Source organism: Crotalus tigris, unplaced genomic scaffold (genome assembly GCF_016545835.1).
Source record: "Crotalus tigris isolate CLP2741 ecotype Arizona unplaced genomic scaffold, ASM1654583v1 scf7180000018549.3470463, whole genome shotgun sequence".
NCBI classification, from domain to species: Eukaryota; Metazoa; Chordata; class Lepidosauria; order Squamata; family Viperidae; genus Crotalus; species Crotalus tigris.
The window spans coordinates 1,484,300-1,719,030 of record NW_024097072.1 but is presented as its reverse complement, the minus strand read 5'-3'; the positions used below and the strand labels follow the sequence as shown (position 1 = coordinate 1,719,030).

At 42.8% G+C, this 234,731-nt stretch overlaps 3 protein-coding genes across 12 annotated transcripts; all 3 read left to right on the top strand.

Annotated features, from left to right (window-relative positions):
• Window positions 1-92,177: 92,177 nt before the first annotated feature.
• Window positions 92,178-151,279, top strand: TACC1 (transforming acidic coiled-coil containing protein 1). Of its 6 annotated transcripts, XM_039354244.1 has the most exons (15): window positions 92,178-92,417; window positions 93,957-94,080; window positions 110,982-111,088; window positions 124,230-125,316; window positions 126,261-126,296; window positions 128,987-129,047; window positions 130,158-130,365; window positions 133,821-133,879; window positions 136,210-136,350; window positions 137,678-137,754; window positions 139,103-139,146; window positions 140,997-141,157; window positions 142,517-142,623; window positions 143,884-144,004; window positions 146,147-151,279. In XM_039354244.1, exons 2-15 carry the CDS (start codon window positions 93,998-94,000, stop codon window positions 146,213-146,215), a joined length of 2,361 nt encoding a protein of 786 aa, XP_039210178.1. In that variant the 5' UTR covers window positions 92,178-92,417; window positions 93,957-93,997; the 3' UTR covers window positions 146,216-151,279. The 6 variants fall into 6 exon arrangements, with proteins under 6 accessions (XP_039210178.1, XP_039210179.1, XP_039210177.1 ...); XM_039354245.1 differs by lacking the exon at window positions 92,178-92,417 and having other exon boundaries at window positions 93,864-94,080; XM_039354243.1 differs by lacking the exons at window positions 92,178-92,417; window positions 93,957-94,080 and adding an exon at window positions 96,742-97,029.
• Window positions 151,280-154,574: 3,295 nt separating this feature from the next.
• PLEKHA2 (pleckstrin homology domain containing A2) lies at window positions 154,575-210,237 on the top strand. 5 transcript variants are annotated; one of them, XM_039354238.1, is made up of 12 exons: window positions 154,575-154,701; window positions 177,196-177,359; window positions 180,879-180,935; window positions 182,135-182,183; window positions 185,937-186,034; window positions 191,902-192,009; window positions 195,236-195,376; window positions 195,795-195,863; window positions 197,051-197,121; window positions 198,985-199,048; window positions 206,626-206,703; window positions 207,227-210,237. In XM_039354238.1, exons 2-12 carry the CDS (start codon window positions 177,219-177,221, stop codon window positions 207,593-207,595), a joined length of 1,245 nt encoding a protein of 414 aa, XP_039210172.1. In that variant the 5' UTR covers window positions 154,575-154,701; window positions 177,196-177,218; the 3' UTR covers window positions 207,596-210,237. The 5 variants fall into 5 exon arrangements, with proteins under 5 accessions (XP_039210172.1, XP_039210169.1, XP_039210171.1 ...); XM_039354235.1 differs by lacking the exon at window positions 154,575-154,701 and adding an exon at window positions 157,657-157,933; XM_039354237.1 differs by lacking the exon at window positions 154,575-154,701 and adding an exon at window positions 158,233-158,471.
• Window positions 210,238-212,694: 2,457 nt separating this feature from the next.
• HTRA4 (HtrA serine peptidase 4) lies at window positions 212,695-220,647 on the top strand. Its single transcript, XM_039354233.1, has 9 exons — window positions 212,695-213,249; window positions 214,975-215,074; window positions 215,444-215,648; window positions 216,098-216,292; window positions 217,985-218,017; window positions 218,372-218,486; window positions 218,657-218,714; window positions 219,288-219,383; window positions 220,410-220,647. The coding sequence occupies exons 1-9, from the start codon at window positions 212,817-212,819 to the stop codon at window positions 220,573-220,575; spliced, it is 1,401 nt and encodes a 466-aa protein (XP_039210167.1). The 5' UTR covers window positions 212,695-212,816; the 3' UTR covers window positions 220,576-220,647.
• The last annotated feature ends 14,084 nt before the right edge of the window (window positions 220,648-234,731 follow it).

Genomic DNA, 234,731 nt, shown 5'->3' with positions numbered 1-234,731 from the left:
CTGCTCTTTAGAAGGCCAGATCCTGAAGTTGAAACTCAAGTACTTCGGCCACCTAATGAGAAGGAAGGGCTCGTTGGAGAAGGGCCTAATGCTGAAAAAAGATGGAGGGCTAGCATCACCACCCCAGCTCCACCTAAGATCATCAGACATTTGATGCTCAGAGGAGCACAAACCCTACTGTAAACTGTGCATGCAATGGATCTAGGTTGTGCATTCTTCCTCATCCCCTCCCAGAGTCCACGGAAAAGGTATCTTCCATGAAACCAGTCCCTGATGCCAAAAAGGTTGGGGACCACTGGCCTAAACCATCTTTTCAATAACTCATTTTAGATTTATCAGAAACTACGCCTAAAAAGGCATCCAAATCCCTAATGAGACAAATTGGCTTACTCAACTCACAAAATCTTTGCTTTCTTTGGTTTTGGTTAACGCTGTGCAAACTCAAGTAATTATGGCTTATTCAGCAAAGCAGGTTAAGCACGCTGGCATAGTAATGGTTACTATGCCAGCGTGAATGAGCCACAACTAACTGAATGAGCCACGACTAACTGAATTCACACTTTAGAATGGAAGGAACAGAATAGAATAGAATAGAATAGAATAGAATAGAATAGAATAGAATAGAATAGAACCGAACCTTTATTGTCACTTTAAATGTATACTAATCAGCATACATTAAATGAAATTTTGTTGCATTCAGTTCTCAAAAAAATACCATTATGCAAACACCAGTCTAGTTCGAATGTATACATACAAGTTCAAATGTATATGTATACATATACTTTGTCATCATGTGGTTATTAGGTTTGGTGTTATGTTAAATTAGAGCAGTTGTGAGCCTGATCAACATGCTCTGGAATAACATAGAACACAGAATAATAGGCTTGGAATGGATCTTGGATATCAGGGAATTGCACAGCAGGTGTCCAAATGAAGTTAGAGATGCGGACACGAACTTGTGGTCTTTATATAAATAAATATATTTAACTTATGCATTTACAGCAGACAAGACAAGGAACACCATGAGGTAAATCATAGACAGCATACAGAGCACACAGAAGAAAAAGGCGGGAAAAACAGAAATTCCCTCTTTACAACCACAGCAACCTATCATAGCATAGATTGCCTCATGCAGAGCCAGCAGTCTCCAGTCAATCAACTACCACTGTGTGTTCTGGCCCATTGTACACTTTACTGTTCCAACTACTAAATTTAAATATCTTAATATTGGAGGTCTTCTAGTCCACCTCCTGTTCAAGCAGGAGACAAAGGGTGTGCTTCAACCATTCTTCCAATTTCTATATCTTTTTGGGTCTGCCAATACTGTACTCCTCTTTCTCTGTCTCTCAAAGTGTGCTACACAATAGCTTGTTTAAACTATGGTTTGACTAAACCACAGGACTTCACACCCATGCTACTAAACCACAGAATGAGGGAATCTGTACAAATCTGTACAAATCCACAATCTGGATTCCTAAATACATTAACAGACACATGCCTCAATCAAGTTTACCAAATTGTGTGATAAGCACACAACTTGGCTCATTTTCTTTTTAATTTTTGACTACCGAACGTGTTTAAGGACCTTGCAAAGTTGCACAGTGCTCCTGACATCTTATTTTCTTCAAAATGCCCTCTAGGGAATAAAAGGAAAAAAAACAGGAAGGTAGCAAGAAGCAGAAAAGCCCTCTGTTAATTGTTGTTTTTGTTGGGAAGCCGAGTTGCGCTGAATCTGGAGGCACCCCAGGCAAGAGATGCTGGCTTTTTGCCTGCTAAGCTAAGCACTTGCCCAAAGTTTAGGATGAAGTTTTCATCACGGAAAATTACTGTACAGGAACAAGTTGGCAGAGCTTGGATCCCTTGAGAATCACTGCTATCAAAGATGGATAGACAAAGACGTTCCCAGCCAGTTTTCCTAAATTCAGGCAGTACGCAACTTTCTGTTCTCTCCAATAGAAGATAATATTTGTAGTCCAAGGTTGAACTGTGGGATCTCTGGTTCTTCCCAATCAAGGAACTATCAACTCAAACAGTCAATAGTAAACAACAGCCTAATCAAGAAACTACCAAGAACTGCCCCATCAAAACTGATAGGTCAAGCCATTTGTATATAAACAGAGAACAAACCTCACTTCCTTCTAGCATTGATAATGTTACCTAGTTGGATAATGGAACATCTGCAAGAAAACAACCAAGTTCAGAGAGCACCAAAGACCTGTCTGTTCTCTCCCTTAATCCCAAGAGTATGGAGATTGGGTCATAGCCAAAGAAAGGCATGTTGCAAGTCCTCAAAGACCCCCCCCTTTTTATTACCATTTTGCTTTCATCACCTCAGTTCCAGCACTGAAGGAAAAAAAAACCCCCAAGTTTCTAGACCTAGTCTGCAGAATCCTGCTAAGCATTTGTCTGGTGAGATTGGACTCGTAATACAGTGCAATTCTGTGGGACTTGTTTTTCTCTAAGAATTGACACATTGCACTAAGGTAGGGCTTGGGTCAACAAAACTTATTAAATAAACCATAACTAGATAAGCCAGAAAGTGCTAAGCTATAAATCATGATTTGCAAGCCACTATGCTTAGCTTCCCACTGTCAAACCCACATGAGGGCTTAACGCAGTGGTTCTCAACCTGTGGGTTGGGACCCCATTTGGGTTCGAACGACCATTTCACGGGGATCACCAAACAACACAGTCCGCCATTTTTTCCCCCTTTTCCTTAGCTGTGCTACTCCCTTTTATTCTATTGGCTTTTGAAAGCCAATAGAATAGACTCTCTTGAATAGAGTCTAATTCTATTGGCTTTCAAAAGCCAATAGGAATTGTCCAGGCTGTCTCTGCCCTGCTGAGCCCGCCAAAAGTCCCATTCTGCAAACGGTGCTGCACCAGTTGAGTAGTCCTCGACTTACGACCGGTTGAGTAGTCCTTGACTTACGACCGGTTGGGGGTCGCAGCATTAAAAAGGTTGAGAACCACTGGCTTAACACTTTGTGAAAGTACAATCAATGCTCAAACTTCAGGGTGTATCGAAACTCCTAACTTCTCCTGTCCCTCTGATGGAATCACTTGAATTTCTGTTGGCTATACAGCTCTTAAAACACAACAGAAAGGAAAGCAGCAGAAATGTTGTCCTATGTTGTCCTGTCCTTCTTGCATCCAAAAATAGTTCCCCATTAGGAATTCCTTAGCTGATATCTATCACACTCGACCAATGATTGGGTAGAGGAAGTAGATGGTTAAAAGGGGTCGCTGAGCCAAGACTGCAGTTTCTTTTCTGGCACGCTGTACCGTAGTGCCTTTCTTCCATTTAAAATGTAAAATCAATAGTTGTAAATCAGATGAGCTAGCTATAAAAGCTGACTCTGATAACTTCCCATCTTTAAACAGTGAGGACCCATGCGCAGTTTGGTTTTCTCTGCTTGTCTAGTGTTTAATGAACCCTACAGCCATACTGGAGGAAATGCAGGGTTTAATATTTGGTGAGTTGTTTGCTCAAAGGTGGTTCAAATATGAGGTGTCTGTTGAGAATTGGTTATCCAGACATATCACATGATGCTCTAAAGTCGAAAGGGACAGTAAGATTTCTCTGTCCATCCTTCCCTGGTTCTGGGGAAAGCAATGTCAGGAGAAGCAGGTCTGAGAGACTAAACCACTCTTCCCTACTTTAGCAAGGCTGTCTAGTTGTTATCCAACAGCCAGAGGCAAATAAGGTTGTAAGGAAAAAGGGGTGATCATATCATTTGTTCCCCATAGGACTGAAATGTCAAGACCAACTATTTCCTTCCCTCTAAACCAGGGGTGTCAAACTCGCAACGTTATGTGACGTGTTGCGATGTATCATGACTTTTTTCCATTGCCGGCAATGGGGTGGGTACAGTTTCCATGAGCCGGCAGTTTGACACCCCTGCTTTAAACCTATGATAAGTATGTTTTCAAATCTGTAGCCTGGTTGTTACAGAAGGCTAAGGTATAATATAGTTTAGTTTTAGCTTAATATTTCTGTGAACCAGCCATTCTGGTGAAGAAATTCTGGAAGCTGAAGTCCACACATCTGGACATCGTCCAGGTTGGGAAGATGTGTGTCAGGATAATAATTTAATAGCTAAACAGCTTATGTAATGATGTAATGCAATGTAAGATGGATGATGCAATAATAGGAATGACTCAGCAGGTGTGTGTATCCCTTTAAGAGCCTGAGTATAAAAGGGAAAGCTTTTGCTGTTGTGTTCTCTCTCTCTATCTCTCTTCCTGTTTCCTGCTGTAATTGCTGTGTATTGGAGTTTGCTGTATTACCACGTGTATGTATTTTGTTTCTAGTATATTTGTAGATATTGTTACATAAACCACCGTTTAATACAAACCACTGTTTACTGTCTTTGCTCCTGGGTTACTTCAGCGCAATAAGACTGTGCATCATGCTCTGACAATGTGTTTAGTATATTGCATAAACCCAGTCAATTGCAACATGTTCAATAAATCTTGGCTCAACGAACCACAGCTTAGTATAATCTATAAGCCTGCTCTAAAAGTTCCTGGGAATTAAATGACATTTCTACCTTCCAGTCATTTTGGCTTCTGTATAGCTAGATAAATCCAGGTAATATTTCCAAGCTACAGAAGAGCAGTTGCTTAATAGGGCAAAGAAATACAGGTCAACCGACTTGTTCAGGATGGAGGGACAAGTAGATCAAAGCAAATAACACTGTAACAGAAAGTTGCAAGAATAAAACCAGTAATATAAGAGTCTTTCACTCATAAGAGTCAGGAATCTTGCTTAACCTAGATCTGTGGTTTAGCTTATCTGTAGTTTTGGCAGGAACAAAAGCCAAGAGGCTTATACAGTCTTAAGGTCTTAATGAAAAAAAGATATACTGCTTGGATTTAGACCACAGGTCCGATATTAGTTGCCATTTTTACTAGCTGGATTGAATGCTGTTTGGGCAGAAATCAAACCAATAGATGACAAGATATTAGTTAGACTTCTGACTTGAATTAGTCTGGTGGTCAGTCTCTTTCTCCCAAGAAGCCTAAGAACTCTGCCAAGGGCTCCTGATCAGCATGAAATGCCCCTCTTTAATACAGTTGTCCGGGTTTCGGGATAAGCTATCATAGAAAGCCAACTATAAACATAACACAAGGTTATATACTATCAGGATGCTATCACATGTGGTCATTGCAATTTGAAACTTGACATTTGACATCTGAAACTGTTTGCTTTGTCCTAGTGAGCTGGCATAATTAAAGAAACCTATGATTTAGGGCAGGGGTCTCCAAACTTGGTAACTTTAAGACTTGTGGACTTCAACTCCCATGCTGGTTGGGGAATTCTGGGAGATGAAGTCCACAAGTCTTAAAGTTACCAAGTTTGGGGACCCCTGATTTAAGGCAATGTCCAGATCAGTCCTGGGAAGACCTTGGATTTAGAAGAACAGTAAGATGTTTTAAGTTGAGCCACATCTGTTAATAGGTGGACCTCCGTTTCTTGTATCTGTTGGAGTTTCTGGACCTATTTCAAAAGAATCCCCTTTGTCTGGCAGCAGGCAACCTGTATGATAAAAAAAAGTTTGTAATAGTGTTGATGATTACTTCATTCTATAGGAAAAGTGCTTGTGGAAATTGCCCACTCCTAATGCAACCTGAGCCCAAAGTAGCAGCATATCAAGAAGGGGCAGAGCTGTTGTGTGTAAGCTTCTCCCTTTCAGTATGTGCTTTTCTTGGACAGCAGCAGTTTTTCAACCCTTTTGCAACTGAATACAACTTGACAAATTATAATAATACTCAGAAGAAAATGAGAACTTGGAAGCAACAGGCAGATGTTAAAACAAGTGATTCCTGCAGTCCATGGAGAGCTGCTTGTTCTCTATAAAAATCTTTGAAAACATTTCCAATCCTCTGCTGCTGAAACACACATAGACAATTAGTCCCCATTGGAAACCTCATAATCACATGAAAAGTCAATTTCCTCCATATATTTTCCTAGGTATGAATGCCTACTCTTCTGTGAACCAGCAGGATACCAGCTAACCACATTTCATTGGAGGAAGGATGGAAGCAGAACTGGTAGATGAGAGAAAGCAATATCCTATCTGGGGCTCTCTGTGTTTGATTGTTTCCCTGCAGACATTTCATTAGCCAAGGTAGGTAACATCATCTGTACTTTATTTGGTTATTATTATTCCAGCCAGTTATTTGAGGATAACTATTGGCCTGAAATGGTATAGGGTTTCCTGCTTGAGCAGGGGGTTGAACTAGAAGACCTTCAAGGTCCCTTCCAACTCTGTTATTCTGTTAAAAACTATTTCAGTAAAACAAAGAAAGTTAAGGGAGTTGATCTGACTACAGAAGCAGCTTAGGCTTGTCACAACATCCAAATCTCTCTTCCAAGTCCTTCATTGCTAATCTACCAAGACCTCGGTGCTCTCTGAGCTTAGTTGTTTACTTGCAGGTATTTCATTGCCCAAACTAGGTAACATCATCAATACCATTACTCCTGTTGCTCAGAGAGCACCAAGGACCCCTCATTTTAACCCAGAGCTACAAATATTCTTTATCAATATCCTATATCCCAGTTTTAAAGACACAAGAGACTCCCAGTTACACGTTGACTAAAATAGCAGACCCTCAAAACCAACTAGCTAGAAGGCATTTGAGGGTACCACGTCCCCCAAACTAAAAGGCATGGGCTAAATGCAATTGCTATTCAGATGATCGTAAGTTGCAATAATCTTTGGTTCGTGTTAGAGTTTGGTTATGAGACTCAAAGGCTGGGTTCATATGTCATACTGAGCCATTGTAAGGTTTTATTTTGGCTTTGTGGCTGATGTAAACCAAAGCATTGTGGTTTATGAAACCACAGTTACTGACTTGATGGTGTAGGAGGTCAGTCATTGGCTTATTCCCCAAGTGACTTAGGCACCTTGTCTGGGAGAACTCTCTGTTGATCATTCCCAACAAGCCAGCTTTCAATCTTTCTCACCTGAGACAACCAAAAGCTTCAAATTGCCTTCTAGAAGAGTTTCTCTTATGATTCTAAGAGGTTGTTCACTCTTTTACCAATACCTACTCCTTGATTTGTGATCTTGAATCATGACACCAAAGAAAGAAAAGAGGAAGAGGAAGAGGAAGAAGAAGAAGAAAAAGAAAAAGAAAAGAAGACTTGTAGAGTTCTTACAACAGACAGCTGTAACACAGATCTAATGCTATAATAAAGCAGCCGGAAGTTGTTCGTATTCTTATCATCACCAGCTGGGATGTGAGCAATTCAGAAAGAAAGCAAACAGACTGATATTTCATCTCTGCCAACAGAGTAGGCTCTATCTTTCTGCCATAGAATGGAAAGACTCTCAATACACAGGGGAAATTTTTGATGGCACTGGCTTCTATTATTTGGATAAAGAAAGAAGCTGAATTGAAGAATGGTAGTTGCAGTCAAGCAATAGTTTGTTGCATTTTGCTGCTCCAAACTGGAGTTTTGTAAAATTTTGAAAAATGCCCTATAAGATCAATCTACATTGTTAGCAATCGTTTTCCAACTGAATAAGGGAATCAGTTTATGGGGAAACTCTTGACAATAGTCTAGCACATGTTGGATGGACCCACATAAACAATATATTTCACTGCTACGAGGATTGTGTTGCTCATAAAACACACACTGAAGGTCTAAACTGTCCTTGTGCTAGATGGAATAATTCAACTTTTCTCCTTATTTCTTTGAACCGAGAATTGACAGATCTGGTACTGTTGTTCTGTTTGAAGATGGAAAGCTTTGCTATATGTTACATATGTAGCCAGGAGTTTTCTATCAGCATTACAAAACTGAGATTGGGTAGAACAGTTGATACACAAAGCAGTTGTGAAATTGATTGAAAATGGATAAAGTGCTTACAGCAGAAATGGCCCTTGCAAATAAGTGTCTGCATGTGTTGTTCTAGGGACATCCACAGGTTGTACGCGCGTGTGTATGTGTGTGTGTAAAAAAAAGTAAATATGGCAACTGTGACAGCATATTCAAAGACTTTAAAGACTCTTTAAATGTGCATTGCATGGAACATATGTCAAAGTGACAGATCTTTGATCCCAGGGTCTCAGCTGTCATCTTCACTTTTTTGATTCCTTACAGATGCCCCTGGGCCACAAATTTTGCACACACAAAGACAGATTGCCAGTAAAACTTGCTTTCAGCCTGCTTAGACAAAACACAGTGTCAATATTTTCTACAGTTGCTGCCATCAGGAGGAAATATTGATTCAAAATAGGTAGGAACTTAAAAATGAGAGTTGCTCAGAGGTACACCCAAATGTTATGGATTATGCAAAGCTAAGAAAAACGAATCTCATTAAAATATGGTTTTGGAATACACTGTTTTATTGTTTGTTCCCAGTGAACTATTTATTTATCAAGTTAAAGGGGGGCTGTATTTAATAATTAAAATTTAATTCTTAAAAGTAAGTTTATACCCCTTTATAAATGGAAGCAAAGAGAGATTTTGATTTTTTTTGTTTTATTACAAATTGCTGCTGTTTAGTGATTTTTCTAGAGTTTTGCAATACAGAAGTGGTAGCTCTTGGACAATCCGAATGCATTCCTGGGACTTATATCAGACATCCAAGAATGGCATACAGAAATGATACTTCTTTTTCTTATTTGGATAGAGAAAGGTTTGAAGATTTCATGGCAGAGGGCCTTTGGTGTGACCCCCAGGTGTAAGTGTGCTTGGTACAGTGTGTGTAATTGAGTGGACATTTTAATCTCTGTGACTCTGTTTGAGAAGCTAGCAGTAGTCTTTAGTGGGATCAGCCAGGTTAATTTTCTATGATGCCCCAGAGCTTTCAAAACTTGGTTTGATCACTAAATCTGGCCTCAGTGGCCAATGTTACTAGACTGTGACCGGAAAGAGCATGATTATTGCATCAATAGGAAATTTCGTTATAATAGAAAATTTTGGAAACATTTGGATGCACAATGATTCCTGCTTTAAAAGCCCCAAACCCTTTTAAATGGTAAAAAAATAAAATAAAGTGGTGAGTAGAGGGATAGGGGATGGAGTCAAGAGAGTCGTCAGCCTGGAATCCTTACATTCCCACAAGCAGTCTAAGTCCAACCCCTCTTGATTTCCATTAACTCTTATCTAGCTCCAATTCAGTGCTGACCATTAGTTGACTAGATTCTTGGGCAAAAGCATGAGCAATAAATAAGCTTACCTGGAACTTAACACTGATTCTTTGCATCAGACATGGTGCCAGGAAGAACTGAAGGAGATGAAGGATGATGTCCATGCCTGTACGTGCTCCAAAGGGTTCTTGTGCAAGGACTCCTACATGAACATCCATAGCAAAGGGGGAATGTAAAAAAAATCAAGATGACAGCTTGACTTGCATGGTATGGCTGCCATCTTGGCACCCCCTTGGATGCCCTACCACCAGTAGGACCTTGCCAGAGGTGGAGCTATGACTGCTAACCAAGAGTGCCAAATTTGGTGATCAGACTTGAGAGAACATAAAAAATTCTCTAAGGAGGCTTGGTTTCCTGGATAGAAGGTTGAGTTTGAGCTACTGTTGCTTGTTCCATCTATTAAGGAATTTCAGTGGGTGGGGTCAAGGAGAAGAGTCTTTTCTGCTGTGGCTCCATTCCTGTGGAACATTCTACCACTGGAGGTGAGAACTGGCCCCACCCTTTTGGCATTCTGAAAGAGTATTAACATTTGGTTTTGCTGGCTATTTGGGGCCCTGAGGGAAGCACTCACCATTGGAGGCAGCTGATGGAGTAAGAAGACTTCATCCCCGCCTCGTCCATCTCTTAGTTCTGTTTTTTGTATAAATGTCTATGGAGATTCTCAGTCATTGAAGTCATGGTTGTCTCAAAGGCAATTGGACTTTCTCTAGTTTTCCTTGAAGACGTTTCACTTCTCATCCAGGAAGCTTCATTGGTTCTGTTTTTTTCTACAGTTTAAATTTTTTTTAATTTATATCGTTCTAATACTTCAATTATTTTCCCAGTTCTCTTTTGTAATCTGTGAACTGCCCAGAGTTGCTCTATAGGAGAAATGGGTGGCATACACATTTAATAAATAAATAAAATTCCAGGTGAATTTTGCAGGCTTGAAAGGGAAGGATAACAGCTCTGAGCAAAAAACAAGCAGTTTTTTTTTAAAAAAAGGGCAAGTATCAGCTGGGCTGTGTGGGAGATGAACTGCCTGCTTGAAGGAGAATGACTAGCCTGCAATTGTCACATACCAAGGAGCTCATTAAGGAAGGTCACATGATGGTTTATTGTCTGCAGACAACAATCAAGCCAGACAGTTACACAGTGGTGTTTGCAACCAGAGCAACACTTAATGCTTTTCTCCGGTCTGAAGTGCCCAAGAAGGGAGCCACTTATTACACCGTTGTCTTCTTCTCCCATGGCAGCGTCAAATGTTCATTATCCCTCATTGCATTCATCAAGAAGGCATCTTGGATCAGGATAGGGGGTTGATTTAGCACGCCATCCCACCGTGCTGTGGACCAGATTCACGTCTTTATTTTCCGGGCTTCCACATCTGAGATCCTTAGGTGTCTTCATCCTTCTGGAAAAACAGCAGCTCCTTCAGATTTGGAGAAGATGACAGAGGGAGCAAACACAAACAATGATTTTGAAGTAATAGAAAATACTTGCAGCTTGGGTTTTATATTTTGGCAAAGGCTTGTTCTCCGAGCTTGTTTCAATCTTAGTTTCTGAATGTTTTGTTACCAGACTAGGTGACATCAGCAGCAGGATTTTCTTGTCCTATTCCTCTTCAGCTTATATATGTCTTGTGTGCTAGAATGGTCATTTGGAAGAAGGAAGACAACAGCAACATAGTATACAGAATCAATTGAAATAATTGTAATCAGTTCCAGGGGGGACAACAAGAAGGCAATTGAAAACAAGAGTTCATGAACATCAACTAGCAGTTAAACGGCACCACCAAAAACCCCTGATAGCAAGCCACATTGACAGTGAACTACATCAGTTCCATTCGGAAGGAACAAAAATCATTGGACATGCCAACACCTGCCACATACGTGAATTTATTGAAGCCTGGTATATTCTACCAAAGGAGCAATTAACAAGCATATTGATTTAGATCCAGCATATGAATATGTAAGAAACTAGACTAGGGGTAGGCAACCTTGGCTCTTTTATGACTCGTGGACTTCAACTCCCAGAATTCCTGAGTCAGCCATGCTGAGGGGAAAGGGAGAGGTTTCCAAGCTGAGCCATGCTGACTCAGGAATTCTGGGAGTTGAAGTCCACGAGTCATGAAGGGGCCAAAGTTTCCCTCATGCTGGCTGAGGAATTCTGGGAGTTGAAGTCCACGAATCATAAAAGAGCCAAGGTTGCCTACCCCTGAACTAGACCATTTGAATGACCAATCAACAAGAAAGCTTCTCAGAATTTAAATATAGCTCCAAACAAACAACCGATCACACAACCAACTGACCACAATGGCACGCAAGGCATATATAAGCTAAAGAGGAATAGGACAAAAAAATCCTGCTGATGATGTTACCTAGTGTGGTAATGAAATTGACACAAGCTTGGAGAGCAAATCACTGCCAAAAAATGAACAATGATTCTTAAATAGCGATCTGGGCGTGTATTCCTCCAGTCTGGGAATTCACTATACATTATTTTTCCTTGCTGGTCAATACAATTGATCTTTTCTATTAAAAGATTTCCAGCAATGACGTTATTCACATTTTGGCAGCGTTTTAAGATCCAGACTAAGAAAAGGAGAAAGGAGAGAAAAAGCAAGCAAGAGATGATCAGTACAAGTGGTTATTCTTGGCTCTTATTAAATACATTTTGCAGGCTTGAACTGCTCCTTAAAGAATAAGCATTTGTTGGGCGTTCCTAGGCATCCATTGTCCCAAATCACTGGAAGGAGAAAAAACATACAGGTAGCCTTGACTTATGACCACAACTGAGCCCAAAATTTCTGTTGCTAAGCAAGACACTTCTTAAGTGACTTTTGCCCCAGTTTATGATCTTTCTTGCCCCAGTCATTAAAGTGAATCACTGCAGTTGTTAAGTTAGTAACATCGTTGTTAAGTGAATCTGGCTTCCCTATCAATTTTGCTTCTCAGAAGTTTACAAAATAGGATCATATGACTTCAAGACACTGCAACCGTCATAAATAGGAACCAGTGGCCAAGTGTCCGAGTTTTGACCACATGACCACAGGGGCGCTGCAACAGTCGTTCAGTGCAATAAACGGTCATAGGTCCATGGTAACTTTGACCAGTCACCAAATGAATGGTTGTAAAATAAGGACTACTGTATAATGACCGTAGGTCAGCAGGTCCAGTTGAACTGTGCGCCCGTTTTAACATCACCCGGTTAAAGTACTAGCAGTTTTCAGAATGTGAAGGACTGAAGTCCAAAGGGAAAAACTGAATAGTGTTCCCAGCCTCCTCCTGGCCCTTTTGGAGTAACTGTGTCTCTCCTTTATTATTTAATATTACTGTTGTTATTTATTTATTTATTATTGTAAGCAAGAATTCAGGGGCTGACTCCATCTTTCTCCAGTCCATAGCTGTGCTGAGCACCCTAGGAATCCATTTAATTTGCTCTGAGGTTAGCAGTGATCACTTAGATACATGCTCTGTGACATCCTTGGGGATAATTATTCACTGCAATGTACTTTCTGCTTGAGATGAATCTGACTTCTGGCCTCCCGTTGATTCACTGAGGTAATTAATTGTGGCAAGAACCAGCTCTGGTGCAGCAATGTTGTTAAGCTCTCTTAACTTCTTTATGCGTCGTTCCACCTTATTATTATTCTTTAAGTTTTGCTGAAGGAGCAGCTCACGAAATCCTCCTTTCTTTATCTGAAAATGTACAGGCAGCGGAAATTAAGAAGGATTGAAAAGGGAGAGGAAAGAATAAAATGACAATAATTATGTCCAACCAAAAGACCCATTTAGAGTTTTGTCTGTTTTAGCTTTCCTATCTTAAATAGTTTACCCAGCATTAAATAGCACTTACACTTGGAGTAAATATATTCTAAAACACTTTTGGGTTTAGTCCTGTGCTTGGTGATCCAATAAACCCATTTTCTAATTTCACACAGCGTACTCTGATAAAGTAGCCAACAAGCTAACCAAGGCTAACCTGCTATGCAAATACCAGGTGCAAGGTTTCAAAGTGACCCTGTTATGCATATTGTTTAAAATATTTGATTTTTAACCTGCATTGGGAGCTGCAGCCTGCCAAGGAAAATTCTTTGTAACCTCATCTGTGCTCGACAGAAGCCAAAGTGCCTTGACTGAACTCCGTTTAGCTCTGTTGAAATCAATGAACTCAGAAATGATTTGGCTGGTATAGCTCATTCCTTCTTCCAGGCATGTTGCCAGGAACATTAATGGAAAAGGGATACAAATAATAAATATCACTACATATATATGTAGCTTGACATGAAATCTTTGTCTGCCTTAAACCAAAGAGATGGAGATATGTTTTTTTTCAAACATATATCCATTTTTAAAACATATATCCATCCATTTCCCATTTCTGCACTGCTCTACAGTTTTGGGGACCGTTCCCCCCACCGAAAGCCCACCTGTACTATTGCAATCTTTTCTGGATACAATATCCTTGGATACTTTTTTTTTCTTTTTTTGCAAACAGCTTTCCCTACCTTCTCAAAGTCATTGTGCCACTGAATCTCAATTAACAGGAGGAAAAGCTTACTGGAACACTTGCAAACCGACAGAGAGGACAGAACTTGTGGGATTGGCAAGGTCAAAGTCATAATAGCCCTGAGCAAATAACAACAGCAACTCTGGGAAGCTCGCAACAATCTAAGAAATTACAATAAAACCAATAAAAGGTAAAAGCTGGCAAGTGCAATGAAGTGTGTGTGGGGGTCTCACTCCCCCTCCTGGCAAACAGCCAGGTCTTCAAGGCTCTTCTAAAAATCAGCAGGGGAGGAGGTCATCCAGATCTCTGGGGGGACCCCATTCCAGAGGGCAGGAAGAGCTTCAGAGAAGGCAGACTTCCAGCTCTCTGAGAGACGACAGCCTTTAATCAAAGGAATTCAGAGCACATCAACAGTGCAGGATCAAAACAGCTGGGCAGATGCTAGGGGAGGCTGGTGGTCCCTCAGGCAACCAGGCCCCTAGGCCTTGAACGAGTAGTCCTCAATTTATCGAGCCCATAATTTCTGCTGTTAAGCAAGACAGTTATTAAATGAATTTTACCCCATTTTACCAACTTTCTTGCCACAGTTGTTAAGCGAATCACTGCAGTTATTAAGTTAGTAACACAGTTGTTAAGTGAATCTGGCTTCTCCATTGACTTTGCTTGTCAGAAGATCACAAAAGAGGATCATGTGACACTCCCCCGGGACACCACGACCATCATCAATATGAACCAATTGCCAAGCATCCAAATTCTGATCACATGACCACGGGCATGCTGCAACGGTCGTGTGAAAAACGGTCGTAAGTCACTTTTTTCAGTGCCGTTGTGACTTTGAACGGGCACTCAACAAGTGGTTATAAGTTAAGGCCTATCTTTAGCGCTTTATAAGCTAACAACCAGTACCTTGAATCAGACTCAGAAGGTGATGGAGCAGCAGCCAAGGAACAAATTGATGCCTCCATTCCCTTTGTCTGGATTTCTGATATCGATAAGTTGCTGTTGAAGGAATTGGGATGTTCAGTCAGATAAGCTATTGACCCAATCTACTTGGGTCAGTGTTAGGTTTAGGATTAGAGACCCAGATGCTGGAAATGGACCAGATGTTTAAAGACGAGAACTAGAAATGTTGAATCTGGATATAGGTCTTGCCTAAGAACACTTTAAAAGGCTGCCAAGGCAATGTAATCCTGACGGAGGAAAAGTCCCATTCTCTAGAATTCAGGTAATTTGAAGCATTTCTTCTTCCCTGTTGCTGCAAAAATTCCATTACGTGAGAAGCTGATAATAGCCTTTTCGGTATGCTGTCATTTGGAAGTTCAACTGGTTATTCCTTTCATAGGAGAAAGACTTTAATTACAGGTCTTGTCCCTGGGCTATGATTTCTCTCCCACTGGTAGGAGAGTGAGCTGTTTTTGTTTGTTTGTTTTTTAATTCTTTTTTTTTCTCTTTCTAACCACACATGGGTATTTATAGTGGAAAAACCACAGCTCAACAATGCAAACAACTGGAGGGTGGCCTTTTCCTCTGGAGAGTTAAGACAATAAGATGGAGTTCTATGGAATTTCAGGAGCTTTTCCAGTTGGACCGGCTGAAAGCCAACTAATTTCACTGCTGGAGGTGGTGCAACACATGACATACCTATTTCTTTCCTACCCAAAATGAATCACACCTCTGCATTTGTACGGAACTATCAACACCCTATTTTAGTTCATCAGTAGAACATATGCAGTCCTCAACTTACAACCATTTGTTTAGTGAGCATTTGAAATTACAACAGTACTTCAAAAAAAATGTTTTAAGACTGTTCCTCACATTTATGACTGTCCCAAGTCAAAGTTGGTCAAAGTTCAGGCACTTGGTAACTGTCATGTGTGGGAAGAATCCAGAGAAAGAAATATTTTGGGAAATATTAAAAAGGCAGAATAGATTTCCCCAAAGGAATAATGGAGAAGATCTTAAAACAAGACAGAAACCAGCCCCCAGAAACCAGCCTAGCCCGTAGGCAGAGGCCAACTTTTAGAAATGCAAATTCAATAATCCTTTCAGAAAAATTGGAGCCTTCCAGCTAGAAACTGAAGAAATTAGGAAGACAAAGACCCTTAAAATCTACATACCCCACCCAAACTCTAAGAGGACATAATGGGATTAACCCACCAATACCAAAAGGGCACACTCAAACTCAGGTCAAAGTACATGACACAGGAAATACAAAGCCTCAAACAGGAACAGGAAACAACTTCTAGAGCCCCAGAAGGTATAAAAGCCCACCACTCTGCTCCATGTGGTCAGTTTTTTCCAGAGCCATCTTTCTGTCTGGCTCTCCTCTTCAATAAACTCCAGCCTTTCTAAAGCAGTCTCCGTATTGTTTATTCCCAGCTTGGACTGGACCCTGATGAAGATTTTTCTTTCATGTATTTATGACAGTTGCCATGTCCTGGGGTCATGCGGTTGCCTTTTGTGACCGTCGGACAAGCAAAATCATCGGGGGAAGCCAGATTCACTTAACAACTGTGTTACTAACTTAACCACTGCAGTGATTCACTTGACAACTGTGGAAAGAAAGATCGTTAAGTGTCCCGGTTGCAGCAACTTGGGACATGTGATCATCATTTGCGATCTTTCCAGCCGACCTCTGATGAGCAGTCCATGGGGAAAGCCAGATTTGTTGGACTCCCTGATCTATCATATCATCTCCTTACATTTCAGAGTGTCACAGTCAGGATTCTTTTTTTCCAAGCAGAATTGCTCTTTAATTAACACACTTGTATAAATACCGTGGAAAGCCAGTTTGGTGAAGAGCTAAAAGTGCTGAATGAGAAACTAGGAGAGGTTCTAGTCTTCCCTTAGGCCTGAAAGCAGGCTGGGTGACTTTCAACCGCTGCTCATTCTCTGTCAGCCCAACCCACTTCACAAAGTTGCTGTTGTTGTAGGGAAACAAGAAAAAAGGGATAATTATGCCTACTGCGTAGCACTGCCTTGAGTTGCACCAAATAAAGGCAAGGATATAAATCTTGTAAATAAAATTAGATTGCAGGACAAAATAGCTCAGGTAGTCCCTGACTTACAACAATTTATTTTGTCATTGTTCAGAATTACAACAGCACTGAAAAAAGGGACCTATGACTGCTTTTTACACTTACCACCGTTACAACATCCCCATGGTCATGTGATCAAAATTTAATACTTGGCAACTGACTCGTATTTATGACGGTTGCAGTGTCCCGGGCTCCTGTGATCCTCTTTTGCGACTTTCTGACAAGTTAATAGGGAAACCAGATTCACTTAACAACTGTGTTGTTAATTTAACAAGGGCAGTGATTCTTAACAACTGTGGCAAGAAAGTCATAAAATGGCACCAAATCCACTCTCATTTAGCAACAGAAATTTTGGGCTCAATTGCGATCCTAAGTCAAGGACTACCTATACTGGGCACTTAAAAGGGCCTTTTTGCAGAGGAAAGGATATGAACAAAAGAGTTGTGATCCTTGGAATACAGCTGTGTCCTCTGGAAGGCATTTTCCTTGAGTGACTCTGTGTGTCCCTGCACAGATCACACTTTTGCTGGGACTGCTGGCAAAACGAAGCAGATGTGTGCAAGTCAGACTGCTTGCAAAGACACAGCCAGCCACTTGAGGAAGATTATTTATTTTTTACTTACCCCACTATGGTTTACTAAACACCTTTTTTTGAAACGTTGGACCAAGCACTTCAGTGTCACACTGTGGTTGTGAAAAAAGCTTATGCAGGGAGTGCAGCAAGTCATAGAGTCATCAATTAATGCAGAAATTAGCAAGGCGCTACTGTTTCCATTTATCCTTAAAAAAAAAAAAAAACTAGAAACTAAATGCATACTTACCTGTATGAAAGTGTGTGATTATTCACAGTTGTTTAAATACATGTTAAAAAGAGCCTGGGGGGGGGGGAACTATGGTGGATTTCTTGCTGTCACCAATCCCTCTTCCAGCTCACCTGGCCCCCAGCTCTGATGTCAACGGAGAGATTTTGCAAAGGAGAAGCTGCTCAACAGGTTCTCCAACATTAAACCACTTCCACGAATAAGAGTTTGGAGGAGACGTATGTTAAACTGGGATAGCAAAAATGGGAAGGAATCTGGTAATGCAGATTGTTTCAAAGGGCAGGAGCTGTTGTCAGCCATAGCCGCTTCAGGCACCCAAAGAAGTGAACTCCTGCAGCACTCAACAGCTTCTGCCTTTTAATAAAATGTGCTAGTCAAACCAAATGCTACCAGATGCCTGGCTTTCAACTACCAAGAGTTATAACTCTGCCCAATCAGCATATATTTAAATCAGGATTGCCTGGGAATTTTCCCTGAAGAAAATGTGAGAAAGTTGGATTATATCAGAGAAGAGACTCAAAGGTGCAGCAAATCCTACACCATCGGGAAGGATAATGCAGGGGCTAAATAAAATGCATTTGATACCTCAAGCATTACAGGTAGAAACATGGGTTTACTCATCTCATAAGTGCTTCTTGGCATAAACAAAGGAGAACGTAGATTGCTTTAAGAAGCATCAGCTAGACTTTCTCTTCGGAGTTGGCCAACTGCCTTCAGGTTCCATTTTATAACTTCCAAAGGTACTAAATGGCCATTGTGCAAGCAGAACATTGGACTAATCCAGACCTTCCCCTTAAGTTATACCCAGTGAATATTAGGTTCCAAGAAGACAATACTATAGTAAAAAAAAAAAATCTGACTTTCTTTGGATGACCCTGTGTGTCCCTGCCCAGATCACACTTTTGCTGGGGCTGCTGGCAAAACGAAGCAGACGTGTGCAAACAGACACACGACAGTCAGACTGCTTGCAAAGACACAGCCAGCCACTTGAGGAAGGGGTCTTTTGCTTATGTCAGTATGATTTATCAAGCACCTCTTTGAAAGCTTGGACCAACTTTTCAAAAGTCAACATGGTGGCCAGAATGGTGCATTATTATTTTTTTATTAGATTTTTGTGCAGACATTCCTGCAAGGAGGGATAGGGGTGCTTTGAACCAATAATGAAGAAATGGCCTACATTTTAAAAATTCCTTTGTAACTGCTCTACAACAGCTCCTTACAGTACTCGTACTTAATCAAACAAGAACCTACTAAGGATTGTCCAGAAATCTACTTCTTCTGGTTTTGTTCTTGTTACTATGATTATGTTTTATTATTAAGGATCTGTAAGAGAATCTGCTTCTGTTTCGTTTTTTTCTGAGTAAGTGGAATGTTATAAGTTCTAAAAATAAGTCAATTTAAAGTTTCATTTAACTGAAACCTTTACCCACATCATATCAAATATCACTTTCCACTCAACTTAAGAAACATGTTTGAAATATATGTACTGTATATATGTCAGTTATTATACTGGTCTTATTCTAGGACATAATTGCTTATATACCAACTAAAAAGCAAGGACTACTCTGTCTAAAAACTGGAAAGTAAAGAGTTGAATATGAACCAATGCATAAACTTGTGATCAACAATTCATATGGATCCAATCAGGCAATTCCAAGGTCTTTTTTTATTATTAAAAGTTTTACAAATTTAATACAATATAACCCAAACCCCTCCCCCCTCCCCCTTCCCCCACTTCCCAGAGCTGATTACAGGGTAACAAATAAACAATCATAATCTAACAAACATTACCCGACTATACTATCAATCAATCTATAACTTACTTTAACTCCTTTTCAAAACAAATGTTAACTAATTAAAAACAAAAATAATAGTATAATTAAACCATAACACTAAAAATAATATAAATTCAACCATATTAAACTATTAATAATAATCTAAAATCTACTCATAAGCAAGATAATACTTTTCAGTCTCATATTTCTTTTGAATATAATCAATCCATCTTCTCCAGACCAAAATATATTTTTCTTGTGAATGGTCCTTCAATTCTAAGGTCTTTTATGGACACATTTTCATACTGCAGGAAGGTGAAGGAAAAGAAAAAGAAGGAAAACAGGGAGAAGGAGAAGGAGAAGGAGAAGAAGATTGCAAAAGGCAGTTTTTCTTGTTGGAACAGCTTACATCCAGAAATAATACCTTTAATACCATCAAACAACAATATCTGTCTATGCCAATTCTTGGAAAGGACTCGATAGATGGATAAAAATGCCAAATCCAGTCTGAGCATCTGGCTGACTGTGACCAACCACCATCACCACCACCATCACCACCACCATCATCACCACCACCACCACCACCACCACCACCATCATCATTTCAAAACACCTGGAGCACCATTTGAACTCTATTGGCATTGACCAAATCACCATCCATCATTTACTGGGAACTGCTTACATCCTGTGATGATATCTCTTACACCATATCTGCTTGTCCCAATTCCTTGGGAAGCCTCGATAGGTGGATAAAATGCCAAATCCAGTCTGAACATCTGGCTGACTATGCAACAAACCATGATAATACCAATATAGTAACAGGCACCCTGGGTGCAATCCTAAAACATCTGGAGCACCACTTGAACTCCATCAGCATTGACAAAACCACCACCGGACAATTGCAAAAGGTAGTTTTGCTTGGAACTACTTATGTTCTGCAACCATACCTTTAATATTATTAAGCCACTTAATTGTTGTCAATTGAAAGTTAATTTATGTGTTACCTTAGCTATTATTTGCAGCCGGGGTATGCCTGTTGCAGCTGTGAGTGATTAATTTCACTTTTCCAGTTGACCTGGTTCCAGATAACTACCAAATTACTCCTCCTTTTCAACACAAAGAAGCAACAGAGTACCCGTCACCCCATTGCTGCAATTTCTTCTCTTTTCTGAGGAAAAGTGACTCATGCATAGACAGGGTATTGCCTCCGAAGAGGATGTAGTTTTACTAATTTGTGCTGATAAAACCAATCCCTTTTCAAACATCTCAGCTGGAGCAGTCCTCTAATTTAAACTGGGAGGGGACTGGGAGAAATCAAATGCTTGCCAATCATGCTAGAACACAGGTGTCAAACTTGCCGCGTCACGCGATATGTCACAACGTATCACGACTTTTTTCACATTGCAGGAGCTGGGGTGGGTGTGGGCTCCGTGTGATACAAGCAGCCCACGGGCCGGCAGTTTTGACACCCCTGTACAAGAACGAAAGGTGCATCGGTTTCATTTCAAACACCACTCCCTTTGCTGAGATTTCAGGAGAAAACCTATTTTTTCCCCCTCCATCTTGTAGTTCAACTGTGTTGAGCAAGAGTTGAGGAACATGGGCTGGACGATTTCTCAAGCTTGGATTAAAGATTGCCGTTGCTGCTGTTGTGGCAGTAGCTGGAGTCTCTGCAAAGAACAGAGAGAAAGGGAAGGCTATGCAGGATTTTCAGGAAGCTTTCGCTGACAGATTTATAGGGCGGGTGCCCTTTTTACTGGAGTTCACTTTGAAAACGATCTTCAGATGTACTCGGCAATGCCTCTTAGGAAGACTCCCAGATTTACTGGGTCCATCCCTTGGGAAGGGAATGAAAAAACTGGAATGCCAGTTGCAGATGGGGATGGGAAGGGACAAATTTGCCTGCTTACATTAGAACTGGATGCTTGGAATTGGGTGGCATTGGAACCTACCTTTGTTTTTGTGCTTTCGCTGCTCACTCGGGAGAGACGGATGTATTTCCTTTGCCAGGGAGTTTCCTGCCCTTATTTGAAGTTTATTGCTTCTACTGGTCTGCCCATGGAATGGGACAAGTCGCCGCAGCCAACTTGCCATGGTCAACTTGCTGTGGGACAACTCATCGTGGGACAATTTAACAATTCAATTTAGTTATTTAAAATAAATGAAAATTATTTTAATTTTTGTCGTTCATGTTTCATTTTGTCCCTCCCTTTGCACCCTTTCTTTGATATTAGTCCCATGGCGAGTTGGCCATGGTGAGTTGGCTGCAGCGAAATGTCACAGATCTGCCTGCCCACCAGGAGGATATCCATGGTTCTCCAGTCTGGAGGGACTAGAAATTGAACCCCATACTTGACAATAAAAAATCCAGACAAATTCCAGTGCTTTGAAAAGGGAGGAGAATATTGTAATGGATAAAGGCTATAGGAAAGGAGGAAGAGGAGAAATGTTCAGGGAAGAAACAAAAGCAAAGAAATGAAGAGTGGTGTCTTCCACAATGGGGATAGAATGTCCCAATCTGAAGAAGACCAAGAGCCCTCTCAATTTCAAGCACACCATTCACCAGGGCTGTTTTCCATCAGCCCCACCACATTTTAGCCTCACATGTTCTGCAAACAGAACCAGTGAGGTTAGTCGATGGGTCAGCATGCTCTAGGCACCAGAACGCTGAGTTCATTTCATGCGAAATGAATCAAGCCATACAAACATAGGCTAAGCTATAAACTGACCACTAGCATTGCTCCATCTCTCTGTGGTTTGTTGTCAGTGTGATGTCCAGTGCCCTGAAGACTGCCAAGAGCCAACTCAAGTATCTATCAAAGCTTGCCTTAGCTTTGTTTATGATTACATTCCCTGGCCTCTTCTAGTTATAAAGCATTTCCATCTTGCAGAAGCATGGTGCACTCGTCTGAAACTTTGGATGAAGAACCCAGAGGATGTGAGGGGGCACATTGTTGACCCAACCGCTAAGGTTTAGCAGGACACCCAAAGCTGAGCTATGGTTTTTATCCATCAGGATCTCTGTTGTTATTTTCCATCTCTTTATCCTATTTTCTTAACTTTTTATTCAGGCTCTTGTTTTGCTAAATCTTTAAAAAAAAAACCACAAATCATTCAGGTTGAGAAAATAAGACTTTTTTCAGTAATTTTGACACTGCAGGATTTTTGGAGGAAAAACTAAAATACAGGTAGTTCTAAATTTCCATTGCTAAGCAAGGCAGTGATTAGGTGAGTTTTATCTTTTTTTAGGACCTTTCTTCCCACAGTTTGTTGAGTGAATCGCTGCAGTTATTAAATTAGTAACACAGTTGTTAAAATGACTCTGGCTTCCTCATTGATTTGTTGGTGAGGTCACAAAAAATGATCACAGGGCCTTGGGACACTGCAACCATCACAGATCACCAATTGACAAGCATTCAAATGTTGACCACATGACCACAGGGATGCTGCAATAGTCACAAGTGTGAAAAATGGTCATAAGTCACTTTTTTCAGTGCCACTGTAACTTTGAACAGTCATTAAACAAATGGTTGTAAGTCAAGGACTACCTTTTACTGCGTTCAAGAATTCACCATCGCTCTTCTGAGTTCCCCGTCTTTTAGAAATTCTGCCTTGGACAGTGTCCCTGATTCCTATAAAACAATAAATTGTACTGTGGTTAGTTTCTGGAATAGATTGATGTGTGACGCAAGCTAAGGCTGCTAAGATGTCAGTCTTTCCTAGCTCTCAGCTTCTCTTTGGCACTACCTTTCATGCTGTATTTACATTTATTATTAACGCCGGTAATCTTCTTTTGAAGTAAAGTAAACTTCTAATTTATTACCGGGGACGCGGCCCAAACTTTTTAGCAGTTGCAGTTGACTTTGCATTTCAGCTCCAAAATGAATTTTGTGCCTGTTCAAATGTAAAATGCACCTTGGCTCAACAAACAGGCATCTGGTGCTCAGCCTCTGTCCTGACTCGGCCTCAGAGAATTAAGATGCTGGCAGAGAGGGAGAGTTTGCTGTTTTTCATTTCCTTGTCCCTTTGAGGCACTTGATACATTCTCCAGAATTCAGGGGTTAAAACATTTCATGGAGTTATGTTTTTCTCTTTTTTTCTGGGAGGAAAATAAACAGGTAGAAAGTGAGCATTCTTTCTCCTTCGCCAGCTATATACAGGTAGTCCTCGACTTACAACAGTTCATTTAGTGACCGTTTAAAGTTACCGTGGCACTGAAAGAAGTGACTTATGACCATTTTATGACCACCCACAACTTCCGAAGGCAAGCCATTCCACGGATTAATTGTTCTCACCCTCAGGAAATTTCTCCTTAGTTCTAGGTTGGATCGCTCTTTAACGATCTTCCACCCTCTTAATTTAAAGCAGTTAATGATGAAATAAGGAACAAACAATGTAGATTGTAGTACAATAAAATCCTCCCAATAATTAGAACTGTACAAAGCAGATCTAAATAGCAAGCTGTTTCAGTGATAGAAGCAGCTCAAGGACAGCCGTTTCTAAAAGCCTAAACAAATAGTTAAGTGATGCTAAGATATAGCAGGAAGATAAAGCTAATAAAATCTTTCAGTACTCAGGTAATTTTTCACCTGTGTCTCTAAATGGAAAGCCAGTTCCCTTTTCCTCAAATCCTTGGGTGAAATACTGCCTACTGCCACCATTTTAAAATTAGTTTTGCTAGTTTTATTCTGGTTTTCTACTGCTGGATCTGGGGTATCCACAGTAGGGTGGAACCAGTAAAATAAATCAAGGTGGCAGCTACAACCGTGTGATTGAAGCTCCTTTCTTTTTTAAGCATGCATTGTGATTCCTTAATCCCATTGTGGCCCCCATTTTGCCTTTTTGGACCCCCAGATGCTTCTTCCATATTGCATTCTTGGATTACTTCTCAGGGTTCACAGACTCCATGAAAGCTATCAGTATGCTATGCAAGTTGTGCCATTGTACTTTAGAAACCATAGTATGTTGTATGTTGTGGGAACCCAATCAACTGCACTTCAGTCAATAAAAAAGTACATATAGTCAAGGCCATGGTTTTCCCAGTTGCAATGTATGGCTGTGAAAGTTGAATCATAAGAAAGGCTGAGCACAAAAGAATTGAGGTCTTTGAATTATGGTGCTGGAGAAGACTCCTGCGAGTCCCTTGGACTGCAAGGTGTTCAAACCGGTTAGTCTTAGAAGAGATCAATCCTGACTGCTCTTTGGAAGGCCAGATCCTGAAGTTGAAACTCAAATACTTTGGCCACCTAATGAGAAGGAAGGACTCACTGGAGAAGAGGCTAATGCTGGGAAAGATTGAGGGCAAGAGAAGAAGGGGACGACAGAGAATGAGGTGGCTGGATGGAGTCACTGAAGCAGTAGGTGTGAATTTAAATGGACTCCAGAAGATGGTAGAGGACAGGAAGACCTGAACATTGTCCATGGGGTCGCGATGGGTCAGACATGACTTCGCAACTAACAACAACAATAAATCAATCTACCCAATCTGGTACTTTCTCAATGGTTTGAGATCACAAGTCCCAGAATCCCCCTGTTGGTTGGTTGGGCAGTTCTGGGAGCTTCAGTCCCATCCCGTCTGGAGTGGCCAGGTAGGAATAGGCTACAATAAACCATAGTTAAACCAACTTTGCTCAACACAATATGAGAACCTAGCCTATCGTAAGTTTTTATTCTCAGCTTCACCTAAAGGCAGCCACCTAGGTCTGGCTTCCTTTGTTTCCAATAGCTACTTTGGAGAGTGTGAAGCAAAATATCTTCCTTCTGAACATGCATAAAGTGCCATTGCTCTGAAAGCAGAAGGATTCTTAAAACAAAAGGAACCCTCCCCCAACCCTACCCATCTCTTTTTTTCTCCTGCAAAGTCCTTAAAACCATTGCACACAGCTGAGCTTTGCATTCTTATTACAATTGGTTTAGAATTTTAAATTCACCCCAACCCAGTGAAATTTTAGCTTCTTGGCAACTCAAACAACTTTTTCCTCCCACCTCAGGCAGGGCTCCAATGGTTTTAAGGGCAACATGTTGACAGAAAGGTAATTTCAAGACTGCCGGAAAACCGTATTTGCATTTGCTTGCTTGGCAGAGAAGAGGCATCGAGGCCCTTCAGTTGTCTGAAACTAGCATTCCAGAAAGTCACTTGCTGTCATCCAGAAGAATCAAGAAATCTAGGATTCAGCAGTGAGTTCATTCCAATGCTAGTGCCAGTGTGTCATTTCCCCAGGCTGCATGCAGTTGACGTTTATTGGTCTCATTATTCTGAAAAATCTGGAACTTGCAACCACAACTTATTTACAACTCATGGAAGGCAATCTTGAGTCTGCTTCTGGCGTTAAGCATATTACAGGACCATTTGGGGAGGTCTTTGGTTCTAGAGAGAGAATTTATACTACTCCTTAATTCACATTTGATGAGCACCCTTGGAGAAGATCCTCAGTTCCACAACTGTACTTTGCTTTTCTTTTTTTTAAAGGCCCTTCTATGGGTTTCTTGGCTATCTAGTTTTTTCCTTGGCTGCCCAGCAGCTGAGGCAGAAATGAAGACGTGGAAAGGACCTGGAGAATCTGCAAACTGAATTCAAAGGAAGCAAAGAAAACATCCCAGAAAATGTTGATGCTACGATTCAGGATTACAAATGAGCAAAAAACAACCTTTCATAGATGACACAAGTTGTGGGTGGGAATTGGCTGGGTAGGGCCACATGAGGCTCTGGAAGTCACTGCCACTGTTGTTTGGAGAGGGGTTTGGAGAGCTTGACGTAAAGCCAGAAATTTATTCCCTTCTCCATCTGGACTCCTAGATGTCCTTTGAAGTCCTGGCCTGGAACCTTTGAGTGCAGATAGCCTCACAAGTTACTTATTAATCCCTTTCAGCAATGCTGTTCTGCTTGCCACATGCCCACATCAACAGGAAGTCTCGGAACGGGTGTGTGTCAATTCTACAATTACTGGAGGACTACTTAAACTTAACTTTTTGCTAGCATTAAACTGATTTATTCCCCTCCTTTCTCCTCTCTGCGTATGTGCTAAATAGGTTTGGGCTTTGGAGGACTCCTGTTTCCTGTCTGGCATTCAGAACTGGGCCCTCCTTCAAGTAAAATAATAGCCGCGCAGTAGCCTTAAACTAATTTCAGCATCCTCTGAGAAGGCTATGGAGGAATTAAGGTATTCAGTACGAGCCATGGCAGTAATGGAGTAATTTTGTTCTGCTTATATCCTTAGTGACTTCCTTTGCCATGCTCAATTAATTTTCCCTGAGTCGAGCTGCATATTGCAAGCTCCTTGGAAATGTTGTTTTTCTGCAATATTGGGATGTGCTACGTTTACATGGCCTTGATGCTGGCCTTGTCAGCTGGAAAGCCAGCAGGCCAGGTTCAAGACCCAAATGCCACGCAAAAGGGTGAGCTCCTGTCCTCACCCCATCTTCTGCCAACCTAGCAATTCGAAAGCGGGCAAATGCAAGTAGATAAATAGGCACCATTTATGTGGGAAGGTAACAGTGCTCTGTGATGTCATGCTGGACACATGACTGTGGAAATTTCTTTAGATAGCACTGGCTCAATGGCCTTGAGACAAAGATGAGTACTGGGACAGCTCCTATAGTCCTATATTTGCATGGCTGGGTCTCTCTTTAGCATCCTTTGGGAGAAGCACAACAAAACATTGCTGGGGTAGGTTAGTGGGATTGATTGGTCGAGGTGGCGCAGCAGTTAGAGTGCAGTACTGCAGGCCACTTTAGCTGACTGTGTTCAGCAGGTCCGCGGTTCAAATCTCACCGGAGTCAGCCTTCCATCCTTCCGAGGTAGGTAAAATGAGGACCCAGATTGTTGGGGGCAATGTAAATATATATATACATTGCTTACTGGTGTACACCGCTTAGAGAGCTTGCACTTAAAGCGGTATATAAATCTCATAAATAAATAAATGTAGGCTGGACCAGGAATTTTCACCACCGTCTTTTTAAATGAATCCAGGAAAAAGGCTAAAGTTGTCCCTTTTCATGGTTCATTGGTCGTTATTCCCTTGAGTTGACCTATATTTGATTAGACCATTGATGCGCAAATGCTCGATTGCTGACTTGAAACTTTTTGGGGTGTTCAAAAACGGGTAATCTGCTTTGTTTTTGTTTTTAAAAAAATTGTTTTAACTGTGTTGGATCCATAAGACCTCAGGACCAAGTGTTCATTTCTCCAGAGATTGTGGGAAAGAGACAGAAAAGCCCGCACAAATTAACACATATATCTTGTTTATCATCAGTCTCATAATTTATTTAATAGGTGCATAGGAGTTTCCAATGAAGCAACATCTTATCCGCAGGATTCCCATCCTGCTGAGCCCTTTCTTCTCTGCCAGTTGCCCTCTGAGCTCCCTTTTTCTGGTTGGCAAGGCTATGAAGGAGCATGCACGGCTCATTAAATTGGCCTTTAGACTAAATGTGGAGGCCAAAGGTGTGCCTTGATCTGATTTATATATACGTGTGTGCAATAAGGAGTAGCATATGTGACACAGACAGCATCATAATATATTACACACCTGCCATCTTTCTGGGCATGGCAAAATATTTCAAGACAGGATATTGTTTGTCACACAAGGACTTCTTTAGGTTTTAACCGGGGAAGGGCCTTTTCTGTGGTGGCTCTGACCTGGTGGAATCAACTTCCCCCCGAGGTTCGAACTAATCCCACCCTGCCGGCCTTTCAGAAAGCCGTTAAAACTCTCCTGTTCCGGCAGGCCTGGGGCTGATGTCCCCGGGGGGCCGGGATATGATCGGACTCGCGGTATGACTGTATTATTTTATTGTTTTATGACTGTTTTAACTTTGTACGCCGCCCTGAGTCCTTTGGGATTGGGCGGCATATAAATATTTGTAAATAAAAAATAAGAATAAATAAAATAACTATAATGCAGGGAAAAAATATTTTTTTTTTAAAAAAAGAATGTGAAACAACCCAAACTGGAAATGAAAAGGTATGAAGGAAGAATTTCTGGAATATTTCTGCACAGACACTCCTTAATTGTTCTTAAATGTTCCCAGGAGTGGAAAAGGTTTTACAGGAGTCACTCATCTGCTCTGCTTTTTAAAGCTGTATAATTAAGCAAGAATCCTTCCTTCCTTCCTTCCTTCCTTCCTTCCTTCCTTCCTTCCTTCCTTCCTTCCTTCCTTCCTTCCTTCCTTCCTTTTTCTTTTCTTTTCTTTTCTTTTCTTTTCTTTTCTTTTCTTTCTTCTATGTAGCTGTGGGCTATGCTTACTTATCTGACCATTCCCTACGCAATATCTCTTCACCTGGTCTCCCAAGGTTTTTCTCACAAACCATTATGTTAGGAGAGAGACTATTTGTCAGCCATTCATCATACAATTTAGCCTCCCCCCTTTATCTCCTTTGTTGCAACTGTCTAGGGCAGGGGTAGGCAACCTTGGCTCTTTTATGACTTGTGGACTTCAACTCCCAGAATTCCTCAACCAGCATGGCTCAGCTTGGAAACCTCTCCCTGTCCCCTCAGCGTGGCTGGCTCAGGAATTCTGGGAGTTGAAGTCACGAGTCATAAAAGAGCCAAGGTTGCCTACCCCTGGTCTAGGGCAAGGGTGTCAAACTGCTGGCCTATGGGCCGGTTGCATCATGTGGAGGCCGTGCCCACCCCAGCTCCGGCAATGCGAAAGAAGTCATGATATGTCACAACACACCATGTGTTGCGGCGAGTTTGACACCCATGGTCTAGGGTCTCAGCATCTTGTTTGTGTCATGGGACCAGAACAGTACATAGTTTTCCACGTGTGGCCTCACCAGTGCAATATGAAGTGGTATTATCACTTCTATGATAAATGGAATTAAATGGGTTCACACATGATGGCACAAATTAAAGCAATTCAATTTGGCAGAGTAATAGTTGAATCACACACCATTGCCAGCATGTGGATGAAGACAAGTTTTCATTAATCCACCCAGGCACATTGTGTACTGCTAGGACACTTACATTAATTTATTGACAAAGCCTACAATGTTTCCCATTTAGCAGAGCCAGCTTTTGAGTCATTCAGAAACTTTCTTTGTTAGCCCTGGATCTTCCGGAGAGATTTATTTACTCTCAGGGATTAAAATAACTCTCAGCTAATCTAGGTCAATTTTTCACAACCTGGCTACAGCATGACCAGTAATCCTGTAGGATGTGGACAATGGCATTTGCGTTCACCACCTTTACAAAATTGGAGATTTAAATGACTAAATTGGAGGGGGTTGATTTTTACAATGAACAAACACTAGAAGGCAAGAAACAATGTCCTCGTAACTGATAAAAGAGAGGAGTAAATCACCACCTTGTTTGTTTTATTGAACTGGATATCCCCATGTATCTCTCCTTGTCTGTTTGCTCTGCTCTGTGAAAGCAAATATTATATCTTTCTCACTGGGGTCTCATTTTTGGAGTCAGACTTCTTGATTAAATTCTCCTGTCTGCAACACAGCAGTATTTCAGTCAGCAGATTCTTTAAAAATATATGCAGGTATTTTATAGACTCCTGTAGATGTGAAAGAAAGCAATGACAAGGACTAGGGCTGAGAGCAGTCTTCTGGTTCTTGAGGGGCTGTCATAGAGAAGAGGGAAGTGAATCTATTCTCCAAAACACCGGAGGACAGGACAAGAAGTAATGGTTGGAAGATCATTAAAGAGAGATCTAACCTAGAACTAAGGAAAAATTTCCTGACAGCAAGAACAATTGATCAGTGGAACAGCTTGTCTCCTGAGGTTGTGGGTACTCCATCACTGGAGGTTCTCAAGAGATTGGACAGCCATTTGGCTGGAATAGTATAGGCGCACGGGTTCTCAACCTTGGCAACTTTAAGACTTGTGGACTTCAACTCCCAGAATTCCTCAGCCAGCAAAGCTTTCTTAAAGTTGCCAAGGTTGAGAACCTCTGGTACTATAGGGTCTCCTGCTTGAGCAGGGGTTTGGACTAGAAGACCTCCAAGATCCCTTCCAATAACATTATTATTCTATGTTCTACATGTTGGAGTTGAGAGCTGAGGTTAGGCAACAAAAGAGAAATATTAAAGGCTATTAAAATGCAGATTCCTCAGATTCCTTTCAGTGTGGGAATTGATCACATGAGAGAGGACAGATGTTGTCTCTATTAGTCTGAGTTCTAGGCAGGTTTCCTAATGGAAAGGTGATCTGATTGCATCAGTGACTCATACAAGGAAGCAGTAATTAGCCTCCAAATAGGTTTAATAAATTTATCATGGTTTTTTTTATCCCTGGACCATGCTCTGCCATAGGAGCCTTAGGTTTAATCACAAATGAGACAATGACGTAAGGAATGAGATCGGTTTCTGGCATGCCACGGCCCATGCCAGTCCACAGACCAGGGGTTGGGGACCCCTGACCCAGATCCTTTCTCAGGATCCTAACAGCGTGGATTAAGGAGAGATGAATAACTTTTTTAAAAAAGAAAAAAAATCTGGATTTCAGGGTTCAGACTCAAATCTTTTGAATAAAAGTTCATTCTCATTCATTAGCAAAGCAAGCGATAACTATGCCGGGTGTGTGCTTGCTATTCGGCCATCTATGGAAGCCCCCTTTGCTTCTTTCAATTAAAAGGGTTTTGTGGCTGCAGGTAAATTCCATCTGTGCCTGCAAAACACACATTCCCCATGACAGCAAGAATTATGTTTTGGCCTTTCTGACCCCCACAGAGCTTTGGGATAAGACAGTTCTTTCTCTCTCTCTACTTCCCTCTCCCTATTCCTTCCCTCCCACCCCCAGCTTTGGGATCCATCCAGACTGGGCTGTTCTTTATGATTGATTTTAATTTGGCCAGATGTTTCCTTGGCTTGAATCCAGAAGTTTGAGCTTAACCAAGCATCCTGTGTCTGCTGCTAGAGAAGGTTAGCATGTGTGCTTCAGTGCCAGCTGGAAGCTCTGGTGGCTGCCCCTGAGACCATAATCCTGAGCCCATTTTAGAGTGCCTAAGGAAGTCAGCCAAAAACTCAGGCATTTGATGGATTTGACCTATAAACTGGAGAGCTCCTTGATTTCTGAGGTTCCCCTGTGGTTGATCTGTTAGATTTCCGTTGTAACTTAGTAGTTTTCTACCTTGGAAGGTTTTATAAATCCTGGTTTAAGAGCCTCAGTGAGTTGGTTCTGTTTTTTCAATGGACTAGCATCCATAATTCCCCCTTGAACTGCTACTGGTTTTCCTTCTGATCTCCGTTACTTCTACTGTTTTCATCTTTGGCTTTGGCATGCTGGGTCCAACTTTGACTATGACAGTGAGGATCCAAAAACAATTCATTAGGATGTCCAGGATAATATGAAAGAGTGTGCTCAGATTAAGAAAGTGAAGTTCTAGCAAAACTTGCTCAAGGTAACTAAAATGCTGCATCTTGGTTGCTCGAGTGAAGGCTGAAGAGAATAGAAGAAAGATCCTTTAGTCAGATTCCTTGGTGCAACATCAATAACATGGAACATAACCAGTGGTGGGATTCAAATATGTGAACAACCGGTTCTCTATGTTGATGCCACTTCTAATTACACATGCTAACCCAACCTTCCCAACCTTCCCCAATCTCCTGCTCTCCAGATACGTTAGATATTATCTCCCATTATTTCTTGGCATCATGGTTAGACAAGGGAAGCTGACAACATACCACCTTGTCTTCCCAGACATCTCATTCAGCTCATCTTTTTCTTTTTGGGGGGGGGGTTCCCTCATACTCTTCCCTCATGACTGTTTCAGTCTTTATGGACCTTTCTCTTATTTTAAAGGTTTTCCCCCTTCTTACAAAGAGCTACAAAAGGATTTCAAGTAGTTGCCAAACTTCATCTACAAATGTGCGGTTTTCCAGTAGATACACCATTCATCTGATATGGAAGTTTTTTTCTGGGGATAGTGGCTATCAAAAGAACCTGTGAACTCTAAGGTCCCTAGCACATCTGCCCCTGGTATTCTTTCTGAAAGTGTGAAGCATATCATGACACAGTTTTCGGATCATAACTCATGGTCCATCAGAGTTCAGAAAGATGATATGGGTTAAGGGAGTCTTCCTTATCATCTCAAATCCATCCCTATCAATATAAATCTGTGGGGACCACTGGTGGTCTGTGAAGGTACTACAGGAGATGTTCCTCACTTGCCTTCATATTTATTATTGCATTTAATAAGAAATCATTTTCTAAAAACGGCCCAAGGTTCAGAAGGTCATGAAATCTTACAAGATGTTGGTTTTTCTCACCTACACCATTTCAAGCAGAATACTTTGTAAGATTTAACAATTAAACAAAATATCTTTAATGGGAGGGGGGGTCCATCACTGGAGAAGATATGTGTTAATGATGCATACAGATGTCAACTTTTGGCTCCTGAAATGGTCCACAAAAGCTTCCCATGAGAACACATAGAACACGCAGTCTGTGTAGAAAGCTGGAACTGAGAATCTAAATATCTCCAATCTCACGTTCTTTGCTTCCAATCAATAGCCCGCAATTATGTACAGAACTGGTGAATTAATTAACTAATTAATTTTAAAATTAAATGCCTCCTGATTCCCAAACAGGGACAGCACACAACTATCAAAACAAAACAAAAAAAGAGAATTAACTAATTAAAACGAAGGAAAACAAACATAAGAGGCAAAAAACAAGGACAAGAAACAACAGATGGAAACCTATCAAGGAGAGATGCAATCTAGAACTAAGGAGAAATTTCTTGATAGTGAGAACAATTAACCAGTGGAATTGAGCAGGAGACCCTGTACTATTTCTCCTTAATTCTGGTTGGATCTCCCCTTGATAAGTTTCCATCCGTTACTTCTTGTCCTGCCCTCAGGTGTTTTGGAAAATGGGTTGACCCCTCTTCTCTCTGACAGCCCCTCAAATATTGGAAGACGGCTGTGATGTCACTCCTACTCTTTGTTAGACTAGACATACCCAGTTCCTGCAACCGTTCCTCATATGTTTTAGCCTCCAGTCCCCTAATCATCTTTGTTGCTCTTCACTGCACTCTTTCTTTCAATGCATTGGATTTTAAAAACATATTTTTAAAAACATGCTTTGAAACAGCCTCACCTTTCTTAACAAACTTGCAGTGAATAGTCAGTCACCTGTTCTCCAACAGGTGAAAGCACCCTTCTAACTTGAAGTTCTCCTAGGGTGCTGAGATTACTGCTCCTCTACAAGACTGGAGGGCACTCATATGGAAAGCTTTGCTAATCAAGACTCTGACCGGTTGCTTTCTGGTTTTATTCTGTTTACTAGTAAAAGGCTGAACCGGGATTATGGATGCCTTGATGTAGAGGAAGAAAGCATCCTCTATTGATACTTCCTAATGAGACAGCAGCACTTTTGACCTCTGCCTGCTATTTAACTCTGCTTCTATTTTCACTCATCCTGGACCACCTTCATCCTCAAACACAGAGCAGAGGTGGAGAGCCATCCCAAAGGCTGTTGGCTGCACCTTTCCCGAGGCTATGTTTGTCTCTGCTAAAGAGCAGTTCATATTTGGCAGGGCTTTAAATAGCTTTGTTCATGGGCCATAAATACTAACACACCTAAATTACAACCTGCACCCAGGCCACAGGAAAATGCAGGAAGTATTTTTGTATGGCTAAAGATATATCCTTCGAACTTAAGAATTTCAAAACAGCCCAGGAGTTACAAACCTAGAATCCAGAATAAGTAGCCGTTAGTCGTGATGGATACAATTCTTTGGAAACTCATTTAGTTTATTAGAACCCCCATAAATGTTGGGTAATTAGTATTTCCTACATGGGGTTGTAGGAACAGTTTAGGAAACGTTTGAAGGAAGTGGTTGTAAGAAGTGGTTGTAAGAAGTGGTTATTGGGAACAGTTGAAGGAAGTGGCTATAGGAAGTGGTTATCACATGAGACCACGGCTAGGTATAACCAGAAACTGATCATTTGTTTGAGATTGAGAATTGCCCTCTGCCTTTGAGTTGCGTGCTACGAGAATGCAAAAAGTGGATGGGACCGGGAGAAAGAAAACAGCAGGACAATTTAATCAAATTTAGTTACCATTACATTGCATTACATCTCTAAAACCCAGTTAAGATTATGACACAAATTTTATCATTTCCTCCTTTCATCCCTCAAAAATTGTATTTTTAGAGGTATCTGGCCCATGATTGGGGATTTAAGGTGGCACATATATTTCTGGAGCATCTAGGTCGAGACATGTTCTTCAGCCTTCACCCCAGCCCACAATCATTCTTTTCTATGTATCTTAGTTATAGTTTCAAGAATTCTAGCAAGTGAACTGTTTCCCATCTAAAATTCAATTATTTCTCAAAGTTTGTTAGGGCATAGCTCCCCTCTGTTTTCCTACTGGCATTTCTGTGAAGTATTAGGACTCTTTTACACTGATAACACAAGAGCCTGCAGTTAGTGGTTTACAAAACTATCTCCTAAATTGTTTTGAACTGAGAACTAACCTTCCTAGGTTGTACACTCTAGTGTTTAGGATTGCTAGAAACCCCTCACCTGCTATCTTTTGAGTATAATGCATTTTAATCATGAATCGGGCTCACTGCTCACGCTGTTTAAGGTTACAAGAAGTAGCTTTTCTTAAAAGCATGGTCAACTTGGGCAACGTGTCAAAGATCCAGAAAGCTGGGATTAAAAACCTTTCTCTTTCCTGAATCTTAGCAGGCTGTGTCTGCATGATGTGCTTAATGGTCACCCAATCTCCCCCAGCCTTCTCTGTGGAAGATAGGAAGAGTAAAACCAAGGCTGCCAGCCAGACAACTTGGTCATCCTGAATCATGTGCTGCCAGCCCATGAAAGCCTCTGGATTGAGAAGGAGATGAATTCAGCTTCCAATTCAGTACTTATTCTCAGGATAAGGGGCAGATCTCTGCAGATCTCTTGAGCCTCTTGAGGGAAAAGATGGAGATGTAGGAGAGGAAGAGGCAGAGCCTAGAGGCAGAGTTAAGAGAATTATCAGTCTGGAATCATTAAGTTGCCACAAGCAATTCAAGTCCAGGTCCCCCCCCTTGAATTCCGTTGACTCTTACCTAGTGCCAAATTAGTGTTACCATCCGTTGGCTAGATTCTTGTGTATAGGATTGAGCAAGAAATCTTCTGAACTAGAATTTAATGTGTGATCATGATTATTTGTGCCTGGCGGTAGTGTCAGTATAGAAAGAAGTCCAATAAATAATATTTACTTATTTATTTATTTATTTATTTATTTATTTATTTATTCATTCATGTATATATTTATTTATTTGTTTGTTTATTTATTTATAATTTATTTATATGGGGTGAGCAGTTGTCCTATCTATCATGTCTTAATCACGACCTCTTCAATTGGATGCCCATTAGATGTTGGAGAGCTGGGAATCCCTCGGCTACAGTATCTGAAGGATTTCACTTGGCAAAAGCTCTTTAGTCTTTAGTCAACAGTCATCTCTCTGTGATATTGGAACCATTTTCCAGATGGTCCATAAAAGAGATTACGAACATCCATGCAGAAGAAACCAAGTCTCTAACTCTTTAACTTTGTGTTATTTTTGGCCTGGGTGATTTTTGAACATGCCGTTTCTGAACATAAAAAATGGTGGTGGCTAACCATGCTGGATTCTGAGGGATCCTGTCCTTGGTAAACATTTATTTCTGGGGCATGAAATGACCTTCACAGGCAGCTCATGCTGTTTCAAATAAATGTACCCTCTTCTCTGACAACTTGAGCTGCCCAGCAAGTGAAGTGGGTTTTGTGATTCATGAAAAGGAAATGGGCAAATTCCTATTCACCATGGCCAGGGAGTTAAAAAAAAAAAAAAAAAGGTTGTTGTTTTTTTCTGCTGAACTGAACCACAAAAAGTCAGAAGCTTAATAGGTCTGCTTTTTCTCCCCTTCCCCCCCCCTTCCCATCCAGAGGGCAAAGGAACTGCTATTTCTATGTCTCAGGGCAGAGAACTCTTTTCTTTAGCGTGTCATGGACAACAAAGTGTTTACTGACGTTCCTTTTGCTGCTTCAGGCCTCCGCTTTTCCTCTTTTGCCTCTGCAGGATTTCAAGCCCCAGTGGATTCCCCAGTGGGGGACGTTTGAGAAATGTCTGAGTATCTGCACAAATAGTTGTTTTCCATAAGACACTTGCTGTTCCATAGGCGCCCAGTAGTTGATACAAAGCAAGATCCACCCTTCTTGGACCAAGAACATAAGACATATGTTGCATAGTAGCAGCAGAAGAGGAACCACATATGGTTTTGACAACCCATCACCGTACAATTCCATATTTTCAATCTGGTTTTGTTATGCAGATATGCACCAGTCTGAATCTTCTGACAAAAAAAAAAATATAGGAAAAGGATCCTCTGAAAGAGAAGTCCTGTGGTCCATAAATGAAGCAATAACACCTATAGACTAAAATGCCCATGAAGACCTGTCCCAGGATGTTCAAGAGTTTTCAGCACCGGTCCCCCTGGTTCCCAGGATCCAGACAAGTAACCTTGACAAGACATATTGATATCCCAACTTCCATCCTTGCTATTTTCAGATGAGATTGGAAAAAGCTCGCTCTCTAAAATTCCAGGAAATCATGGCCAATCACCGCTAGATGATACTATTCCATACATGCCAACTTTCCTCAATTTCTGTTTAAATTATGAGCATTTATACAACTACAGATGTAACTGAATATTTTTGCTACAAACCTTCCCAACTTTACTTTCCAAAGACTGAATCTCAAAGCTTTTACATGGGAAATGTGCGTCCTGCTGCTGAGCCACTACCTGTTCCATCATGCTTTCTATCCTCCCGAAATAAATTATAGGATAGTCTTTCCCAATTTCATGCCCTCCAGATGAATTATAGTACACACACACACACACACACACACACACACACACACACACACACACCTTATCTTCAGCAGATACTAGGTGGTGCAAAGTATCTACTCAAGGGGAGAGAAGTCCTGACTAATGTGCTGCAGGAACCAATTTTTGACCCTGTATTTTTCTAGGTTGTTTTTGTTACACATTTTTATTAATGACTTAGATAAGGGGATGGAAAGGATGCTTATCAGATTTGGGTGAAATGGTGAAACAGCCAGATACTTTAAAAGAAAAAAAAATAAAATCCATTGCAATGGTTGGAAAGAAGGGCTGGCTAAAAGACATCTAACAGAAATCAAATGCTTAAGCCCAGGAAACAGGATATCTCCCTTGATAGCCACCTTGGCGAAGATGATCTTAAAATAGTAGTTGATTGCAAACTGAATACGAGACATCCAATGATGTGGCTGCGCATTATACCTGTCAAAACATGGTTTTCCAATCATGGGACGTCATGTTTCCACTTGATTCTGCTTTGTTCAGATCTGTCTTGGAATGTGTGTTTGGTTCTGGGCATCAAAAGAGTCCGCAAACAGAAACCGATTCATGGAAAGTTCACCAGGATGATTAGGGAATTAAAACCTAACTCCTATCAAAGGAAAATGAAGTGACTGGAAATATTTAGCCTTCAGAAGAAGACTTGGAGATGATAACACTCTTCAAATATCTGGAAGAACATCACATAAATATGGTTGACAGTTGTAGGAAGGACAGTTCCCTCCTCCTATAGGGTGAATTGCTTTGCTCCATTCTTCCACTTCCATGTACTCTTTCTCCTTTTTCTGTTGTGTTTGCAATCCGGTATCCTATATTTCTTTTCTTGTGTTGGGTCCCAATCCAATATAGTGAAAACGCCCAAAGAAAGTTTGAGAAAGCGAACACTGCAAAGCTGATAAATGATTTCCATTTCAAAGATAATAAATATCTTTATGGAATAGTTGGCATATTTATAAAAAAAAAAAAATCCAAGCCACCATATCAGCCAAACCAGGATTTGGGATGCCTTTTATGCCACAAGAACAATACTGTACAATATAGATACCGTATATTCCGGCGTATAAGACGACTTTTGAGAGCAATGAAACAGCCTCCGAACTCGGGGGTCGTCTTATACGCCGAGTCATAACGTTTATTTATTTATTTATTATTTCCGGCGTATAAGATGACGTTCTAGGCATACGACTCGGTGTCGATCATCTTATACGCCGGAAATGACGTCATTTCCGGTGTATAAGATGATCGACACCGAGTCGCATGCCTAGAAAGTCATCTTATACGCCGGAAATAACGTTATAAACTACGTTTATTTCCAGCGTATAAGATGACTTTCTAGGCATGCGACTCGGTGTCGATCATCTTATACGCCGGAAATGACGTTATTTCCGGCGTATAAGATGATCGACACCGAGTCGCATGCCTAGAAAGTCATCTTATACGCCGGAAATGACGTCATTTCCGGCGTATAAGATGATCGACGCCGAGTCGCATGCCTAGAAAGTCGTCTTATATGCGACTCGGCGTCGATCGTCTTGCGACCCGGCGTCGAACTCGGGGGTCGTCTTATACGCCGGGTCGCCTAATACGCCGGCATATACGGTAATAAAAGAAGCACACCATGTTTCCCATAAACAGCTAACTGCTGAGAAAATTGTTCTTTTTTCACTTTATCATTTTGACACAGGGTACAGTGGGATATGTACTTTTTGGAACACTGTGAGAATGTGTGTGTGTGTACCTGCGTGTGTGTGTTTGTTCCCTTGAGGATGCAATTTGGAGCAAGGCACTAATTATCTAGGTCCTTTTGCACTATAATTGTAGATGATTTTACCAGACGTATTTAATTTAACCTGGCTGAAAATATCTACTAGTCACACCCCTGTGTGTACTACGTATAACCAACAAATTTGGAGTGCTTGGGTATGGTTAGGAGGGCACTGATCTTTCTAGCCTGCCCTATCTATGTTTCCTGGTAAAATACATAGGAAAACCCCATTGGAGGAAAATTCCACTTAGGGTTAGGGTTAGGTCACCATGAACTCCTAGAGCAAAATGGACATCACCACCAAATTCGGAGTGCTTGGGTATGGTTAGGAGGGCACTGACTTTTCTAGCCTGCCCTATCTATGTTTCCTGGTAAAATACATGGGAAAATTGCATTGGAGGAAAATTCCCCTTAGGGTTAGGGTTAGGTCACCATGAACTCCTAGAGCAAAATGGACATCACCAACAAATTTCGAGTGCTTGGGTATGGTTAGGAGGGCACTGATCTTTCTAGCCTGCCCTATCTATGTTTCCTGGTAAAATACATAGGAAAATCCCATTGGAGAAAAATTCCACTTAGGGTTAGGGTTAGGTCACCATGAATTCCTAGAGCAAAATGGACATCACCACCAAATTCGGAGTGCTTGGGTATGGTTAGGAGGGCACTGACTTTTCTAGCCTGCCCTATCTATGTTTCCTGGTAAAATACATGGGAAAATCCCATTGGAGGAAAATTCCCGTTAGGGTTAGGGTTAGGTCACCATGAACTCCTAGAGCAAAATGGACATCACCACCAAATTCGGAGTGCTTGGGTATGGTTAGGAGGGCACTGACTTTTCTAGCCTGCCCTATCTATGTTTCCTGGTAAAATACATGGGAAAATCCCATTGGAGGAAAATTCCCCTTAGGGTTAGGGTTAGGTCGCCAGGAACTCCTAGAGCAAAATGGACATCACCAACAAATTCGGAGTGCTTGGGTTTGGTTAGGAGGGCACTGACCTTTCTAGCCTGCCCTATCTATGTTTCTTAGTAAAATACATGGGAAAATCCCCACATTGGAGGAAAATTCCACTTAGGGTTAGGATTAGGTCACCATGAACTCCTAGAGCAAAATGGACATCACCACCAAATTCGGAGTGCTTGGGTATGGTTAGGAGGGCACTGACTTTTCTAGCCTGCCCTATCTATGTTTCCTGGTAAAATACATGGGAAAATCCCATTGGAGGAAAATTCCCCTTAGGGTTAGGGTTAGGTCACCATGAACTCTTAGAGCAAAATGGACATCACCAACAAATTTCGAGTGCTTGGGTATGGTTAGGAGGGCACTGATCTTTCTAGCCTGCCCTATCTATGTTTCCTGGTAAAATACATAGGAAAATCCCATTGGAGGAAAATTCCACTTAGGGTTAGGGTTAGGTCACCATGAACTCCTAGAGCAAAATGGACATCATCACCAAATTCGGAGTGCTTGGGTATGGTTAGGAGGGCACTGACTTTTCTAGCCTGCCCTATCTATGTTTGCTGGTAAAATACATGGGAAAATCCCATTGGAGGAAAATTCCCCTTAGGGTTAGGGTTAGGTCACCATGAACTCCTAGAGCAAAATGGACATCATCACCAAATTCGGAGTGCTTGGGTATGGTTAGGAGGGCACTGACTTTTCTAGCCTGCCCTATCTATGTTTCTGGTAAAATACATGAAAATCCCATTGGAGGAAAATTCCCTGGTTAAACCATGAACTCATAGGCAAAAAATCCCCAAATTGGTTAGCACTGAAAATTCCCCCCATTAGGGGTTAGGGTTAGGTCACCATGAACTCCTAGAGCAAAATGGACATCACCACCAAATTCGGAGTGCTTGGGTATGGTTAGGAGGGCACTGACTTTTCTAGCCTGCCCTATCTATGTTTCCTGGTAAAATACATGGGAAAATCCCATTGGAGGAAAATTCCGCTTAGGGTTAGGGTTAGGTCACCATGAACACCTAGAGCAAAATGGACATCACCACCAAATTCGGAGTGCTTGGGTATGGTTAGGAGGGCACTGACTTTTCTAGCCTGCCCTATCTATGTTTCCTGGTAAAATACATGGGAAAATCCCATTGGAGGAAAATTCCCCTTAGGGTTAGGGTTAGGTCGCCAGGAACTCCTAGAGCAAAATGGACATCACCAACAAATTCGGAGTGCTTGGGTTTGGTTAGGAGGGCACTGACCTTTCTAGCCTGCCCTATCTATGTTTCTTAGTAAAATACATGGGAAAATCCCATTGGAGAAAAATTCCACTTAGGGTTAGGGTTAGGTCACCATGAACTCCTAGAGCAAAATGGACATCACCAACAAATTTCGAGTGCTTGGGTATAGTTAGGAGGGCACTGATCTTTCTAGCCTGCCCTATCTATGTTTCCTGGTAAAATACATAGGAAAATCCCATTGGAGAAAGGAAAAATCAATAAAAGCCTTCAAGTAGAGATGGCATTCATTTTTCTGCCTTGTCATGTGGTCATGGCAGTAATACCTCTAACCCTGATGGGCTGAACCAATGTGTTGACCACAGAATGCCAACAGCCATGTGACTAATAGTGTCGGAATGTTCCCGGTCTAATCTTCATGACAAATGGAAAGGGCACCCATTCAACTAGAATTAAAACATCCTCTAACTCCAAATAAGCTTTTTAATGAAACAACCTGCTTCAAGCATCACCATGCAAACTGTTTGCTCAAGAGAGGAATGCACAGGAGAGAAGTCAAAGACCAAGTCTGATATTGGGGGAGCAGAAGAAATCACAGTTGGAGGGACAGAAATATAACATCTGCCATTTTAGGTTTTTTTCACTACAGTTCTCATGCATCTCTTATCTTAATAAGACTGGAAAGTCTATTGCTAGGTTCCAGGCATCATGGACAAAGGGGATCTGATAGTTTCAGAGAAGGGACTTGAAGTTATTTGTGGCCTTGAGGAGCAAACATTGCCAAACATCCCTGCAGTGTTTAGTCCTTATAGTTGGGCATAAGTTTGAGTTCTAACTGGGTTCCAGGAAGAGACTTGAGATTATTTATGGCCATAAAGAGCAAAGCTTGTCATTCCCTGCTGGATCTATTTGGGAATAAGCTTGGGTTCCAGCCATCATGATCAAAGAAGATCTAGGTTTCAAAGAGGAGACTTGAAGTTATTCATGGTCATAAGAAGCAAAGGTTGACGTTCCCTGCTGGATATAGTTAGATATAGCTTGGACCAGGAGCTATTATGCTAAACACTTCCCCACAAAGTTGGCTTTTGTGTTAGACTTTAAACTAAGGAACTAAAAGTGGGTCATACATTTTGGCTAATGAGGAAGAAGGAAGTCTGTAGAACAATGTGTGGAGAGTAACTGCCAAGCACAGGAGTCTTGCTGAAGGAGAAGCTACTTTTGATGATTCTTTCAAAGGAGAAGAAAATGATAGTGAAGCTACCCCTGGAGTTTGATGTTCTTTGACTTACTTAGTCCTGAATCGGGTCCAGGGCGTGAATGCTATTTTGGACTGCATAATCCTCTCTGCAGTGGGAGATTACAGCTCCCATTTACCTTCTCCACTTCCATATAGCAAAAAATGTATGGGTCGAGTAAATTATAAAATGGTGCATTAAGCCAAACACTTAAAAATACCATCAAGAGCTCTAAGAAGAAGGCAGAAAAAATGGTGGAAGAACACATTTCAAAAAATGTATTTCACAGGATGTGTTTCAACACGCTCTTCTTTGTTTTAGCTATTAATATTTTAGGGATAAACAACACATCTTTTTATATCCTCCCCACTCATCTCCTGGTAGAAATTATAAAACTAGGGGAAAAAAAATACAACCAGAAAAAATTAGGATTGTAAAAAAGGAGGGGAGCCTCTCTTTTTACACTAGGATGCTTGCCAGACCTCTGAAATGGGGGGATATTCTGTTGTTTATGATGGAAAAGATGGAAAATATCATTTAAAACCTCCCTCCCCCCAGGTTCAATTTCAACTGCCAGACAAGGGATGATGGTGTAAACTGTGCGTTGCAGCATTGCTGTTTTTCCACTGGTTTAAGAGGTAGGAAAGGAGTCAGACAGCAGAGGGGAGAATGTGGTTTCTTTCCTGTGGTTTCTAATTATTTCTCAGACTCCTGTCAATTTTTAGTACCATAAGGGCTTTGACATGAGCTGGGGAAGCAAACCGCAGTGAGCAAAGAAAAGAGAGAAAGGGAGAAAGGGTTACTTCACTTCCTGTCCATTTGCCAAGCTTCACTAGTTGGGTAAATAATTTATTGATGACAAGGATTTACATGGTTCCCCAGGAGTTCTCTCTTTTAGATATTACTACAGTCGAGGCGATAGTTGCTTACTTTCTCACATGCTGTTATAACTTATTCTGGTGATCTTCTCACTATTCCAGAACCACTACGGACTATCTTAGATATGCAATGAATGGAGGATGCCAGAGACATAATGTTCACTCTGCCTATCAACCACTCACTTTGTTTTTTAAGAATGGACGCTCAACTATTCACATGCAAGTTAGGAAGTTATAATAATTCTACGGCATGGTTTGCCCAGGTTAATCTGGATCCATAATAAGTTGAGCAGCAGCAGTCATCCAACATGCACATTTTAGCTGGAGTCAGCCTTACTTCTTTTCTATCTTTTATTTGGGATGGCTTTTGCCTTGAATAACTGTTGGGAAGATTCTATTGTTGATCAAAGGTAAAGGTATAGGTTTCCTTGTTCAATTCTAGGACACAGTGGTCATCTCTGTTTCTTGGCCCAAGGGAGCCAGCATTGTCCGAAGACATTTTCTGCGTTCGTGTAGCCAACATGGCTATACACCAAAAGTGCACAGAATGCTATTACCTTCCCTGAAGTGGTACCTATTAATCTACTTGCATTTGCATGCATTGCATGTTTTTGAACTGCTAGGTGAGCAGGAGCTGGAACAAGGAACGAGAGCTCCCCCCATATCCAGCTGACAAGCTCAGCATCTTTAACTGCTGAGCCGTCATGATATGCCTGTAGCATGGAAGCAATGGTGGCTAATGTTATTGGGATACTGTAGGACAACTGAAACAATCCCAGATAGGATTGTTTTAAACCATGAATACTGGTTGAATAGATTATAAAGTGGTGCACAATATTTCAACGTATATCCAGCCCAACTGCATCCATTTCAGTTGTTCTTTTGCATAAGTGTCTAAACAAGCTAGGAAAGAGAATCTCAAAACGATACCTAACATGGATATTATTGTTAATTGCAACTAGAAGCCAGGAAAAACAAAAGATTGCTTGAATCAAGAGTTTGTCATTAGCTTACAAAGTTTTGGTTTCCTGGGACTGATAAACTGCAATTCCCAATTGGGGCATCACAGAAACTTGTCGTGGTTTGGTAGTTCAGTTCTGCAAATAGAGGAGTTAATAGGAAGTGATCACTACAGTTGCAAAACAAACAACTTTGCAATGAATTGTTTGCTTCCTTCCTTCCTTCCTTCTAGATGAAATCAGCAGAACCTATTAGCTTCAGCAGAATCCATTGCCATCTGCCAATCTTTGCTGGACTCAATGGCTTTAAATGGAATTGCATATAAAAAGAACATTTGTGAAGTTTGCATAGGAAAGGAAATTAAGCAGGGTGACTTGCATTTCAATAAGATCTACATTTACATACACTGCAGAAATAATTGAACATGTAAGAGAAACATAGAGCCAAAACTTCTATAATAAGCAATTGCAAATTGGGAGAATAAATTGGGGGAATTGTTTATTTTTTAAATAAATAAATAAACAAATGAACCCGATTTGCTGAAAATATTGTTAGAAGGGGAATAACATGATATTACTGAAACAGAGCGGGCTTATTCAAATCAAACCTCACCAGTGAATGCATTAAATAGACAACCACACTGATCATTCACAGTGTGGTTTATTTTATTGAACCACTCTCCACACTGTAAAGTGACTGACATACATGACTAAAGAATTCAAGAGGACTTTGATGCTCTGAAGCAGAGATCTCCAACCTTGGTAACTTTAAGACCTGGAGACTTCAACTCCTAGAATTCCCAAGTCTGCTTGGCTGGCTGGGGAATTCTGTGAGTTGTAGTCCTCTGGTCTTAAAGTCGCCAAGGTTGGACATCCCTGCTCTAAAGCAACATTTTTCAGCCTCAGAGCCTTTAAGATGTATGGACTTAAAATTAGAACTTAGAACTCCTAAAATTCCCCAGCCAATCTTTATTATTATGACATAATAGGTATCCTCAAAACCAGTCCTCAGAAACACAGAATAAGCTTTGTGCATCAGCTGCCTTTTCTAAGCTGCAGGTCTTCCTAACAGACCAGGGAATACACCTCTTTCTGCATAGACATGTGTATGGTTTGCACTTTTAAGGACACTGGTTCTCTGCTATAAAATGCCTGCTCAGACATCTTGACACATTTGAAGATGGGCAATGCAAAAAAAAAAGAGAGAGAGAGAGAGAGAGAGAGACCCCAATGCTCAATAATGTAGTACAGTCTCTGCAGCGAAAGCATGGTTCATCAAATTATTCTGCAAAGCAAAAACATTTCAGAAAAAAATGTATCATGAACCAGGGCAGGACAAGAAACAATGGATGGAAACTAATCAAGGAGAGAAGCAACCTGGAATGAAGAAGAACTCTCTAACAGTGAGAACAATTAACCAGTGGAACAACTTGCCTCCAGAAGTTGTGGGTGCTTCATCACTGGAGGTTTTAAAGAAGAGACTGGACAGCCACTTGTCTGAAATGGTATAGGGCAGGGGTTCCCAACCCCCAACCCCTGGTCCATAGACCGGCACCAGGCCATGGCATGCCAGAAACTGGTCCATGGAAACAAGCAAAGCCCCATTCGTGGGATGCAGGCAACACACACAAAACCACACCCTCTCCGGTCCGCAAAAAACCCTCTCTTCACAGAACCGGTCCCTGGTGCCCAAAAGGTTGGGGACCTCTGGTATAGGGTCTCCTGCTTGAGCACGGGGTGGGACTAGAAGACCTCCAAGGTCCCTTCCAGCGCAATGATGCTGTTATTCAGAGGGCACATTTGCAAATTCTGCAAGGTATAGTCGCAGCCTTCTTGCGAGTCGAATTCTGGAGAATGACTGGTGGCACTATTCATTTTCTCTAATGGCCCTTAGAGCCAGCCTGCCTCACTCCGCTGGGTTTTACAAGGTCGGTAGCTGAAATCCACAGACAAAAGCAGAGTACACAAGGAACTCTCTCAAAGGACAATATTTCAGTTTTATGGCTTGGAAGGGATACCATTCCATTCGCAACTGTGAAAGCAGATACAATAAATGCCCTGGTTTAACTTTGATCAGGCAAGTCACCAAAGCGACATCTCTCCCAGGTAAGGTGCTGGGACGATAAATCCAGCCAGGGAAAAACAAAAACAAAAAACAGCACTATCTGGTCTAACAGATGGGCCCTGCGTAATACTGCAGGAGAAAGGGCTGTAAATCATGTCTGAATGTGCCTCCTTGTCCAATGGGCAACCAAGAGCTCTCTCCAGCTTTGAAAAGGGAGGAAGAATGCAGGGGCCCAGGGCCAGTAATTTTGCAATGCCCAAAGCTAATGTTAGGACGACAAAAAGAAATGTCGTTTTGCTTTTGATTTGATTTCTGCCTCTGTTTGGAGAAATCAGCTGGTGAACAAGAGGAAGGAGAAGCCCCCTTCTGGACAGAAGACCATCTGTTATTAATTTTTATAACAGAGGTGATAAAAGCAAGATGCCCAAAGCAGCTAAGAAACAATCCAGCAATAATATATATATATATATATATTATATATATATATATATATATATATATATAATATATATATATATATATTATATATATATATATTATATAAATAATATATAGATAAAGACAGAAATGAAAGATCAAAGGAAGCGTAAAACCACAACATTAACAAGCAGGGAATGAAGATAATAATTGGGGAAATGGCAAAAAGCGCATATTATAGACCCTTCCAAGGCCTCTTAACCAGTCACTTTGAGCTTCTGGGGAAAGGTAGAGGATATAAATATGATAAATACAGGAGAGAATCTGATCTCATTAGGGATCCTATTATAAAAAAAGACCCTGTTGGATATCGTGAGCAGCCAAGGCTCAGAATGCTTCAGAACATATTAGGATCTATAAAAGCATCCACCTGATATCTTCAGAGAGTTTGGATCTTGAATTCTGGGGTACTTATGGAGAAATGTTTTACCAATAGGAGGAGGATCTTACAAAATTGCACTCCTTAACTTGCTTTTAGGGTGACCACACTGGGGTGGGATCTCCACTGCTAAGAAAAGTGCAGAGAAGGTTGCGAAAAAGAACAAAGGGCCCACAACTGTGTGCCACCTGTTGGCTTTGTGTAGATCCATCTCTTCATCTGCTGGCACTAGCAAATCAGTTCAATGACAGTAGCTGATGCCTGATGATGGTGGCTCTCCTTGGAACAATCTTATGGAATGCAGTTCCACACAGTAAAACAGGTCTCTACAATTTCCTATTGGTGGGTCAAGAACTGCATGTTGCTATCTCAGGTGCTGAGTTCCTGAGCTGCCACTGGCAGTTTCTTTGCAACAAACTTCCAGAGTTGAATTGACCATCCACCCAGGTTCCTATTAGCTTCTGTGGAAGAAAAATCATGATTTAACCACAAGGTCTATGCAGACTTACCCAATCTGATTTTGATGCAACTCTATTGGGACCAAAACTCTCAAAATTCCACCACTAGCCAATTTTGAGAGATATAGTCTTCATGCTTCTACAGAGGACCAAATATAGGAGGATCAACCAAGCATGTTTTGCTCTTTGACCCTAATTTCACGTGTCCGAAATATTCTAATTTTCATTTTTTAATTGTTTTGGTGATTTCCCTTGGCTTTCCCAGGTGGCTTATCCCCTCCTCATTTCTGATCTTGTCAACCCAGCTTATACGTAACAGCTGCCTGTCAATCCACATTTCAAATGCTTCTAATCTCTTCAGGTGGCCTTCTGTCAGAGACCAACTCTCTACTCCGTAGAGCAGGATAGGAAAAATACAGCATCTGACAATATAGCATCTCTCCCCCCCCCACACACACATACACATGCAATTGATGAAGCTTCTTGGATGAGAAATAAAACGTTTTGTTTTTCCTCAAAGGAAAAAAAAACAGTCCCGTTGCCTTTTGACAAAGCATCTTTGAGACAACTATGACCTGAATGACTGAGAATCTCCACAGAAACACCTGGTTACATTGTTAACTTGCTTTTGAATGTTCTTTGAATTAGACATTTTAATAATTTTGTTTACGGTTTTAATGCTTTTTTTTTTACTATTTTTAAAATGTGTTTTTACATTTTAATTGTAATATATGTTTTGAATCATGGTCGTCCGGAGTCAGTAGGTCGAGATGGATGGCTATAGAAATTCCAATAAATATAATACACACCTTTGCCCACTACTACACTGTGGGGAAAATGATGATGGTGAAGATAACGACCCCATTGCAGCGCATGAAGGGAACAAGAAGAGAAGCCAGAATGGGAAGCATTTCTGGAGCCTTCTTTCCATCATGTTTCCCTGGCTGAGCCAAGCCTGTAAATCTTATAAGCCACACAGAGGAAGAGAAAGGACAAACGGCGGGACTGAAAAACGTAGGATACTGTGGGGTTTCCCCCCACCCTTTTCCTTTTGAAAGGAGTTGTGTTTTGCAATTCCCCCATCTTGGAACACAGTGTCTCTCTTGTGCCTGAAAGAGGAGGCTGGTAATGGTCCTCAATAAATCAAAGTGATGAAGAAGGGTCTAGAAAGCAGGAAGGCAGCTGATCCTGCCTTGGGGGGAACAAGAGAAGATAGGTGGAGGGGAATTGCTGGCAAAGCCGGGAGCTGTTTGCAGTCAGCCTGGAACAATCACTCTGTACATCTGCGGATGCAATGGATTATCTCTGGCTGGGAGCAAGCAACTGCCTCGAAGGAAATAGACGTTGATGAGAGAGGCACCGTTTCCCTCCCACGGTGTCCATAAGCACAGCATTGACACGTCCAGAAAATCGACAGTGGCCTTTTTCCTTGGGTTCCACTTTTCCCACTGCCCAAGGAGGACTCTGGCTTTAAGCAGGGCCGACAACCTGTGGCTAAGGGCCAGCTGTGGCAGTCGAACCTCTTTTTTTTTATAGCCCCAAGAGCCTCCTAAGACTGCACGGCCAGATGTTGGTTTTTTGCCACGCAAAACAGTAGCACCGTTTGTTGTTTTTTTTAAAAAAGAAGCGGCTGGTTACGGTTAAAAAGTACAAGAAAAAAACCCCACCTTCCTTCCTGCCCAGCCTTCCCTCCGTCCCATCCACTTGGCATCGTTTCCTAATCCACTGCAGCTACCTTCTCACAGTACACACGAAGCATCCTCCTGGCCAACAAAAACTGGCTCGTTCCAGGTTTAGGCAATGAATCTGTAGTCTGGCTGCATAGCGCTCCCCAGCTTGGGCACCTTCCATGTGTGTGGGCATTTATGGCAGTGCAGTCTGAAAACCGTAGGAGTTGAATTCCAGACATTGGCTGCAGACACATAGGCACGGAAAGACTGAGATGGGACATTTATCTCTTATGCACAAGAACCTGGATCCAGTAGTCAAGGTAACAGAATAACAGTTGGAAGGGTCCTTGGAGGTCATCTAGTCCAACCCCCTGTTCAGGCAGGAAATCCTATACCAATGATGGCGAACCTTTTAGAGACTGAGTGTCCAAACTGCAACCCAAAACTCACTTATGTGTCATTGGGTGAGGGTGGGCGTGGTCCATTGGGTGGGTGTGGCCCACTGGGTGGGTGTGGCTCATTGGGTGAGTGTGGCTCATTGGATGGGCGTGGTTGCAGTAGTAACAGCAGACTGGGTGGGACTAAAAAGTTCAATCAATAATTCCAATTTTGCGAGATCTTTTTTTCCCCGCGAGAAGTTGAAATTGATTGAACCTTTTTTTTTGCACACGGCGGCGGAGGCCTAAAGCGAAAAGGTTTTATAAAACCCAGATGAAGGCCTAGGACTTCGGCGACAGCTCACGTGCCCACAGAGAGGGCTCTGAGTGCTGCCTCTGGCACCCGTGCCATAGGTTCGCCATCACGGCCCTATACCATTTGAGACAATGGTATAGTCTCTTCTTAAAACCCTCCAGTGTTGGAGCACCCACAACCTCCGGAGGCAAGTCGTTCCACTGATTAATTGTTCGCACCATCAGGAATCTCTGAAGGCTGTGGTTGGGAAAATACAAATTACACTTATGTGAATTTTCTGCCCTCTGTGACTTCTGCCCAACATACTCTCATATTAACTCACAGAAAGCATTCAAGGAGATCCAAATGGGAGAAGTTTAGGATCAAAGAGAAAATCATCCCTTCCTTCCTTCCTTCCTTCCTTCCTTCCTTCCTTCCTTCCTTCCTTCCTCCCTCCCTCCCTCCCTCCCTCCCTCCCTCCCTCTCTCTCTCTCTCTCTCTCTCTCTCTCTTTCCTATTAGACATCAACCATTTTTGCTCTTCGGACCCCATTTAGCTGCTGTGCTACGTTCATTCCAGGATCCTTCCTGGCCCCCACCAACACCTCTGCTTAAGCCAAAGCAGCCTCATGTTGTTATTCAGAGGATGTGATTGTTGGTACTCTGGCCAAGTAGAGGGACCAACATCTGTGAGTCCTACAACTGCCATCTCTGCTGTATTGGGGAGGAAGGGTTGCATTCTGGCTCTTGGCTGCCCTTTGGCTGCACAGGAGAGATGGCTAAAGTTCACGAATTGCGATCCAGGATGAACGCTTCCCAAGCTGTTTGTCTTCCCTTCTTCCCAGCTGGGCTGGCTGGCATGCTCACTCTCTTCCACATGACTTCCTGGGTTTCTGCTGAGTCGGCTGGACCAGTATCCAAAAGAGGGCCCGGGTTGACAGTTGCTGGCATTGTCTGTCCAAGGTGATCTCTTTAACACTAGCTCTGCCCCCAGAGGATCCGTGCTTGCAAAAGCAGATGAGTCTGCTTGGCGAGGAAGAACAGCTCTGGGACTCTGGCAGCTTTGCTTTCAAAGGCTCATTAACGTTCCTCAAACTTGAGCAGATGGAAGCGCATCCTTATGGAAAAATGACGTGCTTGGCCTTTCGCAACACCTGGTGTTTGGGAAGGAGGAACAATGTTGGCTGGGCCCCCAAACCTGGGATAGGTTGGGGCTGTGCTCTGGTAGTGGAGGAGTGCAGAAGAAAACTCAGTTGCAAGGCTGAGGGCTGAGTTTGTATCTGCCAGCCAGGGAGAGGTTTCCATGCTTAGCCATGCCGGCTCAGGAATTCTGGGAGTTGAAGTCCACGAGTCATAAAAGAGCCAAGGTTGCCCACCTCTAATCTAGGGCATCAAGAGCACAAGGAACCTAAGAGCTGAACTCAGAGGTGTCTGCAGGGTAAAGTTAAAAATATCAAGATGGTGGCTGTTGTGGTGCCCCTAAAATTTCTGTAGCTGCCATTTTGACCTCCCTCTCCATTCCCTGTGGATAGCACAGGCTGGACAGGTTCGCTGCAAAGAAGCTTTCTGAAAGTGACAGGGTGACATGATAGCAGTGTTCCACTATTTGAGGGGCTGCCACAAAGAAGGGGAGGGGAGGTCAACCTATTTTCCAAAATACTAGAAGGCAGGACAAGAAACAATGGATGGAAGCTGAACAAAAGGAGAAGCAACCTAAACTAAGGAGGAATTTCCTGACAGTTAGAACAATTAATCAGTGGAAAACTTGCCTCCAGAAGTTGTGGGTGCTCCAACATTGGAGGCTTTTAAGAAGAGTCTGGACAGCCATTTGTCTTGGTATAGGGTCTCCAGCTGGAGCAAGGGGTTGGACTAGAAGACCTCCAAGCTCCCTTCCAACTCATGTGCACTTGGAGTCATAAGCCAAGGACTACCTGTAAATCAAAATATCTATGTTTGCACAACATGTGAAGCCAATATCAGACAATCACCATTTTGTGTGAGGTGTGAACTGGGGCAGTGTCTAGGTCCTTATTTTTGCTCCACCCCCAGCTGGCCAATAATGTTTTTTTTTTTTAGAAAAGAATTGTCTAAAGAGTTTCTGCTGGTCAACAGCAGAAATAGCAATTTTCTGCTTCTCCAATATAATTCTCTCTATTTTTTTTATGCTCCTTCTGTTATGATATTATTTAATTTAATTTTCTGTTAACAGTGCTGGGCAGCGGCTGCCTGTGGCCAAGTCTCCAAAAGCTATTACATAAATAAATGACCAATAGATCTATTAAAGGAGGATGGGAAGAAGGAGAGGAAAAAATATCCAATGTAGCAAGAGGGAGGTTAGAGCAGGCAATAAGAAAAGGATGTTGGGAGCATCAATCAATCAACTCATGCTGAATACGTGAACTACTTGCTCTCTGGAAACAGAACTATTACATTTAATCTCTATTGACTATTGGCTATTGTCCAACCAGCTGATTTCTAGAAGAGTAAAACTGCCACAATATTACTTGGTATTGTCTGTCTGTCTGTCTGTCTGTCTGTCTGTCTCAATCTGGATAACTGTGGTCATCTATCTGTATCTGTTGTATCTATCTGTTGTATCTATATCTAGCTTTCTAGCTGTCTATCATCCATCCATCTGTCTATTTTATCTATCTGTTCTATCTATCCACTCTATCTGTTCTATCTGTTGTGTCTATATCTATCTACACACTGTCTATCTGTCCATCATTTATCTGTTCTATCTATCTGTCTGTCTGTCTATCTATTGTATGTATCCTTTGTATTTATATTTATCTAGCTATCTGTCTGTCTATCATCTACCTATTTTATGTATCTGTTCTGTCTATCTATTCTATCAGTTGTATATATCCGTTACATCTATATCTATCTAAATTATCTGTCTATCAGTCTGTCTATCATCTATCTGTTGTATTTATTTGTCTGTTGTATCTATCTTTTGTATCTTTATCTATATCTACCCACTGGGTGACCTTCAGCCAATCCCATTCTCTCAGTTCTAGAAAGAATGCCACAAACAACCGCTTCTGAAACCTTGCCAAGAAATACGTAGACTACATGCCCGAGATAACAGTTCCTGTTTCCCATCTCCATGCACCGACCGCTTCTCAATATCTCTGCTTTTTGCAGCCTTCCTAAATCTCATTTCCTGTTTTATTGGCCATTTCCTCAGGCATGGATGGATGGATCCTCATAAGCAGCCATTTAACTCTCATCTATTTGTTATTTTCCTTTCATCCTATAAACAATTAGACAGCCCAACACCCTTCAGAATAAGCTAAGGCTTCCTGCCTGCCTACTTGCCTGGTGATACACATTAACTGTCCCATGGCAACAGCATGTGATGTCACAGGACCTCATGCCGGAATTTAATTATAGGATCAGGTGGAAGGCACCAATCAAGGGCTAGGAGGGAAAAAGTACTTGCTCACGGTAGGGGGAAAAAAAAAACATTTATAATCTGGTAGAAGAAGAATATCCAGAGGGGAGACTTGTTCTGCCCAGCCTGACTTGTCTAGAGAAAATTATAATAACTTTGGGCAGAAAAAAAAGGGCCTTCCAGTGGCTTCCAATAAATGTCCCAATCGGATTTGTACTGGCAAAATGGTTAGAGGACTTAAAGTTGGGGTCTCCAACCTGGTCTGTGGACCAACAGCAACTGGGCCACACAAACAAGCGAAGCCCCATCCACGGGATGCAGGCAACACACAAAACCACGCCCGCTCAGATCCATGGAAAAACCTTTCTCCACGGAACCCGTCCTGGATGCCCAAAAGGTTGGGGGGGGGGCACTGACTTAAAGGACTCTTTTCAGAGGGCTGGAAAGGGGATCCCTGTTTTCAGTCCTGAGCAAAGATTCTCAGCCACTGGATTTGGGGGTTTTACAAAAAGGGGGACCACTGGCTGAACATCTTGGAGGTGGGGGATCCCTCTGAGAAAAGGCAGGACCCAGCAGCTTGCCCCCAAATTAGTCTGTTCTCTGTGCAACTCAGAGTTAAAAGGATGCACCGTGCCAATTTCCATACATCCACGGAGCCCTTTCTCTCCCCCCCTCCCGCCCCAACCCTGTTTAGCCAAGTCTTTAAAAGCAGCAAAATGAAAACAAATCCTCTGCAAAGAAGAACTAATGGGAAACATTAATGACGCTTTTTGCTGCAATCAACCCAAGGCCACAAAGAGACAGTTTGGGAGACAGTCTAATTAAGCTTGAAGCTGCTCTCCATTTCTTCTCCTCCCTTTCAAGCATGTCACCTCCTTCCGGGGGATTGGCTGACTCAAAGCAACTTAAATTCCAAAGACTTTGAAAGCCTGGAGGAATGGTGGGGAGGAGGAGTGGTGGTGAGCGAAGATGAGCAGGACTCTCGGCTGAGATGCAAAAGATTGGAAACAAGCTCCGGGTTTGGAGCAAAAGGCAGGAGGTGGCTTTGGTACAGAGTACGCTGTCCTCTTTCTAAATATTGCTAAGGCCAGCCTGAGTTCAAATTCTAACACCCTGGCAGCCTCTTTTCCTAGCATTGCATCTCTAAGTAAGATTGCACTCCAGCAACCTCACCAAAGAAATTGCTGAATATTGTTTGCTGCAGTGAGTTTGTGCTTCTCTCTCTGTCTGTCTGTCTGTCTGTCTGTCTCTCTGTGAAGAGAGATAGAGAAAGAAAGAGAATGAAATAATACATGGGCATGAAACTTAAAAAGTAGCAGGAATGGCAAGAAATACTTGATTTGATTGATAACACACACAGAGAGACAGACACAGACACAAGCATACACACAAACACCCACAGAGAGCCAGATTTCTCGCACACCCAAGATTTCATTTTTTTTCGCATTCATTATTATTTGTGATACTGTTGTGACATTACAGTTGCCTGCGCCAGGTACAGCTATGTATTTTCTTTCCCACTTTCTCTGTTGTCTCTCTAAAAACCTGCAATAGTTGAAACCAATATTTCTTCCCTCCAATGCATTTATTCCAGACTTTATCTTTTAAAAAAATGAAATTAATCTTTCCCCGCCTCTCATTTTCTCCTTTTGATGCTCTGACTGCTCTCTAGTTAATTTTCAAATCCCTATTTTATTAGCAAATACAATCTCAATTTCATAAATCTGTGTCACTTTCCTAGTGTGATTTTTTTTTCCCAGTAGCCCTTTCCCCTAGGATTCTCTTATCAATAAAAGAAAGAGTCTCACAGTACTTTAAAGCTACGATTGCTGAAAAGAATTGGAATAGGAATTGTCCAGGCTGTCTCTGCCCTGCTGAGCCCGCCAAAAGTCCCATTCTGCAAACGGTGCTGCACCAGTTGAGTAGTCCTCGACTTACGACCGGTTGAGTAGTCCTTGACTTACAGCTGGTTGGGGGTTGCAGCATTAAAAAGATTGAGAACCACTGCTCTAAAGGAATGCCAATGACCAGCTGTCTGCAAGGAATATAAATCCTTCCATTTCCCACCATCCAGTCGGAGCTGAAGAAGCTTGTTTAGGAACAGATTCCTGTGGACCTTGTCCTGTTCTACAGGAGAGAGGTTTCTGGATTGGCATGGAGGATATTATTTCAAATAATGAAATGTTGGATGTAGGAGGAAGCTGGCTCTGGATTTATGTGCAGGTGTGTGTTTTCTTAATCAACCTTTCCTCAAGAGGTGTACTCTCTCTTGCTGATGTTGTTGCTGTCATTTACAAGAGGAGACACTAATTTAGTTACTTATATGCCAGATTGTTCAGAAGAAAATGGTGCACGCCCGAATGTGGGAGGAGGTGGTGATAAAAAAACGATAAGGGAAAAGAGAGTGGCATGAATTTTGCAAATTCAAGTTGACGTAAAATAAGGCCAATTTAAAAGGCATTGCTTTCATTGAAATGGGCATAGAATCTATTTCACATTAGTGAGGAAGATCTAATGAAAACATCTCTTGGTCCAGGTGATCCTGTTTGTCCTCCTAGTTCAGGGGTAGGCAACCTTGGCTCTTTTAGGACTCGTGCAACTCCCAGAATTCCCTAGTCAGATGCTGACTCAGGAATTCTGGGAGTTGAAGTCCATGAGTCCTAAAAGAGCCAAGGTTGCCTACCCCTGTCCTAGTTCATTATATTTTAGATTTGGGCTCTTGTTCGCAGCTCGTTTAAAATGCCATTCTCCATCTACGAGCAGGCAGAAGACATAAAATTTGCTCTCTCCATTGTCAGTCTCTCTCCTCCCACAGAAATATGACAACCAAAAGGCAACATCCTTGTTTGCTTTGTCCAGGCCATGTTTAGTGCAGCGGTGGAAGAAAAGATCTCCTGGTTTTGTTTCTTCTTCATCCCATCAAACATCCACCAGTGCAAGTTATTGTGAACATTGGGAGTCTGGAATTTGATCAACATCTCTGGAAAGGTAGACAATTATTCGCCCTCAGCAAAGAAAATGCTGGCTAAGTATAGGTGGTTAATTGACACTTCCACAGTCAGGAAAACATTTAACCACAGAAACGATCAACCTGCAGAGGCTAGACATTGCATGCAAGTTAATTACTATTTTCTTGCAATTAGGAAAGTCTGGTTTATCTTTCCACTCTTCATTGGTCTGAGGAACAGACCTGCAAGATTCGTAGGCATTAGGTCCCTACAGATGTATCGAAGAGTTATTGGAGAATCTTTTCTCAATTTAAAGAACAGAAAAGGTCAACCTGTGGCCTTTCCAAGCTGTTGGATATAGCCTAAAACAGCCTGGCCATAAACAGGGATGGAGGAGACTGTTTTTCTCCAATGCTTTCTACCTGCCCTGTCAAATGTAATAAGAGGGACATGCTCTGAATCCTAACTATTCAAGCATATGACCTGATAGACCCAGGAATTATGCTTCTCCATCTTGTTCACTGCCTTTTGGAGCAATATTCCACCTAAAATTGGATTGATCCTGATCCTGCAGGATCAGGTTGGGAGGTCATTTCATTCACGAGTTGTGTGAATTTATGCTAATGTGTTTGTCCTCAGTTGCCATTCTTTACTTTTGCTTTCTATGGTGGTGGGTTTCTGTGCATGTGTTTTATGTTATGTAGATGTTTTATTGTCGTCACCATTCAGAATCGCTTGGCAAGATGGGAACTGTATAAATCTAAATGAATGGATGAATGTGTTGCAGTTTAAGAACATCTGGAGGCTTAGAGTTTCCAGCCTTGGACTAAAAGTTTTACTAGAATGAAAGGATAAGTTTCTTATCCATGTTGACATTACATACAAATGAGTCGGTGCTTTATTGCTCAATACTGTTGGCCAATACTCTTGGGAAATAAAAGGCTCTAGTTCAGGAGAACAGCTTCAGGATTGAATAATCGATGTTCCAGTTTTTATATTCTTCCTTGGTGTACACATTCAGGACATCATTCTATGTCTTAAGTTGAAACCTCAGCTTGAATACCATTCCTATTTTCCAGACTAGAAGTCCCAGTTCTCAATAGGAGAAAAATATTCAGATGAAGCCTGGGAAGAACACAGCAAGCTGCAAGAACATACATTTCAGTTATATTGTCGGTGAATAACTGCACCAGCAGGTAAGATGAGTGGTGCACTCACCTGTATGTTTGCACATCTGCTGATTCATTGGATGAATAAAAAATGATGGGAAGGAACTACCATAAGGAGAGGTCACTGATGAGCAATTCCCTGACAATGTCTTACCCAGAGCTCCTATGAGATCCACAAGCATTGACAGAATTTATTTCCTAGCTCAAAAGAGCAGGAAGACTTGCTCACTCTCATATGAACAAACCATCCTTTGACTTCTCAAGGAGGTCCTGGATTATTTCCAAAACTGGAGCATGGCCTGGCATCACTCCATCCCAGGTTCTGCTCCCTGGTTAGATTAAAAACATAAATGAATATTGGGAGAGTGGGAGGGAATCGTGGGAGAACCAGCTTCTAAATTTAGAAGATCAAAAGGATGACCCATTAGAATTTCTGGACTGACGTTGCTCAGAACAAAGAGTTCAGTGTAGAGCCTAACTTCACCAATGCTGCTTTCAAGTCCCTGATTCCAGATGGCAGGAAGTGGTAAAGAGTCAGAACAATACTGTGTGCTTTGTGTTTTTAATTCAGCAGCAAGAGACAGATTTTTCCATCCCTTCTCAAGATGGTTGACCCAAGAAAGACCGTCTGGTGTTATGTAACTCCCAGGCAGCCAGGATTCACAACTGGGGGGTGGTTTAATTTTTGAGGGAAAAAAAACCTGTGACACCCAAGTGGGCAGGTGACCCGATCAAAGTACCAGGAAGTATTACAGGAAGAGAGCTGAGAAGAGAAATACTTGTGTAGAAATATTGGCGTGGAGAAATTTTGGTGAGCGTTTTATATAGCCCTATCTCAAGCTTTAATTTAAGAAACAGGCCTGGACGGGTCACGGAAATGCTGAAACGTCTATAAATATTTTCAGTTTTGGGTTTCCTATTACTTTGAGCCTGGAGTCAGCAGCACAAACTCCGTAGATACAGGTAAGTTTAGCAACTTAACTACCGTAATAGTTCATTTAGTGACTGTTTGAACTTACAACGGCACTGGAAAAAGTAAGATAACCGTTTTTCATACTTACGACCTTGGCGGCATCTTCATGGTCACGTGATCAAAACTCAGCAACCTGGCAACAATATTTATGATGGTTGTACTGTCCCGGAGTTATGCCCTCACCTTTTGTAAATTAAAAAGGAAAGTCAATGGGGAAGCCAGATTCAATTAACTGTGTTACTAATTTAATCGCAGTGGGTTCACTTAATAACTCTGGCAAGAAAGGTGATGAAATGGGGCAAAACTCATTTAACAACTGTCTCACTTAGCGGCAGACATTTTGAGTCCAATTGTGGTTGTACTCCTGCCATGAAGCCTCTGCAAGGTGATCTCACCTCCCTCCAGCTTGGCAGGTGAACGAAGAAGCATCTGCTAAAAATGGAATGGGGAAAGCAGAAGGACCCTATTACTCCCAAGTCCTTGGCAAGGTGGAGCACCATCCTTCCCTCTGTAGTCTGTTTTCAGCAGAAGAAGCTTTTCTGCCCCATTGCAAGCCAAGGAGGGATAAGCACCAGAACGACCCACACATCACTGTCTAAAGCTGCAATCACTCATTTCTCCATGCCTCAAATCTTCGGCTACTTCTAGACTATTCATTTATTTTAGAACACAAAGTAGGCTGCTGGTTGGCAATGCTCTCGAAGCAATTTGCAAAACCAAGGCAAACATTCTAATTTTGTGTTAAAAATGTACGTCCAGAAAGTGATAGGAAGAGCTAGCCTAAAACCCAAAGACCTTCAAAGGGAGGGGATCAAGTTACAGGTTTCAAACCAGGACCAAACATTGCATAAAGGAGGGATACCGTTTAATGATGGCAGTCCAGGGGGCTAGTACTCCAGCGAGGGTCATTTTCTAATGGGATCCATCTGGGTCTCATACACTAAACAGCAGTCAAGGACAGCTTTCAGACTCTATGATCCCGAGCTGAAATGGAAGTTCTGTTACCAAAAACATGCTCTTCAGAAATGCTCCCACACAATTCCTTACTTTAACACTGAAAGGGTATAGCTACCATTAAGGACATTAACATGAATCTCTCCTCTCATAAAAAAGTCAAACTGAGTTGGCCATTGAAGTTTATTTCTAATGCTGTAAGAACACGCCTCATCAGGGACGTAGGACGTGGAAAAAAAAAATTAAGTTGCATTTCCATGCAAGCTGATCCCATTTCATACCATCAAACTGATATCCATGAGCTAAACTACAGTTAGCTTTTTGGCATTGTGGCTTCTCTGCATTTTGTATTGTGGCTTGCCCTCAAGAAATGTGGGCCCGAGTGCCAGTTTTTAAAAGAATGGTTCAGAAACTTGTTCAGGAATAGGATGGGCTGAAAAGTGGATCCCAAAGATGCTTTTTCAAAAGACAACTGGGGATTTGGCTTTTTCTTGAAGATGTTTCACTTCTCACCCAAGAAGCTTCTTCAGTTCCGACTAAAGAAGTTTCTTGGATGAGAAGCGAAACATGTTCAAGGAAAAACAAAGTCCTTTTGAAAAAGCATCTGTGGGACAACCATGACCTGGATGTCTGAGAATCTCCACAGACCATAGTTGTGACATTTTATTTTACAGTGTTTTTTGACGTTTTCATTGTAAGTGGCCATGAACCACTCGTGGAGTGGGCAGCTATGTAAACTGACTACATAAATTAAAGTCTCATAATTGCCAAAAATTGCCGAAATGTGTGCTAATTGCTGCATCGGATGGCTGTCTGTTTTCCTTTTGAAACTGTCCACTGCCTTAGGATAATAAGTTGTCTGGATCTCTAGCAAAACATCAACCAGCCAAGGAACAATACACTGTTTGAAGCCACAGCCTTCCCATCAAAGCCCAGGATGGAAGTCAAAGAGACTCCGTTGTAAACAGTGCAGATCTTCTTTTTAAAGAAATTTTGTTTGATATAAATCTTTCCAAACCAAGTTCCCCGTTAGGCAAGGCAAGGGTTTGATTAGGCCTCTGTTAACCAGACGGGTGCAACATGAGCCACTTTGAACTGTTAAAAAGGCTGGGATCAAAGATGGAGAGCTGGTGGAGGGAGAGATGTATTGGGTGGACTCACAAGCGGTGAAGGCTGCAAGGCAGGGTTGGGGAAGGGTAGCCTGTCAAACAGCTGGAGGAAAAGACACATTTAAAGGAAATAGTTTGGCGTCAGGTGTCTTGGCTCGCAGAAAATGTGTCCTTGCTTGTGTGTTTTTGAAGACCGATTTGAACATAGCTGTCCATCTCCTCAAGAGACCAGGAGCAACACATTATGTCCACCTTTGCTTGCTTATGGTGATGACCAAAATGCTAGACTTATCAAGATCTTGAGATCAGAAACTGAGATCTTTCATCTCAGTTAAGAATTCCAATTCAGCATCAACTTCTTTGGGATAAACATATGTACATCCTGCCTTTGGCAAAACAATCCCCCCCCCAAGAAAAACCAACAGACACATTTACCCCTGATTAATATGTCTGTAATAGATGCACACAGATAAATCTGGATTGGTCTTGGAATGGAATGGGAGAGTGCAAAAAAGAGACGATCATTTGAGCTTGAAGGGTTCCAAAATAGATGTGAATTTTCCCCAAATTTAAATGGAGAGCTTTATATGTTACACCTCCAACTTTGAATCAGTGAAGCTGATACGGTATCGGTTGGGTGTGAGGGCCTGACACACTGAATTGCTAAATAGATAACCATATTTTAGCCCGGAGCTATGTGCAAATCTAGCATGTATTGTTAATGTATGGCTCAGTTAGTTGTGAAATTGAGTTGAGTAAACCACTATTATGTTAAGCATGGGTAAATGTATCGCATGAACACATCCATTAGAGGCCGCCAGAATAGGCAATCTCCTTGTGCTTGGGGAACACACTTTCGCATTGTACTGTATGTTGTCTGGGGACCACAAGAGATGTGGCCGATCACCTTGTTCCCCATTTTAAAACATTACTTTTAGACTATTGGGGTAGGGATATTAGCAAGCCAAATGGACACCAATTTTGCTTCCCAAATAAGGGCAACGCTGAAGGCACCCATTTTGATTTTCATCTCTCCCACAATGTTCCTCAAACCAGAAAATAGCATCCATAACTTTGGGTCCCATCCACTTTTGAAGTCTCCAGAGGTACATTTATTTGGCATCTGGCATACAATGTCAGGGAAATCTACACGTGCTAGAGATAATGCAGTCCTGACAGCCTAGTTTGCTAGTTCATTCTGTTCTGAGCTTGCACACCCATCCGTGGTGCACCATGGGGGGGGCAAACTAGCTTTACACCAATTAGCTACTAGTGCTCGGGTTGCTGGCTCTTCCAGGCTTCTCTGCCTGTCTCCCCTCACCTCGTATTGTGATGCCTCGCATCTGATCAGGCCCAGCGCTGGCTTCCGTTCGCTGTACACATGAACACAGCAAGATTTCTTTTCCCCACTGAAGTGGTACCCATTTATCTACTTGCAATATTGCATGCTTTCAATCTGCTGGGTGGACAGGAGCTATGGATCGAGTGACTGGAGCTCACTCTGTCTCACAGAGCCGGACTCGAACCACTGGAGTGTAGACCATTTCTGGCTGGCAGTTCCAGTGTCATTAAGCCTCTGTATCACTTCATCTCCCTACAGAGCTACAAGTAAAGTGCTGAGGACAAGCAACGTGTATCCACATTGTATCCAGCAATTAGTCACCTCTTTCTCTCAGAACAGAATGTGAAACGAGCAGCTCCTTTCTTTGCTAATGGAACAAGCCCAAGTATGGGACAAAGTGTGAAAGTAGTAAATATTTATTCAGTTTACCCTGGAACCCAAACTACCCAACCAAATGTTTCCTTAATATCTTAAATAAACTTTACACCTTACGCTTTACGCCTAGTAAACCATGGCTGAGTAAAACATGCTCGTTACTCCTTACGTTCTTCTGTTAATTATTTTGTTTTAATCCAAGTTTGCAAACATGGGAACTGTACAGTGCTCAGGGTCAGTTTTGATTGGAATGGATCTTAATCTTGAACACTGGGTGAGTCAAGGAGACCATGACTGAGCTAAACTTGGATAAATTTGCTATGGGAACACAGTCAATAATGGTGGAGGTAGAGCGGTTGGAAATCAGATATTAGTTGCAGAATAAATACTCTGAGAGCCTTTTCACCAGCAAATTACTGTTCCCCCTATTCCTGCATCAGTGAAAAATAACAGAGGCATGAAATTGGCTGTCCCATAGCCAATTCCTTTCCAGTCTTTATTGCTTCTGCTCCATCCATTGCTGATCATTTGACTTTCCTCCCAGGCAGTGAAGCCTAATATATCTTCCATACTTTAAGATTGCCCTTGGACAACGTCAAATGAAGGAAGGTATTAAATAATACTTTAACACTGGAAAATGCTACAGACAGCTTCATGTTGTCTAACTCATAAGCTAGAGAAGAAGTTAGAACAACTGAGCTGGAAGGGATCTTGGAGCTATATGTTTTAGTCTCCAACTCCCTGCTGAAGCAGGAGATGGTAAACCATTCTGGGCAAATGGCTGTCCAGTGTCTTCTAAAAATCCCTCCAGTGATGGAGCACCCACAATTTCTGAAGGCGAGCCGTTCCACTGTTTAATTGCTCTCACTGTTAGGAAATTTCTCCTTAGTTCTAGGTTGGATTTCTCTTTGATAAGCTTCCATCCTTACTTCTTGTCCTGCCCTCAGGTGCTTTGAAGAATAGGTTGAGGTTGAAGGCAGTGCCATGGGGACATGGCAAGAAACAAGGACAGTCAAAGCAATCCTTGTTCCATAGTGTGGTGCCAGAGGGGACGTTATTAGTTGCGAAGTCGTGTCCGACTCATCATGACCCATGGACAATGTTCCTCCAGGCCTTCCTGTCCTCTACTATCTTCTGGAGTCCATTTAAGCTCACGCTTACTGCTTCAGGGACTCCATCCAGCCACCTCATTCTCTGTCGTTCCCTTCTTCTATTGCCCTCCATCTTTCCCAGCATTAGGCTCTTCTCCAGGGAGTCCTTCCTTCTTATTAGGGGGCCAAAATACTTGAGTTTTCAACTTCAAGATCTGGCCTTCTAAAGAGCAGTCGGGGTTGATCTCCTCTAGGACTGACCGGTTGGATCACCTTGCAGTCCAGGGGACTCACAGGAGTCTTTTCCAGCACCATAGTTCAAAGGCCTCAGTTCTTTGGTGCTCAGCCTTTCTTATGGTCCAACTTTCACAGCCATGAGGGGACATGGCCAGGGTTCTAAAGGACTATGTCTTAAACTGTAGCAACGTATTTATTAAGAAGACAAGTTAAATTATGGATTGGCCTGGGTGCAAAACTTCAGAGTACATGGGAGAACTCAAAATCTGCAAGATGGTGGGTGTGACATACCACCCACCATTCTGCAGATTTTTGTGCATACACACTCACGAAGGTCCATGTTCTCCAAGTTGGCTTGGAGAACCTGCTGATGGTTCATGTTGATTTTTAGCAAACTGGGACAGGAACCGAGAGACTTATTCATTTATCCCACCGCCTTGCAGAAAGGAAGAAAGAAAAGAACCCACTTCGCTTGAATTTCTGCCAGCTGCGCAACTTTTAAAAAGTAGTTCTCTGCCCTTTGTCTGTGTTTATGATAATCTGTGCAGCCTAAGTATTTATAAGCAGGACGTGCTGATTTTCATTGGATAAAACGTATGCTTAGCACATGTTTTTGGCTGTCATTAACATTGTTTACAAAGGCACGGTGAAGTCTCTGAGCTCAGTCTCCGAAACAGAAATGAGTCGTTTGAAGCTTGACAAAGCCCATCATCAGAAGAAATGACAAGGAACTGAAAAATGGGTATCTTAGCAGAAACCACTAAAGAGGGTTTCTCCAGCTCAGATGGATCCCCAAATTGTTGTTTCATTGAGGAGCAGTTATAGACTTGCCTAGGAAGCATGTTATGCTTTCAAGGACATTATATTAGTATTTAATATTTCTGTGTTGTGTCTGCTTTAAAAATGGCCATTTGTTTTCAGTACGTTCAGTACATAGGGGACTGGAGACTAAAACATATAAAGAACAGTTGCTGGAATTGGGTATGTCTAGTTTAATGAAAAGAAATACTAGGGGGGACATGATAGCAGTGTTCCAATATCTCAGGGGTTACCCCAAAGAAGAGGCAGTCAAGCTATTCTCCAAAGCGTCTGAAGGCAGGATAAGAAGCATTGGATGGAAACTAATCAAGGAGAGAAGCAACCTAGAAATAAGGAGAAATTTCTTGACAGTTGGAACAGTTAACCAGTGGAACACACACACATATATTTTCAGAAAACCTATCTAGTCAACATCTTAATCTTTTTCTGGTTGGATCCACCCAATCCACTTTCTTACCTCTAGGACAAACTTGTAGCTGTATTGGTATAATACATAAATTGGGTTGTTTTTTTAGTTTTCAAACTTGTGTTTGAATGTGTAACCCATCCTGTTTGATAACCTAACTTTTGATGCATTATAAAATGAGGAACATTTAGTCACAGTTTCAGGCTTTCCTGAGCACAGCTAGTCCCAATGCAAATCAATCATTTGCTGACTTAATTTTCCATCTCTTACCAGCTTCCTGTCCTAGAAATGTTGCACAGGTAATTCTGTTAGCACCCAGATTTGAAACATAGTGACCCTGTTTTCGTGATACAGGTAACTGAGTCAGGGAAAGGAAAACTGAATCAACTGAAGCTGAGATTTAGTTCCAAACACTTCTGGGTTCTGCCTGGGGTTAAAGTAGATTTCTCTAGTTAGTTAGGTCGCTGGAAAAACCAAACAGGGAGTTAGTCAACCCTTTTTCATTTGTACTAGGAACAATCTCCAAGAAAAGCCCCACAAAAGCATGGACTCCCTGGCTTTCCATCTCTCAGGTCATGCTGATTTTATAACCATTCCTGCCTCCTTCCCTTCAGCAGTTTCATAGGAATGTGAAAAGAGAATAGAAACAGGTGGAGATAGTTCTGCCTTCTGACCTGTTGGCAAAGAATCAACCCCAAAGATGCTGCTAGAGGTAGATTTTTAAATCGTTATCATTTCAATCAGTGGTTCTCAACCTGTGGGTCGGGACCCCATTTGGGGTTGAACAACCATTTCATGGGGGTCGCCAAACAATGCAGTCTGCCATTTTTTTCCCCTTTTCCTTAGCTGTGCTACTCCCTTTTATTCTATTGGCTTTTGAAAGCCAACAGAATAGATGCTCTTGAATAGAGTCTAATTCTATTGGCTTTCAAAAGCCAATAGGAATTGTCCAGGCTGTCTCTGCCCTGCTGAGCCCGCCAAAAATCCCATTCTGCAAATGGTGCTGCACCAGTTGAGTAGCCCTTGACTTACGACCGGTTGAGTAGTCCTCGACATATGACCGGTTGGGGGTCGCGGCATTAAAAAGGTTGAGAACCACTGATTTAAATCATAGTCTGTCCAATAACCAGCATTCTTGAATACGTCGCTGACCAAGATAACACGTGCTCTGCCACTTTTGACACCCTGGATGTTTTAGACTCTGAATTAGCGTGCTTTTGGTTTGGCGTATTGTGTGAATTCACCCATTGTGGCTTGCACAAAGAGGGTTTGTGGTTTAGCTAGTTGTACAAATTCAGGATTTTATTTGAATAAATTGTGGCTAATCAAATCATGGCTGGACAGTATTAGGTATGTTAGACGCCCTGAATTATTTATCAAAACAATAAAGGTAGGATATAAATAATAAAATAAATAACCAGTGAATGCGGTCCATGTCTTTTTTTGGTGGGTGGTGGAGAGACTAGTTAGATTTTTATATCCAATGAGAGGATATGAGATGTGAAAAGAGGTAAAAGGAAAGGAATTCCGGTTAGGTGGGCCCAGCTTTGGACTCAAGCAAATTCTGCATTGTTAAGATTAATTAATTATTATCTGCTCTCTAGGTTGGGCTTGTCTTTGCAATGGAGAAGTGGATCTGCTTTTTTAAAAAATGCCAATACCAAAAATAGCTTTCTAACCTAAATTTCATCTTGGTGCTCTTTTTGCATTATTCTGATTATTTGCACGAATATTATACTTAGTATTATTTTTCTTCCTTATTACTTTTGGCCCAAACCCCTGTTACTGCCATTTGCACCAATATGTTTCACTTCGAAATGGAAAAAACCTATGGAAAATAAAAAAGACAGAGATCAGTTATAGAGATTAATTTCTTTGGAAATTTTGATGACTAAGGAAGCTCTTGGCTTATACACCCATAGATTAGGGTTTAAAATCAGACATCAGTTACTGGAAAGCCCTGTAAAGGCATATGCTTTAATTTTAGCCTTCCATTAAGATCTCTATGTCTTTTTATGCTGGACCACAAAGATCCAGATAGGGAACAGTTTTCTGTTTCTTTTGGTAGCCAATTATATTATAGCAATTAGTGTCTGTAGTGGACGTTCAATCATCCTCTGCATTCACATATAAATAGATTCAGTAGAAGTAAACTCTTTTCATTAAGTCCTGGTCTGATGCAGTAGATGTAGACTGCCATGAATGTACAGCTATAGATATATTCATGCTGCAAAAATGCAAGACTATTAGCAAAGTGATATAGAAAACTCTAGCTCCTTGCTGTCATCTAGCGGATGTCCACAGCTTTGCAGCCTGGATGTGGTTTAGCTAATAATGCAGAGCTGACATATTTTCCTTCTGGTTTGGTTTTTATATGCTGCCATTTCTGACATCCCTATGCATTCATTTATCCGTAGAAAAATACTGGCTGGTGATAACAGATAATTACAGCAAAACAACAGGTTGGGAGATAGTAAAATTGTTCCTAGACTCAACCAGACTGCAGGAGAGAAAATCACAGGGTTAGGTTCCCTATATTAAAAAATAAACAAACACAAACTTCTACAAAACAGTCCGTTTAGGCTCCCCCCCCCAGATCTAAATATGATGATGTGTGTGTCTGTACTGTATCGTTTAAAGTAGAATATGTTGGTCTTTCTCCTCCACTGCTATCATAGGTGTTTTGGTCTAGCAACAGATTCAAGCACCTCTTGTGATAATGGATGAAGTCCTCCAGAATCCTTTTCCTTTTGTGTCTCATGTGGTTTTTGTCATCCTTTTATGTTGGTATTCTGGAAGGAGCAGCTAAGTAGAAGGTTCTCTGTATTGTGGTGTCTCCTTGAAGCATGACAGATGAGATTATTCCCAGATGTATTTCCAGCAGCCCAGGATGGATGTGGTAAACTCCATGATGAAAACCAAACCCAAGGCCAGATGTGCTGGGCCCAGTTCAGCATTGTGCACATCTGCTTCCAAGAATCTCCCAGAACAAACGATTCCTCAGCCTTTCACTATTGATAAAAAGAAGGCATTCTTTATACTAAGCCAATGTCTAACTGGTGAAGGTCTTTATCTCCAAATATTGGGATACCAAACAAATTGCCTTAAGGATACCTCACAGTTTCACCCTGCCATGAGTCTGAAGAAGATGCTGAAGAAGAAGCTCAAAGATTTCCAACTCTCAAATTTCAACTGCTGTTGGTTGGGGTGGATCAAATAGGCATTGTTCTCCATCATGACTATTGTTTTTGATGGAGTTAATGCTTGGTTAGATTTTTGCTTTTGATGCTTCTGTTTGAAGACGTAGACCTTCTAATAGATTTTGAAGGTAGGGCTGCTAGTTAATCTGAGAAATTAGTGCTGTTTATATATCTTAATTATATATAATTATTAGTACCGCTTTATTTAGCCTTACTAAGACCACATTTCAAATACTATATCCAGTTTTGGTGACATACAATATAAAAAAGATGTTGAGACTCTGGAAAGAGTGCAGAGAAGAGCAACAAAGATGATTAGAGGGCGAGAGGCTAAAACATATGAAGAACACTGGCAGGAATTGGGTATGTCTAGTCTAATGAAAAGAAGGACTAGGGGTGGCATGATAGGAGTGTTCCAATATTTGAGGGGCTGCCACAAAGAAGAGGGGGTCAACTTATTTTCCAGAGCACCAGAAGGCAGGACAAGAAGCAATGGATGAAATCTAATCAAGGAAAGAAGCAACTTAGAACTTAGGAGAAGTTTCCTAACAGTGAGAACAATTAACCAGTGGAACAGCTTGTCTTCAGAAGTTGTGGGTGCTCCATCTCTGGAGACTTTTAAGAAGACATGGGCAGCCACTTGTCTGGAATGGCATAGGGTCTCCTGCTTGATCAGGAGGTTGGACTAGAAGATCTCCAGGGTCCCTTCCTAATTCTGTTATTCAGTTGTCCTAGGCCTGACATTTTGAGATGGCTCTTTAGCCTTTGCACTGTTGGGTTGGTGCTAGAAAACTAAACAGCTCTAGTGAAATATCAAAGTATTCTTTTGTCAGTTAGGATTTCTGCATAGGGTCACTGATTTTCTTAGGGGGGGGAAAAAAACACAAATGAAAAGTAAAGCGCACCAAGACAAAATGCATTAGCTTTTACAAAGAAGCTGCTTTGCTAACAGCTCATCATCTATGCATGGAGTGGAAACTCTGGAGACTTTTAATATTTCTGTATTATGATTGTTAGAAATGAATAATACAGCCACCCTACCCATTTTCTAGAACAGCAAGAGTCTTTTTCTCCAGGCACCTTTTAAATAGCAGTTAGAATAAAAGGCAAGTGCAAATTAGACACACACAAAGCAGCACAGGTACAGCTTGAGCTACATTCATCCCATTAGCTTATCCAGAGGAGCAGGGGGGTTAGGAAGAAGCATGTAAGGAAAGGATAGGAAATCTATAGAATACTGAATAGAAGAGTTGGAAGGGGTCTTGGAGGTCTTCTAGTCTGACCCCCCTGCTTGAGTAGGAATCCCTATAAAGGTAGACCTCCATGTATGACCATAATTTAGCCCAAAATTTCGGTTGCTAAGTCAAACAGTGGTTAACTGAGTTTTACCCCATTTTTACCACCTTTATTGCTACAGTTGTTAAGTGAATCCCTGCAGTCGTTAAGTTAGTCACACGGTTGTTAAGTGAATCTAGACTCCCCCATTGATTTTGCTTGTCGGAAGGTTGCAAAAGGGGTTCACATGACCCCAGGACTCTGCAACCGTCATAAGTACAAGTCAGTTGCCAAGAATTTTGATCCTGTGACCCTGGGGATGTCACAGCGGTAAGTGGAAAAAAGGTTCATAAGTCAGTGCTATTTTTTTTCAGTGCCGTTGTGAGTTGGAACGGTGGTGAAACCAATGGTTGTAAGTTGGGGACTGCCTATACTATTCTGAACAAATGGCCGTAATCTTTTCTTTTCTAATCCCATCTTCTCCTCTGCCTGATGTCTGAAAAAACATCCATCTAAGGATACCCACACAGGAGTGGGGGGGGGACAAGGAAAAACACCTAACTGATGTTAATGACATGACTTGGAAGGCACCTTGGAGATCATCTAGTCCAACCCCCTGCTCAGGCAGGAAACCCTACACCATTTCAGACAAATGGCTGTCCAGTCTCTTCTTAAAAACTTCCAGTGTTGGAGCATTCACCGCTTCTGGAGGCAGGTTCTTCCACTGGTTAATTGTTCTCACTGTCAGGAAGTTTCTCCTTAGTTCTAGGTTGCTTCTCTCCTGGATGAGTTTCCATCTGTTGTTTCTTGTCCTGCCTTCAGATGCTTTGGAAAATTGCTTGACTCCCTCTTCTTTGGGGCAGTCCCTGAGATACTGGAACACTGCTCTCATGTCCCCCCCTCGTCCTTCTCTTCATTAAACATACCCAATTCCAGCAACCGTTCCTTATATGTTTTAGCCCCCAATTTCCTGATCATCTTTGTTGCTCTTCTCTGGACTCTTTCTAGAGTCTCAGCATCTTTTTTACATCGTGGTGACCAAAACTGGATGCAGCATTCCAAGTGTGGCCTTACCAAGGCCTTGTAAAGTGGTATTAATACTTATGGACTTACATGATCCTTCAGGATGTCTTTAGAAGCCTTCATGAACACAGAAAGTGCTGGATATTAAAACCAGAGGCCTTCCATTAATTGTTCCATATTTTTGGAGCTGTCTCCTTTTAAAACATCACACAGTTTTATTTCTGGCTTTTAAGGGAAACCTAAAAATAACCTGCAAAGGAGATCATTCTGGCCATAGATCCAGACATTAGAGTAAAAAAACAAGATGAAGTCATGTTGTTCCCAAACACGCCTTGCAACATCTTGGATGCTTCCTTTGCTGGCAAGAGTTTTCTGCTTTTCTGCCTCATTCACATGGAACCTGCTGCTGATGCTCAAATGTCTCTGGGTGGTTTTTGAGATCGCTGGGTCGTTGGTGACTGCAGAAGGACGTTACGTCTGCCGTTGTTCTCGTCTGTTGCACATCTTTCCATCACTTGGACATCTCCCTGCCAGCCCACACTTTTCCTTCTGAAAGTATTCCATGCGAGGACTTCCATTCTCATTTCTTCCTTTGGAATCGAACGGAAGAGTGGAAACCATGGAGGCGGCAGACTGCTGGAAAGATGATTGTGTACTAAAAAACAGGACGTGACTCTCCTCGGCCACTTCATCATTCACTAAAAGCAACAGTGTGACCCTCCAGTTCTGAGACTTTTACTGGACAATTCCTTTTTCCTTTAAAAAAAATGGCTAAAGCAAATCCTCTCTCATTCTAGTGGATGGGAACAGGTAGGGAAGACATGCAAGATAATATTTTTTGCAGGAAATGATTTTGAATGCAACAGGCCTGTGCTTCAAATGATGAAACACATTCAACACTATTGGCAGATTAGGCCTGTTCATTCCTTTCTTGGGCAAGACACGTTTTAGGTCTCCAAGAGTGATGTCAATCATCCTGGATAAACCAAACAGGAAATACAACTAGTGGAACTAAAGGTACTTTATTGTAAGGCTACATTAACAGACTCTTGCAACTCTGAAAGTACAGATTTCCTGACATCACTAGTAATTGTCTGATCTATTAGGGCAGGTCCTTTTAAAGTTTCTTTCTCTGATTGTTGAACTACTGTGGGTTCCTCCCTCTCTTGTCTGATCATTCCCTAGGCAGCATCTCTTTCCCCCAAGGTCACCCACACATTCCATTACAAAAGAGCTAGAAGAATACTGTCTCATCCCAAGCAAAATGTTGCTGTCTTCTTCTTCTTCTTCTTCTTCTTCTTCTTCTTCTTCTTCTTCTTCTTCTTCTTCTTCTTCTTCTTCTTCTTCTTCTTCTTCTTCTTCTTCTTCTTCTTCTTCTTCTTCTTCTTCTTCTTCTTCTTCTTCTTCTTCTTCTTCTTCTTCTTCTTCTTCTTCTTCTTCTTCTTCTTCTTCTTCTTCTTCTTCTTCTTCTTCTTCTTCTTCTTCTCCTCCTCCTCCTTCTCCTTCTCCTTCTCCTCCTCTTCCACCTCCACCTCCACCTCCACCTCTTCCTCCTCCTCCTCCTCCACCTCCTTCTGCTCCTCCTTCTCCTCTTCCTCTTCCTCCTCCTCCTCCTCTTCCACCTCCACCTCCACCTCCACCTCCTTCTCTTCCTCCTCCTCCTCCTCCTCCACCTCCACCTCCTTCTGCTTCTCCTTCTCCTCTTCCTCTTCCTCCTCCTCCTCCTCCTCCTCCTCCTCCTCCTCCTCCTCCTCCTCCTCTTCCTCTTCCTCCTCCTCCTCCTCTTCTTCCTCTTCCTCCTCCTCCTCCTCCTCCTCTTCCTCCTCCTCTTTTTTGTACCTTCAATTCAGTTTTGACTCCTGGGGACTGCCTGGACCTGTCCTTGCAATTGTCTTGGCAAGATTTTGGAAATAATTCCCTATGGCTTCTTATGATGGCTCATGACCATACAGCTGGACTCATGCCTACTATCCATACGATGTCACCCTCCATACCATACCACCATCCTGCTTGTCGATAAATAAACACATTTATTACATTCTTTCCTCACTGGTTGGTGCATGATGAGTGGCAGCTTTTCTTAAACTTTAATTCCAAGGCAATCCTGGTGGCTACCTGTGTCAAAATCTGATTGTTTTATTGACGAATAGATGTCTCAAAGCCACTGTCTGTACATTTGCCATTCATCTCAGCGCAGCAACCCTGTTCTTCAGCAGCCCTGCTCTTTAGTGGCAGTGTATTTGTTCAAAACCAGCATTTGTCTTTTCCTTCACATCAAAACCAAGCCTGATTATGATTTATGACTTCCTTGAGTGGTAAGAAAAACATCTTGCTCCTTCCCTTTGCAGCAATGATTTATTGTTGCAAGGTTTTTTAAAAAAATGTTTGGAAGGATTGATTAAAATTCAGTGGAGGTTCTGCTTTGCTTGGCGGTCAACATCTTAGCAAAAATAGTATCTATGAAAGAGGCTAAGTTTGCTATTTACTTTATTTGTGAAAGCAGGTGGTGGGCTGGTAGAAACTAAGGATAGCTGGGTTTTGGCCCCAGTTTCTAGGTTTTGGCCCTGGTTTCTAGGTTCTTGCTCACCTAGAAAAGGAAAGCGCATTAGATTTCCTTTCTTGACCAACTGCATCTGTGATGGAAAATTGGAAGACATTCTCTGCATTGAAGATCTGCTGTAGAAATATGTCCCAGGACCTCTTCCAATTATTGTTCCCATCCACCAGCCACCCACTTGCTTTCCTGTTAATCCCATCTGTTCAGAAAGGCCAGCTATCCTTAAACCTCAGAGAAAAGCAAAGTTCTGCAAAGTTTTTCAGTCAATCAGCAAAGGATTTTACTGGAATTCTTTTTTCTGGCTTTCCTTCTTTGGTTTGGCCAGCGTAGTAGCTACTTTGCTGAACTCAAAAAGCTAAGCAGGGTTGAACTAGGTTTATACTAAGATGGGAAACAGGAAATCCCAAGGCTGACAAGTTGTCACGAAAGCTGAAAAAACAACTCAGCACAAGGCTGACTACTTCCATACAGTTGCCAGGGAAACTTAGAAGGATGCTTCTACGAAGTCATTGAATAAGCTTGAATCACAGTTGTTGCTTTGATATATATATTCTGTTTTTACTTTTTTCAAAAGGCTGGTCTGCCCCTGAAATTTCACAGCCAAAGTTTAAAGCAAGCTACAGATTAGTATAGATTGGGATTAATGAGTGAACCCGGTCGCAGAAGAATGAAAAAACAGAGACCCAGCAAACTGGATTTTTCTTCATTACATTTGTAAAGTTAAAGATATTTTCACATTGCAAAACTAAATTTATAGAATACATGTGACAGTGCGATTACTTTAATTCATGTTATGGATAGATGACATATACCAAGGTATGGTTTATGATTATAACTTATTATTATTCTTATTTGGCATCTACGCTCCATGTCTATTTTTATATCTTTGCCTAAATACACACACAGACGCAGACACACACACATATATATATTTCCTGACAGTTAGAACAATTAATAAGTGGAACAATTTGCCTCCAGAAGTGGCGAATGCTCCAACACTGGAAGTTTTTGAGAAGAGATTGGGCAGCCATTTGTCTAAAATGGTGTAGAGTAGGAGATTGGACTAGAAGACCTCCAAGGTCCCTTCCAACTCTATCATTCTGTCGTTCTGTTATTCTGTTTTGTGTGTGTGTGTGTGCGCGCGCGCGCGCATTTTTGTGTACTGTATATACATCTACATATTATATAGAGAAGAAAATATATCTCATGACATGATTCTAGAAAATTCTTATAACATGATAAATTTATTATCGGTGGGAGGGCTACTCTGTTTTTTTTAATAAGACATCCAACATAAACAAAGAAATGCATCTTCTTATAACTTGATCTGACATTCACCTGAACCCTCTTTTTTCTTCTGATGTCGTCTTGGGATGACAATGTCAACTGAAGACAGAGTTACACTGATATTAGATGACATCTGCCTGTCTTCTTGACGAAACTCATTATGCGTGCACAACCTGTGCTCCAGGAATGATTTTACTTTTACAAATCCTATTTTTCTTCCTCTGAGTCTGTGGCTCAACGTTATGGGGCTCTCTGTGTCATTTACATGGTTCAGCTAGGGAAAATGCACATTATTTACAGAATCGGGAGAATTTTCTATGGACTTTATGAAATTGAATAGAAGCCCTGATAAAATTGATTAGATTGGCCTGCTAAATTAAGTTGTGAAATTGATTAGAAAGAGTCACTCTCTAGGGAAATTAATGGAAGGCCTCCATTTCGTATCTGGCTGGGAGGGGAGACTAAATTAAATCTGACCACGTGCCTGCTTGCCAGCAACATTTTATTTTTTTATTACTTTACAGTATATTGTGTTTTTATTTCCTGTAACCCACCTTGAGTCGCCGTGAGTGAGTAGGCAGCAATATAAAATTTCCAAATAAATTGTAAATTTTGTTTCACAGTACAATCATAGCCAATTTCTTTAAAATGGAAGTAAAAGGGGTGCATTGCTGTTTTTTTCCCTCCCATGTGAACAGTATTCTCAGCTACTCTCATTTGTGTGGTCCTGTGTGTCAAAGAAGCAACAATTGCTTTGGAACAAATACTGACATCACATTGCACATACGTGAAGAAGGTAATCAAGTAAACCAGAATGGAGTCCAAAAGAAAACAACAACAGCAATAACAACAAAAGATGCACAGGGTCCAGCTATCCTGTTAAAAAAGAATCCTGCATCCCCAACCACAAGTGAAGAACATGCCTGTTTACCTTCACCTAGAAACCAAATAGGGGAGACTTGATAGCAGTCTTCCAGTATCTGAGGGGCTGCCACAAAGAAGAGGGGCCAGGTTGTTCACCAAAGCACCAGAGGGAAGGACAAGAAACAATGGTTGCAAACTGATCAAAGAGAGAAGCAACCTGGAATTAAGGAGAAACTTCCTGACAATGAGGACAATCAACCAGTGGAACAGCTTGCCACCAGAAATTGTGGGCGCTCCATCACTAGAAGTTTTTAAAAAGAGACTGGACCATCACCTGTCTGAGATGGTATAGGTCCTCCTGCTTGAGCAGGAGGCTGGACTAAAAGACCTCATGTTGGCTGGGGAATTCTGGGAATCCATACATTTGGAGATCATCCAAGTTAGAGAAGGTTGATCTGGGGATGTTGGTTACAGACTGGTTAGAGCAGCATTTTTTTCAATCCCGGCACCTTTAACATGTGTGCACTTCAACTCCCAGAATTCAATGGGTTAGTGTGCGCTAACCCTAAGCCATTAATCATAGTTTTCAAACCACAATGGATGGCTTCACTCAAGTCAAAACTAAACATCGTATATTATTGCTAGAGAAAATGTGGGGGTACATGACTTTTTGTAGTCTGGGATTTTTCTCCCAGACAAATAACACACTGAGCTTGTCATCAACTTTTTGTTGACATATTTTGATACACATCTCCTTGACAGAATTTCATCAAACCAGACACGATGGACCTGCAAAATCACTTACTGGGTGTTATTGGACACGTCAACCTGCCTGCCCTTTGACTGAGCCTTAGAAACTGGCATAAGGATGGATGTAAAAGGAGAGTTTTTCATTCCATGGTAACTATTAGCCATTTCTATAGCAGTAACCCGCTTAATTGTCAAAATTAAGTTAAAAGGTTAAAATTTCTTTTCTCTTTCTCTCTTTTGTACAAAAACTTCAGAAGTGACTTCCAAATAACCACAAAGCTATTTATTTACAATCACTTAAATAGGAGTCAACAGGCGACTATAGCCACCCAAAAAGCCAGTGCAATCCTTGGCTGCATTAACAGAAGGACAGAATCAAGATCACATGATGTTTTAGTACTGCTTTACAAACCTTAGTTAGTAAGACCACACTTGGAATAACACATCCAGTTTTGGTCACCACAGTATTAAAAAAGGTGTTGAGACTCTGGAAAGTGCAGAGAAGAGCGACAAGAATGATTAGAGGGCTGGAGGCTAAAATATATGAAGAACGGTTTCAGGCATTGGATATGTCTAGTCTAATGAAAAAAAGACTAGTGTTCCAATATTTAAGGGGCTGCCACAAAGAAGAGGGGGTCAACTTATTTTCCAAAGCACCAGAAGGCAAGACAAGATGCAATGGATGGAAACTAACCAAGGAGAGAAGCAATCTAGAGCTAAGGAGAAATTTCCTGATAGTGAGAACAATCAACTAGTGGAACAACTTGCCTTCAGAAGTTGTGGGTCTCCATCACTGGAGGCTTTTAAGAAGAGACTGGACAGCCATTTGCCTGAAATGGTATAGGGTTTCCTGCCTGAGCAGGGGGTTGGACTAGATGACCTCCAAGGGCCCTTCCAATGCTGGTATTCTATATTCTTGTCCCTAATTAGAGTGGTCTAATTATCTATTTCTGCCAGTTCCACCATCTTCTCAATCCTTTCCTCCATTGTGGGGATTAACGTCTGGTTTCTAACAGCTCTGAGCTTAGAACGGATTTGAAAGAACAGATGGGAAACTGTGTCTCAAGAAAGTGAGACACAACTACATTTTTCTTTCCATTTGTATGAAAAGGAAAAGGAGGGGGAAAAAAAATCTCCAGAGACCTTCTGCTAAATTCTTACTTAATGTTGCAGAGGAGACAAAAAAAGAAAGAAAAAAAAAGACTCTCTTCCAGGAACCCTAATTTCTCTCCCTTAGAGTGGAAAATACCTTCCTTGTATTTATTTTTTTTTTTACAAACCCCATCAGTAAAGGCAATGTGGAAAATCACTGGAAAAAATATTCCACTTCTTCATTTTTAGGCAGAAATTTCCTGGCCAAGTCTGGGGAACTGTATATACTGTATTTGCAAGCATCTCTCTCTCTCTCTCTTTCTCTCTCTCTCTGTCTCTGTCTCTCTTTCTCTCTCTCTCTCTCTCTGCTGTGTGAGTTCGTGTACTAATGCAGATGTACAAATACTTGCTCCAAGCCTTGGCACTTAAATTACTCCCACTCAGACAAACTCGGAGACTTAAGAGATATCCTCACAGCACTTCTTCAGCCATAGAGCCACTGCAGATACTGTAGTTCTCATCCCCTGGAGCCAGGACTACACAGTCTAATGCACCATGAGAAGAAGCCAGGGAGATAAATGTTAAGAAAAACTTCCTAACAGTTGGAGTATCTTGATAGGAGAGCCAGCAGTGAGCTCAACAGAAGAGAAAACTTTAAATTCCTACCACACAGAACACCATTAGGGTTTGATTGACTTACAAGTCTCCACTCAAATCTCTAGGAGATGACAGAAGAATTGTCTTCCTAGTTTTTTTTTAATAGCAATCTTGCTGGTGGTCCTACCTGAAGTTTTATAAATCAGATTGGGCAAAAGAAAAAGAGGCAGGTGATGATGGGGCAGAGAAGAAATGGAGATTCTTTGAAGGAAACTGTGGCAAAGAGAGAGAGATGCGAAAGTCCAGTGCCTGGACTACACGTTTGACCTCCAAATGGGGTGTGTCTCAAGGCCAAAATGCTGGTCCCTCTAGAATTGGAGTGATCTAAGGAATCCACAGATTCCTGCCTTGGTATCCATCAAGCTCCATGCACAGCTGTCTGTAGAAGCAAACAAACTGATGAGTTTGGTATTCTCTCGAAATCATCTTGATTTCCAAGAATGCCTCAGCTAAGGATAGGACATTGTGAGCTTGCAAAAGGGGCAGGGATGATTTGTTTGCCCTCCATTTTTCAGTGATGGGGCTATAGCTGAAAGAAAAATAGCTGTGTGAAGCTTAGGGGGGACTTAATGTTTTAAGGAAGAAACTTGGGCTCTTATGGCGCAGTGGGATTGAGCAGGATGATCTTCAACCCTTGCAACCAGCAGGCTGTTCAATGTCCATGCCTGCTCCAGAATCAGACAGAGAACATGCCCAGCATCCAACTACATCTTTAAAGTAATGCATCATTTGGCTCCAACAAGACCTTTTGCTCGCCTGCTGTTCACAATACGCTCCCCAACTGTACAACATGTGGCCTGGGGCTTTGCCAGAGAAATGCTGAAGAGAGTGTGAAATCTTTGGGTTTCACAGCTGACCAAATTCCTCAACCAGTCCAGCTGTCATTCTGTTCCATTCAGAGGGAAAGTTACTGTTTTCCTGTCCCAGAGCCGGAACAAATTTAGAGCTATTCCAAAAATCTGCTGGCCCTGCTCAGTGCAGTACAACACCCTGAGCAAATGCCAAGCGCCCCAAAGTTCATGAGATCTTCATGAGCAGGGAAATCTGTGGACTAACAACAACAACAACAACAAACCCCTACAGTTTAGGAGTGCAGTGATTCTCAAGGAATGGATACTGGAGTGTAGGAACAGCTGCAGACAGTAATGTACCCGGGGCTAGACCTAAAACCTGAGCTCCACGAGAACCTTTCATGTTTCTTCCAGAGACCTTCTAAAGTCTCTGACAGTTAGAACAATTAACCAGTGGAACCACCTGCCTCCAGAAGCGGTGAATGCTCCAACACTGGAAGTTTTCAAGAAGAAACTGGACAGCCATTTGTCCAAAATGGTATAGAGTTTCCTGCCTAAGCAGGGGGTTGGACTAGATGACCTCCAAGGTTCCTTCCAACTTTACTCTTATGATGATGATGATGATGATGATGATGATGATGATGATTGCTATACTGCCGAACATTAGGTTTTCAGTAAGGTAGAAGGGACTAATCTTGGAAGTCAACCTTACCGGCTACATTCAGCTGATTTGGTTTGATTTCAATTTAAATGAATTTGAACCAAATTTAAATTTTGCATTGATCTCATCTACTTATGTAGCTCTTTCTAGAACATGGTTATCATCACATGGTTCAAAAGCTCCAGCAGCCTTCTGGCTAGAAGAAATTGGGTTCTTTGATCAAGAATGCAAATCATTCAGCATCATGTTTCAAATGAGAGTCTTCCTTCCTTCCTTCCTTCCTTCCTTCCCTCCCTCCCTCCCTCCCTTTCTTACTTACTTCCCTTTTCCTCCCTCCCTCCCTCCCTCTTTTTGGCCAACATTTTTTAGCTGATGGGTACTTTTGGGGTGTTGGGAATATGTTGCAGGCACTCTGGCAAATAGTCATCGTGGTAATTTAGACACCCACAAACCATCATTTGCACAACAAAAATAGTGAGGTTCCTCCCCCACATCCCAGGATCTCTTCAACAAACTCTGACCTCTCTGTATTTTGGGAGGATGTGGTGGAACACTTCCACACAAAGCACTGAATTACAGTCACATGAGGCTACCTGCCAAAATTTTCAAGGCTCCTTGAAAATAAATGTTTATTCCTGGTGCTTTGCTTTGCATCTGCTGCGTATAGCGATTTGTTCATGGAATCATAATCTTGAAAAAAATTACCCAATATAATGAGTCAATAAAGAGACAGCTGGGTGGCCACAATTTGGCACCTAGATATATTTTGGCTGGCAGAAGCTTGCTTACTTGCTTGCTCCTCAAAGCTCTTTCCTTACCTACCTTGAATTGAATGCCAAGAATTAAAGCCATGTCCTAATATATACCGAGGAAGACCTAGAGCCCTAAAAAACATAAGAACATTCCATTCTATTTCAGTTTTGACAAGAAACTGTTGGGGGGAAATAAAGGCAAACGGTTCTGGAAACTGTCAGGATGAAGCAGCAGATTGCAAGCAGTTGGAACACGTCTCCCGTGTTAGATTTGTTAGCACAACACAGAAAATAAACATAAACGATCTACTCAATACACTCCACTCACAGCAACACAATGGAATACAGTACACTTCAGAACACAGGAGGCTCCCTGGAAAAATGAAGCAGAGACAGGTCCAGCCAAGGAGACATATGTGTGGGATGGGATCGTTCTTGGGCCAGAGTGCATGATAGCAAAAACAATGGCGCTCTTTTGCATCCATATGGACTCCTGGCTCAGTTGGAATGGAATCTTGCTTCACTGATGACCTCTTTCTCTCCCAGGCCAGGCCTTGGAGCGCTGCAAGAGATGGACAAAATTCCAAGGCCCAGCTGAGTTTTGATCAGGTCCAGCAGATCAGGCCTTCCTGTTTATGGACTGTCCATTGCCAGAAGTGTTTTTCCTTTGTGGATCACAGAATCTGAAACTTACAAAGAGAACAGCTTAGAATTCAGTATTAGAAAACCAAGTGGAATACAAAAGTGTGTTGTGGACCCATTCAAACAAGTAGACGATACAAGTATTGCCTGCATCTACAGTAGGTAGCAATATGAAAATTATTATAATTTATATTCCACCCTTCTTCCAGTTCAGGATAAGCTGTCAGGTACGAAAGGACCCCACATGAAATTCCCATTAAACTGATTCATTACCACTCATGCCTATGCACAGGAATCTACTCAACTAATGGCTAGCACTATTTTGGTGCTAGATAAGGGTCAATGGATTTCAACAGGGCTTGGACTTAGTCTGTTTGCGGCTATGTAGAGACTCTAGGCTGATTCCTCTTTTGACTCCGCCCCAGGTTTTCCTACATCAGCATATATAAATTCTCCCATTTTTCTTCACAATGAACCTGTGATATGTTAAGCTGAGAAACACTAGCTGCTCCAAAGTCATCCTTAAAATTTCATAGTCTCCAAGTCTATCAATTTAAATGTTACATCACATTGCTAGAAATGTATTGTTCGTTAACTGTCTTTGTTATGATGTTCCTTTATACGTGAGAGGTTTAGAAGTATCTCTTTAAGCTTATTTTAGATCAAATTAACAATTCCTGCATCCAGCTTCACTACTGACACTTTGAGAAATATTTTATTTTTTATTGTTAATGGCCAAGTTGAAGAGGTCAGGGCACTAGAAATGAATAACGAGTCATACTACAGAAGATTGGCTAGCAAAAGTTTAGAAAATATCTATCATGGAAAATTGAAGAATCTACTGAGTGGAAGGCTGAGAAGGGCTGGCTCAGGAATTCTGGGAGCTAAAGTCCACGAGTCATAAAAGAGCCAAGGTTGCCTACCCCTGCCCTATACCATTTCAGACAAATGGTTGTCCAGTCTCTTCTGAGACTGAGATAAGAATCTGCGAGTCAGCTTTGCATACGGCCACCATACTTCCCAGCCTGATTTTTTTTTAAAAAAAAGCCCTTTTACTCTCCCCAAGGGTGTAATTATGTTTTGCATCGTCAGAGTAACTCTAATAATTAAATAAAGCAAAATTGATTCGGAGCGTTTCCTAAGGGAACCCCCAGGCTGATTGACTGCTGGTGGCATTCCCTTTGCAAGAGAAATACGATGCCACCTACATTCGCCCCTTGTTAAAGTCAAAATCCAAGCCATGGATTTCCGCCAACGGGACAGCGACTTAATCACCACCTGCCAGCATGAACTACATAAACCTTTCCCTGGCTGAACTCTTCATCCATCTGCAAAAAAAATGTCCAAGGGGAGGTAGAAGTTGGCAGCCAACTGAACTTATTTCCCTCTGCAAGCTCCCTACCTGACTTTTACCAGATGCTGTTTGTCAGCCCACTCTCCACTCCATGTGTCAGCGACAGAAGGAATACAAGCCATGAATGTTCTGCTCCAGGCTTTCTGGCCTTTTCTTCTTCTTCCTCCTCCTCCTCCTTTCCTAACCTCAGACCGGATACACCAGTTCCAGGACAGGAATATGTGTCCCCCGAGTCCAGAGTCAAATCTGGAATTCATATACTCTGTAAATACACTTTATTAAATGCAGGAATCAAGAAAGGGCTTGGAATGGTTCTATCGGAGAGTTCGACAGTCACAACACTGGGATCTGAAGGACTATAAAATCCTCACGTCAAGCCCTGCTAGTGAATTCTAGAGACTCCTGAAATCACCCAACCATTGTGTGGCCATAACAGTAACGAGGACAAGCTTCACAACATTTCAACAAGGGATGAAGGTTAAAGATCTCAACCGGGATGACCAATGGCTATCCGATGGTGGGACATCCAACTACAATTTCCTTGTGTTTCTTACCTAAAAGCAGTAGGTAGGAAGCACTGTCCTATCGTTTATCTACTCTTGGGTCCAAATAAAGCCCTGAGAGTTACAACATGGAGATTTTTGTGGGTGGTCATGGTTGCATCCTAGGGATTGTGTGTCTGAATATCTATCTACTCCCCGCCGAAATATACTTTTTTTTTCCAGAGCTATCCAGACTGAATATTAATCTCCTTTTATTTCAGGAGCCCTTCCACACGCATTTGTCCTTGGATTGTAAAGACGGCCATTCCATCTTGCTCTCCTGAACCCCCCTGCCTTTCCTTTACTGTTGCCAAGTTAGCAGTTGCCTTAATTAATTGTGCACAGTGCAGCCTGCGACTTTAGAAAGGGAGAAGGGGGGGGGGAAGCCAAGCTTTTTGGAAAACATATAGGCAGGGAAACCAATCTAATTAAGCAGAAAACGAAGCCAAAAGTTCCTTTAGTGATTCGTAATGAGATCCAGGCATTCCCATACCAGCTTTCCATTTCTGAAATTGAGGAGTGGGAGGTGGAGAAAGAGGACAATCCAATATCGGGGATGTCTTTATGCCCTTCCTTAGAGGCAGGGAAGAGAATTAAGCCCCCTTTGCTGGTTTAGATGCTCCAAACATTGGTTGCTTCCATACTTCCGAGTGAACTCATCCAATCCATGAATCTGGATGACTCCAAATGGTTTGAAGACTGCATGCAACTTCAATGAGATAACGATTCTTTTCTGTCCCTGTGGATGGGGGAAAGGGTAGCATTCTTCACCACCACCACCCCATCATTTTCCATGGAATTCCCTCCTCCCTGATTCTGAGATGCACGGGAACATTTTCTAGTTTCCTCAAAGGCTTTACATGGTTAGGTTACATGATGTTGAGAGAGAAAGAAACTCTCATTCTTACATCGAGGCAAATTCTGTTGAGGAAGCTTGTGCCTCATTACAGAAGCAAGCCAGGACCAGTTCAGGTAGGATAGCATGTGAAGGTGACATAACTCTTAATTAGGCTAAGCTCTCTAGGCTTGACGCTAACCTTCTCCAGCATAAGTGTCTCTGAGGGATCCTTGGTTCTTTCTGAGCTTGGTTCTTTCTGATCAACTAGCACTGATGGGGCTACCTAGTTTGGGTAATGAAACGTCTGCAAGAAAATCAAGCTCAGAGAACATCAAAGACCACCTCATTTCAACCCTGAGCTACAGATATTCTCCTTTATTGGTATAAGTATCTCCAGATATGTGGACTTCAACTTCCAGAATTCTTAGTGGCAGACATATAGGTGGAGAATTGGGTAAGGGGAGGATGACCTATTCCCTCAAGGCTGGAATATTCTTCTGAGTGCAATGACAAACTCAACAACAACAAAAGCAACAACAATAATAATAATAATGTTGGAAGGGACCTTGGAGGTCATCAAGTCCAACCCGCTGCTCAGGCAGGAAACCCTATACCATTTTGGACAAAGGGCTGTCCAGTCTCTTCTTAAAAACTTCCAGTGTTGGAGCATTCACCGCTTCTGGAGGCAGGTTGTTCCACTGGTTAATTGTTCTGCCAGGAAGTTTCTCCTTAGTTCTAGGTTGCTTCTCTACTTGATTAGTTTCCATCCATTGCTTTCTAGCGATGAAAAGTACTTAGCATTCTGAGGTGAGAAATACAGCTTGATGGACATCCGAGCTCAACCTTGGCACCTCAGATAAAGCTGTGAAAGAGTCTTTTTTTGGAATCAGAGGCGTTCAACATGAAGTTTCTGGATTCATACAACCCTTTACCTCCTCTTAACAGCTGCTCATAAATCTCCAACTCAAATCAAAGAAGGTTCACTCCCTGCTGTTTTGAGGAAAAATAAAACAGTATAAAATGTCTTTAACATGAAAAGAAAAATCTCCTTCCCCAAATCCTAACCCTGTCCACTCACAGGATATAGCTTTGCTGATTTTGCATGGTGGATTATATACATTAACATATTAGCCCCACTCTCAATTCAATATGGCTACTGGCCCCAAACGATTATCCAGACTAGAGGGGAAATCATAGTGAGCTTTCAAATTTCATCCCAAAATGCATTAATTCTAGATCATTGCTTTTGTTGGCTGATGCCCAATTCCAAAACTGAGTTAAATAGATCAATTACCTAGTTGGGTCTAATGTCCCCCATAATTTTCATAAGGAGCCGGGGAAAAAAATCAAAATGAATTTTGATAGGAACATGTTTGGCACCATCTTTTTGATACTTTCCCCAACATCTGTCTTTATTCCTGCTGCAAGTAAGGGAGAAAGCAGCCTTTCTGAAAGCAGCCTTTCTGCTACTTTCTCCTGAACTTCAGAAGAGAGTACAAAACAGGGAAAAGATTGCTCAACTCTCTTCCATAATTAGGTCCAAAGCAGCTGGTAAAAGCAGACCCTCCCTCTGGCTAATAGTTAGCTTAAAATGGAATAATGAGCTCGCTCCCTCTCGAGATTTTCAGCACCATCTGAACAGCCTGGCAACCCCAATTTTACCTCTTGACCTCTCTCTTGGCTGGAGCCCATAAATTTACAGCAGACGACTTCTACTATTATCCCCAAAGGTGTTTACACTTTCCTACTTAAGCTACCACCGAACCATGGTGCCTAACATCGTGAAATTTTGTCTGCCTTTCACAGAAGGGTGTCTGCCTGGGACGAGACCAATTTCCTCATCCTTGGTAGATTTTCCATGCCTAAATGACATTAACACGGGAAAGGAGTGAGGATAGCTGTGTTGTGGATGCCTATGTGTTTGTATATGCAGGTGCTCATCTGGCTCTTATCCGGCACCTGGAGTGGCCCTTAAAATTACCCACAGGGAAAAAGAGGGATACAGTATAAATGACCCTTGGCTGCCTTCCAGAACTGATTCTGTAATAGGCATCAGTTCCAAAGCACGCTTATATATTGGGGACTGACCTTGCTAAATTAAAGGCCGTCACAGTCCATGCCCAACAGCTTTTTCCAGGCTGCCTCTAAAAGTGCTTTGTTCAGCAATTCAGGTTCTGATGGAGGATGTACGTATGTTTCAGTCTGAACATAAGGAGATTCAAGATGATTTGAGAACAGTGCTCCCAGGTGAGCCATGAGGAAGCCTGAAATATTTCTGCAGTTTGAGTTTATGATCCAGAAGCAGGCATTTTTCTGAAGAATAAGTCGATTTAAGGCACAGGAGAGAACTTGGCTATCTGGGCAATGCATAATCCATCCTTGTGGCCCATTTGCTCATCTAGGATGCGCCGTCGTGGAGATTCCTTTGGATTGCCAGAGACTTTCCTTTCCTTTGCTAGACAATTCTCCACGCCTCTAAGATGGGATGAGTAGCGTTCAGGGAGAGGAAGATTCTGATTCAGCTGGTGTCTTTAATGGTCTTGCTCACACACTGATGTGCATGCGTGCCTGTGCAAAACCACTTCTTTCCCTGTATTTACATTTCTGAAACAGAGAAAGGGGAGCCCTGTATCAGTTGTCCAGTCTGAAAAGCTTCCAGAAGCACAGTAGATCTATAATGGAAACCTGCCACGGAATCTACGGAGTTCAGAATCACATCATTTAGGATAGAAAGTGACAACCGGGGCTTTTCTCCCAAGCACTGTATGGACAAGGTGCCTGAGAAAGGCTGCCTCATTTGTTCCAATCAATACAGTAGCAAAACAGACTGTGGGAAGGTTTCAGATTTCATCATATTCAGAGCGCAGTTCTGGAGGATGGTTCAGGGCAGGGTCCTCTCTGCTGCTTCACTGATGTCCCAAACCTGTTGCCAAACTCACATTGCCTCGCTGGGAAAACAGCCTCTGGACTTCTCGTTCCCTAATTCCAGGCATTTCCCTTTGGCAAGGTACCTTTTTTTGTTTGCGCAGGACAAAGTTTTCTGCTTTGCCGTTTAGCACATTCCCTGCAGCTCCAGTGATCGTCAAGCCAATCACCGTTGCCTCACATAGCCCTCCTTGGAGAGTTTCCTCTTGCCTAGCCTCAGGAGGAGGAAGAGGAATAATACTGGAGCCTTCAGGAAGGGAAACCACGGTGTGAAAAGTTTAATCTCTGCCCTGTTCCACCATTGGAGCCTCCTTTTTTTTTGCCAAATGCAGCTTTAACTCTAGGTAAGAATTGAGTGATAGAGAAGGGAAGAACAGCTAAGGGAGAAGAGGTTCATTTTTTGTTTACTGATGACTGTCTATGCTTCATCACTGGAAGCTTTCAAGAAGAGGCTGGACTGCCATCTGTCAGAAATGGTGTGAGGTCTCCTGCTTCCAACTATTCTATTCTATTCTATTCTATTCTATTCTATTCTATTCTATTCTATTCTATTCTATTCTATTCTATTCTATTCTATTCTATTCCATTCTATTCCATTCTATATTGTCTATTCTATTCTATTCTATTCTATTCTATTCTATTCTATTCTATTCTATTCTATTCTATTCTATTCCATTCTATATTGTCTATTCTATTCTATTCTATTCTATTCTATTCTATTCTATTCTATTCTATTCTATTCTATTCTATTCTACTCTACTCTACTCTACTCTACTCTACTCCACTCCACTCCATTCCATATTGTCTATTCTATTCTATTCTATTCTATTCTATTCTATTCTATTCTATTCTATTCTATTCTATTCTATTCTATTCTATTCTATTCTATTCTATTCCTCTGACTGGTTGGACAAGAAGACTCCAAGGGTGCTGATCAAAAAGCTCCTTTTAGAAGAAACAGAAAAACAAAAAAGCAAAACCAGAACGAAAACCAAAATAGATGCTAGAGATCTGGTTTTGTTTAAGCTGGGTCTGATCCTCCACGCTGCAAACCAAGTGCGGTGGGCTACACCCAGTGCCAAGAGAACAGAGATGCAGAACTAACAGGCTCCACCATTGGCCACGGCTGTGAATGCCTTTTATGGTGCCAGCCGTGCGCTTCGTGCTGAAAGGCAGCACTGCCGTATTCTTAGCTCCCCCACTCTTGGCTTGGCAAAAGCTGGGACCATCAGCCAGCCAATCAGCCAATGCCTGGAGGTTTCTCCTCCATGCATCATCTTAGTTCCAAGGAATGAAGAAGGAAAAAGTAGGAAGTATATTTGCACACCTATACACTGGCTAGGCCCCTCTTGGTCTGTGCCTCGAGGATTTAGATTTAACTAGTTTTCTGTTGGTTCCTGGTCCTTGTTCCATTTTTTGCCGCATCCATCTCAAGAGGCATTTCAACTGAAAGAAGAGATAAATATCAGTAACAAATAAAATAAAGAATGCATATGTAACAGTGGGCAGAAAAGATCTGAGGATACTGGAATGGGGAGAAACCCTATATCAGTGGTGGCAAACCTATGGCACGGGTGCCAGAGGTGGCACTCAGAGCCCTCTCTGTGGGCAAACGTGCCATTGCCTCAGCCTTGCCTCCCCCCGTGACCCCCTCCTCACCAGCAGCCCCACTGGAGGAGAGTTGCCCCCGAGCATGGCCCACCGGAAGTCAGCATGCCCCCACACTTGTTATGGATGGCTCGTCTTGAGTTTTTGTAATGTTTCACAGTGGACTTCTGAACTGATGGCCGAACCACGCTCCATGAACTTCACTAGCAGTTACTCCTTTGGTAGCTTCATGTTTTCTATGGCACCATTTCCCGTATGGTGTCGGTTCACGATAATGCTCGCCTGCACACCACTTCTGCTATCAGAATTTTAGAAAGCCGTCTTTGAAACGATGCATAACCGAACAATGGGGGAAATTCACGCACAGCAATGCTTGTTCGTGGGCCAACTCAAGAAAAGTGGCCTATTCTTCAATTTATCGTTACTCCTATCTTTTCCCCTCCGGCCTCTTTGATCCCAGCCCCACTGCTCAAAAAATGCATTCATCCTCAACTGAAGACAACCGAGAGGAAGGAGGGAAAGAGGGAAACGGAAATGAATGTGTCACAAGTTGGAGCACCTCAGCTGAAACAATAACAAGAATCTAAATACAGGGGGGAGAGACAAGGAACAGCAATTAATCCTCGAATGCTCTCCCTCCCTCCCAAGGCAAATTAACTGCCAATTTTCCGCCCTGCTGAAGAGGGAAGATTAAAGTTAACAGCAACTTTCAGAGGAGAGGAGTAGAGCAGTGAAGTTTAGAGAGATATTCTCAACCTCCGGAGATTAGTCAGCAATTTAATCTCTTCCTCCACCTTGCAGGTACACCTTTACCTTCTATGAGCTACTCTCGCTTGGGTGATCTGGCAGGTTGGTCCTCCAATGGAGTGTTTCTCAACCTCAGTGACTTTAAGCTGGCTGGAGAACTCTGGGAGTTGAAGTCCACACCTCTTAAAATACATTAGGCTAAGCCATGGCTTCTTGCAGCACGATGAACTGAATGGGCTTGCACACCGTGCGAGTTATAAATCTGGATTTACAAACCATCTTGGCCAGGTTCACACAACCCAATAAGCCAAATCCACACTAGCCACAGTGTGGCACAGCACGTGGAGAAAACCCAGGCAATAGGGATCAAAATGGCCCTGGGAAGTGACTCAATATAGCCACCCATCGGTACTGCAGTGAGTAGCTACGTGTACTCCTCAAGTTACAATCCTTTATTCAGGAACCATTCGAAGTTGGGATGGTGCTGAACAAAGGAATTTCACAGCCAGTCCCCAATGCTACAACTGTTGCAGCGTCCTCACAGTCACATGGTTGTAATCTGGGCACTTGGCAATTTGTTCACAGTTATCAAGCATTGCCAAGCACTGTGATCATATGATTGCAAGCAATGTCAGTGGGAAAGATCACAAGTCTCTTGGGTAAGACTCCTTCACTCACCCCAGCCTTGTTTCCTTGCATGCATCACACCCTCCTTCCCCACTTTGCTTGCAGGCATACACAATGCTCTCCTTCCCCACTTCCCTCCCACATGTACACCCATCCTCCTTCCCCTTTTGCTCACTCACGCAGCACCCTCCTTCCCTTGCTCACACAACCCATAGCACACCCTCTCCAACTTGCATGCAACCTGCCCTGGGCCTCAACACACCCACACATACAGCACCCTCCTATTTCCCCCTCCCGTGCTCCTCACCTGAGACTCTTTCTTCTTCCCACTTAACACTGCCATGGCGGTGCAGTAGTTAGAGTGCAGTATTGCAGGCTGACTCTGCCCGCTGTCAGGAGTTCAATCCTGACCAGCTCAAGGTTGACTCAGCCTTCCATCCTTCCGAGATTGGTAAAATGAGGACCTAGACTGTTGGGGGCAATATGCTGGTTCTGTAAACCGCTTAGAGAAGGCTGTAAAACACTGTGAAGCAGTATATAAGTCTAAGTGTTATTGCTCTTGCCAACAACCTCCACATCTCGGGGTTATGATGAAAACTGGGACTGCCTGGATTAATATCATTAAGCAAATGCAGTCAAGTGATGTCATACTTTACAACTGCATTGCTTAGCAATCACAAAACTGGTCCTTATTGCCATTGTAACTCAAGGACTACCTGTATGGGGAAGGTTACTATTAGTCCACTTAGAATTTGGCACCGGTGGTTGTGCTCTGTTCATGCACGATCAGTCAACTGGTAGAGATCAGAAATGCAGTTGGCTGTTATTATTGTTCCAGTATAGTTGTCTGTGTTCAACTAGGAGGGAAATCATATCTATTTTTATGTTTTGTCCTTTTAACTCACATCTTCTTAAAAATGTTTTTGTCTAGTTTTTTTTTTTTTGCCTTTGCAAAATTTCTTTTTTTTATTTCTTTGGATTTTTGTATTTTGAAGGAAGGAAGGAAGGAAGGAAGGAAGGAAGGAAGAAAGAAAGAAAGAAAGAAAGAAAGAAAGAAAGAAAGAAAGAAAGAAAGAAAGAAAGAAAGAAAGAAAGAAAGAAAGAAAGAAAGCAATTCAGTTGCCAGATGCTGTGATGCTTTGTGATTCCAAACTTGCACAAATTGTTTGAATCCAGTAAATTGGAATAACAAAAGTGATAATTTGGTCTAGTGCTCCCTCTGCTGTTCCATTTGAGAGCTTCAGCAACATCTCACACACCTGTTTTACTTTACCAGCTGAATCTGGAAAGGATTTTTGCCAAGGCACATTATCCACGTTAAGAGATCCAAAAGTTTGTTTGAATTTTAATTCAGTAATGAATATAATTGACTTAAAGAGAAGATTGTTTTTACATGCAAGAGTGCTCCCGAGATTTGATAAAGAAAGCTCTTGTAGATATTCCAAATGGACTAACGCTACGAGACAAGACAATTTTTAATCTGCCAGCTTCCAAAATTGATTTTCCCAGCCTCTGTCCTTAAGAAGAGAGGAAGGGATAGTTTGAATACAACAGAAGCAGGTCCTGCTTCACCTCGTCTCTCAATAATTGCATATATCTGGCTTCCTTTTAAAGGAGTTACAGGAATAACCATAAGATGGCAGTAGCCTCCTTCAGAAGAAAATGTGAGCTCTTACTAGGAATTCTGGGAACTGTAGTCTGAACTCAGGTTTGGCCCACCTCCCTCAGGTGAAGCTTGCCAGGATTCCTGACTGCTGATCAACCTGCTTCTTCTCTGCCTTCTCTCATTTTATGCCAAGGAGCAACAACCAAAATCCATGCCTGTGGGAGATGTTTCTATGTACAGGTAGTCCTTGACTTACATCCATGCATTTAGTGACCATTTGAAGTTACAACAGCACTGAAAAAAGTGAGTTATGACCATTTTTCACACGCCCATTACAGCATCCCCGTGGTCACATGATCAAAATTCAGACCCCTGGCAATTGACTCATATTTATGACAGTTGCAGTGTCCCGGGGTCATGTGATCCCCTTGTGGGAAGTCAGCCCCTCAGAGAAGGAAATATTAAAAGGGCAGGAAAATATATTTCCTCAAAGGATCTTAAAGAGGCAGAAAAGCATGCCCACTTTTTCTTAATAGCCCCAAGTCACCCTCCCTCAAGCAGAAACCAGCTCTGTAGAAATGCAGATGTAAACCATTCAGGAAAGTTGAAGCTAGAAGATTAAGAAGACAAAGACACCTAAAATCTACATACCCCATCCAAACTCTAAGACAGGACATAATAGGATTAACTCACAGATGCCAAAGGGCACACCCAGACTCAGGTCAGAATACATGACACAGGAAATACAAAGCCTCAATCAGGAACAGGAAACAACTCCCCCCCAAAAAAGGCTCAAGAAGGTATAAAAACCCACTCCCTACACGTGCTCTCTCTCTTTTCTTCCAGAGCCATCTTTCTGTCTGGCTCTCCTCTTCAATAAACTGCAACCTTCTTCCTAAAGCAGTCACCATGTTGTTTATCCCCGGCTTGGACTGAACCATGATGAAGACTTTTCCTTCCACACCCTTTTGCGATCTTCTGACAAGCAAAGTCAATGGGGAAGCCAGATTCACTTAACATGCCACGTTACTAATTTAATAAATGCAATAATTCCCTTAACAACCGTGATAAGAAAGGTTGTAGAAATGGGGCGATCCTCACTTAACAAATGTCTCAGTTCACCACAGAAAGTGTGGTCACAGGTCAAGGGCTACCTCTATCCAGGAAAAATAATTTTCATTTTTGTGTGTTTTTCAAAATACTAGCAGATGCCTTCCATCTATTAGTGTCACAAATATGAGACACTCGCCTCTATACTCTGCAATATAACCATTCTATTATTATTGTTGCCACACTTCCTCTTTACTACAAGTTTCAGAAGAGAAGGGAGCACCAGTCTCATTTCATAAACACACACACACACACACACACACACACACACACATACACAGAGCACATTTTATAAAACAGAAAAAGGAAAACAAATCTTCTGTACAAATACTGGGAGCAGACTGTTCTTCCTGCAGGAGAGGCCTTGTTCCACACAAGTAGTAACATTTTTAGGGCATGACACCAATTGTGCTGTCATTAGGATGGTAAACAAAAAAGGTGAGGTGTGTGTGTGTGTGTGTGTGTGTCTGTGTGAAAAGAACAAATATGTCCCAAACCCAAGCTGGATTCTTACTTGCAAAGCAAACCGCACGACAGCTTCCCAAATGCCAGGACTGTACGAGGCTCGGCACAAGCCGCCTAGCTGAGACCTTCCCCAAACACCACCAAATTCCCTTTTGCCAAAGATTACAGCATTTCCTTTTCCTCTGTCCAGGAGCATTTCTCTTTCAGAGAAAGAATCCCGGGGCCACCCCTTTCCCTGCCTCCTGCTTGTCCCCTTCTTCTCTCGGAGATCCTTCTGTGCCTTTTGCTTTCTCTTTGGGGCCCGTTTTTTTCTGCAAGCAAGGAAGAATGCACTTTGCAGCTGGAGAAAGGTAGGCATCAAACTAGGATGGTCTCTGTGTGTGTTTGTGTGTGTGCACGCACGGCATGCTCGTGTGTGTGTGCGCGTCTGTGTGTGTGGGCTGAGTAATTTTGAAGAGTTGTAACTTCAAACTGAAGATGCAAAACTGATCCAAGTTTGGGGACAGTGGTAACTTTTCTCCCAGGCTTTCTCACTGCCTACAAATCTTGACAGTTTGAAACAGAAGCTCACAAACAGATTTCCCCAAAAGAGGATTAGCGCACTCACTAGACGAGGGGTTTTCAAACGGGTTCAGCTCTGGGGAACCGATTAGTTAAAACCAAAAATGAAAATCCTGGAATATCTGCTCAAGAGGAAAAACTCTATGAAAGAGCTACTTTCAAGAGAGCTTTGAAAACGTCTTAGTTTCTCTTGGAAGCCTAGAGTTCCCACGTGGTTTACAAAATCCTGCGCTAGAAAAACAGGACTCTCAATTCTAGCTCGGTCTGCAAGAGAGCCTGTTCACTTGGGGGGGGGGGGAGGACAGTAAAGGCCAGATGTGCCTCCTCTGTGCCAGATGTGCCTCTTCTTCAGCCCTTATCCAGAAGATGCAGTTGCTAAGAAACCATGAACCTAAGAAGCCAGTTTGATCCAGTGCAGGGGTCTTCAAACGTGGCCCTTTGATGACTTGTGGACTTCAACTCCCAGAATTCCTCAACCAGGCACGCGTGCCTGGCTGAGGAATTCTGGGAGTTGAAATCCACAAGTCATCAAAGGGCCAAGTTTGAAGACCCCAGATCTAGTGTTTAAGGCATCGGGCTAGAAACTGAGACTGTGAATTCTAGTCCTGCCTTAGGGATTAAAGCTGGCTGGGTGACTTTGAGGTGATCACTAGGAGACTGTGAGTTCTAGTTCTGCCTTAGGCATGAAAGCTGACTGGGTAACTGTGGGCAACGCTCACAATCTCACCACGAGACTGTGAGGTGAGATGGGCTGAGAAGAGAGTAACTGGCTCAAGATCACCTGGGCAGCTTTGACACCTAAGGCAATACTACAACTCACCATCTCCTGGTTTCTAGACCAGAACCTTAACCACTACACCAAACTGGCTCTACATAATATTTTTGGGGGGGGGGGTTGCAAGAAGCTTCCTGACATTGCCTGGATGCCCAAGGATGAAACAATAGAGACTTCTAACCCACAAGATGAGGATAAGGTTCAATGGTGACTCTAGAGCAGTTAAAGGAATCTGATTCATAGCTTCCCTCCCAGCTGGAGGGATTTTTCCCAGCCTCCGTAATTGTTCTGGTGGGCTCTGGGGAGGCTTCTCCGAAATTGTGATTAAGAGTTGCCAAGTATCCCTTCAAGAAACAACGTAAGTCATGGAGGGAGACCAAACTTACTCAGACTTTGCAGGAATATTCGGAAAAGCTGTCCCTGAGGCATGAGACCAACTGAAGACTCGGAGTTTCATTTTCCAGCTTTGGGAAAAGTGGAACTTTCCAGCCTTTGGCTTTGGGGCTAATCATTTCCATCTGCTTTTTTTATTTTATTTTTTTTTTACTGACAGGCTGGGCTACAGGATGGCAGGACTCGAAGTGCCCCGAGAATATGCAAGAGGTGCTTAAGCAGAAGAAAGATCTAAGAGGAGAATTGCCAGTCTGCTGCCGCAGCCCCACAGCGCAGGGAGAAAGGTAAGCTAGGATATCAGTCCCTTGGATTGCTTAATAGTTTTAAAAAGTATATATATATGTGAAGCTTTTGTGAAAGGTGGAGCTGGCTGGAATGCATGCTAGATTTGTTTTTGCAGCCAGGGAACTGTATGAAAATCCAGGTCATTTTTCTGAGCATTTGTGATTCTGCAAGTAGAGATGGGAGATAGTAATAATAATAATAATAAAGTTGGAAGGGACCTTGGAGGTCATCTAGCCCAACCCCCTGCTTAGGCAGGAAACCCTATACCATTTTGGACAAATGGCTGTCCAGTCTCTTCTTAAAAACTTCTAGTGTTGGAGCATTCACCGGTTCTGGAGGCAGGTGGTTCCTTTGGCTAATTGTTCTAACAGTCAGGAAGTTTCTCCTTAGTTCTATATTGCTTCTCTCCTTGATTAGTTTCCATCCATTGCTTCTTGTCCTGCCTTCAGGCACTTTGGAAAATAGCTTGACTCCCTCTTCTTTGTGGCAGCCCCTGAGAGATTGGATGTAATTCACAGATGAGTGCAAACCCGCTAAAACCTGTGTTCTTTTTCATCCATGGACAAACCAAGTTCAGTTTTGTCTAAGTTTCCAATGCCGTTTGGCAATTGTGTTAAGAGAAAACATATATATGGTAGTAACAAAAATATATTTATTAAAAAGTATATACAGTATCAAAAAGTTTGCTTATTGCAAAATATACAGTATCAAAAAGTTGCTTAGTAAAAATGTACAGTATGAAAAGTATATTATTTATTTATTGTTGCACTCTAGATGGCCTTTTGTACAGAATTTGGTCTAGTGGGTTAAAGCACCAGGCTAGAAAGCAGGAAACTATGAGTTCCAATTCTGCCTTGCGCGTGAAAGCTGGCTAGGTAATCTTGGGCTGGTCAGTCTTGGCCCATGTTACCTTACAGGGTTGTTGTAGAAGGAGGAAAGTGCATTGGATATCCCAAAGATGCTTTTTGAAAGACATCTTCATTTTTTTTCCTTGAAAATGTTTTGCTTCTCATCCAAGAAGCTTCTTTAGTTTTAGTCAGAACTGGATTAGAAGTGAAACGTTTTCAAGGAAAAAAACACACACAAGAAAGTCCAGTTGCCTTTTTGAAAAGCACCTTTGGGACAATCGTGACCTGGACAAATGAGAATCTTTATAGACATTTAATGTGCTTTGGGTATGTTCACTGCCTTGAGTCATTTGTAAAAATAATAAAGGCAGGATACAAATAAATAAATTTAAATTAAGGCTTCCGCATTCCCTAGTCCGGTATCTTTACCTCTGGATCACTCCGGCTCTTTGAGAGAAAGCAAGTGAAAGATAGTCCTTGACTTAAGAGACTTCAATTGAGCCCAACATTTCTGTTGCTAAGTGAAACATTTGTTAAGTGAGTTTTGCCCCATTTTACAACCTTTAACATCAGAAGGGTGCTAAATTAATGAAAGGGCACTTGATTTTATGCAAATGCACTGTATGATTTCCGGTGAACAGAACAATAGACTTGGAAGGGATCTTGGAGGTCTTCTAGTCCAACCTCCTGCTCAAGCAGGAGATCCTATGACCTATACCAGGGGTAGGCAACCTTGGCTCTTTTATGACTCGTGGACTTCAACTCCCAGAATTCCTGAGCCAGCATGAGGGAAACTTTGGCCCCTTCATGATTTGTGGACTTCAACTCCCAGAATTCCTGAGCCAGCATGGCTCAGCTTGGAAACCTCTCCCTTTCCCCTCAGCATGGCTGGTTCAGGAATTCTGGGAGTCCACGAGTCGTAAAAGAGCCAAGGTTTCCTACCCCTGCCCTATACCATTTCTGTCAAATGGCTGACCAATCTCTTCCTAAAAATCTCCAGTTAAAAGGATCAGAAACGGAAAATGAACAAAACCTCTTCGCTTTCTTCATATATGTGACTATCCATTGCAGTATTTGTGCTCCTAAAAATGTTAAATACTCTCTTCTTAAAAATCTCCAGTGATGGAGCGCCCACCATTTCTGGTTGCAAGCTGTTCCACCGGTTAACTGTCCTCACTGTTAGGAAGTTTCTCCTTAATTCCAGGTTGCTTCTCTCTTTGGTCAGTTTCCAACCCTTGTTCCTTGTCTTGCCCTCTGGTGCTTTGGAGAATAGTTTGATGCCCTCTTCTTTGTGGCAGCCCCTCAAATGCTGGAATACTGCTATCATGTCTCCCCTGTTTCTTCTTTAGAACTAGCCAAACCCAAGTCCTGCAGCCGTTCTGCACATTTTTTTTTTTTTGGTCTCCAGGCCTTGGATCATCTTAGCTGCTCTTCTCTGAACTTTTCCCAAAGTCTCAACATCTTTTGCCCGAGGGGGGCAACACCTGCCTTAGAGCTGCCAACTTCTGCCAGCCTCCTCCTGAACGTCGGAAGGCTTCTGTCAAGCCCCAGTCAGCTGTCTCCACCGGTTCGACCGGTTCGCCTCCTCTGACCACGCTTGAGCTGAGCGCGTGGCTGCATTACCCGGCCCTGTGGAGTTATAGCTCAGGGTGCGCCCTTCGCCAAAGCGCGCCGTCCTTCATGCGTGCATCCATCCATCCAATCTCCCCTTTTCTGTCTGCAAAAGGGCAGCAAGCATTCCCCCCCCCCCAAATTCCGGGCTTCTTGCAAAGAAGTCGGCCTCCTCGCCTTGCCAACTTCCTCTCCCGGCCGAGCTGCTTCTTAGCTGAGCGCGGAGGCTGAACTTCGCCCTCCCGCGCCTGCCTTACCCTCCCTTCCCTTCCCTTCCCGGAGCTGGGCGCGCCAAGTCCTCCGGGAGCAGCAGGAGGGACCGACCCGCCCAGGCTAAGCCCCTTACTTGGGGGCTGCGCTGGTCCCGAGGGAGTGGGAGACCATGGGGGGCCTGCAAAGCCGGGGCGAGCCGCGCGCCCCTTCTGCTCTTCTTCCATCTGGGGCTCAGGCTGAGCAGACCCCCCGCGGCAAGTTGGTGGGGGCCCCCGGGTAAGTGGGGAGGGGGCAGCGGGCGGGCTGGGGGGGGGAAGAAAGAGAGAGAGAGAGGAAAGGGCGGCCCACCTCCCTCCATCCCTCCGCGCCCCCGATGTTGTTCTCTTGCGGGAAGAAAGTTGGGCAAGTTGTGATTATTTCCTATTATGGCCAAACGAAGCGTTGGCAGCCCGTATCAAATCTCATCAAAACTGGCAAGCGCTACAGGGAGGGGGGGGGGGTAATTAACGAGAGGCATCTGCTAGGAAGGGGTGCTTTCTTTCATCCTCCAAGGAGGGGGGGGGTGTCTTCAAACTTGGCTGGCTGAGGAATTCTGGGAGTTGAAGTCCACAAGTCATCAAAGGGCTAAGTTTGAAGAGCCCTGACTTAAGGGCTGCTCACACACAATGGGAAGTACATGCCTGCATTGTATGTCCTGGAGGAAAGGAAAAAACACCATGAGCACCAACAAAACAATGTCTTGCCCAATGGCATGGAGAGTGACATAGCCCTAGTTCCACAGCAATAACTCTCTGACCAACAGATACATCTAGCACAGGGGTCTTCAAACTTGGCCCTTTTATGACAGGCGGACTTCAGTTCCCAGAATTCCTCAGCCAGCATGCCTGGCTGCGGAATTCTGGGAGTTGAAGTCCACCAGTCGTAAACGGGCCAAGTTTGAAGACCCCTGCTCCAAGGGCATCTTGCCTTTGGCATGGGGGGGAGGGGCGTTTCATCTCTGAGAACTCTTCCCCTGACTGTGGTTGGCCTCCTTGCATCCCTCCAAATCATGGTTTGCTGGACTGTGGTCTATTAGTGGGTTGTTCAAATTAGCCAGCTTCTTGAAACATTCGGAAGCGGTGAAATGGGTTCATAACAGCCTGCCAAACTAAAAGTGATCCTTTGGGTTTGTGCGTTGTGCGCACCTCAACCAGTTGTGGGGGGGGGAGTTCAAAACTTGCTACATCTTGTACATCTGGATTGATTTTAGTTTGACCTGTTCCGTGAGGCTTTGGATTCTTGCTCCAACCAGGAGTCCAGCTAACCTGTGCTACGAATTTAACTGTTGGATCCCTGGGAAAAACATGACTTAAAATCGTGTCAGTCAAATGGCAGGGGCAGTTTTCTCAGTCTACAAATGTCCTCTGTTTAGCACCCTTTGCAACCCATTGATTGTAATGGGTCTTCAAATTTGGCAGCTTTAAGACTTGTGGACTTCAACTCCCAGAATTCCTCAGCCAGCCAGGGCTGGCTGAGGAATTCTGGGAGTTGAGGTCCACAAGTCTTAAAGCTGCCAAGTTTGAAGATCCCCTGTTGTATGCCATCTTGCTCTCCTCTGACACACGACAGCTGTATTTTTGAGTAATGTTGACTGAACTGTTTCTTTCCATCTTGAAGACTGAGCAGTACTTATTATTACAGGGCAGCTGCAATTCTGTCCTGGCATTTTCAGCTGATTCCTGAAAGCCTTGGGCGTGGTCCCTAGAGTTATTGTCAAATTAAAAATGATGAAAAGGGGAGTGTGTTAAGCACATGGCTGGAGGGCAGTAGTATACTTGTTGTTGTTATTACCCTTTTTATTAATCTTGACTATGAACAAATCCCTGCAGTTTTCTTGGCAACATTTTTCAGAAGTGGCTTCTTCTTAGAATTGAGAAACTTACAGTCTCTTCAGTTCTAGACCCGGACTTTCAACCACTAGACCAGGGGTGTCAAACTTGCCACGTCACGAGTCGCAACGTATCGCGCCTTTTTTCCCATTGCCGGAGGTGGGGTAAGCGCGGTTTTGGCATGACCCCTCCGGCCCAGAGGCCGGCAGTTTGACACCCCTGCACTAGACCAATTTAGCTTTTGTATGATGTTTACATCAACTGTCCAGTTGGCATATGCAGGAAAGGAAACTCCTGGGTCATTATTTTACCAAGAGTATAAACTTTACTGAATAAACCATATTGGCACAGATCAAGTGGTTTTCCTGCACAAAATCTAGCATAGTTAATTCCCCCTTTTCCCTGTGGACCACCCACCGTCCATTACGTCCACCAATCACTTCTGTTCATTTTGTTATGGGAAACCTGCCAGCTAGGCTATGACATCTCCTTGGTGTATCCTTGAGGTGGAAGCACCATCTCATGGGAATGGGCGATGCTGGGATGCGATTCTCCCTCCACCCTTACATTCCATCCCACCCCCCTGTATTTTCTTTTGTCAAGCTGCGAGCGAAGCAGAATACAGGTGAAAGATTGACAGCTGTCCCTCGTGCTTACAACCGTCAACAGCATCCTTAAAATCATGGGATCAAAATGTGTGCCTTTGGCTACCGCCATGTATTTATGACATTTGGGCTCATCTGAGGATCCTGTGGTTGTCCTTTGTGACCTTCCCAGACTGGCTTCCAACAAGCAGTGGAGGAAGCCAGCTTTGCTTAATGACCACATGGTTCTCTTAATCGCAGTGATTCACCAGGGCAAAGAGGTCCATGGACCTGGGGTTGGAGACCCCTGGTGTAATGTGAGAATTTGGATAACTGCAGTTAGTTCAACAAGCTCCGATTTAAACAAAATGTGATGTTCTGATGCGTGAGCCTGGATCTTCTCATTTTAGCTCCCATGGAGGCTTAAATTAAAAGGCTTAGTTTCAGGACTGGGGGACCATGTTCTCCAGGTTTCTGGACTACAACTCCCATCATATATGATAATTGCTCCTATGGGGGTTAGAAGGAAAATTATTTAACGGGTGACAAATTACCGGCAGCATAAATAATATTGTGCATAGTTATCTGTTGCTGAAAGGCAATTTGTAATGTGCTTTCATCACCCTCTTTAAAAAGTAAAAATGCCCTCAAGTCTTGCTTTATCCATGCAGTTTTCTTCCAGCATTGCAGACCTGCCATTCCTTCTATTTGACTATTTCAGGGGTCTCCAAACTTAGCAACTTTAAGACTTGTGGACTTCAGCTCTCAGACTTCCCCAGCCAGCCATGCTTTCACTAGGTTAGTTTTAGCTAAATCTTGAAAGTTCTCAATATTCATGTAGGTCTTCAAAATAAATATATGAAATTGAATGCAGATGGAGTAGAAGATTTTGCAATAATTGCAAAAGGTTGTGCAGGATCTAACTTTCAAAACAAAGTGGCAGGAAACAAACCCTTGTTTCTAACTCTCTCCAGCACTGTTGCCTTGAAAAGAAAACACCGAAATGTCACACAGTTCCTCATCCACATAAAGTAGCACCCAAATAGCTACACTATTTGTAATTTGCCCCAGGATCTCTTTGTAGAGAATCAGGTTGCAGACGGTGCACACAATTGCACCCAAACTCTGCACAGCCAGCATTTCCCACGGCTGCTAAAATGAAGTAGTAACGGAGGCATCTTTTGATCTTACAGAAAGATTGCTGCAAGATTACCAGCTTGAGTCAGGGTGGATCTACTTCAGCAAATCCTTGCTGTTCTTTCCATACAGATTTTTATTCGAATTAATATTGCAGCCAGTTGCTAAATGTCACCCACCCCCAAAAAAGCTACCAGGGGGTAGCTGGATGCATTCCTTCATACTCTTTTTATGGCTTCGCTTGGATCACATCCTGCCTTTCACAAAACAGATGACTCTACTTGGTCCTTTGTTTTTAGCCTTCCTTCTGGCTTGTCTCCTGGCAACCAAACCATAATGACAAATTTCAGAGCATTCCCCTTAAATCAGTGTCTCCTTTACACTCTTGAGATCTTTAAGTCGAATGCGGCTATTTAAGCAATAGGTTTTGAAAACTTGGCAGCTGTATATTGTAAGGTTAGAAACGCCATTTTTTCTAACTGACTGTGATTGATAGTAATAGTAGTAAAGTTGGAAGGGACCTTGGAGGTCATCTAGTCCAACCCCCTGCTCAGGCAGGAAACCCTACACCATTTCGGACAAATGGCTGTCCAGTCTCTTCTTAAAAACTTCCAGTGTTGGAGCATTCACCGCTTCTGGAGGCAGGCTGTTCCACTGATCAATTGTTCTCACTGTCAGGAAGTTTCTCCTTAGTTCTAGGTTGCTTCTCTCCTTGATAAATTTCCACCCGTTGCTTCTTGTCCTACCTTCAGGTGCTTTGGAAAATAGCTTAATTCTCTCTTCTTTATGGCAGCCCCTGAGCTATTGGAACACTGCTATCATGTCCCCCCTCATCCTTCTCTTCGTTAAACTAGACATACCCAATTCCAGCAACCATTCCTTATATGTTTTAGCCTCCAGTCCCCTAATCATCTTTATTGCTCTTCTCTGCATTCTTTCTAGAGTCTCAACATCTTTTTTACATTATGGTGACCAAAACTGGATGCAGTATTCCAAGGGTGGCCTTACCAAGGCATTGAAGAGTGGTATTAATACTTCACGTGATCTTGATTCTATCCCTCTGTCTCTTGTGTAATTGAGGGGGAAAACCTTTTGGAACCTGAGCTGTTCTTCCTGGATATCAGAGGCAAATTCTGTAAAGAAACACCTTGTTTGCTTAGTACTATGTCCATTGAGGACCAGGGCAGGTGCCATTTATTCTCTCAACTCATCTGTGTCTTCCTAACAGAGCAGCTGACATCTTTGCCAATTCTGGCAGGAAAGTTATCAGCCAGAAAGCTTTCTGCATTTTGGTCATATTTGGGCAGCTCTTTGCAAAAGAATCTGCAGGAAGTACACTGGTGATACCTCCAGATAACAGGCACTGTATTCCAGACACAGAATTTGTGGCCTGTTTAGGGGGAAATATCAGCCGATGGTGATGCATGGTGCAAACGTCTTCCTATTTCATCCATAACCAGGATTACTGAGGTTTGTGAATTATCACGTGAACCATTCTTGGATTATACAATACCATCTTGAAAAATCCTTGATGGTAGCTGAGTTGCTTGATTCCTTGCCACATCAGGGCCTCTTCCTACTCCAGGTTTCTTAGCAACAGCCAGAAATGTTATGTAACCAAGGTTACAGCAAACTACCCTTCAAAAAAAAAAATTCTGCTTGTGCAATATTCCTGGCAGTGGAGGTATGTCAGGGCTGCAGAGGCTAAAAATTGGACTCTTTGTGGCTCAAGGTTTTGCAGTGTGGCTCTTGGCTTTGGCAAGGAGACAAATTTCCTCCCTGGCATCCTTTGCTTGGAAAAGCTGTCTCAAAGCTCCCTCTACTGTGAACGTTAAGAACTTTCCTGCATGGGGGGAATAATAAGCTGGTTCTTTCCTTTTCCTATAATGTAGATTGCAGGAAACCGGAACTGTAGGAAACCAGAAATATTTTGCAGAGTTGCTCAAAAGGGCTGAAAGGCTTTCCTTCTTGAAATCCTCCAGGAATATAGATTCTCATTTCCCATAGCAGCAGGAAACCCACCTCCTGTTTTCTGCCGGGTAGCTACCTAACAGCTGGCCGGCAGGGGAAAAATAAAAAAAAACCTCAGCAGGGTTTCCTGTAAGCCACCACCAAAATTTGCATGCAGCTTTCCTTGCACTTCTTAGATAATGCCTTGTAGACCTTTGTGTAGCTGAAATATTTCAGTAGCTTCTCCTGTTTGAAGTCATTCCCAAAATAGCCCTTTGAGATAGGCCAGTGTCCTCATTCCAGAGGCAAATTTCGTTGAGCAAACGCGGTATTTAAAACAATTAATCGTGTTATCACCAGCACTTAATTTTGAATGGACATTATTTATTCTGTGGGACGGGGAGCAGCCCCTCTAAAAGAAAAGATTTGTTCCTGTTGAGTTCCCCCTCTTTGTGAAAATAAAAGTGGTTTGCACCATTGGGTTACACACCAACCTCTTTTAAGGAGTATAAACTCTTCACTCTGATTAAGAGCTGATCCTTGAATGATCCTAAAAAACTATTCAGTTTTGACATGGCTGTAATAGTTGTATTCCAAATTAGGTTTGTACCACTTCTGGGTTTCTCCTTGCATTTCCTAAGAACTGAAACTTTTAAGTTTGCATCTCAGTAATAACCAGGATAGATTAGATTTTTTTTTAGATAACCTTTATTGTCATTTTTTTCCTGTGGGCACAATGGCACACATTAAAAATGAAATGTAGTTGTTTGCTCTCAAAGTGTACACATAGGTAACTGTTAGAGAATTTTAATCTCTCCGTTGGTGAAATATAAATCAGAAGCTCTCACAGTTGACTGCATTTAGCTGATTCAAATAACCTTTTTTATATTCATATCAAAATATTTACAATACCATACATTCTTCTTTACAGCAACATAGCTCAATGAAGACTTCTTACAGAGAGACACAGAGACAAACCTGAGACTGAAAATTCAGCTTCTAACTCAATACCTTTTTGCAGACTCAGTAGCACTTTGTTCACATTGGCTGACTGAGTTACCACATGACTCTTCCTGCTCATGAATATTCCAACAATAACACATATTTAAAACATACTATATACGACCTGTGTATAGACCTACACCCTTACATATAAGTAACATATAAATATTATTGGAGGCGAAAACATGTAAGGAACGGTTGCTGGAATTGGTTAAGATGTTTGTACATTTAATTCAGAGCTTTGTGGTTTTCAGTGCACTGATGATGTTACCTAGTTTGGTAATGAAATATCTGCAAAAAAAAGAAAAGCTCACAGAGCACCAAGGATGCTCAGTTCAACCCTGAGCTATAAATATTCTTTTATCGGGACATTAATTCCCCAGCTAGCTTCTAGTGCTGGAACATCCTGATGGCGTTTCATCTAAATATTAACCTGACTGGAATGTGATTAGCCTCAGGTCCCCGTGAAGTGAGATGCTTTGCTCTGCATTTCTTGTAGGATTTCCCGGGAACTTTGCAGCCAGATCTAGTGGTGCAGAAGTGAGAGAGAGAAAAAATATAGACTGTTCTTTCTTGCAGACATTACCTGCAATTGCCCAAAAGGAAGATGATTTGAAATTTAAAATGATCTCCTCTCCTCCAAAATAAAAATAAAGGGGAAAAAAAACTTCGTCACGTTACCATATTCAGGAGACAGGTGGTCCTCAGCTTATGATTGCACTTGGGACCAGAATTTCTATTGCTAAGCAAGCTGAGGCATCCCCAATTATTTTTAGATTAGATAACCTTTATTGTCAATTTTTTTCCTGTGGGCACAACGGCACCCATTAAAAATGAAATTTAGCTGCTTGTTCTCAAGTATACACATACACAACACACATTTCAACATACTATATATGACCTTGTTTTGCCACGGTTGTTAAATACATCCCCTCAGTTGTTAAGTGAAGCATGTGGCTATTAAGTGAATCCAGCTACCCCCATTAAGTTTGCTTATCAGAAACCAGAGGAAAGTCCCAAATGGGAAATCGCATGACCACGGGATGCTGCAATTGTAGTAAATGCATTCTCTTTACCAAGCACCCAAATTTTGATTGTGTAACTGTGGGAACACTTCAATGGCCATAAGTGCGAGGACCGGTCATATAAGTTACTTTTTTCAGGTGCTGTTGCACGTTTGAACAGTTGCCGAACGAATGGCTGTAACGGAGGACGTAGGACGGGCCTCCTGTCTTAATGGCAAATTATTTAAGAAAAACAATTCCTCCATTTGGTAAATGCAGAATGTCAGCTTGACGGTGTGTCTTTGCGTCCTGGTCAGTTTGATAAATCTGCTGTTTTAATTTCATTTGGCAGGAGATTTTGCAAGCCAGCTCAAAACTTGCCTCCGTGGTCGTCCCTCTCCAGAAAAATCTGCCCTGTTGTTTTAATAATGGCCCGTTTTCTTCCTATTCCTTTCTTTTCGGCTTGGTGGATTTGGGTGTCCTGTTCCTGCTCCCAAATCAAGCTTTGTGCCAGAGCGGTGGGAAATGTTTCAGCTGCTTTTTCATGGAGACTTGTCTTAAAGAGGCATCCTTCATCTTTTGCACTGCTGAAGAAAGACTGTCAGTGTGTTTCCTCTGAATGACCCGGTTGGAATCTTTTATATCAGGCACCGCTTTTGTCTTGGCACAGAAGGCTGGATCCCCTTTGACAGGGGGTCCTCAGGGTGATTTGTAAAGGCAAGGACAACCTTGGCTGAAAGATCAGAGAGGTTGGCCTCCTAGCTTTCCTGCCAAGCGCCATTCTTTGTAGAAAGACCTTGATTTGTTCAGAGGAGAGCCTTTGTCAGCCCTCCCAACTTGGTCAGTTAGGGGGGAAAAAAAAGATTCTCAGATACATTGTTAACAAAAGTATATTTTACTTAAGCCAAATGGTTACAGAGAAGCAAACATTGTATATTCTTCCTTTTGACAGAAAGATTGGAGCTTTTCTGGCCCAAAATATGAGGTTAACGTCTCCCCTATTCCCACCTTCCCCCTTGGGTATCTCTAGCTGTCCAATTATATTCAAACAAATTGTTTTGGTAACAGTCCCTGGCTTGGTGGGCTGGATGGTTCTGCATTTCATAGTGTGACTTTGGAACGGCTGGCACCTCTCACAGGGCACAACAAATTAGAATAGGATAGAATAGAATAGAATAGAATAGAATAGAATAGAATAGAATAGAATAGAAAATATGGAATAGAATAGAATAGAATAGAATAGAAAATATGGAATAGAATAGAATAGAATAGAATAGAATAGAATAGAAAATATAGAATAGAATAGAATAGAATAGAATAGAAAATATGGAATAGAATAGAATAGAATAGAATAGAATAGAATAGAATAGAATAGAATAGAACAGAACCTTGGAGGTCTTCTAGTCCAGCTCCCCCGATTAAGCAGGAGAACCTATACCATCTCAGGCAAGTGACGGTCTAGCCTCTTCTTAAAAATCTCCCGTGATGGAGCACCCACGATTTCTTGGCGGCTTGGCAACTTTAAGACACGTAGACTTTAATATCTCTGGCTAGGGAATTCTGGGAGTTGAGGTCCACACAACTTAAAGTGGTCAAGGTTGGGAAGCCCTAGGGCAGAGTTCCCCAACCTTACAGACCAGCGGGGGGGGGGGGGAGGGATGGTTCTGTGTGAGCGGCTGGCAAACACGGGCACATGCGCACAGCTCCATTTGCATGAGCAGTGTACATGTGCCTGCCGCACATGCAAACGGAGCACACGTGCACACCCTCGCTGCTCGTGCAAGTGGGGATGCGCCTGTGTGTGTGCCTGCTTTTTCCACGGCCGGGTTGCAAACACCCACTGGTGGGCTGTGGCCCAGAGATTAGGGACTTTTGTCCTGGCCTAAAGGTAAATAGAAAAGCCAGAGTTTTCAAGTCTGATTTGCTTTATAACCCTTTGTCACTTCCCCTCAACTGGTCTTGCTAGCTAACCCTCTGAACGTTGAAATGCAATGAAGCCAAGCAAGCTTCAGGTCCACCAAGTTCAGTGTGGACTTAGAAGGGAAAACAAAAAACCCCATTGCTCCAGAGATACGTAGCTTACCCAAGACATTTGAGCCCACCCACAATCTAGTTGCCTCTCAATAGTAACGGATCGGAACGTGTGCAGGGAGCCATTGTGGTTATCTTATTCTTCACTGTGTCCTGGGAACACAAGACTTAGGAAACCACATCCTGCCAGCATAAACATACAGTGAGATTTTGCGAACTAGACTGAATTCAATTCATTAAGCCGGGGAGTTTTCAAGCTGTTGGCTGTGAGTGTTTTCTTTGTTATCTCCTTCGCTACTCAAGGTGACTGAAGTGTGGTGTGATGCCAGAAGGAAGTGACACAACGGAAGTAGCAACTGAAGTAAACAGACCTGAAATCAAGCATTTCCAAAGCAAGTCTGGTGGGTTTGAAAAGGCCTTTTCTATTCAGTCAGTTCTTTTGGCGTCAGCCAAGGACAATGCTTTTGAAAAGGCCGCTTGCAGTTGCCCAATTTTGCACCTCCAAAGATGACATTTTTCTCCTGATTGAGGATCCTGCCCACAACTTTTTTTTAAAAAAGCCAAGAATCGGGGCCTGGAATGAAAGTTGCAATTTAGAACAGAAGTGGCAGAAGGAAAATCCGTTTCCAATCCACAGTCTTCGTAGGTTGGGGATCTTTTCATGTCTTCCCAATGTCTTATTATTTCCCTGCACCGCGACCTGTTGCCCGAATCCAGGCAAATTTCAAGCAACTGGCGCCTTCCCATCCATTCCCTAAGACGCAGCAGCTTCATTCCTCTGTCTGGGGCGTCCTTTGGAGACCTTGCTTTACTGGGCCGGGGATGCGTTTTCAGCCTGCGCCTGAATGTAACGTGTGAAGGGGGCCTTGTGCGCCAGAACTCAAGCTACCCGCTCTTCGTCCCCTCCTCCTCCTTAATTCGCGTTTAGTCCGAAAAGGAGGGGCGCACTCCGCCCCCGCAGGCAGCAAACGCCATCGGGCAGCGCGCCCAAGCCTTGCGTAGCCAGCCCGGAGGAGACGCGAACGTGGGAACGAGTGACCGGGTGGGCACAGGGCGACGGCGACGATCTCCTCCTCTTCCTCTTCCCTCCCCCCCCTGCCTTTGGCCAGGCAAGCCAACCGGAGCCCCCCCCCCCTGGGAGGGAGGCAGCGGGGCGGCTGGTTTGCTTCTCCCGGAGCAGGGCGCGTTGCGAGCACCCCCCGGCGCGCCTCCGCGGAAAGGCAGCAACCGGCGCTCCTGCTCCGGGGGAGGAAGCGGCGGCGAGGCGAGGCGGGGCGGAGGACGGCGGGGAGAAGAAGCGATGGCTCACGGCTGACCGCATCCGCGCCGGCTCGGCTCGGCTCGCTCCGAAATCCCGGCGCTTCCCCTGGCCGCCCAGCCTCTCCATCTTGACGGCGGCCCCCATGGCCTTCAGCAGCTCCTGGCAGCTGCTCTCGCCCGTGCAATGGGCCAAGTGGACCTGGTCGGCCGTGCGAGGCGGCGGCCAGGGCGGCCCCGCGGACCCCCAGCCGGAGGATGACCTCGACGCCGCCGGGGAGAGGGGCCCGGCGCCCGGGCAGGCGGAGGACGCGGAGGAGGAGACGGCGGCGCAGGCGGAGACCAAGTCGCTGAGTCTCAGGCAAGTCGGGGCAGCGCGGCGCTGCCGCTGGGGGCCCTTTTCACACGTTCCGCCGAGGCAGACTCGAGTCGGCCTCCGAGGGCTCGCGGGTCAGCCCGGAGAGGGCGCCGGATGGGGCCGGGGGCGCTTGCGAGCGCAGAGGCGCTTTTGCGCCTCCGGGCGCACCTGGAGACTTCGCGTGGCCTCCGTCCCAAACGGCCGCTTTCCGTGCGATCGGCTTGCGCGTCCGGGGATGGCGTGTGAAAGAGAAACTCTGAACCGAGCCAGGGCGGCTCTGGCAGCGGAACGAGGGGGTTGACTTACGTGGGCGAAGGACACGCGTGTCTCTGCGCGTCTCGCCTCTGTCTCGGCGGGGTCCTCCAGAGGGAGAGTGGGAAGCCCTCGGTGTGCACATGTCTGGCTTTTTCTACCCTGGCAACTGTCGGGACGCAACCGGCTAAACCGTAAATCACGATGAAAAAGCCACGGTGGTGGTTAAGCCCAAAGAAGCAAGTCACGGTGTGGCGCAATAGGGTGGCCTGTTCCACATCGCAGGCTGAAGCAGAAAGCTGCCCGTTTTGCTGTCGTTTAGCCGTTAACCATGATTTATGAGTTAGCCGTTTGTGTGTGTGTGGGGGGGGGAACTGCCTTTCCTCTGGCCGCATCTGGACATAAGCCTCCACGCCTTGGTGAGTCCTTGGACCAGGAATGTGTCACCATCATCAGGATGTAAAATGTGCTCTGGCTATTCCCAAATATGCTGGGAAGCTTTATCCTACAGCCTTGACATGTTCCTGCTGTGCTTTATCTTAGGGGTCAGCAGCTGACCCAGAGGCTGAAGCCACACTGGGACTAGCTGTCTCCTTCAGAGGGTGGGTGTTTTTTTCTCAGTCTTCCTTGACCTGCTCAGAACAACTACCTTGGAAGCTCTAGAACAGCAGTTCTCAACCTATGGGTCGTGGCCCCATTTGGGATCGATCGACCATTTCACGGGGGTCGCCAAGCAAGGCTGTCCGCCATTTTTCCCCCCCTTTTCCGGCGGGTGCCTTACCTCCCTTGGGCTGGGCCAGCTGGTGGCCCAGCCGGTGGTCGGCCTGCTCCGTCTCTGCCGCTTGCCAGCTACGCCTCAGCTGGCGCAGGGGGCGGCACCACGCATGCGCGGCGCTCCTGGGCAGGGAAAGTCCTCAACTTACAACTGGTTTAGTCCTCGACTTACGACCGGTTTAGTCCTTGACTTACGACCAGTTTAGTCTCAACTTATGACCAGTTGGGGATTGCGGCATTAAAAAGGTTGAGAACCACTGCTCTAGAATCTCAGGGGTAGTCAACCTTGGCTCTTTTATGACTCAGGAATTCTGGGAGTTGAAGTCCACGAGTCATAAAAGAGCCAAGGTTGACTACCCCTGCGATGATGGGTCACACACCCACACACACACACAGGCACATCCAGGCTGCCACGTAATCTCTGCAACGGCTTTAATTGAGTCCAGAAGTAAATTCTAGAGAGAGAGTGACTATTTTGCTCCAGTGCCCTCTGCTCCTTGGATCTGCCAACTGGGAACCAAATTTTGCCTTTTCAATGCTGCCATTTGGGCGGCAGAGAGTTGATTCCCCCATCGGCCATTACCCTCTCTAGTCATCTAGAGCAAGATGCAATTAGCATTCTAGAGCGATGCTACAGGGAAAAGCGTTTGGAAGGGTGCAGCTGTCTGAAACCTTTGATTGCAGCCTTGAGTCATAGCCTTTCCCACCAAGTTAGCAGGTGCAATGGGAGAAGAGGAGGGGCCATCCCATTTAAGATGTTTGGATTCTTGCATGGAACAGGTGTTTGGACGCGATGGGCCCAAAGAGACAGCGACTCCATAACATGCTTTTAATTTTAATTAAGTGGAAAGTTTTGGCCTAGCTCAGTGGTGGCGAACCAATGGCACGTGTGCCAGAGGCGGTACTCAAAGCCCTCTCTGTGGGCACACGGGCCGCCGCTGCCAGCAGCTTGCGCAGGTCCATCAGGCTGCCGCTGAGAGAGGTTATTTCAAAGAGCAGATTTTGTCCCAGAAAAGAAGCACCTCCTTGCTTAGACTTCCCAACTTCTTGGAACTGGGATCCTGCCAACAATTTCTCCTGGGACAATAAAGTTGGTTGTCTTGATTCAACAAGCAGAAGAATGTGATCCCGTATATAGCTCAGTGCCAGGTCAGGTTGGGCTGTAATGGTTCATGGTGGCCTTTTGAATTGCACCTGGAAATTAATTAGAAGCCAGTGCCATGCACTCCTGGTGACCTCTTATAAATGAAGTTCAGGGCCTTACGTAGCATCCATAGGGAACCTGGTTAATAATTGGATGAAGCATGCACCGGAGGGGGGAGAATTTAATTGCTTTCTGCTGCTGTGGTCCTTGAGCTTGCTGAAGGAGCCAAAACAACTTCCTTGGGACAACCACAGGGAAGGAAACGCACACTGTGAATGCTACTACAATGCTGCTGTTCAAATAGGCAAAACACCGAAAGCCACAAATTCATGTTTGCTCACACCCGTAGAAGACTTATTTCCTTGTTCTTCAACAGAGAGCCCGTGAGAAGCCATGTGCCTGGTATTTCCCTTTGTTTCCAACCTGCCCATGCTTTTTAGATTATTTAAAATAAAAACCAACTGAAAGACGCATGTGTGTTCTGGAGCAAAGCGCCCACCTTCAGTATTATCTGAATTTCCTACGGTGCCAGTGAAGCCATGTTAATTTCAGAGGCATTTTTCAAGCTTGGGTCACTCCAGCTCAGTGCTCTGTTTGAAAGATGTCCAGAAAAAAAAGGGACAGGTAAGTGAAGGTGGTAGATAATACCTGAAAGTCAGGGTCATCGGAGGAGTGCATAACATGGTGTCCACCACCGTGCAATCAAACCCTCTATCTTTTTTTTTATATGCATCATCAGTAAGTGTGCAGTTTCTTTTTTCAACCCGTCTTTCAAAGCAGTTCTTCATAACAAGCTGGAAAGGTTGCTTTGATTAGTTGGAGGAAGTAATTTTTTTCCTCTCCTCTCCTTCCTTCCTTCCTATGCAGTTCGGATTCAGAAGCCAATTTTGGGACTCCTGACGCAGAGACACCAATCCATTCCTTGGGGAAAGAGTTGGAAGACCTGGATCTGGAACTGGAGGTTGGATCCCAAGGTAATCTGCTAAGGCTAAGCCGTACTTTTCCTTCCTTTGCGGAAGATGACAGGGCATCCTGTTTCTCTTACTCATACTTTTTTTTGTGCGGCTCATCACTTGGCTGCGTGCATGGTCTAATAGGGACAAAGCTGTGTGTTCATCATGTTTTAGCACAAGTAATTCGAGCTGAGCATAGATCTGGGGTTTTTTTTTTTTCTATCCTATTTTGCTGTGGATGCTCTCCATTTACAACAGCTAGGTAACCAGATGGACTTGGCTTCAGGAATGTCCTTGCAGAAGTGTAAAATGATGTTGGGGGTGGAGTAAGTTGCTGAAAATTGCAGTTTCTATTAATAATAAAAATAAGAAAGGTCAAAAGCAAAATTGCTTGCCCTTCAGGGCTGGAAACCTTTGATAAACAGACTGTCGCTTTTTATTAAGCCCGGAACTTCAAGTGTTTATTATGTTACGTTGGGTGTTCAGATCCTAGACTTTTGGCGGTTTGAGCTCTGTTTATATGTAGGCCTTTGGATTCCTCCTTGTACAGACAAATCAAAGGATGAAATATGGCTCACTTGAACATGTTATAGCAAATATAACGTTTTCTGATGGCAAATTCTTGAGTTCTTGAATTGTTGATAATAACTATGAATAATGGTATAACCCCTTTGTTGATATTCTCACCCGATGCATTTGATTGCAAAAATAATTGGGGGGGGAGGGAAATCTAGTTTTCTAACTGAGAAAAACATGCTTTTAGTCCTCAGCTTTAGCAAGCAATATTAGAAAATGTTCATTAGGATCTCTGTTTTTGTATGTTCACTGCGCCATCTCTCATAATCTGGGTAATACACTGTTAAGTCATTACTCAGCTGTGATTTCTTTCTGGTGGCTTCTGGTGATCCTTTCTGCTTCTTTTCTTCAGAAAGGAGAACTGCTTTGTTCTGTTTTTCTGATAAGGAGACCTTTGAATCATCACCACCTGAGGAATTTGCAGGTCTTCTCTAGGTTGTATTTCCAGAATTCCAGATGTGGAATTAAAGCAGGCTTGATGAACTATCCCCAGGTCTCTGGGCATGTCTGAAACAGCAGCAGTTGGGTGGGCTGGGCCTTAGAACAAAGCTTGTTTATGGAGCTCTGGAAAGCAAAATCGTGAAGAGTCTCAAGAAGAGACTGGAACGATGTAAAAAAGATGTTGAGACTCTAGAAAGAGTACAGAGAAGAGCAACAAAGATGATTAGGGGACTGGAGGCTAAAACATATAAGGAACGGTTGCTGGAATTGGGTATGTCTAGTTTAACAAAGAGAAGGACGAGGGGGGACACGATAGCAGTGTTCCAGTATCTCAGGGGTTGCCACAAAGAAGGAGTCAAGCTATTCTCCAAAGCGCCTGAAAGCAGGACAAGAAGCAATGGATGGAAACTAATCAAGGAAAGAAGCAACCTAGAACTAAGGAGAAACTTCCTGACAGTTAGAACAATTAAACAGTGGAACAACCTGCCTCCAGAAGCGGTGAATGCTCCAACACTGGAAGTTTTTCAGAAGAGACTGGACAGCCATTTGTCCGAAATGGTGTAGAGTTTCCTGCCTGAGCAGGGGGTTGGACTCGATGACCTCCAAGGTCCCTTCCAACTTTATTATTATTATTATTATTAAGGTCTCCTGCTAGAAGACTAGAAGGCCTCCACGGTCCTTTCCAATCTTTTTATTCCATGTTCAGTCTGCTTTGTACGTGCCCATAAGAAAGGTGGAATAACCTTCCTTTGTTGCTGGATGTGAGAATTTGTAATGGTTGACCGAAAGAGATACCCGCCCAGTTTTGTCCCTAGAGAATCTTCTGGAGCTCTTCAGGGTGCACAGATGTCATTCCTCTGGATGAATGTATTTGAAGATCAGAAAGATGGACCTATGAAAGACGGATATTACTTTGCATTCTGCCGACAAATAGCCCTTAGTTTTTTGATGCAGTGCACGTGCGGGCAAACTGCTTCTCGTCAGGATAAACACACCTCACACATAGTCTAGGCGAGTTGGGGAGAGGGATGTGTGTGTCTCGACAGCTCCCTTTGTCATTGTGGAGGAAGCGGATCCTTGTGGTTTTGGGGCTTCGCAAAACAACCAGGCGGTTCGGGGGGGGGGGGATATCTTTATTTAGCACAGTTGCTGCAGGGAGGGTTACAACAGAGGGACCCGAGGCTCTTGTGGGTTTCCAGTATTGCCCTACTATTTTGCCTCTGATGGAATTCTCATTTCTCTCTCCTAAATCCTTTCCCCCCCCCTCCTCCTCTTCCTTTTGCAAGCATGAAATTTGTATTACAAAGAGAGAAACAGTGGGGAATCTCTCACTGCTGAATTTGAGGCTTTGCAGGGCTATAAATTAGATTGTGGAGTTTTTTTTTAAAAAAGCACTCTGGTAGAATAAAATGGCAAACCATTTCCCTATTTTTGCCACAAATTAGAGGTAGTAAAAATCTGTATCTTGCAAAGGGGGAAGGGGGGGGGGAGCTTCCCTCTTTGAATGGGTGCCTGGCTGTCTCCTAATCAACCTTCTGAAAAGATCAAGGGCATTATGAGTGCAGAATCCTACCTTGGGAATCCATCATAGTCTAGGTAACCAAACAAAACCTTTGCAAAGATTATAAAGTCGCTTTTTTATATATTGCAGTTACCTTGGGGTGGAATGTCAAGTATAATCATACTGTTTACTGTTTTATTATTGGATACTATAAAGACGAAACCGCTGTGGGAAGTGTTGAATTAAAGTCTTCATCCTGATTCATCCAAGCCGGGAATAAATAAGCAACATGGCGACTGCTTTGGGAAGAAGGTTACAGTTTATTGAAGAGGCAGAAAGATGGTTCTTGCCTGAAAGAGCAGAGAGAAGAAGAGGGAGAGCACATGGGCTAGGGGTTTTTATACCCCTTCTAGTCTTTTGTTTGGAATGGTTTCCTGTTCCTGGCATGAACTTTGAGGCTATTTCCGAGTGTTTTTCTAGGCCTTGATATCTGTGGTTTAATCCTATTATCATATCCTGCTTCCCTGGTGATGGGGCTAATAACTCCTAGAGTTTGGGTGGGGCATGCAGATCTTCTCTTTGTCTTCTTGAGTGCTCTGGCTCCAACTTTCTGATGGTTTTACATCTGCATTTGTATAGGGCTGGCTACTGCTTGGGGCAAAGAAATGAGGCCAGGGTTGCCTACCCCTGACCTATATTGTTCATTTTTTTTTCCCTTTCAGGCATGTAGGTCGGTCTGGAGTTTCTATAATTTAGACAAAGCCCACCAAATTTAGCTTTGAAGAAGTTCACAAGAGGCCTCTTCTGCTTTTTCATGATCACTTGATGTTTAAAAGTGTGTTTCTGCAAGCGGAAGTTTAGTTTAACTCTGGAATATAAGGAGTGGCTTTTTTGTTGAGTTGGTTCTCTCTCTAGGTCAGTTCTGCCTACACTTTGCATCGACTGACGGTAGGTTTCCAGAACGTTCTGCTCTCAAACTGGGCTATTCCAGCTTCTCTCGCACAGTCAGAATGGCTCATTTCAAGCCAGAATATTCACGGGAAAACCAGATGAAAGAAATTGTTTTAACCATTTGGCACTTCCTATGTCAGTGGCGGCGAACCTATGGCACGGGTGCCAGAGGCGGCACTCAGAGCCCTCTCTGTGGGCACGCGCGCCGTCACCCCAGTCCTAGGCCTTTAGCTGGGTTTTATAAAACCTTTTCGCTTTAGGCCTCCACTGTGTGCAAAAAAAAAAAAAAAGGGGGGGGGTTCAATCAATCAGTCAACTTCTTGCGGGGAAAAAAAAAGATCTTGCAAAGTTGGAATTGATTGATTGAACTTTTGAGTCCCACCCAGTCTGCCGTTACCACTGCAGCCATGTCCATCAATGGGCCACACCCACCCGGCACCCTACGATGCATAAGTGGATTTGGGGTTGCAGTTTGGGCATTTGGTCTCTAAAAGGTTCGCCATCACTGTCCTATGTAGTCAGAACAGCCTGGGTTTTTTTTTTTTTAGGCTTGTAGGCCATATGACCTTGCAATATTTGATATCTCTTTAGTTGTTGTGACGTTCAAACTTGAAGTCTTTCCCAGGCAGTGCTTAGTCTTTTTTCGTTTCTTTTTTTTTTTCATCATCTTTTTCATCTACCAAGGTGCATCTCGTATGACTTCCACCCACAAGAGTTATCTCCTTTCTGCAGAATTTCAGGCCAAGAACTCAAGTTTGAAATTGTCCCTGTAGGGCAGTGGTTCTCAACCTGTGGGTCGGGACCCCATTTGGGGTCAAATGACCATTTCACGGGGGTCGCCAAACCACGCTGTCCGCCATTTTTTTCCCTTTTCCCTAGCTGTCCTACTCCCTCTTATTGATGGCCACACCCACTTGGGGGTCACCACAACATGGGGAACTATATTATGGGGTCACGGCATTAGAAAGGTTGAGAACCACTGCTGTAGGGCTATAGCAGCATCTTTGTCCCCAGGTTGCTGCCTCGGGAGATGAATTAAATGTCCTGGGTGAATGGTACAGAAGATTGATTATTTTAGATCCCTCGGGCAACCTGTGCCAAGAATGTGCTCTCCAAGCTGTGGCATTTCAAGCTGGACTGCCATTAATGATGTTGGCGCCTCTCCAAATTCTTTCCGTCTCCCTGTCTCTGTCTCTCTTTCTCTGTCCTCCTCCAATTGTCCATGCTCAGAAAAATTCTGCCAAGATAATTTGCTTGCACCGGGTAAGCCGTTTTGGCGAGGCTGAGTCACACTATTGCAGCAAGACTGGGAAAGTCATAGATTTGAGGACAGCTCTGCAGAGGGAGCCAGGATGGTAAACAAAAAACGCTGCCAAAGGCCACAGACTCACTTGGTTTCCTTAACATTCAGCAGCTGTAACCACCTGCTTGAATTTTGAATTTCTTGGCAACTGCCAGAGAAATTGCCGTTTATATAAAAGAGGCAAAATGAGATCCTCATTTATTCTGCTCAGCTTTTGGATGCTAATTGCTTGTGCCAAGGGGGGGGGGGCTTACATGGGAGAACAGCTTGCCTTCAGAGGTTGTGGGTACTTCATCACTGGAGGTTTTTAAGAAGAGACTGGACGGCCACTGGTCTGGAATGGTAGAGGGTCTCTTGTTTGAGCAGGGGGCTGGACTAGAAGATCTCCAAGGTCTCTTCCAGCTCTGTTCTGATTGATTGAAGTTAAGTTCTGGCTCAATTCCCAGAAAGCAAGGGAATACATTTTGTGCAAAACACACCAATTTATGCAAGTTGCCTGCTGACAATGAGCTAAAATGCTGCAAATGCAGTAACCAGGACATGCTTTCCTTGAAGGATAGGTTTTCTTAAAAGTTTATTTGATTGCAAGCCATCCAGAGCCACCTAAAAGTAAGACGGGTGTGGCTGTATAAATCAAATAGACAAATAAAACAAAGAAGATGCCACTCCCTAGGGATTTGATAAATTGTCTCTGAACCTTTTTAGGAATGCCTCCTGCACGATACTTGAAGCCTGGCATATCTCTCTAGATTTTTAAATTATTTTGTGTCTTTGTTAGGCAATTTGAATGTGGCTGATTCTGGTGCTAAATGCAAGCAGGATGTTCGGCCATCAAGAATAATTTTCTGGATATTGTTCCATAAACACTTAACTAAGAATTCTTCCAGAGGTGGGGCTTGCTATCCTGTTGCTCAGCCTCACTCATAGATAACCAAGGACTTCCACTGGAGGCATCAGTGGAAGAATTATGAAAACTCATCTATTCTCACCGTTTCAAACATTCATTGGGCGAAAAAAAATCAACTGATGTGGAAAAGGGAGAAGGTTTAGAAATGAATAGGAATTATTTCCTGGATTGAAACAGTTCCATAAAAAGCCACACAGGTAGGAATTCATCATGAGAAGTTAACATGTACTCAGTTGTCCACATGAAGTGGACAACTGAGGTCAATTCCACTCTTTAATAACTAGTTTGCAATTGTTTTCATAAGCTTCTGTGTGTAGATTCACAATCTACTATCTGCACATAATGCTAAATTCATTGCCCAATATCCATGCTGGTATCTCTCTTCCTACCTCTCTTCCAGGCTTCCTACCTCATTATGTTTTTAAGATTACTTTTATTTTTTTTAATAAACTCAGCTAAGTAGCAAAAAAGCATTGTTTTTATTGTTAAGAACGGCCCCATAGGTGTCCTTAAAAATCATAATAATGAACGCCGGCAGACCAGTTCTTTATGTTTGAATTTGCTTCTCTATTTTGAACAAAATAAAGAGTGATACCAAACATCCAGAAGAGCTAACTGTTGAAGATTGGATAACCTGAAATGCGATATGATGCTAACTTTTAGCATTCGGAGGGAGAAAACCTCTTTTTTCTGCCTTCCTTTGTTTTTGGCATGAATGCAAATCCATCATTCTCTATCTGCTGACCAGCAGAATTGACTTTGCTGCAGTGTAACCATCCCGTATCTGTCTATTCTCAGAACTCCATTGAATTCTTCCAGACTGACTTCTGGACAGATTGGAGCAGAAGGTGGATGGCACTGTATTAATGCAACATCACATGAAATGCATTAGATAAAAACAGCAAATAATATGGAAAGTTATCTTGGTGTGCAAGGCATGGGTTAATGGTGAAGCCCTTGTGATGGGCATACACGCAGCTGTTAGATTTTGGGAAGGAAGAATCTAGATTTATGCCACAAAATTTCTCTTGCTAAGTGAGACAGTTGTTCAGTGAACTTTGCTCCATTTTATGACCTTTCTTGCCACAGTTGTTAAGTGAATCATTGCAGTTGTTAAATTAATAACATGCTTGGTTAAGTGAATCTGGCTTCCCCATTGACTTTGCTTGCCAGAAGTTCGCAAAAGAGGATCACGTGACCTCAGGACAGTGCAGCCATCATAAATAGGAACCAGTTACCAAGCATCTGAATTTTGATTACGTGACCATGGCGATGCTACAACGGTCGTAAGTGTAAAAAGAGGGTCATAAAATCACTTTTTTCAATGTGGTTGTAACTCCAAACACTAAATCAGTGGTGGCAAACCTATGGCACGCATGCCAGAGGCGGCACTCGGAGCCCTCTTTGTGGGCACGCACGCCATGCCCTGGAGATGGCAACCGTCCTCTTAAACCAGCCGCCTGCTAACTCACTGAGGTCCCACATGGCTGGATGCATCCCAGCACCCATGCGCTTGCTGGCCTCTGTGTGCGGGGGCCGATGATGTCAGGCAGCAGCCACCCTGGCCCCTGCCTCATCTTGCCCTGCAGCATGGCACCTGCACCCTGCCTCGCCTTGCCTCACCCCACAGAACCAGCCTCCTGCCCACCGCCCCACCCGCCAGAGACCCCTGGATCTCCCCCAACCCTGCCCGGCCCCCACAGGCGTCCCTCCCCATGAGCAACATCGGGCTGGCCATGCTCACCCTGGCCACGCCCACCCATCTGCCATGACCACTGTAGCCATGGCCACCCAGTGGGCCACGCCCACCTGGCAATACATAAGTGGGTTTTGGGTTGAGGTTTGGGCACTCGGTCTCTAAAAGGTTCGCCATCACTGCACTAAATGAACTGTTCTAAGTCTAAGTTTGTATTGGTTTTTATTCCAAAATCTTTCATTGCCTGGAGGGGTGGGATGAAGGAAGCCTTGCACGAAATAGTTCTGCTGGGTCCTTATTGCTGTGTCATAACAAGTTTTTCTGGTCTTTCAGAAGCAGTGCTAAATGCCAGAATATTTCAGGAATGACCCCTCCTCTTCTTACATCTTGCTAATTCCCTGTAGAAGATCCCTCCTTGCTTCCCGCTCTGGGGAAGGGAGTTATAAGACTACAAGGGAATTTAAAGTATGCAGCCAACTCCCTGTCACTCTGCCTTTCCGAGTCTGCTGTGCTAGAAGTGGGTTGGTTGGTTGGTTTGTTTTTCTAATAAGGGAATTGAAGTTTTTGGAGGCTGGCAAAGCTGGGCATGAAGTTGAGGCTCTGTAGCTCCTCAGACCAGAGTAGGGCAAATACTTTTTAGGAGAAATTTGGGGTGCTTAGCATATGTTGCAGATAGTTCCCGAAAATAATCTATCCCTACTGGACCTGCCAATTTCCAATTGCTGTCACAACACATACTGCATAATGCAGGGCGTCTTCAAACTTGGCTCTTTTATGACTTGTGGACTTCAACTCCCAGAATTCCTCAGCCAGGCATGCCACCCTATTAATGTGGAATGATGAACAATCACTAGAATAATGATGTGTCTGCATAATTACTGGAATAGTGCTGTGTTAGTAGTATGTGACTAACCTAATGTGCATTGCACTTGGATACAAATGTATGTAGCAAACTCTCCATTGTATACCCGTGAGAAACGAATGTATTACAATGTGCATTCCTTTGTTCCTGAGAAAAAGAAAGTATAAAACTGAAGTCTGAACCTGCCTTCGGGGTTCAGAATTGCTGTTGCTATTTCTTCTGAACCTGCGCAATAAATCTCTCTGCTAAAACCCTCTGGAATTTGTAAGAGTCCTTTCGTTTTCCACAAGATTATTGTAAGGGTCTTGGGTCTCAAACCTGAGTTGTCAGCTTTCCAGCCAACAAGCCCGGTGCCTTAACCGTTGAGCGCAGGAAGAGAATATGGCAAAAATGTGCTAGTTTTCCCAGGCTGAGCCTCACAGCTGCCCTTTCAGTGACATGTTGGGGATACCTCCCCAAAGGGACGGGTTGGAGTACATTTGATTAGATTCTGTTACTATTTAAATTGTATTAAAGTGAAAGATTGTAGCCAGGATGGCTCCTGTTTGTGTTTGTGGGCTGACAGATTTATTTGGACACCTGCTTGGATGCTACACACCCTGAGATTCTTCCCTAACAGAGGAATGGAAGAGGCAGAAGCATGAAGCTTGGTGGAGTTGACAGGTGTCTTCCTATAGCTCTAAAAGGGGCTCAGCATTTCAGAACTTCAACACACCCTTCATAATCACACGGGAGATCGTCTTTACCTCCCCGCCCCAGCCTTAATCTAAAAATAAAAGAAGCTTGGGAAAAAACACTGAGGATTGGAAGCGGTCCAAGCACGTTCTAAAATCTGGCCATAATCAGGAAGTTGTGCTTTCCTTGGTGCAGGAAACAGCTCCTTTGTGGCCATAATAGCTGGATACCCCCCCCCCCCAGTGGCATCCTAGACATGGTCTAGAGTCCTCAAGCCAAAGCAGATGTATTGAACTATTTATTTTAGGAATTCTAGTGCAGAATTCTTTCGTCTGGATGAGCCTTGACCGTCATACTATAATTCGCATCTTCATCAGGTTGAAGATGGCTTCTGTAGATATTTTGGAAGCGCTCCCATTGGCTGAACTGATTTCATGCTTGCACACGTTTTAAAACCAAATCTCAGAAACCTATCCTTTTCCTGATAGCTAATTAAAATTAAAAGTAAGTTGAAAGTGGGATTAAAGCAAACGCTGTAGCTAATGAAGGTGAAGTTAAAAAAACAACAACCCCCCATTGTTTTAATGGTTGATTTTTAAAATGTAATTTTTAAAAAAAAATCTGAAGTGAAAAATTTCACTGGTTTTCCTTGACGCAATCTGGAATATTTCATAATTTTTCAAGGTGAAAGTTGAATCTGTGGGTTTAAGCATCTATTTCTTAACACCCTGCTATGCAGAGATAATTGAAACAAGAAGAATTCAAGATTTGACTTGCTGCAATATTATTGGGATTAAGGAAAGCACTTAAAACCCAGTTATCTCAACGGGCTTCTGAGAGGGATTTTCCTTGCATCAGCATATATAATTATGTGGGATTATGATTCCTTGACATAGAAATAGAGTATTTTATTATGAATATCATTTATTGTTGGCTGTTTTTTTGCTGTTTTAATTTTGTTTACCTACTATAATAAGTTTTTGTCTGAGACTCCTTAACTGTAGCCCAGTTTGTTTACCACACCAGTTTTCATGAGACTCATCAGATGACATGTTCTAATGGAGAAACTCACTTTCGGTCTTGGTGTGTGTGTGTGTGTTTTCTGTGGAGGGAAGTATCTGCCTCACACAAGAGGGGGAAACATAGACTCAATAAAGGGAAGATGTAAAATGTTTATGACATTTTGATTGAATTTGGATAGGATGGGACTATGTAGCATTTTTGGAAAATTCAGGTGGAAAAAGGTGTGGAAAATGCCTTAAAATCTAGAAAGCTTTTCCAGAGATTGCTCTGCAGCTACAAAGGGCAGCAAAGAATCCATAGAACATAGAATAATAGATATACTTATATATCTATTTATATTATATATAAATATGTAGATATTTGTTTTCTGAGGTTTTCACGGGTGTTTGTATGTAGGTCTTTGGTTGTTCAGGTTTTCTCCCGCGTAAAATTGGAAGTGTCTTGGCGACGTTTCGACGAAGTCTCATTCGTCATCTTCAGGCTGGTGTTTTCAGCTTCGTGCTTCGGGCAGCACGAAGCTGTTTGTGCTTGCTGCCCGAAGCACGAAGCTGAAAACACCAGCCTGAAGATGACGAATGGGACTTCGTCGAAACGTCGCCAAGACACTTCCAATTTTACGCGGGAGAAAACCCGAACAACCAAAGACCTACATATATAGATATATTTATATATAATAAATATACCATTTCAGACAAATGTCTGTCCAGTGATGGAGCACCCACAACTTCTGAAGGCAAGCTGTTCCACTGGTAATTTTTTCTGTTAGGAAATTTTTCTTAGTTGCATGTTGCTTCTCTCCATGATTAGTTTCCATCCATAGTTTCTCATCTTGCCTTTTGGAGTTTTGGAGAATAGATTGACCCCCTCTTCTTTGTGGCAGCTCCTCAAATATTTGAACACTGCTATCATGCCTCCCTGAGTGTTTCTTTTCATTAGACTAGACATAGTTGTCACCGTATGTTTTAGCCTCCAGCCCCCAAATCCAGGAAGATTGGCTTGGCTTAAAGCGCTGTCGAGAGGAGCGATGTGAATTTTCCACTCGTCTGGAACCACATTTCCCCCTTTAAATCTGAAGCATGTGTCAGCCCTGAGATTTAGTGTACGGAATTTTCTGGGTATGAAGATAGCTGTTTCTAAAATACTGCAGAACAAGAGCAGAGAGATTTTTGTGGTAACAAATAAGCGATTTGCATCTTCCCCAATAAACTAAGGGTCAATTAGAAAAATGAGCGTCAATAGGGAAACCTCACCTTGGGTGTTGATAAATGAGGGCTAAAGTATAGATAATCCTTGACTTATAACCATTTTGTTTAGTGACTGTTCAAGGTTACAGTGGCACTGGAAAAAGTGACTTATGACTGGTCCTTGAACTTACGGCCTTCGCAGCCTCCCCACCGTCACAGGATTAAAATTTGGGCAGTTGGAAACCACCAAGTATTTATGACTGTTGCAGCATGCCAAGATCATGTGATCACCATTTGCAATCTTCCTAGCTGGCTTCCGACAAGCAACATTAATCTGGGAAACTGGATTTGCTGAATGACCAAATGATTATTGAACAACTGCAGTGATTCACTTAACAACTGTGGCCAAAAGGGTCCTAAAATCATAGGCAACTCACTTGAACAATCACCTCGCTTAGCAATGGAAATTCTGATCTCAGTTGTGGGTTGTAAATCAAGAGAATACCTGTATTCATACGGTATGCTTGTCTCTACAACTGTATAGTCTAACCCTTTTGTCACGGCAGTAAACTTTCTTACTCTGAATCACAGCAGTAAACTTTCTTACTCTGAATCTTCGGGAATCTCACTAGCGGGGCCCTGAGTCACTGCAAGAGCTTGGCAGTTGGTTACTAGACGATTGTTCTATCTCACAGATCATTCTAGATTTTGCTCTGAATTCTGTTTCCATCCTCTCTGAGAATTGTAGGGAAGGGCGGTTTTATTTTTCCACATCTGTGAGATCTCAGCCAACAATTAACAAGGAGAGGAAGAAATAAGTTCTTAGCATGCCATCCAGGAGCCAAGCTCGATCTTCAGGATGAGATAAAAGAGTATATAGAAAGGTGTGGGTATAAGAAGATTATAGCAGGTTAGAAAAACACACTCTGAGATGGCACATTTCTATCTGAACTCTACTATTGTGGCTCCCACATTTAATATTCTTCTTATAAAAGACTGATAATTCTTCATAATAATAATAATAATCACCTCTATAAATAATCGCAGAATCAGGAAGCAGGCTGGGCTGGAGTCTACTTCTCTGGCTTGGTGACTTTTCTTAGTAGGTGGATTTTTATAATCTTTTATACAGTCCCAACTGCATGGATTTTATCTGTAGCTTAAAGTGTGACAACACAAATACAGATTGATTGCTGCAGCTCCAGTACAGGGTTGGATGAAAAAGGATTCTGTATCAGAGGCCAGAGTTTAAAGATATGCCTTGTTTGAAAACTTTGGAAAAAGCATAACTGGCCCAACACAAAAATGAGCGGGTTTTAATGTTACCCGCTAGGGTTGGAAAACTTTGAATAAAATTGGCACCTTCCGTGGCATCTGTCAAGACTCTCTGTATAGATGGGGCAGAATATCCTCCCCTGAATGTAACTGTGGTGCTGTGCTCTTTGCCAGATACTGGGTCCTACAATGATTATCTGTCATTTGAGAGCTTATACAGGAGGAAAAGCAGATTTTTCTCCAACTAACAAATGCTGTGCTTAATTAGATAAATGGCGTAGATATTAAATGTCTGTGGAGATTCTCAGTCATCCAGGTCATGGTTGTCCCAAAGGTGCTTTGTCAAAAGACAACTGGACTTTCTTAGTTTTTCCTTGAAGAAATTTCAGCCAAGAGGTTCTGAACTGAAGGAGCTTCTTGAATGAGAAGCGAAATATCCTTAAGGGAAAAACAAAATCCAGTTGTCTTTTGAAAAAACACCTTTGGGCCTAGATATTAATATATAGAACACTTATTTCATAAGTATGAACCAATGTATTTTAAAATGTAATTTGTAACTTAGTGTATAACTTCTTGAATCTTTTATACCTTACAAAATTGACCACACGTCTCCATCTTACGTGTGAATTATTATGAAGCGTTCTTTCCATACAGCTGCTATCCTTGTATTTTATGCCATATGCTAAATAAAATACTGTTGATCTGCTGATTTTTTTTCTATAGGAAACATATTTTAATCAACTCTCTGTTTCTCTCTCCTCCGTGCAGCATCTCTAGAAGATCAATTTGTCTCCAAAGAGTTGGAGGAGACATCAGCTTTGGCAGAGGATGAATTACAGACTGACTCAGCAATTGTGCAAGCCAGTGGTCCATTTACATCAAAAGCCCACCTTGGAATTGATCAGGGTTCATCCCTGTCTTCTTCTGCATTAGATGCTACGTCATCTACGGAGGAGAATATTGGTTCAGTGAGACTCAATCCAGACCATACTTCAGACACACTATCCCAGGAGGAACAAAGGGAAATTTTGAAGGAAAGCCAAGAGACGCCCGTTCAGGAATCTTCAGAGGTCAAGTCAAGTGTTGAGAACATTGCAAATAACAAAAGTAAGCTCCCCAGGGCAAAACCAATTGCTCTTCAAAAGAAAATGGGGGGAGAGACTCCCGAGACTGAAGTGACCACAGAAAGCCCCCCTATTCCCAAAGCTACCTACCGCTTTGATCCAGAGGAATACAATGAGACCGTGAACCCATTTATGATGGGAGGCTCCAAATGTCCAAACTCGCCCCCTGCATCTCAGCCAGGTGCTGATCTTCCAAATAGTGACCCTAAGCATCCCAGCTCAGCAGGAGCTGGAGATTGCAAGACCCGGGCCGTGAAACTAGAGTTTGATTTTGCCGAAGGAGCGGAAAACGTTGAGCCCAAGAAGCTTCCAACAAGAAAAATGGGAAAGAGGCCTAGCAGCAAATTGTCTCCTAAGAGACAAAGAGGACCTACCACCCGGCCTGTTGTAGGTCCTGAGGATGGAGAGAAGACCACAGCTCCTGATGCTTCAGTGGCACCTCTTACCAAGGCTACTGCGGACACCAGCCAGTGGGATGATCCTGCCTTTAACCCTTTTGCGGGCAATTCTTCTTTGCAGGATTCTCCCACACTCACAAAACGTTCCTATCAACTAGACATGACAGATCCTTTCAAGCCGAATAGCAAGACTTTGTCCACTGTAGGAGCCGATTCTTGTCCTTCCGCAGAGAACAGTCTCAACGAGATCTTGGAGTCGCAAGCCCGAGAGGCTGCAGGGGATGATTTGAAGACAAGCTTGGTCCCCCAGACCTCCAGGTCACGGCTGATAACGTGAGTGGTAGGGGGTCTCAGCAGGGGAGGAAAGAGGAATACTTGAGGCTGGTGAGGATCTAAATAGGATTTTATCTCCTCCAGGCTGCAAGTAACTCAACCATTGCAACTTATGGGGCTTGCTCTGAGCGTAAAGTTATTGTTGTGCACGCGGACCAAGTCCTATGTGGGACAACAACCTTGCCCACTCTGTATCATTGTGATCTATCCCCTCCCAGATATGTGTATGTTCCCCAATCAACAAGCGTTGCCTTCTCTGGACATTCCGTACCAAGCCAAATTCTTTTGGCTGAGGAATTCTGGGAGTTGAAGTTCACAAGTCAGAAAAGGGCCAAGTTTTAAGACCCCTGGTATAGACTATGTGGAAAGGGCTGGACTTATCTTCTGCCTCTCTAATCAGAACTCTATGCCCCCAGTTCACGGGTCTGATTTTAAGATTTGCCTAAATTATTCACACTGCACGCTGCATTCAGTTTTGTATGCTTGCAGTTGGGGGGTTGCTAATAAGATGGAGGCCAAGCTACCATACCAGGATCCTAAAACTTCCAGTCATCTAGCCGCTGGCATCTTCTGCAGCCCCATTTCTGCTTCCTGGGACCTCTTTGGCCTTTGAGCCAAGAGTTTTGCAGCCATTAACAAGTGGCTTTCTGCTATTTACGATGAAAGCGGAGGTTCTCGGAGACCTTAATTCCATCTGATGTTCATGCAGAACTGCGACATTTAGATATGGCTCTTGTAATAAGCTGTGATGCTTCTTTTGAGGTCTCTTCTCCTAGTCCTAAATATGTCAAGTTCTCTTCCTAGCGTATTTCCAGAGGACCGATAAGCATTTATTCAATAGGATAATACCATATATATCTGGATCTTTCATGTATATTTTCTCCTTCCTTTCCATCTCTCTCCCTCTGCTTGTCTTTCTTGTCTGTTTATTTCTGGTGCCTCAGGACTACAGAACAAGTGAAATTTCTCTGTTTTCTGTTGTAAGTAATTTTCTCTCCCCTTTTCTTTTCTTCATTCCTTTTCTGGAAGGTTTTGGTATTCTCTCTCTTTCTCCTTCTCTCTCCTTCTCTCTGTTGCATGTTGCTTTTTTTCCCCCTCCTGGATTAAAAAAAAAAAAAAGAGTGTGTTGTCCTTGGCCTCCATTTAAAAGGCACGATTTTATCTGGCAGCTTTGCTTCCCAGGGGAACAAGTAGGGAGAGATGATGATGCTTGCTGTTGATGGCATTGCGATCTTTGATAGCAGTAATGACATTTGATTTGATCTGATTTGATCTGCTGTTGATGGCATGCTTATTTGCAGTGGATGTTTTTGTGCCTGCAAAATTATCCCGGCTTGTAGTGTGCCCTTGCAGTCTCCCAACTGAGGGTTCATCTCTGGCAATCCAATTTCAGATTGCTGTCAAGAAAATGATATGGATGTGCCCGTGAAGTCAAGCTCAATTGTCAGAAAAAATTGCAATAGCTTTTTCAGCATGGGTGGTGATGAATAGAATAGAATATAGAATATAGAATAGAATATAGAATAGAACATAGAATAGAATATAGAATAAGGAATAGAATAAAATGGAATGGAATAAAATAGAATAGAATATAGAATAGAACATAGAATAGAACATAGAATAGAATATAGAATAGAACATAGAATGTAGACTAGAACATAGAATAGAATATAGAATAAGGAATAGAATAAAATGGAATGGAATAGAATAGAATATAGAATAGAACATAGAATAGAATGTAGAATAGAACATAGAATAGAATATAGAATAAGGAATAGAATAAGGAATAGAATAAAATGGAATGGAATGGAATAGAATAGAATATAGAATATAGAATGAGGAAATTCAGCCTGCGGTTCTTCTCTGTTTGATTGGGAGTTGCCCAGTTGGTTGAAAAATGGGCAGTTATATAAATGTTTTAAATCAATCAATCAAGCTGGTTGGCTTAATGTAGTTGTGTTAACAGAGAGCAGAAAGATTTTTTTTTAGAGCTGGGGCAAAAATTGCATTTCCAGATCTTGTTTATAGCATCTCAGGGCAGGGCAAGGGGTGGGTTGCTGCTGCTTTTGGAAGTGAAAATACAGGGCTGGTGAGAGTAAAGCAGCTTTTGCCAATTGCTGACAACTGAAATGAGAACAATGCTGTGGGCTTGTACAGGAACTGTGTGTGTGTTGTGGGGGGGGGGATTGCTAACTTAAAAGAGCTCTCTCTCTCTCTCTCATCTCTCATTCTTTTTTAAAATAAGCGGGCTGTCTCAGCTTTTCTGAGACCGTGGCAATAGAAGCAAACACATTTGCCTTAATTTTCCTTTGGGCGAAGTATGTTTGGACGTACGCATGTGTAGAATCATCCAAAACTCCAGGTTATTTTCTTCAGGTTAACTTTAGAATTTGCTCTGTAAGCAGAATAATGTTGATTAATGAAGTTAGCCATCATTTTATTGCTTAGGTCAGTGATGGCGAACCTTTTAGAGACTGAATGCCCAAATTGCAACCCAAAATCCATTTATGCATCGTTGAGTGCCGGGTAGGTGTGGCCCATTGGGTGGGTGTGGCCCATTGGGTGGGAGTGGCTGCGGTGGTAACGGCAGACTGGGTGGAACTAAAAAGTTCAATCAATCAATTCCAACTTTGCAAAATCTTTTTTTTCCTGTAGAAGTTGAAATTCACTGATTGAACTTTTTTTTTTTTTTTTATGCACACGGCGACGGAGGCCTAAAGCGAAAAGATTTTATAAAACCAGCTGAAGGCCTAGGACTGGGATGACGGCGCACGTGCCCACAGAGAGGGCTCTGAGTGCCGCATAGGTTCGCCACCACTGGCTTAGGCATTATCAGATGCTTGTTTTGCTGTAAAGACCCTTGAAATGTGTGGCCAAAGGATTCAAATCAGGCTGTGGTGGTTTATTTACTCCTTTGTCTTAATTGGCTGCTTCTCCTGAGCACATTCTGCTTGTAAAAGAATTCCCATTCAGCTGAAGGGCTTGTGATGGCTTTATTAGTCTGCCTGTAATGCTTGGATTGCAAGAAATCACACAAGCGATTAATTCTCAGGGGCCCCTTTGCAAACGGGCTTGTGATTACAAGATGGTTCTGCTTGCACTCTGTGGCTGCACAGGCTATGTTCCTTTTAGATGACCATAACATGAACCAGCGGAGGGCTATCAGGAAAAAAGCTAGCCAGCAGCTGAAGGCTGGACTTTGCTTTTAACTACCTTCCTCCTTGCCAATTAATTTGATGGGAGATGAAGGATGGCAACTGGAATAATTGTTCTATTTGTTCAGCCTTTGCTGGTCTTTGCTTTGCAACAGCAGGGGGAAGGAAGTAGGGTTTGGCAGGCTAATTCTTGCAAATCTTAGTACAATTTCTTTGTGTAGGTGAAACAGGTTGGCAGTGCGTTGTTTGCTTTGTAGAGCTTGCTCAAAAGTCTTTTAGTGTTGGTTGTTTCAGACCAAGAAAGCCATTCAGGAAATTGGGGGGGGGGGAATGGCTGGTGACTTTCCTTCCCCGCTGAACATCAGCAAATTCAGGATTTGCCCTTTAGTTTGCTTCAGTTTCCCCCCCCCCTCACTCTGGCTGCGAGTGTGTCTTTTCTCCCTTGCTTGCTCTCCTCTTTCCATGGGAAAACTGGAAATTCTGACCCTAACCGATACATCCTTTCTTTTTTACAGGAGTGGCTGCAAGGTGAGAAAGTATGAATCTCATCCTTTGGCCCTGGATGCTTGTGCTCAGGTAAAGGTGTTCAGTTGCTCCTCTTTAGAACATGGCTGCGCTTGTATTGGAGGCGAAGAATCAAAGTATGGTGACTAGTTGTATGCAGGAGCAGCCAGGAACAAACTTGCCGGCCTCAGAGGTTGGCATTGTAAGACTTCCTGAAGACGAGATTGGGAGCATCCATCAGTGGCTGGTAGGATGAGTTAGAGAGGCTGGCTTGAAAAACTTAAACCAATTTTCCCAAACTTATTCCTTTATTACCTGAAGCTTCTTATTGGATAGATTTATTCAACTTCAAGGTCTGGTTATTATATGTCCCTTCCTTCAGCACCATTATAACTTTGAATTGTTGCTGAACAAACATGAGGTTATAACATGAGATCTATCTGTATTGTAAAACAGTATAACTGAATGATAGAACATGCTGATTTGGACATTCAGTAGTCCTGTGTGATAGGTCTACATCTATATCTGTAGTTATATTGTTTGTTGAAATGTTACCTACATGTCTTTGCTAGGTTAGATGTTTGAAAACCATTAAAATAAATTGCAAATTGTTCAAACAGCATTAATTAATTCATTCATTCATTTGTTCGTTCATTCAATTTTTATTCTGCCCATTTCCCCTACAAAGTGAGTCATTAAAGTGAGCATTAAAACTCAACAATCTGAAATGTTGGAAGAGCAAATAATTAAAACAGAGGTTCTTAAACTGAGAGAAATTATCAAGGAGATACTTGGGCATATCCTGGGGTAATGGAGCAATTTGTAATTTTTTATTTGTGAGTTGAGGATCAGATTTGAGATCGTTGTTGCTGAGATGGTTGCATAAAATAACATAATCTTGTGTTGTTGTTTGTGGGAATAATGACATTATTGGAGACCAGAAAAAGGGGTAACTGGGTCAAACAATTTAAGCAACTCTCCTCTGGTGAGGAGGCCGTAGGGGGAGGCAGGACTGGGGCGACAACACATGTGCCCACAGAGAGGGCTCTGAGTGCCGCCTCTGGCACGCGTGCCATAGGTTTGCCACCACTGGTCTATGTAATCAAGTTCTTATTATGTTATGCTGCATACATAGTCAAGGTTTGATTATTCTCAGTTTTAACTGCCCCCTTGTTTATACAGGGTGAAGATGAAGCAGCACTTATTTCCAAAATCCCAAATCTTCCCAGCCAGGACGGGCACGCTACCGATGAAGAGAAACTGGCTTCCACCGGTCAGAAGCCAGCTGAGCTGGAGGTAAAAGGTGAGCCCGAGGAAGACCTGGAGTATTTTGAGTGTTCCAATGTGCCCGTGTCTACCATAAATCATACGTTTTCATCCCCAGTAGAAGGTCCGGAAGCTTCTCTCATTATTTTATCTCTCTCTCTTGCATTAACAGACTAGTTTTTCGTCTTATCTGCCTTCCAAATTTGCTGAGTCACAATTCCCATGGCTGGTAGCACAGGCCTTGGCTGTCAGCAAGGGAAGTCTGCAAGTTCTTGTCCAGCACATCTGGAGGACAGATGCGGCAGGAGGCTACTGTATTTCAATAATGCTTGCATTCTGGGAGGGCCATCAGTTGTTGAGTGAAAAACTTTCTGAGTCATCGGATGCCTTTTTAATAAAACAAATGTACAGGTTGGGTTCGCTGAATGGGTCTATTCCCGAGGCCTTTAAGTGGGTACAGGCTCACTAATTGTTAGATAGTGGCATGTGAGCAGGCACACACACACACACACCTGGAAAACCTGCGTCAATGAGTAATATAGTTGTAAAACCTATAAAAGAAACCCAAAGGTGCTTTTTCAAAAGTCAACTGGACTTTCTTGTTTTTTTTTACTTTGAAGACTTTTCGCTTCTCATCCAGGAAGCTTCTTCAGCTCTGCCTAGATCAGTGGTTCTCCACCTGTGGGTCGGGACCCCATTTGGGGTCGAACGACCATTTCACGGGGGTCACCAAACAATGCAGTCCGCCATTTTTTTCCCCTTTTCCTTAGCTGTGCTACTCCCTTTTATTCTATTGGCTTTTGAAAGCCAATAGAAGAGACTCTCTTGAATAGAGTCTAATTCTATTGGCTTTCAAAAGCCAATAGGAATTGTCCAGGCTGGCTCTGCCCTGCTGAGCCTGCCAAAAGTCCCATTCTGCAAACGGTGCTGCACCAGTTGAGTAGTCCTCAATGTACAACCGGTTGAGTAGTCCTCGATGTACGACCAGTTGAGTAGTCCTCGACTTACGACCAGTTGAGTAGTCCTCAACTTACGATCGGTTGGGGGTCACGGCATTAAAAAGGTTGAGAACCACTGGCCTAGATGGTGGGAAATGGAAGGATTTATGCTCTTTGCAGACAGCTGGTCAAAAAAAGAATGCAAATGATGCAAATCCTTCCATTCCCCACCGTCCAGTCAGCTGAAGAAGCTTCTTGGATGAGAAGCAAAACGTCTTCAAAGACAAAACAAGAAAATCCATTTGACTATGGAAAAAGCACCTTTGGGTTTCTTTTATAGGCTTTACAGCTATATTAGTTATTGATGCAGGTTTTCCAGGTGTGTGTGTGCCTGCTCACATGCCAATATCTAACAGTTAGTGAATCTATACCCACTTTAAAGTCCAGTTGTCTCTTGAAAAATCATCTTTGGGACAACAACAGCCTGGAAGACCAAGAATCTCCACAGACACCTGTAAAAGAGACTTGAAAAAATGAGCCAAGGAGAGTTTAATATTTAATTCTTCTCCAGCAAGATTTCAGATTGTCTCCCCCCCAAATCCCAGCAGCCTTTGTTCTGACGTTCCCAAGAGAATGCCGCCAGTTGTAAATAGGCTGGCAGTGTAGAAATAACTCTGATGGTCTCACAGCGTTGTTCTGGTTCCTTGCGCTCGACGCAAAAGCAGGCGTGCTTTTAGCGGAACGCAGGGCCATCTCCATTCCATGCAGGGCAGGCTGTTTGATGGCTGGTGGCTATACAGCAGCAATTTTGAGAGCCTGTTGTGTGCACTCTCACAAAAGTGTTCATATGGGAAGCTGAAAAAACCCTGAAGCAGCCTGAGACAAATACAGGCAGGCCTTGACTTAGGACCACCATTGAGCCCAAAATTTCTGTGGCTAGGCGAAAAGTTGTTAAGTGAATTTTGCCCCGCGTCACGGCCTTCCTCCCCACAGCTATTAAATGAATCACTGCAGTTGTTAAGTTAGACACACAGTTGTTAAGTGAATCCGGCTTCCCCATTGGCTTGGCTTGTCAAAAGGTCGCAAAAAGGAGATCACGTGACCCCGGAGGCTGCAACCGTCATACATATGAACCAATTGCCAAGCTGGTTTGAACATTGATCACGTGACCACAGGGATGCTGCAACACTTGTAAGTGTGAAAAACAATCCTAAGTCACTTTTTTAAACTGCTGTTGTAATTTTGAACGATCACTAAATGAACTGAGGACTAACTGTAGAACAGTTACTTGTTCTTCCAAAGTGGGGCTCACAAAGAGAGGTAGTAGGGCAACAGGACCTGTTCAGTAGATTTGGGGGAACCTAGATAAAAGAATCCACGACACCAAGGTTGTGGCCTGACAGTTGTAAGGGTGAGTACATGTCATCGGTTCCCTTTTCCCAAGGCTGTTGTAACTTCGAACCTTTGTGAAAGGAACGGGTGTTAAGTCAAGGCTTTCCTTTATCATGGGAGAGGAGAATATTTTGCATTGCCCCGGAATATCACCTGCTTTTTGTTCTGAATGCAGCAGTTCAGTTCAAAGCCTCGGTCCCTCAAAGGTGCGTTTTCAAGAGGCAACTGGACATTCTTGTGTTTCTTTGAAAATGCTTTCCAAGAAAAACAATTAAGTCCAGCTGTTTCTTGAAAAAGCACCCTTTGAGACAACCAGGACCTGGATGACTAAGAATCTCCATAGATAAAGTCTGGGACAAGTCCCACGCCCCCCCCCCCCAGTGTTTTCCCATCTTTGAGGAATGGTCAACATTGTAGGCAAAGCTTTCTTGGAAGTAAAAGACTTCTGAAAAAAGGAGATAAATCAAAGATAACAAAGGAGAATTCTTTGGCTGACTGCCTTGCATTTCAAAGGGTGCAATTCCTTGTGTTTATCCAGTTGATAGGAATAAAAGGAGTTATGTGGGGCAGCTCTGTTCAGTCAACCTTGTCTGGGGTGAGGCTGGCATTCTTGTCAATCACAAAGGGAGTCAACAGCTGCTGTGGACAAAGATCAGTAGGATGGGGCATCAAAGATCAAGGGAGCAGCTGGGAGAATGGACAACATGTCAGTGATTTTTCCTATAGGAACAGTCTGGCGGGATTGCACTCAAGTGTGCAGGGGGAGAGGCTCACGTACAATCTTTCCTAAAAAAAAATTTCTACACGTGCTGAAATTTGCAGAAAATCTGATTCAGGTTCACATGGAATTATTATTATTGTTGTTGCTTGAGGCACAAATATCAAACAGTGGTGTCCTGCTGTTTTCTGTCCCATCAGTTGTGATAATGGTGTGCCTAGAAGGTTTTCTGGGTATACCTCGTTGGTGTTTCTGTAGGATGGTGTCCCTAGGTCTCCGAATTTGGATCATTGTCCACTGTCCCCCAGCTCCATCTCTTGGTTTAACAAGAGTCTGCCCCAAACTCGACTGATTGTCACTTGGGAGCATTCCAATCTTCATTCAGTGACAATCCTCCTTGAGTTTCATATTCCTCTCTTTCAAGTAGTGTCATAAAGTAGCACATTGCAAGCCTCTTTATAAATCCTGTTATTTCACCAGGAAGAACCTTGTTGACATAATGTGTAATCTCCGTATGTTCTTTTGCTGTAGGTTCCGAGAAGGAATCTTTGTGCAAATTGGAAGGGAAGACTAACTCCACTGAGATCTCAGTAAGCCCAAGTATTGTTCTTATCCTTTGTGTCCAAAATCGTGGACCACTCTTTCTGCTAAATTCCTTTCCCCGGCATCTATTTTTACTACATTTTCATCTGTGCCTGGAACAGCAGAATATGTTGTAGTTCAATCACTGCCTTCACCTTATGTTATGGTGTTGACGTAAATGTCATAATTATGTCAGTTGTGCAATAATGTCCTTTAAATATGATGCACAGGTAGTCCTCAGCATATGACCACAATTGAGCCCAACATTTTTGTTGCTAAGGGAGACAGTTGTTCAGTGAGTTTTGTCCCATTTTATGACCTTTCTTGCCACAGTTGTTAAGCAAATCAGCACACATGTTAAGTTAGTGACACAGTTGTGAAGTGAATCTGGCTTCCCCCATTGACTTTGCTCATCAGAAATCGCAAAAGGTGATCACATGACCCTGGGACACTGTAACCGTTATAAGTACAAGTCAGTTGTCAAGCATCTAATTTTGATCCCCTGACCATGGAGATGCCGCAACAGCTGTAAGTGTGAAAAAATGATCATAAGTCCCTTTATTTCAGTGCCGTTGAAGCTGTGAACGGTCATTAACTATCCGTATATCACAGTGGACTTTGATCTGCTATGTGCCAAGTCGAGATCTGGAAAACATGAGAGTTTGCTATATAATAAAATTAAATATAGTATAATAATAAGAGCAATGCAGGATTTTGCAAAGGATGTGAACATTTTTCCCAGGGAGGTGGTGGTTAACAGCTAGTATTCCCAAAATGTTTGTTTTAAACTAAAGTTCTTTCATTTCATCTCTCTCATTTGCAAAATGCTGACATGGGACAAGACATGAATTAAGTTATATAAGAAATGTGCTACCTTTACAGAGACCTCTGCTGACAGCTGAACTGTGCTGCAGCTAGATTAGAACAGAAAGGTTGCTTATTCTTAGATGATTCATTCCTAGCAGCGTGGGGCAAAGTTGATCTCTGAATAGCAAGCAACTTCGTTATTATTCTGATCCCTTTTTCCCAGTCCACTTCCCCAGAGTTTCCAACAAAAGATTGCCTGTTTGTTCTTAAGATCAATAGAAATACAAAGTAGAGTGGGTGAGACCTCAGAAAGGGTGCAGAGAAGAGCAACAAAGACGATTGGTGGACGAGCAGTTGTAGGAACTGGGGAATGTCTAACCTAACGAAGAGAAGGACTACTAGGTGATATAAAGCCTGTTTTCTAATATTTAAGAGGCTGTCACAGAGAAGCAGGGGTTGGCCTAGTCTCCAAAGCAGGACAAGAAGTAAAGGCTGGAAGCTTATCAAAAAGAGAGATGCAACATAAAGTTAAGGAGAAATATTGTTATTAGTGAGAACAATTAATCAGTAGAATGGCATGCCTCCAGAAGTTATGGGTGCTCCATTACCGGAGGTTTTTAAGAGGAGATTAGACAGCCATTTATCTGAAATGGTTAGGGTCCCCTGCTCAAGCAGGGGGTTGGACTAGAAGACTTCCAAGATCCCATTCAACTCTGTTATTCTGTATTCTGTATAAATGGTCAGTTGGGTATGTAATGCTTAATTTACATGATATTTGAGAATATTTTGAAAAACCAGAATCTTGGTGTTTTGTTTTGTTTTCAAATGATGTGGTCTTGTAAAGGGATATATTCCATTTATTTCACAAAAAGGGTCACCGTCCTATCAGGTCCCAGTCACAGTTATCCTACACAAAGATTCAGATTCAGAATTCTAAATTTGGAATCAACTATGTTACATTTATATAAGTATAAATCCAAATAGCTGGAGGAGATGACCAGGCTGAGCCCAAGAGAGGGATCAAGCACGGTCATCTCCATATCCCTTCACAGCATTTCCCGTTTTCAAAATCCCAATAGATAAATCAATGTCGAGTGTTAGAGTTGTCCTAATGGCAAATTTGGACCAACCCAACTCCAGAATTCAAGGTTATCATTTGGACTCTTAGTTTGGGCATCTCCAATTCAGGCAGAACCTGAGAGTTAGTTCACCTCAGTCACATGATAATAACTCTGTTATCAAAAGAGGAGACAGGTAGCAATCATGTCTCTCACACAAAAGAGAAGGCCATCTAACCCATTGCATATCTCGGGTGGGAGAAAAAGCCACAAGAACTTGAGCAGTGATTGCATTGTCAATAAGACAGTTACTAGAAGTCTTTCCTGTGGCTTGCAAACTTTTCTACAACACTTTGACAGAAGTTTCTTGGGTTTTGTGGCTCTGTTGAACAGATGGTCTGGCAGGAGAAACTGGGTAGAACTCAGAAAGGGCTGGTTTGTGTTCTGTTGTGACTCGGTCTTTCTTTTCACAGAGTGATCCTGAACTATGTTCAGTGGAAAAGGCTCCTGGAAGTACACCAGCCAGCCTGAGGGGAGGGGCTGAAAGTCCCCTGGATGCCATTTGCCTCAGTGAATCTGACAAGACAGCAGTGCTGACTCTGATCAGAGAAGAGGTAACAGGCTGATGGTGTGATGTGGTCTGGATGATAGTAATATGGGGGCTCTTCGGTGGGACCGAAAGGGCTTGATCAACAGGCACTGGGACAAGCAAAGTGCCCCCTTTTTAAAAAGGAAAAACTCTTTTGCGTTTTTCAGAGACTAACATGGCTTTTTTTTTAAGGTTATCCCACACATTCTGGGTGCTTCTATGATGAAGGCAGGGCGCCCTTGCTTTGCTTCACTGCCCATAGAATCACAGGTGGCCTTTAATTGCAGGTTGGGACAACAATGGAAATGGGTTTAACCTAATCAATTTAAATCAGCTAATTAAATATCATTAATTATTCCTGTTGACTTTAGTGGCTTTAGCTTTTTGAAGGGTATCTCTCCGGCGTGAAGAATCAGGACCACATATTGAGTTCCTGATTTATTGCTCAGGCTTATACATAAGAATCTAGTCAACTGTCGGCACTAAATCAGTGCTGGACTGGGATTGCTTGTGAGAACATAATGATTCCAGGATGATTCCTCTCTTGACCCCACTCTGTCTCTGCTATTCCTTCTCCTACAGTATCAAAGGCTGGAGAGAATTGCATGCAGCCCTAGGACTGGAATTGGGGTATATATGGCTCAGAGTAGAATCTCTTTGGATTAGCAAGTCATCCATAGTTTTTGAATGGTTGAGCTGACAAATATTTTTGGGATATTGTCAGAATCCTTTAGGATTGGGGAAGATAATACAAATATTCTGACTTCCTGCCCTACCTTGCCCTATAGAATTAGGATTTTCTATCTGCCTGTTTCTTTATTTCAGACTTCCTGCTTCAGTTTGACATTGAGGAGAAGTCCTCCTTAGAACTAGGGCCAAAATTCAGTTCTATCCTTGAGGAATGAAGGCTGATGTCAAAATTAGCCAAAGATATCAAAACTATTAGCAGTTTGATACAAATGGAGCCTGGGACTATCAGTTACCTTCTAGTTTTAGCTGGGATGACTTATAGTGTGCTGATGCTTTTAATTAAGAAAAGTCCTCTTGTAACCAGAAGAGACATCTCATCATCTGGCAGACCTTCCCTAAGCAGGTCTATCCATTACTTACAGTACATCATATCTAGATCTTCTGGAAAGATAAAAATTGGTAGCCTGGCATTTTAGCAAAGGACGACTCTCTTAATGTCCAACTAAACATCAGACAGAATCCACAGATGTATTTGCAGGTGACAGAGCTGAACTACCACTACATGTCACTCCTCTCCACCTCCTCCTGATAGCTCCACCACATTTCTTTCAGAGGGCTGCCTTCTCAAAACTAATAGCCGCATTTTATATTCATATTTTTAGATTATCTCTAAGGAAATTGAGGCCAACGAATGGAAGAGAAAATACGAAGGAAGTCGGCAGGAAGTTTTGGAAATGAGGTAAAAAGAACTCCACCTAATTCCATCTCGTTTCACCTTGTTCACAAGTGCGCAGCCATAGATCATTATGGAAGCCTCATAGAGATTGGAAGATTCATTTATTGACTGAGTTAATAGAGACTGTTCATCATATTAAAGAATTTGCAATACAGTCAGTTGTTGTCAGGTGCTAGAAGTCAGGAGCCAGGACAGAGTTCAAAAGTACTACATGTTTATTTCATGCTACCTATACACAAATATCTGAACTACTAACTGTCAAGGTGAATTGCTGCCAGAGAAGAGTCAACGGACTTCAAGGAAGGAGATGGACCTTGGTCTCTTATGGGAGCAGAGAGACACCAAACTTATGATACGTTTGAACCCATCCTCTGGCTCAGCCTGGTCATCTCCTACCATTGCAATCGGTTCCCTTAACCAGAATTTAAAGGCTGCCATGGCTTTGACTGGTTCTTATAATCTGATAACGAAAATGCTGCCTCTTCAGGATAACATACTATGAATTCAAGACATTGAGGCCATTTTCCACATGGATAAATATAAAGACAGTGAAGCAAAGAGTAAGATCTTCAACTGAAGATCTTCAATCTGAGTGTTGATTGGGTTAGTGAAAATGGAGCATCCTGAAGGATGATGGGAACTAAAAACCACCATATTTGGAGAGCTTGTCAGATTGAGGAAGGCTGGGGTAGATTTTGAAGTTGCTCAAGTCACAGAACTAACTGGGGTGTTCTCAGTCTAACCTCCAAGAATAACTTTTGACAGGGTTTGAGGGAGAAAATCCTGGATTGGCCACTAAGAGAGAAGACAGGGAGACCAAACTCAACCCTCAAATTTTGTTGGGAGAGTTTGGGCGGTCAATGCGGTCTCCCTCAGAAAATTCCTACAAGGCGGAAACTGAAGAAGCATGCACTTTTCTTTTGAAAGGAAGTGGTACAAAATTAGACAAATAAGTGAATCAAATCCACCAAATATTCCAGCCTGCTTTGACATCTTGCTTTGAAAACCAAACCAGTTGATAGTGAAGCAGGTGCCCCTTTAATAATCCTTAAGTACCTTTACATACATTTGATTATGGAAGCTATTTGCAAGGAAAAGACACCAATGAGCGATGTTTGACATTCCTTCTCCAGTCTGGTGGCTCTCCAGATATGCTGGGTCAAAACGTCTAGTATTCTGAACTGGCATGTCCAGTCATCTAGCACCAGGGTGAAGTAGCTCGCCTAAGTAGGAATATACTGAAAAAAAAATTGCTGGAAAGAACAGCATGTCAAAAGCCTTCAGGTTTATAAGAGAAAGAACATTAATGACATTTCTATTACACATATCTTTACTTCTGTCTCCTCTTTAGGAAGATTGTGGCTGAATATGAGAAGACAATTGCACAGATGATAGGTAAGCAACTGCCAAATGCCAGACATTCACCAGAAAATTAGTGGAAGGAACAAATAAAGAAGCCAGCATGTTCCATTTCACACCTGCAAACTTTCAGCCCAATAATTGTTTTAGAGCTTCTTCTTGTGTTTGTAGAGCAGGGATTTCAAAGTACTGGTCCGCGGGCTGGATGTGTCATGACGAAACCGCACCCATCCCATTGCCAGCAATGGCAAAAAAGTTGCAATATGTCACGACACGTCATGTGACATTGTGAGTTTGACACCCCTGTTGTAGAGTGTCTTCTCTAATTTTCGTAATGTGCAGAAAATGGAGAGAGACTATTTATATTTGTGATGCCTTGCCTGTAGATTCTGTAAGTGGACTACAAATAGGAGACAGAGCTAAGAGTAGGAAATGATGGGGTGGAGAAACACAATCTGCACCAATTAAAGACAGGGGTTTTTCCCCCCTTAGGTATAAATTAAGAACCTTGCCTATGACTTGAGCGCATGACTCAAACTGCATAACTCTAGCTTTTCAGGTGGTGTGTACTTGGCTTGCTCATATTTGCAACAGAAGACATGTCCTCTGCTCTGTCAATCTCTTACTTGTAACACAGGTGAAATACTAAACAAAGAGTCCAAAGAGATCCTGTAGTTTGGAAAAAAAATGTTTTGAGGAACTCCAGTAAAACTTATCTTTATCCGCCACTCTTTATATGTTCCATTTAGATTGTGGAATTAAAGTGGAAGAAATTCCTAGCCTGCGGATCAGCAACCTATACCTCCAGCCACCCCCTTTGCACCTCCTCCGAATAGATGGGGCTGAATATTTTGCATCCTTTTCTCCCTGGGATATGTGTGTGTTTGTGTTAATGGACAAAACCGCTATTTAATTTTTGCAAAGGCTGGAGGCACCAACTGCATTCCTTAGAATCTGAAATTCCCGGAACAAGCAACCTGATTTTTTTGTTTTGTTTTGTTTTCTGTTTTGAGGGTGGTTTGATGGGTCGAGCAGCAAGGTGGCCTGGTGGTGAAAATGCTCGACTCCCACCTGGAAGGTCGAGAGATGAATTCTGGGTAGTGCCAGATATTTCTCTCTTAGGGCACAAAGAAAAAAAATATGTGCTGCAAACTCCACATGGCATCAGGAAGAGCATCGGGCCAGTAAACACTCAACTCCATTCACTCCCTTGACTCTACCTTGAATTAAGGGATTGGAGCAGGGGTCCCCAACGCCCGGGCCATGGACTGGTACCGGGCCGTGGCATGCCAGCAACCGGTCCGCACAAACAAGGAAAGCCCCATCCACGAGATGCAGGCAGCACACAAAACCACGCACCCTCCGGTCTGTGGGAAAACCTCTCTCCACAGAACCGGTCCCTGGTGTTCAAAAGGTTGGGGATCTCTGGATTGGAGGGTTGTAAAAAGGAAGGAGGTAGGGGTTTGTTTTTTTTAGCATGGTTTGATCGGTAAAACCCTTCTCTTTCCCAGCATAGCCGCCAAATGTGGTGGATTTCCCCTTCCAGGATTCCCACCATAACCATGTAGATATAGAAACGGGAAGTTGAAGTCCACACATTTGGAGAATGCCCACGTTTGGAAGACTAGCTTTAAACAATACTTTGCCTCTTAAAAAGCTCTCAGTAGGAAGATAGATAGATAGATAGATAGATAGATAGATAGATAGATAGATAGATAGATAGATAGATAGATAGATAGATTCTGCTCACACTAGAACACTCCCTGCAACCCATAAAGGAAAGCACCTCCTGAAGCTGTTTGCTCTCTTCTGCTCTACTTGATGTCTCTTAGCTAAAGGCCTGGTTGAAGCAGAGCTATCATCCCCCTTTGCCTTTGATTTCACAGAGGACGAGCAGAGAACCAACATGGCATCCCAGAAGGGTCTCCAGCAGCTGACCATGGAGAAAGAACAAGCCTTGTCTGACCTGAATTCGGTGGAGAGATCTCTGTCCGATCTATTCAGGAGATACGAGAATCTGAAGGGAATCTTGGAAGGTTTCAAGAAGGTCCTTCCTTTATTTGGAAAAGTCTCTGTTTTTTCCTGTGGGTTTTCCTTCACTGAAAGGCCAGGGATGCACAATTTAAGGGCTGCCAGTGTATTGGCTGCAGCACTGGAAATCTTATACACCCCCAGCCAAAATATTGCTTTTGATGTGACCGAAACATGGGGAGTACTCACATTAGGTACTGTTGATGAATTTAATTTGAATTTGAACTAAATTTTAATTGCAGGAGATTAAATGTGGGTTTTGTACCAGTCTTCTTTCTGTTTTATCCTGGCCCTGTATACCTTCTGGAGGCTGCCCATATAAATGCTATTCTCTAGAGTTTTCAAGATGCCTCCATCCTCTTGACAGCAAAAGCACCTAGACTTATATACTGCTTCATAGTGCTTTACGGCTCTCTCTAAGCGGTTTACAGAGTCAGCATATTGCCCTTAACAATCTGGGTCCTCATTTTACCTCATGGAAGGCTGAGTCAACCTTGAGCCAGTCAGGATCAAATTCCTGACTGTGGGCAGAGTTAGCCTGCAATACTGCATTCTAACCACTACACTTGATGGAGAGGAATTGTGGCTCAGGGCTAAAAAATTGGCTTTGCTTGGTTACATCTTCTGCTATATCGACCAGGTGATGGCAATGAGAAGCAACTCAACCACAGAACTTCTACCTTTTAGAAGAATCAGTATGAGATAAGATAGAACAGATAGGCTGGGTTCACATATCAATCCATAAGTTACCAAAATGTGGTCCAAAGAATAAACAAAGTTTGTTTCATCTACAGAATACGTTATTCCAAAATAAATCACACCGTTGCTACCTGGAATAAGCAACGAAGAATAGGCAAAGTTTGTTTCATCTACAGAATGCGTTATTCCAAAATAAATCACACCGTTGCTACCTGCAATAAGCAACGGTGTGATATATTTTGGAATAACACATTCTGTGGATGAAACCAACTTTGTTTATTCATTGGGATCACCTTTTGGTAACTCATGGATTGATGTGTGAACCCAGCCTATCTGTTCTATCTTATCTCATATTGATTCTTCTAACAGATAGAAGTTCTGTTGCTTCTCAGTGCCCATCACCTGGTTGATATAGCAAGGACTTCTAATGTCCCTCCAACCTTAAGGAAGAATGGTTATAGGTCTGGAAGGAAACATATCTCTCTATGTAAGATCCCATGTTCTGTTTCCTGAATCATTGGTTAAGGGTCCTCAAGTAGAATTTGCGAGAGGCAGGCTGGAATTCTGTCCCAACTCCAAGATGTAACTTGTTGGGCTTTTTGCAGTGGGTGAATTGAAGCATTGTGGTTTCTGAGTGATGGTTCCTAGCCAAGCCAAGCTTCCCTTTTCCTTCTAGAATGAAGAGGCCTTGAAGAAGTGCGCTCAAGATTACCTCAATCGCGTCAAGCAAGAGGAGCAGCGCTACCAGGCCTTGAAAATCCACGCAGAGGAGAAGTTAGACAAGTAAGGCCAATAATGGCACTTTCTCTGCTTCATGCCAATCCATACAGGTAGCCCTCGACTTACAACAGTTTGCTTAGTGACTGTTCAAAGTTGCAACAGCACTGAAAAAAGGGACCTATGACTGTTTTCCTCATTTACAACCACTGCAGCATCCCTGTGATCACGTGCTCAAAATTTGAACGCTTGGCTCCTGGCTCATCTCTATGACCATGGCAGCGTCCCAGAGGGTCATGTGAGTCTCCCTTTTGCGACCTTTTGGCCAGCAAAATCAGTGGGGAAGCCTGATTCACTTAACAACCGGGTTACTAACTTAACAACTGAAGTGATTGACTTAACAACTCCAGCAAGAAAGGTCGTCAAATGGGGCAAAACTCACTTAGCTGTCTCACGTAACAACAGAAATTCGTGGTTGTAAGTTGAGAACTACCTATAACAGAAGGCCTCATGCCAAAAAAAGGAGCCGTGGAAGTGTCAGGCTGGCACGCTTTCCTACTCAACACAACGGTTCCTCTCAAATGATGCAAAAGAAAACAAGGCCAGCGGTTTGATCTTACATGGGAACTGGGAATGGGAGACAAGTAATCCTTGTCTCAGGATCACAGTTGAGGCCAGAACTTCTGTGGCTATGTAATGCGGTCCTTAAAGGAGTCACACCCAATTTTACAACCTTTTGTGCTGTGGTTGGTAAATGAACCTGACTTCCCCCATTGACTTCACTTGTCAGGAGCCAGCCTAAATGTTGATCATGTGACCCCAGGATGCTGCAGTTGTTGTAAGTGCGTGCTGGTTGCCAAGTGCCGAAATTTTGGTCACTTGACTGTGAAAGTGCTCGTGCAATGGTCATGAGTACCAGTTGTAAGCCAGTGATTTTCAACACCGTTGTAACTTCAGAAGTTTGCCAAAGAAGATTACCTGTATAGTGGTACTTCAGTACACATCGTTAATTGGTTCTGGGAGGCAGGATGAGTACCAAAAATGATGAGTACCAAACAAATTTTTCCGATAAGGAATGATGTAGTGAGTCACAAGGCAGCCAACACCAACATGTTCACCAAACCAACGATGAGTACTGGGAGAAAATGTTTATGTCATAATGCATTGAGTACCAAATTCGATGAGTTTCAAAGCAGCTAGTTGAGTAAGAAGATGCCGCTTTATTCAACAAATTACAGAACTTTTCTTTTTACACCCATCCTCTCTCCCCCTCTCGCTCCCTCTCCCTCTTTTTTTTATTCCTGTGCCCCCTCCCCTTTATTCCAGAGCCAATGAAGAGATTGCTCAGGTGCGTACGAAGTCCAAAGCTGAGAGTGCAGCTCTCCATGCCGGACTTCGAAAAGAACAAATGAAGGTCGACTCTCTTGAAAAGACCCTCCAGCAGAAGGTGATTCTCCCCCATCCCCTATCATCTCTTTCTAAACTTCACTCGCTTTCCCTGCGGGTGAAGATTGTCTAAAATTTACTCTACGTTTGTCCTGGAACTGGGTCAAAACAATGACCATTGCGTTTCAGAACATTCAGCCTTGATGGGACTGAATACCAGACATGCCTAAGGAGTTGAATCACTCAAGTTTCTTTCTCGTTGTTGTTAGCTGGTGGGGTGCCTGTGTATTGTTGTATCCATCAAACAAATTAAAGCTCGAAAGATTTCCAGTGCTCCCTGCCAGATTACCACAAGTCAGTGGGGAAGCCAGCAGGAAATCAGAAGTTGCTCCTGCTGAATCAGAATTCCTGCTTTTTTGCCCATCCTTAGTCAGTCAGTTTCTCGATTTATCTAAGGAAAGATCTCTGAAACAATGACCCAAGGAGGCTCAGGTTATCATTATTTACTTAAAGCTTAAAAAAACTCTTAACCTGTAGCAAGAGGAATGCAGTTGCATTCATCACAAGCTTTAGATGGGAGTTGCTTTAGTTTCTGAGTCACTGCTGGATTGCGGTGTTTTTTTTGTCCACGCTTCCTGCTTTAGTGTGTCACATGAATAAATTATAGGCAGTCCTCAACTTAATAATGGTTCAGTTAGTGACCATCCAAAGTTACAAGCACTGAAAAAATGTGATTTATGACCTTTTTTGACGCTTATCGCCGTTGCAGCATCCCTGTGGTCACGTGATCAAAATTCAGATGCTTGGCAACTGGTTCATATTTATGATGGTTGTAGTGTCCCAGAATCATGTGATCAGCTCTTGCAAACTTCTGACAAGCAAAGTCAATGGGGAACCCAGATTTCCTCAACAACTGTGTTTCCAACTTAAGAACTGCAGAGCCACATCTGTGGCAAGGAAGGTCATAAAGTGGTGCAAAACTCACTTCACAAATGTTTCACTAGGCAACATAAATTGGGGGGCGGGTTCAATTGTGGATGTAAGTGGAGAACTACCTGTACGGTGCAACCCAGCCTCTCTTTCAAATGCAGTCAATGTACATCAGGGCATAATTTAGTAACTGCAGAAAAGTGAGTATTTTAAAAGCTCATATTCATGGGACTAGGCTGCAGAAGTCATACAACCGTCTACCCCAGGAGTAGGCAATCTTGGCTCTTTTATGACTCGTGGACTTCAACTCCCAGAATTCCTGAGCCAGCCATGCTGAGGGGAAAGGGAGAGGTTTCCAAGCTGGGCCATGCTGGCTCAGGAATTCTGGGAGCTGAAGCCCACGAGTCATAAAAGAGCCAAGATTGCCTACCCCTGTCCTAAGTCCTCCTTGTTCTAAGCGGTGAACCTCCTAGTCCAGGGGTAGGCAACCTTGGCTCTTTTATGACTTGTGGACTTCAACTCCCAGAATTCCTGAGCCAGCATGGCTCAGCATGGAAACCTCTCCCTTTCCCCTCAGCATGGCTGGCTCAGGAATTCTGGGAGTTGAAGTCCATGAGTCACGAAGGGGCCAAAGTTTTCCTCATGCTGGCTCAGGAATTCTGGGAGTTGAAGTCCACGAGTCACAAAGGAGCCAAAGTTTCCCTCATGCTGGCTCAGGAATTCTGGGAGTTGAAGTCCACGAGTCTTAAAAGAGCCAAGGTGGCCTACCCCTGGTCTTCTCAAATGAAGGCTTTAAATCAAATATTTATCAAACAGAAATGAAATTTAAATTTAAAAATAAGAGATTATTCTCATCTGCACAGCTATTTTGATTCAAATTGAGCACTGAGCTCCAGAAACAAATTGCAAATTAGACAACCCCCCTCCCTCACCCCTCCGCCCAATTCTCAAAGATGGAGATTGGACCTTCACAGATTTTTATCTTACAAGCTACTTCGCTCTGTCTGATTCAATAGTGATGGCAGGAAGCAGGTTGCAGAACTGGTTCTGAGCTTTGAGAACCCTCCCACCACGTATAACAGTGATAAATGTGGGGCACGTACAATCTGATTGCATTTTGTGCATGGAGGAGAACTAAGATCCAGGAGAATGGGTTGGACTGGCTGTCATGCATTATGGGGATAATTCTAATTTGCATCATCAGAGAAGGTTGTAGGTAATCAGTACTTCACTTCTGGGTTTTTCTTTATCCGTTTTCATTTATTTTTTGCAGAACCAGGAAATTGAAGAGCTGACCAAGATCTGTGACGAGCTAATTGCCAAGTTAGGAAAGACCGATTGATGACCCAACGTCTATCATCTTGGTTTCTCCCTGCTGTCTGTCTGTATCTTCCAGCAAGCATCTTGCCTTACTTTCTTTCCAGAAATAATCTTTTCCTTCTTCACGGCAGCAAGAAAAAGCACATGCTTCTGTTATCAAAGGACTACCATCTGCAAGAGAACTGATGATTGCCCGGTGCTCATTTCCTGCTGTGTAAACCTCCTTTGTCTATTCAGTATTTGCAGGCTCTCCTGACTGCATGAAGCCAACGGACAGAAGCAGGGACACAATGTTGATGGTTTTGCACAGAAGAGTTTCTGCACTTGGTTGAGGCTTTGGCCCACAGAAGCTGCTGTATCAGTGCCTCAAGGACAGTCACCTACAGAGAGAGCAGCATTGCAGATAATTCAGTGTGAAGACCAGCTTAATTGAATACGTTCCCCTGCTTGCACTAGTACCATCCCAGGAAGGACACAAGTGGAATATGATTTCAGCTGCCTCTAAAAGCACAAGGGGCAAAGCCAAGGCAGAGGCCATTGTTCCTCAAAGGGAAAATGTCCAGATGAAAAGGAATTAGTATTCCTGGGAGCATGGCATCTTTGCAAATCGCAGTTAGCCATGGAGAAAAGGAACTCCTTGTCTTGACCCACACAGAGCTTGAGGCGCCTCGATTCATGGTGTCATGAGCTGTGTAAATCTGAAAATATAGGCCACGAGAAATCCACAAATCCTACAGGCAGCCTTCAGAGTCCTGCGTGGTTACAAGACATGAGGACTTTGAGTTTAGCTGTTCTCCCAGCCATGGTGGCGCCAGATTGGGGGGTTTGGGATGCTGGAATCTGCCTCTCTGAAAAGCACTTGGGATGGGGAAGTTAATATAAGGTGCCACGAGTCTCTTAAAAAAGGTTTGGGATTTGACGTAGTGCACTTTAAGGCAACAGTAAGAATGTAGCGGTCCACCATTCACCTGAAGAGAACATGCACAGAGTGAACATAAATGAAGAAGAGCAACTGTTAGAAATCCCTAAAGACAACACGCAGAAACCCACACACAGACCCAGCACAAACACACACACACACACCAACCATTCCTTGTGTTAGCAGCCATGAGTCTCTACAAGAGGTACGGCCAGCCGGTTTGGGATTTGACGTAGTGCACTTTAAGACAACAGCAAGAGTGTAGCGGTCCACCATTCACCTGAAGAGAACATGCACAGAGTGAACATGAATGAAGAAGAGCAACTGTTAGAAATCCCTAAAGACAACACGCAGAAACCCACACACAGACACAGCACACACACACACACACCAACCATTCCTTGTGTTAGCAGCTTTCTCTGTCCAGACAAAGAGCAGGGAATGGAACACAACGGAGAGCAAGTGAAGAAATACACATCAAATCTCCTTCTTCCAAGTTCTGATGACTGAAGCTTCTTCCCATGCCTTTTTTTTTCTTTTTGGGATATAATTTCAAAAACTAAAATCATTTGCAAAGAACATTCCCTACTCATAGTTGAGATCATTCAAACGGATATCTGACCAGGAACTGCAATTGTCCTGGCAAGTTTTGCGATAACCACAAAAATGTCATCAGCCAAGTGTTCTTGCCTTTGGGCTTGAGACCTTTTCAGATTTTCCCCTTTTATGGTGAAACATCGGACCCTTGTGATTAATCCACTAAGGAACTCTCAGAATTGATATTCATAAAGGCCCCAAGTTGCTCCAATCCAGATCTTGGAGCTGCCGGTCCCAGAACTGAGATTCATAATTGCAACACATCTACAAGGTGCCCTTTGGGATGGCTGGTGTGAACATTTTGTTGTATCATGTTGGTGTTGGCTTCTTGCCTACTCTGGCTGTATCAAGTAAACAATGGAGATTTTTCTCTGCCTGCGGATTCAAAGCTTGCGGTGACCAGGTATTGAAATTCGTAGCACAGATCCTCTATGGCTATTCCACTTGGGCTGATTTTTTCATGAAGTCTTGCTGTAAAAAGGGAGTTCCAGAGATCAATCCATTCTGTGGATTGTTGTCTTTCTTAGTCACACATGGAGAGAAGCTACACTAGGGAACCATCCAAAGCCATCATGCATGGAGAGAAAAGCTCCATTTCTGGGGTCTATCAAAATGGTCCATGTCTCCATCTTGCAATTTCTGAACATGTTGTGAGGGTTTTAGGCTATTTTCTCCAAGCTATTGCTCTCCAGAACTGTTGTGTGGCAATGTCCACTATTCCCAGCCAGTGCTGGCTGGAAATAATTGGAATTGTGGTGCAACACACCTAGAGAGGACCCAATGAGAAGCTTCTAGCCTTCAGAGATACAGAATGAAATCTCTCATCCGACCAATACAAACCCCTCTATTTCTGAGGGGGATGTGCCATTCCTGAGTAGGAACTCTACTTTCAAGCATGTTTGAAACCACTTTCTCATACTGATGTCTCATGAGATTATCTTTCAACTGAAAATTGTCCTCTGCACTTTGCTATCACACATCACTGGTCCAACTGCTGTGCTGCTGCTTCCCAATGAGGTGGCTATCGTCGAACAGAGCCGAGATACAATCAAAAGTTTATACCAGGCCAAATTCCTTGGACCCAGAGCTTTTGGGATCTTGGCATATCAGATCTGGATATGGATCTAGGAACTTTTGTTGGCCTCATCACGCAAAAGATTCTGCCCTGTGGAATAGCATTTGGAAGAGTTGTCTTGCTATAATTTTGGGAGACCTGTTTTCAGTTCCCATAAAACAATGGTCCTACAGGTGAGGTGTTGATCACTTTAGCAGCTGTACTAGTGGCATCCTTCAGCTGACTCAGGGATGGAGATCTTGTGGCCTTCAAGAGGTTCAATGGAGTTGCATCAACCCCAATTTGGCAGGAATGATGGGAACTAAAAAAACCTGAAAGCAAGCAATCCTGTGTCTTCTTCCCGAGCTTCATGGTTTAACACCATCCTCCAGCTGTTGGCTGGGTATTCAGTGGTTGCACTTTTGTCTGTGGTGTGATTTGTGTAGGTGTGTGTCTTCACCTGCATACTGTGCCAAATGCTCTCTTGTTTTGTGCCTCTGAAGCATGCCACTAAAGGGTGGGCAAAGAAGATTCCTAAGGAATGGTATTATTAACTATAATATGGTTATTATAGTTTGTTCAGATATGAAAATTTTGTGTGCGCGCATGGGTGTGTCTGTTGTATATTTTGTGTGCTGGTATGTGGGTGTGGGATTGAAGTCTGTAGACCTGTTGCACCTCATATAGCATTGTGTGGCAAAGTGCTACTCAGACTGGCTGCTAATTCTCTCCGTAAAATCTCCTCCATCTCCAGCTGTAGCTTCCGCCAATCTGTCCTGTTTCCAAAATGACTTGAAAGAAGAGCCCTGCTCTTAACAATTGCATGCTTAAAAGCGATATGACGCACTGCAGATCACCGACATCTTTCCAGCAGCACCTGGTTGATTGCTTATCCTATGTAGGTGTCTCACATGATCCATTTTCAGCCAGAAAGAAGCTGCAGGCAAACACCATTTGTTCCATAATCGTTCACATTGACTGAAGTCGCCCCACTTTTACCCTGTTCTTGTTTTTGAGCTGTCTAAACACTTTACAGAGCTTCGGCCACTTAAAGCACACAGCTGCAACCCCATCACTTGCAAGAGAGATTATGGGTTTATGATGATCTTCACGGTGAAAGTGTTAATAGAAGAGGTTGCTATCTCTACCTGGAGATGTGAAAGGGAGATGTTTTGATGGCCCGTTCTGCATCACCACCTTGGCCTCTTCCATGCCTTCTGGGCTTTGGCGCCCAACATTTTTGAAAGGTTGCTGTGTTATAAAAGGCAACGCTAGAATCTATTTTTTGCATGGAAAAGGATTTGTGGAAGACAGGATGGGTCTTATGACAGCTCGCCCTAGCCAACTCGCCATGGCCATCTCACTTTAGCCAACTTGGCTGTGATCAACTCGCCATGACCAACTCATCATGGAACAACTTACTGCAGGACAAGGGTTACATTAATATTGAGACGTTAAAATAATTCTTAAAATTATTTTAAAGAATTCAATTGAATTGTTGAATTGTCCCACGATGACTTGATCCATGGCGAGTTGTCCTTCGTTGTGTTGGCCATGATGAGTTGACCGTGGTGGGTTGGCCGAGGCAAATTGTCCCATTCCGGGGCAGGACATTCTCCAAAACAATCCACCATAAATCTACAATGCCGGTTGTATCACGAGGATACACGAGTCAGTGACATTACTGAGTTAGTCATGTATCAAGGATCAACTCTAGCTTTGGGGGGGGGGAGTCCAATTTCCTGTATCCTTTCTTGACAGCTGATTATGGTTGGAAGATCCACTTTAATTCCAGATCACAATGAATGAGATGTCTTTCTTTCTGGCTCTTAAGCATCTCTTCCTTTCTCTCTTTTTTTCATTGCAATCACCTTTTGCACAAAGGAGTTAGCCTACTCCTATGAAGCGAGTTACTGCTATCCGTCTGGGTACAAATGCTGAGAGCATTTGCCTGTGCCACAGGTTTATTTGGTTTCCATATTATCATCCATCAAAGAGTGCTCCAGTGCCTGATCCAAGGCACTTTGCAAGCTTTTATGGTGGGGAGAGTGGAGATCTCTAACTTGCCAGCTTTACATATTTGATATATATATATATATATATATATATATATACAGTATATGATAATCTCCCTTTTCTAAGTCAGGTACATATTTGTAAGAGTTATACTTCCCCCTCCCTATAAAATAAAATTGATCGTTAATATATTTTTCCCCATCCTCTCCACTGCCTGAATAAAACCAATGTTCTTTCCCCTTGGCTACAATACATAATTTGTATGTTATTTATTTCTAACACTGACAGACATCTACAGATTTTGATACCTATATATACATACTTACAACTATGCAAAAGCACAACATCTACATGAAACAATGTGGCACACTTCTCCACAAGGCTGAATGTGTACTTCAATTTTATGCGCAACTGTTTACCGTGTATATGGCCGGTGCAGAAAGGTGGATACCTTTTGAGTTAAATGCTTGCAGCAACCAATTAAACATCTTTCTACTCTTGCTTTTTTTAAAAGTTATTTCCCCCCACTCTTTCTTGCAGAACTCTTCTGCTCAAAAATATTCCTGGATCTTCTTCTGTACATTTTATAGTTGAGATCTCCAGAGATGACTAATAATATTCAAATGTGGGAACAGTGAAAATTATTTCTGAAGGGTCCTTGCTTCTTATTAATAGTCTCCATCAGTAAATGTCTTTGTAAAGGAGATCTTTTGTAAACCTGGACACATCTATTGTCCTATGCAAAATGGATTCGGACATTATGTTTTCTAAACCATGATTTGTGACTTAGGACAGTGGCCCCCCAACCTTTTTGGGGACCAGTGCCGTGGAGAGAGGCTTTTCTGTGGATCAGAGGGCTTGTGGTTTTAGTTGCTGATGGGGCTGTGCTTATTTGTGCGGCCCGGTTCCTGGCATGTCGCAGATCGGTGCCGGTCCAAAGATCAGGGGTTGGGGACTTTGGACTTAGGGTGTTACATGAACCCACTCATCTTTCTGTTCACCAGATCACAAGCATGATGAATGAAGCCCCTTCCTCATTTAAACCATAAAACTAATGACCAGAGTATTGCATTCTCCATTTAAGATAGAAGGATTAATTTTCAAGTGGAATACGTTTTAAGAACTGCAAACGATTACAAGATCTGCACAAAAATTAGTCTCCCATCTCTGCTGATTCTTAAAATTTAATCCCTTTGGGTGGAAGACATATTCGACAATTCTATCTTATTGGCCACTGAAATGGTAAATGTGGCAAGAAACTTTATAAGCCAAAAAAAAAAAGGTGGCCCTTGGCTTACAAGCATTCATTTAGTGACCGAAGATACAACAGGACTGAAAAAAGTGTGTTATAACCGGTTTTCACACAACCTTTACAGCATCCCTATGGTCCAATAAATCAAAATTTGGGCCCTGGCAACTGTCAGAAAATTAGGACAATTGCACTGCCCTGGAGTCACACGATCACCAATTTGTCACCTTCCCAACTCGCTTCCGATAAGGAGTCATTGGGGGAAATAAAATTCACGTAACGATCATTTTGTAATTGTGGCAAAAAGATTGCAAAATGGGACAAACCTCCCTCAACAGCTGCCTTGCACAGCAATGGAAATGTTGGGCTTGTGGACGTTAAGTCAAGAATTACCTGTACTACACCTTCACACGGTGTCAAGATTGCCAAGGAAAACACTTTGTCCATCTAAATTCAGAACATTTATAATTAGGAAGCTCTCTGTCATATTTGCTTCTCCCTGGAGATGTTAATAATCTCCATCCATAATTCAACCGTAAGCCAAGTTTAACTTTGCAGATGTGAATCTTCTCTGGCAGCTGTTTTCAGGGAAAGGGACAGACCAGCCAGGGTGGGCCACCATGTGAGGGCTGCAAGCACATTCCACAGGGCAGGAGAACCAATACGGAAACTAGATTTGGCTGTCGGTTCCAAACTTATCTCTGTTTATAGGATAAAGAGATGCCATCCGTTTTTGTAATTTCTCAGCAGCAAAACCCAGGCAAAAGGACATCGTTATCCAGGTCCCATCTATAGTTACTCTTTTAAAAAACAAACATGTTATTTTCCAATTCACCCATTTTATTCAAAGATATTAAGTTGTGAGCTGTCGCCTGGGAAAAAAAGTGCCGCCAGATGGCCCTGATGCTACCCAACTCCATAGGCTGGACACAGCTTTCCTACAAGCATTTGCAATCTTTTGCAAGATCCAAGACTTCTGTGGCTTTGAAAGATTACTATCGTTAGAGAGGCTAATAGAAATATACTGTGAGGTCGTGGTCAAGATGGCACTTAAGACTTATGTACCACTTCACAAGTGCTTTACAGCCTTCTCTAAGATATTTGCAGAGTCAGCCTCTTGCCCCCAACAATCTGGGTCCTCATTTTACCGACCACGGAAGGATGGAAGGCCGAGTCAACCTTAAGCCAGTGAGGATCGAACTCCTGGCAGTGGGCAGAATTAGCTTGCCATACTGCATCCTAACCACTGCGCCACCACGGCTCTTGTGCAGCTGGCAAAATGTGAAGCAGCAGTTGCGAGAAACATTGGAACGTGACAGAGCCCTAGTTGTCGAAGTGTTCAGTCTAGTATTCCTCTCTGCCTCTGTTAGACTTTGGGTAGCCCCTCTCTGGCATCCTAATGTCATGGCTGGCTAAGATGTAGGATTACGAGTGGGGAGACCAGGTTCCAGCCAAATTTCAATGGAAAAATACCATACCGCTCTTGAGGTTTAGGGGTGGAAGTTTGCATTATTTACTTGGGGGTGCCAATTGGTGATACCTGGTCAAAGGCAACCAGAGAAGAGAGGGACATTTTAATTTGCATGGCAAGCCACCTATTACGTCCTGGCATCCTCTAGGGAAGAATGGGCACTGCCAGAAGAGCCGATGGCAGCCCTGAGAGAACTGCTCTCTTTTTAGGTGCACTACCAAAGATTTCAATCCATGTGCGCACAAACACACACACATACACACACACATATTTTTGTGGGAGCCTTATTTTCTTTTAAACAATGTAAATATGTCTGCCAGTGATGGAAAGGAAAGGAAAATACAGGGGAACAGATTATAGCTTGGGAAGAAAAGCATGATCTAACAGTAAAGTTGATCAGCACTTAAGGAAGGAGAAGGGAAAGTTCCTCTTTATGGTGTGTTTCAATATTTCACTTTTCTCTATCCCTACCATGATTTTTCAAGCTAAGTGATCTGGATTCCCAGCACTCTGATCTTTATTCTTTACTGTCATCTTGAAAAATATAAAAGGGCTATGTTTACAATAAAGTGTCATTTTTTTAAAAAAACACTGTTTATTAGGGCCTAAGAAATAATGCTATGTCTTTAAAGCATATAGAATATTAAGTTAGTAATAGATACTGTTGATTTCTTACTTGTGGAAATCTACCCACTTAGTTTTTTGGAATCATGCTAATAAAAATCACAACAATCCTTTCCTTCCTTCCTTCCTTCCTTCCCTTCCTTCCTCCCTAAATTTCAATCCAACCAGCTGAAAGAAATCATGATAATCTTTCCTCTTCCTTTCTCCTTTTTTTCTTTCTCCCTCCCTCCTCCCCTCTCTTCCGGAATTTCAGTCCCACTTCAAATCTTCCAGGCATGAATGACCTTGACTTCTGCCTGACCAATTCTGTTAGATCCAAGCCAAAGAGGACTGATGGTTGCGTAGCAACTTAGCAAATTGGATCACATGCTCAAGCCACAAAAGAGACTTATGCAAAGATGAGCAGAAAGTGCTGTGTTCAGAAGCATGAACAGTCAAAAATCCCCAAAGCCACACAGCCTTCTTTTTATTTTTATTTTTCAAAAGGGGGGTCGTCTTCACAGGCAGCCGTTAGATGCACAGATCTCTGGCCCAGCCGAACAGGGGCAAGCAGAGCTTCAACAAAGAGGCTGCATTTGGTAAGAAGCAACTAACTTTCCAAGCTCTATAAATAGTTCTGCAGCATAATGTGTGATCTCTTCCTATCTGATGTTTGCAAGGAAAATATGTTTTAAATGTAGATCTCGGGCGGTCACAAGATCTGCAAAAGGCAGCCTGCTTTGGATTTTAAAAGTACGGAACATGACAGTTATTGGGAGGGGGGAAGCAGGAAGTGAGTACTGAAAAAGAAATTCAAAGGAGATCCTAGAGAACTAAACTTAAGTGAGGAAACTGCATCTCATCTAAAAGGAGAGAAGGAGGCTCTTGAGCAGAATAAACGGGGGGGGGGGAGAGAAAGTTCCTGCAAGTTCTGACATTGCAGTTTCGCAAACGTCCGTGGTTTTAGTTCATTTCACAAACCCTGGTTAAATAAACTGATTCACAGATGTGTGAATCCAGGCTGAAATTCCTGTGTCCTGAACGGAATCCCTGTTCACTGCCGTTAGCCAAGAAACGGACCTTGAAAGAAAATTAGGACATAAACTTAAAGCAAACCACATAAGAACCAGAGAATGGCAGGGGAATATATCAGCACCCAAAACAGTTCTGACAACAAAGGTGGCACGAGTTACCTCACTCCTGTAGCTTATGACCTCCTGTCTCACAATGTCAAAGCTGTTGCAAAAAATAGTGAACGATGCCACACAAAGGGTAAGTTTTTAGAGTATTGATAATACCAAATCTCCACCCTGCTTAGATAATTTTTTCTGCTGGCTGCCTACAGGGCAACCAGACTAGCAAAATCGAGGGGTACGACAGTTGTCACTCAGGGCTCACATTCTGGACATCTTTTGGGGAGCAGAAAACGGCCCCATTTTTGCAATCTGTCTCTAAAGGCAAAGTTTCCCCCAAAATGAGATATATTATTCATGCATATTTTGCCCTGGAAGTTCTCCTCCTCCAGCAGGATAGATTTTTTTTTCCTGGCCCTTTCCCCCCCCCCTTCTTCTTAATTTTGCTGAGTCTTCTTGGCATATTGCCTTCTTTGGGATGTGCTGTCAGGAAAGCCAGTCTCCTGCTGGAAAAAAAAAGACATAGCTTCATAGGCCAAATTTTGCCTAGGGATGATTCCTCCAGTAACTCGATTCACACGTGGTGTTAAACTAAGTTTGGTAATGGCCACAATGGGTCGAACTGGACTGATAATGCTGTGCCCTTGATTTTGATAAATAAATAATGCCTGTGTGGTAAGCTTTATTGACTGAGTTAAAGCAAACAAAACTAAATGTGCCTTAATGTGTTCCAAAAATTTGTCATAAATCCCATAGTATACAAAGCACATGGTGACTTTTAACCAGTGGTGGGATTCAGCCAGTTTGCACCAGTTTGGCAGAACCGGTAGCTAATTTTTTGTTGCCCAGGCCCAGAATGGACTTCCAGAAGCAGCATCCACACAGAGAACCGGTTGTTCACATATTTGAATCCCACCACTGCTTTTAATGCTAGGAAAAGTGGCTGGTATCGATGGGATAATTCAAACTTAAATAAAACATTAGTTCTGCTGCCCTAGTAAATCTCAAATGGCTTCTCCGTTTTCCTGCCAACTTTTTAATTTCCTATCAAGTTTGCTTAGCTCTCTGTCAAATTGCTGTTTAAAAGTGGGTAAAGACCACCGTCAATAATTAGGATCAAATTGCAATCTGCCCAGGATACTTCTATCACTTTGCAGATTTAAAAAGTAGCAAACAAATAAGCAAATATATAACTATTTCTTTTAACAGCAAAAAAAAAGTATCTATAGATTTTAGTTTTTCCAGCAAATGCTTCCTGGAAATTTTGTGTTCAGAAATAATACATGTCAGAAAAATTCTGGGCTAATTTTCCAAGCCTTTATGAGGATAGGAAACTTTCTTAAAAGGGAACTTGAACTCGTTCTTCCCAGGCTTAATTCTACACCCCAATATCAAGAGCTCTTTTGCTCTTAAGTCAAAGACAAGGTTTACACAACTCCCCATTCTATTAAAAAAATGGTTTACAAGTCACAGCAGCTTAGTAGAAACCAAACAAGCCTATTATGTCTTAATTTGTTGTCTAAACTGGATCATCTCATTAAGCCATTGCACATTACAGGAAGTCCTCGACTTACAAAAGCACCTTTAGTGACTGTTTGAACTTCCAACGCCGCTGAAAAAAAATGACATGACCGTTTGTCCGAAATGGTATAGGGTTTCCTGCCTGAGCAGGGGATTGGACTAGATGACCTCCAAGGGTCCTTCCAACTTTATTATTATTATTATTCACACTGACGGCCATTGCAGCATCCCGATGATCACAGGATCAAAATTCAGACGCTTAGCATCTGCTTCATCGTTATGACAGTCACAGCATGCTGGGGTCCTGGGGATTCCTTCTGTGGCCCTTCCAAGAAGCAAAGTCAAGGCGGGACCCAGATTCACTTAACAACCGTATGACTCATTTAACAACCGCAGCCATTCACTGAACAAGTGCGGGCCCAAAGTTTTCTGCAGCTAAGTAAGACAGTCGCTAAGCAGGTTTTGCCCCATTTGACCACTTTCCTTTAAATCTTGGTTGCCTGAATGCTCCAACACTGGAAATTTTTAAGAAGAGATTGGACGGCCATTTATCTGAAATGGTATAGGGTTTCCTGCCTGAGCAGGGGGTTGGACTAGATGACCTCCAAGATCCCTGCCAACTTTATTATTATTATTATCATTATCATTATTATTATTAAAGGGGGCCTCGAGAAAGAAACACGCCGCGGCGGCTGAGCTCCAGCAGGGCTGCGGCTGGCGGCAGAGCAGCGCCTCCGAAAAAAAAAAAAAAGTTTCCCCAAAAGTTGGGGGCTCCGGCGTGAGCCGCGCTCTGGCCGGCTTCGCCGCGGAAGGCAGGATGCCGCGGGCCGCCCACCGAAGCGGCAGACCCGCGGGCCCGCCGGGCCGTCGCGGTAGGAGGCCGCGCGTCCGGAGCCAGGCGGGCGATGGCCAAGGCTCCGCGGGCGCTCCCGGCGCTCACATCCGGGGCTGGCTCTGGCGAATGGGAAGCGCAACGAACCCGGAAAAATCATCACCATCATCATCATAACAACCCCCAAAAGCCGCGGCGGCCAAGGCAGCGCGATCCTCGGGGCCGACGCGCAGAGACGGGCGCTTTGCACCCAGGCTGCCCGGCGCTCGGATCTCCCCGGCCATGTGCGCGCGGGGTGGGTCCTCCGGCTGGAGCCCCCACGCCAGCCCCAAAGCGCGCAGGGCGGTGAGTCTGGCCGGGCGCGCTCGGACGGTGGGGCTGGAAGAGACCACCCCGGGGAGCCGGGAGAGCCTCGCGTGGGGCTGGAGAGGGGAGGCGAGGGTGGGCAGCAGCAGCCCCACCGGGCCGGCCCAGGAAGGCGCTTGGGACCCGGTGGGAGCGTCAGGTTGGAGAGGGCGCCTTCCCTTGTCGGGGAGGGACCGACTAGATGCCCTTTTCAGGGGAGGAGGAAGAGGAGGAGGAGAAGGAGGAGGGCTGGGGCTGTGCGTGCTGCGCGCGTCCGAACACACCCACCCGCGTAGGGGCCGGAGCTGCGGGCGCGCCGCTGGAGGATGTGAAGGTGGCGCAATGGGTCGGAAGGCGAGGAGGGCCCGGAGTGGAAGATGAGCAGCCAGCCTTCCCAGCCGGGGCTCCGGAGCGGCAGTGGGCGCGAGCGGAGCCGAGGCTTCTGCGCTCCGGGCCGAAGGGTGCGGCTCCTGCCGGCGCTTTTTTAAGCCAGACGAGCGGAGAAGGCGCTTTAAGAAGTCCGCCCGGGGAAGCTCTGGCAAGTTTGCAGCCGAGGAAGTGGCCGTAGGATTGGGGCAAGTCTTGGCCAAGTTCCGCTTGAGCCTTGTCTCTTTTTTTTTTCCCCTCTTCCGAGCGAAGCCTTTCTTAGAAGGGGAGGCTAAATTGCACCCAGAGCAGAGAGAAAGAGACTTGCAACCCAACGAAGGCGCATTGCAACCTCGGCTCTTTTATGGCTCATGGACTTCAACTCCCAGAATTCCCGAGTCAGCGCAGCTGACTCGGGAATTCTGGGAGTTGAAGTCCATGAGCCATAAAAGAGCCGAGGTTGCCTACCCCTGGCTTCGGGACTAATTGGCCTGGCCTTGCCTTCTCTTGGACTCCACTTTTCCAACCCCGAGCCCCATGGCACAGTTTTTTTTGTGCTGGGGTTTTCCAAGGGGAATCGGATCTGCAGCCCCGAAACCAGGGCATTCGGATCCTTTTAGAGACAGGGAACTTCCAGCCCAAAGTTTTCTCTGCCAATACCTGGTTGCTTGGTGTATTCAGCTTCCCCGTCAAGGAGCATGGCAGTCAGAGCTGGTGAAAGCCTGGAGTTGTGAATTCTCTCTAGGAGGTCTAGCAGGTATCAGGTGCGCAAGTTGACTTAGCTGCGAATGTGCTGGGTTGTGAGGCCAAAGAGGCTAGCCTGTTTTCCCAAATGGCTGTTTGTTTGCTTTTCTAAGTGAAACTCAGTATCCTTTGAGTAGGCTCAATATATTCTGTTTGTTGTCAGAAATATATATTTTTATAGGTATATACAAATGTTGCCTTTAGGTTGCTTAGTGGTGCCACCGGAATTTAAGCTGATTTGCAGTCTGATAAAAAAAAAAAGTGGGTCACAGAAGCAGTTCCCCTGCAAATATTTATATGGTTAAAATAAGAGGTCGGTCCTCAAATGCAGCAGGCTTGAGCCAAAAAGTATAAAAAAGTTTGATCTAAAAAGTTTAAATGCAGTGAGTTTGTTTGGTGGTGGTTCCTCCGTTTAATCATAGCCGATTCTTGGAGACTTGCCTGGACATGCAGTTTTTGGTTTTTTTGGTTTTTAGAAGTGGTTTGCCATTGTCTCCTTCTTAGGGCTGAGAGAAAGTGACCAGCTCAAGGTCACCCGGCTGGCTTTGTGCCTGAGACTAGAACTCACAGCCTTCCAGTTTGTAGCTGGTTGCTCTAACCACTATACCAAACTGGTTCTCAAACGGGGTTCTGTTAACCCAGTTGATGGACTCCCTATATATTATGGGAAAGAAAATTTACATATATAAATTTATATATATGTATATATGTGTATGTGTGTATTATATATGTGTGTATGTGTCTTGAATGTTTTTTGATACACCCTGTCGGCCCAAAAATGGGAGGAAGAAATCTAACTGTTTGTTAGCAACCCAAAAAATATGTGTATGCATGTATGTATATATAGGTATATGTATGTATATGTATATGCATATGCATATATATATATTTATTTTCTGAGATTTTCGTGGGTGTTTGTATGTAGGTCTTTGGTTATTCGGGTTTTCTCCCGCGTCAAATTGGAAGTGTCTTGGTGACGATTCAACGAAGTCTCATTCGTCATCTTCAGGCTGGTGTTTTCGGCTTCGTGCTTCTAGGAGCACGAAGCCGAAAACACCAGCCTCAAGATGATGAATGGGACTTCGTCAAAACGTCGCCAAGACACTTCCAATTTGATGCGGGAGAAAACCCGAATAACCAAAGACCTACATACATACATACATACATACATACATACATATATATACTGCCCAGATTCTGTTCAAGAAAAAGATATCACCCCATATGGATAGAGATCACAACGTTCATACCTGTGTTGAGATTGGGGTTCCTTGCCTGCCATTTTTATTTCCAACAGAAAGACCCAATTCTTTGAGCCAATTCATCCTTGGTTTTTTGTTTTTTTTTAACCTTTTGGCAAGGCAGGTGCTGGCAAGGAGGAGGCTTCTAATACTGTTTTTGGGATTCCTGTCAAAAGGGGATTTTAAAGCCCTCTTCATATTTTCCCTGCTATCTGACTCAGCCTCTCCCACGTTCTAGTTTAGATTGCGAGAAGGAAAAGAAAGACCATTTGGACAAAGAAAAACAGTTCCTTTTTGAGGCAAAACACTGCAAAGGAGCTGCCATAAGGCTGGGTGTGTGTGTGGATCTGAATGGGTTTGAGTCTGATGAAAGGTGCAAATGGTTGTTGCAGGTTATAGTCTGCTCTCTTTCGAAGCTACGGGTATTCTGAAATGGCAAATTACAGAGAGTCAGAGAGTCCTCAATTTACAGCCATTCATTTAGTGAGGGGTAGGCAACCTGGGCTCTTTTATGACTCGTGGACTTCAACTCCCAGAATTCCTGGGCCAGCATGACTCAGCTTAGAAACCTCTCCCTTTCCTCTCAGCATGGCTGGCTCAGGAATTCTGGGAGTTGAAGTCCACCAGTCATAAAAGAGCCGAGGTTGCCTACCCCTGGTTTAATGACTGTTCAAAGCTACAATGGCACTGAAAAAAAGTGATTTATGACCATTTTTCACATTTATGACGGCTGCAGCCTCCCCATGGTCACATGATCACAATTCAGATGCTTGGTGACTGGGTTCACTGGATTCCCTTTTGCAACTTCCTGACTAGCAAAATCAATGGGGGAAGTCAGAGTCATTTCACAGCCGTGCCCCTAACTTAACAACCGCAACGATTCACTTAAACAACCGTGACGAAAAAGGTTGTAAAATGGGGTGAGATCCGCTTGACAACCATCTCGCACCATAACAGAAATCTTGGGCTCAGTTGTAATAATAATAATAATAATAATGATGGTGATGATGATGATGATGATGATGTTGGAAGGGACCTTGGTGGTCATCTAGTCCAACCCCCTGCTCAGGCAGGAAACCCTATGCCATTTCGGACAAATGGCTATCCAGTCTCTTCTTAAAAACTTCCAGTGTTGGAGCATTCACCGCTTCTGGAGGCAGGTGGTTCCCCTGGTTAATTGTTCTAACTGTCAGGAAGTTTCTCCTTAGTTCTAGGTTGTAAGTTGAGGACTACCCACGTGTTTTTACGATCCGTGGGGGGAGGGGCAGTTTACCCTGGGCTTTGTCCTTGTTCCCTATCTGACAATTTGTCCGCATTGCCTGCTACTTCGATGGCACCAAAATAGAACAGTTGTACAGTTACCTTGAAACTTGCCAGCCTTTGGCTGTCTGGCACGTCTTCCTTTTCTATGAGAACCGAAAGCCGGACGTGTGTAACCCCTCCCGCATTATCTCCGATGAGATTAGGACAGGAAGAGAAGTGGCTGGCTGGTCAAGGGCTGCATGCTATGTGAGTGCGAGGATTTGAGTTTGGCTCACCAAAACTTGGGCCAGTTTCAACGGCTAATCTGATAGTTTGGCATCACTTTTTTTTTTTAAAGTATGCTTCTCTTTTGCTCCTCAGATTGAACGTAGTCCTTGAATTACGACAGTTCATTTAGGGACCGTTCAAAGTTACAACGGCACTGAAAAGTGTGGCTTTTATCTTGCAGCATCCCCATAATCATGAGATCAAAATTCGGCCGTCTGACAACTGACTCGTATTTACGACGGCTGCACTATCCCGGGGTGATGTGATCTCCTTTTGAGACCTTCTGACAGGTCGTAAAGTGCAACGAAACTCACGGACCAAATATCTCACTGAACAACATAAATTTTGGGCTCAGTTATGGTCGTAAGTTGAGGACCGCCTATACAATTGAGACCTGGTCTGTAGGCAGCCAAGAAGAGGAGGCAGGAACTTTGTTTAGGACAGGGGTGTCCAACCTGGGCAACTCTGTGGACTTCAACTCCCAGAATTCCCCAACCATCCAGGCATGACTGGCTGGGGAATTCTGGGAGTTGAAGTCCACAAGTCTTAAAATTGCCCCGGTTGGACACTCCTGTCCTAAACAAATCCACGCGTGGCTGGCTGGAGAATTCTGGGATTTGAAACCCACAATTCCTAAAGTTGGCCAAGTTGGACGCCCCTGGTTTAGAACATATAAGGAGGCAGCTTCAAAATGCTCATCATTTAACCATTTGTAAAGGACAGCAAGCTCAGACCCTGGGCCCAAGGCTGGCTCACGCTTTTCTTCAACGCACTCTAAAAGCGATAGAGAAAAGATGGCTACATTTCCATCTGTTGTCAAAGCAAGAACATCCGATGTTAGCAGCGTTGACCTAAGGCAGTGATGACGAACCTTTTAGAGGCTGAGTGTCCAAACTGCAACCCAAAACCCACTTATGCATCGTCGGGTGCCGGGTGGGTGTGGCCCATTGGGTGAGCGTGGCTGCGGTGGTAACAGCAGACTGGGCGGGACCAAAAAGTTTAATCAATCAATTCCAACTTTGCAGGATCTTTTTTTTTTCCCCGCAAGAAGTTGAAAGTGACTGATTGACTGAATCTTTTTTTTTTGTACACGGCAGTGGAAGCCCCCAAGCGAAAAGGTTTTATAAAACCCAGCTGAAGGCCTAGTCTGGGGCGATGTCGCACGTGCCCACAGAGAGGGCTCTGAGTGCCGCCTCTGGCACCCGTGCCATAGGTTCGCCACCACTGACCTAAGGACTGCCTTTTTGTTGTACTGAGATTGAAAGGAACCAGCTCAAAAGTCACCTGGGCAGCTTGTATGCCCAAGAGTGGATTAGAACAGGGGTCCCCAATCCCCAGTCTGTGGACCGGTACCGGGCCACAGCACACCAGCAACCGGTCTGCACAAACAAAGCCCCATCCGCGGGATGCAGGCAGCACACAAAACCACGGACTCTCTGGTTCACGGAAAAACCTTTCTCCACGGTGCCCAAAAGGTTGGGGACCTCTGGATTAGAAGCTTTCCTTAACTATCATGCTACAATGAAAGCCATAACAACCTTTATGCAAACAGTGGTTACAAATGAATAACCTGTGTCTCTTTCCTTTCCATCAGATATTGTTAAGGGGTCTCTCATAGTCTCTGTTCTTTTTTTGATCCTTTCCATTTTATTTTTCTTTTCAGGCAGGGCTTCTTTAGTTCAGCCTGACAGGTAGAAATTTGACACGTAAAACTTAGTTGCATCCCCAGGTTAGGGTGGGGAAAAACTCTTCCATTTTTAACATTCTGCTGTTTAACTTGCTACTTATCTTGCACCTGTTGTATGCTTTTGAAGGAAAAAAAAACAAAACCCGGTACCCATATATAATCTATAAAGGCTTATCTGCAGCCTTGGGAAAACTTCTTTTAAGGTTGATAGGTAAACATGTCCAGGCACGGATAGCCGAGAAATTTTCTTCTTTAGATGTTGCTGTGGGTGCTTTGCAGCCAAACATCCACTCTTCCTCTTCCCACTATTTCTGTCCTGGGCAAAGGTTAGTCGGTTTCTGTGTGTGCGTAGCAGGCGTCTTCCTCCTTTGCAATCGATAAGTCACCGTGTGGTTGAACATTAGGAGAGGAAGCTGAGCAGACTGAAGACACTTAGGAACTTGGCTGCGTTCCCTGGGATGAAAGAGGATTAGTTTAACTGCTGTATTCATCCGAAAGTCTTTTTGTGTAGCTGGAGGTTTCAATGCTTTGCCAACAGAGTGAAATCACCTTTTCCCATTTAGCAGAACAACAGTAACAGTGGGAAGGGACCTTGGAGGTATCTGGACTCTGCTCAAGCAGGAGACCCTATACTTCAGACAAATGGTTGTCCAATCTCTTCTTAAACACCTCCAGTGTTGGAGCGCCCACAACGTCTGGAGACAAGCCATTTTATTAATCGTTCTGTCAGGAAGTTTCTCCTTAGTTCCAGGTTGCTTCTCTCCTTGATTAGTTTCCATCCGTTGCTTCTTGTCCTGCCTTCAGGGGCTTTGGAGAACAGCTTGACTCCCTCTTCTTTGGGGCAGCCCCTGAGATACTGGAACACTGCTATCAGGTCCCCCCTCGTCCTTCTTTTCACCAGACTAGATATATCCAATTCAATTCAGTTCAGAATGAAGCTGGAAGGGACTCAGAGGTCTTCTAGTCCAGCCCCCTGCTCAAACAGGAAACCCTATACCACTTCAGACAAATGGCTGTTGAGTCTCTTCTTAAAAACTTCCAGTGTTGGAGCATTCACAGCTTCTGGAGGCAGGTTGTTCCATTGGTTAATTGTTCTAACTGTCAGGAAGTTTCTCCTTAGTTCTAGGTTGCTTCTCTCCTTGATTAGTTTCCATCCGTTGCTTCTTGTCCTGCCTTCAGGGGCTTTGGAGAATAGCTTGACTCCCTCTTCTTTGGGGCACTGGATATTTATATTGGAACACTGCTTTCATGTCGCCCCTGGTCCTTCTTTTCTTTAAACTAGACCAGGGGTAGGCAACCTTGGCTCTTTTGTGGCTTGTGGACTTCAACTCCCAGAATTCCTGAGTCAGCATAGCTGGCTCAGGAATTCTGGGAGTTGAAGTCCACGAGTCATAAAAGAGCCAAGGTTGCCTACCCCTGAACTAGACCTACCCAGTTCCTGCAACCGTTCTTCATATGTTTTAACCTCCAGTCCCCTGATCATTTTTGTGGTTCTTCTCTGCATTTCTTTCTAGAGTCTCAACATCTGTTTTGTATCATGGTGACCAAACGTGGATGCAATATTCCAAGTGTGATCTTAGCAAGGCATGCAGTTATGACCTACTGGACTGCACTGGTCCCCCACATCCCCCGTGAGTTCAGATGTTCAGACCCCAGGCCCGTCTCTCAGATTTCTGTCCCCTGCTTGGAGATCTGCAAGTGGGAGGTGGGTACTACCAGGTGATCTCCACAACAGTTTTCCCCTGTCCTCTTCTCCTCCTTTTCTGGCTTAGGAATTCTGGGAGTTGAAGTCCACAAGTCATAAAAGAGCCAAGGTTGCCTACCCCTGGCCCAGCCCATCAGAAAAGTATCCTTCCAGCAGACTAAACTCTGTGCTATGCTCCATGATTCCAGTAGAATTATTGGATTTGATGTAGTTGTCCACTTCAGCGGACTGTGGGCATGTGGAGGTCAGAGATGTTGGCTTCAAATAAAGAGAAAGTTTTGCTTTGCAGAATGCATTTTTCTTAGAAGAATCTTTTCAAAGATTTATCTTGGGAACATTGTTTCCTGCCAAGATTTTGATCTTCAGAAAAATGGTTTTATATGGCAGGATTTTTAGATTGCTTTTTGTAAGACTCTTGAATCCAATCGTCTCTCTCTCTCTCTCTTTTTTTTTTTTTACTTTCTTTACTTCCTCCCCAGTAAACAGTGAGCACTCTGTCCCCAAGAAGCTTGCTTTGTTCTCTTTGGGTTGTCTAAGTCTCTCCATCTAGTATTCTATTTTCTTTTTTTTAAATACCGTACTTCTGCAAAACTCCACGTTCTCCATTGCTGATTGCTATCTGTCTCTTGAGTATTGGATGTCATTGTTACCTGGGTGGGGAGTAATTGAGAATTGAATGCAGACAGATTGAATGGACCTTAGTCATTTAGTTATCACAAATAGTTGTACAAATGACAGTTGATGAATCTATTTGCCTGGGAAAGGAAGTACATTCTCTCTCTCTCTCTCTCTCTCTCTCTCTCTCTCTCTCTCTTTCTCTCTCCTCTCTCTCTTTCTCTCTCTTTTCCCCCTTTCTCTTTCTCCTCTCTCTTTCTCCTCTCTTTCTCTCTCTCTCTTCTCTCTCTCTCTCTCTCAGTGTGTGTGTGTGTGTGTGTGTGTCTGTGAGTGTGCGCGCACGCGTGTTAATATCTATATATAGATAGGAAGAAACAAATTCTATGTCAACATCCATTTGCATCCAAATCATTTAAACATTTTAAAGAGACGCCTCCTTGATTCTCTGCCCAAGCAAGCTGAATGTGGTTTTCCAAGTCCTTGATATATTTTTTTTAGCTTATCTTCTGCTGTTGGCGGTGATGGTTTTACAGGGGGAGGGGGGGAAGGGGAAGTGTTTGCAGGGGTAAGTGCTTCTCCTTGGTATAACAGTTGCAAAGTGGGTTGTGGGCTGCTTGCTTAGTGTGTGGCAAGTGAAGCTGTGTGCACGTACACTCATGTTTGTGCCATCAGGCACATACGCACAGCAGAATTTCATAAAAGGAAGTTGAATTTGCAAAAATAGTAATATCACAGTGTTGTAAATCAACCAGCCAACTAACCTTCCCCCCACCCTTTCTCTCCGGATGGATGACCTAGCATGGTGCTTATAGTGCCTCAAACACCTCTGCTTCTCTCTTAAAAGGAACTGAAGGCCTATTTTAGGGGGGTTTTTTTTACTTATGGTATAGCAAATATAGTTTCTGTCTGAACATCGTTTATCCTTGTTCAACATGACTGGTCCAGCAGCCGTTAAAAACGGAGGTTAGGCAAACAAGCAGCGCTTTAAAGCAAGTTATGGAACTTTTGGAAGTATTAGAATGGACGCAAGGTTGAATGAATCTTTTTTTAAAAAATAATATTTTATTAATTTTCCAATTTTACATTTAAGTATTTAAAAAGCAATGTGATGACTGGATTAATCAATGGTTCGATAACAAAATATTTAGTACAAATCTCAAGTTACCAGATCAGATATTTCTTCTCTTTTTCCCCTTAACGTTGACCATTTCGTATTCAAGCTAGTACAGTTCTTATTATATCAACTCAGTAAAAACATCATTATTACATTTATTCAATAAATTTTTAGCTTATACGTATCTTAATTACATTCAGTCTTCATAAACAATCCATATCCTGAAGAATGAAGGATTGCCATCAGAAGAAGAAATAATCAGGAAAATATGGGAATGTGCAGAGATGGACAGATTAACTATGAGGTTGAAAGATAAAGAAGATACAGACTGTTATCAAATTTGGGGCCTATTTTATTGTTGGCTAGAGGAAAGAACGAAGGATTAGGAATTGAACCTGTGTTAGCATAGCAAACTCCAGACAACCTGTTGATTGGAAAAATTAACATATGTTGATAAAAAAACCCAATAAAATCTTTCTAAAAAAAACCAATCCATATCCTGTTACTAATTTTTACCCAATTTTTAGTTTCTCATCAATATTCCAATTTAGCCTTCAATATTTATAATTTTCAGGCTTTAGGTAACCAAGACTTCCCTTGTCTCAATTCATAACAAAATATAATATCCAAAGTACGCATTTTATCTATTTGAATGTAATCTTGTTGTCTTTCCTAAGAGTGGCTGGTTCAGGAATTCTGGGAGTTGAAGTCCACAAGTCATAAAAGGGCCGAGTTTGAAGACCCCTGGACTAGCCCCTCTCGCTGGATATTGTACAGGAAAAGGGAATACATGTGAAGCTTTTTATCAATTCATTACTTGCACCTCTGAAGCAGAAGCTTGAAATTTCAGGAAGCCTTATGCAAGCTTCCCCCGCTCCCCCGTTACTTCTTTTACCTCCCCCTCCCCAGACAAATTAAGAGGCAGCACTAAGCAGGAATCACAGTTTTTCCCATCCCTTTGCATTTCTACAGGGTGCAGTGTGTGCTGCTTTTCCACAGTAGGAGCGCAATCTCCACCGTGCTTAACCGATGCCTTCTTGAGAGTTTCACTTCACACTCCATCATCACCTGAAAAAGAAACTGCAAGCACTGGAAGCTGCCCAAAATTGCTGGGTCTCGGTGTCAGGCCTGGGCACATTTCCAGGAAGCTTCTGTTTTCCACAGCTGCTGAAATTTTAGTCTAAGGCATTAGAAGACATGTTAGTGACCAGGGCAAGCCTGGCGTCTGATCAAAAACCTTGAGTGTAAGATTTGTGCATGGCGCATGGAGTCTTAGGCCTTGAACTGAGCCATCCCCAGTTGTGGTTTCTTGCAATGTGCACCACTAGCCAGTGCTGGTTTATTTGACGTTGTTGTTAGTTGCAAAGTCGTGTCCGACCCATCACGACCCCATGGACAACCTTCCTCCAAGCCTTCCTGTCCTCTACCATCTTCTGGAGTCCATTTAAGCTCACGCGTACTGCTTCAGGGACTCCATCCAGCCACCTCATTCTCTGTCGGCCCCTTCTTCTATTGCCCTCAATCTTTCCCAGCATTAGGCTCTTCTCCAGTGAGTCCTTCCTTCTCATTAGGTGGCCAAAGCACTTGAGTTTCAACTTCAGGATCTGGCCTTCTAAAGAGCAGTCAGGGTTGATCTCCTCTAGGACTGACCGGTTTGATCGCCTTGTAGTCCAGGGGACTCGCAGGAGTCTTCTCCAGCACCATAGTTCAAAGGCCTCAATTCTTTGTCGCTCAGCCTTTCTTATGGTCCAACTTTCATAGCCATACATTGCAAGAGGGAAAACCATGGCCTTGACTATATGTTAAAACAAATCACAGTGCAATCAACTAAAAGAATATCATGCAGAGGAATGTGGTATTTTGGATCAACTGGGGCTACCCTTATGTTGGGTGCCTAATTGAGGCCTTTGTGGGTCAATCAATCCAGAGTCTTCATCAAGATCCCAGTCTCAGCCCACAAAGGATTGTCCTTGTCCCTCTAACCACCACCCAAAGTTCCTGAACAAGATCTCCTTCCCCTTTGCAACATCTGGCACCAGAGAAGCTACATCACTAAGAAGTCAACCTGGTTTTTTTTCAAAGGGCCTTGCTGAGAAAGCTGGACATTAATGTTGAGGACATCTACCCGAGCTTGTTTGCAGAGCAAAAAGGCGTTGTTAGCTCAGACTGAGCATGTCCAACTAGCTGAAGTGTTAGCACGTGCCCCAGAACCTTTCTGTGCATTCCAGAACATCCTGTGCTTAAGCTTCTGTGGTTAAAAGGTGGTTACTAGAGTCTCCACCCCCAACTCTGGTTACAAGAAGGAAAGGCTGTCACTTTGTACTCCTGAACTTGATAGCGAGCTGTCTGGGAGACCTTTGTTTTAGCGTCATCTTCTGTTTTGTGAGCTTTTATCTGAGATGATGCTCCAGGCTTGTGTCAGCTTTTGGCTTTGTCTGATCATATCTCAATTCGGAGATGGACGAGGGGAATAGATTTAACTTGAGTGCCCACTTTCCTTCAAGAGAGGCCAATGAAAAGGTAGGTCTCCTGAGCATGTTTCTTTCCACCTGCAGTTGTGCAAATTGAACTCTCTAATTCAGGGGTCTTCAAACTTGGGAAACGGGAAGGAAAGTTCCAGTTAGACCAGGGGTCCTCAAACTTGGCCACTTGTGGACTTCCTCAGCGTGCCTGGCTGAGGAATTCTGGGAGTTGAAGTCCACAAGTCATAAAAGGGCCAGGTTTGAAGACCCCCCTGCTCTAATTGTTTAACAAGAAATACAATAAACATACTTTTGTTTCTAAAGTTCTTGCTAGTAGTCACAAAAGTGCTGTTGATTGCCCAGCCTGGCTTTGAATCCTTTTTTTCAAATTTTATGGGGACTCGGGCATAAATTAAATATAGATGAGCATTTGAGGACTTGTCTTGGCATGGATTTCCAGCTGCTTCAGTGGAGTCCTCTCAGCCTGCGAAACTTTGTTTTTCAAAGTTAAAGTCCGCATGTCTTAAGTTTGCACTTTTCACTCGCTGCTCCTGTTGGATTTTCTCTGCTTGCCAAAGCAAGGATGGATTTCCTGCTTTTGTGGTGTGTGCATTGATGTCTCAGTGTGGAGAATCTGCAAAGAGAGAGTAACTGTGATCTCGTTATTAGAATGTTAGACTTCAGATTAACTTGCTAGTTGGCTGTGAAGATTGCTGGTGGACTTTGAATCCATTGTGTGCTCTCTCTGTTTAGCCTGATCACTCTTAGAGATTTGTTGTGAAAAGGTGAGGGAAAAACTACTATTACTACTACTACTACTACTACTACTACTACTACTACTACTACTATTATTATTATTATTATTATTATTATTCACGTCATCAACCAGATGTTCAGACTGCATGTTATTAGAGGTATCCTGTTAGGAGATAAACTGTTCCGAGTATTATTATTATGGTTTGTTGCACAAGCAGCCAGATGTTTAGACAGGACTGGGCATTTTTATCCACCTTTCCAGTCCTTTCCAAGGACCAGCGATAGGCAGATGGTGTTGTCAGGTGGTGTTAAAGACACCATTGCAGTATATAAGCCGTTCCAAGTAAAGCTGCCTTTGGCAGTTGGCTGGTGGTGATGTTGCCTATGACAGTGGTATTCAAGTGGTTGTTGTTGCTATGTTTAGATTTGTTGGCCGTCCAACTTCAGTGGACTCTGGGCAGGAGTTGCATGCCCATCCAGGTAACTCCTTGTTAGAATAGGATCATCACTTTTGGATGAGAGAACCTGGGAAATGGGTGTGTGGCCCACCTTGGATGTTTTAGCTTGGATATTGAAGGAATGCTACCAGATACAATGCCAACATTTACTGATAGAGTAGACAGTCCATGTGGGCAGAACACCTTGCTCTCATTTTGCTAGCAGAGACATCAGTAGTCTTAAAGTAGAACTGGATAAGATGGACCTTTGTCTGAGGTGTTCTGCTAGTCTTAAGGCATCATTCTTGGGGTTATATTTTAGACTAGCTGCAAGAGTACATATGCATCTTTCCTTCCTTCCTTCCTTCCTTCCTTCCTTCCTTCCTTCCTTCCTTCCTTCCTTCCTTCCTTCCTTCCTTCCCTCTCTCTCTCTCTCTTTCTTTTTTTCTTTCTTTCTGACTCTGAATGATGTACACAATGTTGATATTATACTCAGTATAGCTCAACCTCACCAATTTTAAGACGTTTACACTCCAGCTCCCAAAATTTCCCGGTCAGCCTGTTGGCTAGGGAATTCTGGGAGCTGAAAGCTGCCCAGGTTTAGAAACACTGTTAGAAGGATTAAAAACAATACCTTTAATGACAATTCAGTGGAGTTTTGTGCCACAGATGACTTTGCTTTTGTGGGAACATTTGTGCTTGGCCCTCCAGGAAGACTACGGACGAACATGGTGTGAGCTATATCAGGATTCCCAGGGCCAGGGCTTTGTGTCCAGCTGACACTCAGAGTCACTTACTTCCTCTTCTTGGTCCTGTCTTGTCTGTTCTTACTGCCCTATGTGAAACCGGAGAAGGAATCTTTTAGTACCCACCATGCCTGTCAGACAGAAGCTACTTCCTTCCTTTTCCATAACGTATGACCAGATTAACTCACTTTAGAGAAAACAAAAGGGAAACTTCTTATTTATAGTTTGCAAATGCTGTCTTTTACAAAAGGTGCAGTTTTAATTTCCTTTTCATTGTACACCGCCCAATGCCATTTTGTGCAAGAGGGCAGGCATGAAAACATGATTAATAAAGAAATAAATGAAATAATTGAGCATCTTTAATCTCACGGTTGCAAAGCTTTGTATGTGGGTGCCTCCTCTGAGGTAAACGCAGATGCAGCTGTGGCTTGAAAGCATCTTCTCTCTCCCATCTTCCCAGTCGAAGGGCTTAATAAATATTTATATTATATCGAGATGACAGAACTAGAGATAATAAAGCTAACTTAATAATAATAGCAGGGCCAGCTCATTAAAGGACACAGGGAGTAGCCTCCTACAAAGTCAAACCATTGCTCCATCTGACTCAATATTGTCTATAGGCAGGGAGAATTATTATCCAACCTATATATATAACAAAGCTATCCATAAATATATGCTGGAATGACAGATGTATACAAATACTGTAAAAAAAAAAATCTTCCTCCTGATTACCAGGAAGGTATTGCAAATACAACTTCTTCATTTGCTATTAAAGAACTGGGAGCCTGAATTTTTTGCTTCAAATAACCCTGAACTACTTTAAGAAATTAATGCAGTGTTGTAAGTGCACAACTTACAGCAGTTCGTTTGGTGACTGTTTGAAGTTACAACGGCACTGAAAAAAGTGGCTTATGACCTTTTTTTCACACTTAACAACCCTTGTAGCAATTCCCCACGGTTGCGTGGTTTACATGCGGATGCTTGCAACTGACTCACATTTATGACGGTTGCAGCGTCCCGGGGTCACGTGATCCCCTTTTGTGATACTTTCTGACAAGCAGAATCCATGGGAAAGCCAGATTCACTTAACAGCGCTGTGACTCATTCAACAACTGTGGTGATTCACTTGACAACTGTGGCAAGAAATGTCGTAAAATGGGGCAAACCTCACTCAACAAATTTCCCCCTTAGCGACATAAACTTTGGGGTCAAATGTGGTCGTACGTGGAGGACTGCCCATATATCTTTTGCCTCCCTTTTGCCCTGTTCTAGTGAATGCTACAGTTCATTGCCATTTTGTTTTCATTTTTTGGGTCACTCTTTACTAGTTTTTGTTGCCCAGCTAAGTTCTGTTCGTATTTTAATCTAAATTTCCTCAGAATTCAAGTATGACCAAAGATTGTCAAAGCAGTTGATTTATCAATAGGATGTATAAAGGGTAGAAGCCTGATGTTCTTTCTGAGAGACCCAGATATTACAGACACCAGGATACAACTTGAGCCAACTTTGCTTTGTGCAATATGCTCAGACATTAGAATGAACAGAAAAATACAGCGAATTGATGCAGACTTTCATTTGACTTCGATCTGTTACCTCACAAGCTCACCACTGCAGAACACAAAAACGTTTATTCAGTCAGCGACCAAGGCAGTAACTAGGGAACGGCACCTTGTATTTTTCTCTTGAAAGAACACAAATTAATTGTGTCTACATTTGCATGTATATTAGCCTCTTGTGCATTCTCTGCCCTCTGTTTGGGATATGGCATTCAAAGTGGCGGTGCTAATTTTCTGAATTACTGAACCAATGTGAGAAACTCTTGACATGGAAGGGAAAAATGAAGAAAAAAAAAAAACCCGAAACCAAACCAAATCCCAGTTATTGTACAATTTAGAAAAACAAAAATGACTGTTTACATTTCCCCTGAGTTTTAGGGATAGTCTAATAATAGTTTTTCAAAATTTCCTTTTAGAAAGGGGAAATTCTCTGATTTTTGTTAGGGACTTGCCCTCTAACTGCCAGTGGGCCGGAGGAGAAAATTCGTTAGGGTTGGTGTTGGGAAATTACCAGCCAGGCAAGGAGGAGGGATCAAGTGGGGAACTAGTCTTGAGTCACTGCATAGCTGCAAGATGGGCCCCTCTACATACCCCAAGGGAAAACAAGCAGACTAGGGAGATTCTTGTATTATAAGTAGAATACAGTAGTCAATTTGAGCCCTTCATGGGTGGATCCGATTGCTTGTGCCTGGCAGTTTGGAAAAGGTAAAAGAAAACAAACCTTTGTCATGGAGGTGGGTTGGAACCCAAAGGTAGCAAGGCTTTTCCCACTGCTTGTAGACTGTTGGTTTTATTATGCAAACTATTTGGGCTTTCCCTTCAGTCAAAAGAGAATAGATGAAAGTGCCACCTGGATAAACATTAAATACAGGTAGTCCTGAACCACAGAGCCATGGTGGCGCAGTGGTTAGAATGCAGTATTGCAGGCTAACTCACTGCTCACTGTCGGGAGTTCGATTCTGACCGGCTCAAGGTTGACTCAGCCTTCCATTCTTCCAAGGTCGTTAATGTGAGGACCCCGGGTTATTGGGGGCAATATGCTGACTCTGTAAACCACTAGAGGGCTGTTAAGCAATATATAAGTCTAAGTGCTATTGCTATTGCCTAGAGCTTTTGGGCACCAGGGACCGGTTCTGTGAAGAGGTTTTTCCATGGACCGGAGGGTGCATGGTTTTGTGTGTTGCCTGCATTTTGCGGATGTTTATTTATGCAGATTGGTTGCTGGCATGCCGCGGCCCAGTACCAGTCCACAGACCGGGGGTTGAGGACCCCTGACCTAGACAGCCATATTAGCTCAATCAACCCTAACGATCAGTGGGGTGACACATCCAGATCAGCCTCACATCAATTAGGAATAACTTCAGTACAGTAAACCGTCTTCAAATCGTGTAATGATTTCTAAAGGAAGGAAAACAAAAGGTAAATTACAAAGCAATTTTAAAATGACTGGAAGAATATGCTGTCAGCTGACAGCACAAAATTTGTAGCATTGACCTCGGCTACACTGGAATGAAATGAACCCTCTGTCGTCCAGGGGCCATCCCAGAGAAGATGTCTCATGGTGAAATCTCCTGGCAAGACTACATCCACCAGGGGCTCCTCTGAAGGTTGTATGGCAGGTTATAGTAGGAAGGTACAAAGAGACACACCTTCTGGAATTGTGTCCAAGCCATGTAACACTTCAAAGGGTGTGAGCTCAGATGTGAGCAGGCAACCAGCGAAGCTGGGTCAGACTCTGGTAAAATTTCCATCTGGTTGCCCTGGTTAAAGATCTTCCGTTTTTGCTGAGCATTCTCCATGAACATCTTGATAGGTATTTTAATCTGCAATGCATCATAGGTTGTTACCTCTATCAGGGTCAAAATCTGCAAGGGGCATGACATCATGGTCACAGTCTCACTCATTGTGTACACAGATATGGGGTGGGACTCTGATTGTGACGTTGCATTCATCATCTGGCAAATTTGGAGAAATTTTGCATCTCCCAAGCCTTCCTGTCCTGCAGATTTGTGGGGGACCACAGTTCATGGTATTTTCCTCCTCCATCACGTCGAGTTACTGGTTCTCATTTCCTTCTGCAAAAGGCCTGTGTCATTTAGCCTGAGTAAAATCTTTAGCAGAACATTCTTTGAAGTAGATCATTGAAAGTATTTGTTCTTCAATCTCTCCTAGGAAATAACTGTGCAAATATAAGAATGTGTACAGTGTAGGGCACTCTTCTCCACAAGTGCCGTCCAAATACATCAGACTGCAACTTGCAAAGTTCCCAGCCATCATAATGGCTGGGAAAGACTTGTATCAGGGCTGGGTTGAGTAGTCCCCATTTTTAATTGAGTAGTCCCCATTTTCAATTTTCATTTTGGCTAGGAATCCATTGGGTTACCTTGGACAAACCACTTTCTCAGTAATACTGCTTCAGAAACCATCTAACACTATCTGGGATTTACACCACGTGATGCACTTATCACGAGATTTAAGAAGCTTGCACAAATGTTAGGAGAGTTAGAATAAGATCACTGATTCCTCACATTTCTCCAAAGAGTTGAAGGTAATGCAACATTGAGTTGTCCTCAATGACCTATGGAAAGTTACTGTTGCATTGTATTGACCTCATTCAATCAAGTACAATAGATCAGATGGAACAGTTAAGGCAATATACTTTTGAGTGATTTAGGCCATCCTGTAGTCAGGGAAAGCCTGTCCTCGTTACTAGTATTTTAGCACAACAGTAGCTGAATGTTAGAAGTTCCTAATAAGCAACTAGGTGGTGATCTACTCAAGACTAGCCAGGGAACCTTGTTGGGAGCAATGATTTAATTGTGGACCTTGTCCAAATTTTAACACACTAACACTATTTAGTTAGACAAGTTTGGCAACTGATCTCCTTGAACTCCACAATCATCTCCTCCTCCTCCTCCTCCTCCAACTGCAGAGTTCACTTTTTTTTCTAGACCAACCAAGTGTGATCATTGGTTTGTGACAGGAATTGATCAACCAGCTTGTTGCCCAAGTCTAACTTCATGGGCTGAGTGAAAAATGACAAACGTTAGTGGGTATACACAGCACACACATTTTATAGAATAAGTGGAAAAATAGCTGCCATGATGAGCATAGTCAAAACATTGATGTACCAGGAGATTCCCTAATGCCAAATATTTTTGCTGTGTTCTATAATAGTTATTTAGAACAAATGAAAACACTTTCTGACAAATACTGTGTTGGCATTTTGCTTTGTGGCATGCCAGCTTCCCTTTATTTTATTAAAGGAAGCTTAGAAAAGAAAGCAATGCAAAAAAATGTTTGAGTGCTGTGGGAGGCTTTTATAGGCTGCTATCTGCAGGGAGCACACAATATATCCATTTTTAATCCCTTCTCGACAGGTTAAGAGCACTTTTGAGAATATGGATTAAACTCATATCACATGCCTGGCTCAAAATCCAGATTATTGTTACTTCCTCTGCTCCTGTTGTTTATTTTCTTTAAAAAGTTATTGGGACAGTTTCTAGAATGTTTCTCCTTGTCTGCTTATAACATAGATTAAAAAAGACAAAGCTAATAATTGAAGTTATTCCTTCAAAAGCTAATGGGCTTTTCCCATCCTAGCTGCACTCCAAATAGACAGGGACTCCACTCTGCAAAATTTCATGGGTCAAGAATTTTGAGGTTGCTTTCCAGCCTGGGAAAAGTTGTAAGCCAAGTTTTAATTTATCTCCCGTTTTGTTTTTGTTTTTTTTAAACAGCAAACAACGATAGCAGCACAAAAAGTGCAAACTGTGTGTATTTCTTTCAGGGTTGTAGGAATATTGACAGTCATCTGCCTGAATTAAAATATTGTAGTCTGTTTATAGCCTTGTAGCCTTAATCTGATTTAATTTGTCTTCCTCTGTGCTATTCCTGCACACATGAACACTTTTAAAAAAAAGAGAAGCTGAATATGAAGGCTAGTGCAACAGTCTGTTGTCTGAAGTTGACATGGTGATATGGCCTACAGAACCATCTTGCAAACTACTTTGTGGACTTCCTTTTCTTTCCTTTTCTTCTTCTTCTTTGAGTGCCAAGCAAGGAACGAGGAACAGAATGCTTTTGCTTATTCATGGTTTGTTAAATAGACTCCAGTTGGCTGGATTTCTTTAACCACTAAGCTCAGCCTGAAAAAGCCAGATTATTTTGTAACACAATGCGTAAAGCTATCCTTTATGACCACAGACCTGCTCAGGAGTATTTTGAAGAACTGGTAGCGTGCAAGGTGCCTTTGGTGTGCAGAAGACCTTGGCCCTCACTCTGCGCGTGCTTCTCTTTGCAGAGGGATGCTAGCAGTGCCTCGGAATGCCTTATGTAGACCGTCAGAATCGAATTTGCGGATTCCTGGACATTGAGGATAATGAAACCTGTGGAAAGTTCCTGCGCCGGTATTTTATTCTGGATACCAAAATCAACAGTCTTTTGTGGTACATGGACAATCCTCAGGTGAGTCCCTCCCTATAAGCACTTTGTTAAGTTCATAAAAACCCTCATTTAAGAACATTAAGGGGATAGGTTAGATGGGCGCAGATGTTTTCTCAACTTTCTCATGGGACTAAGGTCCAGTTACAAATCATATTCCTGTAGACTCATGAAAGCAATTAATGCTTGTGGTCTAAAAATTATAAATGATTTTCTGTGCAAAATGTCTTCCCCCTCCCCTCCCAAATTACCAAAAGATACAATTGCACTTTAATGTGTGTTCCTGTCCATTGTTTCTGAAACAATCCGGAAAATTGTCATAAGATACATTTGTTTATTTAATTGCGTAACTATAGAATCAACATAAAAGACAATCATTATGTCAATCATCGAATTAGATTTGGATTTAATGGACATTTGGATTTAACAGACACCTTTTCAAATGGTCGATAAATGGAGAGTCTCTTTTTGAATCCTACCCTCTAATTATGCTTAAATAGATCCATGCTTAATAAAATATATCTACAATGTTTATAGGACATTCAGATATGTGTCAAAGTTCATAACTTTTTTTTATCTTTGACAGGGATACTTATGCATGTGTAACCATATAGATAATCTAGGTATGTAATTTATATGCCAGAAAGCAGAAGTAAACCTAAAGCTTATCACTTAACTTCTGTATACAGTAAAGCCTTAATTTTATGGACCATTTGAAAAGGTGTCTGTTAAATCCAAATGTCCATTAAACCCAAATTGATGCAATTGGCATGATTTGTCCCTTGCTGTAATTTGGTTATTAACACAGTGATGTCGGTTGAGTCCACTTACTTCATACTTCATAATGCAAAATTATACAAGAGATGCAATTATGTTGATTCTATTGCTATGCAAATGGACAAACAACTGTATCTTTTGGTGATTTTTCCAAACTATCAGAAAAATTAGACAGGAGCATACATCAATTCTGAAGATTTTAAAAATTAAAGTACAATTGAAACCATAGGTTTTCTGTTGGGATTAATGGACAGATAACAAGAAGAAAGTCATGGAACTTTGTTTTATGTAGAACAACTGCAGTGAAATAAATTACATGCTCAAAAGTGGAAAATGCCATAAATAAATAAATAAATAAATAAATAAAAAATAGAAGAAGTTTCCGATTTCTTTTGCAGCAAATATAAATGAGATTATAAAGTTATCTCTTATTTTATGATTACAAAAAAATCTCTTTTTTCTATTATCTATTTTTTTTCTAATAATCAAAACTGCAAGTTATAAGTGCATTTTTTTTTCTGTTTCATGCAAAAAGTCTGTGAGGGCTTTGCCATTGGCCATAAATAATTATCTTTTCTCTAATCAAGGAAACCAATTTAGCCCTTTTTTGCAAGTTCCATCATCTTCACCAACCGTTCCACTATTGTGGGTAGTATCAAACCTTTTCACTTTTGAACATATACTAATCTTGCTGCAGCTGTCATGTATTTTAAAAAAAAAAAGCAATATATTGTGGGAGTCTATTAAGGCCAAAAGAAAAGTCTCTAGTTTCAACTGTACGTTAGTCTGTAACATTTTCTGAATTGTTATATTTACTTATTGTATGTCCAAAAATTATTGGCTTTTTTTTTAATGCAACCACCATAGATGATAAAATGTCCCTTCGTTGTAATCCCACATTCCTAATGAGAAAATTTGAGCCAGTGGGTTTTTTCTGACTCATCTCATAACTTCGTCTGTCTGAGCATCTTGGCAAGAAAACCACAGCAAATGTTTTTATCTATGAAGCCATGCCGATCCCTTCCTGGGAGGAACTGAATTAAGCTTATTTGTTCAACTTAAAAAAAAAAAAAAGAGCACGCCGGAGTACCATCTGCAGTATTTACCAGCTTTTAGTTACTACAGGTAATCCTCAACTTACAACCTCCAGTGAGCCTAAAATTTCCATTGCTAAGCGAGACAGTTAAATGGGTTCCTTCCCATTTTACAGCCTTTCTTAACATTAGCAATAAGACTTATATACCGCTTCACAGTGCTTCATAGCCCCCTCTAAGCGGGTTACAGAGTCAGCCTATTTGCCCCCAACAATCTGGGTCCTCATTTTACCGACCTCGGAAGGATGGAAGGCTGAGTCAGCCTTGAGCCCATCAGCATCGAACTCCTGGCAGTTGACAGAGTTAGCCTGCAATACTGCATTCTAACCCCTGCGCCACCAACAGCTCCTGTCACAGTTGTTAAATGAATCACTGCAGTGAAGTTAGGAACACGGTTGTTAAGTGAATTTGGCTTCCCCCTTGACTTTGCTTGCCAGAAGTTCGCAAAAGGGGATCACATGATGCAGGGACCCTGCAACCGTCATAAATACGAGTCAGTTGCCAAGCATCTGAATTTTGATCACGTGACCCGGGGGATGCTGCAATGGTCGTAAGTGTGAAAAATGATCATAAATCCCCTTTTTAGTGCTGTTGTAACTTTAAACAGAACTCTGTACCTCAGAGAGGCCTGGTAACCTAAGCATTTTGGGGGAGGGAGGGGAAAAATCTGAAATGAACAAAACTGTTCTTGTATTTGCAAAAGCTGAACTTGCAAAAGTGTGATCAACCCCAGAGTTCTCAGAATTCTCAACTATAGCCACCATTGCAGTGGGGAAAAAAAATGGGAATGGTTTAAATCAGTGTTTCTCAAGTTGATGATTTTAAGAGAGCTGAACTTCCAGAATCCCAGCATTCCCAAGGCAGTTGAAGTCCATCCAATTTAAAGTTGTCACGGGTTGAAAAACACGGGTTAAAGAATTTAACTTTATTGGTAATAGCACTCTAGTTTTTCTGCTCATTTTTCCCCTGCTGATTAGCTTGGGTAGAGAAGCTTTATCTTGGAGAATTGCACGGTGCAATTCTCTGAAAGAAAGTGTTTATTGGGGGGGGGAGTGAAAAAAATTAAGGGCTGTGTACCTAAGTCCAGTGAGTCCTTCCTTCTCATTAGGTGGCCAAAGTATTTGAGTTTCAACTTCAGGATCTGGCCTTCTAAAGAGTAGACGTGAGCTTAAATAAACTCCAGAAGATGGTAGAGGACAGGAAGGCCTGGAGGAATGTTGTCCATGGGGTCGCGATGGGTCGGACACGACTTCGCAACTAACAACAGCAACAACAACAAGCCTAAGTCCAGAGTTGCTATGATATTCTTAGAAGACTGTCAATGACCAGAACAAAGTATGACTCTAGAGCAGATAATTTTACATGACTGCAATTACATAGCATGGTGGCATTGCAGATAACGTGGGATAGATCTTTTAATTGTCACCCTCCACTTCTTGAAAAAGTGTAAACAATGAATACAGCAGGTCAAACTCCAGGGAGTGTAGACTTTCCATTGTATTTTTGCTGACGAGGAAGCATCACTACATCCATGTAACTGCCAAGAAAACAGTTGTGTTTTCAGGAACAGTTGAGCTTGATTTGAAAGAAAACTTTACCTTTCACGTCCAAATAAGCAAAGGGAGAACTCCACCCGTATGATGGACTGTTGCTTAATTGGCTTTTATTTCAGAATCTGGCTGTGGGCTCAAAAGCAGTAGGATCTCTACAACTGACCTACATCTCTAAGGTAAGGCTAAAACAGAGCTTTGTGCTCCTCCTCCCCCCGGCACCTATTGTTAGTCCTGATGATTTCTCTGAGTTTCTGGTCCTCATCATTCTTATTCTTGTGTTTTTAAGGGCTCCACCTCTTCGCCTCATAATCAAACAAACATATAACTTAATATGTAGAAAGCTTGGCCAGGATTGATAGGAGACATGTCTCATGAGCAGAGGTCCTTGGTCATTTCTGACATGGAGCTGAGTAAGCATTAAGCGGCAATAGGAAAAGTGCACATGTTTCTTAATAAAATAAATATTTGTCAGAAAAGGTGGTTATTGGTTACCATAAACTAATCTTTATCCATCCAGCTGATGAGCAAACTCAGGTTGACTACCTCAAGTTGAGGTTCCTCATCAGCTGGATGGCTAAGGATTAGCCTATGGTAGTGAACTAAAAAATAAATAGCCAACATGCATTAATTTATTGAAATTGATTTTGGGGATTTATTTCCTACCATGAACTCTGTGGAGGGGATAAAAAGAATGAGCAAATAAGTTAAGGATAAGAAGAACTGGAGGAGAAGGAAGTGCTAGGTCATTAGGCCTGTTCTTTGGACTGAGTTAATTACCTCACCAGCTCTCTCTCACCTCATTGCCCTGTAACCGGCTTTAATTATAGTCTGAACTCTTTCTTAAATTAGTGGCAGTAAGTTTGGCTGCCCTCTCTAGGTGCAACAGGACTGGGACATTCATGTTGGCTGGAGAGAGAATGTTGTGTTCTCAGATTCATAAAGAGTCTGTCTCTGTCATGGCAGGACCACTTGTTAAATTCCAGTTAAGCTGATTTATTGTAGTTAACTAATAGTCAGCACTAAATTGGTGCTAGATAAGAGTTAACTGAATTCTAGAAGGATTGGACTGTGGGAACCTAATGACTCCAGGCTAATTCCTCTCTTGACTACACCCCCAGGCTTTGCCTATCCTTCTCCTACAGCAGGGGTGTCAAACTCGCCGCATCACGTGACGTGTCGTGACGTCTCGTGACTTTTTTCCCCTTGCCAGAGCTGGGGTGGGCGCGGCTTCCTCATGATGCATCCGGCAGTTTAACACCCTTGTTGATGGGCCGGCCGTTTGACACCCCTGTCCTACAGTCTCTTTTCTAAAACCAACAATAAAACAACTCTGGCAACCACATCAGCAGCCCATTTCCATTTGCTTTCTTTGCAGGTCAGCGTGGCTACCCCCAAACAAAAACCGAAAACACCATTCTGTTTTGGTAAGCCTTAATTGGGAGGGAGCACTCTCTTTCATCGGAGGGGGGGGCACATTTACCTTTTGGTCCCCCTATCAAAGAATTGATTTGGGGGAAGATTTTCCAAGGGTGAAAGGGATGATTAGAGCTAAAGGGTTGCTTTTTGTCCCATAGACCCCTCCCAAGAGGCAAATGTGGCTGAGTTTGGGGTGGCTAGCTTTAAGGGCAGATAATCTGTATGAGTGCCTCTAGCCTACAGCATGTCTTTTCTCCTGAAGCCCCCCTCCCTCTCCCCCCCAATAAAACGATCAGATCTGAAATGTTCAGCCCTGCTCACTCTGCTCTTGGAGAGCTGCAGATGAGATGCTTTGAGGCTTTGTGTAGGGCATGGACCTTGAGTCCTCCATTCTTAATGTAAGTCATTATAGGGAGGATGAAGATTGGAGAACATCTTTGTGGCATCCTTGGGAGCAGAGCTTTGGCTTCCACAGGCAAAGATGCGATCAAAAGCACATAACTGTTTCCTGGCAGGTATTGCGTGCAATTCAAAACACATTTTGCTCTTCAAATCCAGAGCACTGCACAGTCCTAACGTGTAGGTGGAAAGTGGACAAGTGAATTCACTTCTTACTTGGGAAGCAACATTAGGTGATGTTGGGTGACGTTTCAGCTGCACCAGCTTGGGAATCAAATGGAGATTTGAACATTCTTGGAGCAGAGAGTAGTAGTAATAGTAGTAGTAGTAGTAGTAGTAGTAGTAGTAGTAGTAATAATAATAATAATAATAATGATAATAATAATAATAAAGTTGGAAGGGAGAGAAAGGGTAAAAAGGTAGTCTTCAAGTTGAGTTCAATTCTTGGGGGCCTTGTGGAGACACCTTTACAGATTTTTTTATTTTATTTTATTTTTTGGGGAGAGTAATGTGGAAATGGTTCACCATCTCCTTTTAAGACAATTGCACATCCACTCTGCAATCTAGCTTGGTGCGTGGGATTTCCCTGTGGCTTCCTACCCAAGCGTTAAACTGGTGTGACCCTACTTGCATGAGACCAGCCAAGGTCAGTAAGTTGTTGCCACCTAGCTGGGCTCACAAGTGGAGGCTTACAGATATCATTTTGACCTTATGGTAGAACCATGGTCGATCTCTTCCAAACGAGGACCACTGGATCTTGATCCTTGTAGCATAATTTAGAGGTGGATTTCCACTGGCTTAGCCTAGCTTTGCACAGGACAGGAAGAAGAAAGTAAAGCCTAAGAAGCAAGAAGCATTTCATCAGAGCCTCAAGGCCTCCTGTTCTTCTACATTAAGGAGAAGTGGCTGAGATGGATTGGACGGTAGGATTGAAGTAAACATCTTCAGACAGGAAGCCCTGGGGAATTAGGGAGGAAGTGACAGAACCACACGAGATGGAACTGGTTGACTGCCTTTCTCCTTCCCAGGCAATTTATTATTTTATTACTCTGATTTCTTTCTTTTTCTGCCTCTTTAAGCTCTGGACAATTTATTTATTTATAACATGTACAGGCTGCCCATCTTATCTCAAGGCAACTCTGGGTGGCTTACCATCATTAAAAAAAAAAATCAAAATTGTATAAACTAAAAACCTAAATATGTAAATACAAAATCCAAAACACTTTGGCCCAATTAAAAGATGGGGAGGACAGGAGCAGGATGGTGGGGAGGCGGGGTCTGTTATCAATCGATCAAACACCTTCACTCTGACGCTCCCCAAGAAATAACTGGCAAAACCAATTATTATATACCCACGTGGGTGGAAATGTCAGCAACTGAGCTGGGAGGTTAGAGAAGGCTGCCAGGTTTTCAGAAGCATATGCCAGACTATTTTGAAATAGAAAGAGCTGTTCCATCCCCACCTTCCAAACAAAGGCTGAGTAATGTCCACGCTTACTCAGGAGCTGCAGATGAGGACATTGACTTGTAGAAAAGGCAGTGGGAAATCAGATAAGTGGTGGAACAGAATGGTTGAGGAGTAAACCTTGCCGTGTTTTGCTTTTGACAAGGGCAAGGAAAACATGGCTTGTTTTCAGACTCTCTGGGGTAAGCACCCAGTTCTAATAGCAAGAGCCATGTCTAAATGAAATTGCACTTGGACGGAAATAATGCCTTTTGGAACTAAGTTGGCCCACCAATCAAAGGAGTAGAGTAGAGTAGAGTAGAGTAGAGTAGAGTAGAATAGAATAGAATAGAACAGAACAGAACAGAACAGAACAGAACAGAATAGAATAGAATAGAATAGAATAGAATAGACAATATAGAATGGAATGGAACAGAATAGAATAGAATAGAATAGAATAGAATAGAATAGAATAGAATAGAATAGAATAGAATAGAATAGAACTGGAAGGGACCTTGAAGGTCTTCTAATCCAGCCCCCCACTCAAGCAGGAGAACCTATACCATTTCAGACAAGCGACTGTCCAGTCTCTTCTTAAAAACCTCCACTGATGGAGCACCCACGATCTCTGAAGACAAGTTGTTCCGCTGGTTGATTGTCCTCGCTATTAGGAACTTTCTCCTTAATTCCAGATTGCTTCTCTCTTTGATCAGTTTCCAACCATTGTTTCTTCTCCTGCCCTCTGGTGTTTTGGAGGATAGTTTGATCCCCTCTTCTTTGTGGCAGCCTCTCAAGTACTGGAATACTGCTATCATGTCATCCCTATTTCTTCTTTTCTTTAGATTAGCCAAACCCAAAGAAAAGTAGAGCTTGCTACGTAATAATAAAGCAGGGGTATATCAAGGTTACACTTTTCTGCTTAGAGATCACCCCACTTTGGGGTTTTTTGGTTCACCTGGCCCCCTTTCCTTAATTGGGCAGTCACTCTATGGCACATCTCCCTGGTAGAAACTTTTTCTTAGTTGATGTGCTGCCCTCACCTGTTTTAAATTGGAACCATCTTTCCCCCAAATTCCAGGTACAGGAGAAGCATGGAAATCCTCTTCCGTCTTTCCCTGCATGGAAACACATGGTTGTGTGCAAGTAGCTGAGCCATGAGTAGGAATGAAGGAAATAAGGACTGTTCCTAAATGAGAAGGTCAACAAGCGTATAGAATATTAATTTAATTTATACTATGAAATATTAAGAATATCAGTATGCATTAATTGTATTAATGCAAAGGATGGCACACACACACACACCCCGATATTTTTCACAGGCAAAACTTAATGAAAAAGTCAACCTGGTGTGTTCAGTGGAAATACAAATCGAATGCCCCTGATTTATCATTTTTTCCCAAGCATAAAAAAATCACTCTTACAGGCATTTCCTGCAGTTAAAAATCAGAGAAGATCCTTGCACTTAGTTTGAGGCATACAAGTGGAGAAGGCATGTAGTTCTCCAAAGGCTTGGTTGCTGTCTGAAAAAAAAAATGGGATTATTAAAACGTCTTTTTTATATGGCATGAGACAAGTATTAAATGTGTAACTCATTTGTTGCTTTTAGTAGTTGGGCACAATAGTTCTCTCCTCTCCTCTGAAGAACTTTGCTGTTGAATCTCTTTAGTAAAATTTGGGAAAACTCCCGGGGATATAAAAAAAGGGTCTTTGAACTCACCTCTGGACATCCTGGAGTGGTGGACTAGGGAACAGTATCCTCTTGAGGAAATTGAAAGTGGTTCATGGAGCAGGGAATGAGGAGTGGGGAACTCAAAAAGAATAAGACTTCTTCTAGAAGCCGGGAATTTGCTACTGAGGACAACTATATGCCCTCTTTGAAGTGATGCACAGCTCTTGATGATGATCTTTGTATCTGCAGTTATCAACGCCTTGTCTCAGCGCTATGTCTTGCAAGCAAATGACCAAAAAGATCTCCAGGACTGGGTGGAAGCGTTGAATACTGCCAGCAAGATTACGGTAGGTCTTCTCTCTTCACATTAGCTGGAAGTCTTCCACTAAAGGTCCTCAGAGAAGGAAGGCAGCAATTCATTTTATCGGGATGAAGATGGCATCTTACCACTGGTCTCCTTGTGTATTCTTTTCAGCAATTGGATCAGCTTTGCACCATGAATGGGGATGCAGGTGAATTTAGGAGGAACTGGTATAAATTACGAAAGAGGGTAAGGGCTTAGATAATTAGCCCAATCAAGGCACCAAAGCCAACTATAACCCTAATTTAGAGTCCAATCGTGGTTGAAACTTCCATATAACACTGCTTAGAACTGTCCATCTTTGTTTAGTATTTTCCTTGGCACCCTGGTTTTTGGGGCAGAATCCCAACTGCCTTTAGGACTACATCTGCCCCTTGCCTCTGCACAGGTGATTCAACTCCGTTGGAGTTGGTTGCAAGCCAATGGTTTATTGGGGAGAAGTAGGATTTAAAATTCTTCCACTGAAACCTGGAAGGAACTGGCTGAAATAATAGCATTTTCTTCCAGATGAGAACACCCCTGTCAAACAACCACAATCGCCACATCATTCTTTGTTCTTTAGTACGGATACTGCCCACTGGTCCACACTGCTGTATCTGGCGCTTGGCTTTTGCTAACCCCCTGTTACAAACCTGGAAGGATTTGAGGTGTCTATTTTGAGGAGCTCTGAGATTGCTTGGAAGCATTCTGGCGGTTGCCCTGCCTCTTTCCTAAGAGAGAGCTGTTGTGGCTTTTGCTGTTGTGGTTGCGTGACTGATCTTCCCCAATGCTGTATAAGTAAACGGGGAAGAAGAATCGGGAGAGGACCCCTGGGATGCGAGAATTAAAGGACTTCCCAATGAAACTTTAATTGGGCAATCTCCCTGCCTAGTTGGGTGGTGCGGTGGCCCAGTGGCTATGATGCTGAGCTTGTCAGCTGGAAAGCCGGCAGCCCAGGTTTGAGACCCGAGCGCCATGCGGCAGGGTGAGCTCCCGTCCTCGCTCCAGCTCCTGCCAACTTTGCAGTTTGAAAGCATGCAAATGTGAGTAGACAAATAGGTACCACTTATTTGACGTCATGTGATGTCATGCTGGCCACATGGCAGCGCTGGCTCAGTGGCCTTTAAACAGAGAGTAAAAGCTGCAGGGACTCCTTTACCTTTATTTTTTACCTGCCTCCTTAGTTAGATTGCATTAAGGTATGTGCATATCCAGGTGACTCTGTCTTCCATAGGTTATATTCACCTGTTTCTTACCACTTCAGAACAGAAAACTATAAAATGCCTGCAGATCAGTCACACTATCTAATTTTATTCTTTTTTAAATTGAAATATAAATCAATGGGGGGACTACACCCCCTCCCTAGCATTCCACGTAAGGACTAAGAGTGGTCTGACCTAAAAAGGATTATGTATATAGTACATTTCTCGCTTTGGGGTAGCCTTTGCTGGTTCTCTCCTGTCCCATGTTTGTGTTGCGTTTAAAATCTGTGTCACAGAATGGTGGCAAAGCCCAAACACAGACAAGTCAGGCCAGAAGATTGGAAGAGCCCCCCCCCCCAAAAAAGTCTCTGCTTATCTGGACTAGCTTCTTCACCACTTGGTAGATGATACAATTTTATCCTGCACTTCCAATGAACCTGGGAAGGAACATCTTTCAAATACAGAAAAGTGTTTGCAACCTCAGTATACGTCCGTCTGATTGTATCCCTCCTGCTTCATTTTGTAACACATCTCAGCCACTTGTGAAACAAGAAGTTAGGCTGTCACAGGTTTACTTCCCGTTTCTGCAGGTGAGACTTCCCTTTGAATTAGCCAAGCTTGACTTTTCACAATTGAAACCCGGAAGGGCAGGGAGATGAATCGGAGAGATGTTTGGCTAGTCAAGCCAAAACAGAACTGATCCATACATTGGCTGGGCTTGTACAGCACAGGAAGTCATCATGCTCACCCATACATTTTATGTGATGCTCCACTAACCATTTATGGAGGGCACAGATGTGTGATGTTGTCCTTAGCTTGCCGTTGGCCAGCCACAAGGACAGCTGCTGCCCACCTTTTTGTTGTGTTCTCCAACTTCTGCAAGGCTTTATTTTGTTGAATGTAGGGTCTCCACCCAATTGACTGGTGGATGCTGTTGCAGTTCTTCCCCCCCCCATTTCTGGTTAGCGATAGATGCTCTTGATGACCATTTCATACAAGGTTTTGGGGTTGCTTGTCCCCCTTCAGAAAGGACTTTGCCAAATAAAGTCTGATTATGTTTTGTTTTGCGAGGAATGTCTCCAGTCTCCTCACTTGCAATTCTGCACACTTTGTGGGATATTTGGGGGCAGCCAGTTAGTGCTGGTGAACCAGTTTGAGGTATTGGGGAGCTGGGACCGGAGTCCTATCCGTTTCAGTTACTAGCCCAAGTGACAGGAAGAATAGCAAAACTTGTCTATCAGTCTTCTGTAAGACTGGAAAATTTCTGTCCAAAAAATTAGTCCAGCTGATAGGTTGGTGGCCTGGAGGACAGCCAAGAGCTTTACCCGACACCCCTCTTCTGTCTCACCAGCCTGTCAGCTTGGTATTTGGTAGAAGAAATTTATAGTCTTATAGGAAGCTGGTAGACAGCATTCTTCTTGTCCTCTAGCCTAGACTATAAGACGATTAGTAGATCTGCTTTCAGAAGTAGTTCAAGAAGTAGCTCAAGTGAAGGAGCACCTCCACACCAGGGACTGATCACTTGAGCAACTTCAAACTATTTAATGTCCCTATCCCAGCATCCACGCACCGTTATCCAGACATACCCATCTACACTTGCCCAAGTCCATCCCAACAAGCAGGTCGCCTGCTGCTAATCAGCCCTGAAGAAGGTGTTCTGTACTTCACCTCTCTTTCCTCACACATTTTCTAGGGACAAAAGCTCCATTGTGCTTCATTGTCAAGGTAGAACAGAAGAGTATAATAAACTTTTAGATTATTTTGCACGGCGAAGGGAAAGAAGCAGTTGGAAGTGTCTCCATTCCATGTAATAAACTTAGACCGGGCACACTGCACCTGTTGGACTTGATTGCTAGGACAATGAAAATATTTTATCTTTTTCCATAAAACATTGCTAGTTTGCAACAATCATTGTCCTAAAATACAGTGACGATCACTAATGCGCAAGCAACTTCACCCATTGCTCTAAGTCATGTCTTATTTAAACATATTTTATTATATTTAGTTTATTATATTTATTTTTTTATTATTCACAATGGCTGGCTTCGTGTACCACACCGAGCTACAATTACACAAGTCAGCTAGCATGTGCTAAGCTCTAAGGCCAGACGGTAGTAGTAACCAGTCTGGCTTTGCCTAGAGAAGGCAATGGGACCAGGGATTCCAGTTGCTGAAGGTCACAGCACCAAACATTCCTTAACGCTTAGCTTGTGGCCTTCACCGATGCACTGGTTTGGCCACTGGGAGAAAAAAAAAGGAGATTGAAGAATGAGATAGAATTGTAGGTTGAACTTTTTGTTTTTGCTCTGAATCACTTCCCGTCACTGCTTTTGTACCAGATTTTCAGCTGGCTTTGAACTTAACTGGCGCATGGATGCTTCAGTGGTTTGAGAATGCTACATGCTGGATCAGATGCAGAAGAAAGGATCCAGGCCTTTTGGGTGTTAGCCTGTTCAAAAAAACCAGTTTTACCAGCCCAGCCTTTTGCCTTTCCAAGAGGAAGAATCCACCTAGCATCAGACACCCAACTTAGCCATGAGTTGCTGCTATCAGATGGGGGAAAAACGCAAGCAAGAGTTGTGCTCAAAGAAAGGCCAACTGCTATTGGATGTAGCTGTGAAATTGACATCTAGAAAGCCGTGGCGCTTCGGTCTCTGTAGCTCCTGGGGAGTTTCTGTCTTTCCACCCTACTGCCAGGACAGGAAACTGCAAGGGAAAAAGGGAAGCATCCAGGATAACAACTCAATCATTTAGGAAGGTTGGCAATCGTTGCCAAGCATAAATATATGAGGTTGACTGCAGAATATCCTCCAAAAAAGTTCGGACATTTGTTTTAATAAACTAAAGTTTTTAGTCCCCAAGGGGAAAAAAATAATATAATAATAACAGGAAGCTTAGTTTCAAGTTACTGAAGATGGAACAAGATGCTCACTTTGGAAGATTGGGCAATTTATGAATCTTGGCTCTGATGTCTGCCTTAACACAGGACTGGTTTATGATCTAGCACTGAATTAGGCAGTATTAAATCATGGCATAAAAGGCTTTGGAACACGCTAGCACCACTGGCAAGTTAAAATATATTTTAAAAAGAAAACTCAGATATACATGCCTCATAGCAGAGTTGGGCTCCCATTTCCATCATCCCCAGTTTGGCACTGGTCAACTTATTGCAGCTCCATCATTGGGTGTATTGGCAGGGACAGATGGGAGCTGTAGTCCAATAACTCGAACAGATTGGAAGTAGCTGCAGTATTTCTGCGGTATCTCTTTTTTGTTTTTTGTTTTTTTTCTGAAGCGGAAGCCATATTAATTGCATCAGAACCCAAAACAGCCTGATGGAACTTTAGAGACATTTATTTATTTATTATGGCGCAAGCTGTTTGGGATTACACTGCTGTTATTTCCTTCTTCAGCTGAGGACATTGACTGAGGCTTTTTACATTCTGTTTATTGGTAACGGGGCTGCTAAATTGGACAAGGCAAATTTATGCCAGCATGGTGATTTTTGCAGTTATAAAACAGCTTACTTTGAGGGATAGAAAAAAAAACAGATTCTTAAAGGAAGAAGAAAAGTGCTGAGAGATAATATTGACCTTAATATGAAGATGAGCCATCAGATTAGCCCTCTGGGGCTGGATTTGTCTTGAGTAACTCCAGTACTCTTTTATAAATCTTTCTGAAGTTTGTTCCTATGTCAGTCTGATGACCAGAGACATTTTTCTCCCTCCATCTGTCAGCAAGGCAGAAGAGCTTCATAGCCTATATGATGCATGCAGAAGGTTTCTTCATATCTTAAGAACTATAAATGGCGTGCAAGCAAGTGAAGTATCACTTTATAAAGCCTTAGTACGGCCATACATGGAATAGTGGATCCAGTTCTGATCACCCACAATATAAAAAAGATGTTGAGATTCTGGAAAGAGTGCAGAGAAGAGCAACAAAGATGATTAAGGGGTGGAGGCTAAAACATGAAGAACGGATGCAGGCATTGGGTTTGTCTAGTTAATGAAAAGAAGGACTAGAGAAGACATGATAGCAGTGTTTCAATATTTGAGGGGCTCCTACAAAAAGGAGGGGGTCAAAATTTCCAGTGTTGGAGCATTCACAGCTTCTGGAGGCAAGTCGTTCCACTGATTAATTGTTCTCACTATCAGGAAATTTCTCCTTAATCCTAGGTTGTTTCTCTCCTTGATTAGTTTCCATCCATTGCTGCTTGTCCTGCCTTCAGGTGCCTTGGAAAATAGCTTGACTCCCTCTTCTTTGTGGCAACCCCTGAGGTATTGGAACACTGCTATCATGTCCCCCCTCGTCCTTTTCTTCGTTAAACTGGACATCCCCAATTCCAGCAGCCCTTCTTTATATGTTTTAGCCTCCAGTCCCCTGATCACCTTCGTTGCTCTTCTCTGCACTCTAGTTTCCAGAGTCTCAACATCTTTTTTCAAAGTAGTATTTTTTTTTTAGTACTGTGAGTTTATTTCATACTCCTATACACAAGAATCTGATCTGCTAACGATCAAGGCAAATTGGCGGTAAATAAGAATCATTGGGATTCACAGAGGCCTGGACTTAGGTCTCTTGTGGATGTATAGTGACTCCAGACTGATGACCTGTTGGCCCCACCCTTGAGCTCAGCCTGGTCATCTACAGTAATTTATCTTATTTACTCCATTAGGTGCCGAAGCATGGAAGTTTGTCGCTAGCCACAGAAGCAGGAAGGCACCCATATAAGACTGAGATCATTGGAGGAGTCGTCGTGCAGACACCCATCTCGGTCAACCAGGTGAGACAGAATTGGACAGACTTTGGAGGAACAAGGCAGAGGAAGGTCTGCAGCTTCCGACAGAGACATGCAGTAGAGTCTTAGGGGGCTCTCCTCTGCATCTTTCGTTGAACAGGGCTGGCTGGGAAAAGACCTTTTCTCCAGCCTGTAAGAGGCCTTTTCATGGTTGCATTATTGGGTATGTAGAAATGACCTTGGGAGACCAAGGAAAGAGATGCTGCCTCAGGAATGATCAGATAAAAGGGGAGTTAGCCCACAGCTGAATAATGAGCAGTGAAAGAAACTTAGCAAGGATCTGCACTAACTTAACCAGGTGGTAAAAAGCGAAGCTGGGAGATTTGTACTTTCAGGCTTGTGAGATGCTGTCAGCCTCCCAAGAAGGCCAGACAGGAAAAATGACAAAATAATTCTATTTTATTGTAAGGCTACGTTAACAGAATCTCACAACCTTCTTCTCATTTTTGTCTTCCCGCCCATCTGATTCTGGCCTGCTCTTTCTTTCTTTCTTTCTTTCTTTCTTTCTTTCTTTCTTTCTTTCTTTCTTTCTTTCTTTCTTTCTTTCTTCTTTCTTTCTTTTCTTTCTTTTCTTTCTTTCTGTTTTCTTTCTTTCTGTTTTCTTTCTTTCCTTTCTTCTCTTTCTTTCTTTCTTTTCTTTTCCCCTCCCTCCCTCCCTCTGTCCTGTTCTTCCTTCCCTCCCTCCCTCCTTCTTCCTACTTTCCATCCTCTTTCTCCTCCCTCCCTCCATCTTTCTATCCCTTCTTTCCTTCCGCCCATCGAAAGTTGAAGACACCATCCTATGCCTGGGTTACTTTGCGTCATGAATCCTCTAAGGAAGTTTCCCAAGCAAATCGTCTTCATGGCAGCTTCCCAAAAGGCTGTCTCCAGAGAGTCCATGGGGCATGCGTGAAAAAAAAAATCAAGATGGTTGATTGCTTTGTGCAATGGAATTCCCCTCCTCTTTTTAAAATATCTACTTTTTTTTCCCTCCCTACTTGCCAGCTTAATTTTCTCCTACCAGTCCTTCCTTTTCGTCTCTGTTTTAGAAAATTCAGTTCCTGCCGTGCTGTCTGTGAGCATCTGGATTTGATGCTACATTTGCCTTGTCCTTTTACAAAGGACAAGTGTCATCATCTTGGGCTGCTGGATGGTGGCTAAGTGTGTGTGTGCATGTGTTTGGCTCTTTCCACTGTCTGGAGCGTAGGCCTAAGTTGGCTAAGACAGAAGAGTTTTTGTTATGGATCCTCCAAGGCCAGGGAGCCTGACGTCTTGACCAAGGGAGCCAGCTACACCATGTGGTTCACACAGGGGTGCATTGTGTCTGTCTCTTGGGAATCTGTAGAGCTGAAATTATTAAAAAGCATGAAGCAGGCACTTTCGTAATTTATGTAAGGAAGAACATCCCACTTGCTCCTAGACCAAAGCTGTACCCTGAAGTGTCTCTCTTTATTCAGCACCCCCCCCCCCGTTTAAGCAAAACTAGAGTGCAAAGGATTTGTTTCTATTAATCCCCACCCCCCCCACCCCCAGTTTTTGGAACCCAATCCATGAGTTTTCTTTGCCTTCTCCATTCCTCTTGTATTTTTATTTTGCCTCTTCCTCGTGCTCTTTCTTTTCTGTAATTGCTGATCATTATTCTCTGGAGGGGGGGGGGAATATTCTGCCCCAACTTCAAAACAAGGGGAAAAAAAAACTCCACAAGAATGAGGTCTCTGTTCTCTTGGGCTTTTGTTTTTTTATAAAAAAAAAAATGGGATGGAGCCAATAATGTTAGTCTCTCTTTTCCAAGGGATACATGATTCTGCAAACTTGGAAATTTATCCTTAGCATGATTAATTCTTGAAGGTGTGGAGCGAGAGGTATGCAGAAGTTGCTTCCGCTCTGATTTAACCCCATTCTGGCTACAGATTTCAGCAGATTTTGCAACTCTGAAGGAACAAATAGATTCTTTGCTTCCTAGAAAAAAAAAATAATGAGGTTTTCAGGAAGGTAATTCTGCACCCAGAAATCACAACTGCTTTCTTTCCACTGAACAGCAGAATACATTCAACCATATCTATTCTGCTGAAAAATGTCAATTTATACAAGCCATAAGGCTCGGTATGCTGTTTTGTACACTGCCTTGGAAAGCAATTCAATTTTAATTTTATATAATATAGGACAAAGTGCTGATACAATTAATTGCTCTTGTGGTTGTGGCCACCATCTTCACTCTCCTGACATTCCCCATGATTCCTCCTAATGGAAAAGTGGTTTTAGATAGGAAGCAATAAAAGAAATAAAAGTTGCCCTTCCCATTGTGTGGCTCTCTTCACTTGGCACTTCAAAAAAGTTTGGAAAGGAGATCATGAAGAGGGTAGGGCCGGGAAAAAAGCTACATGAAATAAAGTTTAATTAAAATATATCAAGTAATTAAATAGATTAAACGGAGCAACTGTGATTATTCCTCATGTATTTCAGCGTTTCCTCTTGTACGGTATTAAAAAGGAGCATTGGGTGGCTACCTTTGTAAAGACCGTAGGAGCCTCACCCAACTTTTTCAGGAATGACAGCAACTTGGGATTGGCAGTTACACGTCTTTGCACTGAAGAAGTGTGTTTTCTTGGAATAATTCAGTGAGCTTGGATTAGTTTAATGAGCATGATGATGTTTATTCATGGAGCTGTGGTTGAAAGGAGAACTGCAGGGGGCTCCTTGAAAACCTGGCAACTTTAAAGTAGAAAAGATGTAGATTAAATTAATTGGCAGTCTTAGGGCAACCAGGTCTGTGTGGGACTAAATATAAGAGCAGGTTCTGCATGGGAACCTTGGCTGAATATATGTCAGGGGTGTCAAACTGCCGGCTCCGGTTTCATCATACCGGAGCCGCGCCCACCCCATTGCCGGCAATGGCAAAAAAGCTCCGATACGTTGTGCGATGTCACGTGAAGTCGCGAGTTTGACATGTCTGATATATGTGAATCGGGCAGAAAGCTCCTGAATCTCCTCTAGCTCCCGAATGCCCATATCATGCCCTCTTGTCAGGTGCAAAGGATCAGGACTATTTGTTAAGTTGCAGTACAGAAGATTTATTCAAGACTATAAACAAGAATCTAGTCAATTAAAGTTCAGTACTAAATTGGTATTGGATAATGCTGGCTGGGAAATTCTGGGAATTGACGTCCACAAGTCTTAAAGTGGCCAAGTTTGAGGACCCCTTGTCTTCCCTTTTCTTTTTTTCCCCTTGCAGAATGGAGGAGATGGCTCTGAAGGCCACGAGCTTTCATCTCACCCTTTGTTGAAGCGGTCTCAGAGTTACAACCCCAGTATCAAAACACCAGTGGGACCTCTAGTCCTCAAGAGCGGTTACTGTGTCAAGCAGGGGAACGTAGTAAGTGTCTTTTTGACTATCGTGGCCGTTATCTCGCTGGATAATTTTTGGACAAGGAGATAATTTCAAGGGATGTTGTTAGGAAAAGATTCTGAAAGGAAAGAAAAAATGAAAATACAAGTAGCTCTTGACTTACAACCACCATCGATTGAACCCAAATTTTCATTGCTAAGCGAGACATTTGTTAAGCACCTTTGGGAAAACCTTGATCTGGATGACTGAGAATCTCCATAGGCAATTAAGATGGCAGCCATCACACTGCAGCTGAAGCTGGACCTTCAGTCAGGCCACACAAATATAAAAAAACCAATGCAGGTTCTTAACAGCCATTAATCTGCTCAGAATGTCCTCTATGTTACATGAAGCATTTGGAAGAACAATTTAAAGGCTTTTAAAAGGGATTCTTTTTGCCTTTCAGAGAAAGAGCTGGAAACGCCGTTACTTCATGCTGGATGAAACTTCTGTCAATTATTTCAAATGCGAGCAGGTAAACAATCCAGACCTTTCAAGGCTGTGATCTGTCTCATTTTCTCTCTTCCCTGATGGCTGCAGATTCTCTTCCTTAGAACCAAGTACGCTCTTCTAAGTACATTTCATTTTGATATCAAAAAAGGATATTTGTTCTACGTCTGCAGTGGTGAAATCAAATTAAGACTGATAGGGGTTGAAAGTGTTGCTGATGCCTCCGAAGTTTTTAAGTTTCTTCAAGATCTTGTGATCAGGTCTTGTGTTGTTTTAGAGCAGGGGTTCTCAACCTGTGGTCCGCGGACCCCTGAGGGGGCCGTGATGTCATCAGAGGGGGTCCACGAAGGCTTGAAGAAATGTTATGATTTAAATCTTGAGTTCAATCTTGGTGGTCCATGGCCATGGTCTGTGGCCACACAAGGTATTTAAAGGGGGTCCGTGTGAAGAAAACATTTAGAGAAAAAAGTAATATAATACTTGGAAGAGATTATTCTAAAGCCTTTCTCTAGCAGTGATTAGGTTCATAAAGGATGCAAAGACACGGCTGCTTAATTGTGGTTTGGTGATTCAGCAATAACTGGCTGGATTCCCATAACTTGCTACGCCATAAACCATTGTTAGTAACCCCTGCAGGTGGATTTGTGCAACAGACTGAATCAAAACCAAGAAAGTCACCCACTTAGCATAATGTAAGAACTAGGTCTGCAAGAGAATACTAAACTAGTCTTAAATTAATCCATCGCACTAACCCAAGAAACACTTTAAAACAACAGATATCAAAACTGAAAACATAAGTTCATTGCGAGAAGAAAAAATGAGCAAACACTATTGTTTAAAAAAATTGCAAATGTTATGTTTGAAAGTTGTAATTGAAGACAGTTGACAAAAAGCCGTGCTTCTCTGTTGCAGAAAACTAGCAAAGATTCATTTTCTGGGCTGATAGGGTTTTTTTTTTTCCTTCCCACATTTTGGGGACCAGAATGTAGTTCATCTGTTATTTGTGATGAAATTATGTTTAATCCCCCCAAATTAATGCATTTCCACAGATGTATCATTCCACAGTTGTATCTTTGCTAAAAACAATATTGAATATTGTGTCATTTATAAATTTTATTCCTGGCTTTTCATCTACCTTCCAACCCACACAGTATCTGCTCTCATCTGTTGGCTAATTTTGTGCTGCCCTGTTGGATTTGCTTCTCTTGTCAGGATAAAGAGCCCTTGCGGTCAATCCTCCTGAAGGATGTGCTGAAGACTCACGAATGTCTCGTCAAATCTGGGTAGGAATGTTCTTGATATTTGGGCATTTTATCTTTAGTGTTGGCATTTGTTGCAGAATGGGTCGGTATTTAGAGACAGGGGATGTTCTGCTGTGGTTTGTGTGCATTCCACCATCTCAGAACAACCATGACACCAACTCATTTTACCGGGGCAAAAATGGTACTCAAGTTATGTTGCTATTGGTGGACGGATGAAACCCGAGGATGCTACTCTGCAAAATAGTTTTGGGGAAAGGTGGGAGATATTTTCAAGATAATTCTGTGGAGTGCTTTTTTTTTTTTTAGTATAGTGCAGGGGTAGGCAACCTTGGCTCTTTTATGACTCGTGGACTTCAACTCCCAGAATTCCTGAGCCAGCGTGGCTCAGCTTGGAAACCTCTCCCTTTCCCCTCAGCGTGGCTGGCTTAGGAATTCTGGGAGTTGAAGTCCACAAGTCTTAAAAGAGCCAAGGTTGCCTACCCCTCGTATAATGGTACTTTGGTACTCATTGTTAATTTGTTCCGGGAGGCGTAATGAGTACCAAAAATGATGAATACCAAACAAATTTTTTCCCATAAGGAATAATATACAGGTCACCTTTGATTTATGACCACAATTGAGCCCATTATTTCTATTGCTAAGTGAAACATTGATTGAGTTTTGCCCCATTTTACGACCTTTCTTGCCACGGTTGTTAAGTGAATCACTGCAGTTGTTAAGTTAGTAACATGGTTATTAAGTGAACCTAGCATCCCCCATTGACTTTGCTTGTCAGAAGTTTGCAAAAGGGGATTCATGACTCCGGGACGCCACAACCGTCATAAATATGAACTAGTTGCTGAACCTCTAAATTCTGATCACGTGACCAATGGCCGTAAGTGTGAAAAATGGCATAAGTCACTTTTTTCAGTGCCGTTGTAACTTTGAACAGTCACTAAATGAACTATAAGCTCAGGACTACCTGTAGTGAGTCACAAGGCAACCAACACCGATAAGTTCTAGCTTGTGCATTGAACACCAAACAAACAACGAGTACCAGGACAAAATATTCACGTCAAAATGAGTTGAGTACCAAATTCAATGAGTCTCAAAGCAGTTGAGTACCGAGGTATTCCTGTAGCTCAGTGGTTCTCAATCTTTTTAATGCCGCGACCCCCAACTGGTCATAAGTTGAGGACTACTCAGTCGGTTGTAAGTCAAGGACTACTCAACTGGTGCAGCACCGTTTGCAGAATGGGACTTTTGGCGGGCTCAGCAGGGCAGAGACAGCCTGGACAATTCCTATTGGCTTTTGAAAGCCAATAGAATTAGACTCTATTCAAGAGAGTCTATTCTATTGACTTTCAAAAGCCAATAGAATAAAAGGGAGTAGCACAGCTAAGGAAAAGGGGAAAAATGGCGGAATGCGTTGTTTGGCGACCCCTGTGAAATGGTCGTTTGATCCCAAATGGGGTCCCGACCCACAGGTTGAGAACCACTGCTGTAGCTTAAGGAAGGGCACAGAAAAAGGAAGCTTCCATCTTGTGGCCAAAAAGGTGTCATGAAGGTGATGTCACTAGAAGTCAGGCTTGTCTTGAAGGAGACTTTACTTTTGGGGCTTTGTGAGGTACCTGAACTTTTTCCCCAAGAGATGCTTTCTGATACAGGGGTGATCCAATCCAATGTGCCTCATTAAGGCATTCCATGTTGCTTCTGAGACCTATTCAGCTGAAGGACCATCCCAGCGAGAGCCTCAGAAACAACACCAATCAAAGCCACCGATTCCAATTTCAGTTAACATTAACACTGAATTACCTCTTTAGAGAAATTGGCATTCAGAAAAACGTTCCTGGTACATGCAGTTAATGTTAAGGTTAATACTTCTTTTTGTTGTTGTTTTTCAAGTGACCTTCTAATGAGGGACAATCTCTTTGAAATTATAACAAGCTACCGGACCTTCTATATCCAGGTAAAGTACATGTATTACGATATAGGAAACGCAGTCTTGCAAATTTCCATTGTTTGGAAGTTGTTTAAGCCTTCTTCCAAAGAATTTTATAGATTGTGAAACTTCCAGATGTTGCTGAGTTGTAACTTTCAGCATGGCCAGTGATGATGGCTGCTGGAATTTGTACCTCAACAATTAGAGAAGGGCTACCTGTTTCCTCGTTTTGAACTGAAGCTTGTGATCACTCGAATATATTTGACCATACATGAAAAGTATCTGAATGGAAACCTGAAGTCACGTTCAATTCAAGAAATTGAGATTAGAAGAATTATAAGGCCCTCTCAACTCTTCTTTCTGATTTTTCTTTCTCTCTGCTTGGATTAGCTAATCCTTATGTTTCTTCTAACATCATAGTTCTATGAGATTTATGACTATTTTCTTCTTGATTTTCCATGAGAGCTGAAGTAATTGTCAATAACTGCAGGGCAGTTTTGCAGGACAGTTTCTGCAATGACTCCTGATACTGGGGATCCCATTGTCCCTTTTATTTGCTCATACTTTTCCCTTTTGAAGGTGAAGAAGGTATGTTAGCACTACTGGAGTAGCTTCATAGTTTGTGTCCTGGTTAGGGTGTTCTCAGCTGTGTTGTACTCTTCTTCCAGTTTTTTAAAATCTTTTTTTACTTATTTCTTCATAATTGCATGTTATGCCTACAACATTTTCCATACTCTCATTTGATTGGCATGTTCAGGTACATAAAGGAGAGCTACAGGGAACATGGTCTGAACGACTTGCCATGGCCCTAGTTTGTAGGACCAAAAATAATGGTTACAACTTACACTATTTAATTAAAAGAAAAAGAAAAACCTCTTGGCAATAATATTTGTACAACAGATGTATCTATGGACACAAGTTTTCCATCTCTGAGGCTCGCAAGAAGAAGCTGGACAGTCATCACTCATAAATTATTTCAGTGGTTCCCTGCCCATTGCAGAGGATTGAACTTAAAGATCCTTGTGGTTCTTTCAGCTCTATAATTCTCCTTCAGGAAGGTAGAAAATCAAACAAAAAATCCCAGATATTCACAAATAGTGTACGCAAATACACTAGCCAGCTAATTACAAGGTTGTCCTCTCGCCATTTAAAGTTCAAAGGCCCTGCAGAATAGCCAGCCTTCCTGGTTTCTGTATGTCTTCTGTGCACTGAAGCCAGGATGCTGTGCATTTTAGAAGACCATCAACGGAACTTCCTAGCAGGTTTTCCTTGTTGAATGTTTCAGAACATCTCACAAAGCTGGTAAATCTTCGGGTGTTTAAAAAATGGATTCCTCGTGGAGAAGGCCGTGTTTCTTTTTTCATTTAGTTTGCGAGGCCATCAATTTAGCTTTTTTTTTTTTTGTAAAAAATTTTTTATTTTCAATTTTACATTACATTCAAAAAAAATACTTCAGATAAAGAGTAAAATAAATTTATACACACAACTTTCGGTATTGCTCACCCATTTCCCCCCAAACCGCATCCACTCTCTAACCTCATCTCTCACTTCCCTCTTTCCCTCTTCTTCCTCACTCCCCCCCTCTCCTCCTTCTCCTCAACCTTCCTACTTACTTCTCCCCTTCCTCCTATCTTCTCACTCCAAATGCGGTACAGGGGAAATGCCCGAGCAACTCCTCTCTCCAAATTAAAACATCAATATTATATGCAATAAAACTATTTCTACTTATCTGAGCTATTTAACCTTCAACCCATCCTCCCCCCTCCCCCCACCCCCTCCCCCCCACTTCCCAGAGCCAAGTACAGGGTTATACAAACATATTAAACATAATCTATTTAAGTTTACTAATTATACAATAACCAAAATCATACTAACCCTTAATCATGCTAACCCATCAATTTAGCTTTTGACAGTTGAAGGCATTCTCCCCCTGCCAAACTGGTTGCTTTGTTGACAGGCTGTCAAGCAGAAAGGGTAAATGAGGCGAGACTTAACACACAGTCCATTTTAGTCTAGGGAGAGATGAAGTGCGAGAATCCAGAATCCCGCTATTGCCACAGTTTCACTTCTTCATTTCATCATATTCGTCACGAAAGTTATTTGTCCAGGTGTAGAACAGAGCCATAAACACAGGGATTTGTGTAAGATTGCAGTAAGAGAGCTTTCCCCAGATAAGAAATGCTTTTCAGGTGTGTTGGGACAACATTTAGCAAGCATCAGATATTAGGAAACTTAAGAGTTGTGTGCAACTGAGAGAAAGCACTTTACAGACACTAGAAATGAGGGGTCCTTGGTGTTCTCTGAGCTTGGTTGTTTTCTTGCAGGTGTTTCATTACTCAAACTAGATAACCTCTGCAGGAAAACTGACCAAGCTCAGAGAGCACCAAGCACCAATATTCTCCTTTTTTTTTTTAATTAAAATTTATAGACTGCCCCACTCCCGCAGGACTCCTGGCGGTTTACAATAAAAACACAACATAACTTGACAAACAAACAATACAATAACATTCATCCAGGGGTCAGATTTTATAAACCCCAGGCCTATTGAGACTCTAGAAATGTTCTCAAAAAATAATACAAACTTCTTGCTTGTCTAGAAGAATTCTGGAGAGATGCAATATCTTCCTGTCAAGAATATCTTGCATTCTTTTTTTAAGTACCACCGCCTGAAATTCATAGAATCACAGAGGTCCTTCTAGTCTAACCCCCTGCCTTAGGCAGGAGTCCTTATTCCATCCTAGACAAATGGTTGTCCACTTTTTTTCTTGAAAACCATCAGCGACCAAGAAGCTTACTCTCCCAGCTTTTCTCAGATTGAAAAGTCAAAATAATCGTGGCTATCTGAATTGCGGTCAATGGCTGTCCAAGATCTGTGACAGCTGAAGTCCTCTTTTGAAATCTGCAGACTGCAAACAGGTTGGTTTTGAATTAATTTGAGCTAATTCAACGCCTGTCTCCCCAAGACACTTTTGGAATTTGGACAATGTTTTTCAGCCGTACTCAAAATAAAAGCCTTCTGGGGAAGAGGGCTGCATATTTGCAGTGACTGACATGGGAAACATAACTAACTTAAAATGCACCAATTAAGCAGAATGCAACTGCCATCCCTCGGGCCACCACCCCTTCCCCCTTCCTCTCTGTACTTTTGGAGTGATGGGCAAATGCTCAGCCTTCAACCGTTCAGCGTTCTTTTCTAAGATAGCTTTAAGGACTTTTTGCAAGTTGAGTCAATGGCAGTGAATAGAACAGAATAACAGAGCTGGAAGGGGCCTTGTAGGTCAGGGGTCTTCAAACTTGGCCCTTTTATGGTCCGTGCCTGGCTGAGGAATTCTGGGAGTTGAAGTCCACAAGTCATAAAAGGGCCAAGTTTGAAGAGCCCTGGGGTAGGTCATCTAGTCCAACCCTACGCCTAAGCAGGAGACGCTACACCATTTCTGACAGATGGCAGTCCAGTCTCTTCTTGAAAGCTTCCAGTGATGAAGCTCCCACAACTTCTGATATGTTGTGGCTAATAATGTGTTTTTCCAGACATCATTTTCTCTTTCTTTGGATTTGAAGAATGGCTTAGAAACAGAGGAGGTCAAGGTGGGGCAGAGTCAAACACCAAAGGAGTTGTCCAAGTGTACTTTTGGTGCCCATGGATGCTTTGTTGAAGGTCTGAACTTAGGGGTACACTAAGGATTAAGAATGAAAATAATAACAGAATTGGAAAGGACCTTGAAGATCTCCTAGTCCAACCCCCTGGACCTTTTCCACTTCAGATAAATGGCTGTCCAGTCTCTTCTTAAAAACCTTCAATGATGGAGCACCCACAACTTCTGAAGGCATTTCCTTCAGAAATTTCCACTGTCAGGAAATTTTCTCCTTAGTTCTAGGTTATATCTATCTTTGGTAAGCTTCCATCCATTACTTCTTGTCTTGCCCTCAGATGCTTTGGAGAATAGGTTGACCCCCTCCTCTTTGTGGCAGCTCCGTAAATATTGGAAGACTGCTATCATGTCACCCCTCATCATTTTCTTGTGATATGTGGACTTATCATCGTGCAAAGCCTGTAGCTTGAAGAGGCCCCAGAAAGCTTTGCCTATTTTTCTCAAACAGCACAGAAAATGTCCTCACTGGCTATTTTCTTTCATTTGCACTCTCCCGTGGGTGCTTTAAATAGTAGGAAATCCAGATAGAGGTCAAGCTACCTTCTGTCTTTTGCAATGACTCAGCTCAAATTCTGTGGAGGGCAAACTTAGTGTGCAGGACACAGAAAAGTGTGCCTGGGAATTAGTGTAGCTATATGAATGTGAATTTTTATGTGAATGATTTGGAAAGGAAGAGCAGAATCAATGGAGTAGGTGGTAGATGATTTTAAGAATGACCTTTGCAATGCAGATTGCTGGGTTGTTTTGCACCTGCCCAGGAGTTACGCTTGGTTGTGTTTTGTTTACTGGGTAAGCAACTGTGTGGGGAGCAGTTGTGCAAGAGAGCGTGGCTCCCATCTATTTGAGGAAAACGGTTGTTCTGCAAGTGTGCGCATTTTGGCTAGTCTGTAAGCCTGCGGCCTTCAGCTACATGAGCCTTGAGTTCTTTTAGATTAAAGCAGTACTCTCCAAACTTAGCAACCCTAAGACTTGTGGACTTCAAATCCCAGAATTCTTCAGCCAGCCATGGATTGGAAGCCCACAAGTCTTCAACTTGCCAAGTTTGGAGACCCCTGAATTAAAGTATATGGTAGAGTCACCAACTGAAGGAGAGGAAGCCCTGACAGGGGGGGTTAAAAGACATTTCAGCTCTGAGTCTGGGGGAAGAAATGTTTGAGGTCAAATCCTTAGGTTCCATCTGATCTTCCCAAGTCTGGAGAGTCTGTGCAGTCTAAAGAGATTCTTGTAAGCTGGTGATCAACAATAAAAAAAACCTCTGACTCATTCTCAAAGCTATTCTGGTTGCTTGCACCTGAGAAAGCATGAGATAATGGAGACCCCACCTGATTTGCTGTCTGGACATAGGTGAGCACCTTAGCTGAGCACCAAAGGATCCTACTCCAATTTGCCAGACTCACCTGATGGTGCACATCTTTTTAAGGAAGGGATGGACAAGCTTCAGTCTTGCATGTAGCTCTCCATCTCCTTTTCCAGCGTCCCTATAATTAATTAAGCAAGCAACACAGTTTTTCTGACTTAAGATATCAATGGAAATTGATGATGAAGATGGTAGCCTCGCCACTGTCCATGGATGGTCTCTGGAGACAGTTGACTGTAGCCCAACAAATGAGTTGTGGCTTCCAGGGTAGGAAAGATGGGCTGTTCCTAGTCTGGCTTAATCTTGTCTCCTTGTTGCAGCAATTGCTTAAATCTTTAACCTGAGTATAGAATTCTCAGCCAATGGAGTCAAAGACATTTCCTATACATCTGGAGAGCGCTGGGGGGAGGAAGAATCAGAGTAGCAAAAATAGTTCCTTTCCCTGAAAGTTTTAGTTGTGATTTCACTGTCTTTTTCTTTTTTTTTTTTTTTGTCCTTTCCAGTCTAGTGTGTACATATTTATTTATTTATTTTCTGGGTACTAAAGCAATTAATTTAAATGCAAATAGCCAGTTATTAGCCACCCATAGGGTTTTCTGTTGACCTTGCATGGTGCATAGTCCTAGTGCTGTAGTGGTTTTAATTTAATGTGTGCTTACAGGCTAAATGCAGTACTGTAAATCAATACAACATAATACACTTCAGCATTCAATCTTCGCAATATCAGCCACTATCAAAAGAAAACAGTAAAGTAATTAAAGTAATTAGCACAACCATTAATATTAGCATCATGCAATTACAACCAAAGATCTATTAGCTTCATAAAGGACTTGCAGAAGTTGTATTTTAAGGGCTTTTTAAAACTTCAGGATATCGCATTCCAGCTATTAATCCAGGCAAAGTTCATCCAGAGGGCAGAATGAGAGGTTTCATTCATAGTCTGTTAGATCAGGGGTGCCCAGCCTCCGATCTGTGGACCAGTACTGTGCCGTGTCATGCCAACAACCAGTCCTCACAAACAAGCAAAGCCCCATCCGTGAGTTGCAGGCAGCACACAAAATGACGCACTCTTTGGTCCGTAGAAAAAAACCTCTCTCCACGGAACCGGTCCCTGGTGCCCAAAAGGTTGGGCACCTCTGTGTTAGATTAGCCACTTCTACTTTTTTAAAAACGTATTAATCAGAATCTAGCAAGATCTGCATTTTTGCTAAGTGGGATGCATATACATAATAATAATAATAATAATAGTAAAGTTGGAAGGGACCTTGGAGGTCATCTAGTCCAACCCCCTGCTCGGGCAGGAAACCCTACACCATTTCGGACAAATGGCTGTCCAGTCTCTTCTTAAAAACTTCCAGTGTTGGAGCATTTACTGCTTCTGGAGGCAAGCTGTTCCACTGATTAATTGTTCTCACTGTCAGGAAGTTTCTCCTTAGTTCTAGGTTGCTTCTCTCCTTGATTAGTTTCCACCCGTTGCTTCTTGTCCTGCCTTCAGGTGCTTTGGAAAATAGCTTAATTCCCTCTTCTTTATGGCACATTTAGTTCCAGATCTCATATCTGCCCTCTGGTGGATCTTTCCATAGTGGCCAGAACTTAAATAAGAATTGAAAATTTAGGCAAAAAGGTTTAGAAAGGGCCTTTCCTCACCTCTACCCACCTGTTAGGTTCCTTAAGAGATGCCACATTTGAACAGAAGTCAACAATTCAAGTTTATAAAAAGATTAAATCTGAACTATGGAATCTCGAGTGCAGGGTTGCTGAAATCCATCCCAGTGTCCTAACCACACATATACTCTTGTGACCCATTAGGTCCCCAATCCTGACAATTCCTAACAATCCCTAATTGCTAGGTCATAACATAAGACCTAATTAGGAATTGTTAGGAACTGTGAGGGTTGGGGACCTAATGGGTGAAGAGCAGTGCTTTTTTTGTTAAAAAAAAAAAAGGTGCCAGAACTCACACATGTCATACAAGCCGCCTTGCCTACCCTATAAGGTTCCATCCAAAAAAGGTGCCGGAACTCCATTCTGGGCGTTCTATGACAAAAAAAGCCCTGGTGAAGAGTATGCTGACTTGTGTGGTTAGGACACTGAGATGGATTTTAGCGAGACCCGAGTGCTGCTATGGGGCGGGCTTGAGCTCCCATCCTTCACTCCAGCTCTGCCGGGGACATGAAAAGAGCCCTCAACTGGGTGTCCCCAGGGCAATGGTGATGTCATTGTCTAATTCAACCTCCGGTCCGTGGATCGACACCAGGCCGCAGCATGCCAGCAACAAGTCCGCACACACAAGCAAAGCCCCATCCATGGGATGCAGGCAGCACACAAAACCACCCCTCCTCCAGTCCACAGAAAAACCTCTCTCCAAGTAACTGGTCCCTGGTGCCCAAAAGGTTGGGGGCCTCTAGTTTAATCCTTTCAACCCGGATGTGCCTTGGTGCTTCTGACACAAGTGGAGAACCTAATGGGTCTGGGTGTAAAGGAATGTGAAACAAACATTTTCTGATTTAACAAAGAAACTAATTCATCAGAAAATATCCATGAATTTAACTTCACAGTGCTCTGGATAGTATCTTTTTCCTTTTCTTTTCCCACAGGCCTACAGCCCTGAAGACATGAAAAGTTGGATCAAAGAGATTTCGGGTGCGGTGCAGGCATTAAAGAGCTGTCCCAGAGTAGGTGAAATTCTTTCCACTTTGACTATGGCATCAGTTCGCTGTTTTTGTTTTGCTTCTTTGAAGCAGAGGTCATCTGTTTTCATAATGTCAAGCAAACATTTGAAAAAGAGCTCATTTCCAGAAGAGTTTTCTCCAGCCATCTGAATAAATAAATACATACCGTAAATAACAAGATCACAAATGGACTGCAGGGAACGACAGGGAAAATTAGAGGTGTGGGTCATTAAGCTATCTGCAGCTTTGGGCCATTTTCATGAGACATTTGGCCAAACTTTAGAGTTAGGTCACTTCTTGTCAAACAATCCAAGCTCCCAAAATCTTTTAACTCTCTTTCCCATTCCCCAAATTTTGAGATTTGTCTCTGTTCGTTTTAAGCCGAGGAGCCAATGGCATGGGTGAAGTATCTTAGCAAAATGTTTAAAGTCTAACTCTCAGCAGCCTCAGCCCCATGATGAAAAATGAAAAAGACTACCTGTATTGATTCTTAGCTGCCACTGATCTTCTGGTTTTTGCCTTGCAGGAAATGTCTTTGGTGAGATCAGTGTCAATGGATAAACGGGGTAGTCCCATCTTGTCCAGCTCCACCACGTCATCCATTGCGTGGCTAAAGCAGCGAGGAGAGGAGTCCAGGGTTGGTCACAAAGGTCCCTCCACTTCTTGCTGGCTGCCGTGGATGCCTGTGCCGCAGTTGGAGGAGAAGCAACAGCCGATATCCAAGGAACAGGCTGAAGAGCTGAGCAACTCTGGGTTTGCCCCTGTGTCTGCTGAACGACATGCTGGTGAGACCCAGGTCAGGCGTGTCCGACATAGGTCGGAACCCCAGAACTTTAAAGAGCACCGCTTTCTGATTGACTTGGAGGATGAAAACATCCGAACCTCAGATGTGTGATTGTGCAGCAAGGTGGACGTTGCCAGGAAACAGGCATTTTAAGGATGGGATGTTCTGGATGAACACTAGTTAGCTTGCACCAGCTCCAGACGGAACAGATACTGCAATGCAACAAATTTAAAGCTGAGAAGAATCTACACTTACATGTGGATTGTATGTTCTGCTGGAGTCTTCTCCAGATCAAGCACAAGTCAGAGGGTTGCCAGAGTATTCAAGATGATCCTGTTTCAAGTTTGTTGAGGATGCAAAACCATACAAAGGGTTCTCACATTCACCACGAGAAGCTGTTCCTTCCGCCATCATTGCTTCCTGTCTGGTGAAGGGAAGGCCACATTGTTCAGTTGGAGGCCTTGATAAACATGACACTTTCCTGTCTGTTTGTGCAAAAAGGCTTTACTAGAATTACCTGGACCATACAGCAACTTAGTATATCTACTCTTCCTGTTGTGGTAGCTTGATCAGTGGATGAATTGAAGGCAGTTCACCTTGTTTAATGTCCAAATCTTAGGCTAGGAAGAGAGCTTGGAATTCCTTCCTTCCTTCCTTCCTTCCTTCCTTCCTTCCTTCCTTCCTTCCTTCCTTCCTTCCTTCCTTCCTTCCGTCCTCCCTCCCTCCCTCCCTCCCTCCCTCCCTCCTTTCTCTTAAGGATGAAAGTCTCAAATGAGAATATGAGGTTCCGGTACTTATCTGAGTTACAAGCTAGTCAAGATGTTGAGCTCTTCATAATATAATTGTATGCAGCAGGTAGCTTGGCTACCAAAAGTAACATGGCAAAGTGAAAAACATCCCTCAACAAATTCTAAGAAAATTCAACAGCAGTCTGGCAATAAGGTGTACATAAAAATCTATACCGAAGAAAGGAATTTTCAAGAAATTGGAGAGAGGAAACAGAGCAAAGACATCCTCATTGAAACAGCATCTTTTTCAGTTCTTCTTTGGGGCCTATGAGACTGTGAAAAAAATAATAATGGAGATACCAAAAAGGTTTTTTCCGTAGCGAATATCAAATGGTACTTTAGTATTGAGCAATGAGGTTGTCGTATGCTGGGCCATACCAAGTAATTGTTTTAATGACTGCGCAGGATTGATGGAATATTCCAGATTGGGATCTTTCCCGGTAACCTTTGGATCCTGGGCACCTGGGAGGGGGTGCAAGCAGGTGATATCCCCCGACATTTTGATCTATCGTGACAATAGTGGAGATGATGAACACCTTGCAAGGAGCAGGAAGATGTAGGTTTCGCTTAGCTTTTGCAAGACTGCTTCTTTCTCCTTTGGAATTTCCAAGGACAGCTGGGCTGGAGGGCAGAAGAAATTCAGTTCAGAAAAGGTGGGAGTCAGGAATATCTGGCTGTCACACAAAGGAGAAGAAAGGATGATCAACAGGACAACAGAAATTGAAGAACCACCCTTCCAAAACAAAATCCAGCTTCTTGCTTTGTTCTCATGTTAAGTCTTTCCCAAACTGGGACCTTGCAAGCTGTAGCTACCGTGCTTTCATTTGGGCAAAGCTACGGTAAATGAAGATGAGTTCCTAGTCTGCACTAAGTCAGCAGGTAGAGGGTACAGGAAGTTCTGGATGATGAGTAGAGGGAGGATGAAAACTCTTCTACGTAGATCTGTTCCCATTCTTCAATATTTCCTAGTACTGGCGAGAATCCCAATGTAGTCATCTTACTCCCCTTAAAAGAAAGCAGAACTTCAGCAGACATTGCAAGCACAGCAGTGGCGGTACAGATTTGCGACTTGAAAATGCACAATGCTTATCTTGACTTCCGATAGTTGGCAGGAAGCGTGCTTTGCAGCAGATGCGAAGGAACCGCGCTCCCATTTTGAGCCCTAGGGCTTACGGTTAAATCCTGTGTTCAGATGTGCAAAGACTACTCTCTTGCAGAATATTGTGAAATGTCTGTAAGATCAAGATTCTCAGGTGTGCATCTTTTTGTACCTCAGTTAATTCAGGAACATAAGAGGTTGGGTTTTTTTTTTTTAAAAAAAAAGCAGCGTGATCTCTCCTGTTGAGCCAGTTGGGTATTTTGCTGTTGCTTCCAGATTGGGTGCCAAGCATTTGACAAAATAATATTTGCTTGAGATGCGACGCTGTCGGTGAATTCGAACCCCTAACCATCGTGGATATTGCAAGGGAAGAATAGTGGCTGAAATCATCTACATTATTCTTACCTCCTCAAAGGGGGGGGGGAAGGAAAACGAAAACTTTAGCTGCAGCCGGTGTAATTTAGAGAATTTGAATAACTTGCATCTTTTCCCCCCCCCCCTTTCTGATGTCATGGAATTCTTGCGATGGGCATAACTCGGTCCGCAGCCTTGTGTGAAGGCTGCTATTCAGACTTGGAAGTAAGCTGCAAAACTCAAGTTAAGAGATCATGCTGCTCTTTGGTTTTATCATTCATAATTCAGAGGCAAGGAAGGAAAAAAGCAGGGTAATAAAGCGTTATGTTGTGGGCCACTTGATTGTTTTTTTGGACACCCGCTGGAAGGTGTGCTTTTTACTTGTAAATGAGTCCTGTGATGTTAAAGGGGGTTTGTTCCCAAATCAATAGACCCACAATTGCAGCTTTTGTCCACTTCTATGCTCTGGAGATTTTTTTAGCCATTGTTAATACATAAAATTATGACCAGAATTTTGCGCTGTCTCTCTCTTTTTTTTTCTCTTCTCATGTTGGATTTCACGTAAAATTAAATATTGTGTCCTGGTACAGGTAGTCCTCAACTTATGACCACAGCTGTGCCCTAAATTTTTATTGCTAAAAAGTGAGATTTGCCCCATTTTTATGACCTTTCTTGTTGTTAAATGAATCACTGCAGTTGTTAAGTTAGTAACCTGGTTGTTAAGTGACGCTGTCTTCCCCATTGACTTGGCTTGTCAGAAGGCTGCAAAAGGGGATCACGTGACCCCGGGATGGTGGAACTGTCATAAGTACATGCCAGTTGCCAAGCATCCAAATTTTGATCACATGACCATGGGGATATTGCGACGGTTACAAGTGTGGAAAAAAAATGGTCCTGTCACTTTTTTTCCAGTGCCGTTATAACTTCAAATGTTCACGGAGTGAACCATCGTAAGTGGAGGATTACCTGGACCACATTCAGCGCTTTTTTATACTGCCCTTGACTTACAACTACAATTGGGGACCAGAATTTCCAGTGGGTGTTAAGCGAGTCTGCCATAATTGTTAAGCGAATCTGAGCAGTTGTTCGGTAAATCAGAATAACAGAATAACAAGAGTTGGAAGGGACCTCGGAGGTCATTTAGTCCAACCCTCTGTTTGAGAAAGAGACCCTATACCATGTCAGACAAAGGGCTGTCCAGTCTCTTCTTAAAAACTTCCAGTGTTGGAGCATTCACTGCTTCTGGAGGCAGGTTGTTCCACTGGTTAATTGTTCTCACTGTCAGGAAATTTCTCCTTAGTTCTAGGTTGCTTCTCTCCTTGGTTAGTTTCCACCCGTTGCTTCTTGTCCTGCCCTCAGGTGCCTTGGAGAAGAGCTTGACTCCCTCTTCTTTGGGGCAGCCCCTGAGATACTGGAAGGCTGCTACCATGTCCCCCCTTGTCCTTCTCTTTGTTAAACTAGACATGCCCAATTCCAGCAGCCGTTCCTTATATGTTTTAGCCTCCAGCCCCCTAATCATCTTTGTCTCCTGCTTCCCCAAGAAAGGGTTTTTTTAAGAGCTACTTTTCTATGGCACCTGGGCTGTCTCTCAAACTTAGACTGACTGTGGGACTTTGCATCCTAACTCTTTGCTCTTCAATTTGATAAAAGTGACTTTTTTTCCCCTGCTTCTGGATGAAGGGCTCTCTCTTTCTTTGGAAGTAAGAAAGTTGTATGGAAAAGGGGGGGTCAATCAAAATCCCAATGCCCAAGGCCTTAAGAGCAAGAGTGGGCATTCCATCACAAAAGTCATATCCAGAATTCTGTATCAAATTAAGAGGGATCCATGGGAAGGCCCAAAAGTCAAGATGGCCACAACCAGTATTGACTTTGGTTGGCTGGGGGATTCTGGGAGCTAAAGTCCACCCGTCTTAAAGTTGTCGAGGTTGAGAAGTACTTGCTTAGTCAAGTAGGGTGAGAAAAAAATAATATCCAAGTTGGTTTTCTTGGTTTTTCCACTTCAGACAAATTGCACACAAAAAAGAGAAAGCAATGGTGCTGTTTTGCACACTGCTCAGAGAGTTCTGCTAATAATTCTCAGTTTTAATTCCAGGCCTGCAGCAAAAGTTATTTTGTTCCTTGAATGAAATTCGTCAACAGATCTGTTTCACCCATTGGAGTATTTGGTAATAAATCCATGGAGGGTTTTCCCCTTTAATAAAACATTCGAACATTTCAGTATGTATTTCTTCCCAGCTATTGAGCCATTTAAGCTGCCCCTTTTTAATTTTAGCTACAAAAATGAATTCATATTTTCCAGCATGGCAACAGCAAAATGACATAAACTTTGTGGGACCAACACAGGATAAGTTGTTTATTTGAAGGATAAAACTTCTATTGCCATAAACATGTTCTTCTACTTGCATTTTTTTTCCTCATCTGCTAGCAAAGGCGCATGCAACCCTTGGCCAAAATTGGATTAATTTTAAATATTTATTTCCTGCTCTGCTGTGAGCCCATCAAACATAGTCAGTAGCAAATGTGTGATCACTGAGGTTATATTAAATCCATGGTCTGTTGAATTGTTATTTATCGAATAAAGTTGAATAGCCTGGATTCAACCAGGTAAGTATTTAAATACAATAATGATCCTGTACTGGAGGCCTGTTCTAAAGCCATTTCTAAATTAGAAGGCATCTGGCAAAGAAAGCGAGGAGAGATTAATAAAGATCAATGCAGCATCCCTTTTTGGTGTGCATTGCAAAAAAAATAATATTAATGTTAAAATATTAATAGAAAAGTTAGGAAAGATTCAAAGGTAGCAACCTAAAATCCTGATCTAGCGCCACAGCCCTGGTTCCACCCGGACGTTCGCCCGCGCTCGTCTGTGCTTTGCTTGGTTTCTGGCTAAGAGCTATGCACGTCGAGCTTCGAGTTTGATCCACCATCCTCTGCCCTTACTTCAAGGCGACTGGAGGGGGGTGGCGAGTGGGTAGCAACAGCCGCCCACGGGCCTCCGCCCCCTTGGCCGGCCCGACCCCGTCTGGCTTCCCCGCATAAAGCTTGCGAGCCGTCGGCGCGGCTACCTAGTCTGGTTCCTGCACCCATCGCCATGGCGCACCGGTCGCCGCTCTTGCTTCTCCTCCTCCTCCTGCCGGCCTTGCTGGCCGCTCCTTCCAGCCCGTTGCCTCCCTGCCCAGCGGAGTGCCAGCCGATGCGCTGCCCGCCGCGCTCCGCGCAAGCCTGCCTGGCCGTCGGGGGCGAGCTCCAGCTGGACAGCTGCGGCTGCTGCTGGGACTGCGCGCCTGGCGAGGGTCAGCCATGCGCGCCAGGCGGCTTCTGCGCCCGGGGCTTCTTCTGCCACAGGCGGCCGGGCAGCCCCGGACCGGGCACCTGTTCATGCGTGGAGGGGCCCCTGGGGATCTGCGGCAGCGATGGGCGCACCTACAGCAGCCTTTGCCAGCTGCGCGCCCGGAACCACCAGTCCAGCTCAGACCACCAGTCGCCTGTCGTCCCCGTCCATAAAGGCAACTGCGGAGAAGCAGGTGGGTGTGGGGTCCTCGGAGGGAGGGGGGGGTAGAGGAGAAGACTGAGGCTGGCCTTCCTACTTGGGGCCACAGCTTGGCTGGAAACCTGGAATCTGTTCCTGGACACCTTAAACTGGCTAAACACAAAAGGAATTTGCAGAAGTAACCATTCCCCCCTTCCACACCGTTTCTCTTGGAAAGGAAAAACTAACCCTTTTGGAGACAGGCAAGGTCCCTGCCTCCCCCCCCCCCCACATACACACATTTGCACATGCGGATGGCCAGACACAGGTCAAAATGGGAGCTGGGAAAGTGGTGAGGACTGGCTTGGGAGAAGCCTTTTTTAAAATGTGAAACACTTAACATACAAATGGCGTGATGGGCTTGATGGATGCCAGTGCCCTGATTTCCACATTGTGTTAAGGCTTCACGTATTGCTTCAGTAGGACTGAATGAATAAAGCTGAATATTTGTAGCTCAGGGTGAGAATGAGGGGGTCCTTTGTGTTTTCTGAGCTTCTTTTCTTGCAAATGTTTCATTAGCCAAATAGACAACATCTAACGAGCACAGATGACGTTACCTAGTTTGGATAGCGGAAAGTCTGCAAGAAAACAGCCAAGCTCAGAGAGCATCCAGGAGCCCTCATGATTGAACCAACACAAGTTGCATTCCTCAAATTCATATTATAGGAATCATAGTACCTGGATGAATTGAAGTAGTCCGTTGCCTCATAACAGTGGTGGCGAACCTATGGCACGCGTGCCAGAGGCGGCACTCAGAGCCCTCTCTGTGGGCACGCGTGCCGTTGCCCCAGCCCCGCCTCCCCCCACGGCCCCCTTTTCACCAGCAGCCTCCCTGGAGGAGAGTCAGCCCTGAGCGTGGTCTGCGTGGAGCAGCGCAGCCAAGGACATGGCAGCCGGGCAGCGGGGACAAGACTCCGCCCTTGCGCCCCATCGCACGCAGATGCTGCTGTGAGGCGCGGGTGGAAGGCATGGCTGCTATGGCGCTGCTGGGCCACCTGGGCGATCTGCTGTGGTGGGCCGTGGAGGCAATGGGTGGCCTTGCAGGGGGTGGGGAAGAGCAGATGGGGCACGGAGTGGGACAGGCAGGGTGGCAGGGCGGTTTTGGGGCACCCAGTCTCTAAAAGGTTCGCCATCACTGCCTTATAATCATACCATCTTATATCAACCCTAGTGAAGGAGCAGTTAAATTAGTCTGAAAACCAGCTCAGAGAGCCAAAGCAGATTCACACAGTATGATAAGCCTGAAGAAAACAAACCACTATCCTATTAAGTGGGTTTCTCAACTAAGCTGTAATTTCTACATTTGCTTTTTGCCCATTCACTACATTCTGTACTGAAAGAGTCCAGCAAATTGTGATTTATTTAGCTAACTGGGATTAAGAAAACATGCATTAGTTGAGCCAGGAAAGAGTTGTATGTACTATTTTATCCGGTCTGTGGTCTCTCCTGTCTTGGGATGCAATAAAGAATATTGCTGTCTATTCACCAGTGATGATGTGAATTGGAGTCCTGTCTATCTCTGTGGATGACACCAGTTTATGAAAAGATGCGTCTGGAAACGCCTCATATTACATCAATCTGTTGTTCATCCAACTAAATCTAACCTGGTGGTATCATTTTCCATGCAATGGTTTTCTAAGGGGGTTCGGGGCTCAGTAACCCCAAATCCTCATGTGTTCTAGCATTGCATCCATGAACTGGGGGAGACATTGTTCTACAGGTGCTGTGGATCTCAACAGCCCAAGGAATAAATTTAACTTTATTGCTGACGTGGTGGAAAAAATTGCTCCGTCTGTGGTTCACCTGGAACTCTTTCGCAGGTAAGAGAAACTGTTTGTAGGTAGTGACATGGAGCAAGTTCTCTCTAGATGAAATTGATAAGTCTCTGTGGGTATTGACATTAACCAAACTCTGGCTAGATACTGAAAATGACCTTGTGTCTGCCCTTAAAGCAGGGGTGTCAAACTCGCAACGTCACGTGACGTGTCGCGACGTATCATGACTTTTTTTCCATTGCTGGCAATGGGGTGTTTCTCATCTTCTTGACATCTTTGAATGAGTGGGTATTAATTTTCAGAAATTCCCAGGCCGCTGATCTTAAATTGCTGGGGTTGAGAAATACACTGCCTTATACTCTAAACTTGGCAATGATGGATTTATTACGCTTTTTGTCTGTCTGCCTGGGTCAGGGCGCCCTCCACAAGGAAAGAGGTCTTGGTCTCCAGTGGCTCAGGCTTCATTGTATCTGAAGATGGGTTAATCCTCACCAATGCCCATGTTCTCAGCAAGAAGCAGAGAATCAAAGTCGAGCTCAAAACTGGCCATCAGTTGGATGCCCAAATCAAAGACGTTGACCATAAACTGGACATTGCTCTGATAAAAATAGACACCCAGGTGAGTATAGAGCCTTCTCATTCCAATGGGGCAAAATCTCTCTTGCATGTTGAGAAGGAAGGAAGGAAGGACTCACTGGAGAAGAGCCGAATGCTGGGAAAGACGGAGGGCAAGAGAAGAAGGGGACGACCGAGAAGGAGGTGGCTGGATGGAGTCACTGAAGCAGTAGGTGTGAGCTTCAATGGACTCCAGAAGATGGTAGAGGACAGGAAGGCCTGGAGGAACATTGTCCATGGGGTCGCGATGGGTCGGACACGACTTCGCAACTAACAACAACAACAAAGAATAGAAAGAGAGCAATGTTTGAGAGAAAGACTCACTTTGCTGTTTAACGACCACAAGGAACAATGCTGGCCTTTTTGCGTATTCACTTATGGCTGATCCTTAGAGACTAGGAGAAATGGTTGCCTCCAAAGTCTGAATTTTGAACATTATTCTCCCCGTGCCAGGTAGCCCTCCCAGTGCTCCTACTGGGCAGATCTTCTGATCTTCGGCCTGGAGAGTTTGTGGTGGCTCTGGGGAGTCCTTTCTCCTTGCAAAACACAGTGACGACCGGAATCGTAAGCAGTACCCAACGAGTTGGCCGGGATCTTGGGATGAAGGACTCCGACATGGAATATATCCAGACAGATGCCATTATCAATGTAAGAGACTTCTCTGTGTTGAAGTGGATCTATCTCAATTTGGGGGCAAAGTATAGGGGCAGTGGTGGCGAACCTATGGCACGTGTGCCAGAGGCGGCACTCGGAGCCCTCTCTGTGGGCACATGTGCTGTCACCCCAGCCCCGCCTTCCCCCGGGGCCCCCTACTTACCAGCAGCACCCCCAAGCACAGCCCATGCGGAGCAGCACAGCAAGCACATGGAGCTGGGCAGCTGAAACAAGACTCTGCCCTCGCACTCCACTGTGCACAGATGATACTGCAGGGTGTGAGCGAAGGGCATGGCCGCCATGGCACTGCTGGGCCACCTGGGCGATCTGCAGTGGGTCATGGAGGCGGTAAGTGGCCCTGTGGGAGGGCAGGGTGGGGGCAGAGCAGGCTGGGGATGGGGCGGAGCGGGGCAGGGGTGGTTTTTGGTCTCTAAAAGGTTCACCATCATTGGTATAGGGTTATTACCCCTTGACAGGCAGTTGACACTGAAACCTCTTCCCTGCCACCTTCTTCCCCTTCCACAATTTTGATTAGTTTCATGTCCACCTTCTCTTAGAGCAGTGTTTCTCAACCTTGACCATTTTAAGGCATGTGGACTTCAACTCCCAGAATTCCACAGCCAGCAATGCTGGCTGTGGAATTCTGGGAGTTGAAGTCCATATGCCTTAAAATGGTCAAGGTTGAGAAACACTGTCTTAGAGCTAGCAGTGGAATGGAAGGGGTGGACTAAAGGACCTCTGACCTCCCAATTTTTATAGTGAAACGTATGTGGATTTGAACTTCGGTTGGTAGATTCCAGAGCATTCCACTCTTGCCTCAGACATTTGGAAGCATCCTAAAGGTTGCATATCCCAAGAGAAACCCTTGTTCCATTCAGTAGAGTTCTTCTTTTATCTTAAAGATATCTAGTCTTAGACAATACCTGGCAGCAGAAATAGAACCTATAGAATGATAGGATTGGAAGGGGCTTTGAAGATCTTCTATTTCAACCTCTGCTCAAGCAGGAGATCCTACAATATTCAAGGCAAATATTTATCCAATCTCTTCTTGACAACCTCCAGTGTTGGAGCCCCCACAACATCTGGAGGCAAGCAATTCTATTGACTGATCATTCTCACTTTCAGGAAATTGCTCCTTAGTTCTGAATGGATCTCTCTTTGATAATCTTCCACCTGTTACTTCTCATCCTGCCCTCAGGAGTTTTGGAGAATAAATCGACTCTCTCTTCTCTGTGCCAGCCCCTCAAATATTGGAAGGCGGCTGTTATACCCCTAATTCTTCTTTTGGTTAAATTCACTAGACCAGGGGTAGGCAACCTTGGCTCTTTTATGACTCGTGGACTTCAACTCCCAGAATTCCTGAGCCAGCATGAGGGAACTATGGCCCCTTCATGACTCAGGGACTTCAACTCCCAGAATTCCTGAGCCAGCATGGCTCAGCTTGGAAACCTTTCCTGTTCCCCTCAGCATGGCTGGCTCAGGAATTCTGGGAGTTGAAGTCATGAGTTATAAAAGAGCCAAGGTTGCCTACCCCTGCACTAGACATACCTAAGTCCTTCAATCATTCAATGCACAGTTTAGCCTCCAGAACACAGGACATAGAATAATTGAGTTGGACTTTGGGGCTTTTGGAAGAAAAAGTTTTCCATGATACAATCCCTTCCTTCCTTCTTTTCTCATTCACAGTATGGAAATTCAGGAGGGCCATTGGTGAACTTGGTAAGGACGGTTGATTTTTTTCTTTGTCTTTTCTAAACCCCAACAATCTTCCCCTTCGTTGTGGACTTATTAAGTTTTGTTCATGGCGTATAAGTCACAATTATTTGGATTCACACAACAACAATAAAAACAAAACTCCAAACCAAGCAAGCCAGAGTATAACTCAGAATGTGTGAATCCGTCATCAGAATGAGTGATAAAAAGTGAATTGGGAGACACGTAAACACGACAGCTTAAAAGGCCGGAGGTCTTTTTTTTTTTTGTCTTGTCCAGGGCAGTGGACAAAGAATATTTACAGGGATGTAAGCTTTGGCTTGAATCCTTCTTTTCACTTTCGCCTGCTCCTCTCCACAGGATGGTGAAGTCATTGGAATGAATACTCTGAAGGTCACAGCTGGCATCTCTTTTGCCATCCCCTCCGACCGGATCCGCCACTTTCTGGAAGAAACTCACAACCGACAGGTGAAAGGTAGTATCTCAGGAAATTGCTCAAGTGACTCTTGGACACAGCGAGTACAATGAAGGGCAGGGACCTCACCGTGGAAGAACATTCCACTCATTTGTTAACTAACCCTTATCTTTTCATCTTTTTTTAATTTGACCTTCGGAGTATGCTTTTAACTTCCTGCTTCTCTCTAGGTAGAACCACTCCCAAGAAGAAGTATCTGGGACTCCGCATGGTCCCCCTTTCTTTCAAGTAAGTCATTCCTCTACCTTTCTTGTCCTAACACAAGCTCTATTATCCATCTCTCTCTCTCCCCCTCTCCCTCCCTCTCCCTCTCTCTATTCTATTCTATTCTATTCTATTCTATTCTATTCTATTCTATTCTATTCTATTCTATTCTATTCTATTCTATTCTATTCTATTCCATTCCATTCCATTCCATTCCATATTGTCTATTCTATTCTATTCCATTCCATTCCATTCCATTCTCCTGGTGGTAGAGATTTTATTTCACATTCAACGGTTGCGGCCATATTGCTTTTTATCTGTTGGTTTGAAAACGGCCACTCAAATCACTTCTTGCTAATTTCTGAGAAAGTTAGAAGGATGTCACACCTGTTATTTGTTCTATAGGCCTGTTATTTGATCGGTAGGCCTTCCCCCACCTAGCACCTTCCAGGTGTGTTCACCTTTGACGTCACTAACTAGGGTGGGAATTGTAACCTAATATATGTCTGGAAGAACTTTCTAGTGGCATAACCTGAGATATCTTAAGAGAGTTTGGAGCTGCTGCTGCTGCTGGAACTGTTATTCTCTCTCTCCTAGTCTCATCCGTGAGCTGAGACGGCATAATCGAGATTTTCCCAACCTGAGGTCCGGTGTCTATGTTTATGAAGTGATACCAGGAACAGCTGCTGCAAGGTAAGAGATGAGTGCTTGCTTCCTCAACTTTCAATAGAAGAGAATATATGTTCACCTGTGAGATCCTTGGTGGTCTCTGCTTGCAGATGTGTCATGACTGGACTAGGTAACATCATGCTGATGCTGATGTTGATGATCACAGTGAAGTTACCTAGTCAGATGATGAAACATCTGCAAGCAAACAACCAAGCTCAGAGACCACCAAGGAGCTCCCAGGTGAACCTATATTCTCTTCTATTGAAAGTTTTGGAACTCCACATTCCAAAACTTTATCTACTTCCTCTCTATGTTGTTTTTGGCTCAAAAAGGACAGTCAAGGCAGTTTACTTCATCTTGGAACATGGTGCAAATCCACACTTCACAAAGTCTCCTTCAGAAGTCTTTCTTTTGACTGGGTTCACACATTACACTAAGCCAACAATTTATTTTGCTTGATTTTGGTTTAACACAGTGTTTATTTACGCATTTCCAACTACTCTTTCTGCCTTAGTGTGCCTTAGTCCAAACCCAACCCACTGAATTTACTGAACCAACCTTATTTCAGCAGGCCAGGAATTATCATGACTTGTGAACTCAGCCACATTTCATTGAGTTATCCACAGTGCTTCTTTCTGAGTCAGATGTGATCAACTCAAACACACTGCAGTGCATCATTTTACTTTTGCCTCCACTATGTTGCATTTGTTGTGCTCCTCTTTAGTTTGAGGAAATCTTTTTGCTGCGCTTCACTGTCCTCTCAACCATGTTTCAACATCACTTTTTCATAAAAATCTCCCATGTTGTTAAGTTTCCTATGGGTCAGATATGGAGGAAGAAGAGTGAGGTTTCCATCGGCACCACAGTTCCTAAAATTTTGCTTCCAAAACTCTAGCTTCTCTACAAAGCATGTGTGTTGGTTGATCAAGAACCTGACCTGAAATGGCCATGTCAGGTAAGATGAGGGTACTTCATCTTACCTGACATCACTTGCCCTGATGATGGATTTTACTGATTTTTGTTGGTTTTCTTTCCTGCTTTGGGTTACAGTGCTGGTCTGCAAGATGGAGATGTCATCATAGCAATAAATGGAAAACCAGTCACCTCAATCCATGATGTGACAGAGGCTGTTCAAAACAACCGTACCCTGTCAGTAGTAGTGAGACGAGGAAATGAAGACATCATTCTGAAAGTAACTCCAGACGAAATCGATTAAATTTGACCTTCTCTAACCCAACGGGTGTTGGAATCTTCAGTTGCTGTCAATAAAAAAAGCTTAGGAAAAAAATCTATAGTTTACAGAGAGTTTTTTTTCCTGAATGTGTATATCAGGGGTCTTCAAACTTGGCCCTTTCATGACTTGTGGACTTCAATTCCCAGAATTCCTCAGCCAGGCACCTGTATCACAGGTACCATGGGGAAAATAGGGCAACATAACATCTATTGCGCAACATTCCAGAAATGGGCTGCAGTACCAAGGAAAGGCAACAGGATGCTATGTCCATTATCCATAATGCATTTTCCTACATTCTGCCTTAAGCACCCTACAGTTGCTTCAACGTCTTGGAAATTTACAGAACCATTTGTAATTATATTTTTTACTTTTGTTTAGATCAGGGGTTCTCAAACTTGGCAACTTTAAGACTTGTGGACTTCAACTCCCAGAATTCCTCAGCCAGCAATTCTGGGAGTTGAAGTCCACAAGTCTTAAAGTTGCCAAGTTTGAGAACCCCTAGTTTAGATGGAAAGATTTACCTGGAAACCAACTGGAGTCAAGATGAGTTGTAGCAATACTATTCAGCTCGTTGCGCCCTACATTCTTAGCCCTTGAGCTCCTATTGAGTTTCAGGAAGGCAGTAATGCTATGAAAAGTTTGTATTCCCCTATTTTCCCTATGGAGTCTACAATACCCAAAGTAGCCGCAAGGGGCAGTATGTCCTGCCTGCAGAACAGATTGTCAAATCTGCCATTTTGAGAATACGAGTAATGCTTCTCAACAGCTTGCACCCAGATAAGCAGAGCTTAAGAGCAGAAAAACAACGAAGCAGAAAACAATATTCTAATCAACGTTGTGGGGTGTGGTACAGAGTCACAGGAGGGAGGTGGTCTTTCCCAAAAAGCCAAGAAACAAGTCATCGTGGAATCCTTGGTATGCAGGAAGAGAGCCAAGGTTTTCACAGCTTATATCTAATAGTTATTCAGATGTGTGCTTTAGTCTGGCAAGATTCCTGTCTATAGGCGAGCAAAAATAAACAATGAAGTAACTCCTCGTGTAGTCCTTGGTTCCTTGTGCCTGACTCCAAGGAACTAACAAAGAGAAAAGCATACCTCCACCCACATTGGCAAGGACCACTACTGTATATAAACGGGGAATAAACCCCACACTTACTAGCACAGATAACATTACCTACTTGGGTAATGAAAGGTCTACAAGCAACAAGCTCAGAGGATAGCAAGGACTCCATATTTCAAATCTTGAGCTATGTACATTCTCTTCTAATGGAATCAGTGACATATCATGATTTCAATGGGGAAAATAAGGCAATGTAGTGGAATATATAGAAAATACTGCCTCCTAGTGGCTCAATGAGTTGTTGCAGCTCTATGGGTTAAATAAGAAAATATAATGGAGTGTACAACATAGGAAATACTGACCAAGAGTATTTACAGGCTCTATGGTGGGAAATAATGCAATACAGTTATTTCTAAAAAATAATAAAGGTGGGATACAAATAAATAAAAATAAGGGAATGTATAGAAAATACTGCCCCCAGTGGGTCAATCAGGTATTTCAGATTGTTTACATTCCATTATATTGCCATTAGAGTCAATCATTCTTCACTAACCCATCAGTGGGGCATTATTTCCTATATATATTAAATTATATGAACCTGTTTAACCCAGTGAGCCTACAGTACCCCACTGAGACAGCAGGGGGAAAATATTCATCCTGCTGAATGCAAACCCATGCCATCAATATCGAAATGATAGGCATGACATGTTTTCTTGTACTTCTTTCCTGTTTGTCTTTTTAAACTGAGAAAATAGAACATGGTGCCCGAGGCATGCACATTTCAAACAAAGGTGTACTGTATATGCACGTCTATCAACCGCTGGATCTGAAACGAGGAACAAATGTTTGCATAAGGCATGGCACGGTTGTGACAGAGCATGAAAAAGGTAATAAAAGTCTCAGATCAGTGTTTCTCAACCTTAACAACTTTAAGAAGCATGGACTTCAACTTCAATTCACTTGAATCATATGACATACTAAGACCACAAGGCAGTCATATTCATTTGCCATTTAAGGTTACAATGTGTGTGGCTTACGTGTGTTAGGAGCACAAATAGTACACTACTGTACCATAGGAGGGAGCTATTGACCTGCTGTCTGCTCCACGTTGGTGCCAGCAGAACGTTGAGCTAAGAAGTATTGTAGTTTAATGCTCCCAGAATGATGAATTGACACACAAGATAAAAGAGTCTCTATGATTAACTCATCCTGTTTTTTTGCCTTAGAGTACAGACACAGAATAACATCTTAAACTATAAACTGGCAATTGCCAGTTGAACGTTAAGAACAACCGCTTAGCAGGAGTTTGACAGTGGCTGTAATGATTAAGAGAGGTGTTGAGTAGATAAATTCAGCAGATATATTCAAACAATGGTTGAATGTATGGGGCTGCTTAAATTGCTCCTGAACTGAGCAATTGTTTAGATTTGATGGCCTAAAATTCCCTTTTACAATTCAGTTCTATGTGATTTGAGATGATAGATAGATAGATAGATAGATAGATAGATAGATAGATAGATAGATGGATGGATGGATGGATGGATGGATGGATGGATGGATGGATGGATGTTGTTAGTTGTGAAGTCGTGTCCGACCCATCGCGACCCCATAGACAACGTTCCTCCAGATCTTCCTGTCCTCTACCATCTTCTGGAGTCCATTTAAGCTCACACCTACTGCTTCAGTGACTCCATCCAGCCACCTCATTCTCTGTCATCCCGTTCTTCTATTGCCCTCAATCTTTTCCAGCATTAGGCCCTTCTCCAGTGAATCTTTCCTTCTCATTAAGTGACCAAAGTATTTGAGTTTCAACTTCAGGATCTGGGCTTCTAAAGAGCAGTCGGGGCTGATCTCTTCTAGGACTGACCAGTTTGATCACCTTGCAGTCCAGGGGACTCGCAGGAGTCTTCTCCAGCACCATAGTTCAAAGGCCTCCATTCTTTGTTGCTCAGCCTTTCTTATGGTCCAACTTTCACAGCCATACATTGCAACTGGGAAAACCATGGCCTTGAAAATACGCATTTTTGTTGGCAGGGTGATGTCTCTGCTTTTTAGTATGCTGTCTAGATTTGCAATAGCTTTCCTCCCCAGGAGCAAGCGTCTTCTAATTTCTTGGCTGCAGTCCCCATCTGCGGTGATATGGATGGATGGATGGATGGATGGATGGATAGAAGATAGATAGATAGATAGATAGATAGATAGATAGATAGATAGATAGAAGAGAAAGAGAGAGATGATAGGGAGGGAGGGAGAGAAAATGTGTGAGAGAAAGATACTTAGAGTTTGGTCTTGTGGTTAAGGCACAGAGTAGAAACCAGAAGACTGAATTCTAGTTCTGCGTTAGGCATGAAAGCTACCTGGGTGGCTTTGGGCCAATCACCAGGAAACTGTGAGTTCACTGGAGGCAAGAAAATTGGCTGGGTGACTTTAGGCCAATCTCTCTCTCCCTCTGTCAGCCCAACCCATCTCACAGGATGTTGCCGTGGAGAAAATAAGAGGAGGAAAGAATATGTTTGGCACCTTGAGTTATTTATAAAAACAATAAAGGTGAGATAATAAAGAAAGAAATGATGTCCCTTAATTGAAAAATGAAGCTAGTAACCAAGCATCTATACCTGCTTGACCACTGCCAAGTTCCACGCATACAGTACTAGCTGCCCTATTCTATGATAAGCAACGTGACCATCAAACATGGATATACTTTCAGACCATCAGTTCTGCTTCCCTTCTCTAAGAACGAATATCAGAAAATATATCTTGATACAGTTAAATGAATATTATGGCGCTTGATTTGCACAACACTGCGTTCATTAAAGCAAATAGTCAGGACATAAACAACTTGACAGGTTTTTGAGAAATCGTATTTGTTGCCCTTGTTGCTGGTTGCAAAGAAATCAGGGTAAAACCTAATCTGATTTCTTCTCCCACACCAGTTCCTTCAACCCTCCCTTGTTTTTATAATGGGCTTCCATAAAAGGTGAAACAGGAGCCTCAAGATTGATATGTAAAGAGGGAATCATTTTATTTTATTTTTTACTCTGATGGCCAGTGGGAAAAAAATGGCTCAACGTTTGTTGTCTTGAAAAGGGGTGAAGTTAGGATTTAAACTCCGCAGCTGACGTAGGAACATGGGGCTTAATTCTTGAGATCTGCGGTTGGCAAATCTCATGTGTATAAATTATTATTTTTTTCTTGTCTACAATAAATTACTTACCTAGTCATGTCAAGTCTGGGAGGCTTCTGATGCTATTAAATGCAAGGTTGTTTCTGGAGAGTTGATATTTATTGCTATGCTGTGAAGTGTGACAGCTTCCAACTGACCTCTTTTAACCAAAAAGTTATCGGTGATTCAGGATTAGCATTCCACAAGGAGCTCATACTTCGAATTAAATCAACAACAAAACACGAACCCATGTCTACAAGAAAGTAGGAACTGAAAAGGGGGAATATTTGTCATCTATCTTTCTATATCTATCTCTCTATCTCTACCTATCTTCATCTCTCTCTCTCTCTCTTTTTCTCTCCTATTGTCTACCTATCTACTCTCTCTCTCTATTATCTATCTACTTACCATCTATCTTTATCTATCTATCTATCTATCTATCTATCTATCTATCTATCTATCTATCTATCTATCTATCTAATCTTATGCACACACTATTAAACTTTGGAAAGCTTCTGTATTTTAAGTATTGTATATCCCATTATTATTAAATCTTGCTATTTGCTACCCATCCATAGGTCATGAATATGGATGACCCATGAAAAATGGTCCTTGAAGTGGCTGCTTTCAATGGCAGGATTCCCACAGCAGCTGGCTAGCTTTTGGGTGGTTTCATGTGTTGTAAATCTCAACCCTGCAAATAAACAAATTCAGTACCTGAGTTAAACCTGGCATGTTAATTCGTAATTCATAATCTGAAGACTTTTGAGACTTAGATCCAATCATCATTAGCTTAGCAGTCTTAACGCTTAATGCAGCAGAAAAGCAATGGTTTTCCACCTATCTCTTTGTAAATTAGGAGTCAATCACTTTCCAATTATTGTTCAAATTTCCCTCTGGTCAAGCAGAGTGTACAATTGTCAGAAGTTGCTTATTGCCATTTGGAGTCTGTCATAAATATTGCTTTCCTTTCTTTTGTTTGCCTTTCACATGCCAGTCAAAAAAGACAGTCTTACATTTATCTTGTTCAGCAGCCCTGTTGTTTTGGTCACTTTAGCTAGAGAGGAGGAGGATGAAGGGAAGAAGAAGAAGAAGAAGAAGAAGAAGAAGAAGAAGAAGAAGAAGAAGGAGGAGGAGGAGGAGGAGGAGGAGGAGGAGGAGGAGGAGGAGGAGGAGGAGGAGGAGAAGGAGAGGGAGAGGGAGAGGGAGAAGGAGAAGAAGAAGAAGAAGAAGAAGAAGAAGAAGAAGAAGAAGAAGAAGAAGAAGAAGAAGAAGAAGAAAGAAAGAAAGAAAGAAAGAAAGAAAGAAAGAAAGAAAGAAAGAAAGAAAGAAAGAAGGAAAAAGAGATCTGTGTAAACTCAAATCATCTAGCTTTGGTCATTTTAGCTAGGGAGGAGGAGGAGGAGGAGGAGGAGAAGAAGAAGAAGAAGAAGAAGAAGAAGAAGAAGAAAGAAAGAAAGAAAGAAAGAAAGAAAGAAAGAAAGAAAGAAAGAAAGAAAGAAAGAAAGAAAGAAAGAAAGATCTGTGCAAACTCAAATCATCTAGCTATCACATGCTGGGCGTCTCTCTTTATTATGATCACCTGACTTTAGTGTTCACGGACAAGTTCTCTAAAACAATTACAAAGCCAAGGCCGTGGGAGGTGACCTTGGAATCCTAACTAGCTAGGAGTTGGAGTAAGAGCGCCCAGCAACAACCACAGCAGCATTTCTAAGCTTCCCATATTTCTCTAGAGAGATTGTGTAAGACATTTGGCAATACCCGCCCAGCAGCCAGCAGCATCTTGTGATAGCTCCTGCCTGAGCTACATTTCTGCAGCTGCAAATCTTTTTTCATAAGAAGAAGAGATGCTATTTTGGGACTAATGTTTGCATTTGACCTATACATAAAGTACAGTCAATGTACAGTCACAGTGCTGAGTGCGGTATCTAGAACTCAGTGAGAAATGTCATTTCTTTCCCTCAGCGGTTTTCAGGCTAAGAACATTACTTTGGAGACTCCCAGAGGCTACTCAGCCAAAAGAGCAAGTTGTACAGATCCTGTGGCATCTAGGTAGTACCTGACCTACAACCTCAATAAGACTGGAAAATTCATCATTCAGCAACACAGCCATTAAATGAACAACATTCAATTTTATAGCCTTTTCCCCACAATCATTAAGTGAATCACCCAAGGTCGTTAAGCAAAACTTTGTGTGATCAATGTCTATGGAGATTCTCAATCGTCCAGGGGACGGTTGTCCCAAAGGTGCTTTTTTCCAAAAGGCAACTGGACCTTCTTGGTTTTTTTTTCCCTTGAAGATGTTTTGCTTCTCACCCAAGAAGCTTCTCCAGTTCTTCAAAAAGCGTCTTTAGAAGAACTGAAAAAGCTTCTTGGATGAGCAGTGAAACGTCTTCAAGGAAAAACAAAGGAAGTCCAGTTGGACAACTCACAATTTTACTGCTGACTTCCCCATTGACTTTGTCTGTCAGAAGTTGGCTGGGGAGGTGACAAACAACTGTGGGCGGTCATAAGTGCAAGGACAGGCCACAAATCACTTTTGACAGCACGGTTGTAACATCAATAGTCGCTAAATGGGTGGTTCTTAAGTGAGGACCGCTTAATGGAATTTGATAGTTATTGGCTTACAATCCTGCTTAGAATTTCAACCCCACCAAGTTTAATCCCATTCTTGAGTATGTCCTAATCTATCAGTTTTTAGGGAAATCACCTTTTCTCTGCTGCATATACACGTTGCCCTTGTAGTGACATCTGTGCGATCAGATTTATATTTGCTGAGTTTTATATCCTGCATTTTAGATCCCGAATGATATAAGCCCAAGTGGCTTATGAAATGAATTAAAGATAACAATAAAGAGAGCGGTATGCAAACATCAGAAAACAGATTATATGAAACACACTCATATCAGGTTAGTAGGAGAATGGTCCATCTGCTCCAGTATTGTCTATTGGATGAATACTTCTTCAAGGCTTCAAACAGAGGAGATATATTTTCATTCTCTATTCCTGATCCTTTTACTTCAACATGCTGGGAACTGGTCCTAGGAACGTCAACATTTAAATCTTGCGTGGCCTTGAGCTTTGTTTTTTTTTGTTTTTTTTTTTTTTGCTGAAGGTAACGTAAAGCAAAACAGAAGAGAGTTGCAATAAAATAGCTTTCAGCTATACCTCGTGGCAGATAAAGTCAACACAGAAACTTTTCTAAAAGTCATGGTTTCACCACCTTCTCTCCAGAACTAGGCCTCCTACGTAGATCTTCTACAAATAACGCACCTTGGTTGAAAAGCACCACGTCCAACGGGAGAGGAATATGAATATACATCTGGAGGATTCCAGCGTTTGCAAATCTGTTTTCTTTCTATTCAAGGTATTGTGCAAAGTGGGAAATCTTTTTTCAACACTTCTGGAAACAGCTGGCGCTTTTCCTTCATGCAACAGGCACACCCACTGCATATAGTCAGTGTGAATCAGCTATGTGATGCAGTGGCACATGAGCGCAGGGTCAATAGTCATCCAGATCAGTCTACTTTCGATCCATTTTGACTGAGCACTCGTGGTTCCCAAATTATGCTAAAGAGAGGCACACGCATTTAAGAGGAAGTTAGAAAGTTTATTGAAAGTTTTAAAAGCAGAGCAGTGAGGAGACCTTTTCTCCTGGATCAGGAGTGACCAGAAAGGAACTTGGGACCTAAGGGTGAAATTTCTGGGCATTTGTACATTGATATTCACAACAATTTCAGGTTCTCCTTTATCCACCATGCTATTGCTGAAATGCAGATAGCATAAGAAGGTAGTTTTTTTTCTAAAGGAGGGAATGAATGAATGAATCAATCAATTTACTGCTGTGATCATTGGTTGCAATAATCTGACATAGCAGAAATGGGGGGGGGAAGTAATAGTAACTGCATTTTTCTTAAGATGGAAAATAGCATTTTTATTATTTTGCGTGCGTGTTTGTGTAGAAAAGATTATGAGGTTTTTTCTGAAATTCAAAATACATTCCTGGGCCTTATTTCAATATGAATGACTGTGTCGCTTTAACAACAACAGCAGCAACAAAAACAACAACAGAGATAGATTCCGCAAGACTTATATTTGCTCAATTTGGAATTGTATGTTCTCAAAATACATCGAATTCTCAGCTAACCAATCACATTTTATCCTAGGGTGTTTATTGTATCAAACTGGGGTTTCTTTTTTAATAATTGTTGTTCTTTAATAATGTTTTCATATATTTATTGTTTTATTTTAATGGTTGTACGCTACCCAGAGTCACTCTGTGTGACATGGACAGCCATATAAATTTGAATATAAATGAATAAATTTATGATTTAGTGAGCCATGCGAATCTACAAAGCTGGATTCAATAGCTCATGTTTCAATTGTCTACCTTGTTTAAATTAACCAATGTGTTTCTGTGAACTCAACTATTGAATCAGGTGAATAAGACTGGTTTTAAATTACCTATAGTAGCAGTACAGTACTTTCAATTTGACTGAAAACGTGCTTCAGAAAACGTGCTGGGATTTGGCTGTTTGAAAAGGCTGCATCTTTTCAGAATCCTGCAGCTTTGAAGCACATCTAAAGCAGATGTGGCTACCTTTAAGAGTTGCAGATAGTGGCTACGATTTGTGCTGCTCTGGAATCAAATTGGAAGCTCTGCGCGGTCTAATTTAAAACTTTCTTTAAAATTAAAAAAACAAAATTAGCAAAAATGTTTAAAAGCTGAACAGACAAACAGAAAACCTCTCAAGGAGTTTCACTGAAGTTTTGGTTTTTCCAAAGTTGGTTTTAAACTTAGTTTCTTAGCTTGCAATATTTGTTGAATATAAATGAATTGTGATGGATTATGAGGAAATGTGAAAGAAGCACAATATATAAAATCATAATTGTACAGTATGACGTTCTTCCCGTTTATTTATAGAGAGGACTTCGGCTAATTTGGCAGGAATCTTTGTACTCCTTGAGTTTGGCTAGTCTAAAGAAAAGAAGAAACAGGGGACATGATAGCAGTGTTCCAGTATTTGAGGGGCTGCCACAAAGAGGAGGGAGTCAAGCTATTCTCCAAAGTGCCTGAAGGCAGGACAAGAAGCAACGGATGGAAACTCATCAAGGAGAGAAGCAACCTAGAACTAAGGAGAAACTTCCTGGCAGTTAGAACAATTAACCAGTGGAAAAACCTGCCTCCAGAAGCTGTGAATGCTCCAACACTGGAAGTTTTTAAGAAGAGACGGGACAGCCATTTGTCCAAAATGGTATAGGGTTTCCTGCCTGAGCAGGGAGTTGGCTTAGTTGACCTCCAAGGTCCCTTCCAACTTTATTATTATTACTTATTATTGAGTGTGTACGACCACTAAACGAGGGCTTCTCAGTTGAGGGCTACCTATAATTTAGTTTGGATTGTATAGTTTCAATTACTGTAGAGAACTCTTAGCTTTAGCCTGTTTATATCCCAACATGGGGGACATTATAGCGGCAACAGAGACATTTTATATGCCACCTGATCACCTATCAGAATATTGGTGACAGTCCACCCACATGCTTTCATGAGTTTCTTGTCACTGGGAATCACTGCACTAAGGAATCTGGCTTGGGAATACAATTATTAATCTTATAATAACAGATGAGGTAATATTCTATTGAAGCCATGGGAAAGCCTGTCAGCCAGATAGGGAAGCACCAACTATTTCCCTCCTATGAGACAATACCATGTGAATTGATTCCTGATTCATGGATTGCAAGCTGAGCGTAAGTGAAATGAGGCTTATCTATCAACAAATGCACATATTCCATGGTGTAATCTTTAAAGGACACTGTCAGAATTCAGGAAAAATTACATTTCATATCACTGCTGTTAAGTACAGATAGTCCCCCAGGACCGCAACCGAGGCCAAAATTTTCAGAATGTAAGCAAGGCATCTCTTAAGTGAGTTATGGCCGATTTTAACACCTTGGTTGCCCTGGCTGTTAAGCGAATCCCTGTAGTTATTAAGTGAATCACATGGTTATTAAGCAAAGCTGGCTTCCCACACTGATTTTGTTTTTATAAGCAGCTGGGAAAGTCACAAACGGCGATCACATGACCCTGGGACACTCCAACCGTTGTAAATACGTGCCGGTTACTAAGTGCCTGGATGTTGATCCCATGATTTGGAAATGCTGCGATGGTCATAAGGGTGAGGACCAGTCATAAATCACTTGTTCCGGTGCCATTGGAACATGTAAATGGTTGCTAAATAAATGGTTGCCGCAAACTAATAAATGAACCTGTCAAGCTCAATGAGGCTGTGAAGCTCAGGGAAGACCTGGATTCCTAGAGCTTGATTGGGTATGTAACGTGATCTTGAGAGACTATTAAAACAAAATCTAAGGTGGAGTTACTGTCTTTCTCACCCTTATTCCTCCCACAGATTCAAGAATGTCCTTGGGAATAGCCCTGGAGGACTGACACAACTTTAATAGTCTGGGGAAATGGCTTCAATGGAGAACCTGTTGGCTTTTCTGCACAACTTTTGAGTGTTTTTCATCTATTCCTGTTATCCCTTGCCAATTGGAATAGCAGCTAATTTTCTGCTGCTTTGTTCTGCCTGTACATCAGAGGAAGCAGCTTGTTCTCCTGGAACTGATCTGTAGAGATCTACCAGATTCTTCATGGCCACTCAAGTTGTCTGTTTCTTAAATTGATGTAGCTGCCCATCTCACACAAAGTGATTCTTTGGGTAGTGTACAGGAAAACCAGAGATTAAGATATTCAATAAAACCGGTTGAAGCGATAAACGTGAATAAAAACAAAATAAATCAAGTTCACAAGAGAGGGGATGCTATATCTAACACAGGTAATCCTCGATGTACCAGCACAATTGAGCCCTAAATTTCTCTCACTTAGTTTTCCATGGCCAAGATTGAGTATTATCAGCATACTGACGATAGTTCACCCCATGGTGACAGATGGTCTCCCCTACTGGCTTCATGTAGATGATATACAGGAGTGGAGGGAGCACCAAACTCTGAGGCACCCCATATAGATGGGGATGAAGGTGGAATCTCTCAGTCCTGATCAACATGGACAGGTATCTGTCAGGCGAGAAGAATCAGGACCACACATTAAGTTGAAGTTAAGCTGATTCATTGCTCATGCCTATACAAGAATCTGGTCAACTAACAGTCAGCATTAAGTTGAACCTAGATGAGAGTCAATGGAATTCAAGAGGGGTTGGACTTAGACCATTTGTGGGAATGAATGACTCCAGGCTGATTCCTCTCTTGACTCCACCCGTAGACTCTGCCCGTCCTTTTCCTACAGTATCAGAAGGAAAGGAACTAGCATAATCTTGCCTTGTCCACTACAAATCTTTGGAACTGATCTGGAAGAAGACCATCGTGGTTGCTGCCAAGAGGTCAATTAAAACCAGGATGGGTGTACTACCCTCATCCCACCCCTATCAGATCTGTTTTACATCTAAAAGCAAGGTCAGTGTTGTTTCCATCCCATGTCCAGGCCTGAATGACTGAAAGAGGTCTACATATTCTCTAGGAGACTTATAATAGAAATCAGTCAGTCCTTCAGAGTAGGCTACCAAAATTTGAAAATTGAAGTTTAATCAATTACAATAAACTTAGTCCAGGGGTAGGCAACCTTGGCTCTTTTATGACTCGTGGACTTCAACTCCCAGAATTCCTGAGCCAGCATGGCTCAGTTTGGAAACCTCTCCCTTTCCCCTCAGCATGGCTGGCTCTGGAATTCTGGGAGTTGAAGTTCACAAGTCATAAAAGAGCCAAGGTTGCCTACCCCTGACTTAGTCAAAATAACACCTGGGTGGGATGAGAAATGTCTGGATTCTGAAAGAGATTTGTTTAATTTGTGACTTTTTTTAAAAAAAAAAAACTGCCATCAGATTTGAAGTTGCTGTAGCTTAGTTTAGCATCAGGATTTGCAAGTTCTACTATTTTGGCATCAAGGTTGCCTACTTGTTGCAGCAAAGCTTTTTGTGCATGATACAAGAAGTTTTCTTTACCAGCTAGCTTATCACCCAGCCTGAAGAAGGATTACTGGTACAAAGTTACCCATGAGACTTTCTCACCTAGGAAGGGCTAGTCTATCTATTCCTGGTCTAGCCCTTTAACCACTATCTTATACTGGCTACCTATCAAATCTGAAATCTTACAATAGATTTGAAAATTAGGCCTTGTTTGTTGAGAAGCAGGATTTCTCTGGAGTCAAAAGTACTTTTTACCCTTCATATCTACTGTCCTGTCCTGGTTTATTTTTGAGCCTTTGAGCATCGACAAGCTGCATGAGTTCTTGGAGTGCCAGGAAATTTTAAATTAAGAGAAGTTTGAAAAAAAAGAAGGCACTTTGGAAGTCTGTCAAAACACATCATACCCACACATAATAAACTGGTCTATCTACTCCCACGTAACTGTTATGAAACAGGACTCTTACTGCATCAGCCCAACAGCTCAGCCAAAGCATGGACATGACATGTACCTGGTTGTACTTCTTCAAAGGATACCCATAATTGTAGTTCCCAGGGCATTACAGCAACCTATTGTCTTACTCATCTTTATTGCATATGTTATTTGCACTCATCAGTGTTCTGAAAAGTCTCAAATCCAGAACCTACAAATTTCACCTCAAACAAGTTGTTATACACCTAGTTTTTGACTTACAACCATTTTTTTTAGTGACCACTTGAAGTTACAGTGACACTGAAAAATGTGACTTACAACCAGTGGTGGGATTCAAATAGGTGAACAACCGGTTCTCTGCATGGATGCTGCTTCCAGAAGTCTGTTCTGGGCCTGGGCAACAAAAAATTAGCTACCGGTTCTGCTGAAGTGGTGCAAACTGGCTGAATCCCACCACTACTTACAATCTATCCTTGCAGTTATGACTGTTATAGCATCTTCATGGTCACGCGATCAAAATTCAGGGCAACAAGCATGTATTTACAATGGCTCCAGCATCCCAGGGTCATGTGATCACCATTTGCGACCTTCCCAACTGGCTTTGGACAAGCAAAGTCAATGGGGCAACAGATTTGATTAATGACCACACGAGTAACTTACCAGTCGCAGTGATTTGCTTAACAACGGTGGCAAAAAAAGAGCATAAGATTGGGTGCAACTCACTTAACCACAGCCTTGCTTAGCAGCAGAAATCCTTTTCCCAGTTGTGGTTGCGAGTCAAGGAGTACCTGTAGGAGTACCTTTAAAAAAATGGAGGAATAGCTGATGCCTGAGTTTTGTGCATTATGCTATCCAATGATCTAGGTAATCAAGTTTTACTGAATTAACTCAACGGGATAGGTTGACAAAATATATGAAAGAAAAATAATAATTGGTCACATCCATACAGCCCATTGAGCCAGAAACTAATCAAAATTAATGTTATTCAAACTTTTCAACACTTCTTTGTCCTATGATGCTAAGTGTAATCTAGTCTATACCGTCCTTCTTGGTTATGTTTAATTTGCAATATTATTATAAAAAAGATCAGAGAGCGTGACATTGTCTCATTTTTGGGCCTTGGGTTTGTTTGTATTCTGCATTTGTTATTTTTACAAATAACTCAATACAACTCCCCCCTACTCCTATTTTCTCCCATAACAACAGCCCTGTGAAGTGAGTGAGACTAAGAGAGAGTGATTGCTCCAAAGTCACCCAGCTGGCTTTCCTGGCTAAGACAGGACTTGAACTCATGGTCTTCCACTTTCTAGCTTCGTGCCTTAACCACTAGACCAAACTGGCTCTCCTTTCCTCTCCCCTGCTCTCTCCCCCCGTTTTCTCTCCTCTTCCCTCTCCCCTCTCCCCTCTCCCCTCTCCTCTCCTCTGTCCTCCCCTGCCCTCTCCTCCCTTTTCCTCTCCTCTCCCCTCACCCCTCTCTCCTGTCCTCTCCTCTTCTCCTCTCCTCTCC

Excerpts from the sequence above, each read along its gene's own strand:
- PLEKHA2 (XM_039354238.1), top strand. The coding sequence starts at position 177,219 with ATGCCTTATGTAGACCGTCAGAATCGAATTTGCGGATTCCTGGACATT. Across the intron at positions 177,360-180,878 it reads GGTACATGGACAATCCTCAG|AATCTGGCTGTGGGCTCAAA; the intron begins GTGAGTCCCTCC and ends CTTTTATTTCAG. Across the intron at positions 180,936-182,134 it reads AACTGACCTACATCTCTAAG|GTCAGCGTGGCTACCCCCAA; the intron begins GTAAGGCTAAAA and ends CTTTCTTTGCAG.
- TACC1 (XM_039354239.1), top strand. The coding sequence starts at position 107,733 with ATGGCCTTCAGCAGCTCCTGGCAGCTGCTCTCGCCCGTGCAATGGGCC. Across the intron at positions 111,089-124,229 it reads ACTGGAGGTTGGATCCCAAG|CATCTCTAGAAGATCAATTT; the intron begins GTAATCTGCTAA and ends TCCTCCGTGCAG. Across the intron at positions 137,755-139,102 it reads CAGGAAGTTTTGGAAATGAG|GAAGATTGTGGCTGAATATG; the intron begins GTAAAAAGAACT and ends TCTCCTCTTTAG.
- HTRA4 (XM_039354233.1), top strand. The coding sequence starts at position 212,817 with ATGGCGCACCGGTCGCCGCTCTTGCTTCTCCTCCTCCTCCTGCCGGCC. Across the intron at positions 215,649-216,097 it reads TGATAAAAATAGACACCCAG|GTAGCCCTCCCAGTGCTCCT; the intron begins GTGAGTATAGAG and ends TCCCCGTGCCAG. Across the intron at positions 219,384-220,409 it reads CCAGGAACAGCTGCTGCAAG|TGCTGGTCTGCAAGATGGAG; the intron begins GTAAGAGATGAG and ends TTTGGGTTACAG.